This window comes from Diceros bicornis, chromosome 11, assembly GCF_020826845.1.
Source record: "Diceros bicornis minor isolate mBicDic1 chromosome 11, mDicBic1.mat.cur, whole genome shotgun sequence".
NCBI lineage: Eukaryota > Metazoa > Chordata > Mammalia > Perissodactyla > Rhinocerotidae > Diceros > Diceros bicornis.
The window spans coordinates 64,587,059-64,805,784 of record NC_080750.1 but is presented as its reverse complement, the minus strand read 5'-3'; the positions used below and the strand labels follow the sequence as shown (position 1 = coordinate 64,805,784).

The 218,726-nt window shown below is 39.5% G+C and overlaps 1 protein-coding gene across 3 annotated transcripts; it reads right to left on the bottom strand.

The window, feature by feature from the left end:
- Window positions 1–9,598: 9,598 nt before the first annotated feature.
- Window positions 9,599–205,863, bottom strand: KIF13B (kinesin family member 13B). 3 transcript variants are annotated; one of them, XM_058550417.1, is made up of 40 exons: window positions 205,746–205,863; window positions 188,077–188,170; window positions 145,333–145,345; window positions 141,141–141,201; window positions 138,233–138,325; window positions 136,669–136,849; window positions 132,945–133,032; window positions 129,620–129,754; window positions 127,458–127,570; window positions 126,168–126,279; window positions 117,845–118,057; window positions 116,351–116,461; window positions 110,948–111,082; window positions 102,781–102,911; window positions 99,396–99,482; window positions 97,655–97,845; window positions 96,918–97,128; window positions 95,870–96,032; window positions 92,766–92,912; window positions 91,181–91,330; window positions 90,791–90,919; window positions 85,453–85,623; window positions 83,994–84,151; window positions 82,935–83,067; window positions 79,411–79,557; window positions 78,790–78,819; window positions 77,232–77,331; window positions 76,540–76,666; window positions 75,728–75,783; window positions 74,003–74,127; window positions 72,557–72,733; window positions 69,811–69,903; window positions 65,587–65,739; window positions 64,714–64,791; window positions 63,309–63,362; window positions 53,621–53,732; window positions 37,213–37,346; window positions 19,963–20,025; window positions 15,271–16,276; window positions 9,599–11,716 (listed from the first exon to the last, which is right to left on the bottom strand). In XM_058550417.1, exons 1-40 carry the CDS (start codon window positions 205,798–205,800, stop codon window positions 11,427–11,429), a joined length of 5,820 nt encoding a protein of 1,939 aa, XP_058406400.1. In that variant the 5' UTR covers window positions 205,801–205,863; the 3' UTR covers window positions 9,599–11,426. The 3 variants fall into 3 exon arrangements, with proteins under 3 accessions (XP_058406400.1, XP_058406398.1, XP_058406399.1); XM_058550415.1 differs by lacking the exons at window positions 145,333–145,345; window positions 188,077–188,170 and having other exon boundaries at window positions 205,746–205,769; XM_058550416.1 differs by lacking the exons at window positions 19,963–20,025; window positions 145,333–145,345; window positions 205,746–205,863 and having other exon boundaries at window positions 188,077–188,099.
- Window positions 205,864–218,726: the final 12,863 nt, after the last annotated feature.

The window sequence follows — 218,726 nt, the reverse complement described above, 5'->3', positions numbered from 1 at the left end:
TCCTTTCAGGAGCATTGTTGTTAGTTATTATTTGCCTTGAAAACCACATTTCAATATGTTAGAGTCAGTGAACCCCTTAATCATGCATCTCTGAAAATGGGCACCATGAAACCAAAACCAAAGTTACTGGGGACGGGGTAGGGGGAGAGCTTCTCTTTTCAAGCATTGGCAGCTCTGGCAAGGCTTCTCTTTATTGCTCTCTGGTTTTGCCAGAACACTCCTCTCAGAAGGGCTTCCTCTTTTCCTGGTAGTTTTTCCTCACACTGATGGTAGAAAGCAAGTCTGTGCAGGTTGTGCCTCCCCCCAGTCCTGTGGCTGTGAGTCTAGAGCAGGCCGTCCCGACTCTCCCCGCACCTGCTCTCTGCCCCGTCCATTCGTCCTGGTCTGCAGAACCCAGAAAAAGAAAGGCCTCTGCTGGACCCAGCCCCAGTTTCTTCCGATTCACCCAGGCTGCAAAGTGGGATGCTGTCCCTGCCAGAAGATGCCAAGAACATCATAGTTGCCTCCCCCGGAAGAGCCCACAGCCTTCTCTGATTCCCCATGGGCTCCCCTCCCTTCCACAGCCATGGTCACGGTGGGTATGCAGTACCTTCTGACAATAAATTTCTATTTATGTTTTTTAAGTGCCTAAGCAAGTTACAGACCTCTGGAACCTGCCAGAGTTAGCCTGTGCCCTGCCCCCATCCCTTCCCGGCTCTGCACTTAGCCCTCAGGGGCGGGCATGGGTGGCTGCCCCTCTCCAGGGTCTCCACGTTCTGCAGGCAGAACAGCTGCAAGGACAAGCACGTGGGGCAAGTTGGTCATTGCCCCGTCAGGCTGGCTTGGTCACTCTTTCCTGTGCTGCTTTTCTAGGGGTGTTTCTGGTGGTGGGGTTATGGTCTTGGTTCACAGAGAATGTTAAGGAGCCTGCTTAGCGAAGTCTATAGCTACTGAATGAAGACGACAGGAGAGCAAGACAGCCTCAGAGCAGAATTCCGTCTGTCTCTGTCAGCAGCTGGAAAGTGCATCCAGATCCAAGAGGGCAGAGTCGGATAATCATTAAAAACTGATGATTCATTTGCCGTCATTAGTCACTGGAAGCCTGGCTGCCTCCTCGTCCTTTCTTCCTAGAGTTGAGGGATCAGGGTGTCGGCTCACAAGGGCTCAGAAAGGCCATCATCCGTAGGGAGTGAAGCAAGATCACAAGTGCGTCTTTGAAAATGAGTGTGAGATTATTTGTTTGCTCCTTTTTTGAAGTAATTTAAGTCTGACCTAAATTCGGGGCCTTCATTACGTGGTGGGTGTACACGGATTATTTTGTGACTGCACTCTGTTCACATCTCAGCACTAAGCAGCGCTCAGATGATTTGTTGGTGCATTAGAAGGTTTTGCATATGGAACAATCCATCCCAGGCACTTTATTTCCATTAATAATCCAGCATTTTTGTTCAAACAAGTAATAACCCAAGCTGGGCATTCACATCTAACACGTATGGGCGGATTTGCCAGAGGAAGTCTTCTGACTTAGATAGAGAAGGGAGGCGGGTTGATGCAAGTGATGAAGGGAAAAGACTGCCGTGGTGATAATGAAAGTCAGGCTTTTCTGGAGCGTGCTACACTAGCCTGGACTCGGGCAGCGAGCGCATTGGCACTCATTTCTCCAGATGCTCTTTTCTACAGGTTCTACAAGAGCTTGTCAATTACCCTGGTTGTAACTGAAGAGATGAATGTAAGCGAGAGAGTGCAGCGGACTAGGGAACGATCATGCAGTGCAGTTAGAGGCAGGAAGTTCTCTTCACTGGACTTGAACCCCCAGCGAGCACAGAGTGCTGGGGAATAATTCCCACTGTGGAACGATGTGCAGCTTTGTCTGTTCATCACAGGGGTGGGAACTAGCTGGCACAGCAAGTTATAAACCAGAAAGTGAGTTTGACAGTTGTAATTTGATAGATACCATGGACCAGATGCCTTGGGACTGCCTAAAAATCTTTAGCATCCACCAAATACTCGAGTACCTGCGACGGGCTATGTGGGATCCCTGCCACGTGGGTTTGGGGCAGAGCGCCCTCCCTGCCTTGGCCGTCGTGTGTCTTAGTCTTTGTGTTTCCCTTTGGTGTCTCCTGGTCTCTGTCCCCCATCTTGTGCACCATGTGTCCCTGAGGGGAGTCGCACCTGTGTCTGAGTCTGCTGTAAGGTGTTCAGTCTACCTCAAGGGGTCATCATGGTCAACTCTGTCCCATAGCAATCCTTCTGACATCGCCACACACACTGGAATGTATATCTGCCCCTGGCCCTGCCTTCCCAGTCAGTAACCTGACCCCATCTTTCCTGTGATCACCACAAACTCCTAGTGCAAATTGGATGCTGCTTTAAATGTGAAAACAATTGTTCAAAAGCTATAAAACCTGAATGAAAAAGCTAAAGCTGAATTTATAAGCCTTGTTGCATATGAGCCAAAAGTGCAAAAAGCTCTATATAATGAACTAACCTGCCACTCGTATAAATATAAATATATATAAATATATTAAAATCAGACTGTTCTACAAAATCGTGTATTTGTATTTTTGTGTACGTACAATTTTCTGCTAAGCAGAAGGAGGATGTAGTATAGGATGCTGTGAGAAGAGATTTGGTTTAATCCTATTTCTTTGTTACTTATTTTTGTTAACATCAGATGCCTGTCTTCGTCCTCTGTGTGTATGACACTGTTTGGAAAGCTGCAGTATCTCTCTTCCTTAGGTCCAGAGTCCATTAGAGAATGAAATTTGGGGTTTAGAGAGTTGTCTGGGCCACCAAACATGGTTAAGTGGACAGAGCTTAGCCCCATATTGCCCAGGAGCCAGTCGCGGTCCTGAGGCGGGACTGCGGGAGGACATGGGCTCTGGGAAGCAAAATCCCACTTCTAGAAATCAACTTACAAAACAAAAGATTGTCAGATCTTTCTAACAGAGACTCTCCACCGGGAGGGGACGCAGCACCTCTTGTCTCTGGGCCAGACGTTTGCCCAGGAAGCAGCAGGGGGCTCTCTGGCTGTATGGAGTGCCCAGCTGATTGGCTGTCCCTGGGCTCCCTGTCCCTCTTCTGAGTAGTTGCTGCCTTTTTCAGATCAGGTTACCAAAAGGCCTCCCCTCTGCTGAACTGCTGGCGTTTTAGCACCCAGACCGCCAGCCCGAGGTTCCTGAAGCATCTCACAACCCACTTTCCCGGTGCTAACACACAAGAGGGGGGTAAAGTGGCTGCCAGTAATGGCCAGAAACCAACCATCTGAGAGGCCAGGCCAGAAAACAGCTCCATGTGCCCAGGGCAGTTGGCCCTTTCACCCCGCCCCCCGCTGCCCACCCACCTCTCAGCCCCAAGGCAGCCCCTCTCAATGTGACCCTTCTCTAGGGAGAGTGATACTGCACCTTCACCTGTGGGACTCATATTTATAACAATGTGTAATGACTGTAGCAAAAAGCCCTTGTTTCTAGATGTAAATGGTCAAAGAAACAAGTGCTCTATTGTATTGATTAAAATAGTTCAAATGAGTCCTGTATCATTGTATCTCCTATTCTGGATTAGTGCCTTTTGGACAGTAGACTGTTCTGTAATTAAAATGTAGTATACTGCTTTTTTGTACAGTTTTGTTTTAATAAAACTTTTTTTTAATTTGTGTTTATTTTAGTATTGTACCTATTAGAGAATAAAATGTATAACTGAACGAAGACTGGCCGGGATTTCTTTGGGTAAGAACAGTCATTTGGGAAGTGCCCTGACACTCACAAAGGGTGCGCGGGGGCGGGGGGTGGGCACATTCTGTTTTGAATATCAGTCCCTTTGTGCTTTACAAAGGATTGGTGTGCCCAGAGACCCGAGAACGCCTGAAGAGGTCAAGGTGACAGTGAACCACTACCTGGCCAAGAGGAGCGCCAGCACTCAGGAAAGCCCCCAAACGTGTCCACTTCTGACTCCCACCAGTGCTCTATCTCGGGGCTGCCTCGGGTTCTCTCTTAGACCCAGGAGAGCTTCCCCGCCCAATGGTCCCCTCACTGCGGGCACCAGCTTTCCCAGCCTGCCTTCTCGCTTCCCACCATTCTTGCCACATCCTAACACTACTAGGATCCTAGCAGCTTCTCTACCACTAGGACCACAGCCTTTTACTTTACTGTGCTGAGCAGCGGAAATTCCATGCACCTTCACTCTCCCACTCCAGGCCATATCCACCTCATTTTCTTAAAAGAGCCATGTTTCCTGGGGCTTCACCTTTAGCAGTAAAAAACAAAATGAAAGAACACTGAAGCTTCATTGTTTGTGTTTCAAGGCATCCAATGGTTGGGATCAAATTCTAAGACAGGACTCGAGGACAAAATGCCCAGGCTCCCCTCTCAAAAGACTCAGATTGATTTACTTTCCCCTTCTCAGAGAAAACCTGAGAAGTAAATGGTCTCTTGCTGTCTTCTCATTATACATAATTAGGAAAGACTATCCAAAATTCAAAGCTGCCCCTAAACCCTGTCTAAGTTGCCAAGTGGAGGTAGGCAGGAGATGGGGGTGGGGGATACCGAGGACCATCCCCACTCCACACTCCTCTCTTTGGGCCAAAATTGCTCTTTCTCGTTCCATCCTTCACGCCCTGCCTAGAAGTCTTCCCCACCTGCCCAGAAACACTGCCCCCTCCACCTTCATCTCCGAGTCTTCCAAACACACTTGCCTGAACTTCCTCAACCCTTAAAGCCTCTGGGGCCCCTCCCACAGGCACCATGCACTCCAGATCCACCCGATTGTGTGCCTCGTCAGGACTGCTTGCCTGCACTGTACACCACACAAGGCCCGGCACAGGACAGGTACACAGATGTTCACTGAGTGAATGAATGAACTAAATGTGACACAGCCACTAGAGCCCATTTTGGAGTCTAAGCAACCAGAAAAACCCTCAGCCTCAAGCAAAGATCTCATTGAGTTGCAAGAGAGTATGTAGCAGCTCGAAAAATGAGATGTATCCTAGGAGCTAGATCAATTCTACAATCAGACTCCTGCCTCAGAGCAGGGAAGCTCCGGGCTGCCAAAATTTCTGTCATCATTTGGCAGTGCTTACCTCTGAGACAACTCTTCGGCACTTAAGAATATAAACAAGTAAGTCCTGCTAAAATGTGCTCTGACTGATGGCCACCTCCAATCAGCCCTCCAAGTGGCTGCAGCCCTACATTTGTGAGTACTTATATCAGACGAAGGCCGAGTGGTTCACTGACGCAGGGAAGAAAACAGATTTACGCAGGGCCACCAGCGAGTCAGCGTCCTTGTGGAAATGGCGCACTGGGCTGACTGCCTCCCTCACTGGAGCTGTGACCACAAGGAGGACCCTGCAGGCAATCTCAGAAGACGCCTGCTTATCTTCCCAGGTCAGGTGGTCTGGGCCCCCCATCCCCAGTGCTGCTGCAAACCCACGCTGGACCACAGCTGGGTGCCACATCTTGAGGATGCTGGTCTCATGGGCAAGTGGGGCCCAACAAATAACATCGGGCCCCACAGGCTGCAGGGATCTGACCCGGCCCTGTCAGCATCCACAGCTATACTCCTCCCCCCACCAACATCTTGTTGCAGAACCTTCGAGGGTCAACCCATCTGTGCGGCAGTGGAAAGAAGTCCTCTGCTCCCCAGTTGGGGGGTCTGGCGTAAGGCCAATCATGCAGGTCAAGGCAGACAGTGGAGCCATGGCCTTAGAGCTGGGACATCCTTGCTCCAGAGAGTGGTCTGTCCCTAGGACACCCCCACTTCCCTGGCCAGCTGTCTCCCAGTTGGCCCAGAAGCTCCAATTACCTCAGGTCTAGGGCCACCAGAAAGTTTCTATTGGCTTTTGGCTCAAGTAAGAGGTCTCAACTAAGGGGTGTAAGACGCCACGGAACCAACAGGAGGACCTCCCTGGTTCTTTAGTCCAAATCACAAAGAGTAAAGGGCTGAGGAGGTGTGCTCGGGGGACCTGCTGCTTCCCTGAACCTCCCTCTTCTAGCCTCGATCTTGAAAAGCTCACCTTGATCACTCAGAACCAGGCCACCTCTTGGCCTGTGGGACAATCTAGAATGAGGCCCAACACTCCTGTGGCAGGGTGGGGAGGGGAAAGCAACAAGACTTGACCTCAGATGTAGGCAAGAAATCATCTGGTTTTATTTAGAAGCTGCTGGTCATATGATGGAAGGCATATATGGTACAAAATTACAGAGGTTTAGTTCATTATACAATACAAATCATTAAGTCTATACAATTCATTACACAGTCTTTGGATTTTTTTAACACCCATTTCATGTGTAGCAAATCAGTATACTCCCCTGATCAAAATCTCTTCTTCACATGTGAACTCATCATATTTACAGAACTCAGCACATAGAGAAGATTTTCCAATACTCTCCCAACACAATTAGTGTCAGCAGCCAGGCAGAAGGCATGATGGACTTCACTGAGAGAAAGATGCATGTGGGGACAATCGAGTCAGTGTCTTAGGCATAAAACACAGGCTGCACTACTGGTCCCCAGAGGTAAGACACGACAGACAGGCAGGTGGCCGCCCTGGGAGCTGACGGCACCACGAGACGAGGGCCCACAGGCGGGCAAATGGGGCTAATCTCAGCCAGGAAAATAAATAGCCATGAACTTCTAGTCAGTTTCACATATATACAGCTTCACTTTAGGCCAAGAGGAGAAAATGTAAGAAGTAACGGGGGATCTAAACACCTCTAAGCCTTTCAAACTCTTCAACCGTCCCGTTCACAGCTCAAGTCTCTCACTAAACACACAAGGCCCTTCACGCCGGCCACACCCACTGGCCGTGTTTTCTTGCCGTCCTGCTCCCTCTGGCTGGGCATCCACAACAGCCACCCCCCACCGCCCACCAAAGTCCCCTGGGGTTTGGGGTCGGTGGTGACTGTGCGTGTGCAGAGTGTGAGGCAGAGGCCCAGGAGGGTCCTGCCCGAGCCTGACATAGGCCTGGGGGCGCTCATCTGGCGCCTGGAGCCACAGACTGCACTATGGAGGCATCCCTTTCCTGGCCCCAGCATCCACACAGCCCATGCTGTCATACCAAATCCCAGAGCCTTGGAACCTGCTACGAACCCCATCTCGAATCCTAATGCTGACACTTTATTTAAAATTAGGTCTGTTTATTAGTAAGGTGAGAACAGGAGACAGATGAAATGGAGCCCCTCCCTCGACCTGCTACCCTAACAGGACTCTGGAGCCCACACCTTCGGCCAATTACTGGGTTGTGGGGACTGCCTGGGCTTATGGCTTTAGTGACCAGATCTACTGCATGTCACCGCTGTTCCAGTCACAGGTTACCACTGGTGTGCGCTGAGAAGCCAGAGTAAAAACGCTAAGACTGGAGCAGCGCAGGCTTCCTTCAAACACACACTGCTCACCACCTAGAAAGAGCAGCGCTCCCCTGAGCTCCCAGGAAGCCGGCGGCGAGCAGGAGAGCGACGCTGTGCTATGAGCTTCCTGCGGACACCCTGCCCGACCCGTCACATGCTGGCCCTGAAGGGATGTGTAGGTTGTGGAGCAAGAAAGACAGGAAGGTCAGGACTGCAAACCCGCGCCCTTGCAAGGATCCAGCATGGCCTCCCACCCCCACGCTGTCCTTCCAGAGACTGCCTCCCCTGCCCTCGTGGGTCCCAGGATGTCCATGGGGCCAGAGCCGGGTCAGCAGGGCCAGGTCAACCGTGCTGTGTTCTGACAGCGATGCTGAGGGACGAGGAAGCCTGCGTGGCTAGGCCACCCTCTCCCAGCACAGGACAAGCCCATGTGTTGACCTCCTGGGAACAGCTCACCAAGAATACCAAGAGGACAACGTCTCCCCTCTAACACCCCACCAGGACGGGCCCCGAACACGCTTCATTCGAAGAAAGCCCAGGCAGAGTGACAGCTACCATGCTGGAGAGCAGCGACAGCGCTTGCCTCCCCGGAGAAACAGCCACCTTTCCACACACCGGGCACGAGCGCCACCCCTGCAGGAGCAGCTGAAGGCCACGGACACCGGGCCCGGCCCGGCCAGCTCCGCTCAGCTGCTCTGGAGTCTCGGGCGCTCGCTGCAGCCCAGGCCGAGGGGCCGCCAGGGGCCCTGAGGAAACGCGGCTTCCTGGGAGCAGACGGGCGGGGCCGCCGCGGGGCGGCAGGGCGGGGGTGGGGGTGGGGGGGGGGTGGCGATCACAGGCAAAGCAAACAGGCAAGATTTAAAAAGCAGGCCCAGGGGAGAGGGAAGCTGTGCTGGGCTGCCCGAGGCGGAGAGGGTGGGAGACAGAGAAGAAGCTGGTCCCGAAACCTCCTCGCCTGCAGGAAAGCACGCCCAGCTCTTCCACTGTGCCTGCAGCTCCAGCTAATAAAAACCCACTCAGGTCAGTAATTCCATTAGTCTATTCTATTCTAATTGAACCAAATGATAAAACGAGAGCACAACATCCCCCACTGACCTTCCAAGGCGGTTCTATGGAAGCTTGTTGACACCACGTTACAGGGCAAATGGGCTCCAACAAGTGCTTTGCTAATAAGGATCAGGAACCCCCCCCAAACCACCTTCCGTTCCTACAGCGTTGCTCTCCAAGAGCTCAGTGCAGGACTTCCTGCCCCTGGGCAGGTCACCTGAGACTGTGGGAAGAGCTACTCCCCTCAGAGAAGGGAAGCAAACTGACGACGGTGGACACAGAGAAAACTCTCCAACGGAAAAGGCTTTATGGAGAACTTGTGTGCTGGGAAGGAGGGTGAGTAGAAAAGCAGAGCACAGAATTGACAGCACTTAATTCAGGGACACACACCCAGCAGGTGTTCCCCAAAATGCCAGCCAAAAACAGAAAGGAACTAAAAGTAGGGCCTGCCTGAGACGGCGGGGTCGCAGGCCCACGATGCCCCTGCCAGGAAGGGGACAGGGTCCTCCCGGCCGGCCCTCTCGGAGGGCAGACCGGGCCGCCGGGACTGGAGAAACAAAAAGACACCTACCTCCCAGGCCAGGGCTGCTGGGTGGGCGAGGATGGACACCAGAGGCGGCTGTTGGGGGAACTGAGCTCGGAGGCCCTGCCGGGGAGCCCTGGCCAGCCAGCGGCCCGCAGAGCGCTGGGCTAAATGAACATGACCTAGCAGAGCCTCTGAGCCGCCGGGCCGTCTGCTCCCTGTGCCGTGCCGGGCCAGGGCCGGGGCGGTGGGGAGGGGGCCATGGTGCTCCGAGGAGTGACTGGCTGGGGCTTCGCCGGGACAAGGGAGCCCGGGCTGCGAGTCAGAAGCTGACACTTCTGTAAACTGGAAAAAAGTCACTGAACTTTCCTTGGTTTTAGCCTGTTCTCTGTGAGAAGACCCCTCCAGCTCTCAAACCGTGCCTATTTGCTGAGACAAAGCTAAAAGGGGTGTGCTCTTAAATGCCTGGCCCTGTCCTCCTGTCTGGAAATGACAGCCCCACAGCTCTGGGCGGGTTGAGGTCTCATCAGCGACCCTGGGGTGGGATGGTGGCCAGGCCAGCACAAGCTGTGTCACCGATTCCATCCCAGCCTGCAGTTTATCCAGCCTGGGGAGAGGGGCAGCAGGGGCAGCTAACCCCGCAAACAGCTGCCCGTCTGGCAGGCAGACCCGAGGCAGCGGGCCGGCCTCCCGGAGGGTGGGATCCTCCGCTCCTCCCGGGCATCTGAGCAGGCGGCAGCCCCAGGCCCCACAAAGCCCGCCCAGGGCCAGGGAACTTGGCACTCCTTCTCCTGAGGGGCTGCAAATCCCTGGAGAACCAGAGATTTTTCAAAAAGAAGCTTTCTGGATGCTTTTTAACTCTAAGCGTGAGAACTAAAAAGAGGAAGCCAAGAGTGCCGCGTGCAAATCCCAAGGCAGGCCTTCCGTCTCTGAGCTGCGGGGGGTCCTCTGGGCTCTTGCTCCAGCGCAGGCTCACAAGGCCCTCGTGGTGACAGGCAGGGAAGGTGGCCGAATGTGCAGCATGAGGTCACTGGGCTATTTATTGCCTTAGGAAAGACCAGAAGCCCTGGCTCCCCAGGGAGGTTTATGGGCCCCGGCAGCCCTGCGCTCCCCCCGCCCCCCACAGCACCCCAGGCTGCGAGGCTCCCAGCTTCCCCAGACCCCATTCCAGTGAGCCCAGCAGGAAAGGGCTCCGGGACCAGATGGGTCCTGGCAGGAGGTGGCGATGTTCTGGGATGTCTCGGGCTGTCCAAGATGCGCTGCCTAGGCCGGACCTGGTCCTTGGCTCTGCAAAGGTCCCAGGGATAAGCACCAGGGCCAGCCGCAGGGACGGGGGAGGGCTCTTCCTCCAGGGCCCAGCTGCCAAGCCACAGGCCCCCAGGCTGAGTCAGGAAGTCAGGGTAGAGAACTGCCGAGAAGCTAAACTGGTCTAAGGGCCTTCCCAGAAACCAAAATTGCACCAAATAAGGTCATGATGCCTCTGACTGACTTTGTCATTGACTGCAGAAGCACAACATGATTCTCCAAGTTTTCACTGTCATCTTACTAAGGCCACTTGTGTATCTGCACTAAAGGAACATAACGGGGGGCAGTCATCCTCTGCCCCCTCTGGGAACCTCCACCCGGGGCAGGAGGTTGGCAGCTCCCGAATGGCCACGGAGGTGGTGACGTGCAAGGCAGGCCGTGGGCACTCACACCCGGGCAGACGATTGTGGCTCGCGAACAATTTTGAATTTTGGAAAAATAAATATAAATAAATATATTCCAAGCACTCTGTTAAGGGAATAAGTGGCGAAGAAGAAAAACCTTTCTAGATATAAAGACACTAAAACACCCACAGAGAAACCTCTAAGAAACCTTCTAAGAGGGAAAGGTGAGGAGTCAGGCCCAGGGCCCCTCTCTGGGCACACAGGCCCTTGTGCCAAAGCCCCAGGAGGCCAGGCGGAGGCACTTACGGGAACGTGTGAGTGGTGTGGGAATTTGGAGGCAAGAAGGAGGCAATGAGCCTGAGGAGCAAGCCAGGACTTGGGTTGGGTGGCTGGGGTGCCAGCCTTAGGGGCAGAAGGAGGACACCCTGCCTCTGAGGGAAGGAAAGGCACTAGTTATGATTATTTTTTAAATTAAGAGATTAACAGGGTTGCCAGAACAGAAACCAGAGCAACAGCCCCAGGTGGGGAAACACCCAGGCCCAGGGACATGGAGACGGGGCCCTCGCTCCCTTGCTCCCCATGCAACCTTCAACCCCGCTACCCTGCGGAGATGCCTCCTCATTCTCCGGATAGACGACGAAATAAAGCTTCCAGAGACCTGGGAGAAACAGGGAGAGGTTACCAGCCCTGCACTGTGCAAAAAGCATTCATGGCCCTGCCCCCACAGGGGAAGGGGGTTTGAGGTGACACAGCCCACTCAGCTCCAATTCCACCCCAGAGCTGTCAGCAGAAAGCCTTGGAAGGGGCACCGGCCACCTCCTCTGTCAGTGTCAGCCTGGGAAGGACGGGGGAGGATGCCACCAGGGAGGGCACGCATCGGGCGTCGGCTTAGCTGGCCCAGGATTTGCGGTTCTCGGGGTTCCTGTGGCTCCGGTCGGCCCGGAGCATCGCAGTGCCCTCGGCCTTGGCCAGGGCCGCCGTCAGGGAGGCCAGGTTGGTGGCGGAGCCGGAGAGGGTGCTGCTCCTGCGGGGCTCAGGGGCGCCCTGCAGCCTGAGCCCCGCGCTACGCCGCCGGCCTGTGCCCGCCGCCCTGCGCACCCGGCCCGGCCTCACCAGCAGCCCGTAGCCGGGGTTGCACTTGAAGTACTGCTTCCCTCCGATGGAGCCATCATTCTTACCTGCGGGGAAAGGAAGAGCAGATGTAAAGGGGTCTCCCCACGGCTGCTCCTGCCCCCACGGCCCCCCTCCCTGCAGGACCCCCGTTTGCCAGGTGGCCCGCACCGGGCTCACCCCTGAATGACTGAGGCCGGGCCCAGGGCGACCGTCTTCTGGGCAGCATGCAGTGGTCACTGGAGACAGAAACCCCCCGGTGGCCTCAGGCGTGACATCGGCGTGCTAGCCCTGCCGTTTCTGACACCCAGGTGCAGGCAAGCCACCAAAGCAGAGCTGGCAGCATCCCCTCCCACCCTGGGGCACAGATCATTTTCAGTCTGGAGGGTTGAAATGTAAATCTAGGATGGATGGTGTTGGTAGAATGACCATTTTTTCTAAATCTAGTAGATGGAAACTGGCAAACTGCCAAATTGTAGCTAGTCAGATGTCATGCTTGATGTGTCAAGATGGAGTGAAGAAGTTTCCCTTGTAAAAGCGAATAGAAAATGCTTTAAGGTGAAGGAGGAGGACACAGTCCTGGGTGGGGGGACTGAACAAAGGGACCGCCCTGACTCCTAAATGTCACCATCCGTGGTGATGGGCTGGTGGGGAACATGATCTTTATAGGAAAAACCATCATGAATTTTCTATACTCCCTGTCTGCATATCCTACCTGCCCCTCTCTCTTTACCCCGCTCCAAACATGCCCACCTCCACCAGCTCCTCTCAAGGTCAACTAGGATCACCTGGGCCCACCTCCTGAGGCATCTAACAGGTGATCTCTCCCGCTCTCTGGCTACTGCTGTCACTTGGCTCCTGGGACTCCCACCTCCATCTCCCGGGCTCCTCCCTCCCAGTCTCACCCTCAGCAGGGCCCACGGCTGTGCCCAGCCCTGCTCCCCACTAAGGGGCTCGCCCACCCCACCATACACTCCATGAACCCTGATGCGTCTTTGCTGTGCCTCCAGCCCAAGGGGGGCCCCCTCTGCCATCTCACCTCCACCGGCACGTCTAGCCTGCACCCCAACTCCGCCTGGGCTCCTACCCCGCGCCCTCCCCTGCTCTCTCAGGCTTTCCCATGCGGCCAACAGCAGCATCATGACCCTGTTCTCAGGCCACATTCAGGTGTCCGCCTGGCTCCTTTCCTCCCTGACGTCCCATGATCCCTCAGTCCTGGGGCTTCACTGTCACATTTTTCCAACATAACCACTTCCTTCCACCTCCACCGCCACCACTCATCCCTGGCCTGGGCAGCTGAAGCAGCCTTCTAATTGGCTTCTTGTCTCCACTCTTCATCCCAAGTCTATTTTCCTAAAACAAAGTCGTCTTTTTAAACCCTCCAATGATTTCCTATTATACTTTACCCTTTGTGACCCGGCCACCGCACCTCTCCAGCCTCCTTGGCCCGCCTTCCTGCTGCCCTTGAAATGCGGCGCGCTTGTGCCTGCCGAGGGGCTCGTATCCTCGGGGCCCTTGGCCTCTGATGCTGCCCCCAGCCCAGCTTCCTCCTTCCATCACTCATGCCTTTGCTTCCCTCAATGTTATTTAAAATATGGCCACACCCACCATCCTCTATCCACTTATCAATTTTATTTTCTTCATAGCACTTAGTACTATCAGATTTTGTTTGTTGGTTGACTTGGTAATTTTTTCCCCTCTAAAATGAAAGTCTGGGGAAACCAGGGGCTTTGTTTTGCTCACCAAGTATCCTCAGGACCCCGGACAGTGGTGGGAACTCAGTAGTTATTTGTTGGAGGATTTCATCTGTTTGCTAATCTCCTTTAATTCTTGAGTTCAACCGCAAATATTAAACTTCCTTCCCAATTCCCCTTCAGATTCCAGCAGAAATGGAGCTTAAAAAATATTCCAGCCTATGCTACATCAGTCTTCTAGAACCACTTCCAATTTATAACATTCTTTGCCAAAATTATTTTTAAAGATAGTGAGTGACTTCACAGCTGAGCCTAGGGGCCCAGAGACAGTCACAGTGCAGAAGCCTTCGCGGTTCACAGAGCCCTCTCCCCCTAATCCCGACCAAGAAAAGCTCCTCCATCTCCACTCCTAGCTACACCCACAAGCTCTCCTACAAACCTGTCTCCACAGCTCCCAACCCCCACCTAATGGAAAGGCTGCCTGACCCTCCTACACCGCTGGTGGGAAGGGAGGATGGAAATCAGTCTGGCCGTCCTCAAAATCTTAACTGTATAGTTAACTCCTGGGTCTCTACTCAAGAGAAATGAAAACAAGTGTCTACACAAAATCTTATACACAAATATTCCCGGCAGCATTATTCACAACAGACAAAAAGTGGAAACAACCCATATGTCCATCAACTGACAAACAGATGAACAACATGTGGGGCAGCCATACAAGGATATTCTTTGGCCAGAAGAAGGAGTGAAGTGCTCGCACAGGCTACGACTGGATAAACCTTGGAAATATCACACCGAGAGAAATAAGCCAGGCACAAAGGTCCACGTATGGTAGGATTCCATTTATATCAAAGTCCAGATTAGGACATTTCATATAAATTTAGAGACAAAAAGTAGATTAATGGTTACCTAGGGCCGGGGGAGGGGTTGTGCCCCTGCTAATAGACAAGTGGCTTCTTTTGGGGTGATCAACCTGTTCTAAAATTAGCTTATGGTGATGGTTGCATAACTCTGTATATATACCAAGAATCATTGAATTGTGCACTTTAAACAGGTGGACTTGATGGTATGTAAATTGTATCACAATAAAGCTGTTTAAAAAAAAACATCTGAAGGACAAAGTATTTCCTTAAGTCATGCCCTCAGTTTTTCTGAAAATGATGATCTATTGGCTTTTAAGCTGTGCCGTTCTAAATGAGGCTTCACAGATTGGCGAGCCTGCAACGGTGGATCTTACTGGATCACCTCATCTTCTGTTCTCAACCCGCCAGCCAAGGAGCCTCGGGATGTCTTAGGAACAAGTGAGACCTCTGAACGTCCACACGGGCCTCAGTGTTTGTAACCTGAGCAAAGTCGGCAGATACAGCTGCTGTTACTCTTCAAATGCAGCTGCTTCTGTGACTAAAAAACCAGCATTTAAATTCATTACCAAATTTATAGTGGCTTTCAATTAATGTTTTAGGTTTCTGAAAAATTTCTGGAGGTTAAAAAAAGAGAACCTAGGGCCGGCCCGTGGCTTAGCGGTTAAGTGCGCGCGCTCCGCTGCTGGCGGCCCGGGTTCGGATCCTGGGCACGCACCGAAACACCGCTTCTCCAGCCATGCTGAGGCCGCGTCCCACATACAGCAACTGGAAGGATGTGCAGCTATGACATACAACTATCTACTGGGGCTTTGGGGGAAAATAAATAAATAAATAAATAAATAAATAAATAAATAAATAAATAAATAAAGAGAACCTGACTCTTAAAATGCTTAGGAAACTCTTATCTAGCGAAAATTCCTGATTTTGAAAAGTGGCAACCCGGAGACTGAGAGAGGTCACAAGATGTGCCCAAAGGCACACATTCTTGGCAGCGCTGGGGCAGACCAGAGTTAACATGCTAAGTCGCCTCCAGTGTGCGGAACCTGTCCCAACAGCGCCACTCACCTGAAGGTAAGTCCAGCTCCACTCCGATCCACGTCCCTTCCTGAAAGTTGGTCGGCCCGATGTACCTCACGATGCCTGTTTTGTTGGTGCCCACTGTAACATACTCTCCCTCTTTGAGCCACTCTGGGACTTCACTGGCTTCTTCAGAATCTGAGGAAACTTCCAGCTTTCCCAGGGCCTGTGCCCCGGAGCTGCAGTTGCCCGGCCCTCCTGAGGCCAGCAGGTCCTCTTCAGCACCAGAGGGGCAGCCGGGGTCTCCGCCAAGCATGCGTGTGAACGACTTCAGCTCAGAGGTCCTCACCTTCTGGATTCTGAATGGAGATGCTGGAGCAGGCGACTGTGGGAGGAGACCAGAAGGCAGCTGTGGTTTGCAGACATCCAGCTCTAAGCTGGCAGCCGGCTTCACCTGGTCCTCGGGTCTTCCTAGCTGCTTGGTAGCAGAGGAAAGTTCTCCACCTTGCTGGCTGGGTGATTCCTTCTGAGGGGCAGAAGTGGGAAGATGAGTTAGGGAAGTGCTTGCTTCTTTCTTCTGCTTCTCCCAGGAAACTGCTTCCTTAGCCTCAGATGCACCACTGCTGTTGCCCCGAGCATTTTGCTTTGCTGGGACGGACAGTGATGGAAGGCTGCTCTGACCCTCCAACTGGACAGAAAGATCTCTGTCTGCCCTGGTAGTAGTAGATGGAAACAAGAGCTCAGTCTCCGGGGTGTCCTGGCAGAGGGCAGGAGGGGGCGAGCCGGGCATCTGCCCGCCAGCCTGGGCAGCAGCATCCAGGCCAGGGATGAACGCGTCAGACAGTGTGGCACTGGAGACACTGTGGGAAAAGTACCCGCTGGAGGCCTCGCTCAGGGGGCTGGGCGGCCCGTCCTGAGCTTCTGGGGCCTGGGTGTTGGCAGTGACGGACTGCTGGGGAGGCACTTTGGTTGGTCTGTCGTAGATCTTCACCACGGGGGCAATCTGCACAGTCACATCGGGAGCCGCACTAACCCCCACGCCCTCTTGGTGAGCCTGAAGCAGGAGAGGAGTAAGCGTAACTGGTTAGAATTCAAAAGGAGAGAGACAGATTTTGTTGCCGTTAGTGGAAACGTCACAGCTTTGCTGGTGAAAGAGCATTGCCACGCAGTAGGGCAGACCTGGTTCTATCAGTTCCACCACCTCCGTCCACGTGACCTGGCTTCTCAGGCACCAAATACGGAGCGGCCGACTCCACTCCCAGCAGGCGCTGCACTCTGCACCCTGCTGAGCGCTGAGCAAGATGCCAGGGGCCTGCCCTTCCATCTCCTCACCTTTTATATAAACCAGAGATTCTAACAGCTGTTTGTGACGTTGTGATTTACAATAAGAAATATATATTTGGCCTTGGTCCTGTTTCTGGCACAGACCTCTCAAAACCCTTGGAACTTCCTAAGTGTTAAGAGCAATCAAGGTGTCTTAATATTCATAAGAAACCCCTTCCAACAACACCTGAGTTTGTTAATGAGGTGACTTTTGGCCTGCACCTAAGGATGGGGGCTGGTTGCCAGGGGAACGAACCTTGTGACTAGAGGGTTGGAACTTTCCATCCCACCCCCAACCTCCGGGTAGGAGAAAGGGGCTGGAGATTAAATCAATCATCAATGGCCAATGATTTAATCAATCAGCCTATGCAATGAGGCCAGAAGAACGGGCTTCTGGGAGCTTCCAGGTTGGTGAACACATGGAGATTGAGGAAGGGCACATCTGGAGAGGACAGGGAAGCTTCATGCTGCTTCCCACATGCGTCTCTCTATGCATTTTTTCCATCTGGCTGTTCCTGCATTATATCCTTTTATAATAAACCGGTAATCTAGGAAGTAAAATGTTTCTCTGAGTTCTGTGAGCCATACTAGCAAATTAATCAAACCCAAGGAGAGGGTCCTGGGAACTCCAATCTGTAGTCAGCTGGTCAGAAGCACAGGTGACAACCTAGACTTGTGATTAAAGCACAAAGCGGGGGCGGTATTGTGAGACTAAGCGCTTAACCTGTGGGATCTGCCGCTACCTCCAGCTCGACAGTGTCAGAATTGAGTTGAACAGTAGGACAGCCAGCTGGTGTCAGAGAATTGCTTGGTGGTGTGGGAAACAACACACAAGGGACTGCCACACAAGGCAGGTGAAGGCCCTCACCACAGAGCATGGCACACAATAGGCGCACACTAAAATCTCAATTCCCTCCTCCCCCCCTCAGTATCCCCACCTCCCTGCAATCAGGCTAAGAACTCTGCTCCTGTGGAAACAGACCCCCTCCCCACCACTGACTTCACACAGAGACTGAGAGAATCTCTATAGGCCAGAAGAGCACTTTTCTCCTTCAAAATTGAAATGATGATCTCATTGGAGGATCTGCAAGTGCCTGAGCACAGCTGCACCGGCCCAGGCAGGAGAAATGACCTCGGGCCTGCTGGCTGATGGCCGTTCCTGGCTGGGAGGCAGGTGAAAGAAGAGGGGACAGCGGCTGCCCGCAGGCCGTGCCCTTTCTCTGAGAGGCCGTCTTTCAGGCTGCTGCTGAAGGCTGGTCCCATGTCACGGGTCAGGGGCCCTCTGATCCCGGCAGACAGGCCAAGCAGCAGCTGAGCGGGGAGGGAGCCGCAGCAGCTGGCCTCTCCCTCTCACGTCACTGTCTGAGTCACGCTGGCAGACACACAGAGCCCCATCTCACGGGGACTGACGACAGCCACTGTCCGTCCAAAGTCTACTGTTTCTGAGGCGCTCGTAAGGTGTTCTTCCCTTGATAACATAAGCCATTTGAAGAAAGCGGCAGATTATCTTTCTGTTCTGATTCACAATGACAGGGGAAAAGAGCCGGAAGGAACAGGGAATGGGGCTGGTGCGGTGAAGAGGGGTGCTGTTCAGAAAAAGAAATATGTTTCCAATATTTACGGAAAGATTATTTATATTACAGGAATGGCCATTTTCCATTTGAAATACAGGATTTATTTGAACTGGGAAACAGCTGAGATCTATAAGTCTCTTACAGTTAGTTGGCTGAACTCAGCAGTACGATAAATCATGCACTTTCACGTGAACTGTCATTTATATTCCTGTCTCCGGGGGCCCTCCTTTCCCCACCAGGCACACTTTCAGGGTACGAAATTAACGGCACCTCTTGAGATTAACAGCCCATTTTTGTGATGGATCTCTAGGCTGCAAAATTTACTAAATCCAATAGATCAATAACTGTCACCAGCATAAATACTCTAAAAGATTAGGCAATCCTTCAATCATTTTTCTTTTGCAAGTTGTACATGTTTTATTTATTCTTTTCTATTTTATTTTTAATATCACTGACCAGACAGGGAAGACTACACAAACAAAATTATGAGAGTCTAGAATCTGAATGATAATTATGGTGCTGAAAGACTATGTGTTTCCCATTTCTCTGCTGGGTGAGACCCCATCATCACCAGATTGACAGCAGTCTGCTAAGGGCCAGCTAGGTCCTATCCAGTAGAGATGACAGTCTAGTGACAGTGCCCTAGGTTTCCCTGGTATTATCCCATTTGCTTCCACATGAATCCTTTGATGTAGGCCAGGAAGTATTATCATGTTCATTTTACAACATGGCCCAGAGAGGTTACAGGATTTACCCAAAGCCTCCAGTAAGTGACAAATCAGGGATCAGAGGTCAGATCCACAGCGACGACAAAGAAGAGACCAAAGGTGGCAGGAGGCGAGCGCTGATTGCAGTGTTCCCTCCTGCTGAGCCTGCGCACAGCCTCAAATTTCTTCCGTTACAGCGCGGCAGGCAGCCGCTCCCACTTGACTGGAGTTGATATGTGAGTGGAAACCTATTTGCCGTCTTTGGGCTATGCCCTTACCATGAACATTTCCAGAGGCTGCTGGGAAAGCCTAGACTTGAGAAAACCACCACGATGAGCTGCAAAGCTCCCTGAGCTGCAGATGCTGTGGCAGGTCAGGTGTCCTCATCAGTAAGGGACTTGGTCCCACTCTGTCTCATTGGCCTTGGGACCCCCGACCTGCCTCAGCAAAATCATAAACACTACTTGTGGGGGAGAGCAGGGGACCACGGATCTATCTTCAGTTCAATTTGTGAACACCAAGGATGTCCTGGAAAGGGCCATTTAGAAAGGAGCAAATTCATGGAGTGAATTCTGAATTTTCTTTCAAATTATTTGGTCTTTTTTGCTATTGTTTTAATAAATAAAATTTTCCTATGAAGACAGAGCATTTCCTAAGAGAATGAACGCACAGTGGGAGAAAACAGATTTGCTATTCATAAGATGAGAAGTGCTGTTCATCTGTGGGAGATCATAAGAAACTATTTTCTCCCCAGCTTAGCATTAGTCTTTTCACGCTGATATCATGAATCAGAATGAAATGTAAAACTGAGAATTAAGCAAACAGTTAGAATAAGGAGATTGTTCTGTTTATAGAAATCGCCTTTGCCTAGCAGTGGGCTATTAAAGCAGCAGACTACATTAGCAGTCAAGCACCTAAAAGTTTAGCAATCATATGATTAACAAGTTGAAAATAGACAAGTGTAACAAGGAAAACAGAGGGAGAAGACAGCGACCTATATTGTAGTTAATTATCAAAATGAGAATGCTAAAATTAAAAAAAACATGGGTGTGGACCAAACAATTATAGCATCAGGGCCACCCACCATATGTGGGGCAGCTACCTGCAAAGGCACCACCCCAGCCCAGCCACCTCACCTCCGCCAACCTGATCGTCCCCACATCCGGGAGGGCAGACTGCACCAGGATCCGGGGCACCGGCTGAGAAAACAAGTGAATGGGGGGTGAGGGTGATCAAGAGAAAACCAGAGAAAGTTTTAATTGTACAGACTGGAGAGCCCATCAGGAGGACCCACCCGAAGTGAACTTTTACAACTTTCAGGAATTCTAACAAGTTGCTACCAATTAGGCATGCCAAGCACGCGGGTCGTCACATACACAAGGAAATGTAGGAAATGAGGCGCACGGCGAGCGGCTCAGCCCCCCGCTAGCAACCCAAGACACACGCTAAAACCAATAACATATATGGTGTGCTGACACGCTCTCAGGCGCTCTCTCCACTCATGCGGGCCACACGTTACTCAAGGGCTGTGTCTGTACCTACAGGCATTACAGGACTTTACAGAGAGAAGTGATCGGGACAGGAAAGATGGGGCAGGTAGGAGGTGGAATACAAACCAAGCATTGATGGCCAGGGAAAACTCATGGTGCAATAGGAGGACTGCGATGTAGTCCCAGGAAGGGAGGAGGAAGGAAGCCAGTCTGGCTGGAGCACGATTCTGGGGCATAAGACAGAGCAGGAAGATCTATGGACAGAGGCTTTAGCATCTGAAACTAACCTAGTCAGGAAATGACAAGGACCACCACAGATGCCTGAGCAAAGCAAGCAGAAGACCAAGAAGACTGATCAGGTGGCGGAAGGCAAACTGATGGGAGAAATAGCTAAAGACTAAGGTGGGCAAATCACTAATGAGACTCCAGCCACAGAGCAGGTATGCAGTGATAAAAGTCTGAATTTATAGGTGCAAGCAACATCACAAGAAAGGACGTCATTACTTATGGACACGTGGTTCAAGGAACATTAAAAAAGAGTAAAAAAATAATCAGCACCAGGTAAAGGAAAAGGGATGCCAGGAGAAGGAGCTGGTAACTGTGGAGGAGAAGGAATCAGAAATTCATTTAGTAGCTGCTGAGTTTCCAATGGCAGTGGGACATTGAAGCAGAAGTGATCATCTTAAAGAAACCAGGAATCCACCACTTCTGCTTTTAATCCCTCAACCAACCTCACCTCAGCTCACCTGAGAATGCTCAGCTCTAAGAGGGCTCCATCCTGGCAGAACAAACACTCCTGGTCCTATCTCACAGGAGGGGTCAAAATCGGGGTTTGTTTCTGCACAGGACAAGTGTCTTTTCTCTTATTGGGTCACTGATCCATTATCTATTGTCTAATCTAAACTGCCTAGAGAAGTAAATTCCATATCTTTCCATTTCCCTTATTCTGGCCCTAAGCACTCCAGGTCCTCCCAGTTTCCATGGCATATCCAGGTGCCAAAGGCTTCCATGCCATCAAGACCCTCTGGATAGTCTGCAGGGACTCAGGGTGGACACCCAAAAGTCTTTCTTCCTCTTGGGCAGCCCACACTCTTAATTGAAGAGAGAAGAGCCCACCTGGAACAAGATGGCCCACTTAGGGGGGTGTTAACCTGAGTTCTCAGCACCACATAACTGCATTTTGGCAAAGGGGACCACTATAATCAATCACGCCTCGGGAATGACTTTGGGAGAAAAGTCCCAGAAGGGATGAATTCTGCTGAAGGTAAGGGAAGAGCAAGAGGATTTGAGAAAAGGCACAGAGGAAAGGACATGAAGTAGGACATGGTAGGAGATAAGCTAAACAGAAGGACCCAGGGACGAACTAAAGGAATACACACTGCACTCTGCAAACACTGGGGGCTTACCAGGAGGTCGAGGCCAGGGAGAGCTGGCATCAGAGGTGTGTTTAAGAAAGACAAAGGGAGTGGCCAACGGAACGGAATGAGGGAAGACGCCCTGGTGGCAGCAAGGCCACTGCACATGATGAGGGCCTGAAGGACAAGACCCTCCAGGCTCTCCCTCGAGTCCTTGACCAGGAAAGTCTCTTCCCTGCACTCCCATGACACACTCCTCCTTCCCTCTCTCTCAGCAAGCCCCGGGTCTCCCTCGCAGGAGTTCTCTCCTTGTCTTCTCTACTGTCAACTCCGTGACAGTGGAGTTCTTTTCAAGCAAGTATCCTCCACTCTACGTTAGAGTCCTTGAAGGCAGGGGGCAGGGGCTGCTTATCTTTATGTCTAATTTCCCCATAGTATCTGAAGTCCCCCACAAATGGAAAGGTGTTCACAGCATATTTCTTAGTAAAGACAAAAAAAAAGTTTCTAAAGCTCAAACTCCAAAATACTTACATTCTTTAGTTAGATCTTATTTAAAACAGACAAGATTGGGGTGAAACATTCCCCCCATAAATGTAAAAAGCATAAAAATGTAAAAATCCCACCCAGGATGGAACCTTTTCTAAGATATGACTCTTGCCCTCCTAAACAGAGCACGCAAAGATAAATTACACTTCACTTTACGACTCAGAGTAATTGGAAAAGTCCAGTAAATGCTTTAAAAATATTTGTTGAAATGAATTAAAGGGCCAGTTTGACTGTAACACTGTGCTGGAATCCAGTGGACCCACAGGGCTTCCTGGTGCCCAGGGCCCCTGGGCCCTGACTTCATGGCCCCAGTCTACTAAGCTGAAGACCTCACGTCTATGGCTCACAGGTCTCCTGTCACCATCACTCACTCGCAAGGACCACCTCCTGATCAGGCAACATATCTGCTTCATAACGATGTCCACCCCGACTCCCACTTTAGTGTGAACCAGGAAACTGGATGATTACACACATCTGAAATGGCTAAAAATGGTGTCAAAAATAAGATTAGCGCAGGTCTGCATGGGGCCTGAGTGCAATGTCAAGTACTTTGACCACACCTGCCTCTCCAGGTCACGTGCTAGTAACTGCGTGGTGCCGCCCTCTGTGGGGTGCTGGTAGTGGCGGCTGCCAGACACCAACTCTGCACAAGTGAGGACCACCAGAAGATACTTCTCCAACAGAGGATGTTTGGAAGGTACATGCTAAGGAGAGTGGGGGTATAGACATACAAGACTTGCCACGTTTAATTTTTATCAAAGCCAGGTGATGAGGGATTCGCTATAGTATTCTACTCCTTGTATATTTCAAATTTTCCTAAATTACACAGGGATTCACTATAGTACTCTCTCCTCCCGTGTATTTCAAATTTTTCCACAATTCTGCCCTCCATGAAGAAGATAACTGGAGCTCTGATTCAATGTATAAATTCAGTTCAACAAAGACTTAGGTCTCAGTGCACAAAGGATTGCAAAAAATGCTCTGGGGAACTCAAAAATCGGAAAGACACGGGCTTTGCTCTCAAAAGATTGGCATCTAGTTTGGGGGAAAGACATGTACGCAAATAACTAAAACATCAAGGAAAATGATAGATATTAGAATAGAAGCTTAATTTTATTTATTTATTTATCCCCCCCCCCCCAAAGCCCCAGTAGATAGTTGTATGTCATAGCTGCACATCCTTCTAGTTGCTGTATATGGGACGCGGCCTCAGCATGGCCGGAGAAGCGGTGTGTGGTTGTCCGCCCGGGGTCTGAACCCGGGCCGCCAGCAGCGGAGCGCACGCACTTAACCGCTAAGCCACAGGGCCAGCCCTAGAATAGAAGTTTAAAAGCAGAGAAGATTCAGGGCAAGAAGGGATCATAAACAGGGGCCGGCCCGATGGCGCAAGCGGTTAAGTGCGCGCGCTCCGCTGCGGCGGCCCGGGGTTCGCTGGTTCGGATCCCGGGCGCGCACCGACGCACTGCTTGGTAAGCCATGCTGTGGTGGCGTCCCATATAAAGTGGAGGAAGATGGGCACCGATGTTAGCCCAGGGCCGTCTTCCTCAGCAAAAAAAAAAAAAAAAAAAAGAGGAGGATTGGCAGATGTTAGCTCAGGGCTGATCTCCTCACCAAAAAAAAAGAAGGGATCATAAACAGAACAGGCCTAGAATAACTTCACGAGGACGATTTTACTTTGAGATAGGGCTTGAAGAATAAGTAGCTTTTCCCAGGGAAGAGGGACACCACGCATGAAGAGTGGCATGACAAAGGAAGGCTGCCCGTTGTGGCTGATGTGTTCCCTCAACTCACATCTCTGCCCTTGGAAAAGCTACTTGATCTTTCAGGAGGTCTTGGGGAAGAGAGAGTGATCTAGACTGACCAGCGGGAAGGAAGGTTAGGGCCGAGTGGAGGAGGCCTTGGGAGCTCATGGTTGATTTTCACAGGCAATAAGGAGCTATCAAAGGTTACTGAATGGAGCAGTGATAAGAGCTATGCTCACAGAGGATTAATCCTTAAATGGGGAGCCACTAAACTTGGAGAGATCAATTAAGAAGTTGCTTCAACGGTTCGGTGGAGAGCTAATAAGAGCCTGAACTTGGATGGTAAGACGAAAAGGAGAGCCGGCCCCGTGGCTTAGTGGTTAAGTGTGGCGCTCCACTGCTGGCGGCCCGGGTTCGAACCAGTGCGCACCGACGCACCGCTTCTCCGGCCATGCTGAGGCTGCTTCCCACATACAGCAACTAGAAGGATGTGAAACTATGATGTACAACTATCTACTGGGGCTTTGGGGGAAAAAAATAAATAAATAAAATTATATATATAAAAAAAAATACCTGCAAAGTATACTGAAATCTTAAGTGGGCCATTTGTCTCTCCCACATAGCTCAAATTGCCAAATGTGTATTGTTTGCATGTTAATGCTCTGTTACATATCCCCTGTGCAGACAGTTGCTTTCTATTTCAGGAGCTCAAAACATTTCAGATCATAAGTTCATTACTCCTTATGACACATCTGGTAACTATTAATAAAAATGACTGCAAAGTATTTTGCCACTATAAATATTAAGAAGTCCCATGAGGCACACGAATATGAGTGATAATTATCTACATTTCACACTACAGAAACCAAGGCTCATAGACTTCACCTAATGGTTAAACACATTCAGGGTGCCCAGTGAGTTAGTGACAGAGATGGAAAAGGACTGAGTTCTCAAGTGCCAGCTGAACCTGCAATCATGCTGTCTCCTGAGCATTGCTAAAACTGAACAAATGAGTAGGTTACAGGCAAGAGAATTGCTTAGAAGTATTTCAGGGAAAAGAGGATGGTCACTTCTCATCTATCTCGTCATTATTTAACTCTGGCTTTCACATGCCACATGAATGAAAATAGGGCAGATTAGCCGAGAATTTCATAACTAGGCATAAAAGCTATTCTGGAAACCCCTTTACCTAGAAGAATAAAGTTTAACTCCTTGGCATGATGTAAAGGACCCTCCCCTATGAGGGTGCACCCTTTCCCTGCTTGTTATATGAACCCACTGTCAACTCCCTGAATACACTGCTTTGCCAGAGCCTTCCTCTTGCTGTTCCTTCCCCCTAGGGAATCATGTTCCACCTAGTGAATCCCTATTCATTTTTAAGTCTCAGCTCAAGTATGGTATACTCTTCCTGAAGTCGCAGGTAGAAACGTCCACTGCCTTCGCTGTGTCACCTCCAGACATACACCTATTCCAGCATCTATAACATCATCCTACTTACCCATTTATGTGTCTCTAAGGGAGCTCCTCTAAACCAAGCTCTCTGAAGGGTAAGGAGTATGTCTCATTCATCTCTGTATTCCCATACATAAAACAGTAACTTAATGTTTGTTGAATAAAATAAGTGAATGAATGAATTACTCAAGTGACATGAAGAACGCCAAACCATACAGTTATGTAGAATTTGCAAAAGAATAAACATTCTGGAATTTGGGCATAGGGATAGGTAGAGGGGAGAAGAGATATTAGTTGAAGCAACTAATAATCACTTTGTTCAGAAACAATGCATTTTCTGATGCCTTTTTTTCTTGTTCAAAAATGAACCTTTTCTAATAATCACCCCTTACCTTTAATTTGATAAATTCTTAAATGTCATTTCCTAATGGTTCCTAAGTTAATATGATCCTCTAAGTCTTTTTTTTAAACTCTAATCAATCATTTAAATCCAAGCATAAGAATATACAACAAGATGTGTAAGATTTACTTTTGCTGCAAATAACCAGTAGCCAACCTTTGATTTTCATGATGCTAAAGTGAGAAGAATATGAGAAACAAAACCAAGCAGGGGCACTGCACATAAACCAAATACTTCATAATCTTTGGATATGTTCTCAAAAAATTAATAAAAATAGATAAAATCAGACACAAACCGTTACCTAAAGATCGAGACTCAGCAATAACCTAGTCAATAGAAACATACGTTTTAAAGGTTATGCTAACCAGAGTCAGTGTGGTTAGGCTGGAAGAATGAGAGCCGGAAAGTCCCAGGAGGACAGCTGGTAATAAGGCACCTAGCACTGGTCCAGAGGTAGGCGCATAAGCTTCCATGGTCTGACGCCTTCAGGAACTGGTCCACACAGCCAGCTCCCCACGCACACGGAGCAGCCTTATGATTTATCCTCTGGCTTTCCAGGGTGATCTGCATAAGAGTGTGTTAGCTGTGATGACACCAGCACTTCTGTTCCTCTGGCAGTTATATTTCTTATTGTAAATGAGTAACTCAGCACTCTAATCGATCCATCAGTCCCTTGTCTGTGTAAACCTGATCACCTCTGGGGTTGCGCATCTGGGAGGTGGTAATCCAGTCCACATGAATTCTCTAAACAATGCCACCCAGGGAGGCTGATGGGTGGCCACAAGCTGGTCCCTACCAGAGACACTGTTGCCCTACCTGCCACATGCTCCTTTCAATCAGTGACATTAAAGTATCCATGTGTGAAGCATGGGAAAGTGACTTCATTTTTCTGACCAGTATTAGGATACCTCATGAGGTTTTTACATACACATGAATAGATTTTTCCTGTTTTATCCTCTTCAAACCCACCCTCCAAACTGCAGTCAGAGGAGCTTTCTGAAGCACAAATTTGAGCATGTCACTCTCCTGCTTTAAAGCTGTCAATGATTCTCCATTGCCCATAGATCATTTTTTTAAGAATGGGCAAGAAAAGGAAATATGGACAGGTCCTACTCAGTGCATTTCCACAGCTTCCGGTCCCTCCTTCAAATACGTTACAGATTCATTCATTGTACAAATACAATCACTTGCTATTTTTAGTCAAATCCAGTGAAATCTCTTAAGATCACAATTGTGCATTAAATTTTGCTTCTTGAATGTAAATCTCAGTTTTGCCACTCACTAGGCTCTGTAACCTTGGGCGAGGTGCTTACCCTTCCAGAGTCTCATTTTCCTCAATGTCTAACTCAGATCTGACATCACCCTCTGACTCTGTGCCATCCACCATGGCAGCCACCAACCACATGTAGCTACCGAGCACTTGAAATGCAGCTAATGTGACTGAGGAAGTGAATTTTTTATTTTACTTAATTTTAATTAATAATATGTAAATTTAGACATTAAAGTGCTGTTAACTATGTCTGGAACAGCTTGGGCATGTGGATCTATTTTTTCAACTTCATGAACTCTAAATGCAGATTGAGTATTTCCGACAAAAATTTAGTATCTGAATTGAGATGTGCTAGAAATGTAAAATACACACCTGATTTCAAGGACTGTACAGAGAAAAAGATGGAAATATCTCAGTAAGTTTTTTATACTGATTACAGGTTGAAATGATATTATGAATACACTGGATAAATTATATTATTAAAATTAATTTGACGTGATTCTTTTTACTTTTTTTGTATGTGTGTATGAGGAAGATTGGCCCTGACCTAACATCTGTTGCCAATCCTCCTCTTTTTGCTGAGGAAGATTGGCCCTGGACTAACATCCATGCCCATCTTCCTCTATTTTATATGTGGGACGCCTGCCACAGCATGGCTTGAAAGCGGTGCATAGGTCCACACCTGGGATCCGAACCCGAGAACCCTGGGCTGCCAAAGCGGAGCATGCGACCTTAACCCCTTCGTCACTGGGCTGGCCCCTCTGTTTACTTTTTTAAATGTGGCTACTAGAAAATTTAAAATGACACACTTGGCTCACATTCTATTTCCACTGGACAGTACTGACCTGACTTGGCACTGTGGCCGAGCTGATGCATATAAAATCCCTGCACACAGTAAGGACATCTGTAAGTATCACGGTAATCCTGATCACTGGAATTTTGAGGATTGTCTTCCAAGATACTTCTCAGTTGGCTTACTATAAGCACATTTTTAAACAATCAACAATTATATCTCATCTAAAAATCGAAAGTTTCTACTTGTGTTTATCAGTTTCAAAGCCATTCAGGACACAACATTAACTCCATTTTCTTTCTAGCAAAGAACCTTAGATTTTATTGATTTACTTATTCACAAACATGTACCAGGTGCCGACTATATCCTAAAGATTTTCCCAGGAGCTGGGAATACAGTATGAGCAAAATATTGTCCCCATGCTCCTCAGAAACAGGCACTCAGGATCTAACACTCGGTATTTCTATTTAATTTTAATTACACAAAACAATCAAAAGGACCATTTCTTCTATCAACAAGTAAATTATTTTATCAGCAGATAAAAGTGAGTTAAGACCATCCAAGTAGACTTTTTATTTCACTATATGTGTTAGTTCAATTTATTCAAGGTACTACATATAAAAAATTTAAATACCAATGTTTCTGGAGTTGTAGTTTCTTATTTTTAGAATTTAGCTAGTTTACTTTTTAAACTTCTACATGATAATTGTTAAAACTTATTACGTGAAAAAAATTTAGTTTTTTTTTTTAAAAAAGGATGTAATATTCACTTCATCCAAAATAATGTTTATTAGTTCTTCAAGTGTAAAGGATGAAGAATGTTTACGTGAAACAGAGTATCTGTTCAACTAAAAGCTTAAAAATAGGGTCTAAATCTAGCCTGTTATCAGCCTGGTACGCCCCATAAGCTAAGAATGGTTTTCGCACTTTTAAATTGTTGAAATAAAAGAATATTTTGTGACATGTAAAAATTATATGAAATTCAAATTTCAGAGTTACGAATAAAGTTTTATTGGAACACAACCAGACTCAGCTGTTTAGTATTGTCTATGGCTAGTTTTGACAGAGAAGGCATGGCCTACAAAGCCTAAAATAATACTATCTGGCCCTTTACAAAAAAAGTTTGCCAACCCCTGGTCTAGAGAATCATACAAAAGTATACAATGCTAATTTCTGAAAAATGACTGGCAGTCTGAGGTCTCTTCAATCGACCTCTATACTGCCTCAGAAACTATCTTATTTTCATTATTTTTCAGATTAGCTACAAATTTGGTTCTGAACACAACTTTGTCAACTTAGTATCTCTAAGTATGTCAATACAGTATCCATACATTTCTGGGTCAAAGACAGACAGCAAAATGTCATGATTTTGGAAAACTAAAAGACAGATAAGAATCTTCTAACAGTAATAAGAATGCCTAAGAATTTATCCCTAAAGCAACTGAACAGAAATCACTTTGCCTTGAATTTTTTAAAAAAAGTCTGTACTCCAGAAGGCCTGTGCAAACTTCTCTTTGTTAACTCAAGAATAAGTGAATGTACCATACCATATCCAAATATATTTAATATGTGTGGTACTAAATTACAGGAAAAAATGCTCATATATATTATTTTTTAAAGAACTCAAACAATTAAGGAAAACTGAAGGCTAGGAAACAAGATATAGATCCTTTTTCTTATTTTAGTTAGTTAAAATGATGACTCCTTAATCAAGACACAAGGACAAGCATTTACATGGTTCTCTTCTTCAAGAGAGTCCAAGCATGAGTACTCTACAACAGCATCTTTGTGTACAAGGGAAGAACTAGCAGCTGGTTGTTTCTTCCCATTTTACGTATGGGAGGATCACCAACATGAAAGATGGAGTAACTATACAAGCATCTTTTCAAGAGCACCAGAGATGAACAGGGTGCTGCTCTCTCTCCTCAAGGCTTTGCCCTTCTACCACACTGGAAGCTGTGTTGAAATTGGAGAAAGGGGCTGGCCTGGTGGTGTAGCGCTTAAGTTCATGCGCTCCGCTTCAGCAGCCCAGGGTTTGCCGGTTCAGATCCCGGGCATGGACCTACACACCACTCACCAAGCCATGCTGAGGCAGCATCCCACATAGAAGAACTAGAAGGACGTACAACTATGTACTGGGGCTTTGGGGAGAAAAAAGGGAAAAAAAAAGGAGGAAGATTGGCCACAGATGTTAGCTGAGGGCCAATCTTCCTCAAAAAGCAAAGCAAAACAAAATAAAATAAATAAATAAATAAATTGGAGAAAAATATCCCTGTGGTTGACAAGGCAGTCCTAAGCAATGTGCAGGACACTGAGAAGGGGCAGACAGTTAAACAAAGACAGGTTGGAAATGTGACTGTGCTTTTGATGGTGGAAATTAAATCTAAGCATTAACTCTTTAATTCCCTAGATGAACTTCTGGACTTTGGAGTCCCGAAGTTAGAAGTACATAAATAGCTTCATCTGAACACAAACTTTTTGATACATGAAAAAAGCTATCATGCCAAATTAATTCAATCTAACTAATTAGAGAGCAGGAAGTTCTTTCAATTATTTTATGTGCTGTCTGAGAAACACACTTGAATATGAGTACAGATTTCATTAATTGCAGTTCATTATTTTCCAGATTAGTTACTAAACTTGCATCAGAAGGTCAAAGACAGCAATTTTGTCAGCTGCCACCTCTTTCAGTGCAGTATCTCTTTGCATTTCTGGAACTCAGACAGAAATTGATTACAAACAAAAACAAATCTCCATAAAAATGAGAAGCATAAGTCTTTATGAATATGTTTAAAAGATTTTGTAAAATATTAAGAATCTTTGTTTTTAAATCTTCAGAATAAACTGTTAACTTCTACCTTAAAAGATCCATGAATCTTTTCAAATATTTAAATATAATGCCAAAAAAAAAATAGCATCTTGATCTGAGAACCTGCTGATTCCAAAGAATAAGTTAATATACATTAATCTTTTCATTAGCGTTTCACCTTGGCTATGTGCTTGTATCTTTGCATGAGGGAGCGAATTGAACATTCTTGGACACCGATTAAAAGTACTTTTTTGATAATAATCATTCCTTCATTACTTAACTTCTGCCTCTCCTCCACCTCATCTAACAATGAAAATATGAGGAATGACTGATACAAACAGGACCTACTGCATTCCTTGGTTCTGACCTGGACTATTGTTATATTCTCAAACTTCTTATTTTTAAAAAATAGAAGTGCAAGAAATCCCTCTTTTTTTTTTAGAGAGTACCCTGCTATCTATAAATCATTCTACTTATTCACAGCTGTTACCATTCTCTTCGTTAATTTCATTTCTGTCTTCTCTGCCTTTCATCCCACTGTTTTAGTGGACCCATCCTTACACAATGCACACCACCTTTGGTGTTGATAGCCCTTGAATGCTTATACAGTCAGCTCTCTTAGTCATTGTTTGGTCAAGCTATAAATAACTCCTTTAATCCTTCCTCATAAATCATTCCTGATGTTATTCTCTGAAATAATTCCAATTGGTCAATGGGTTTCTAGTAGGAACATATCCAGAAGCAAGTGCAATAATCTGAGTGTAGTCTAATAATGACACAGAGAAGCCAGGCGTGGTGTTTAGGTAGGTTAGTGTGAGTTTCTTCATTATTGTGACTATTTCAGGGGAGGAGTTTAAGTCTCCAAACTAAACTGGGACAGAAACACAAAAAAGAGGAAGTTTTAATGTCTTTCACTATAGTTAGGCGGGAAATAGAGAAATGGCTTTAAAAATGATAAAAAGAGAAAGTTGGGAGTGAGGTAGAAATAAAAGAATCTGCTATCATAAATAATCTCTTTGGTTACCATGTACTCTCTGTCAATCCTCAAACCATTTTGGGGTTTTTGTTTTGGTTTTTGTGCTGTTTCACATTATAAATCTTAAGCAAGCTTACTATCTATTTATTGTCTCTAGGTCTTATGCAATATTAATATCAATATTTATCCCTTCCTATACTAGAATTGATCTAGATTCCTTTTAGGCATATGCACTGATTTATATTTTTCTGGGTTCTATCTTTCATACTATTCTAAAACTTACAAGTTTTTTAGTCTGATATTATTTAATGACTATATATAGGCCATTGAAATTGGTGCACTAACAAGGCACTAGCGGCAAATAAAAAACAGAGTCAAAACAGAGAGTTTCCAGGTATTGTGTATTTCTTCATGCTACTGGTAAGTCGTACTATTAGCTTCCTCACACAGAGCTATATGGCAAAGCCAGGCAGTGAACAGGGTGGTCTGGGAATATTCATCAGCATGAATTTTTGTTTTAGGCTAATTAGATTGGTGATACAGAGGAAAGTCATGACATGGTGTCCCTTTATTTCCATAATGTTATCTAACAAAGTCTCCCATAATCTCTCTGGTAGAGAGAGGGAGAAATGTGAATTGGAGATGGTAGTTACTGAATATGTAGAGCTGAAATGTGTTGATCTGTCACTCTGTGACTTGAGGAGTGATCTCTACTTGTATATGACAGAGTTCTCTCTTAGGCTCTATAATGTTCAATATTTTGTTTATGACTTAAACGTAAACAGATTATGCCTTTAAAAACTCTGCAGATGGTAGCTAGAACGAATGTATTTTTTTGTGTGTGAGGAAGATCAGCCCTGTGGTAACATCTGTCAATCCTCTTCTTTTTTTTGCTGAGGAAGACTGGCCCTGGGCTTACATCCGTGCCCATCTTCCTCCACTTTATATGGGACACCACCACAGCATGGCTTACCAAGCGGTGTGTCAGTGCGCGCCAGGGATCCGAACCAGTGAACCCCGGGCCGCCGCAGCAGAGCGCGCACACTTAACTGCTTGCGCCACCAGGCCAGCCCCAAACGAATGTATTTTTTAAATAATTACTCAAAAAAATCTTGATATCCTGAATGTTAAAACAAAATCAAGATGAAAAATTTCAGAAAGGAATCTAAAGTTCCTTATTTAAGTATTTTTACACATCAATTAAACAACATAATAATAAAAGAGAAGGACTGCATTGACAAGAGTGTAAACAAATAAACAAACAAAAAAAGGGAATGTTAATTAACCAGAAGCACAAGGAGCTAATACTTGCCTTAAAAAAAAAGTGTGATCAAATGCTACTTCGGTAGAAGGACATTATTTAGAAGAGGAAGATAACAGGAGCACTATTTTTTTTTTTTTTTGTGAGGAGATCAGCCCTGAGCTAACATCCGCCAATCCTCCTCTTTTTTTTGCTGAGGAAGACGGCCCTGGGCTAACATCGGTGCCCATCTTCCTCCACTTTATATGGGATGCCGCCACAGCATGGCTTGCCAAGCAGTGCGTCGGTGCGCGCCCGGGATCCAAACCAGGGAACCCCGGGCCGCCGCAGCGGAGCGCGCGCACTTAACCGCTTGCGCCACTGGGCCGGCCCCAACAGGAGCACTATTTTTAAGCATAGCGATTACTGTATCACTTCTGGGCTCCCCACCTTCAGCAAGATCCTGGTAAGACAACTGAGGCATGATGAAGCATTTATTATATGAGATACAGTTGACTAATCTATAGCTGTTAAGTCTGGAGAAGGCCTAAGAGAATGTAGAGCCCCCCTACCCCACTTTAATTCCTAGGTAATAGCAGAGAAAGCTCTAAGGCCAAGACTGGTTAGGCCTGGAGGACTTAGAGGTTCCACAAGGAGGATTCAGATAGATTATCAAAAAAAGTAAGAACCTCAACTTTCAAGTATCAAATCTGATTTCCAGGCGAATGGAATACCATATAGTGAAGATTATTATAAAAAAACTTGAGGATCACTAAAGTCTAGCCAACACAGCATTGTTCTTGTAGCTGTTATTTTGAAATTCTGTTCGCATTAAAATGCTCCATTTCCAAGGATGAAACACCATTCAGGTGGTAACAACTTAAAGCACATTTAAAGTGGCCCTAGTAAAGAAAATCTCTATATTGATACTGTCATTTAAAATTATAATTTACTTCTCTTAGAGCTTTAGGAGAGATGGTCGGTAAAAATGAGATAAACACAAGCATCTTTGATCAACTAAATGCAAAACGACACGCTCAAGTTTTTCTTCCCTTTAGGAATAGTTCTTTAGTGGACTTTGCATCAATCTAGGAACGAAAGTTCATAAATATGTCTTGATATTTCAAATTCCCACACAGATGTGATTCTCTCTCCTCTAAACTGTAAACACAGTGCTTTATACCACCGGATGACACTTGGTCCATACAAACTATCTAATACTATAATCTATATCTAACACTGTAATACTATACATATATACATATATGTCAAGGGTCAACCAACATACATTTTCTATCAACTATGCCCTGCCCCCAAGAATTACATTCTACAGAGGAGACAACCAATAAACATAAACATAAACATAACATAAACATAACAATAACTCCAATGAAAAGATTAAATATGGTAATATAGTGTATTGTGTATGGCAGAGGCTGCTGTTGTACTTTGGTTGGTCAAGGCCACTCTAAACTCAGACGTTCTTCCTTAGAGTGGCCTCTCTTGACCACGCTAGTAGTAGGCCACCGCATTAGAGACCTATTAGCCATGCAAAGAGTCTGGGAAAGAGCATTCCAGGTAGAAGGAAAGGCAAGTGCAAAAACTCTTGAGATCAAAATGAGCTTCATGTGTTTACAAAATTAAAAAAAACAAAAGCCAAGATGGCCTACTATGGTGAACAGAGGAGAAAAAAGGGAAATAAAGATTAAAGGTCAGGGGACCACATAGGGCACTATTAGCCACAATAACAAATTTAATTTTATTCAGTTTCAGTGAGAAGCAGTGGAAGGTTTCAAGCCATGAACTAATGTAAAGCTTCGAAAGATCACTCTGGCTACTTTGTGAACGACAGATTTTGTGAGGCAAAAAATGTCTGATAGATCAATTGGTAGGCTGCTGCAACAGTCAAGGCAAGAGATGATGGTGGCATGGATAAGTGATGAGAAATGGAGATGGCTAGAGGTCCCTGCATTGGAAGTGTTATCTACAAAATTTTACTGATGGACTATTTGTGAGGTACAAGCAACTAGGCAGACATCTGTGCTATATACTGAGATGGGCATGTATTTTTGTAAGTATTTTGTGTGTTGAGAGTAAACAGACTTGTGAGCTGAGATCAACAGTAATGTTTTGGACTTATAAAATGTGAACGCCTAATTGACATACAAGTGGAAAAGCTGAATGGGCAATTAGCTCCACGAGGCCAGAGCTCAGGGGCAAAGTCTGTGCTGGAGAAGGAAATGTGAGCATTGTCAATGCATAAATAGTTAAAACTATGGATTTACCATGAAATTACCATGAAAAGAGGGCCCAGGATGGAGCTCTTGGGCACCTGAATATTAGCAACCTGATAGAATAAACAGTCCCAGAACAGGCAATTGAGAAAGACTGAGCAGTCAGCAGAAGGGAAGCCAGGCAAACGTGCACGAGTTTCAAGCATAATGTCAAGTCATATGAGGACTGAGACGGTGCAGGCAAGATGTAGCTTCCTGGTGACCTTGAGAAAAGGTCCATCAGTGGAGTGGGGGTTTCGCCACCCAATTGGAACGTTTTAGTTCCACTACTGGGCATTTCATTAAGTCCAGTCTTATATTTGTATTTTCATTTATTTATGAAACATGAAATATTTGGGATCACTTTCTCCAACACTTTTGTACCTATATACTAAAAAAAAGTAAACTGAATGAATATTGCTTAATATATCTTCAAAATATTTCAAGATTACCTCTCTTCAACTGGACATTATAAACTGCAGTTATCTGCCAATCACTAGATTTCTTTCTAACACATCCTGGTTCCTTTCATATCCAGAAGAACCAATCATTTACTGGCAAAACAGTAAAAATAATTTCTTATTGTAGCAGGTGATATGACTTGCTACATTAAAAACTCCAAGTAGCTTTAAAAGAATAATTATAACTATAGTAGTCTGATTCAATGACTTCAAATGTCATTGCAATCGCCTTTAACTTACATAACTCTGTCTTCACCACATAGCAATTTAAAAATGGTGGTAATCAAAATTTAATGTGAATAAGAATCACCTTGGTGCTTATAAATGTAGATTATAAGGTGCCCCCAGGTGGGGTATGGGTTATGAGGTGAAGCTTTGTTTTTTTTTTTTTAAGTTACCTTTTTTAAAAGCTATCTTTGAAATTCTGACAGTCCATGAATCATACTTTGTGAAACGATATAGAAGCTTAGAACAGAATAATGTATATAACAATAAACCCTTGGAAAAATCATTTTTGCCTACCCCAACCCCTGCCAAGTATTAGACTTGCTATTTCTCTCACAGTCAGAGTCATTTTGATAACTGTCAAGCACCTGTTTTGTGCCGAGTTAAATTAAGTTTAAACATTTCCAAAATCTTGATGTTTAATTTTTTTCATCCAATATGTGTACATGTATGCTTATGTATATGCTTATATAATGCTAGATTGAACAAATTATATACCTGCATAGCAACCTTACAAAACTACTATCACCCTTGAATATGTATTCATAAACTTAGAAAATTCTTTTAAATAGTTATCTCAGACAAGGACTCACCTGCATTTCTGCAACTTGAATGTTTAAGTGGATGTGGAGAAGCTGATGTCAAAAGACCTATTTCAACAACTAAACTTGCACTGTATGTGTTTTTGAATGAGTATAAATAAATCCTCATTTATCATTTTCTGCTGAATTTACACCTATATAAGGCTAGAAATTGCATTTCCAACAGGCTTCCCATTCACCATCACATAAAAGCAGTTTCCTGATTGTTCATAAAACCCTTTAACATGTTCCGTAAAACTTACTCTAAGGCTGAGTAGATAGTTTTCAGAAAAAGGGGAAATAAGACAAGTGATCACTTCTAATATTTTAAGTGAGAGAACAGGTAAACCACAGTAGAGGAAAAAGGCTAGGGGGAGGACAGTGATGATATGAAACTGTTTGAAATAAGAAATGAAATCAAGAATTAAAAATAGAATTACATTTTCTGTTTGGCAACACACAAACAACACTAAGTGCACTTCATAAATTTTACTATTGTTGCTCTAAGTGATATTACCATAAATCACATTAGTAGTGTACTTGGCATTTTTTAAAAGCAAAAAGGATTGAGAGTGTCAATAAGTTTAAACAGCTCTGTTATCTATGAAGAGAGTGGAAGAGAAATTATCACAAGCTTTTACTAGGTCTAAAAGCCCAGTTCTAGCCCCCCCTCATTGCTATCCCTCTCCCTCCAGCTGCAGCACAATATAGAGCATCATTTTGCCAGCAGTCTATTAGAAAAATGTTCATCGTTGCTTTCCTGATGCTTTTACCTGATGTGCGAGGGGAGACGGCTGTTTGCCCCTTTTCTCGTCGCGGACAGGGAACAGAGCCTTCAGCAGCTTTGGCATCTGTGGCACAAAGGATTTTACTGGGTTCAAGTAGGAGGCTGCTAGGCTACTAAATCCTGGCAACAATATTGAAAGGAAAAGAGATAAGACAAAAACAATTACATACACATTTTCTTTACTGTAAATTTGCCAAATATCATTCATAAGCAAATCTAACAATATAAATCAAAAAAGTATCCTTAAAAAAAGTAATATTAGAAAAACATAGTATTATTATAGTTATCCTCAAACACAATGGTGTTTCCTTTTCCAACTGAATAGGAACAATTGGGGTACTTCTAAAATGTTCTAATATCCAGTGTTCCTAATAGTTATCTGAAGGGTAATCTAACGCCAGTGCTTGTCGCTAACTGGTTCAAGTACTAACTTCTGCCATAGAAGAAAATGAGGTTTTTCATTTTTAAATCACATAGCCGATGACACACATGCATAGCTCTCCATGTAGACTTTAAACTCTTCAAAGTCAGAAACTATGTCTTATTTATTTTAATTTTTCATGCTATTTACTGAGTGAAGATGATGAAACTGACCTTTCAGGAAAAGAGTGGTATTTGAGTTGTTTCTACAAGACAGGAATAGATGCCCTGAACCAACCATGTTCTCACCTGCTCTTAATTACCAAAGGCTGGGAACAGACCTACAAACAATGCCTATGATATGAGAAGATTTCTTTCCCCTTAGTGAATAAAACTAAATTTTTAGGAAAATCTAATCCAAGTTATAAGTGGTGAAACACTGTATCCTCATAACATTTTTAAAAGAACAAGCAAGTCAACTTGAGGAATTTGTATAAGATAATGCCTGAAGAAGAAGCACACAACCACCCCCAGACCTCTGCTCCGCCCCTGAATGACTTCAAGTTCACTGGCAATACAGTTGGTACGTGGACCTATACAGGTATGAGGTTTCTACATTTTACATAAAGTAGTACAATATTAACTTTAAACTGTGAAAAGGTAAGGATATTTTGTAATCATGAGAGTAATCACTAAAAAATAAAGCAAAGAAAAAGCCATAATGCCAAAAGATACATTAAAACTGAGTTTAAAAAGTCAACGATTTACAAGAAGGCAAAGATAGGGAAGAGAGAAACAAAAAAGAGGAGACAAACAGAAAATAAGTTTAAGATGAATAAAGAGCCAGAAGATAAATCATCTAAATGCTGAGAAAAAATTAGGATCAATCTAGAGTTCTATATGCAGTTAAACTAACATTCTAGAGTGAGGATGACCCCTCATTAAATAAAGCTCTAGCCAATAATCAATCAAGGGCTGCACATATCACAAAAAGAGAGACAATCAGAAACGATGCATCTCCTGAGGGAAGTACACAAAACTACCCATTCATTTACCCTACCTCCCACCTCTCCCTGGAATTAGCCTGAATCTGATCAAGGCTATAGTGCCAACTATCAATTTACAGGAAATACAGGGACAAAGAATCATGTTTAAACAACCTCATGGGGATATAACCAGCAAAAATAAGAACATACAGAGTCTACTATACAAACACCTGGTCTCTTCAAGAAATACAACGCAACAGGAAAAAGCGAGAAAGAGGTGCATATGGATCAGACAGACGAGACACACGTCCACTAATCACAATGCATGAACCTTACCTGGATTTTCACTCAAAATAACTAAAAGATATTTCTGATCCAACTGGGGAAATCTAAACACTAACTAGATGTTTGATGATACTTAGGAATTATTTTTAATTTTTCTTAGGAGTGAAATGTTATTGTGGGTATTGCTTTAGAGATACCGGTACAAATACTTACAGATGAAGTTAACATCTGCGATTTGCTTCAAAACAATCATGAGGTTGGGTGACGTCAGCATCATGGCGGAGTGAGCTTTCCCGTGAATTCTTCCCCCACAAGATACAATAAAAGCAACAGCCACAGACCAACAACGGAATCCCAGACAGTGAAAAGCTAGAGCAGAGGGATCCACACTGCCGCACATCTGAGAGCCGAACGTGCTGGGCCCCCGGAGGAAGTGGGGAGAGGTAAGGAGAACTCCGCTCCCTCCCCATCAGATCAGCGATCCGGTCCGCGCGGCTCCCAGAGAGGGGGGAGGGGCGGCCCTCGGCGGGAAACTGTAGCTCTTCGGGCTCTCTCAGCCAGTGGGAAACTCCCGCACAGAGGGCTCAGAGGAGCCACAGGGCTACCATCAACATCTGAGCACCCCAGAGAGCGGATAAAGAGGGGCAAATGAGAAGCCTCCCACGTCAGGGACCCAGAGGGCAAAAGAGAGAGCTCCCCCCTCCCCGCAACCCGGAGTCTGCAGCTCGACCAGATCTAGCGATCCGAGGCAGACCTGAACAAACTGGACTGGACCCGTGGATCGCAGTGGGGAAAACAAAACAAAACAAAACAAAACTGCGGATCGCAGCAGAAAAACTGGGGCAGAGCGCAGGGGGCTTAGACTACACAGCCCTTTACCACCAGACAGTGGCGGCAGGTGGAAATTGCAACCAGAGACTTCCAGGATGAGGAAAATCAAAACCAACACAGGAACCACAATGCAAAAATATATGAAATCACCAGACCAGAAACAAAATGACAAGCACCCAGAAATCAACCCCGAAGACACAGAAATCCATAAACTAAATGACAGAGATTTCAAAATAGCTATCATAAAAACACTCAACGAAATACGAGACAACACAGACAAACAATTAAATGAGATTAGGAGTTTCTTCACAAAAGAGATTGAAATCATAAAGAAAAACCTATCAGTGCTGATGGAGATGAAGAACACAATGGAGGAGATAAAGGAGAATCTGGAATCTTTAAAGAACAGAGCTGACAATATGGAGGAAAGAATTAGTACTTTAGAGGATAGGAATACAGATATACTCCAGATGGAAGAAGAGAGAGAACTAAGACTAAAAAGAAATGAAGAAAGACTCCGAGAAATATCGGACTCTATTAGAAAATGGAACATAAGAATTATAGGTATTCCTGAGGGAGAGGAGAGGGAGAGAGGAACAGAGAACCTATTCAAGGATATAATAGCTGAAAATTTCCCAAATCTGGGGAAGGAGCAGGAAATACCAGTAAGCGAAGCCAACAGGACGCCTATATATATTAACAGACAAAGGCCTTCACCACGACACCTAGTGGTAAGGCTAGCCAGGGTCAACGACAAAGAAACAATATTAAGGGCAGCTAGACAAAAACAAAAAATAACGTACAAAGGAACTCCCATCAGGCTCTCAGCGGATTTCTCAACAGAAACTTTTCAGGCTAGAAGAGACTGGAATGATGTATTCAAAATACTAAAAGACAAAAACTTTCAGCCAAGAATACTCTATCCAGCAAAAATATCCTTCAAATATGATGGAGAAATAGTAACTCTCCCAGATAAACAAAAGCTAAGGGAGTTCATGGCCATGAGACCCCCACTACAAGAAATACTCAAGAAGGCCCTCAGGCCTGAAAACAAGAAGAGAAAGGGAACACAAAGCTTGGAGTAAGGAGAAAAGTAGGTAGACAAAATCAGAGAAATAGTAGATCTTTACCGGAATAGGTTAGCAACCACTTAAATACTAAACTCAAAGATCAAAGGAAGAAATTCACCAAAAATCAATTTAACCTCATCACTGTAAACACACAGCCACAACACAAGATAGAATAAGGTATAACAAGAGCAACTTAGAAGGGGAAGAGGAAAGTGACTGAATTGACTTAGTATAAGGAAATAGGAGGCTATCAGATAATGGACTATCTCATACAGAAGATTTTTTGCCCAAACCTCAAGGTAACCACTAAACAAATAATCAAATTAAAACCACATATGATAAACAAAGAGAAAACTAGAAGAATCATAAGACAGAACAACCAAACTGAATTGGCAGTCCAAAACAAATGGGACAAGAAACAAAGGAAATGCAAAAGAACCAGAAAATAAGTGACAAAACAGCAAAATTCAGCCCTCATATTTCAATAATTACCCTAAATGTAAATGGATTGAACTCTCCAATCAAAAGATACAGAGTGGCAGGATGGATTAAAAAGCAAGACCCAACAATATGCTGCCTTCAGGAAACACATCTTAGCACTAAAGACAAGCACAGGCTCAGAGTGAAAGGATGGAAGACAATACTCCAAGCTAATGGCAAACAAAAGAAAGCAGGTGTTGCCATACTCATATCAGACAAAGTAGACTTCAAGATAAAACAGGTTAAGAAAGACAAAGAAGGGAAATATATAATGATAAAAGGGACACTCCATCAAGAAGACATATCACTTATAAATATATATGCACCCAACATAGGAGCACCAATGTACATAAAACAACTATTAACAAACCTAAAAGGAGAAATCAACAACAACACAATAATAGTAGGGGATCTTAACACCCCACTTACAGCAATGGACAGATCATCCAGACAAAAAGTTAATAAAGAAATATTAGACTTAAATGAAAAACTGGACGAGATGGACCTAGTAGACATATACAGAGCACTCCACCCAAAAACAGCTGACTACACATTCTTCTCAAGCGCGCATGGAACATTCTCTAGGATAGACCATATGTTGGGAAACAAAGCAAGCCTCAATAAATTTAAGAAGATTGAAATCATAACAAGCATCTTTTCAGACCATAAGGCTATGAAACTGGAAATGAACCAGGAAAAAAAAACTGGGAAAGTGACAAAAATGTGGAGATTAAACAACATGCTACTGAACAACCAATGGATCATTGATGAAATTAAAGGAGAAATCAAAAACTATCTGGAAACAAACGAAAATGATAACATGCCATATCAAACCATATGGGACGCAGCAAAAGCGGTCCTGAGAGGGAAACTCATAGCGATACAAGCCCACCTTAACAAACAAGAAAAAGCCCTAATAGGCAGCCTTAAATTACACCTAACAGAACTAGAAAAAGAAGAACAAACAAAGCCCAAAGCCAGCAGAAGGAGAGAAATAATAAAAATCAGAGCAGAAAAAAATGATATTGAGACCAAAAAAACAGTAGAAAGGATTAATGAAACAAAGAGTTGGTTCTTCGAGAAGATAAACAAAATAGACAAACCCTTAGCCAGGCTAACTAAGAAAAAAAGAGAAAAGGCTCAAGTAAATAAAATTAGAAATGAAAGAGGAGAAATTACAACAGATACCATGGAAATACAGAGGATTATAAGAGAATACTATGAGAAATTATATGCCAACAAATTGGACAATCTAGAAGAAATGGATAAATTCTTAGACTTATACAACCTCCCAAAATTGAACCAAGAAGAAATGGAGAATCTGAATAGACCAATCACAAGTAAAGAGATTGAAATAGTAATCAAAAACCTCCCAAAAAATAAAAGTCCAGGACCAGATGGCTTCTCCAGTGAATTTTACCAAACATTCAAAGAAGATTTAATACCCATCCTCCTCAAACTATTCCAAAAAATAGAGGAAGATGGAACACTTCCTGAATCATTCTATGAGGCCAACATCACCCTGATACCAAAACCAGACAAAGACAATACAAAGAAAGAAAATTACAGGCCAATATCGCTGATGAACATTGATGCAAAAATCCTCAACAAAATATTGGCAAACCGAATACAACAATATATTAAAAAGATCATACACCATGATCAAGTGGGATTTATACCAGAGACGCAGGGATGGTTCAACATCCGCAAATCAATCAACGTGATACATCACATCAACAAAACAAAGAATAAAAACCACATGATCGTCTCAATAGACGCAGAGAAGGCATTTGACAAGATACAACATCCATTTATGATAAAAACTCTCAATAAAATGGGAATAGAAGGAAAGTACCTCAACATAATAAAGGCCATATATGACAAACCCACAGCTAACATCATACTCAACGGGGAAAGACTGAAAGCCATTCCTCTGAGAACAGGAACGAGGCAGGGCTGCCCACTCTCACCACTCCTGTTCAACATAGTACTGGAGGTTTTGGCCAGAGCAATTAGGCAAGAAAAAGGAATAAAAGGAATCCAAATAGGTAACGAAGAAGTGAAACTCTCACTATTTGCAGATGACATGATTGTATATATAGAAAACCCTAAAGAATCTGTTGGAAAACTGTTAGAAACAATCAACAACTACAGCAAAGTTGCAGGGTACAAAATCAATCTACAAAAATCAGTTGCATTTCTATATGCTAATAATGAACTAACAGAAAGAGAGCTCAAAAAGATAATACCATTTACAATTGCATCAAAAAGAATAAAATACCTAGGAATAAATCTTACCAAGGAGGTGAAGGACTATACAATGAGAACTACAAGACATTATTGAGGGAAATCTACGATGACATAAAGAAATGGAAAGATATCCCATGCACGTGGATTGGAAGAATAAACATAGTTAAAATGTCTATATTACCTAAAGCAATCTACAGATTCAGTGCAATCCCAATCAGAATCCCAATGACATTCTTCACAGAAATAGAAAAAAGAATACTAAAATTTATATGGGGCAACAAAAGACCCCGAATAGCTAAAGAAATCCTAAAGAAAAAGAACAAAGCAGGAGGCATCACAATTCCTGACTTCAAAACATACTACAAAGCAATAGTAATCAAAACAGCATGGTACTGGTACAAAAACAGACACACAGATCAATGGAACAGAATGGAAAGCCCAGAAATAAAACCACACATATACGGACAGCTAATTTTCAACAAAGGTGCTAAGAATATGCAATGGAGAAAGGAAAGTCTCTTCAATAAATGGTGTTGGGAAAACTGGACAGCCACATGCAAAAGAATGAAAGTGGACCATGTGCTATCGCCATTCACAAAAATTAACTCAAAATGGATCAAAGACCTGAAGGTGAGACCTGAAACTATAAAACTCATAGAAGAAAATATAGGCAACACACTATTTGACATTGGTTTTAAAGGAATCTTTTCGGATGACATGCCTACCCAGACTAGGGAAACTAAAGAAAAAATAAACAAGTGGGACTTTATCAGACTAAAGAGCTTTTATAAGACAAATGAAACCAGAATCAAGATGAACAAACAACCAACCAGCTGGGAGAGAATATTTGCAAAACATACATCTGACAAGGGGTTGATCTCCATAATATATAAAGAACTCACACAATTGAACAACAAAAAAACAAACAACCCGATCAAAAAATGGGCAGAGGAAATGAACAGACACTTCTCCAAGGAAGATATACAGATGGCCAATAGGCACATGAAAAGATGCTCAACATCATTAATCATCAGGGAAATGCAAATCAAAACAACACTAAGATACCACCTCACGCCCGTTAGAATGGCTATAATCACCAAGACAAAAAACAACAAATGTTGGAGAGGATGTGGAGAAACAGGAACCCTCATACACAGCTGGTGGGAATGCAAATTGGTGCAGCCTCTATGGAAAACGGTATGGAGATTCCTCAAAGAATTAAAAATAGAGATGCCCTATGATCCAGCCATCCCACTACTGGGAATCTATCCAATGCACCTGAAATCAACAATCCAAAGAGGCTTATGCACCCCTATGTTCATTGCAGCATTATTCACCATAGCCAAGAAGTGGAAGCAACCTAAGTGTCCCTCGACTGACGATTGGATTAAGAAAATGTGGTATATATATACAATGGAATACTACTCAGCCATAAAAAAAGACAAAATTGTCCCATTTGCAACAACATGGATGGGCCTGGAGCGTATTATGTTAAGTGAAATAAGCCAGAAAGAGAAAGACAAACACTGTATGATCTCACTCATATGTGGAATATAAACCAACACATGGACAGAGAAAACTGGACTGTGGTTACCCGGGAAGTGGGGGTGGGGGGTGGGCACAAGGGGTGAAGGGAGTCATATATGGGGTGATGGACAAACAAAAATGTACAACCCAAAATTTCACAATGTTAGAAACCATTAAAACATCAATAAAAAAAAAAAAAAAAAAACAATCATGAGAGGTGTGGAGAAGTAGTAGGAGTATAGACAAATAAGACTGGTGACGAACTGATCATTTTGAAGTCAGGAGGGGGTACATGAGGGCACATCACGTTACTTTTTCTACTTTTGTATGTTTGATATTTCCATAGTAAAAGGATTCTTCAAAGTGAGAGCAAAGAAAAACTTCAACATATAAAAGAAATAATTTGTCACTAAAAGATAACTGCTAAAAGCACTGATGATGGATATAATTCACCAAAAAAGACACTAAATTCAGAAGAATGGAGTAGGATTCAAGAAGTAATGATGAGCAAAGCAAAGTGGTAAATATGTAAATCAGACAGAAGTCAAGATGGCGGCATAGGCAGACTCTGAACTCACCTCCTCCCGCGGACACAGCCAATTTACAACTACTTGTGGAAAAATTACTCCTGAGACAGAACTGAAAGCTGGATAAGAGGAACTCCTGCAACAAACGACAATCCTAATTGAGGTAGAAGAGGCAGAAACTCCCTTCTGGAGAGAAAAATGGCCACCTTCACAAGCCACCAGCTTCACGGCCACCCGGGAGCAGCCCAAAGGTATGCAGCTCCCCCTGGAGGAGCGGGGCCCTGAGCCGGGGAGCGGCCCCGCTGTGGGCATTTTGTGGACCCAGCACAATTGAGACAAGTGGCATCATATCTGACTTTGCCTGCTACTAAAACATTGGGGAGTCACCCCAGAAAAGCTGGTTCACAAAGAAATTAAAACCAGCTCTTAAAGGGTCCACGCGCAAACTCGCCTGTTTAAGAAAGCAACCGAAAATCACCAGAAAGAAAGGTGCACAGTGCTTTGGTGAAAAGAGACTCACCTGATAGGCTCTGAGTGCATTGCTGTGAGAGGTGAGACCTCTCCAGGGACTGGGACATTGGCGGCGGCCATTGTTGTGGCCTAGTGTGGGCGTGCTGACACAGACGCCATTGGAGTTCTCCCTGGGGCCTGCTAGCCCAGGTCTGCCACACCCACCAGAGCACCGATTTACTTATTTTTTTTAAAGATTTTATTTATTTATTTATTTTCCCCCCAAAGCCCCAGTAGATAGCTGTATGTCATAGCTGCACATCCTTCTAGTTGCTGTATGTGGGACACAGCCTCAGCATGGCCAGAGAAGCAGTGTGTTGGTGTGCGCCCGGGATCCGAACCCGGGCCACCAGCAGTGCAGCACGCGCGCACTTAACCGCTAAGCCACGGGGCTGGCCCCTAGAGCACCGATTTAATCCAGCTCAGCCAGGGCAGGCAGCCCACCCTAGAGACTGGCCCCACCCAACAACAAGCCCTCAGGCAACTTTTGGGCCTGCATAGATTGGTGACTGGATTCTCTGCAGCCTGGCAACTGAGCCCACTTCAGTGGGGCAGGGCGCGCATAAGGAGCGGGTGGAGCGTGGGAGGCTCCTACCTGACAGAGAGTTCAAACAAAGAGCGCTAAGGATGCTCACTGATCTGGGGAGAAGAATAGACGAACTCAGTGAGAATGTCAACAAAGAAAGAGAAGATATAAAAAGAACCAATCAGAAATGAAGAATACAATACTGGAAATGAAAACTTCACTAGAGGGACTCAAAAGCAGAGTAGAGGATACAGAAGAACGGATCTGCAAGCTGGACAAAAGACTAGAAGAAATTACCCAGCTGAACAGGTAAAAGAGAAAAGAATTAAAAAGAGTGAGGACAGTCTAAGGGACCTCTGGGACAACATCAAGCACACCAACATCCGTGTTATGGGTGTCCCAGAAGGAGAAGAGCGAGACAAAGGGGCAGAGAATCTATTTCAAGAAATAATAGATGAAAACTTCCCTAACCTAAGGAAGGAAACAGACATCCAGGTACAGGAAGCACAGAGAGCCCCAAACAAAATAAACCCAAAGAGGCCCATACAAAGACACATCATAATCAAAATGTCCAGAATTAAAGATAAAGAGAGAATCCTAAAAGCTGCAAGAGAAAGACAAGTTACATATAAAGGAAACCCCATAAGGCTATCAGCTGACTTCTCAGCAGAAACCTTGCAGGCTAGAAGAGAGTGGCACAATATATTTAAAGTGCTAAAAGGAAAAAACTTACAGCCAAGAATACTCTACCCAGCAAGGTTATCATTCAAAATGGAAAGAGAGATCAAAAATTTCTCAGACAAGCAAAAATTAAAGGAGTTTGTCACCAAGAAACCAGTGCTACAAGAAATGTTAAAGGGACTGATTTAAGGGGAAAAAAGAAGACCGCAAAGAGGAAAAATTATCTATTTCCATGATAAGAGGGTAATGGATACGAATGCACAAAAAAGAGGTTAGATATGATATCAAAAACATAAAAGGAGGGAGGAGGGGAGTTAAAGAGTAGAGCTTTCAGACAGAGGTCAAACTAAAGAGACCATCAATTCTGCATAGAAGGAGAAAGGAACAGAGAAGGACTACTAAAACACTGAGGAAAAAAAAAGTTAAAAAATGGCAGTAAGTACATACTTATCAATAGCTACTTTAAACGTCAATGGACTAAATGCTCCAATTAAAAGGCACAGGGTGGCTGACTGGATAAAACAACAAGACCCATATATATGCTGCATACAAGAGACACACTTCAGACCTAAAGACGCTCACAAACTGAAAGTGAAGGGATGGAAAAAGATACTCCATGCAAACGGCAATGAAAAGAAAGCTGGGGTATCAGTACTCATATCAGACAAAATAGACTTTAAAACAAAAACTGTAAAAAGAGACAAAGAAGGGCATTACATAATGATCAAGGGAACAATCCCACAAGAGGATATAATACTTGTACATATCTACGCACCCAATGTAGGTGCACCTAAATATATAAAGCAGTTATTAACAGACATAAAAAGAGAAATAGATAGTAACATAATAATAGTAGGGGACTTTAACACTCCACTTAGACCAATGGATAGATCATCCAAACAGAAGATCAATAAGGAAACATTGGCCTTAAATGACACAGTAGAACAGATGGACCTAGTAGATATATACAGAGCATTCCATCCAAAAACCAAAGAATACACATTCTTTTCAAATGCACATGGAACATTCCCCAGGAATGATCACATATTAGGCCACAAAACAAGTCCCTCCTCTGGAGGGATCACACTCCCTGATTTCAAAATATACTACAAAGCTATAGTAACCAAAACAGCATGGTACTGGCACAAAAACAGACACACAGATCAATGGAATAGAATCAAAAGCCCAGAAATAAACCCACACATCTATGGACAGCTAATCTTTGACAAAGGAGCCAAGAACATACAATGGAGAAAAGAAAGTCTCTTCAACAAATGGTGCTGGGAAAACTGGATAGCCACATGCAAAAAAATGAAAGGAGACCCTTACCTTACACCATACACAAAAATTAACTCAAAATGGATTAAAGACTTGAATGTAAGACCTGAAACTATCAAACTTCTAGAAGAAAACATAGGCAGTACGCTCTTTGACATTGGTCTTAGCAACATCTTTTCAAGCACCATGTCTGACCGGGCAAGAGAAACAATAGAAAAAATAAACAAATGGGACTACATTAAACCAAAAAGCTTCTGCACAGCAAAGGAAACCATCAACAAAACGAAAAGACAACCTAACAATTGGGAGAAGATATTTGCAAACCATACATTGGATAAGGGGTTAATCTCCAAAATATATAAAGAACTCATGCATCTCAACAACAAAAAAACTAACAACCCAATTAAAAATGGGCAAAAGACCTGAACAGACATTTCTCCAAAGAAGATATACAGATGGCCAACAGACACATGAAAAGATGTTCAAAATCATTAACTATCAGGGAAATGCAAATCAAAACTACAATGAGATATCACCTCATGCCCATCAGAGTGGCTATAATTAACAAGACAGGAAACAACATGTGTTGGAGAGGATGTGGAGAGAAGGGAACTCTCATACACTGCTGGTGGGAGTGCAAACTGGTGCAGCCACTATGGAAAACAGTATGGCGATTCCTCAAAAAATCAAGGCTAGAACTACCATATGATCCAGCTATTCCACTGCTGGGTATTTATCCAAAGAACTTGAAAACACCAATGCGTAAAGATACATGCACCCCCGTGTTCATTTCAGCATTATTCACAATAGCCAAGACTTGGAAGCAACCTAAGTGCCCATCAAGGGATGAATGGATAAAGAAGATGTGGTACATATACACAGTGGAATACTACTCAGCCATAGAAACGATGAAATCCAGCCATTTGTGACAACATGGATGGACATTGAGGGTACTATGCAAAGTGAAATAAGTCAGAGAGAGAAGGTCAAATACTGTATGATTTCCCTTATTAAGTAGTAGATAACAACAACAACAAACACATAGAGACAGAGATTGGATTGGTGGTTATCAGCTGGGAAGTGGGGAGGGAGGAGGGCAAAAGGGATAATTCGGCACAAGTGTGTGGTGATGGGTTGTAGTTAGTATTTGGGTGGTGAACATGACGTAATCTATGGAGAAATAGAAGTATAATGATGTACACCTGAAATTTATACGTTATAAACCAGTTATGCAATAAACAAAAAATTTTTAAAAATATGTAAATCAAGTAAGCGTTGATTATAATTTAAAAAAAAATTTACAGAATTTTAAAACAAGGTAGTACTCTATGACCTAGTAATTTCACTCCTAGGTATTTACTCAAGAGAAATGTTCACAAAGAAGCCTTATACAAGAACAAGCTTTATTCATAAAAGCCAAAAACTGGGAACAAACCAAATGTCCATAAACAGGAGAACTAATTAAAAATTGTGACAAATTCAATTGTGATAGTGAAATATTTCTCAGCAACAAAAAAGAATAAATTACTGATGCATGCAACAGTATGGATGATTTGAACAGACATGCTGAGCAAAAGAAGCCAAACACAAAGAGTACATATCGTATGATTCCATTTATGTAAAATTTAACAGGCAGAACAGGCAATACTAATCTGAAATCAGAACACTGGCTGACTGTGGGGAGTAACTAGAGTCATAAATTTTCTATATCTTGATTGGGGTGTAAGTTACATGGGTAAATACAATTGTCAAAACTCATTAAATATGACCCATAGTCAAGAAAAAAGCAGTCAATAGTAATAGACCCCAAGATGGCCCAGGTACTGGATTTAGCAGATAAAGACTTTACAGCAGCTTTTACACACAGGTCCAAGGCTGTAAAGAAGAATATGGTCTTAATAAATGTACAGATAGGGAACACCAGCAGAGAAATTAAAATGATTATAAAAAGAAGCAAACGGAAATTCTATAACTGAAAAGAATAAAAACTGAAATAAAAAATTCCCTGGATGTGCTTAACAGAAGACTGGAAATGGCAGAAGAAATTATCCAACCAGAAGAAATAAGAAGATAAAACAATGAAAAATAAAAATTAATAAAGAATAGAGCTTCTCTGACCTTTAGAGCAATATTAAGCAATCTAACATATCTGTAGTTCTAGATTCTCAGAAGGAACAGAAAAAGTGAAAAGGAGGGGGGGGAAATTTAATGAACTAATAGCTGAATACTTCCCAAATTTGTTAAAAAACCTCAACTTACAGATCCAAGAACATTGGTGAAACACAAGCAAGACAAATACTAAGAAAACTATACCTAAGCACATCATTGTCCAACTACAAAAAATAAAAATAAAGGAAAAATTTTGAAAATAAACAAAGACACATTACATGTTGGGGTTGAGGGGGGAAGTGACACAAATGAAGGCTAAATTCTCCTTAGAAAAGAAGTCTAAAAGATAATGTAACATCTTTGAAGTATTGAAGGTAAAAAACTATCAACCAGAATTCTCTATCTAGTGAAAATATCCTTTTAAAAAAAAAGAGAAATAAAGAAGGAAATTCTCAAAAGGGGAGAGCATTCTTCTCCAGGAGAAATGCACAATAAGAAATAATATAGGATATTCTTTGGGCTAAAGAAAAACGACAGCAGATGAATATCAGATCTTCAGGGAAGACTGAAGAGTGCCAGAAATAATAAATATGAAGGAAAACATAAAAGATTATCTATAGTTTCTTAATTTCCTTGAAAGACAAGTGGTTGTTTTAAACAAACCGAATAACATTGTAAAATGGGTTCATAACATCTGTAAAAGTAAAAGATACAACAACGTTAATACAAAACAAGGGAGGTAGGGGAACAGGTAAATGGAATCACACTGTTGCAAGGTTCTTATATTTGTGTAGTGGGAAGTGATAAATTATTGATTTTAAGTAGACTGTGATAAGTTAAGGATACATACTAGAGTCCTTGAGGAAAGACTTTAATAAACAAACAAATACATACAGGTATACCAAAAAGCCAAAAGAGAAATTAAAACCAAATGCTAAAAAATATTTTTCAATTAGCCCAAAAGAAGGTAAAAAAGAAGTTACAGTGAAAAAAATAAATAAGAAAGCCAAATAGAAACCAATAGCAACAGAGCACACATAACAATATTAGATGTAAAAGATCTAAATATGCCAATTAAAAGGTAGAAATTGTCAGACTAGATTAAAAAAAAAGCTTGACCTAACTATATGCTATCTGTCTACATGACAATCAGTTTTAATTTAAAGACAAATATAGGCTAAAATTTAAAAGACTGAGAAAAAGATACACCAAGTGAACAATAAGCAAAAGAAAGTTAATGCAGCTATATTAATATCAAACCAGACATATTTCAAAGTGAGAGTTTTACCAAAGACACAAAGGGACATTTCTTAAGGAGAAATATCATCTGATCAGGAAAATATAACAATCCTAAATGTGTATATATCTACTAACATAGTTTCTAAATGAGGGATGTAAAAACTCATATAACTAAGGAGAAAACAGACAATTTTCACAATCATATTTGGAGATTCACTGCCCTCTCACAGTGACTGATAGAACAAACAGAAAAAAAACACCAGTAAGGATACAGAATATTTGAACAACCACCTGACCTAACTGATATATATAGAACACTATGCCCCAAACAGAATAGACCTTCTTTTTTTTTTGCTGAGAAAGATTCGCCCTGAGCTAACACCTGTTGCCAATCTTCCTCTTTTTGCTTGAGGAAGAGTTGCCCTGAGCTAACATCTGTTGCCAATCTTCCTCTCTTGGCTTGAGGAAGATTAGCCCTGAGCTAACATCTGTGCCAATCTTCCTCTATTTTGTATGTGGGTAGCCGCCATAGCATGGCCACTGACAAGTGACGTAGGTCCGTGCTCAGGAACTGAACCCAGGCCACCGAAGTGGAGTGCATTGAACTTAACCACTAGGCCATGGGGCCAGGCCCTAGACCTTCTTTTCAAGTGCACACAGAATGTTCATCAAGACAGAATATAGTCTCAAAAAATTTCAAAAGATCGAAACATTAAAGTCTGTTCTCTGATCATAATGAAATTAAGAAATCAATAAGAAGGTGATCCCCCCCAAATATACGCAAATGAATTAACATGCTACCCAATAACCCATGAGTCAAAGAATAAATCAGAGGGAAATTAGAAAATATTTTGATAAGAATGATAATGAAAGCACAACATGCCAAAAGTTGTGAAATGCAGAAAGAAATAATAGAAACCAATGAAACAGAAAAAAACCCAAATGTTGGTTCTGTGAGAAGACTAAGAAAATTGATAAACCTGTCTTACAAGTATTCAAGAAAAACAAAAAGAAAACAAAAATTATCTATATCAGAATAAAAAGAAGGAACATCACAACAGATCCTATAAACATTAAAAGGGCAATAAGGAAACACTAACATTTATGAAAATTAATTTAATAATTTGGATGAAATAGAAAATTTTCTGAAAGACATAACCTAGGAAAACCGACTCATAAGGAAATACAAAAAAGTTAAATAATCCTACATTAAAGAAATTGAAGTGACCATTTAAAATCTTCCCATAGAGAAAATTCCAGGCCCAGATAGTGTCACTGGTGAATCCTGTCAAATATTTATGGAAGACATAATACCAAGCTTACATAAACTGTTTCAGAAAAAAAAACAATGAGGAAATATTTCCCAAGTCATTTAATGAGGCCAACAAAAATCATGATACCAAAACCTAACAAAGACATTATTATGAGAAAAGTACAGACAGATATTCATCGAAGAATAGAGACACAAAAATCCTAACAAAATAATAGCAAATGGAATCAAGCAAATATAAAGGACAACACCATCATGATCAAGTGGTATTTATCACAGGAATGCAAGATAAATTCAATATTCAAAAATCAATGTAACTCAACACGTTAAGACAAGAAAGGGAAAAACTCAGATGGGCATTAACTAGTAGGATAGAGGTTACCTGGTAGGAAATTCTGATTTAAACTATTTCTGAAAGATGTTCAAATCTCATCACAGTGATTGACAAACGAAAATCTAACTTACCTGGGTCAGGAGAGTGGTTATTTTGGGGACAACCAGGGAGGGAAGGGGCGACTGGAGCTACTCCCCTGGAAACCAAGGTTTGTGATACATCTTGTTGACTTTCCCACCGGCCCTATTATGGACAACATCGGTTATTTTGATTCAAATCAATCAATCAATAATAAATCTAAAGATATTTAAGAAAAAACTGTTATATATTCCTAAAGCTTTATTGCCTTTATAGGACATGATAAATTTGATTACTTAAGTAATTTTCCTCTTGTACTTTCTATCTTCTTTATAGTATTAATTTCCCTAACACGAATGGTATCTCACATTTGGATATCCCCTCCAATTTATAATTTACCGTCTCCTCACTTCTATCCTAACATTCTTTCTACTATATCACATTGCTTCCCACAAAATACGTATATATTAAGACATTCCTTTTGAAATCCTCTCTTAACATTCTGCTTCTTAGGTTGTTTCTGCTCTTCTGCCTCAAGATGCTCTTCCCACTTCAGATTCTCAACTGAAACCCAGGAACAACTCTAATGTTGTCAAGTGTCTCTTCTCTCCTCTCCAGGAATGCATCTTTCCATCCATTCACACATTGCTCGTGAAAGTAAAAATTCTAGAACAGTATATTACCAAGCCTCTCATTTTTAACAGATACTAAAGATAAGTTCTAGTTAAGCCCAAATCACCAAGTAATCACAAGTTCCCAATAACAGAAGTCTGAATTAACAAGTCTGACTGTACTCTCAACTTTTTAAATTCCCATTTAAAAGATTTCATTGCATAATAAAAGAACGATGCCAGTCAGGTGATGGATTGATTTGCCATTCTAAAGCTTGTGGTAAGCCATAAAAATGGTGACACCATCAAAGCACTTTTAACATCAGTCCCATCCAGTAAAGAAATAAACCCCAACCAAATGTTACAAGTACAGAAACCAGTAATGGAGATGAGATGCAAATCTTTTAAATGCTTTTAGTTCCCTTTTGATCCTTTGATAATCACTGAGTTCTTTTTCACCGGAGTTAAGTAATGGTATTTTATATTAGTTTAAGCTAGTATTCCACAGATGAGTGACCCTAACAATTAACCTGAGTTTTCATTAGTAATCGCCTGCAAAGCAAGTTCTTCACTGCTCCTGAAGATGGATTGAGGAGGAAAGGCCTCTTAGGTTTCAGATATGTATTGGAAACCTATCTGCTTTTAGCAGCAACCTAAGTACTGATCATAAAATCAATAAGCCCTAAGTGATCTGGATCCTGTTTACCTTAGAGAACATCACTTTTCCTTAGGAACTCTCTCAGCACTTGATATTTTTAAAAACGGTATGATGTTTAGCATTAGGAAGTAAGGAAACAAAATACATATGAAGAGATGATTAGGGGAACCATGAACTCTGAAATACTTCACTGTAGGAGCATTTGTGTTACTATGAATCACACACTGATTTACATACTTTAATGTTTCGTTAATGTTTTTTTGCATTTAAATTTAATTATCTGTCTGGGAAACAGCAGCTTTGTGTACTCTGAGACATCACAATCAGGGGGCTGAGCACTAAGGTCGATACTCTTTGGAGCTTCTCAGAGGAAGAAGAGCCTTATGCTTTGTTTACAGTGCTAAGCTCATGCAAGGCTGTTTTGAAGACAACTTCCTTAATTTGAGAATAAATTTATTTTCATATTTTAGATTTTTCTTCCTTGTTTGGCAGCTGACACTGGCACTCTGTCCCTTAGGAAAACTAAGTAGCCAGTTTGAAGCCAGCACCTCAGCTGTTTGGTGTATAATGGTCCAATGACAAATAATGCAGGTTTCACCTCTTCCCCAAGGCAGACTCGGGGCTCTGCTAGCTTCCCAGGTAATTTTTCCCAGCTGGCACTCCCATACACAAGGTTACTACCAAATCAGAATGGAAGCAATAACTTTTACTGTCTCATATATTCAAATATCTCAAGTGAGAACATTTGAAAGGATGCACAGTTCTTATATATCGCCTTAGCCACGTTGCTAGCCCCACCAGATAATGAAAAATAGAGACATATTCACTTCATCCATCTACCTTAACCATCACCTTAAATCTTGAGGAATTTCATACGCTAACTGTTCCCAGCTGTCACCAACCAGAGACAGGAACACAGAGTATCTCAAATCGCTCTGGGACAGAACGGCTCTGCCTCAGAAGGAACAACAAATTTGGATGATAAACTGGGTACAACAGTCTTCCTCCTCTTTCTGACACCCACAGATCTCTGGAGAAACACTTCACTGAAATCACTCACTACATTCTTTTTTCCGGCAGTACATGTCCATTCTCTCTTGCCAGAAATGAAACCTGTGGTTCAGGGTCTAGCTACACACACTGCCCCCCAGGGACAAGGTAATTGGTGTCTTTCCAATAAATTTCATATGCTTGGCTGTTCCAGAGTTATTCTCCCTTTACTGAAATGTTGGGGAAGAAAAAAAGGAAGCATCCCAGTTATAGGTACCTCAGAGGGAGATGAATTCAGGACAGTGAATAAAAAGGACATGGCCAGACTCTGGACCTTTCTGTTCTCTTATGAGCTCAGCTCTCAAAGTGGAAGACTATGTTTTTTTGTTTTTTTTTTTTTACTTCTACCACAGTAATCTGCACCCCACCACCTGGAATCTAAAAAGATCAATCCGTGATCTGATTCTAACATTCTGCATGTCTATCAAATTTCAGAATAAGCCAAGATGAGGAGATACAAGAGAGAAAGCTCTGACTTTGTTTTGGATCCCTAAACTAGCTTTATACTTATTAAGGACTATTTGTGCTAACAGACTGAATTCAAAGAAATAAAATCCTATTTGAGATAGCAATTATTCTCAGCTAGCACCATGCTTCAAGGCAAAATGGAACAGAGGAAAACACAGGAGGCTCTCAGCTAACTTGAGGATGTGGCTTGGTCCCTCTTGCGCACCTTCAGTATTCCTGTTACAGCTCTTCTGCCAGACACAAATTCTTTGGGTTTTCCGAAAGGAGGTCTATTTTTGATCAGGAAAGTGACAAAGAGGTAAATAAAGAGAAGTGCCAATGACATTCCAGATCCAAAGATGGCTTCTAATGGAACTAAAGAAGAAGTGACTCATATCTGGCACCAGCCTTCACCAGCTCCACGCTAAATAATTGCAGTTTTCAGGAAGGTGATGTAGCTAAAACACACAATTCAGTTTTGTTAACTGAATATTCATTTAGGCTTTTGGCTACTTTTAATCGGATCAAAAACTCCTATCAGAAGATGACAAACACACTATCTTACCAGTTTATTAAAAAATATAATTCCATCTAAAATGGCTTTAGAAATACCAATATTTTTATGTTGACAGTGTTCATTGCATTGCAAAACATCTCAATGCACAGCCAATTTTTAGATTGGAAAAACATACAATCTACTGAAATTAATTCTGCACCTAAATATAAATCCACCTTCATAAACTGCTCATAAAAAGTTTGCTACACTTTCATTATCTCTCTAAAAAATTTGCCTTAAAATAATGATAAAATATCCAGTAATAGTAAATAGCAACATCACTGCAATTGGGAATATTTTATATTTTTAATTGAAAAGCTTATCAAGAGTGATTTCTTTTAGGCTCTAAGGTGAATTTAAAAGTTGGGAGTAGTTAATCAAATTCAATTTATCTTTTTAAGATTAATTAGTTCATCAATTCAATCTTGGTGGAGCTCAGCAAAACAATTCCAATTTTAATATGTAGTGAGCATCAATAAATAAGGGCATGCAAAATATGGCTGGCCAAATCCAAAGTGTTACAGGCCAAACTGTGAGACTGTTTTTAGTACCTTACCACTTCTCACCTCCCCGAGAGCCCTAACCCTATCAAACTCTCTGTTCCTACCTCCCTGTCACATCTTTCAGGGTCACTTTGCTCCCAAGTGACTAATGTTCACCACGATATTAACTGAAAATTAGGAGGGAAAGGAAGACCTGAACCTACTCTGTGGCCTCTCCCTGCTTCTAAACATTATTTCAACCAACTGAATGCTCTGATATTCCACAGGGGAAGACACAGCACATCAAATTCTGTGGTCTATAATTCTGATTTTGTAATCAAGATCAGAGGGGTAGACACCTAGATTAATGGAACAGAGTCCAGAAATAGGCCCACACAAGCTTGCAAGGTAGATGTAACTAACGTAATTATAATTTTCAATTATTTCAAAACACGTTTTCTAGCATGTAAAGCATCATCAAGTCCAGGTTAAAATTGTATTTCTGACTCGACTCTCTTTGCATTCAATACTTTCATGCAAAACACCAAGATGGTCCTGTTGAGCCAAGTTCTGTGGTGTCAAAGGACTGCCCGAAGCACTTTTGCTATTTTCTTTGCTCCTTTGCCCCTTTCCCATGCTTAAGAAAAGGACATCTTACAGGTTCTCAAATACTTATTTGTATTATTTGTTTCATATGAATTAAATCCTCACATTCCAGAGCCTTCTAAATTCAGTAAGATGCCTTGATTCCTGGTCTCTTTTGACAGATACTTTTACAGTCTTAGACCCAGGTAACAAGGAACATTTGAAAGGAATCGTATATACTGACTACCAATGTTATTTCTACAAAAGAGTAAGAGCCAAAAAATTAATACAGTGTCAAATTTAGTCATCTTATAAAAACTACATTTAAAAAGGCATTCTTATCTCAAGGTAACAGCAAGTCTAATAAGTTTCAGATAGTAGGACAGTACTTGTAGCCCACTTATTAGGAAAACCTACTGGATTAATTACCTCTCCCTGGATCTCTGAAAACTGAAAAATGCAGGAAGTCCCCAAAAGAAAAGAAAAAAACAGCATGAGTCTTGGGAATTCCACAACAATTTCTTCAGTTATCTCTCCTTTAGGATTTGTGTGCAAGTTGTTACAGTTAAAGCCACTGGAGACTTTCTCAAACCACTACATACAAGAGAACAAAAACTTTTAGCTACTTAGAAGAGTAGAGAATAAAATTTTTGCATTTTAATTTATTTAATTTTTTAAATAGGTAATTTGTTCACATGACCCAAAACCCAAATAATATAAAAAGGCACACAGTGAGAAGTCTCCTACCTCCACCTCCACCTGCTCAGTCCCCCATATATTTCCACTCTCCCCAGGCAGATAAGTAAGGGCATTAGCTTCTCATATATACTTACAGGGTTTCTCATGCATATGTAAGCAAATCTATAAAGAGCCACACACACTTCTCTCTTGTCCCCTCCTTTTATAGTACAAAAGGCAGCATACAGTTCTGCACTTCATTTTTTTTTCTTTCTTTATTTTTTTGTGAGGAAGATTGCCCCTGAGCTAACATCTGTTGCCAATTTTTCTCTTTTTGCTTGAGGAAGATTGTCCCTGAGCTACCTCTGTGCCAATCTTCCTCTATTTTGCATGTGGGACACCACCACAGCATGGCTTGATGAGTGGTGTGAAGGTCTGCACCCGGGATCCGAACCTGCAAACCCCGGGCCACCGAAGGGGAGCACACACACTTAACCACTATGCCACGGGGCCAGCCCCCTGCACTTCATTTTTAATCACTAAGTATATCCTGGTGATCTTTCCATATTAGTACCAGGAGGGATTCCTAATTATTTTTACAGCTGCATAGTATCCCATTTATATATTTGGTGTGCGTGTGTGTGTGCATGCAGATAAAACAAATTTAACCAGACCAAACCAATGGCCATTTAGTTTATTTCCAGTCTTCTGCCATCATAAACAATGTTGCAGTGGGCATCCTTTTACATATGTCATTTCACATGTATGTAAGCACTGCTGCTGTATAAACGGGGTTAATAGGATTTGGATGATTTGTATGTCAATCAGTTTAAGCACTACTCAATCCCGACGAATTCTATTACAAGTAGCGCTAATAACACATTTTGAATTCAAGGCAATGCCATAGTTGAAGATATTTTTCATTGTTTCATTTAAAAGGCCACAGGAAGAAGCTCTGTTCTTTGCTGCTAGTAGGGGGGAGGATGTTTCTTTTCTCACTACTAAGAAAATATAATTTTAAGAATATTTATTATTCCTAAAAATCTTTTAAGATGCTCTGCTTTAGATGATAAAATTACTGAGGGGCCCCTCATCTGAAAATGGAGAGGCTGCTTGGTTCTCCCGACTGAAGTGAACCTGGACTCAAATTCTCTTTGCTTAGTATTCTTTCCACTTTGTTTTTTAGCATCGTAGTTATAATTCTCCATCACCTGAATTTCCTTATTCATTAAACAGGTCCATCCATAAAAATCTGTCTTAGAACAGTTTTCCTCTACCTTTCCCCCAAGTGAAAAGCAAAAGGTCTCTAATTTTGATATGTGGACATTCATTTAGCCTGCTGATCTGGACACAAGTGAGAAGTCAAGTGATGCCCAGGGTGACAGTGATGAGACGTGGACTGAAGTCCCACTATACTTGGTAACCTTTCACGGCCCCTGGGTGCCAAGAGTTCAAAAGAAGATAAAATGATGGTTCCACAGCTGAATTGAGAGCAAAGTTAGTAATGGCAGGCTGGCACCTTCTGTTTTCCCTGACAAAACTTCCACTGTTTGTCAGAGGGTGGGGACTGCTGTGGTTGGGGAGAGGTGTGAGAGGCTGAATTTTAGGGAGATTGCAAACTGTTGCAATGGGAGAAAAGAGTATTTAACTTTTTTGAGGTGTATGACAACAACTCAAAATATATACTGAAATAGAGTAGAGAGATCCACATCCTTGTTGCTGTGATGGCACCATGACATCAGTAACATCTGAGAGGGTGGAAATCAGACATTCCTCATCTTCACTAAGTTACCCAGGGACCTCAAGAAATCAAGATGACTAGAAAACAGAGGATCCTGGTAGAGTAACAAAAATGTGTAATGTTGTATTTATTTATTTAATATGACATGTCCTGCTAAATTCTCCCCAACCCTCCGTAGAAATTGTCCTGGGACTGTGACATCCACAATAGTCTTTTCAGCCCTCTTCTTACGGTCTCTGAAGAATCTGGAGGGAGTCCTTCTTAAAATATCTTTCTCCCCCAGTTTCCAAGCCTCTCCCTCCAGGGTCTTCTTTCCTCTCTGAGGACTCTTCTCAGTCTCGTTGGCCAGCTTCCTTCTCCTCCTGGGCCTGCCCCGCAGTGTTATCATCACACTCATAGCTTCTCCTCCTGGACCTGCCCCGCAGTATTATCATCACGCTCTCATAGCTTCTCCTCCTGGGCCTGCCCCGCAGTGTTATCATCACACTCACAGCTTCTCCTCCTGGACCTGCCCCGCAGTGTTATCATCACGCTCTCATAGCTTTTCCTCCTGGGCCTGCCCCGCAGTATTATCATCACGCTCTCATAGCTTCTCCTCCTGGGCCTGCCCCGCAGTATTATCATCATGCTCTCATAGCTTCGCCTTTGTGATCTAATCCTTCACACTGTTTCAACTATGCCCTGAGCTCCCAAATCTGTTTTCAGCCCAGGCTTCCAGATCTGTGAACTGGCATAGATATCTTATGTCAAAAATTGAACTAAATCATTTTCTTCCCCAAACCTGCCCTCCTGTGGCTCATCTCTCTACAATGTCATCCAGAAACCTGGATGTCACCCTAGTCTCCTCCCCGGCTCAACCTCATTCTTCATGTCCACAGAGTTCTAGTTCTATGTCCTTAATATATCTTGAATCTCTCTTCCTCCCCCTCCCCACTGCTGAATCCTCTCACCTACCTGATCTCTCTCCTCTCCAATTAAAATTTTTTTTCACACTTTTGTATTGATAACTGTATACATTTGTAGCGTATATATTATTCTAATGTAATTTTATAGACCATAGCCAGGAACACGAGTGGGGTTTAGATGGATTCTTAAAAAAACTTTCTGATTCAAATTTAACCATGTTACTGTCCTGTTACTCCTTCAGTGGCTACCCAACTCCCCCATTACTCCTTGGCACATAATGTTAGAACTTCTAAAACAAGCCTCCTTCCTCCGGGTTCTACCCCACAACACACCCTCCACCTTACTCACGATGCATGTACTGTCATGAATACAACAAGTTTTTTCATCCCTCCATGCTTCTGTTCACACTGTTGCTTCTACTCCTTCCCTGCCTGAGTGGACATTATCATCTTTCAGCATTAAGCATATGGGCGGTTATCTCTTCTCTGGAGCCTCTCTTGATCCCCGAATAATGCCTATGAAAGTGTGCACTCCCTCCTTTTGGCTCCTGCTCTACCTAGTCATACTTCTATTATACCGTCCATGTTCCTTTATTCCATTGATTTGGTGTAGGTTAAGCACAATAATTTTCTTTCAAGTAGAAACTATTATTTTCTATATTTTCCCCCATTTAAACAGAAGGGAACTGCGAGGAGATAGAAAAGCTGAAGAAATTTTGGCCAGTTCTTTCAAGACACTTATAATGTAATTGAGAATTTGGGTTAGATATATTTCCAGAAGAACACAGAAAGTCATGTTTTTTCTATAAATATATTTTCCTTAAAATATTTCATTTATTTACACTTAAAAATAATGACACAACCAATTTTCCAAAAACTCTGCTTTGTTCAGGTAATCGCAATCTATGCTATGCTTACCAAGAATTAATCAAATCTATCACTGGACCAGTATAAAGGAGTACTAAACCCTAGCACACTTTCAGAGACATGGCAGGTGATGAGTAAACTGATGAGCTGGAGAGCAATTTATATCTATAAACATTGATTGGCAGGTAGGTAGATAGACAAATAGATGGAGATAAACAGATCTCTCACTTTTAAGATATAGGCTACTAGTAGCTTCCTGAAATAAAACTTAGATTTTAAAAATGAGTCTAATTATTCATCAACTTTAGTGTTCTTTTTCTTAAGTTTTTATAAGGAAAATTTCAAGCATATGCAAAAACAGAGTATAGAGGACTTAATAATAATAAAGAGTAGTATAATGAATCTCACTCAGCTTTAATAATTATCATTAAATAGCCAATCTTCTTTTATCTATACCCCAACTCCTCCCCCGAGATTATTTTGAAACAACTCCCTTATATCAGACCATTTTATATGACACTGTTCACTTTTAACATCCTCAAGGGTTAAGATATTAATACAGAGCATGTCGCCCACAGCTGACAGGACTAGTGTCTAACCAGGTCTCTCAAAAGATGTCACGCACAAAACTTTGATATGTGACATCCAGTTATGACAATTTTGAGTGTGATACCTTTAAGTAAATAATAACGAATTATCTATGCTTAAAACTCTGTTAAACTGGCAAAAGCTATATTAACAAGTAAATAAATAAATTCCAATGAACAAAATTTCTGTTCCCTTATTTTTCTTTCTTTTAACAAATAGTATTAACTTCTTATTCCTCATATCAATCATTACACCAATATTTTACCATTAAAAATCTGATTAGAAGTTCCTTTTCTGACACAGCAGGAAAAATGTTTTAAACAGAAAAACGAACTTCAGCAACAAAATTGGTTTTTAGCCCCTAAAAAAGTAGAGTAATGAGAAGTTCTAGTAAATCTTAATCTAACTGGTAGATAAAAAGAAATGAACTCTAAACACTTTGCAATAAATTTCACATAGTTTAGGAGAGTAGGAGAAATTGTGGCATGTAAAATTAGCATGTGGAATTTGAGAGGAGGAAAGTTAAATGGGAAATAGGTCTAAGACTGACAGAAAATAGTTATAAACACTTACCTTGTTGCTGCCTAGACTGTAGGATGGAATGAGATCTTGTCGGCTACCAGACAACTGAAGAAGAAATAAAGAGGGGGATTAGTCCTTTATGTGTGAAAGTACATAAATCTACAGTCCTGGAAACACGAGACTTTGAAAACCAAATTAACAGAGTGTTAAAGCTGGATGGTAGCAGAGAGGCTGTCGAGACCCAAGTCGCAAACTAGACTTAGTGGCCTTCAGGACACTGTTATTTTTTTCAGGCACAATTATTTTTTTAAAAAATCGAATTGGTTATCAACAATTTTAAGATGGGAGGTTTGCATAAGATCAGATATCCAGTTCACACTGAGGCAATAACCAGCTGGGCCTGAGAAAGAGCTACGTCATTTGTTTTTTCCCTTCTATTTAAAGGAGACCAGGTTACTGTTACCTTACCAAGTCCTGACCTTACCAAGTCCTGATCTTATGACTTCTTTCTCTACGTATTTGTAGCAAATGTATACACACAAACTGTTTTTAACCATAGGATTCTAAATACCAAATCCCTGCATATATCAGTACATTTTAATACATCATCTTCGAAAGGAATGAGAAGATATTTACCTTGGATTAAAGTGATATTTCTCAACGTTTGAGAACATTCCCAGTCTTCCAGCCTGAGACCATTACTGACGTCGTTCAGTCACTCGGCACGTGTGTGCTCCAGTCTGATGCCCTTCCTCCCTCTCCCTACTCTCTCTCACACTAAGGCTAAGGGTCAGCTGCTCTTTAGTACAATGCTTGTATCATGGTTTTTCTTGATGCAAAGTTCAGACAAAGGTGTAATATTTCTCATATCTACATCTTTATCAAAAGTAAGGAAGGAGAGATAAATCACAGGGCCAAGAGCATATTTCTTTGTGAAGAATTACCATATGCTTAATATGCACATAAATTATATCTATGTTTTAAAAAACAACAACAACAAACTTAAGACACTATTATGAAAGAAACCTATTTTATTCATTTATACTACCCTGGATGGCCTATAAGCAACTGAGTTTGTAAACATAATCCAGACTTCTCTTCAACTTAAAAGTAAGTAAGTTAAGCCCAGAAAACTCAAACGGCTTGCCCTGGGCACTTGGCTAGTTTTGCTTTAGTTCAAAAAGATTCACTGAACCCCTGCAGTCTCTGCGCTAGGCACTGGTGATATAAAGATAAATGAGGAACATCTGAGGGACTTAAGTGGCTACTTTTCCTATAATGTTAGTAAGGACAGTGCACAGACCCTACAGGGGAGAGAATGGGGGGACTTAAATCAGTTCAGAGAAGGAAATGATATCTGAGATGAGATTTAAAGGATGGAAAAGAGCTATCCAAGGGAAGAGGAGGAGAGAAAAAGATCCCAGGCAGAGACCAGAATGGGGACCCACGTACTCACTCTGTTCACATTTGGAGAGCTAATACTCCTCCTACTCAGCTTCCCTTTTCCTGTCAACTGTTCCTTCACTGCAACTTCCTGTCAGTCAGAAAATATGCAGAGGAAAAATACACATTAGAGACACACTCCCAAAGCAACACTATCTGAAGCAGGCTTTAAGAGCTGCCGTCTATACACACATTCGTAGTTCTTTAAATAATGGCTGTTACTTCACATGACAGAATGACCCAATTGCAATCACTGTGGAATACTCAAAGTTAATTATATAGCTGATGGGTTACCTACAGCATTCTTTTCTTTATCTACTGACGGCCCCCTTGGCTGGCCAGAAGTTACTCCCAGGAGAAAGACAATGAAAATTAGACCATTCACTTTTATTTTTTATTAGTATCTTTGGTTAAAAAAAAAAGTCTCAATATTGCTAAATAAAGTGAGGTTTAGGGTTTCTCTATGGACTAGGTTTACTCCTGGCATTTCCATTATCCCTTCTAGAGATCTGCTCTAAGGCTGTAGCAGGCATGTCCAGCTAAGCAAAGAAGGGCTTGTTCTGCTTCGTGACTATATATTTCTTCAGCCACATTAAAATGCCCAGTATAAAGAAATTTTTGAAATAATTCTTTAACCAGCAAGAGTTAAATATTTTCTTCCACTACCTTAAGGCAACTAGATACCATTTAGTGTCTTCGGAAAAGTAACTTTCCTAATGTAGCTTCTGTAACTTCAAAGACTTAACTGGCAAGATTAATTTAAATTAATATGCTCCACTTAAACAGACACTTCAAAAGTTTAGACGTAACAACACCGTGAATTGCAGAAAGTCAAACAAAGACACAGGCTGGGTGAGCAACACTGCGACCAGCTCTGAGGGCTGACCTGGCGAAGACGATCTAAAGTAAGGAGGTTCTCCACAGCCAGCACACTTCTGAGGTACTTTTCAATATAAGCCTCTGAGTCAGCAGAAGCTGCGTTTTCAACATTAGCTGCCATTCTTGCTAATGTTTCTCGCTCCTCTACTCCCTGGGCATCCTGGAGAATGGAAAGTTTATATTAAAATTAAGCACATTGTAGAAGAAAACATTATAAAAGCTTCTTGATCTATACAAATACACACACACAGTGTACTGAACTAACAAATGGGATGTATTCCAAAATCCCACTTTAAAGTCAGCTTTTGGAACTCAAATGCATTTTCCCACAGATATCATGGTATAAATGGTGGTTAGGTTAACTTGAAAGGCTAGTTAAACACAGCATAGCTGAAACAGCACATTCTCAACAAAACTGTCTCTACTATATTTCCATTGCAAATAAAAACATTACTTGTTAGAAAGGATTTGGTGGGCTAGCTGAAAATATAACCACCAGGACGATACTTCAGGAACGTATCTTGAGGGCCGGAGAGAGGAATGAGGAGCCTAAGTGACAGCTAGATAAGGGGATACCGGTGGGATTCAAACAACCCTAGTAGGAGGTATAGAGAATAGGAGGTATAGAGAATAAGCGTGGAAAGAAGGGCTGAGTTTCAACCCTTTTGCTAAGCAGCCTACTACAGACTACATATTCAAAATGCGGCAGCTTCTAAAACTGGTCTCAATTTTCAACTCTGGAGAGGAGAAGCCAAAAACTCAGAGCCAGCCAAGAAGAGAAGTATCTAGGCAAATTCTCACTCACTGTGCTATCCGGCAGAGCCCACGCCTGCTCCTCTGACATGGGCCAGTCATGCATATAAACGGAATACTCACAAGTCAGGGAGGGACTTTGTTAATATACTTAATTATTTCTAGCAAACTTGGTTCATAACAAATTACTCTTCTCAGGGAAAATCAGATACTTTATTTACTTGTGAATTTGTTATAACAATATCAAAAACTATAAAATATATATCCATATGTCCCTGCATCTTAAGATGTCACCAACTTTAAGAAAAAACATTATTTTATAGACCACTAAGGAGAAAAAACAAAACTCTGCCAATTAATTTTAAGATATCATCAACTATAAGACACATTCTAACTTCAAAAATATTTTTAAAAATTTAAATGAGCCTTTGAACAGATAAAATACGAAAATTTCGAAGGTAGCTTAAGTTCACAAAACTTTTTGTCTCCTACAGTAATTCATTTGAGCCTTTTAATAATCCTGAAAAGAAGGAATCATCTTCATTTTGTAGATGAGGAAAGAGGAAGACCACATAATTAGCAAAAGAGATAAGACTACAACTTAGGTCTCCTGACTCCTGATAGAGTATTCTTTTTACCACTCAACACAGAATACTTTTTGGTGTCTGAAGGGAACAGATATTCTCTTGATTTTATAAGAAACGGAAAACTTGAGTTTTAAAGAAATGTATATACCCATGTTACCCACATCCTTATCAAGATATAAAACATTTCCATTACCTCAGAAAGTTCACTTATGGCCTTGACAGTAATCCCTTCCCTTTCCCCAAGGCAAGATAATTTCTTTCACCATAGCTTAGTTTTGCCTCTTTTAGAATTTCATATAAATAGAATCATACCCTTTTGCATCTAGCTTCTTTCACTCAGCATAATGATTTTGAGATTCACTCACCGAGTTCATTTCTTGTATAGTTGAGTGATATTCCACAGTATGGATATACTACAATTTATTTATCCATTCATCCATTGATGGATGTTTGGGATGTTTCCAGTTTGGGGTTACTTTGAATTAAGCTGCTATGAATATTCTTATGCAAGTCTTTAGGGACATATACTTTTATTTCTCTTGGGTGAGCATGTACAAGTGGAATTACTATGTCATGGGCTAGCTGTATTTTTAACTTTATAATCAACCGTCAAACAGTTTTCTAAAGTGGTTGTATCATTCTATACTTCCACTAGCAATGAAAGCATTCTAGTTGTTCTAAAAAAAAAGAATGGCGAAACTGTCTCTTGTCGCTCTCTGGCCCAGGACCACTTATTTCTTTTTGCCACCAAGCCCTCATAGCTCCTGTAATATGGAACATGAAGAACTTTTGGAGGCTTTTTCATAATGAAACCTAGCTTCTTAAGGAATATTTTTATTTTGTTTTTAAATTAAAAATTAAGTGTAATCCTTACACTATAAACTTGAAGCCTCACTTTTCCTTTTTCTTCATTATCAGGATTTGATAATGTGAAAATAACGCTTACAAACCTAGATGTTTAGCTACTTATTAACAGGCAGCCCAATAACATGAAGCTATACATTTATCTTTCAGCTGATTCCCCCACATTTCTTCCCTTTGAAAACTAGATCACCTGACAAATAAAAGCACTTTTTTCTTAAATTTTTTTAAAATTTTTTTTGTAAGGAAGATCAGCCCTGAGCTGACATCCATGCCAATCCTCCTCTTATTTGCTGAGGAAGACCGGCCCTGAGCTAACATCTATTGCCAATGCTCCTCCTTTTTCTCCCTAAAGCCCCAGTAGATAGTTGTATGTCATAGTTGCACATCCTTCTAGTTGCTGTATGTGGGATGCGGCCTCAGCATGGTCGGACAAGCGGTGTGTCGGTGTGTGCCCGGGGTCCGAACTCGGGCCGCCAGTAGCGGAGCACATGCACTTAACTGCTAAGCCACGGGGCCGGCCCCCTAAAATCACTTTTAAAGAGGATAAGAAAACTCCAAATGGGAGGGGAGGAGAGAGAAGGAAGATGAAGAGAGAAAAGGAAAATCTGGATAGTTCACTATAGCTGTGATTGTTTCTCAACTGCATTCAAACCATTTCTAGAGTTAGGATCCGAAACAACTAGAAAAACATAAAAAACATTCAGATACAGAAAATAAACAGTAAGTCTCCAGCTAAACATGTAAGTACATATACAAAGAGCAATCTATTACAGACCTAAGATTTTACAGCTAATCTAACTCTGAAAACAGGCTTAATTTTTAAATGTTCAGCAGGTTCCAAATTAAATAAACAGTTAATATTTACTATGTAAGTCTAACACTTTGAAGATCCAGGAAACAGCAAGTTATTATTTGACATTATTTGAGAGAAAAAGTGTTTTGCAATACAAGAAATCTAAAACAAGGCCTAAGTACTGTGTAATCTTTTTAGTCTTCCAAAAACTGATCTCTGCACTAAAATATGTATCGTCCACCCATTGTTCAAACACTCAACAGAATCACTCAACAGATACCCAGCTCTCAAAAGAAGAGAACGACGCTGGCAGCGAGCACCCACCCCCAGGGCTCACATCCCCACTCCTCCACTCCCCAGGAGAGCAGTCTACACCTCCTCGTCCACACCCAGATTTCTGGATGGTGAGTGTGGCAGAAGGAACTGCTCTTCTTTCTCCTTTTTCATCGAGTTCTTTTCTTAGAACCCTCGCTTCTCCTACCGCTGTAAGGAAGGCCTCCAACACCAGCTGTGCCAATGGCCAGGAGAATAAATCTGCCTAAATTCGGGATTAAATAGTAGGAATATTATGTAGCAAATATAAGCTACATCCTCCAGCAAGCTTCTGTCAGAGGTATTTTAAGTTCCATCTGTTTCATTCCTGTGAATATCTCAATTAGTTTAGAAACAGAAATAATAATAATAAAAGAATAATAGTAACTATAGTAACAATGGCAATTACAATTTATTTTTAGCATGTGCACAACAATGTGTACACATTGTCTCATTTAATCCTTAAAAACAACCCTGTACAGGAGGTATCACTAACTCAATTTGATAAATGAAAAATTTAGGCTCAAATAACCTACCCGAGTTCACTTCACTAAGAGGTGGCAGGAACAAGATTTCTGTTTAATTTCAAAATGAAACCCTGAATCTCTATGTTATGCTATGTTGCCTCCCTTTGAGGGTTATAATATTGTTTTTTATGTCTTCTTCTATGAGTAAAAACGTGTTGATTTGCTTTTCAAAAGTTCTTCTTTAACAAAATACTAAAACCAGAACCTTTAATGGCACAAATACATTTTACTATGAATCAAGTTAAGATTAGGAAATACCTCTACAAATATGTAGCATTTCCCTAAATATACATTTTCATTTAACACATATTTCTTGAGTAGGCGACTTTTCAGGGAGTTGGCTCTTTTTACATGTTTACTTTTAGTAAATTCAAATTTCATATGATTCTTCATACCTCTGGAATATTGGAGACAATTTCAAAAGTCACTCCACAGCCAGGAATAGAACTTCGATGTGACATCTTTTTTAGGAGACTCTGAGCAAAACCCTAGAGAAAAACAAAATAGAAAGTATAGTTGATATAGTTTCCCACCTCAAAAACTGAGTTTTCATTAACAAAGAGACAGCAGAAAGGATACTGCATTCACTCTAACCAAAAAGAAACAGAGCATATTTCCAATAGAAGCAAGCTGAAATCCAAATCACTAAATACAGGTTCCTCAACTTCGTCTTAGGACACAAGACCAATTTATTAGATACCTGCCATGTGACAGTTCCTATATCCAATATATGAAAAGTACAGACCCTAAACTCTGGAAAGTGACACTAGGCATCTGGTTCAACTCTGCTTAAAGGCTACAGAAATAAGACTGTTGACTTCTACATAATAAAATGACCTTCCAATGAAGATGTAAGCAAGGACTGGTGACTCTTAGACTTTTTTTTTTGCAGCACAATGGACATGTTGCACCATGAATATTGACAAGTTCAGGCATTAAATTCTTGACCAAAGCAGGATCGTTATGAAGAATGATTTAAGAGTGCATGGTCATTGTTTATGCTGACTGTGCTCTTTGCACAGTTAAGAATTGAACTGTTGAATTAATGCGTAGATGACTCATTTGAAGATGCTGCTAAGAACATCCTGTAGAGGTTGAAGAGAGCAGAGATGAGGGCAGAATACAATTGGTGAATAAAGATAAGAAGAGAGGATATTAAACTCATACTAAACCTTTTTCCCCATGCAAAAGGGAAGTAGAAAATATGTGAAAACCCCCAAAGAAAATAGAAAAATCAAGGTGTTTGGTCTTAGAAGTACATATTCTCACATACCTACATAATAATTTCTTTCCTACTCACTGATCTTTAATTTTTTAGAGGATTTTACCCTTTTAGAATGCAAAGAACCACGTATTTCATCCCTTCACTCTCTTGACTTGAGCCTTGCAAGGTGAGCCACTGCCAATTCCACTGTCAAAGCACAGCTATTGGTCTTTTGTAATGGGTGAGGGGGAGAGGTGTGGGTTATCTTACTTTTTGTTTTCTATTTGTATGGAATTGTTAAAGCTGACTTGCATGTATTAGGATCATAAGGAAGTCCCTGTTCTTGCTATAAAGAAGCAATTTTTAGGAATAAAATGTCTGAAAATGGGAAGGAAACCGGCATGCCCTAAAATACTATCATTTCATCCAATATCAACTCGATACTATCAAACCATTTCAACCAGGGGAAAAATGCAGCAACTCCTTGTCTCTACAATAAAAAAATAAATTTAAACCAATCCAAAAACAGAAAAAACCTGGTGACTCCACAATGCATCCTTTCCTTAAAGACTCTGTGGGGCTGGCAGCTGCACCAGGTAAGTCTCAGTGCCTGACAACCACAATCTCTAGTTCTAAAATGGCAAATAACTCTTCAAAACGTACCCCAAGAGCAATGTGGCTTTTTCAATCTCTTAAAGATTTCCGAGAAAAGGGAGACCGAGAAAAGAGTGAATGGGAGACATACCATCTATATCTATAGCTAACCCGATGACCTGGATTTTATTGATGTTGGATTGCCAAGCTAAAGAGCTGCAATTTTAACAGCATTACTGCCAGTCTTCATTTCAAAGATTGATATCAGTGTGACATTTAGAACTAAAGACTAATTTTTACGGGTGGAGATTACATCTAGGACTCTGTCAACCATGACTGTGCTCTTTTAAATGAAAAGATTTATTTTCATCTGTCCTGGTTTTAGTCAGTGTATCGAGAAGGCCTCAGAAAAGTGAGCATAGACAGTTAAAAAGAATCCCTAGAATCAACCTCCTAAATCCTATATCTGCAAAGCCAATAGCAGAAATAGTTCATATTCTTACCTAGAAGTTTTCTACTAAACCCGTTTATACGGCACAAAGTCCTTCATAATCTAGCTGCAACTATGTTGACAGCCACAGCCTTGGCTTCTGCAGCATACTCTTCACACTATGCTTCTCATGGTCCCCAAGCCTACCACGCCCTTTCCTTCCTCACTACCTCTGCACATGTACCTCCTCTCCGTGGAACACCCAACTCCTCCTTCTCTGCCAGCCAAACTCCCTGTCTGTAAAGGAGCTACACACATGCCACCCTGCTCTCTGAAGCCTTCCCAGCTTCCTCCATCTGAATTCTCCATTCTCCCACCTGCAATCTTCCAGCACTTGGTAAGCGCCTGCATTATAGCACTATCACAATAGAGAAGAGTTGCCTGTTTATACCACTACATATGCCAATGGACACTGGCTCATCAAGGATGCAGACTATTTCTTATTTTTACCCCAAAGCTTGACAGAGTACACTCTCCAAATATATGAATCAACGAATTAGCAGAGGCGACTGAAAGGAAAGAAAGGTATGGAAAGTGAAGGGTAAGAAGCACAAAGAGCTAAGCTGCAGTGAATCTTCTCATCTGTAGAATCCAGATGAAAAGTGGAAAACAAACAGTGAACTTCACTTTGACAGGGCTCTGTGGCACCCAAAAGAATGGCCATAATTTGTGAATATGTAATAAGAAAGATTCAGTGTAACAATTTTATACTGTCTAGGAGGAAGTCAGGATGACATGTTTCAGGACTGAAGCGGCCTGTTTGGACAAGAGGCCAGAGCAATCATTCCACAGCCCTGCCCTTGTGTCGGACCTGTGGTTCAAGTCATTTCTTCAACTAGGATTAATGACTCACCTGCCGGCCATGAACATTCACACAAATTCGTTTCCGTAAAACCAGCTGCATGTCAGCCGGATGGCTGAGCTGGACCGTCACCCGCACAATTAGAAACACTCGCTCATCCGCAGGCGTGCCTTTACTGAGCTGAGGACAACTGTGTACCGCAGAGTCCCAAGAGGCTTCTGCTTTCACCTGCAGAGAAGACAGAAAGAACATACTTTTCTGTCTCCTCCTAAAAACAAAATAGCTCACAAGGACACATCTTGGCTTAGGCTGAAGTGGTACACGCCAGTCATGAGTGCTGCTCTACCAGGCGAACTGCCCTCAAAGACTATGGAATGTGAGGATGTGGCCTCAATCATCCTAGTCTGGAGTACAGAGCATAATGTTCCTGGCTGGCTGGTTTTGAAATTTTTTTATTTTGAAAAAATGCTCAAACATAAAGAAAAGTTGCAAATTCAGTACAATTAACTGTATCTCTTTCATCTAGATTCATCAACTGTTAACATTTTGCCACTTTTCCTTTCTCTTTCTCACAACACATACACACACAGATTATTTTTTTTTTACTGAACCACTTTAGAGTAAGGTACAGACATATAACTCTACATCCCTAAATACTTCAGCAAGTATCCTCTAAGAGCAAGGATATCCTCTGACTTAACCAAAGGACAATTATCACGTTCAGGAAATTTAACATCAATATAAGACTACTATATAATATAGAGTCCATATTAACATTTTTCAATTGTTCCAATCCAGTATCACAAACTGCATTTAGTTGTCATGTCCCTTTAGTCTACTTTAATCTGGAATGGTTTCCTTGCCTTTTTTTGTCACTCATGACACAGACTTATTAAAGAAGGTATAGGCCCACTGTTTTACAGAATGGACCCAACTGAGTTTGTCTGATTGTTTCTCCACTATTAGCTTCAAGATTTCCATCTTAGGAATACCACTAAGCAATGACGTGTCCTTCAAAGCATCACATCAGCTTTCCTTCTTTAAAATATTTTACCAATATACTCAAAATTAGAAAATAAGCCCCTATTGTATACCCATCGCTCAGATTCAAACATTATCAAGATTTTGTCACGCTGGCTTCACCTATTCTTTTTTTTCCCTTTTTAAAAGTCCTTACTAAAGAATTTCAAAGCAAATCCCAAACACTGCGTCATTTTACTCTATGTACTTCACTGGCATTTCCCTAGAGAGTGGGCCACTGCTGACCTGAACTATGAGTCCTAACAGAGACCCTTTACCAGAAGAGGAAGTAAAAACAGTGAATGGATATAATTTGATGGTCCACTTCTTCTGGAAGTCCTAATGAAAGGTTTTCATTTATATTTCTTGATAAGTCTAAGCACTGAAATGATTACCTTGCTGATTGTTTCAAAAGGCTCATGGAAAGGTTACAGAATCTACTTTTCCTCTGATCTTCCCCAGTTATGCTTTATTTACCTCTCCATCATGCTGTTTTACAATCTGCAGTTCAAAGAACTCGTCCTCTTCTTCCCCGCTAAGGGTAGCATCCCATCCACCAGCTTCTGGGTCATCAAGATTATCCTGAGAGCTGAAATCATCAGCTAAAAGCAAAGAAGTTCCATTAAACAGGGAGGTCATTTTAAAGGATAACCCCTACCAGCTAAATTTCAATGTGCTTAGTATTAAATTCTTCTGCCTCAAATTTCATTTGCTTTTGGCTCTAAAATCTTACATGAGTTGGACAATGACCATTAAACAGGTCACAGACCTTAGCAATGGGAAGTGCCTCAAGAAATCATCTTATCTCATCTCCTTATTTATGCCTTATTTTACATAGAAGGCAACTGTAGCCAAGATACCCAAAAGGTTACTCAAGGTCAGCCCATAAATGTCAATGACAGGATTACAATCCAAATTCCCTATCTTTTAGTGCACTGAAGAAACAAGAAGTGAAAGTGATTCCAATCTTCTGACAATTAAGTTCAACAAAAGAATCAACTGGCTACATGAGCTAGAGGGTTGCCCCGTGGCCCTTCGGTTCTTCAGCTCCAGGCCTGGCCCACCCAACTCCCTATCCATCTAAAGCTTGTGAGTAGGCATCAAAAGTATCTTTTCTGGTATGTGGGCTTGGGCGGACCGAGAATTGGTTCATAGCCGAATAAGGTCCTGATCATGTCTTGGAATAGAAGCTTACTCTTTTCCACTTTCTTACCCTCCTAAACACACACACAGACACACACACACACACACACACCTATCTAGCAACCTAACATAAGAATAAGCCAGAGTCACCCTCAGGCTCCAAAGTCCAAGAGAACAAGGTAGGACAGAGTGCTGTGGCAATGCATTAAACCCCCACCAGGTGGACAGACAGTGGGAGTGGCTAAGTATTATTCTCTAACTCTGTGTGTATATAAAAATCTTCCAGATGTCTAAATAAGCGAAGTGGCACAAGATGTTAAATACCTCAGATATTATAACTCACTTTCAGCTAAGGGGAAGAAAACCAAGGAGGACATCTTGGTTGTCATATAAGATAGTTAATTTTAATACACAGTTCTTCTGCAGATGTTTTAGGAATTTAACTGCTGGCTTTTAACTTATTTTTAGCTCTTTAATCTACCTTTTCATTTTTATTTTCCCTCCTCAGACAGAGTATATGTAAAATGTAGCCATATCCAAAATATTTTACAGGAGGGGAAAAAAGTCAGGAAAAAATGACAGTTATTTTAAAAAAATAGGTAATGCAGGGATAAGAACTCATAGAAAAAGTGAGAAATTTATTCAGTAATGCTAAGAAAACACCAGATGAAAGAAAACATGCTATATAAGCATCACTAGTTATTAGTCCTTTCCAGAGAGAAGTCTTTTCCTAAGAATTAAAGAAGAAAATATTTTAACTACAGGAAAACATTACTACCACCCTAAATTGATGGGAGAACAAAGCATACACATAGCAGTATGAGTCACAGAACGAAATGTGAGAACACATTATGGTGAAACATACCTATTACTGTTAAAATATATTATTCTTACAGAAAATTCATTGTTTGTTGAGTATCAGAGTCCTCTGGCACACATAAAATGGACCCTAAGCATAGGCTTATAGACTTGCCTAACTGCACACTTTGCTAGAATCTAAGTGTTACTTAGACACTAATTCGTCAGAGGTAAGCCTTCAGAAAGCACCTCCTAACTTACCATTTAAGTCAAGGAATATAACAGGAATGTGTGTTTCCATCCCAGGAACTGGGGTCCTAAAACATAAGGAACAAATGGCATCTCAAATAAGGCAGACTTTCTCAGCAGTATGGACTTCACAACACAGCCTTAATGAACATTCAGAACTATTATAGGTCAAGCCAGTAATAACTCTGGGTATTGGGTTTGCTATAATTTCACATTAGAGAGGCCACAAGGACTTGACTGTAACCGCTGCTTCTCTTCACTAGTGCTCTCACATGTAATTATCATATGCTCTGCTACTAGAACTCAGTCTAAGACACATATACCTGCTCATAATTGAAGCTCTCTTGTTTAAACTTACTTTCTTATAAAATGATATACCTAAGAGCCCCATGTGGCATAATTTACTATTTTTAATTTCTCTAAAGTGGCACAGAACATTTGCTGACGGTACAGTTTAAGCCAGCACCAAAACCAAAAACTCCTGGACATGCAGTTTTATTATGACCAAATGGTCTTTTAAGGGAATGACCCAAGTAATTAACATATTAATTATTTTTTTAAATGCTAAGTGCAGTGGTACTAAATATTGATTTAGATTCTCAGAAATCTTAGTTACTTGGGCCAATAACAATATTATTGCCTAAAACACAGTTTTAAGCCAGAGTTATTCTAATTCATGAAAATAATTTAACTCTTCCTCTAATTCAAACAACTTTTTCCCATATGCTAAGTCTGCTATTAATTGAAGCACAGGCAAAATTCATAGAAAGCAGGCAGCTTAGTGAGCATTTAGAACTTCAGAAGACACATGGCAGCATTCATACCATTCTGCTGGGGCCCCTGGAATCCCACTGCCAGCAGAGGGGACCATCACTGCATTCCTCTCCTCAGTTAGTGTCAACCTCATCTCTAGAAGTTGAGCTTCACGGTCAGCATCATCCTCTGTTTTATCTAGAACATCAGACATGAGGATCAAATACAGATATCTCACTTGCTATTTGTATTTTTGTCCTGCATATCAACAGGAATTGCCTGTATTTCAGTTACTGAGGGTTCACGAAGAACATTACTTCCCAAATTAATGATAAAAAACTCATGATAAAAAACTAACTATAAGCTAGAGAGGTTGGTGTACATTCCAGAGGCCATCTTCAGGTCATGGAAGGCCTACAGTGGAACAGCAATTGAATGATTTCTTCCAGAGTCAGAGGATTCAAGTATTTTTAGACAAGAAATCAAGAAATGTTAGTACCCTTCCTTAAGTTATTTTTGAGGGACAATATTTACTTTACGTACTATGTTTTCTTTTCTTGTTGGGGGGGGGGCCTAGGCAAAGACATCATTACAATTGGATAAATGTTCCTTTGAAAGGATATGACACAAATAAGTAACACTCCTACACTCCTGTTGTCCCCATTACTGATGTGTTCATCTACTTCTAATTTACGTGGCGGCAAATGGAGATTAACTATGCACTGATTTGGGGGTAAGGAAATATTCAAACTGCTCTTCCTACCATGTTTACTGACGAGCTTTTGCAATTGCTGATCTAAGTACTCCTGACGTTTGGTCAGTGCATTTAGCCATTTTCTACGCAGTCTTTCTAAATCCCGATCCTGGAAGAAAACAAGGGAAATTATAGTAAACAGAACGTCAAGACAATCTATCTGAAACCAATGCTCTATCTTACCTTACCCTACTATGCTTTGAAAACGTAAAGTATTATACACTAATGTCTTTATTACTACCACTAGTTGACTCCAACCATGACTCAGAACAGAAACTTTCAGAAATTAAAGCACAACTGTTCTAGAGTAAGACTGTTTCTGAAAGGGCATTCTCTGATACCCAGAACCAGTTTCATTTCTATTGGCTCAAGGGGTAGAACTCCAAGCACTCGCAACTAAGATCTTCTACAAGGTCTCTTTGCTGGATAAAAGTCACAAATAATAATCTTCAAATTTATATCCCTTAAAACTATCATAAGAAGTCTTCAAATTTCTTAACTACTGCCTTCAACATGTTTTGCTCGTCTCTACAACAATACATAAATGCTTCTCTCCCTTGTTTCTGAGGGTTTTTTTTTAAGGAGGGGGAGGATGGGAGAGGGAGGAGGGGGCATTATCAACAGACTAACAGCTCTCCCAGTAAACACCTGACTGCGTGCCAGTCAGACCTCATTTCCCTTTGTAATGAAGTTACAAGACTGGGTAGATCAGTGGAATGCTACGGACAGTGTGTATCTGGATTTCACTAAAGCACTTAACCAAATAGCTCGTGACATTCTTGTGGACAAGATGGAGAAATGTGCAATGGATCTACTTGAATGAAATCATAAATGACTGAAATATCACATCCAAAGAACAGTGATTAATGTCAGCTTAAAAGAAGTCTCTATTGTTGTGCCATAGGACTCTGTATTTAACCCTATCTGATACAACATTTTTATCAGTGACTTATAGGAAGGCAGACATTTTTATCAAATTAGAATGATGCAAAACCAGGAGAGTGACTACAGTGGATGACATAATCAGGATCCAAAGAGCTCTGACAGTCCTAAAACAATGACTAACAAGATAAGACTTCACAGACATAAACAAAATCTTGCAGGAGACTAGGAAAAGTGGGGAAAAAACCAAAACCAAACCTGGACGACTCCAGGAAGTGGGGAAGGGAGACCTGGCTTAAAATATGGACAATATCTAGGGGCTGGGCTTGACTGAAGATAAGGATGAGACAACTCTTATGGGAGAAAGGGTGGGTGATCCACTCAAGGAGAGAAAAGGTGCAAAAAAGAAGACCTAGAGAAATGGATCTGTAGGGAACCTGGAAGGGGAGCTCCAGCTTTGGAAAAGGATAACAGTCACAAATAATTTCCTGCACTAAACAGATTTTACTTTATAGTCTATGAAACACTCATTGTTCCCTACTCTGTTTTAATTTGAGAAAAAGCAATATTTGAATCAAAATTAACTGTGTAATTATTAAGCAACAGTATAGTGAGACTCAAGAATGTATAATTTAGTAGTACTTTAATCAAGCTTATTTGATGAGGCTAACAAGTGCTTAATTACCTGGTAGCTGTCCATGTCCTCCTCTTCCTCCTAAAAGAAAAAATACATTATGCAGAACCAAAATAACTATCCAAGAATCAAGCTACACTAAACAATCTGAATCTTTACCCATTCTTTATATTTTCTACTTTAATGAATATACAATTTCATCTCCCACCTACCCTAGCCCTCGGTCTTGGTTTTATAGTTTTCAGGAAGTTGGAGTAAAACCTTGAGCTTCTCATAGTAAAGTGAAGAACACTCATTTGACCTTTTCAAGAACCAGTACAATACTTTCCCTGCTGAGTTTATAGTCCCACTCCCCAGGGGAAATCAAACACCTGCTGGCAAAGAGTCTTTACAAGCCAGCAGGGGGTTTCTACAGAGAGGGTGGGTGATGGGGGAGGCAATCACTAGTAGGTACTGAAGAGCTTCTGAAGGCTGAGATGGTTTAACCCTCAGTTTGCCATGTACCAGGGCAAAACCAATAGTTTGGTGGAGTGATTCTACAAAAATGCAATACAATAAAAAAGGCATCAAAGGAAAACAAAAGGAAATACTGAAAGAATCGTTTGTGGAAGGCAGTTTTCTGACGGGTTCCAAAAGACTCTTGTCTGGTTGGGTCTTTCAACAAGAACTTACATGGAAGGGCTCGTGAGTCTTGGGGGATCTGAGTGGTCTAATTTTTACACATCCAATGCCAACAGACAATATACATTCTTCCATCAGTGGTAAAGTCCCGGATTCCTGCACAGACTTCACTTCCACCTGGACTCGCCGAGACTGCCCCTGTATCACAGACAATTTTAAGAGTTTCTTAAAATCAGTTTGATTTCCAAAAATTTGGTTTAGAGAGACCCCTACAGGCTGATGTTGAGAAAAACGCTGAACTTTGGACACATTATCTCACCATATCTTAAACGTACAAATTGAAAAACTAATCGGGAAAAATTACTTACCTTTTAAAAGCAAGTGGAAAGACACAGAACAAATATATGGTTTACCTATTTTTCCAAGAAAAAGAAAACATTCTAACAAACGAAATGCAAAAAGCTGGACAATAAAAAATGTTCGACTTACTAATAACCAAATAAATACAAATTAAAATAAGCATAGACACCTTTATTTTCACTTCCTAAACCAGCAATTATCTTCTAAAAAGGCAATTCCCAAAATTGCCCGAAGTTTATGAAAAAGGCAATTACATACACTGTTGGCAGGAATATAAATTGGTACAAGCTTTCTGAAGGGCAATTTGCTTTAAAAATGTAAGTATCCTTTGACCCAGCAATCTAACTTTCTAGGAATCTTTTCAAGGCAAATAATCATACATATACATAAAGAATCTTAAAGCAATGTTAAGAATAACAAAAAAAATTACATACAAATTAAATGTATAATACTGATAACTGCTTACACTGCAATCTTACTAGTCATTAAAATATTACTGTAGAAAAACATACATGATGTATTCTGAACCCAGAATATATAGTATGATCTACTTTTAAAAATAAGCAATCTGAGTTAGAAATAATAATTCTTACTATCCTGAATTCATTGCTCTAATTCCAAAATAAAATAATTTTACACCAAACTGCAAAATGAAGAATTGATCAGAGAGAAGCTGTTTCTTCTTAAGCACATTTTCAGAATAAACACTATGTGACTTTGAATATATACAATGAAGTAATATTAAAAAAAAAATTTCCAGTATTCCCAACTTGCTAACTTCAAAGTTGGTTTATAAATTTTAGGAATGTAAAATAGAATTTGAAAAATAGAATCTGAAAAATAAAATTTGAATATACAATTCGAAGTCAGTTACACTTCCCCTCTTCCATCAGATTTTAATTCCCAAGAGCTTTATATCATCAGGAAAATCAACTTAGTCAATGATTGATCCTATCAAGCTAGATTTGAAGAGATGGGTTACAGATGTCTTTTGATTTAATATTTTCCAAGGACTATCCATCAGATATTTTGTGGAAAGAGTACCTCAGAAAATATTTTAATTGTCTAAGATAATTTAGTCATCCCAATTACCTACATTTTGTTTTGGTTACTTTGCCTAAGACAGAAAATAACCTATGTTGAATGTGTGCCCAAATGAGAAGGGTTACGTACATATACTTTGGGGGAGGATTCAAGATAAGGAAAGGGAAGAAAAGGAGGGAAAAGATCCAGGAATGGCTTAATGTTCCACAGAAAATCTTTAACTATTAGATTGACTTTCCTTTTTTTTTTTTTTTTAAAGATTTTATTTATTTATTTTTTTTCCCCCAAAGCCCCAGTAGATAGTTGTATGTCGTAGTTGCACATCCTTCTAGTTGATGTATGTGGGACGCGGCCTCAGCATGGCCGGAGAAGCAGTGCGTCGGTGCGTGCCCAGGATCTGAACCCGGGCCGCCAGCAGCGGAGCGCGCGCACTTAACCGCTGAGCCACGGGGCCGGCCCAGATTGACTTTCTTGTAACTGCTGGTACTTGACTATTTTTTAACTACAAAACCAGCAATTTCATATGGTTCAGTTTTCCTCTGCCACTTTCTTGTTCAAGAACAATAGGCTCCAATTTTGGAATATATTAAATTCAAATGAGACTAGCATCCAAGGCCCTCTGTGAACTAGCTGCCATATGCTTCTATAACCTCTTCCGTTACTGCTTTCCAGCTCTTCCTACATGTTACTTTCTACCCAAAGTTACCTAATCCCAACGTCTGTATCTTTATTCTTGCCATTTATGTATGAAAAACCTTTCCAGCCTTTGCATGATTCTTTCAGCATCCAGGACAAGAGCACTGTCAAAAGTATGACAAATACTTAAATATTCAATTTACACTAAACCACAGAAAATTATCTACTCTTGCCCTCCAGGAGATGAATTGCTAAAGCATCCAAAGAAGATATATATAGTTTTAACAGATGTTCAGAAAAAGATGTTATTCACATTCTTAAGAATCCTATTTTATGTATAGATCTCATGCTATAATTTAAACTAATTTCCTTTTGCTGTTAGTTCTTTGTCCATAAATGAATGAATTTGCTAAAATTCATTTGCTGGGGTCAGAGGACAAGTGCTTATCATCTTTCTCCTCCTAAAACATTCAGAAACTTTAGTATTTAAGCAAACTTTTTTTAACTTTTTTTCATATTTTGTTTTGAATCATTTCAACATTCATTTTCTAGAGCTATTCTTTTACTATTGTTCTAAAATATGGAAACTATCATGGGATACAATATTCTACTAAACATTGAATTAATCCAAGATATAGCAAAAAAGAGTATCTCCAAATCTTATATGTAAATTCTGTTAAGATAATCTCTCTCTTGGGCCAGCCCCGTGGCAGTTAAGTGCGTGCGCTCCGCTGCTGGCGGCCCGGGTTCGGATCCCGGGCACGCACTGACATCCCGCTTCTCCCGCCACGCTGAGGCCGCGTCCCACATACAGCAACTAGAAGGATGTGCAACACGACATACAACTATCTACTGGGGCTTTGGGGGACAAAAAGGAGGAGGATTGGCAATAGATGTTAGCTCAGAGCCGGTCTTCCTCAGCAAAAAGAGGAGGATTAGCACGGATGTTAGCTCAGGGCTGATCTTCCCCACAAAAAAAAAAAAAAAAAAAGATAATCTCTCTCATCTTTAGTTGGCAGTGCAGACACTTTACAGATCACAACCTGCCTGCGGTTCAGCGACCCACATACTTCTCTGCTGTATTGATTTCTGGCAGGTATTTATATCTACCTAGCTACATTTACTAAACACCTTCTGGTATCTTAGAAAGATATTTGTTCTTTATCCTCAGTTCCTGGCACAGAACTCCTGAAACTCTTGGAATTGCCTGAGTGATAACAGTGATAGGCCCATCTTTTAATGACGTGACTTTTAATTTAGTGACTCTTGGCAGGCCCCTAGACAGCTTCAGGATGGGGGCTGGTCGTCAGAAAAGACCAAGGCTTGATTAGAAGTTTGAACTTTCAGCCCCATCCCAAAATCTTAGGGAGAGAGGAGAGGGGGGCTGGAGATTGATAATTTTAATACAAGAAATGGACTTGGCCAGTCTAGATTTCATTATCACTGACATTTTGCTAAAAGGAATCCAATATCGAGCTTTACGGTGCTAAAGAATTATATGTTAACATTCAGAATAACATTCACAATTCTGTTACCTGCCGGAGTTGGAAGATTCCTCCTGTTGGCACATCCTTTGCAGAAATTACTTCAACAGGGCAGTATTCACCGTTCTCATTCTGCTCTAAGATTTGAACCCAGAATTCCACTTTCCTGGTGACTTCACTCCATCTAGGAAATAGTTGAAATTCTTGGAAAATCATACATTTCTATTTCAATACAGGCAGCTTAGGATACTACACATGAGAATTAACAATGATAATGACCTCCAAACAGAATAACTCAGTAGAAGGATCTGTAGGTCAATGAGTAATATATAAGTACGTACTAGCAAATATAATTAAAAGCAAAGTTAAACTTAATATCAAAACTAGAAATGGCTCCTTTATTTAGTTCAAAAAGCTATGATAATTACAAGTCTATTTTAAAGTGGTTATTCAAAAATCTAAACATTGTAATCAGATGTACAGAAGCAAGTACAGTGATTCTCTTTTCATAGATAAAGGGAGCTGGATGCTTTAGTGACTTGACAGGTATCTTTGCTCAGGTCAGTAGGGGAATCAACAAAAAAATCTCAACACTTAATTCAGTATTTGCTAAAACATTCTAAATGCAAAAAAAGATAAAAGAAAATCTGGTTCTCATCTATAGTTAGATGAAAAATACAAATATATACTCTTTCAGTCATTTCCTTTTAACTCTTCTTTTTAAAATCCTGATCAACAAATAAGCCTGCCTCCTTCATCACTGAGGCCACTCAACAAGAAGTGAGCTAAAGACAAAAATAAGTAAACCTGAATTCTAGAGTATATCTTGATGTACTCTCTACAGCTGATTAACTAAAAGTAATTCATAATGATAAGCAATCTACTCTCTAAAAATTCATTTCATTCTTTATTCTCAACTTCCTTCCTTCACTCTTCAAAGTTAACTCCTCTAAGGAAGTTTAGCCCTGCTATTAATACCCTGGAAACACCACCATCTATCCCTGGAATACTGGGGAAGCTCAGGAAAGAGTCCCCTTTATAAATGGCAGTATTAACCTCTAGCAATTTTTAAAAATTATAAATGGAATCAGATGAATATCTAAAATTCACCTGTCCCGAAGAGTACGTGTTTTTGCTTGGATAATCCCCAAATCCCAGAGGGCTGGGTTTTTCCGAGGATCATTCATCTTATGGCCATATACTTCAATCGCCAATGCCCCTTCTGAAAGATGCTCAATAAAGTCTTCAGTGATGTTAACAGAAAACTCCTGAAAGAAAATAATTAGAGAAAAGGAAACATTTTCTGGTAACCTTACGATTATTTACACTTGACATCATATACTTCTCCATCTCATCATGGAGAAGAGAAATAAAAAAGAATGTTTTAGTTATAGAACAGAACTGTCATCTAACACCCATAATGAATGCTCAGATGGTCTAAGGTTCTTGATTTTAAAAGTAACTATAACTCTGATTTTTAAAAAACTCTCCACCTTAAAAATTTACTGTGAAAGAGCAACATTGTACTCTATTTTGTTAGCAATATATTGGGAGCTATTTTTTAAAGTAAAATAATTACATTAAGAATTAAAACAATGATCTACAATGTCTTGACATAAAAGTTATTACACGCAATAAGGTAGCATTGTGTTGGAAAAACAATTTTTCAGTTTTTAGGAAGCTAACTATGTCTAATAATAGAAGAGAAAGGAAATGAATAATGATCATCAGTGCAAAAAATCACCTAAGTTTTAAAAATTCTCCCAACCTGTCCACCTTTAAAAGATAGATCTAAGACGGCATTGTGCAATAATCTGGATTAAGCTCTGAAAGAGTTTATTTTAAAAAGTCATAGAATCTCTGCTCTCTTTCTCTCTCTCAATCTTTAACACACTAAAGGTATTTATGTTTTAAACAGATTAGAAAGAGACCTCTCTCTTGAAAAAAATGAGATCAATCAAGTATGGTGCAGTAGAAACCAGAACTCAGAATCTGACAGTCCTGGCTCCAATCCCAGCTCTGCTAGCCACCAGCCATAGGCGTGGTGGTCAGAGCCAGAGGCACTGACCTCTCTGAACTGGTTTCTTCTGCTGCAATAAAGCACTATAATCAAACCCAGTTGTGGTAAAGAGCAAATGAAAGAACAAAAGAAAGGCTTAGCAGAGCAGTAGGTGCTCAATAAAGTCAGTTCTTTCTAAAACACTAGTTTCTTAACCTTTTTAGATGACAACTTCTCCAGTAATCTAACACAAAACATGGATTCCTTTTGGAGAAGAGCACATATATATAGTCACACAACAGTTAACTTCTGATTGTAGGAGTTAAATGCACTGACACTAGTTTTTTTTTTCCCCATCTTTACTGAGATACAATTGTCGTATAACATTGCATAAGTTTGAGGTGTATAAAGTGTTGATGACACTTTAGTTTTTGACTCCAACCCCACTCTAAGAAACTCTGATCCAAGACATATATGGATACCAAAGTATTCAACAAAATAAGGTCCATTTTTTTGTTTTGTTTTTACCTGAGTAATTAAACACTGACCAAGTCTGGAAAACAAACTTACATTGCAATGATCAAAGACAACCATGCACTGAGGTTCCTTGCTGACAGGAGAGGACGAGGTATCCACTTCGGGTGCAACAATTACTGGCTCCTGCTGATCCCAGAAGTTGTATTTGCAGAATACAAAGTGGGACAGATGCTGTGGCAACCCAGTAGCTTGGAGTATTTTAACCTGAAGGAAAAAGAGGGCTCTGTTTGATTTTAACTCAGAAAGTTCTAAGAAGAACTTTGAGTCAGAGATATGGGCTCCAGTCCTGACTCTATCACTAACTGTGGGTTTATGTTGACCAAATCCCACTTACTCTGGGCTGTATTTCTGCATCTGTAAGATGGTGACAACAACTGTCATACCTAGCAAGAGGTTGACACAGCGTGGCAACAACCTTGACTATAAAGGTGAAAATTTTAAAGCATTTACAGGCTGATGAAGAACATTAGTTTCTTATGACATCATCATCATTATCATCATACTATAATAATAATAATAATCAACTCAGAAGAAAAAAGTTCCCAAACATCAATATCATTCAATGATACGAATTTGGCTAACTATGGATATGCCATAAGGACACAGATTGCTAAGAATGATGAACGAAGAACAAAATCAGTGTATGTGCCAATAAGTAATAAATTTTCAGGAAAGGACAAAAAACATTTTTTTGATATTTTAAAGTACAAAAAGGCACAAAGTTCTCAAGTAGAATGTTACACGCTACTAGAGCATTTTTTTGGAAAACTTGAAAAGCATCATCAACGGATATACTTTGAAGATGTGGAGGGATGAAGGGAGGAGATTAAAGACAGTGAATGTTGCCCAGTCTCTGCGCCAACATTTACTGAATGCCTTCTCCCTGCAGATTTAGGGAAGAGACGCCAATCAAAGGAAATGTGCCCCGGACTGTGGGACTGAAGGGTTTTGTGATAACAACATGCGATCAGAAATAAATGTCTAATCAGACCCAAGTGCCCCAGAAGAAATGCCTATACTAGATATTAAAGCAGCCAAATAGTCTAATTATTTCCTTCGGCAGGCAGCATCGGGTTGACTTTTAAGCTGGAGGTTTTGTGATAATTATTGTAATATAATATTAGTTATAATATTCTAAAATTCCTCCAACTATGAAGGAAACTAAATCCTAGAATTAATTAAGCAAACTAAATTCTGATTGTATAATCGATGAGGCCAACTTTCATACGACTGAGCATTGATCATTTATTATAGTCTTCACCTGGTCACTTCCTGCATGTTGTATGATGCACTCTACCTCAGTAAACAAATTTAACAAAAATAGATTTGAATCTGTGGCAGAAGTTGATGTAGTTCAGCAACCACAAACATAATAGTCTCAATGTTTCAGGAAGCATAACGACACAGAAAATCACACAAAGAAGATGACTTTTTCTTCTTCTATACCAGACACATAATGGGTAAGCAAAGGATAGGAACTCCTATTATTATTCATTTTTTCTTGTGATCCAACAAGAGTTTGAACTATCCAGATAGCAATTCCCTGACAGGCTATAAAAGGCAGACTGACTTACATTTTATATGTCCAAGCCAAATAGAGCAATCAGTATTCAGCAATTAATTTTCCTCATGTTTTAAAAACCATCACTTTTTCATTAAGTGTTTTAAAATGCTTATCATAATCCGTAAGGTAAGGCAATGTGGTATTTGGGAAGATTACAAGATTTTGGAGTACATAGATCTAAATAAAAATCTCTGCCACTTATTAACTTCTGTTTGAGCAAATTACTTTAATTCTTAGTTTTCTTAGGCTTAGTTTTCTTCTGTGCAAAACAGGATAGCTACCTAATGATACCAGTGTGAAGCCTGACCATACCAATGAAATGAATGAAAACACTACCAGGCATTGAGTGGATAGATGTTCAATGTATACTTTTTTGTAATTGAATTTCACCTGAAAGCCAAATTTTTTTTCTTAGAAATAAATCTCAATTTTAAGGTTGAAATAAACAAACAAGAAAGCAAGGTTTCATATGCTGAACTCTCCCCTACAGGCAACTTCCCAGGAATGAGACTGCCAGGAATGAAGAACATCAGGAATGAGGAATATCTTGATATCTAGAGCACAGGTATTTTTTTGTTTTCAGGTTTTTTTTAGTTTTTATATACAGAAACCAAAATCACCACAAGGTGTCAGAATACCATAGACTTTAACTTGCCACTGCTCAAGATACTAGAGCCCAGAAATATCAGAAGACACTGATGTTGTTTGGGATTTTAAAATATACTAACTTTATTTAATGTGATTAAAAATACTAACATGTTAATATGTGTATAATTTTTTTATCACAGAAAAATAAATGTAGACTTCTTTTATGGGCCAGCCATAGTCATCACCACGACATCTTCAGTGTCCCCAGACTGGTTTCCCTTGTTTTTTCCACCCATATTTTGTCTATTGTCATAGTTTATTTGCCTCCCCTCTTTCACACAAAAGGCTGTCACATATGCAGCATACAGTCTCTAAAAACTACTTCTGACAGAAAGGAATCAGTTCCTTGGAGACATGGCTGATTTCAGGTCTGGGACAGGAAATGTACAGGATGAGACCAGAATATTCATCACACCAGAAAGCAAGAAGGCTACCACAGTCTATGCGTGCTATGGTTGTGTCAAAAGGACTGAGGAGCCAACTGAAGATGGGATCAGTGGAGCTTCAATACAGGCCATAATACAATGGATCGACACATATCACATACATTTAAATCCAAGAGTTCATAATGATACTAAGACTAAGAAAATCTCACTGGTCACTTTTGGATATTAGTAGGAAAAGCAGTTTATTATTTTGAAAATTAGTAAATAAAGGGAAAGCATGCAGCATTTACCTTGCCTTTCCTATAAAAACTTTATTCTCTGAATAACAAAATAGTTGATAATGGAAGATTCTCTCTATAGAAGAATTTCAGCTAATAAATGAAGGGAAGACAGAATTATAGTATCATTCTTTTCTAACCCCTAAATGAAATATCTAGGTAATAATCATCAATGATTGCTAACATCCCTAAAAGAGAACCAGAGGTAGTGTGCCTTCTGATGGAAGAACACATCACCACCTATAAAGTATCCTTGCTACTCTTCCTCTCCCATATACCACCTCTATTTATACCTAACTACCAATTTAGAGAAAATACATCTTAACATGTTAAATAATACGAATCAGCAAAATCAAGACTATGAGAAAATACAAGACAACGATCCAGTTTCTACAATAAATAAATTGTATGGTAAGCGAGAATGAAAAACAGAATGTGTGCATGCAAGAGAGTGTGCATGTATGATAGAGAGGAAGAGAGGGAGAAAGAGTGGGTGTGCACATGAGCAGGAGTGCAAGTGCTAGAACCTAAAGATTAAAATAGACCTGAGGGACACACCACCCAAGACAATCAAGAAGATCGACTGGATACTTCATGACATTAAGAAAGTATTACTTTTTGATTATGATATTATGGTTATGTTGGGGGTTTTTTAGTACTCTTCTTTTGGAGACATACTAAACTATTTATAGATGAAATATGATGTCTGGGATTGCTTCAAAATAATTCAAGGGGAGGGGACAGCACAGAAATGGCTTGGGTGTACGACTAAAACAAGATAAGTTGATGACTGTGGAAGGAGGGTGAATGGAGATCAATAATACTTTTCTCACTACATTTATATATGTTTGATACCTTCTATTAAAAACATCTTAAGATATTTTAACTTCATTTTTTTTTTAAAAAAGACTCATGTTACCCGGGATATACTACTTTTTTCCAGTTTTAAAGATAAATCTCCCAAGTGAGATGGTATCTTTGTACGTTACTTTACTAATGGTAAACTTTCACACAGTTGATCTTTCACACAATTGCTTTTACTAGTCCATCACCTTTAAAATGGGCTATTATGGAGTCATCAAGCCTATGTCTCCATCTTTGATAATACTATAACCTCAAAGGAAAAGTTCTGAAATCAAGGACAACACAATAAAGATTAATCTTTTAGTGAATTCCCTCCTCATGATGAACTAATTGACTTAGACATCTGAGGCCTTCTTAGTATCTGCAGAGACCTACAGCAAGCAGCCCAACTCTTTAACAGCTTTAGCTTCCTCATATCTTGCAGCTAATGCCTAACTTATTCCTTTCAATACCAACTTCAATTCTAGTATATTTACTGAGAAAATTACTAGGACTGGACCTAGATTGGATTATGAAATAAGAGTTAAGTTTAGGCTTCCTTCGTTTCACCTTTTAATGGCCTCCTTCTCACTCATACACTGTTCCTCAAAAACCTTTTAACTGGCTCCTACAGTGATTCTCAACCAAAGGCATACCGGCCCACTAGAGTGTGTTTGGAAATGTATGAGAGGATTTTTTCATTGTCAAAATGAGTGACACAGATGTTACTATCTATGCTGATTGGTTATAAATCCAGGAAAGTAATGACCTACCTAACATCTACCTAGCAATTATCTGTGAAAATACCACAGCACCCTATGGAGAAAGAGTTTTACATAACACACTCTCCTTCAAGTTAACTCTGAATCTCATTTTTCCAGAAATTTTCCTCAGACCTTACTATCTGAATTAATTATCTTTCCTCGGTGTCCCAGAACATCTCTTGTCTACCTCTCTCAGATCACTTGGGTCACACAAAATTGGAGTCCGCTGTTCACTTGTGTGTTCCCCAAAACAGACAATACACTACACAGGTTGCTCTTGGAGAGTAGAAATCCTGTCTTATTCATTTTTATATTCCCAGCATCTGGCACAATGTCTGACAGATAACACTCAACACACAGTTCATGAATGGCATGAATGGGAAGAGCAGAAAGAAAAGAGTTTGGGATTACGGCATGATGGAATAGCATAAGCTAAGGCACATGAATGAAGAGGAACAAAGAACATGTGGAAAAAGGTGTGAAGAGTAACTTATGGCAGGAGCTTAGGAACAGGACCAGGGCTAGGATAAATCTAGAGCACCAGCAGGAAACAAGAGGCCCAAAAGGAGGAGGAAATTTGTGTGAAAAAAAATGGGCTTGTCTATAGAGAAGTTCAGATAAAATTAATTCATACAGTTTTGGAGCTGAACAGACCAGAGGAAAGAGGTGACTTATCCAAGGCTTCACAGAGGAAGACAGTGGAAGTACCTGCCTAACTGGTACATCAGGATATATGATGAAATATGGTCTCTAGAATACCAAATACTAAAAATTTACTTAGAGACAGGTATTTTTGAAATTCAAAATAGAACACAATATTTATTGTCTAAATACCCACAATCCTCAAAATCAGCCACACTTCTACTTCTAAATGAAACTGGGACTTACCATGCATACAAGTTTGTTCTCCTGGGTTTCCTTATCAAGGGAGATCTCTGTGGGATCGTCACCTCCGGCAATTCTTTCCCCAACGTCACCGCTGATTCGTATCACCTCTACATGCAGCCGACCTGCCACCTAGAACATTGGGAGGAATTTCTGTTTCAGAGTCAAGCGGCTAGGTTAATGGTATATGAGAATTTAGAAGCCTAGGTTCTAATGTTACCTTCCCACACAGTACTGAGAATAATTACCATAATGCACTATGGGACACAGGTATTAATAATACACATAAATATTGATTGTCATTACTTAAGAAAAATAGTAACAACAATATCACCACCCTACTATTTCTTGAACTGTTCTCTGCAGGATACAAGACACGAAGAGAAAACTAACCTCTCCTTTCTGGTTGACAATTGGAACAGCATACTGTAACTTCACATCATAGAAGAGGGATTCAAGGAAGACATTAGCTACTCCAATGAGACTATGATTTTCCTGTTCATCATAGAACGGATCAGCACGCTTGAAGTAAGACCGTATTACCTTTTAAAAGATTCAGAACATAAAACCTCAGAAAATCACTTAAAATAAAAGAATTCAACCTACCATTTTTTGATGCACTCAAAGTCATTACACTTAGTTGAAGCACAGCACTGCATTACATACACACACACACACTCTTCCTCATTCCCATTTAGAATGGTGATCACCATCCTTCACCCATGGGAGCATTCCAATAATACGTCATTACTTTTATCATTTCTTCTCCTTTATGTGGAAATCTTGCCACGAAAATAGAAAAACAACACATGTTGACAAGAAAAGGGGAAGAAGAGTGTATGAAAGTACTCTTCATTTTTCATTCATATCTATTCCACTTGTTCCTACCAAATCATTAGATATGCTGCTGCCAATGAGAGTGATGTCCTTACAGGAGAGTGGTCTGTTTTTTTGTGTTTGTTATTAATGTTGTGTCATTTCTAAGTGGAAATAGGAGAAGAATACAGAAGAAAATGAAAAAAAAATTTTTAAGAAAAACATATCATCTAAGAAGTCATTTTTATTGATGACAATGGGGAAAAATCAATATTTTTACAAAACAAGAGGCTAAGGAAGTAAACAACTCTAAGTGGAAATAGGACCAGCAGTGTTGAAAATATATAAAAATATACATAGTACATATTTCTATTTTACATATGTACAAGTACACAGCTGACCTAAATGAGAAAACCTGCAATTTGAGGAAAGAGTACCAGAGAGAGTACAGATCTATGGCACTCACTTTAGGATCAAAACTCCTTCAAAAATGTTTCCTTATAGTATAAATATTAAGGTACCACTGATGGTCAATTCAAAAAACAGATACTGTAGGTTTATTATTTCCAAAGTTAAATGTGTTGAGAAATGGGAAGAGTGATAATAAGGCATGGTCTCTGTCCTAAATAAATTCACAGTCCAGTACAGGAGACAGACACATGTACACCAACAGAAGTCAGAATGGAATGTAGAAGATTCTACTAGAAATCCAGAGAACAAAAAAAGAGGAGAAGAGGGGCCGGCTCCATGGCCTAGTGGTTAAGTTCGGCGCACTCTGCTTCAGCCGCCCGGGTTCAGTTCCCAGGCGTGGACCTACACCACTCATTGGCGGCCATGTGGTGGCAGCGACCCACATACAAAATAGAGGAAGACTGGCACAGATGTTAGCTTAGGGCGAATCTTCCTCAAGCAAAAAGAGGAGGATTGGCAACAGAGGTTAGCCCAGGGTGAATCTTTCTCAGCTAAAAAAAAAGAAGACGCCTGAAAAATAGGTTATTAAAATTATTGATTAGCTAAACAATTTAGAGGATTAAAATAATTACTCTAGAAACAGGATTACTATTTTGGAAAAATGAACAATTCTTCCCTGAAATAGGTGGGCTCATTCCTATTTGGTTCCTTCTATGACTACCAGTTAAGTAATTTTTTTCAAATAACTTACTGGGGTATCTTCTTCACACTCTTTCCACTCCTGATAAAGGTCTCTCATATCCAACAACCTATTGTCCAGTTTCTCCAAAGACCAAATCTGCTTTCCTTTTCCTTTTCTTCTCACCTGGATTGCAGGCTCACTAAGAAGAGAGCCTCGCTGCAAAGACAGTTAAGAGTGACTACATGAAACACAAAGATATCCATCATGGAGGTCAACCCTGAAGATTCTACACCCACCAGTCAAATGTCATCAACCAAAAGTAAAATTGCCATCATTTGTTCTTCTGTTAACTGCAAAGCTTCTCAGAAATCTTACAAGCTTAATATAATGCCTTTATATACAACTGCAATCAGAATTTAAATTTACACTTAAATTTAAATTTAAAATCCCAAAGACTAGATCATGTTTAACAGGAAGTCAAAAATGCTTTATTCATCCATCATATGGCCAGATAATATCAGTGGGTAGAAAGAGAGTCATAAGCATTGAATGGCAAGCAAAATTCTGCTGGGACAGATAGTTAAGAAACTATCTTTTACCTTTCAAAAGTTTGAATTTTTAGTCATACTTTTCATGGTTTAATTTCAACAGTTTTGCCTTAAAAAGAAAATTCTATACAATAGCAATAAAATCCAGTTCAAAGAGAACAAAAAGGTTGAATTTTTAAATTTTTTTGAATGGGTAGTATCTTAATGTGGTACAAAACACAAAATGTTTAACAGAGGAGTAAACTATGAAAAGTATCACATTTACTCATTGGGATGCAACAAATGATAACAATTTTCAAATATACGTAGTTTGAATTTAAAATTAAAACATGATAGAACTAGACGGAGAAGCTGGTTGCAAAACATCGTAAATGTACTAAATGCCACTGAATTGTTCACTTTAAAATGGTTAATTTTATGTTACGTGAATTTCACCTGAAAAAAAATAGTACTCATTAAAGTTTTTCCAGTTTATAAAAGCAATGTGTTCTTAACGTAGAAAAAATTTTTTAACTTTTTAAAACCACAAAGTAGAAAATAAAAATGCCCCTGTACATCTCCCCCAGAGAGATGTATCTATCAGTTATCTAATCAATTTAATTTACTGGATAAATTTAGCAACTGTTCTGATATGTCTACTGAGAACTTTAGAGAATTGTGAAATACACCAATGTTGCTTTTACATCTCACCTATAAGCATTTCCAAAGAAAAAGAATTACATAATGAAACAAAGATTTTAGAATTCTGAAGGTCAAAAATTACCATTCTCTCACATACTGTAAACACCCTTATACCTTATATTCAGCCAGCTAGGGAACAAATACAAAAATTTCATTAGTGATAGTGGGAAGTGGTTTTTTAGGGGGAGAATGCTAGAACTGGGACTAAATGGCAATAAGCAATATGCTGCAGCATCATGACTTGGCCCTCCTACAGATAACTACAATAGGGATTGGAAAACAGGAAAAAAAGAAATTTCTGCTCCTTACCAAAAATCACCAGAGAGAGGTGAGTACAAGGTCAGGAGTAAGGACCAGAATAAACAAAAGCACTTATAGCATGGACAGGACATTAACTGAAATAAGAGTTTTCACCAAAAATAAAAGAAGTTTTGTTGGATAAAAGAATGCAAAATCCAGCTGGAGTTAAGGAAACTATCTCCTTAGGAAATACTTCCTTGTCCAGCTCCCCTCTCTGGCTGAAATCTGAAAACACTAATCTATTAAATCAATACTAGAGCGGATTAGTAGCCATCTGTTAACAATGGCTGCTTTAACTCCAACACTCACTCACCTGTGCGTCATCTCTACCAGTAATACAAACAGCCCCATGAACAAACTATCAGGTGTCTGGGAGGAGACAGATGCCCAAAGTGACTTGAGTCACTTCTAGGTGTTGACCTGGCCGCCGAGGCAGCGCTGCTCCTTCCAACAAAGCCCAAGCCAGGATATACAGAAAAGGGCTACTGTCATGCTTAATGGGGAAAATATGCTCACATTTCTGTTTTTTCAACTCCAACACTACAGAATGGAATAAGACCTTGCTCTTCTCAGTATTCTAGAAGAAGCTGAGCCCTGTACCCTCTGCCCATGATTGGCTTTCCTCTACTGTTTCTTGTCTGTGAGTCCCACTGCACCCATGGTCCCATGGTTTGCCCTACAAACACCAACAAGCAAAATAAAGTTCTAAGTGGGTAAAATCTTTCAAACAACACGGAGAATATATATCAAAAGACAATTCTCCATCAAGTAAACACTGTATCATGTTCACAACACCTTTATTACTAAAAACACTAAGCAGTATATTTGCCAAACATCTACTCTGTGCAAAACATTGACCTTGATACTGTGATGCCATAAGAGAAAGAAAGATGTGGTCCTTGCTATAAAATTAGAATAGAACACCTAAGAAGGACTCATTACAACTTTGTTGTGTCAAATACCGTATAAGAAACACAGCACAAAGACCCTCAAAATATTTATCTGAATACAAAATTCTACCTAATCCATCAAAAATTATGTATGAACATGATCAAGAGCTAGAAAAGAACCTAAATAGGAAAAAAAAGAAAACAACTGAATGGCAAGGAGAGAAGATATTGATGGGACTTTCCTGCTACATTTTATTGAGCTTATTACATTACACCAAAAAAAGAGATTTGTGACCCTGAATATACATATGAAACAACCAATGAACAGTTGTGCAGAGCAACGTATTCGCAAATAGAAAATAACATGGTATAAGTAGAAAAAACACCTAACTTGGGGGAGGCGGTTGTAGAGTGGTAACAGAACGAAGGGAAAAACCACTTTGGGAAGATTCATCAGGAAAGACTTCTCAGAAATAATTTAAACAGATCTCAAGAAAGGGAGTTGAGTGAAATCAATTGGTAGGGCTGGGGATGTGGAGAGGATATTTCTAGCAGATAAAGGACATATATACAACAAAGACAGATAATTAAAAGTTGATTCTACTCAAGAGAGGAGGACAAGTATGGAAGGATCTAGACTGCGGAGGGTATAGACGGGAATGAGAGCCGACCCACTGGGTTTAACTAACCCTGGTGAAATAGAAAGCAGTTTATCCAATGATAACTTTGTTTTTTCCATTAATGGAAACCTCACCTTCCTGTTGGCATCGAGGCTGGAGGCTGGAATCTGTAGGGTTACTTTATACTCTGTTCTTTTATCCAGTTCTTCTGCAATGTAACTAGCTTCTCTCACCAGCAGATTGGCTTTAACAATTTGTTCCCTCAGCCTCATCAGGCTGTTATTCAGTGTTGCTTCTCTTTAAAAAAAAAAGAGGGGAGGGAGGATAACCATCAAGCAGCACATCAGAATATTATATATTACATAATATGTTAATGCCAAACTGCAAACCAAGCTTTACAATTGTCTTTTGCACACAGGGAATACATTACCGACACTGACCCATGCACGCACTTGTATCTGGGCTACATTATAAGCACTGGCACAGGCTCATGTAACAAGCTGGCCGTACATTAGGGCAGTGCTTTGCAAACTTGACTGTGTATACAATCACCTGGGGATTTGACAAACTGAAGATTTTGACTCAGTAGGTCTGGGGTGGGGCCTGAAATGCTACATTTATATCAATCTCCAAGTGACAGAGATGCTGTCTGTCTGTAGACCAAACTTTGAACAGCAAGAGGTTAGTTAAGTACAGTCTGTAACCATGGATAAGGCATTTTAGTGCAATGCTAATTAGACCGGATAGAGATCAAACTTGCAATCTGAATCTCATTAGCACCATGCTTTACCTACCTGAGCTAATCAGTCCAGATAACCACCTTTCTTTTTTTTCCTTTTTTTAAAAAGCATCTACCCAAGCTTCAGAACCTAAAGTATAATACAATGATAAAGTATAATTTCTAAGCACAAACACTTGTTTATTTAAATCCAAAAGCCATATAAACGAAAAATGGGGCAGTGCCTAACATGGGCAGCTTTAAATAAATCAATATAAATTGAGGATTCTCATTTTTTTCAAAAATGAAAAAAAAAAGATAATGTCAAGTGGTTCTTAGCTGTAATGCTCTTCTTTTAATATAACTCTTTTTTAAAGTAATGTTTAGATTTTTCCATTCTGTATCTCACCAAGGTGGGTTACAGGTGCCGAGCACATGCAACAGAGGCCCTCTGTACCACCTACCTCTCTTCAGCCCACTGCCTCAATCGCTGCTGGGCACTGGGTGAGTGGAAAGAAAATCTGTCCACAGTGCGACAGTTTTGTTTCTCAGGAGACAGCCTTCTTCGTAGCTGCTCCAATTCGTGTTCATACATAAGCCTCTGGCGCTCTAACGCAGATCGCTTTTCTTCTTCATGCTGCTGTTCTAGGCTGTTCAATATTGACTGCATTGGATCTAAACAAGTTTTTTTTTAAAAGGTAAATAATGAACAAAGGTAACTGTACAACATGATATATGTCAAATCCTACATTGTTGTTTGTCATTCTAATTAATAAAATATGAGTCTTAAAGACAGTTTGGAATAAACTTAGCTTTCCTTACTCCCAATTACTTAATATATTATCTATTCTGTCAGTTGTATGCCAAACTATCTTCCATACAGAAAGAGCAGGTCTGTTATATGTTCTACACATAATGGTTAATGCTCCAGAAAACCACTACAATAATGAGCCAAGGCAGTCAAGTTTCAAACCTGAGAAATTCTATCAATGAGTACAAAGTTTGCAGTGATTTGTATATCAAGGCAGAAAGAATGAAAGTTTTTATAAATATAAATTAAAGCCAAAGACACAAAGATTATAGTAGAGAGAATAACAAGAAGATTTCCTTTTTTGCTAACATCTAAAAGGTCTCAGTCATAAACATTTTTAACACTCCACCACCTTTCAAAGATTCTGAAATGCACGACAGATCTGCCCACCATTATTGCCCAGAGCCTTCATGGTAACCTCCATCTGCGCATATTCGTAATTGAAGTTGATTTCACTGGAAACCTCGCTGGAGGAGTCTCCGTCTACATCCAGCTGCTCAGAACTGGCATCATTCTTCATGGAGGGGTCTTGTTCCTCATCCTCTCGATCTGCTTTCTTTTTCTTTTTAGGCAAATTCAGTCTTACGGGGAAAAAGAACATTATTTTTTAGGTAAAGATATGCACTTATTCATTCCACTCATTAAATATGAGCATTTGCTGGATTGCAAGAGTATACCACGTAAGTATTAGGCAATTACTGTACTCAGGAAGTTTATATCCTAGTAGTAGAAATAAAACACACACATATGCTCAAATAATTACAACAGAGAGTGTGACACAAGGCCTCCTGACAGTTACAAGCTAGGCATTAAAGAAAAGCTGAGGACCACTTCAGACTGGAATAATTATGGAAGGGATGATAAAGTGAAGTCATTTGAGCTGAGCCTTACAGGATAAGGAGAAAGCAGGGCATTAGGGCAGAGGGAACAGCATGAGAAAAGATGTGGGGATGGAAACTCTCCTAGTCTCTGGAGAAATTATGAAGACAACAACATGGGGACACACAAAATTTGTGTAGTGGAAGTTGTAAGAAATAATGCTGGAAAGATCAACTTAACCCAAACTATGAAGGCTTTGAATACTAAGCCAAGAAATTTACACTTGATTTAGTTTGAGAAGGAAAAACATGAAAAATATTTTCCATGCACTTTGTTCCCCTCTACCGTTTCTTCAATAATCAAAATATCAACAGGCCTCCAAGCAAAGGATCTTCCATTAACTATAAGAAAATCAGTTTGATATGCGGAGCACAGTGACCAGTGACAGGAAGACAAATAGACCAGGATTTTAATTTTATATTATATCCAGCCCACCTTTCCCTGACAATAGACTACCAGTTTTGTATGGGAAGTAATGTGTGCAGTGTCAGGTCAGACACTTTCTCAGCCTCCCTTGCAGCTAAGAGGCAAATTCTAGCAAATGAGACCTCAGTGGAAGGTTGCTGGGGACTCTGGGAAGGCCTCTGCTTTTTCTTATCAAGAAGACAGTCAGGGTGAGTACTATCACACCTCAACCCTGTTTTCTTCACAATGCTGCTCTAATGCCTTGAGTGGCATGACCATCTTTAGACCAAGGGAAGGCCAAAACAATGACAAGATTTCTGCCATGACATTTTTGATAGGCCTAGCCAATGCCAACAACCATCTTCCTTCAGATTTCCTGTTTTGTCAGAGAAGTAAACCACCTGTTTAAGCCATTACAGTCAAGTCTGCCATTACTTGAAGCTGAAAGCCTTCCTAAAAGAAATATGAACCTTATTTTATGGATAAGGAAACTAAAATCACTGCTGTTTTCCAATGAAAAATAAACAAATAAAAAGATAAGCCGAAAAAAAATTAATGAATTCTTATATCAGATGGCAAAACAATAATGTTCCATTGAAAAAGAAAAAATATGTAAGTAAACCCAGTGTTTTTCCTGAGTGTATTGTTCATATATCCCTCTGTCTCATACCACATAGTGAACAAACATACACATAGTAAATAAATACACATATAGTAAACAAATGTATATGTACACAAAACAATGTATAATTTTTATAGAGTTAGGTTTACATTTTAGTATGTATTCTTCTATTTCAGAGTATAATTTTCAATAATCTCTCTCTAAGAGCCGTGAATTATGTCATACCTGAAGAAGTGGTTGTTTCCCCATAATATCCTGTCCCCATGTTGTAGCTGTGTAGGACTGGATACAGAAGAGCCATTTACAAATGTTCTGTGGGGAGAAGAGGTCAAACGTAAGTAATGATTATCATGTTTTCTCCTTTAACCTTCAACTTTCCAATACGTAGAGATCCAGTTACTACGAAAAACAAAATAATCAATTCCCCAAAATAAAACCTGCCCTTGGAGAATTTTATTATTTGTATTTACTTCTTTGCTGATTTACCTAAAACGTTTATGGTACTAAATATAATAGATTAGTATCCTCTGTTTTTTTCAAGTTCTAAATTTGTTATATAGCATATAAAGGAGTAAATATGGAACCATTACAGCCAATAATAAAACGATAGTAGTAGTATACATTGCAACTAAAACAAGTATGTCCCACCAATATGGATAAAAAGAGGCAATCAACCAACTAGACTCTAGAACTATCTACAGATATCAGTAATAAGAAATGAGACCTATGTTAAATTCTTCTGTAACTTGCTATAGCATAGAAAAATGTCCATATCCTATCAATATGTAGAAGATTTATCAGGTCCACTTGACTGCTTATCTTGACAATGGAGTTCAACAGAAGAAAGGATGGGTAGAAAGATCCCAAGGAAAGAATCTGTAGGGTCAGGAAATAAACAGAAAATTATGCACACCACTATAAGACTGAGATTCCTGGAATACCACTGTCACCATGCTCTCTCCTGCTGAATGACTCATTTACTAAGATATAGGATAAAGTTTAAGTTCTTTAATTTGACACTCAAGGCTCTACAAAAGGAAGCCCTCTTTATCTCCTCCTTTGCCTCTTCTAGTGAAACTTTCAACCTCTGCAAAAAAATTGGCTTATGTTCTGTCTGTTAAACAGATTGACTCTTCCTCCAAAGCCAAGCTCATACCAGTCCTACAACCTGGAATAAGGTTCCCATTCCTCTCCATCCACCCGAGGCTCATTCCACTCTCAAAGTCCAGTTTGGTTTCTACTTCCTCTGTAAATGCTGCTCATCCCTCCAGCCTGTAGTATCTTAGTTTCTTTAAATTCCTAAAGCATTTACCGAGCATTATATTGCTGGTTATTTTTTATCTATATGCATACACACAAAATTTTACTCTCTATCTAGAATTCACTCACCATTTGGATTTTTAAACACTAAAAGTAATTGGTCTTTACACTCCTATAGTCTGATTATTCAAAACACGAGCTCAAAAAATACAGTTTGGACAAGAGGGGACCTACTAAAATTAGCAGATTTTAGCCTTTATGACACAAATTTCTTAAATACAGTGAGGAGTTTAAGTAAAGGCAAACATATATATAGGCTTAAGTTTGAAAGTCACAGCAACTAAGCCATAAGTAGTAAATAAAAGCATGAATATAATAACAGTTCTCAAAGAGTGGTCTGCGTGGGGGCCCCAAGATGAAAGCTATTTTCATAATAATGCTAACAGGTTCCCTGCCCTTGTCCACTGTGTTGACAAGTGTATTGGTGGTGAGTAAAACTGCTGGTGCTCTAGTACAAATCAGGGCAGTGGCATCGAACATTACCAGTAGTCTCTGGATTATGCACTGCCATGCATTCACAATTAAAAAAGAAAAAAAAAATTTCACTTGACAATGTCCTTGATGAAGCAGTAAAAATTCTTTTATTACATCTTGACACGTGAATATACAATTTTTTAAATATTTCAGGTGACAAAACGAGAAGTAAATGAAAAGCACTGTGTTAATGCATACCAAAGTATGATGACTGTCTTTAGTAAAAGACATATACAAAGTAGTTTTTCAGACGTGTATACTAGGCATTTTCTTGAAAATGAACAAAACCAGCCTACTACTTCAAGGAAAACAACTGAGAGTATTTATTGCCACTTGTAAATTTTAAGCTTTCAAATAAAAATTAGAATTTTGGAAAACTTGTGTCCATGTCCTCCAACCAAAGACCACCAGGAACATTCCTGTAGTTGAACAAGCTGGGTTTATTACTCACGCAGAGGGAAAAGATACACCATGAGAAGCACGGGGTGTTTGAGTGAGAGGGTGCTGGGAAGGATCTGTTGCAGGATTTGGGCTTTAGCTGGGCGACCTGGAAGAGGGCCTAAGGAAGCGAGGGTTCTGTATATACAGGATGATGTCAGAAAGGAGCAATTCTATAATTGGGTAATTCAAAAACTCTTATCTATAGAAGGGAGACCAGAACGAGGATTAAGTTGTAATCAGTGAAGTAGTTGTCAATCACATTGGCCAAGACAGGGTGTTTCGTATATCGTGGGTGGCACAGTGACCTGTTTTTGTCTGTGCTTAAGCAAAATTATTATGCGGCCTACTCTGTCTTATTTTATCACAGCCTCAGAGTAGCCTTGTCTCAGGCTGGTATTCTGTGAGATTATTTATGCCCAAAGGAGAACAGCATGGCCTGGCTGGGAGTGCCAGGCCAGCTTCTGCTCTTTTTTTTCTTTCTCATTTATATCCTTACCATGAGCTTGATAGCTTCCCAATACTTAAAGGTCTTTATGAATGAAATCAGTGAGATAGTAATGATTTTTTGATATCATATAATCAAATGAATCAACATTTGGAAGATCAATATAAGTAAGTTAACCATCATCTGTAACAGCTATTGATAGTTATATAACTGGGCAATAACAGTTTTACAGCCTAAGGAAACAAAATGACAAACGTTTAATTTATATAATGTTATGCCTCTTCATTCATTCATTACTTTTTGAGCACTTAATATTACATGCTAGGGATAGAGAAAAAAAAAAGAAAGCTCCTTGTCCTCAAGGAGCACATAGTCCAATGGGGTAATAAAGGTTAACAGCCCACAAGAACACAATATAAAGTGTTAACATAATGGGAAGCATGAGGTGCACTGGAATACACACTAGGGGTCCTTAATTTGGACCTAACAGGGAATTCTCCAAAGTAGATAATGACCGAGATCAACTTTCAAGGTCAAACAGCATTCCTTGCTGGTCAAAGGAATGGCAGATGCAGAGGAAAAGGAGATAAATAGGAAAGATATATGATTGTGTCTCCAAAATAGTGGAAAGCCATCTGGCTATATTGTGAGTGGACCAGGAAAAAAGATTAGGGTGTCAGCAGGGGTTCCAAGCAAGATTTGATGAGGGCCTTATGTAAATAGGGCCACAGTAGTGGGTATAGAGAGGAAGGGATAGGTTTAAGAGATATTAAAAAGTTAAATATAAAGGTCTTGGTAACTAACTGGATATCTTCATTAAGTGAACTTAAAAGCAAACAAAGGCTAAACATCCTGCATACCACCCACAACTAGTGTACTTTCTTCCTCTTAACAATTATTGTGACATTGACACTAATTAAAGTCCATTACCTGGTGTTCTTTTGAGGAGTCAGCATAACCTGGCCTTCTGATATGATGTCTATAATACAATGTTCAGGAAGAATTCCCATTCCACATAGTTGGATATCCTGGGAATTTGCTGAACCTATCAATGTATGTTCCTACAAAAGAATCAAAATTACTGATTAATATTGTATTCTTACATGTACACAAACTGAAATCATCTACTCTGAGCCCTCATACATTGATCCATTATCTTAGCTAAAAGACTTTTAAAGCAAATGGAAGAGTAGAGGGAATTTCTGGCTTTCTCTGAAATTCATTCTACAAGATATATTTTCTTATAAGGAATAATGCAATGAGTTGAGTTATACCTTTTAAACCTTAAACTGTAGTTTTATATTAATGTCTATACTATATTCATTATTTTCAACTGCAATCTTGATTCCAAATATTTCATACTACTCTCAGAGCACGAGCCGTGTGTCAATGATGTACCAAAAATATTGGTCTGAAAACTACAGTTACTTAAGTTGTACATCACTTACCTGGTCTCAATCAAGATCAGTCAACTACAAAGATAAAAAGCTATTCAAATTTAAGGAGTTTGAAAAGACTAAAATTATTTTATGAATCACATGGTCTTAAAAGATAGGACAGCTGTGTTCTTCTTTACTGTAGACCCCCAGTTACTCAATTCTCTAAGCCCCAATCACTAGCCTCACTTTTTGGCTGGTAACTGAGAAAACCTCTTGTGTGCTTCAAGATTTGACTGCCCATAACGTGACTAAATGTCGATATGACCAGGATGTGTCCCTATGCCACCTTCTCCTTTTACATGCCTAGATCAGGGGTCAGATCCGAAATATTTTAGGCTTTACAAGTCATATGCAACTACTCAACTCTGTCCTTGTAGTGTGAAAGCAGCCAGACTATATACAAATGAACAAGTGTGGCTACTTTCCAATAAAACTTTATTTATGAACACTGAAATTTTAACTTCATGTAATTTTCAAGTGTCCAAAATATTACGATTCTTTTGATTTTTTTTAACCATTTGAAAAAATGTAAAAACCATTCTTAGCTCGCGGGCCATATAAAAACAGGCAGGGAGCTAGATCTGGCCTGTGAAGTAGGCTGCTGACCCCTGACCACAATGATCTCGTCCAGCCCCCTGGGCTTTAAACACTGTCTCTATATAAATTAAATCACCCACTAGGAAGTACAGACTTTAGTTCCATTATTTTCCCACCTCCCCTACCACAGTCACCATTATTTCTTGCCTACTTGGCACAACTTGGATGTCTAAAGACATTTCAAAGTGAAAGGAAAAAAGCAGAACCTTTGCTTCCCCCAATCCCCCGGACCCAATGACTCTATTCACTTCCCCAATAACAATGGCACTACCACCAGCCAGTTAGTCAACTAAAAAGCTTAGATGCTATCCTCCAGTCCTCTCTTTCCCTTACCAGCTACCCCTAGCCCCACATCAATCACGAAATCCTTACAGACTCTCCCTCCAAAACATATCAAGAATCAGCTCATTTTTCCCCACCTCTACTATCACATCCTAGTCTCTTGCCAGGGTGAAAACAAGAGCCTCCTACTACTTCTCCACTTCTACCCCCCTCCTCCCCTCCCACCACAACAGCTGATCATATGATCCCCCTATTGAAAACCCTCTAGTAGCTTCTAATGAAGCCTAAATCCTTACCCAGACTTACAAAACCCTCTGCAACCTGGCCCCTGCCTACCTCTGTTATCCTGGCTCCTACCACTCTCCCTCTTCTGGAGCGTGATCCAGCCACATTGGCTTTTTATCTGTTCTTTGAGCACACTGACTGTTCCCTCTGTCAGAAATGCTCTTCCCGTGATCTTGAAACTGGTAGCCTCTTACCATTTCTATCTCAGCTTTTAAGGGCACATCCTCAGAGCAGTGCAGCCTGAACTGACAATCAGAAACAGCCACTTATCACTCTCATTTTTGAATTCCTTACACAGCACTGACTGTTGGTGGGTTTACTGTCCATCTTCACAGCTAGCATGGAAACTCCATGAGAGCAGAGAACAGCCTGACCTGCTCCCCACTGTAATCCAAGCACTTAACACAGGCCTGGCACATTTAGCCATTAAATACATACAGAAGAAAAATAAATGAACGATCATTTCCCTTAGCATTCCCTTCAGACTCAATGGAAGATGATTCTCTCCTCTTCTTTGTAAGTACTCTTCTAATTATATTCTGGGTTCCAATTCTCCCCATCTCTTCTGGGACCTCAATCTCATAAAAGGCCTCTTCTCTCTTGTATTTTCATTTCCAACTTTTCTGGGGGTTTCTTCTCTCAACTATACTGCAGTGGTGTTTCAAAGGAAAACAAAGCTCTGGGATCCAGAACCGTCCCAATTCTCAAGTAGTGTATACAATACAGAGGACATTCCAGGCAAATGATACTCCTCGCTATCAGGTGAGGCTTCCTGGCCAACCCCACACCTTCATAAGCTGGAGAACAGGGCTTGATTAGGTGTAAACTACAAGTAATGCTTTTGTGACGGTCAGCAGCAGGTCTAAAGAATCTATTCCATGCCTGTCTCCCTTCCCCACTTTGGTTCTCCCCTCTGTCTTAAACATCAACCACAAGGTGGAGAGAAGTTCTTCCAAAAGGGAAAAAGTCTGTAAGAGAAAAAGTGCCCAAGATCACCCAAAAAAGAAGAAAAAATCCCCAAAGCATCTGCCCTAGGCCATTTCTATGTAGAATCCCTTTCCTCGTCCTACTTGTGCCTTTGGGATCCTTTTTGTCCTTGGGAGTGGAGGTGGAGAAAGCCTAGAGCCAAACTCTAGGTTGCAGTTTGAGTGTACCACCAGCTCCTACTACCACACTCCAAGATGGCACACAGGTTCATTCCCACATCTTTGCCCTGGCTCTTGTTCTCTCTGCCAGAAATGCTTTCTCTTCCCTTCATCTAAATACAAAGTATCTTTCAACACCTACTTCTAACTACATCTTCTACTTGAAGGTTTCACATTAGTCAACACTGACTTCTCCCTTCTCTGACTCCTAATTACACTTAGATTCAGTACCACAATTTACTATCACACAAATGTTGTTTTTTCCCTTATTTAGATAGCAAGGTCTACAGGACCCCTGCATCTTCTCCAACAACTAGCCTAGTACACGATACATGGTGGATGCTAAATGTCTGTTGATAGACTGAATTAAAAATTATCAAAGACACAATATTAACTCAAATAGGCAAAGGTTTAATCCAAGTTCTAGAAGGAAAATTTCATTTTTTCAACAAATATTACATTGAGCACCTATTTTGAGCCAGGCATTGAGCCATTAGAGACAAGAGATAGATAAGGTCACAATTACAGAGCTTATGTTACAAACGACAACTTAAATCTCTCATTGGAGGTTATAATGAATCTATTCTGATTTGGATGAGGATTTGCTGGAACCTCAAATATTGAGTTCTAAAAGCTCAACTCTGCCAAAGCCTTAATGTTTGATATTTAAACAAGTTAGACAATAAGCTTTTTGAGAAGTTCTCCCCATTGTGCTCTAAGCACTGCAATAAAAAAATGAGGATGAGAGAAAAAAATTAACTTATACGTTGGTACAGAAGTTTATCTAATGAGTAACTAAATGCTATGAAAGAACAAAGTAATCAAAATAAGATAATCAGGGATAGCTTTTCAGTCTCTATGTGATCTATGGGTATAATGACTCTAAAGTATACTAGTTTTAGGGAAAACTTTAGCAAATATAAAATACTATATTTTAAAATCTCAGAAATAATCAAAGGATAGGAATGGCCTTTTAACCTTTCTTCATCCATTTAAATTTAATTTCACTGAAGATGATTAGTTAACTATTCTATGAATTTACTATGCCTGCTTCCTTTATAAATCAACTATTTATGTAGCTCTTTTGAGAATCTCACTTTGATCAACTAAGTCCTCAAAAAGAGAGAAAGAGAGAGAGAGAAAGAGAAGGAGGGAGTAGGGGAAGACGGACAGAGACAGGACGTATTCATTAGTGCCATATTTCACAGGGTGGCTTTTCCTATCCTACAAGCAAGAAAAGCAGCATATTAGTATAGTCTGTGTAGCCCCTCAGCCTTATCAGACAACTTCTGAAGGAAAAGGTAACTGAGGACCAGGGACAATAAGCAGAAAAGTATTTGTTACTCTTTACATATCTAAATAATCAAAATTCTTTAGTCAAGAAGTCACCCTAGCTTGACAGAACCAAGACTCTGAAGACAGCTTTTCTGGAATGGAGGTGAAGAAGGAAAGAAAGGTATCCTTCGGTCTTTTACAAATTCCAATACTACACTAGATGAGCCAAACTTCTGCCAACCAGGAACTTGTAACGTGCCACAACTGCGTCTTACTCATCTTGGGCTCCCTGAAGCCTAGCCCACGGCTCCATAAACAGAGCGGCTGCCGCCCCTGCCATTCTGACCACCTCACTCGGTGACTAATTACTGGCAAAGATGACAACAGGCAGTTTACTCTCAATGGGAGCTATACTATAGGATCGACATGTGCTTTGAAGCTGTTGCTGAATCCCTGGTACAAATTCTTACCAAGTGTGTATATGTATAATTTGTCCCAAATCCTTCAGAATCACCCCTGTTTCCTTAGCCATTAGTAGCTGACTTGTGAAAAAAGTAGATCCAGAACTACATAAGCGGAAAAGCTCTCCTGAAAGATCTGGTGGATAATTCAAAGAGGTGATTAGAATCAATCATACTATGATCCTACTTCTGTAATTTAAAAATACGTATCAGTATAAAGCTATACACATACATATAGGAATAGACCCAGAAGACAGAAATAAAAATATTAACTATTAAGTGTGGTCATCTCTCGGTGTTAGAATTTGCGCGCTAATCCACCCCTTCTTTTTCTAATAAGTCTTCATAAAACTTTTTAGGAAAAAACGGTATATTACTAGCATAATGTTTTTAAAGTGAGGGGCACAGCTCCTCCCTCTAGAAGCTTGGCTCATGCTGGTATAAATCTCCAAGTCTACCTCAGAACTGCAGGCAGTCCTTGCTTTGCACGAGAGTGTGGGACTGTAAAAATAACTTTGCAAAGAGATCTTAATAATCAATGAGAAAAATTGCAATTATTCTGTGACCTTTAAAATAGCCTGTAAAAACATTAAGAATTCTCTTACTGTTATAATGTATAGGGAAATCAAAAAATAGTAAAACTGATATTCATTTAGTACACTATAATTTAGAACATTAGAAACACTGAAATTTAAAGCATTTTATTTCTTCGTTAAAAGCTTATCGAGAGTAATTTGAATAGCGCTTGCCTTCTTCTCAACGTATAACTTACAATACGGAGTGAGCATATTTTCCATGCCTTGGCAAACTGTCATACCTCTTTCTAAGATTCTACCATTTCATACCTTTTATGCTTTCAATGTTTCAAAGGATCTCCAAAGAGTTCCCTTAATGTGAAGTGTTTTCTGGTGTCACTCTCTTTGAGACATCTTCATTCTTATCATCACAACCACTTTCATTATTTATATTGATAAACTGACCTTCACTAAGTTCCTCTGGCTGTGTATCTAGAATCTCACAAACAGCAGCAGTGTCAACATCATTTACTAAATCGTGGTAACTGGAATTCGTGTATGTTAGAACCATGCAAAGCAAGGACTGCCTGTATATGGAAATTAAATACAAAATTATCTTGTGAATTATGCTCTATCTATGGTTTGGCCACAACACCTTGCCTCTGCCAGTTCAAGACAGAACAAATAAATGGAGGATTCTGTTCTGGAAGAGAACCATACAATTTGGAACTAGAAAGAACATTAGAGATCATTTAATCCAGTGCCCTCATTTTACAGATGGGGTGATAAAAGTCACCCAGAGATGTGAAGTCATCTGCCCAGCATCTAAACTGACTTGAGAATTTGAAAGCAAAGAAATAAAAAACGCTCAGCCTCCAAATTCCTCCATCCCACATCATGGTATCGCTTTACCGAAGCAAAAACTGTTCTTGGACCGAGACCATCCTTTTGAATGTGCTTTGTCATGAATATACTTTTTGTCGTGGGGTTAGCTTGGGCAGTGAAGAAATCAACACTGCCTCAAACTCTGCCAACACAGGGTTGACCACACGGTCTGAAACAGAATCCCAACACCTCCACACAAGGCAATCAGAAATATTTGGAGTACTCTCCAAAAGTCTTTAAATAGTTTCTTTGTTTAATTTTTCAGTTAAGAAACAGATATAAATCAGGTTGTTTTCTTGTTGGGTGTATGTGTTTGTGTGTCCCAATTTGAACTTCATCACATCAAAAAGAAAATGAACTCATAGTTCTGAGAAATAAAAAGGGTAGAATATTTAAGTCCCATTCTAATATTGCATCTCTCCTAAAGCATATGAATATCTACAGCTGAAATTCTAACCCAAAATGCTGCCAACATTGTTTAGAAGTACAGTAAGTGATATGATAATACATCATTTTTTTCAATATACAAGGATAATATACATATTAAGTTATCACACAGAGTATCAAATGAGAAAATGATATGTGGAATACTTTATATTTATATAGTGCTTTTGTTTATAAAGTGCTTCCATATATCAAATCTCATTTAATCTTCATAGGAACCTGTGAGTTCCTATGAACCTATGAGGAGAAAACTTTCATTTATAGAGGAAGAAACTATAGACTGGAGGGGGCAAAGGACTTCAGATCAAACGTCTGTTAAGTTGTGGTACTGGACGGGCCGGCCCCGTGGCTTAGCGGTTAAGTGCGCGCGCTCCGCTACTGGCGCCCTGGGTTTGGATCCCGGGCGCGCACCGACGCACCGCTTCTCCGGCCATGCTGAGGTCGCGTCCCACATACAGCAATTAGAAGGATGTGCAACTATGACATACAACTATCCACTGGGGCTTTGGGGAAAAAAAGGAGGAGGATTGGCAATAGATGTTAGCTCAGAGCCAGTCTTCCTCAGCAAAAAGAGGAGGATTAGCATGGATGTTAGCTCAGGGCTGATCTTCCTCACAAAATAAATAAATAAAGTTGTGGTACTGGACTAGAACACAGGTCACCCTCTCCCACTCCAGTGCTGCTCCCACTGTACCACAATACCTACAGTGCACACATGACCATATGTACCAAAGACACGATTTAACCCACAGTGTGATAAAACATGGTGTAAGATATTAATAAAGGGGCTTTATCAAAATAACACAAAGCAATTATCCCAGGATATCTCTGATAAAAACTGAGAACTAGCCAGTGTGTCATGAACTCTTCAGTCTCTTTAGAAATGAAATGACACAACTCTCTAATTTTAAAGCTGCTTCCAACTTGACTAGCTCATTATTTTTACTTTCTTAGTCACTTTAGTAAAACCCACACAGAGAGTTCCTGTATTATGAGGGGGAAAAAATTTCCTCCTAATATTTATTAACTGCATGTTAGAGTCATATAGTCCATTATATAATTCATTTATGCTCTGAGCTTCACAACGTCAATTTTGGCGAGCTCCACATAATTTATGTGGTGTCTCAGGATTCATGCTCATTCTAAAGTTGTCTCTTCCTGATACGTCCCATGACTTACAGGTTTCAATGTATATCAGTATTTTATTTTTTTCTGTTCCATACTCTGATCCTCTCAGTCTCTAAGTGACCTCTTTTTTTATAAGTTGATAATCCAAATTTTTTAATTTTCCTAAGAATTACTGGAAACACAAATTTCATATCAAGTGGTCCTAAGTACATAACTTCCTTTAAACATTTCCTCTTATAAGCTAATGAACCACTCACAAAAAGGTGTGCTTCATATAAATCACAAAAGCTTTAGTCTACTAACGAAGCATTTACTTTTAAAAGTCATTCTTTAAACTTTAAAGTTATCTACTTAACTCCTTGGTATAAATCACATTAAATAATAATAGCTAAGCTACTTAATTTACTGGAAACAATATCAGAATATCGTTTTTTAAATCACTAGGTTGAATGACTTCACTCAAAAACTAAAAAGAGAAACTGATCCCAGAAACCCAAGATTTTTCTACCCTCCGGCTTACACAAATAAAAACAATTTACTACCTCATTATTTTTGAGTGCAGTTCTCCAAGTTTAAAAAAAACAGTGGGAAATACTGTTCTATTTCATGGCAGGAAATAGTAGCAAAGCCTATTACTTCACCTTTAAATAGTAAACAAGAAGTTCATTCAGAGCTGGATCAGCATTCAGATTAACAAGGAAACACTTATCATCCCCAACTTTAATTCCAGAAGATTGAAGAGATATTCCAAGACTCTCCAGCTGTTTCTGTCGTTCCTGTAAATTATTAGAGAAGTATTAATTCCACACCTATTAAGGCAGCGAGATATAAAAGGTCTTACGCTGGAATAATTATTAAATAACTGTATAATTCAAATATGTTATCTTAGGACATAGTATTAAAGATTATTGCATTTTTTCTCTTTCCAAACTACATGTTTTATTTTGCTAATTAAAACTTTTTTATTTTGAAAAATAAAGCCATTACAAATAGCAACCAAGTATACTACTGAGTTCTCAATTTCCATTCGTGAAAATATCTAACATCTAGAATTCATCTTTCTCATTTAATTTTGTATAACAGAACAAATGTAAGTGTTTTACTCAACTGTGATCTTTCTAAAAAGCCAAGTTTTCAACACACTCTGCTGCTTGACATCCTCAGTGACTCCCCAGCCAGGCTAAAGACCAAACTCCCTCAACTGGCCCTTCAATCTGGCCCATTTACTCTCCATCTTCAAGTCGTGTCACTCCACTCTCAAAGCCTGTACTACAGGTACATGGAACATCTTCCAGGTCCCTGAAAGCGTCAAGAATCCTCTCTTTAGCTTAAGGGATTTTACACTCTTCTTTCTGTCTGGAGCATACTTGTTCTCGTACTTGATAAGTGTTTACTTGACCATTTCTCTGTAAGGGCATGGATCCCATCTGTCCACTGTGTGTTCCTAGCACCTAGCACAGTGCATATGAGCAACGAGCACTCAAAATGTCAGTGTTGAGAATTTATCAAAATGAAACTCGCATATGCATTCGAGTACTATTTTCATAAGAATATGAACCTTTCTCTTTTGTGCCTACCTGTCTCTGAATCCATATAATATATGAACATATGCATATAGGGAGATAGATGTGAATCCTGCAACCAATGCTCTCTAATTAGGGCATATATGAATTGGAGCAGAGTAGAGTGTCTTTGACTATGCATAAATAGCAAGTAGTAATGAGTCACAGCCACCAAGGACCTTTGATTCTAAGGAAAGACAAGACAAGCTAAGTCATTTAACTAGCGCCACACAGTAACTTTACAGCATAATTAAATTACAGCCTCAGAATTTTGCTATTTCTAGGCATACCATCCTACTTGATAGGCCACTGCAACCTGGTCAATACATCTCACCTAAAAGTATACTACCACAAAAGGAGGGAAGGGGACATTTTGGTTCTGGGTCTTTCAATTAAGTTTCTCTTCTAACAAAAAACATTTTGGGGTTCTTTCATTCAAACTACTCTTTTTGAGTAGTTTAGCACTAGACATTAGAGTTTTCAGCACGCAGTTCTAAGAAATTATTATCTTTGATAAAGAACCATGTTCCTAAAATGAGGAAAGCAATTCTAATATATTTTGTGTAGTCCCTTCCAAGGGAAGGCTCTTTTATGTAGGAATTTTAGTAGATAATTAAAGAATTATTCCAATAATGAGAAGAAACATTTCTCTATAAAAACATCTTTTCTTCTTTTTTTGGAAACTACAAATGACATGGGTAGATGCTCATGAACTAATATTTAAAGAAAAATGTAGGGTAGAAATTAGTATATCAATTTGTGTACCAGAAAAACTTGAAAGAAACTGCAAAGATATTAACAATAGTTTTCTCTGGATGATTGAATTACAGTAAAATTTTCTTCATAATAATCTTTCTATATTTTCTATAAGTAAATACTACTTTTGTAATACAATAGTTTCTTCTACTTTATTCCTATTATGACTCTATTAATTCTCACTATGGAAATAATTAAAAGATTTAGAAGAAATCTGGTTATTGTCATCTAGCGGCAAAATTTTAATTGTACAGAAGCAAAGTTAAGCCTAAAAAAGAATATATGAATTAACAAACGTAAAGCCACTCAGAGTAAGGGAAAAGACAGGACTTAAATGAGATAATGTATGTAAAACAGCCAGGATATACTTAAATAGTATATAACATATAGTAAATACATATTTTAAAAGATAAATTAATAATGTTCTAAAAGATAAATTAATAAATTAAAATCTTTCTAGCTCCTACTGGTGAAATCTAAAAATCTTAGTTTGAAATTTAAAGCCCTCTACAGGATAGCCAAACTTACTAATCTTATTCCCAACTACTCCTATACTCCCCAATAATGATTTTCTGACTTTTACTCAATATTGATTATTGAATATGGAATGTTACTGAATATAGGTTTGTCCAAGGTCATTTAGCAAATCTATACCAGGGGCAGGAATATAAATGAATAATTCTCTAAATTATCAGTATAGTAAACTATTGTTTTATACTTATTCTTATGTATTTTCCTGTCATTTGAGATTTTATAATGATAAAAAACACCACAAAATTTTTGTCTAAACCAAAAAAGATAACAATGGCAGAAAACTGTCAATTCATCGTTACATCTGCCACCAAAAACTCTGAAGCTTTTAGTCATCTAAAAATCTACAAAAGTTCGCAACATCTAGGAATCAGTTCGTACAATAAAAAAGTAGGACAAAACATAGCAATGTTTACTGATACCACTAAATATTGCTTCTGATATCAGAGGTTGGTTAACTTTTTCTGTAAAATGTCAGATAGTAAATATTTCAGTCATTCTGGGCCCTATGGTCTCTGTCATAGCTATTCATCTCTGCCAATGAAGTCATAAATAATACACAAACAAATGAGCATGGCTGTGTTCTCACAAAACTTTATTTATGAAAAGAAGTGGCAGACCAGGTTTTCCCCAAGGGCACAGTTTGCTGACCCCTGATCTAGCTCAAGGTTTTCATTTCACTTAGGTGTGCATTTCCTAGTGAGAATATAAAAGATGAAAATAAGAGACAATTTGGTATCAGAGATATGGCACTGGGCTTAGAAATTAGTCAGTTTGAGTTCTGTTTGTTTACTCAAAAATATTATTGAGCACACAATTTAAAAAACTAAAAGATACGGCTTTTTTCTTGAGAACCTTCCAAATTCATTAGGTAATAAGAGTATACACAAAAAACTGAATTAGTAAAGTATTGCATGATTTAGGGTCAAATGGCTACAGATAGTTTCCATAGGAATTAATAGCAGGGACGATCTGAGAGGGCTGGCATACCACAGCAAGATGACACAGAGCACAAAGGACTTGTGCAGAGCCTAGCTCTCCAAAAATGATGTAAAAAGTCCTTCAAAAAAGAAACTGATTTAACTTAGTTTACCCAGATTTTCCCAAAGTTATCTGACCAAGGACCATTTTTTTCCCAGAAGACTTCTTAACAACCTGTGGCTACACTGCCAGTAATCCATTTTGGAAAATGCTAGTCTGTATTGGAAAGCCGTCAATGATCAACAGACCAGGTCTTCTGCAGTGGAGAAGAGAAGAAAGCTCAGCAGCACTGAAGCCTGGGGGCCGAGAAAAACAAGATGTTGAATGAGGCGTTGGACAAAATCAGGCACAGTCCTGCAAAGGGACACCCGAGAGAGCGAGAGAACGCTTAGGTAAGGAAAGACGCGAAAGATAAGCTTCCCTAGCACTGCATCTCATTTAGATCTGTCCTGCTTTGTATCAGCAAAGCAACCCAAGCACAACAGCATTTCAAAGTCAATGTTTTAGTCTTGGAGGAGCTCAAAACGCTCACACAAATTAGTTCCAAATTGAACAATTACTAGACTGACTTATAATACATGAAAAACAAAAGCGAAATATGTAATGAGAAGCAAAATTTATATTCTGGTGTATTCTCTTCTCTGTAATTTGAGGAATATGCTTTAAAATAACCCAGTGCAGGGATCAGATAAACAAGATTGGGCATATGTGGGTCTTTAATGAAACCGGGTGATGGTACATGTGGATTTGATATACTTTTCTCTTATTTTTATCTCTTTTGAAAATGACTATAATAAGAAATGTTTTAAAAAGTGACTTAAATCCTAGTCAGCACTAATATAAATATAACATCCACTTTATACTACATAATCATAGTACTGTCCTACAACATCTGATGTATAGATTGATTCTGGACAGCACATTTAAAGATGGAATTTACTGGGTGACAAAAGAAGTAGCAAGTTCTATGTATTTTCCTAATACAAGGAACAGCTGAAAATACTAGAGATTTTTAACTTTAGAAGAGGGGAAGAAGCAGAGGTGACTTGAAATATCTGGCTAACAAGAGGGCTGGTCTTGTAGGGCTGTTGGGAAGATTAAATAAAATACTATATTTAAAAGCGCTGGGGCCGGTCTGGCAGCATAGTGGTTAAGTTCTCGTGCTCCACTTCAGCAGCCCGGGGTTCACTGGTTCGGATCCTGGATGCGGACCTACACATCACTCATCAAGCCATGCTGAGGTGGCGTCCCACAGAGAGCAACTAGAAGGATGTATAACTATGACATACAACTATCTACTGGGGCTTTGGGAAGAAAAAAAAGGAAAAAAGGAGGAAGATTGGCAATGGATGTTAGCTCAGGATCAATCTTCCTCAAAAAAATAAATTATAAATAAATAAAATTAAAAAATACAAGTGCTTAGCATAGGGCCCAATACATAAGGATACCTAATACATGTTGGCTATTATTGTTATTATTAGTTACTACATACAAGTGGGACACTTATTCTCTTAGCTTTGGAAGAATAAACCTGGGCCAATGAGCAGAAACGAAATAAAAAAAGATTTGATTAAATAGCTACTATTAGAGTTGTCCAATCATGAAAGACTGCTTGATGGAGTGCTAAGATGTACATTACCATATTTCTAAAACAGAGGTTGAATAACCCTCTAACAGGAAAGCCATAGAGTGACTTTTTTACTACACAGACACTTAGACATTTTAGGATTTTCTCCAAATGCTAATGTTCCCACCCTAAAATTTCACAACTCTATATTAAGTATTCTAAAAATGAGAGACAGTCACCTCAAGTATTTCATATTACTTTTACTGAGTTGTCATATAGAAGCAAGAAGTTCATAGCCTAATATCTACTAATAATAATTTTGTAGTTTGGACATGTTCCTTAGGTCTGCAAAGCACTTAACAGAATTGGGTATTCAGAGCCAGAGGCTAGAAAGTAGTTATATTTCATTAAAAAAAATTTTATGAAAAAGTATTTCCTACATAATAATCAATTAATTGTAATTATGTAATTTTATCCTTCAAATTAACTTTATAAAGTAAAGTATAGACTCCTGGATCTAGATTTTTATGAATGACGCTAGATTTGCCATCTTCAAAGCTAAAAATCAAAAAGGAACCAGAAACGCCATCTGAGTCGCACTGCGCAAACTGCTACAAGGCTCTCCTCTTTAATCAGGAAGCACGAACCTGTGCAATCTCTTCAGTTTTCCTTAATTTCTCCTCCCAGGTCACAGTCATTTCCTGGATTAGCTTCTCTGATTCTTCCAGCCGGTCTTTTAGCTCTGGAGATTTCATTGCCTACAAGCAAAATGTTTATTTCATGAAATATCCTTAGGATGCCCTGAAAAAAGCATTCGCTAAATTCAGAAGGACAAGTAACAATCGGCCTCCTCTCAGCTCTACAGCTCACTGAGGTCTCTGATCCACTTGAGACATAACATTGACTCACTGATGCACAGCCTCCAGACTGTGTGGGTCCCACAAAGTCATTCAGTCACCCAAGGTGGGCTTGAAAGGAAGACAACTATTGCCGTTTCCTCCAACCTATTGTTATTGCGAAGATCTAATTACTAATGATTTAAGGAGACAGAAAGTTCAAGCTATCAAGGGTTTATTTTTTAAATCCCAATAGGTCATATATCTGGACTCATACACATGATTCATTCTAGCCTTTACTGATGACTTCAGGTATTTATTCAAGTACATACAGACTAAATTCAGACATGTTGCAAACTGGATTGCCTCGTTAATACCAGGAACACACAAAGAAAATTTTAAAAAATCTTGATGAACTGTAAAATTATTCCTGTAAAAACAGGATAAACTTCAACAGGCAAAAATGTGATCAAGATCATATATTATACCAATTTAATACCAGAAAACAGGTTATGAGAAAGAAGAGCACTATGGTCCCAACCCCAGAAAAGAGTGCCACAGCGCTGGGAAATTGTGGGAACAGAAATGTTCAATAAACCAGAGATCCTGAATCTGATATTTGATTCCACTTTTGACAAGAGGATGAGCATTTGGTTGTAGGTTAGAATTGGGCAGGTTTCAAATTCAGTAATGGAACACAAACACCGTACATTATAGAATGTACTAAGGACAGTGGAAATAGAGTACCATTCAACAGATGGGTACTTCTGCTATAAAATTATTTTTTTCTACAAACATAACTAAGCCACAACACAGAAAAACTAGAATATTAAGGTGTGTAAGACCTGCTTAAGATTTCCATTCTGACTTCAACCAGTGAACAAATGATACAACAAAAATCTGATTCCTCTCCCAGACCCATCCATTCTATGCCCACTCTCCACCATTTTCTGCAATAAAATTAAATTATATACATTTTCTTGCAAGTGTCTCTCTCTTTCTCTTCCTTATTCTATTATACCTCTTCTCTGACACCTATACTGTGGAAAGAAACATTTTATCAACTCCTTTTATTCTCTCTTCCTATTCAATCCTTTAACACCTGAAAAAACTCTCTAAATTTCAACTACGACAATCCATCTGTCTTCCTTTATTTATGACTCATCTTAAATTTCTCTTCCTATAGGAAATTCAAAAATCCTAAGTGGAATACTCATCACTTACGGCTAAGGGGAAGAAAATTCAAGATCTAGCTTTACTAGGTTTTCACAGACCCATGCAGCACTGCTCAGCTGTGCGTTATACCTCTGCTTTGGTTAGCTGCTCTCGGAGTTTTTCTACTTCTTCCCGGAGATCTCGGATAATTCGTGCATTAGGATCCTCATTCACCACAGCGTGGTTCACAATGTTCTTCGCGCGATCTGCATACCGCAGAGTTGAGAGGGTTTCGTCATAGTTATCAGCTGCTGGACTCACAGTAGCTACCATGGCTGTCTTGCTGTTACCCCCAAGACTGTCCTAGAGGAGAAAAGAAATTGAGCAGCATTTTAAAGTTGGAAGAAAACACCATATGAGAAATTTGAAGTCAGAAATGGTGAGATAATGTCTCAAGGTCAAACACATATTTAAGGACAAAGCTGGGACTAAAATACAGGTATACTGACTTCCAGGCCCAGGCTTCTTCTTCTCTGCCAAGGTACTTTTCTGCAAAAGGGAGCTTTGGTTTTTGAGAAAAAACAGGGAAACACAATGAAACCTACATTTATTTCAGTTTAATAGAAGTTAATTGTATGCCAATTTATCCTTTTTTAACAGGCAATAGGATACCATACGTCAGCAGACCACTCAGAATAAAAAAGGATGATTTCTTAAATGCCTACAAAATCTTCCTTAGAGGAACTGAACAATCATGATATTATCTGTTATCTAATCAAAGACTGATTACCTACAATCTACTCCATAATGCCATGTACTTGGAATCTCTGTGAAGCCTGAATAATGGCTCAGAAAGTATTGCTGTTACAAGCTATCAAGCTTGTAACAAGTAACAAGCTAAATTTTTTAAAACATAAGGTACAATTACAGTCTTAGAAAACAAAAGATATGCTGAAGGTACTTCATTTTATTCCCTCTGATAGCCTTTCAAAAACAACTAAAATAGGCTTCGTGTTCTACACAATCACTTCTATAGCTCAAAGAAAGATACTCATCTTCACAATACTAAAACTGGTAAGTATAGTGAAATGGGCTCCAACAAACTGAAAAAACTACTTTCTCACTTGAGAACATTAAAAATGACTATATATAACTCAGAATTACAAAACTACACTTGGGAAATCAAGTCTACCAACTCCACTTCACCATTCAAATGTGTAAGTAATCCATCTGCGGCAGGCAAGCTTGCAGCCTCCAAGCTGGCACCAACGCATCATCCCCCTCCCTTGGTGGGCAGGACTTGCTGACTTGCCTCTAACCAATAGAACACAGAGGAGGTGACAGCCTGCCACTTCTGAGATTAGATTATAAAAAGACTGTGGCTTCTGTGGTAGGTGTTTTCTCTTGCTCTGGGGAGAAATCACTGCCCTGAGTGAGGTGGCTTCATTCACAGGAGTTTGGAAGTAGATCTTCTGAAGCCTGCTGACAATAATTTAGGTGAGCAGATTCAACTCCAGTCAAGCCTTGCGATGACTGCACCCCCAGATGACACTGATTGCAGCCACATGAGAGACCCCAGCCAGAACCATTTAGTTAAGCTGCACCCAGAATCCTGACCCATAGAAACTGTGAGACGATAAATGACTGTTGTTTCCAGCTATTATGTGTTGGGGGTCATCTGTTACATTGCAATAGGTAACTACTAATATATCATCCCAGGATGAGAAGAATTAAGCAAAAGACCAGATTCAATACCATCTTTCAGTAATAGAATATCACTGAACTATAGATTCTCAACATTAGAGAGAATATTCAAACAGGCCAGTATTGGGGAATTCATTAGATCACAAGAAAGCCAACTCTACCTTTGAGTGGCATTAACCAACATAAAATTCTTACTCTTGAAGATACAAAGTTTTTCCAATAGCAACGTATCTAAAATTTGTTCAAGCAATTTCTGATTTACACAGTCTTTGTGCACAAACTTTACTTAGTCCTCAGACTTTTGTGAATTACATTATTAGTATCCCTATTTTACTGATGAAAAAACAGAGGTTTATTCTGACAAAGGTGGTTGAATATCCCGCCTAAAGATCCAGAACTAGTAAAACGAAAACATTCTACTCCAGTTGTCTTCTGCGTTCCAGTGCAACATGACTTCCACTCCCCCACAACTACCCACAGTAACACAGTAACAAAATAACACCTGCCAACATAGCGAGAGCTCAGACCTGAGGAATAAGTAAGGTGAACCTGACACCTTTCCAAATTATTTTGTCCTAGTGTCAGAAACAAAATAATTCCCTAGGCATTTCTAACAATTCAATATAATCACAGACAATGTGTCCACTTATTCATCCATTACTGAAAATTTGGTTTTCCACAGAAAATCCAGCTAAGATCATTATATCTTTGAAGAAAATACACTTTAATACACGAAAAGGAAGGAAATACAAGTAATTTGGGCTTTTGGAAGCAAAAGCAATTTCTGTGAGGCCTGATGATTGCTTGCTTCACTCTTCACTTCTAGACACTGATCTCACATTGTTGGCACCAAGCTTTGGCAACTTCCAGGAAAATGTCTAGAATCATCCCATGCACATTAATGAAATGCCAATGTTATATATAAAGACCACAGGAAGGACATCTCAGATTGCAACTCAGTTCACTAGCAACACTGTGGTGGGGTGCTGCCCTTCAAGAACTACTGCATTCTGCCAGCCCACATGAACAGCAAATGCTATTGGGTAAAAGGCGAATTGTAACAATGACTACCAAAGGAAAAAAGCATGCACATTGTGCTTCAATTTGTGCTGAGAAAAGGAAACCTGGCAAACAACAAATATTTGATATTTGAAAAGCCCTTGTGCATGAGCAACAATATGCTTATATTCAAAAATGGCCTCATGCCATCAGCAAAAAGGAAACAGCAACAAAAGAACTGGCACTCATTTAAGGAGAAAGTATAAAGCTTCTAGTTTACTCTTTAATTGTTTAATTAGGCAAATCAGATGAGCTTTGTTTCAAATGTAGCAATGGCAAATTAAATGGACACAGAAAAGAAATTTAATTTTGGAAGTCAGAATTTTTTAAGCTGAAAGAACTCTTTGAAGTCATCTAATCAAATTATTTCATTTTACAGATGAGAAAGTGAGACCCAGGAAGACTGACAGACTTACCAAAGGTTATACTGCTAGTTCAGAGCAGAGCTGAAATTATTCATGCATTCAACTCTTCATGGAGTTTACTATCTTGAGGGTGAGGCTGGTGAGCAAATACTATATGATAATAACTAAAGTAGGGATAAATACAATATGGTCTGGGAAAACAGAGAAAGAGCAGAAAGCCCAGTCTTGAAAGGTTAGGGGAGACTCCCAGAGAAAGTGACATTTGAGACCTAAAGATAAATAAGCATCACCCAGGTAAAGGGGAAGGGGGAAGAAAACAGGAGGAGAGATTGAAGAGAGGAAGAAGAATGTTCCAAACAGAGTAAGAATAAAGTCCTAGAAGTAAGAGCACTCATCACTTAGCTAGAATTTATAATAGCAAGAGCAAAAGATGAACAGTGAGAAGGAGGGAGGGTTCAGATTACAAAGGGCCTAGTAAGTCACAAGGCATTAAAGAATCTGGACTTCATCATAAGGGCCTCTGGAGAATTACTGAAGAGATTTAAGTTTCAGAACAGTATTAATTTAGAAAGATATTGCAACCTAACTGTAAAGAATGGAATGGACTAAGAAAGCTCAAGGGAGATGTTTCAATCATCCAGACGAGAGATGAAAGTCACTTTCATTAGGTAAGTGGCAGTAAGAATGGAAAAAAGTGGAGGAATTCAAAAGATATTCATTATCGGAGGATTCATTACCAGAAGTTACTCAATGATAAGAGACTCATATTTACAAGGTTACATGGAGAAGCAAAAATCACCTTAATACAAAATGTTTCTCCACTGACCACTTACCAAAGGAGTAACCACTGAACCCTCCCTGACAGAAGAGCACTCACATCTATCCCCCATGGAATCACCAAGTGTAGTTAGTTTCTCTCACTCTCAGATGTTGTAAACATCAAGAGCACAACATAATTACAATGCAAATACAATGCAAAAAAAACTTGGAAAAGAAATAAAATACCTAGGAAGAAATTTAACCAAGGAGGTGGAAGACCTATACACTGAAAACTTTAAGACATTGTTGAAAGAAATGGAAGAAGACACAAAGAAATGGAAAGATATTCCATGCTCATGGATTGGAAGAATTAACATAGTTAAAATGTCCATATTATCTAAAGCAATCTACAGATTCAATGCAATTCCTATCAAAGTCCCAAGGATATTTTTCATGGAAATAGAACAAAGAATCCTAAAATTTATATGGAACAACAAAAGACCCTGAATAGCCAAAACAACCCTGAGGAAAAAGAACAAAGCTGGAGGTTCACACTCTCTGATTTCAAAACATACTACACAGCTATAATAATCAAAACAGCATAGTACTGGCAGAAAAACAGACAAACAGACCAATGGAACAGAATTCAGAGCCCAGAAATAAACCCACACATCTATGAACAGCTAATTTTTGACAAAGGAACCAAGAACATACAATGGAGAAAAGAAAGTCTCTTTAAAAAGGGTGCTGAGAAAACTGGACAACCACATCCAAAAACATGAAAGTAGACCACTATCTCACACCATACACAAAAATTAACTCAAAATGGATTAAACACTTGAATGTAAAACCTGAAACAATAAAACACCTAGAAGAAAACATAGGCAGTATGCTCTTTGACATCAGTCTTAGCAGTATCTTTTTGAATATGTCTCCTCAGGCAAGGGAAACAAAAGAAAAAATAAAGAAATGGGACCACATCAGACTAAAAAGCTTCTGCGTAGCAAAGGAAACTACTAACAAAACAAAAAGACAACCTGCCAATTGGGAGAAAATATCTGCAAATCATCTATCTGATAAGGAGTTAATATCCAAAATATATAAAGAACTCATTCAACTTAACAACAGAAAAACAAACAACCCAATTAAAAAATGGGCAGAGGATCTGAACAGACATTTTTCCAAAGAAGATATACAGATGGCCAACAGGCAGATGAAAAGATGTTCAACATCACTAATTATTAGGGAAATGCAAATCAAAACCACAATGAGATATTACCTCACACCCATCAGAATGGCTTTTATTAAAAAGACAAGAAATAACAACTGTTGGAGAGGATGTGGGAAAAAGGGAACCCTTGTACACTGCTGGTAGGAATGCAAACTGGTATAGCCACTATGGAAAACAGATTCCTCAAAATATTAAAAACAGAACTACCATATGATCCAGCTATTCCACTTCTGGATATTTACCCAAAGAACACAAAAAATCCTAATTCAAAAAGACATAGGCACCCCTATGTTCACTGCAGAATAATTCACAGTAGACAAGGCTTGGAAACAACCTAAATGCCCATCAACAGATAAATGGATAAAGAAGATGTGTTATATATACAATAGAATACTACAAAAAGAGATGAAATCTTGCCATTTGCGACAACATGGATGGATCTTGAGGGTATTATGCTAAGCGAAATAAGTTAGATGCAGTAAGCCAAATACCATATGATTTCACTCATATGTGGAAGATAAAAACAACAACAAACAAACACATAGACAAGAGAATAGATTGGTGGTTACCAAAGGGGAAGGGTGGAGAGTGCAAGCGGTAAAAGGGCACATATGTACCGTGACAGACGGCAACTACACTTTTGGTGGTGAACATGACTGTAGTCTACAGAGAAGTCAAAATATAATGATACACACCTGAAATTTATAAAAACCAATGTTACCTCAAGAAAAAATTAATTTAAAAAAATTACAAATCTTACAGAGGATGAGCAATTTCATGAGTTCGATGAAAGTTATGTTGGAGAATACTAAAAACATATACCAAGTCGAACAAGGATCAGGGAGAATTAGACTAAGAATTAAAGAAGGAAAAAGCAACAGGAACATAAAAGTCACCTCAAAAGAGATGATTTGCGTCTCAATGGATTCCAAGAGGCCTTGGGGAAAACAGTTTAAACCCCCAAATATGTTTTGCAAAAATGCCCCTACTTATGATCTTCCTGCAAAAGCCAAACACGATCAACAAGGTCATATCATTTTTAAGGAAAAAATATGACAAAAACCAAGGAAACTATTCATTTCTTTAACCCAAGAATTAACACACAGAAGTTACAATTACAACGTAATTTTACTAAACCGAAGATATAGTCAGCTTTTTTAAAAAGTGTATGGTTTTGTTCCTCAACTTAAGTATTTTCAACAGTTTATATCAATGTCTGGGAAAAGTCAGGTGTGTCTCCTTCTAATGAAAAGTAACCTCTGATAAGAGCACAGCCTGGGCAAAAGAAGATGGGCAGCGAAGCCACCCCTGGATTCCAATCTTATTTCTGCCATTTACTAGTTCTGCATGCGTTACCTCACCTATGAAATGGGCACACCACCATTTACCTCCCAAGAAGTAAATGAGATAATGTATATGAAGCACTGAGCCCAGTACCTGATTTTCCTAAAACAAGTTCTCCTGGCCTCCAGCCTATAGAATGGCCACTCAATAATTACCTAGGCCATTTTAACTACGTCAATTTATTTAACAAAAGATAGTTCCTATTGTTGGTTTAAATGGACTGAAGTAGCAACATTGAAACAACAGGACAATAAATATTCTTTTAAACCAGGCATATCCAGGGAACAATCATGAATGATCAGGAAATATTTCTGTGGAAAGGTTGAAGAAGAAATAAGTATCTTATTGAGATTTCTTCTGGAAATTAAACAAATGAGATTTCAAGGTTAATTACTGACACATGAAGACCAGTACAATTATTTCCTTGGTAGTGAAATGTTCTGTAATATCTCTTTAACTCAAGAGTTATTTAGAACGGTTTTTAATTATCAAATTGTGTTTGTTTATCCTTTTGTTTTAAAAATTTCTAATTTTTTGGGCCGGCCTGTGGCTTGGCGGTTAAGTGCGCGTGCTCCGCTGCTGGCGGCCAGGGTTCGGATCCCGGGCGCGCACTGAGGCACTGCTTCTCCCGCCATGCTGAGGCCGAGTCCCACATACAGCAACTAGAAGGATGTGCAGCTATGACATACAACTATCTACTGGGGCTTTTGGGGGAAAAAAATAAATAAATAAAATCTTAAAAAAAAAAAAAAAATTTTCTAATTTTGCCGCATTTTGACCAAAGGAAATAATCTACCTGATTTTCTACTGTGGCAAATTTCACTCAATACATCACATTGAAATGGTGTGCAGAGTTTTAGAAAGTAAAACTGAATACTAGTAACCCTTTGACGGTGTAGAAACTATGAGAAAACCCTACTCCCTTCACAAATGCAGTTCTCTAAACATGTCACGGACTGAGTCAAAAGTTGTGTCCTCTAGTAAGCTACTTAGGGGCCTGTGTTTAATTCATCTTTGCATCCTCAACCCCTAGCACAATGAGTAACAAGTGTTCAACACATTCTTGATCAAGGAGAAAATGAGCCATCACAAGACTAAACAGGGCTCATAAAAGTATTTCTCCATTTTAAAAAAATAAAAGACTATTATTTTATATAGGTAAACTATTTTGTTCCAGGCTGGCCACTCTATAATGAGTTAAACTGTCACAAGATTTTATATCCTCTAATCCCTAGACCAATATCCAATTCACCAAGACTAAAAGGGCACCTCCAGGACAAGAGGAAACTTGGAAACAGTCTCTCTTTTCACCAAACTCCTATTACATGTCATTGATATCTCCCTCGTGGAATCACTAACTCACGTTGTAATATTTTGAGTACACATCTTATCTTATCTCCCTTACTAGTCTCTGAGCAATTAGAGGACAAGGAATGTCCTGCATTTCTTTACATTTTCCTCATAGCACTTCATACAGTTTTTTTTTCTAATTTCTATTTCTCTCATTCACATGGGATCAATTAACCAATGAATGACCATGTGCTCTACTCTGTATCCTTACACAACACCTTTAAGAAGCTGAAAGCAAATTAAAATGATCATGAGTAATCTTAAAGTCAAACAGAAAAACAAAGCCCAAATGTCAGTCAAACAAAAGGAACCTGTGAGAAAGCTGGAACAGTCCAGCTGAGTCTGTAAGACAGCAGGAGCTCCTTTTCTATGACTCACGCAGCTATCAGATTAGCGCTAGCTCTTTTTTCTATTTCCCCAAATCTCAGAGGCAATTACGCGATTCAGTGTGCCCGAAACTCCCACTGCTTCTAGGTTCTGGTGAATCAGGAAGAAATCTATGCTTAATCCATTAAAATTATGATTATCATTTAAGAGCCTAATGATTATAATTCTGAACACTGATGGAGGAAATGACAATTGGGAGGGATTAATATTCTACTCTTTATTCTTACTTTTCACCAACCACCAAGAGTATGCCAGGAAAGAAAAAAAAACTTACTTTGAGCAGCCAAGTGAGAACTGAATCACGATATGGAACAAATTTATTCTTGTTTTTGCCAGCACTCTGATCTGCTAGGGCTGAGATAACCAGACCGAGGGTTGTGAGGGACCTGCATGGTGCAACAAACCATAATAATCATAAAAAACTGAGTATATCAAATGTCACATTTTAGCACAAAGATTGAACATCAAGATGCCTTTGTACCTGGCATGAGAACAGCACTGTTGTCAGCATTTTGCTACTCAGTTTAAAAACACATACACTCTAAAAGCTGATATCTCTCTAACACTACTGTAAGCAATAAAATTGCTTAGCTCGATTATTATTTTTCATTTTCGTAAATAAAACATGTGAGCTGTAAACCTTTACGTCAAGATAACAACACAAACACCTCATAGCTTTACGAAAAGGAAGTCAAAATCATAATACACTTAATTAAAACACAGTACAAGGCAAAAAAATTTTTATTTATATATATATATATCAATCCCCGTTCAATAATAGCATAGCATCTGGATGAGGGTGTTCTATGATCTCCAGCTGGTTACCGATGACTTGATATCTCACTACATGTCCTTCTGGGAGCCACAAAGATAGCCCACAGGAGCTAACAATTTAGCTTGAGGTAGAAAAGATAGCCATATGAAGGAACTGGTGAACAACACATTACCTCATAAAGCCCTAGCTTCTTGGAATCAATAAGCACAGCAGTCATAGAAGACAAAGCCCGATGTGGCTAGCACGTTGTTGTTTGTTCAGACAGTGACACCCAGGTCAAGATCAACAGCTGGACTCTGACAGACAACTTATCTTTGATCTTTTCTATAGCTTAGACCAGTGGTTCTCAACTGAAGGGTGACTATGCCCCGACAGAGCTACTGGCTATGTATGGAGATAATTTGGGTTGTCACAACTGGGGGTGGGGGAGAGAGGGGGCAGATACTACTGCCATCTAGTGGGCAGAGGCCAGGGATGCCACTAAACATCCTACAATACACAGGACCACCTCCCAGGAAAAAGAATTACTAGGCCCCAATCTCAATAGGACTGCTCTTGAGAAACCTCTGACCTGACTGAGGCTGTGCTCCTCAGCCCCATCAGACATCACAACAAAACATAAAACAGGTTCGGGCACGTAAAAAAATACATATCTGAAAAAGATTCTAAACTATTTATTCATTATAACCTTAATCAGTCCAGAATCTTATTCTTTTAATAACCACAGGAGTTCCCCTATCTGGCTGTTAAATCAATAGAGCAATAAAAGTAAGCGTCTGAAAGCCTTACTTGTTGATATTGCTGCCCTCCTTCAGCCTGTCACCTGCAGCGCCAGTCTTCGTTGCTCGCTCACTGCCAGCTAAATCAACCAAGCTCAGTTTGCCCACTTTCTCTCCAGACGTCTGGAAAGTAAATTGACAAATACTACTCAACAGTTAAAGAATAAAGAAAGTAATACTGTCTCTACCGAATAAGTTCTTTATCAAAATCCTTTATTAAAGAGTTATTTACTGTTACCTCAAAATTAGTTTGCACTGCTATAAAACAGTATTAAGAAAACCGTACAATCTAGCAGTAGATACACACAAAATTATACACAACTCTACTAATTCAGATAGAGTGAAATTTATCTCAGAAAAACAGTGCCTCCCAAAATGGAACATTCTGAAGGGAACTCAATAAAATTTTCATAGAGAAGTATACAAAAGCACTTATAAAATATAAATTTTTATATAATTTGAAACTATGCTTAAATTTCATGAATATTTACCAATCATTCTAAGGGAAAATATTTGCAATTATTACTGATGTAAAAAAAAAACATTAATCTGACTTTTATACAATAGGAAGATCCCTCAAAAATTCCACTCTCTCTAAAATTTTTCATATTATTGTTATACAATCACTCCCTTATTTCATAATTCCAGGTATTAAATTTACACATTTTCCTAGTTGATATTATATATATATACATAGTGATAGTTTCCTTTATCAAAAATGTTCTATTATCAATTCATATATATAAAATATAACTCAGCAGCAATATAAGAAATGTGGGAAACCAATGCCAAAATCTATAGACTGGATCATTTTTTAAAACTTTTCTTTAAAATACACATTTATATTTATTTCCATAAATAAATATGTTGCTAACAAAAGAATATTCAGGTTCTCAAATCAAAAGTACTTTTGGTTAAAAAAAAAGAATTCAGTATGCTTTTTGTTTTACGCTGAAAAGGAAATAGGAAACAAAGAACTTTTTCTTGTTAGACTAATCTTGCTGTGATGGTAAAAGAAGAAAAATATGATAAAATCTTGCCAAAATTTAGCACTTTGCCAGGGTGATTATTTTAGCTTCTGGTATTTGAAACTGACTTGCTGACAGGTGGGCATCATAATAAAATATGCAAAAATTCACACTAAAATGTGAGTCACAGGGAAGTTTTCAGGGTATAGAAGCATATATATCTCTGGCTCTGTTTACTCTTCATAAGCTTCAAAACCAAATACTCAAAAAATTACTCCACAAATCTAGCCATCTTATAGTACAATTCCCCCAGTGCAATTTATTCCTTCTAATACTTAGCTGTTTAGCAGAAGGTAGTATTTCAAAAGTATCTCCACTACATCAGCTGGAGTATTAACATTAGCTTCCACTGTTAGCCATCATAATTTAAAGCTTTGTCAAAAAGTGCTGTGGCAGAGACTCTAGACCATCAGCTTGAATAACTTCTGTTCCACCTGGCTTTAGGTAGAGAGGGTAGAGAGCTAAAACCTACATTTCTCAGACTCTCTTGCAGCCAGGGTTCAGGATGTGACTTAGGTCTGTCAGTCAGATACACTTGCTTAAGATTTGGAAAGCAAAAGTAAAGCAGAGGCCATTCCCCTGCCCCTTTTTTGTTTTTTTCTGCTGGGAAGCAGGATGGCGGAAATATGAGGTTTTCTACAAGAGCATCCCAGCGCACACTCTCCAGCTTCCAGGGTGCTGCTGAAGCTGGAGAGTGTAACAAGAAAGATGACACACATGAAAGAGTCTACTAGTTGCCTCCTTTTATCCAGTCTCTTCTTTCCAGAAGCTAGGGCTGACTCCTGTCTCCTGGATCACAGCAATGCTATGGGGTGTGCCTGGAACTCACAGCTCACAGCACAGTGGCAGCCTCACAGGTAGTAGCATCCCTGGTGGATAAGATCTGTGTTGTTCTGGGAGTTATTCCTAGAGATTCAATCTAGAACCCACTCCTCCTCAGGTGTTCCAACAACTCTATAATCATCCAAATCTCTCCAATAAATCTCTTTCTGTTTACCTAGAGTGGCTTCTGTTTCTTATCCTGAGTCCTAATTGATACACATGTCTAGCTAGGACTTTAAGTCATCTTATACCTGAAGGGAATAAGATAAACCATGATCCACTTAAGGGAAGAAAAAAAAAAGTCGTGCAACTGAACACCTACCCCAGACTTCACGTCGTACAAAGTATGTGTGAGGGTGATTTTGAAGACCGCATGGGATCGGCTACTCTCCTCATTCATGTTGGTTGCAGCAACTGTACGAGATTTGTTACCTTCAGACATCAAAGACTCAATATCCTAAGTTGAAACAAGTCATAGATGCACGTCATTATCTGTCTAACAAGTATTAAAATTCTGCTATACTATAAAATGCATTACAAGTTTCACTACTTAGTCAACCACATTTGGAGTTTACATTGTTTTTCAATGAACATTAAGAATACACAGAGAACAACAGCCAATACTGTTTATGAAAACTCAAATAAATTACATTATTTTCTGTACATGCAGACTGAAGTGGCAACTTTAAGAATTACAAGTTTAGAAGCTACACGTTAAGGCCCACAAATACACCATGCCAATCCTCATCTAATCTAGAAATTTTTAAGGTTTAGTTTCTTTAATTACAGAAGCAATAGAAGTTAATTGTTAAATCAAATTAGATTACAGTCATGTGCCACATAATGACATTTCGGTCAACGACAAATCACATATATGACAGTGGTCCCATAGTGGTACACCTAGTACCATATGGCCTAGGTGTATAGTAGGCTATACCACCTAGGTGTCTAAGTACACTCTATGATATTTGCACAGCGACAAAATCACCTAACGACACATTTCTCAGAATGTAACCCTGTCATTAAGCAGCGCATGACTGTATACAAATAATCAACAAACAAAAATAATTTGTAACCCCTTCAAGCAGGCATAGCACTATATCACTACCTTGGTGTATCTTACCAGACCTCTTTTTAAAAATGAGAACATCAAGAGACTACTTTTTCTGCACAGATTTACTGCTTTGTTGCCATTGCTGCTAAAACAGGGACAGCATGAGGCAATAGAAAGATCATGGGATCTTCATCTTTAAAAATGTTATAAGCTCTAAAACAGTTACTTAACCAATCTGAATTTTAGTTTCATAAATAACCATATGGATCTATAACATCATCTACCTTACAAGGATTTTAATGAGGAACAACAAAGATGATATGTGTCAAAGAGTCTGCTAGTTGCCTCCTTTTATGCAGTCTCTTCTTTCCAGTAAAGGAACCCAATCTTTAGCTGAGCACATTGCAGCATAGCTGAGAGACTATATTTCCCAGATGCCCTTGCAGCTCAGTCTGGCCATATGACTAAGTTTTAGCAAATGAGAGGTTAAGTATAATACAGGTCACTGGGAATTTTCCTTAAAGGGAGTAGGCATGCTATTACACTTTGGTTCTAAGAGCCACCCTGACCTATGAGAATAAGGGCATTACCACAGAGCTGGCGGACTCTAGGTCCCTAACAGCATCTTTGGAGCCACCATACTAGCTCTCTCACCATTCCTTCTTTCATTCGTTTGTTCACGCAAATATATATTGAAAGCACCTACTATGTGCCAGGTAAAGTTTAAGATACTGAGGATACATAATGATCAAAACAGGTAATAATTCATTTTCCAAAGAACTTAAATCTTGTTACATTTTTTCTGTCATATGCAACCAAACACAACGCTGACACACATATGTAAAAACTTTGAAAATCATAAGATTCTATTTTGCTGTATAAATGGAAAAGAATAATGTTTAAGGAAAAATTCAACATGATAAATAAAAAGCCTCAAAATAAAAACATTAACTGCGAAAAGAGGTATAAGTAGGCACCAGAATGAAAAAACCACAACAAAAGGTAACAACCACAATTTTCTAGATCCATTCTAAATCCATTTTAGATTCATTAAATCTGACAATCCTGAGGCTTAATGTAAAAGCTTTACCCTATTTAGCCTATATTTATTCACTGGTCTCTAATCTGTTGTCTCATGCATAAACTCTGTACTGAGCCTTTTAATTTTTTAAACAGGCAAAATGTCTTTTTATACTTTCCAATCTCCTCTGAGATCTCAAAAAACATCCTGATCTCTCTCTGATGCTGCATAAATAAGTTCTCAAATGATCATTATTAAAATAGTCATGCGTTGCTTAACTATGGGGATAAGTTCTGAGAGATATGTTGTTAGGCGATTTCGTAGTTGTGCGAATATCAGAGTGTATTTACACAAACCTAGATTGTATAACCTACTACACTCACAGGCTATTTGGTACTAATCCTATGACCCCACCCTTGTATATGTGGTTCATCATTGACCAAAATGCCATTATGCATTGCACGACTGTAACAACAATACCTAACATTTATATAAGTACTCTAGAGTTTTCAAAGACTTTCACATGCATTATCCCATATGATCTCCTCCAGGAAGCCTTCTGGACATCATCCTCCCTAGACACCTACCTATCCATTTAAGTTAGGTACGCCTTCTCCAAACTACAATGAATCTTGAACATGCATCTGTCACTGAATTTAAAACCATGTTTTATAATACCTTTATAACATCTATAAGCATCTTGAGGGAATGGACCATCTCATTCATTTTTTATATTCTCAGTACCTAGCACAATGCCTGGCACACGGTAGGTGTTCAACAGATGTTTATCAAATGAAGTAAGTAATGTTTACTAAATGAAGTATCATTGACCAAATGACAAAATTGATTAATGAACAAAGGAACAAATGAACCTACCTCATAAGATGGTCAAGACAATAAAATATTTTCATTTTAAAAATTAGGACCAAGAGGCTTGGTGAGGTAGGGTGAATGATCCAGAGTCATATATGAGTTGTACAAAAGGATTAAGTTTCACCAAATCAACACTCTCTGACTCTTAACTCAATGTATGTTACATCATAGCATCTCACCCCACCCCCATTTCCCTAACTTGCAAAGCCGGATGGATTCACACAAAGTAGAACTGTGAAGTCTGAAAATGAAGAGAACTAACTAAAGGCCAGTGAGTGATTCTCTCAAATCAGAAACAGGCTTTGAATTCCAACTACTCAACTTACATATTTTATTCCATTAAATCAACTAAATCACAAGCAACTTCATTACTTCATGTACTACTAAGGAAGAAAAAAAAGCTGCCATTTATCATTTTTAGATGTAATTGTGAGGCACATCACAATTTTAGAGCTCACAAAATATGAAAAAAATGTGTCTCACAATAGATGAATAGGAATGCCCTGCAAATACGTATACCTTCTCTCAAAATAAAACTGTCCTAATAGTCATATACAGCTCTTTAAGTAAAAAATTTTTGTAAAAAGTGATTTATTAAGTGATACTACTATAAATTTAATTTCAAAAAAATAATCATCACAAATTAAACCAAAAAAAACTTGCTACACTGAATTTAGTTTACATAAAGGAAGTTGTTACCTTATAGCTTGTGACGGCCAGTTTAGAAAGTCCATCAACATAGGGTCCCAACACATTGTGCTCTCTGACTTTTAACGTTTGACGGCTTCTGTTTATTAAAAACAAAGAAACGATTTTTAAACAATAACCTGTTTTTTAAAGGACTCAACTGTGCTCCATAAAGTATATACTGAATTCAACAAAGATCCCATATAAATAAAACCAACTGACTTTATCTCAGAAGAATTTAAACTAAAATTTAAAATCTTGACTGGTAAGAAAAACTTCATAATGTGGTAAAATATCACTCACTCAAAAGGGTACACTGTGGGATGTCTATTTACTACCACAAAGAATGCAGACTCAAATAAATACAAACAATCTATTTGTCATATCACAGAATGTGGTACAAAGAGCAGAAATTCAGCAAATGTTAACTGTGCAAGAAAGGAAAATTACAGACCAACCTGAATCATGAATAAAGACAGACAGACAAAAGACAACAAACTGTGTCTAATAATGATTTAAAAACTTAAAATTGGGCTTAGTCCAGGACTGCCAGGTTGTTTTAACACTGGAAAAAGATTCATGACCTCTACCACATTGATAGACTAAAGGGAAAAAGAACAGACATGATCACATCAATAAGTGTAGAAAAAAGTATTCAATAAAATTAAATACTCATTCATAAATAAAAAATAAACCACTTAGCAAACAAGGAACTGATAAACGCAGTAAAGGGCATCTGCCAAAAACCTAGAGCATTTAGCATAGTCAATGATATCAACCAAAAAATATTAAGAATATTTGTTGACGATTGTATGACATGTGAATTATATCTCAAAAACGCTCTTTAAAAAATAAAAACAGGCCGGCCCCGTGGCGTAGCTGTTAAGTGCGCGTGCTCCACTGCTGGCAGCCCAGGGTTCGCAGGTTTGGATCCTGGGTGCGTACCGATGCACCGCTTGTCAGGCCGGCTGTGGCGACATCCCATAGTGGAGGAAGTTGGGCACAGATGTTAGCCTAGGGCCGGTCTTCCTCAGCAAAAAGAGGAGGATTGGCATGGATGTTAGCCCAGGGCTGATCTTCCTCACGTAAAAATAAATAAATAAATAAATAAAGGCAAACTCGCCCTTTCCTAAAAAAAAAAAAAAAAAAACAGGGGCCAGTCCCGTGGCGTAGTGGTTAAGTTCGAGTGTCTGCGGTTCGCAGGCCCAGATCCTGGGCATGGACCTACACACCACTCATCAAGCCATGCTGTGGAGGCCCACATACAAAGTGGAGGAAGACCCACACAGATGTCAGCTCAGGCACAATCTTCCTCAAGCAGAAAGCGGAGGATTGGCAGCAGATGTTAGCTCAGGGTTGATCTTCCTCACCAAAAAAATAAAAAATAAACACATTACAATAAAAAAAAAGACTATTTGGGGGCCGGCCCAGTGGCACAAGCAGTTAAGTGTGCGCGCTCCGCTGCGGCGGCCTAGGGTTCGCCAGTCGGATCTCGGGTGCGCACCGACGCACTGCTTGTCAAGCCATGCTGTGGCGGCATCCCATATAAAGTAGAGGAAGATGGGCAAGGATGTTAGCCCAGGGCCAGTCTTCCTCAGCAAAAAAAGAGGAGGATTGGCAGATGTTAGCTCAGGGCCAATCTTCCTCACATAAAAAAAAAGAATATTTGTTGATGGTGAGATTAAAGTGACTCTTATTTTATGTAACAATATTTTCTACTGATTTGGAATCTTTTAGTGCCCTAGGATCAACCACTAAAAACTTACTTACCACAATAAAACTCTATATAACGTAGACATAGAACAAATATTTGACTTAATTCTGACCTCAGGATACATGCTATTATAACTTTTCCCTTTCATTTTTCCCTTTTCTTAAAGATAATGTAAACTGTATTATCTCCTAAGGAAGCAACATAATTACATTACTACACTTAGTAGATGCTGAATTAATAAAATTAGTATTTGAATAACAAAACTAAGTTCTCTCAGTCTTTCACTGAAAAGGGATCAGTTTTAGAGTTTTTAATCTATTTACTTCAACTCTTCAGAAACACTACAAAAATCCTCAAGAAACCTTAACCTTCATGGGAGGACAACAATAACAACAGCTAACACTTATTAAGCACTTACTATGCACCAGTCAATGTTCTAGTACCTCAGGTGTGTCATCCCAGTCTATCTTCACAACAACCCTCTGAGATATTAATAATATTATCATTCCCCCTTCTGTACAAATAAAGCGTTGAAAGCATAAGGAACTTGCTCAAATGGTAACAATTAAAGGACCTGGATCCAGAGCTAGGTGAAGCCAAAGCCCATGCTGTTAATTACTAAACCATACATGGACAAACATATAAGAAATTACCAAAGATTATAAACAAATTGAAGATATAGTTTAAGCTATTTCACACAAGCACTGTGGAATGCAAACACAAGAATGAAGTTAGCTAAGAATTTCTGGAAAAAGTACATCTGAGCTAGATCTCTAAGAAAATGATGGTCTTCACAGAAGTGAAGATGCAAGAAAAAGTATTCAAGGTAAAGCCAGAAAAAGGACAAGGGCATGATATTCAGCAAAATGTGGGTACGTAGGCCCTAACCTTCCCACCTCTGGCCTCCTTTTGTTCTCTGTTTTGACTGCCACACAATACTGCCTTCCAGTCATGCTGTACAGCTGGGTCACTCTCTAAACAAGTGACTTCTTTACACCTCCATGCTTTGGCACAGGCTGTCCTCTGTGCCTGAACGGTTCTCACCTAACTTCTCAGTGGACAGACTCCTACACAGCACACAATTCATCAAGCACCCTCTGTGGAATCTTCCCTTTTCCTCTCGGCAAAGATACTCATTTTAATTGAGTATCACTATGATTCACTGCCTCTAAGACCATCTTTCCTTGATCATCTTCTTCATCCAAATATAACACAATGTCCCCTCGTTGTCTTCCCAGCTTTCCGTAAACCTCAGCTCATTTGGCTCTTTGACCTTCTGAACACTGTTTTTACTCAATAAGCCACAGGCTGTGGTTATTATCTGTTTCTCTCTCTCCATTGCTGCACTTCCTTAAAATCTGAACTCAGAGAACTCTGTGCAACGAACAGATTTCCTCAGATACCTTATCTTCCTCATTAGGTTCAGCTATGATTGCAAAGTGAGAACAGCAGTTTTTAAGGCTTTCTAATACTTCTGAGCCACTTCTCTTTCAAAGTCTATGCCATGAAATGGGATGTATTTTCCTCTGGGAATCTTTAAAATTAACTATTCTAAAGTCCAGGTTTCATATCTCTGATTATGCCTCTCACTTCACAGCCTGCAAACAAACAGCTAAATTCCACCTGAAATTTCTTGATTTTAAATAAATAAATAACCTGATTGATTAAGGATACCAGTTATCCTGACACTAAGTAACTTAATTTTCATGACATATTTTTTGTTTGTGGCTTTGGATGTATCTGAGACAGGCAGTAAGACCCAGATACGTGCTGCTCCACCACGCTTCCCCCATCTCAGCCCTAAGTTCAGAAGCCCAGGACTGGCTGCAGAAAGCCACTCAATGTAACTAAAAACAAATCACAAAGACAATAACCACATAACTAAACAAAGAGATAACATCACAGAGATAATAACTAGATAAATAACTCTCTACTAGAGTTCGATATAAAAAATGTCACTTAAGTCAATTTATTAAGTCTAAGTCCATAATACTAAAACACTAAAATCTAAAAGTCATTTACCCTTTGGGATCAAGAAGGTCTCTAACTTTTTCATTATAAATTTCCATATAGGACACTTCTACTTTAAAACTCTGCTCTTCATTTTCCTCTTTCTGAGTTCGTTCAAAGAGTCCACTGCAAAGTCTTGGGATTAATCCAGGTTGGTCAGTTGTACCCATCATGGTATAAGATTTTCCAGATCCTAAAAAACGAAATCACAGTTATTACTGTCTCTTTGAGAAGTTTAAATACATAACACTCTTTCCATTGCTCAAAATAAATTATTAGCACTTAGCAAAATGCCCAAACTAAAATAAGAAATATATCCAAAGATAATGATGACACTAATAAATACAGAAGCTTTACTACTGCACATGTAAAAGTCAAAAGTAAACCTCCTTTAGAAAGAAAACAAAAATCTTCTTTAACCATCTTCACACAAAAAAAATTATCTAAAACAACTTAAAAATAGTGAGTCTGAATAGTCTTCTAAAATTAACTGGGAATATCCATATGATGAATACTATTGTACCTGCTCCCAACCACTAATCGTAACACAAAATATATACGCTACCCCTATAGGCCCCAGAGCAAATTATCTTACTACTCTTTAGCAATAGTGTAGAAACCACAGAGTAATTTTCTTTTTCTACTATAAAATTATTTTCTCCACTGCACCAAGAACACATATTCATTAAAGAAAATTGAGAAAACAGAGGAAAATAGAAAAGAAAAATTAAATCACCCACAGTCCTAACTTAAGTATAATACTTTTTCCTTTTTTAGCAGCAGCGATTTTGTAAACATTCTTTTAATCATACAAGTTGCTGCTTTTGTCACTTGACACTTTATCATTATAATAATACCTAAAACTAATATACCATTTCTTACGTTCCCAGCCTTTTCTAAAAGTTTTCACATGTTAACTCATTATGGCAACTCTATAAGGAAGGTCTATAAGTATCAATATTTTACAGATAAGGAAATTGAGGTGTATGTCACAGCTGGTCAGTGGCAGCAGCAGGGCTGGAGCTCGGATGACCAGGCTCAGAGTCCATGCTTCTATACTCACTACACACATTGCCTCTTGAAAATATCATAAGCTCTTTTCCACGAAGAATAGCTTTCAATTGGACAAGCTATACAATATATCCTTAAAAAAGTGACTCCTGGGCCAGCCCGGTGGCGCAAACAGTTAAGTGCATGCGCTCCACTGCCGTGGCCCGGGGTTTGCCGGTTCGGATCCCGGGCGCGCACCGACACACCACTTATCGAGCCATGCTGTGGCGGCATCCCATATAAAAAGTGGAGGAAGATGGGCATGGATGTTAGCCCAGGGCCAGTCTTCCTCAGCAAAAAAAGAGGAGGATTGGCAGATGGTAGCACAGGGCTGATCTTCCTCACAAAAAAAAAAGTGACTCTTTCACTTTAAATAGATTTTCTTTCCTGTTGACCACAGAGGTACAGAAGTCAAAACACTCCTTATCAATCATAACTGATAAGATGCTAACAACATGTATTCCTTTTGGTATTTTCTCTGTTATGATCCTTAAAGCCTAAAAAAATACATATTATTTAACATTACCAGTCTGTCCATAAGCAAAGATACATGCGTTGTACCCATCGAAAGCATTCTGAAGAATATTCTCCCCAAGGCATTCGAAAACATCATCTTGACCTAAAAGAGAGAGAGAAAGAGAAAAAGAAAGGATGTTTTAAGCCAAAACTACATATGAACAATTAAAAAATCAAAAAACAAACAAAACTCTCAAAAACGCACTTTTCTTTTTAGCTTACTCCAAACAAGATTTTTAAACTTGATGCTTCCAAAGGCTTGACTATATGCCACTCAGCTAATGTTTTATTCACTGGGTTCTAGAGTTCAAAACAATCATATATATCAATCTCCTCTCCTTTTCCTCAATGATATATTTTTTTTCATTTGGAAACATTTATTTTTTATTTTTTTAAACAAACTGGTAAGGCAGAAAATACTGTTTTAGAACAAAATTTCAAGTCTCTTCATAAAAAATACAGTTGTGGTTAAATTCATGGGTGGTTTGTTTTGTTTCTGCCACCAAGTGTTTAGAACCAGTGGTCTATGGTGATTAGCAGCAATTCTCCAGGGACTCTTTTTTTTTCTCAATGATAATTTTTAATTACAGGGTCTACAATACACCCCAGCTGCACAAGAGAGGAAGACCTTGGAAATCTTTCTTCTAGCTTGCAATCATGGACATAAATAATAAGGTCAAATGTTCCTCCATAGGCTAAATTAAACACGCCCATAATCAAATATAACCTTTACAAATCATTCAACCTCTTTGAGTCTTGCATATTGCGCTTTGTGAGTTATAAGAAATATATCTCGGTCATTCAGATAACCAAATATATTTCTCATATATATTTGGCCTTCATCCACAGTTCTTGGCTCAAGTCTCCAAAACCTCTTGGAATCTCCTAAGTGTTGAGAGTGACAAAGGTGTCTTTGGTTATGTTAATGAGGTGACTTTTGGAAAGCACCTAAGGATGGGGGCTGGTTGCCAGGACAACCAATAGCGATGAGAGCGTTGGAACTTTCAATCCCACCCCCTAACCTCCAGGGAGGGGAGAGGGCCTGGAGGTTGACTCCGTCTCCAAAGGCCAATGATTTAATCAATCATGTCTATGTAATGAGGCCTCCATAAAAAAACAAAAAGTACAGGGTCCAGAGAGCTTCTGGACTGGTGAACACATGGAGGGGCTAGGAGCGTGGCATGCAAGCTCTGCACCCCTTTCCCCACACCTTGTCCTATGCATCTCTTCCATCTGGCTGTTCCTGAGTTATACCCTTTTATAATAAACCGGTGATCTAGTAAGTAAAATGTTTCTCTTAGTTCTGTGAGCGCCTCTTGCAAATTAATCAAACCCAAGAAGGAGATTCTGAGAACTTCTGATTTATAGCCACTTGGTCAGAAGCACAGGTAACAACCTGGGCTTGCGAATGGCGTCTGAAGTGGCAGGTGGAGGGGGCAGTTTTGTAGGACAGAACCCTTAACCTGTGGAATCTGATGGATCTGAGGCTATCTCCGAGTAGTTAGTGTCAAAATTGAATTGAATTGCAGGACATCCAGCTGGTGTCCACAGCATTGCTTGGTGAGGGGAGGGGGGAAATCCCTCCCCCTCAACAAATTGGAATTGTGATCTGGACACACTTTAAATATAATATGAAAGAACTGGATGCTGTTATGTTTGTTATGCCTTGAATGCTATAAATAGCATTCCATTATGCCTCACTTCCTAATTAATTTGCCAGATTAGTACATCATCATCACATTTCCGACATGGAAGCAATCCTTAAAGTCATCATTGGACCAGCTAGACCACATTAACCTTCACTTTTTGAAACAGCTATAGTACTACTGTTTCTCATGACAAAAGCCAATACAGTATGACACTCAATATTTAAAAGAGATTGCTTAGAAACAGGTGTCATAAGCAGTTATGAATAAAGGAAATAAAAGGCTGTCACTGTAGTCTTAAACCTGTGAAAAGGGGCTTCAGACACTCATCATTGAGGAGCAAATTTAGAGCATGGTATGGTCCTCTCCACTAAACCGTGAAAACAGGGGCCGGCCTGGTGGCGTACTGGTTAAGTTCACGCACTCTGCTTCGGCGGTCCGCAGTTTGCAGGTTCGGATCCCAGGTATGGACATACGCATGCTTATCAAGCCATGCTGGGCCAATCTTCCTCAGCAAAAAGAGGAGGATTGGCAACAGATGTTGGCTCAGGGCTAATCTTCCTCACAAAAAAAAAAGAGAGAAAACAAAATACTGAGAGCTTAAGTGATCTACTCAAAGTCACAGAGGCAGTCAGGAGTAGAGCCTGGAGTAAACTTCAGGTTTCCTTTTCTCCTGGCTCTTCTTTCCTTACACAGAGCTGCCTCTCTAGACCACAGCACAGACATCGAAGGGAATCTAAGAGGCTACTGTGTGCTACTGGTCCCACGCAAGGCCTGGCGATGCGTGTAAGATAACCTCAACCACGTACTCTATTAACCTAACTTTACCATCGTATACCAAGAAAAACACACTGTGACTCTCCCATTTCCCAATAACATAAAAACTCTAATAGCAAAGCCAGAGTAAGTTCTCTATACAGCTTTTATTTTTTTTATTTTTATTTTTTTAATCTTTTTTTGGTGAGGAAGATCAGCCCTGAGCTAACATCCATGCTAATCCTCCTCTTTTTGCTGAGGAAGACTGGCCCTGAGCTAACATCCGTGCCCATCTTCCTCTACTTTATGTGGGACGCCACCACAGCATGGCCTGACAAGTGGTGCATCAGTGCGAGCCCCAGCAGCGGAGCATGTGCACTTAACCACTACACCACGGGGCCAGCCCCTCTACACAGTTTTTAAAGTTACACAAAATAATACTCTGATACTTTATGGAAAAAATATTAAAACACCTTTTCTGTATTATCAGTAGTTAATAGGATGCTGTACTCTTACCTGCATACTTTTCTTTGACAGATTCATCCATAGACCAGAAACAATGATCATATGCAAACACCTGATGAAAAATAAAAATAATAATAGCATGTATTAGGAACAAAACCTTAACACACTTACGATGTTATAAAGATGTCACAACATCGATAACATTGTTCATTAGTGAAGTAAAGACAAATTACTCTCCCACGACGGAAATTAAATTATTTATGGCCCAGTCTTATTGGGCAGTTTTGATCTTTTATGTTTACTACTTTCATACTTAGCACGTTTTTGTGCTCTTTTAAACGTTTTTTTCATTTTTTGGATTTCATGTTTTATAATTTAGTCTCTTTAAGAATTTTAAATGAAATTGTTTTTTAATTCATTTCAGCTTGCATTTCAAACTCTCCCACTTTTAGAGTTTGTTGCCTCACTTCCTGATGACAGATTTCCTCTTGTGCCTTTATACAGCTGTCCCTTGGTATCTGTGGGGGATTGGTTCCAGGGCAGATACCCAAATCCGCAGATGCTCAAGTCCCTTCAGTCGGCCCTCCCTCTCCGAGAATGCAAAACCCGCGGATACAGAGGGCCTACTGCACGTTAGTTTGCAAGTGCATCTGAATTGGGAGTTTGTATTTTATGGTATACATAACTGCCTGTTTTTTTCCTTTCCCTTTGGCCACCTTTACATGACTGGTTACATCGCCACTCCCAGCTACTGAAGCCCAGATTTTGGTCTTCTCAAAACCCAATGTCTCTACTCCCTCCTCTTTACCAAGACATTAGCTCAACGCTAGTGGCCAAAAACTTTTTTTTAAGCCTTCATTCATGTTGGAGCCTCACCCAAATCAATTTTCACAGGTGAGCTTCTCCAGTCCTCAACCGTACATCAAGGCCTCCTTTAATCTGCAAGTGTTGAACTTCCAATCACCTCTGAGAACCTGTGTCTGATCCCAAGCCCAGTAAATATGCCGCTTCAGCTCCAGCTTGCTGCTAGTCCCTGAAGTTACATATGTTGTTTTTTAATATGATGACATGATTTTAATATTTTTAAATATTTTACCCCTCCCTGCTGTGAGTTTGGAGTTGGCAAGAGAATGTTGCTGTGTAAATTCACAAGACTACCTAGACCAGAGATCTAAAAGTTAATTTTTTTTTCCACTGAGGAAGATTCGCCCTGAGCTAACATCTGTTGCCAATATTCCTCTATTTTGTATGTGAGCCACCGCCACAGCACGGCCACTGACAGATGAGTGGTGTAGGTCCACACTCAGGAACCATACCTGGGCAGCCAAAGTGGAGCGTGCCAAACTTAACCACTAGGCCACCAGGGCTTGCCCTAAAAGTTAATTTTTTTAAGAAAGGAAATTAGATTAGGATGGTAAATTAAGTATGTGTGCCTATATTCCCCTCCTACCTGAAATTACCTCAAAATGATGGAGAGAAGGAGGGAAAGGACCAAAAGAGGAAAGAAGAGAGGAAAGGAGAGCAAGTTTTCGAAAGCAAGATTGCTTGCTTGTACCTGGATCAGAAATTGAGAATCCCTGAAAAACAGCTGCAATGAGACTGATGGGGAGCGGGAGGATGGGGGGGGGGTGGCCGCAGGGAGAACACAGGCCAAAACACTGCAGAAGAAGATGGCTGCAAAGAGAAGAGAAGTTCTGGGAGTGTACCAGGAAAACTACTAAATGAGCACAAGAGGACCCTGGGGCACCCCACAGGATGACTGGTTAAAAATACCTTTAAAGCAGGGAAGGATCAGAACACCCATATCTTTGTGCAAAACAGCAGGCAGGGGAGGCATTTGTTCCCTGGGATAGGGCAGTGATGGGGGAAGCTGGGCCAACAAGGCAAGCAGAAGCCCAATGGCTGACAACACCCAAGAAGAGGAGGAAACCCTGGAGCCCAGAAGCTGTCCACCCAGCCACAGACCTATGTCGTAAATTACTAATCCTCAAAATTTTTCCAAAGCTAAACATGTATTTATCAATTGTGTGGCTCACTAGGTAGCAATTCTCCAACAGCGAAAGGAGGAAAAGAAGAAGGAAGATGGAAGGTGGTTCTGAAAGGACTGTGTATCAAAATTTCGGGTAGGGGCTGCTTTTCAAACTACATTTGTCAGCTGTGATGAGAATTATTTCAGCAGGGTGAGATTAAATAAAATGTGAAGCTCAAATTAAGTTTATTCTGTTCTAGCTTTCAATTCTCATCTCTCATAATTTTATTTAACTCGTTCTTAACAAGATTAAGTAGAAACCATCCTGATTCTTTTTTTTTTTTTTTTTGTGAGGAAGATCAGCCCTGAGCTAACATCTGATGCTGATCCTCCTCTTTTTTACTGAGGAAGATTGGCCCTGAGCTAACATCTGTGCCGTGCCCGTCTTCCTCCACTTTATATGGGACGCCGCCACAGCATGGCTCCACAAGCAGTGCGTCGGTGTACACCAGGGATCCGAACTGGCGAACCCCACCAGGGATCCAAACTGGCGAACCCTGGGCCACCACAGCAGAGCGCGTGCACTTAACCGCTTGCACCACCGGGCCAGCCCCCTGATTCTTTTCTTGTAAGCTTAGCTCTTACTTCAACAGTCCCATCACTGTACGTGTGCACTGATCAGAGGTCAGGCTCTAAATAGCACTTCTCTCTCCATTATGATCTTCCTTTTTGTCTTTCTTTTTTTAATTTAGGGATTTCTTTAACAACTCCACTTATTCTCAATTCTAGCAGAGAAGAGCTATCAATAAAGTAACCATAACAATAGCTGATACTAGGTGCTAGGCCCTGCTCACAGGACGCTGAGATACAAGCACAACGAAGTGAAGAATCTGGTGGCTAGCAGGTAGGGGAGCTGGGATCTGAACCCAGCCTCTGAGCCAGTAGTCTGCTCACCACGAGGCTCTCCACCACTAGGCTAGATTAGCTCCATTCCCCAATTATATGAAAGCACCACAGTCTGGTACAAAGTTGGGAACTAATGAACACTTAGTTCTTATTTACTAACCACACTAAATGGTCCTCTTTAAGTTTAAGCAATTTTGTAAATTATTACAGGAATCTTCCAGCCATGGATTTCCTAAAGCAAACAAGCCCTTTTCTTTCCAAATAAACATTTTTCCTTTAAAACTTAAAAAAAAAAACACCTTTTTCAAGTAACAGAGAAGAAACACACATTCATTGTAACAAAGTGAAATAACACAGAAGCATAAAGTAAAAAATAAAGGTCTCCCATTCACCAGGCAGACGTCTCCCTAGAGGTAACCACTATGTTAATAATGTGGTGTTGGTCCTTCCATATTTTTTTATGTCAATACATTTTCTCTAAACATTAAGATACCCCTGAATTAAAACATGAATAGTTTTTAAATAGTCATGTAATGTTTCCTCACATCTTTACTGCAATCTCCAGCCTTTGCTCTATCAAAAAATAAGAAAAAAAAAAAATCCAGCACCTTTTCATAGAAAAGATGAGATAAAACTAATAAAATTAGTTTGACGTATATAAAGAATCAGTGTCATATTAAACTACTAAAAAAATTCTTCAGAATCTCAGCCATGTCTATACATATTTTAGAAACAATAGAGAATGGAATTACTATTCAACCACAGACTCTAAAACAAAAGCAAAACTCCAAGAATGTAGATAAAAATCTGAATTTCCTGAAAAGTTCAATTAACTTCAGAAAATGGTCCATTCAAAAATATAGTCCTTGTGCCACTTTGGCACACCTATAAATTCCTTCAGAGACACAGGAACTGATGCGCCCCACCGAAGTTTCTTTAGAATTGGGGCTCAAATCTAAGATGAAAGCACATTCCCCCGTGGGCCAGGGCAGGCTTCTGTTGGTCTGAGAATGCGTCCCCACCTGTCTTGGGAGCGACATGGATGAGCCTGCCTAGCATGGTTTTGACCACAGTTTGGAACGACCAGTTTCAAGCCAACTGATGGTGAAAGCAGAGCACAAAAGGAATCTGTGTTGTAGCTGCCAGGACACTGGCCAGAATTGGTCAAAATACAAATACAGCCTTTCCATAAACCTCCAGTCTCTCCTATGGCAATAAATGGCTTCAGATTTACGAACAGGTTGGCAGCTTGCATTATTTGTACAAAAGTGACAGAGACAAAATATTTTTGAGAAGAAAATTACCAGTACTACAAAAATACACACATAAGATCTTTACAAGCATCACATAATAAACCAAATCTCTCACCTTTGGCTGGCTTCTGAGTTCCCAAAAGAGATGGCATCGTTGACATGAAAGAAAAGGGAGAAGGTTTAAAAAAATTTTTTTTAGTTTAGAAGACTCTTTTTTTTTTTTTTCGGTGGGAAGATTTGCCCTGAGCTCACATCTGTGTCAATCTTCCTCTATTTTGTATGTGGGATGCTGCCACAGCACGGCTTGATGAGCAATGCGTAGGTCTGTGCCCGGGATCCGAACCTATGAACCCTGGGCTGCTGAAGCAGAGTACACAAACTTAACCACTACACCACCAGGCTGGCCCCTAGAAGACTCTTTCTGAAGGGTAAAATGATAATAAACATCATGTAAATTTTTATTAAGAACACAAAATATCAGGGACCAGCCCGGTGGCACAAGCGGTTAAGTGCGTGCACTCTGCTGTGGCAGCCCAGAGTTCGCCGGTTCGGATCGCGGGCACGCACCAACGCACCACTTGTCAAGCCATGCAAAAAAAGAACACAAAATATTAACTTTGAAATCAAATAGCAATTTAAAATAAAGAATAAATTAATATCTACCTACTACTAGGGTAAAATGCTAATTTTAGAAAACTGGTATCTCTCAGGTAGAAAAAAGATTATCTGAGCCTTGCATAATTTTTACGTTTAATATTTCTGCTTTATGCATTTTGCTTATCCCTGTATATGTCTTATAAATATATAAAAAAAATTCTTTCCTTTTTATCATCTGATTTCATTTCCAAGTAGTTTACTCTGCTTTAATACATCAGCAGCTTATTCTCTATTTAGGCCCTGTTACAAAAAGCGAATTCTGTTCTCGCTATGAAAAAAAAGTTAAATTAAAGGAGCAACTAACTTTTTTCCCAGTGAATTATTACTTACTGAATTACTCACTTATTACTTATTCTTCCAAGCTTACCTAGGTGCTTCTAACCTCCCTCCCTCCAAAACTGTCACTCATTTACATCTACTTGGGGTACAGGAATAAAACCCAATCCAATATCATTTTGAGACAGTTTTGAAACTTAGAGAAAAGTTGTAAGAAAAGCACAAAGAACTCCCTTCACCCAAATTCACCAATTGTTAACATTGCAACAGCTGCTATATCATTCTCCCCCTTCTTCCCTCTTCCCTCCTCTATATATACACACACACATACATTTTTTTTCACCATCTGAGAGTAAGTTGCAGACATGCCCCTTCAGCCCTAAATACTTCAGTAATTCCTAAAACAATGATGTTCACTTACATAAGCAGAGTACAATATCAAAATCAGAAAATTTAATAATAAAAGAAAGTACTTTTGAAACTGGAGTGAAATAGGAACAATAACTGGAGGTTTAGGAATAACTGGTCTCCCTCAGAGGATCAAAATGCCAACTCAAACCTAAAACTTGAACAGAAACTGTACATGGAAATGCTTCCTTTCAATTGTCTATATATCTTCTTGTGTCTTTGTCGCACAGAAGATTTTCTTCTAAAATAAATTTAACGTTTATTTGTATCAAATGATTTCAGATAAGAATACTAAAACACCAAGAAAGTCTAGCAAATGAGTGACACTTGTCTAATAGATTTTGGAGTAATAGCCAATGTGGCTAACATATAAAAGAAAATAATTTCTCTGGAATAAGAGATATGGAAAAATTTCTTGACAAAAAGACGTGTGAAATACTGATAGAGGTTACTGACAAGAGCTATCATCTTTCTGTAGGTCTTTACGAGCAAAGCAGAATCTCATCAACTACAGACGGCTTAGTTATAAACCTAGCTGGAGGTAAGAACAGAACCAGCATATATGAAATGCCCATGTTAGGCCAGGTACACCGCATGCTACTTCATTTAATTCTCACAATAGCTTTGCAAGATGCTATTATTATTCCAATTGTACAGACAAGAAACTTAAGGCTCGGAAAAGTTAAATGACCTGTCCAAGACAACAATAAGCAGTGACAGATCTGGGATGTAAAACTAGGTCTTCTGGGGCCAGCCTGGTGGCATAGTGGTTAAGTTCGCATGCTCCACTTTGGCAGCCCAGGGTTCACATGTTCAGATCCCGGGTGCAGACCCACGCACCACTTATCAAGCCGTGCTGTGGCAGGTGTCCCACATATAAAGTAGAGGAAAATGGGCACGGATGTTAGCCCAGGGCCAATCTCCCTCAGCAAAAAGAGGAGGACTGGCGATAGATGTTAGCTCAGGGCTAATCTTGCTCACAAAAACAAACAAAAAAAACCCTAGGTCTTCTGACTCCCAAGTCCATGTTCTTCCCCTCTCCCACACTGGTCAAAACAGCCTCGTCAAGCTTCTTCTAAATTGAAGAATCTATGAGTCACACATTAACAACTGCTCCTGCTAACCAAAACATTTCCCAATGTATTAATTTCCTCCATTCTAATTATTACCCAATAAAAGGTTACCACTTGGTGCTTGTGCCAGTGTAAGTTTACTTATTCAATATATTTATAAAAACTCCAGACTGTCTTTTCTGAGAGAAAAATAAGATATTTAGTATGATACTTCAAGTTTAAATAATATATTTTTATACAACTTTCAGCTCTTCCTAAGAGACAACCAACAAATATGAAATCCAATAATATATGACACATAGCGGAAGAAGAATCCATGAGACTAACCTGAATCCAGAACATACTAATAAAACCAGAAACAAACCAGTAAATTAATTACAGAGCTAAGTTTCCACGTCGGGATTCTGGTGGCTATAACAGTAAAGCTCAAATAACCTACAGAGCCATTGGAAACCCAAAGATGTAATTACAGCTCTGTACAAAAATAAATAAGTAAATTAATTAATTACACGAAACCTTCCAAAGTGTAGTTGCAATCCAATATGGCAATGGCTCACTTCTCCCAGAATCCCTTATTTAGAAACCCCAGCTATCCAGACCACAGTGGAAATTTGGGAAGCAAAGTAAACCAGCCCCTGACCAATCAAGAGAGACATCAGGAAGAAAAAGCACGAAAGTCTTAGTTTCTCAGCTGAACTGAATTACTTTCTGTTGTTGTTAACTTCACTTTGAAATACTTTCAGACTTACAAAAGTTCCAAAAATAGTACAAAGAATTCCTGTGTACCCTTCACCCAGCTTCCCCAAATGTTAATGTCTTATACAACCATAGTTAGATGAAAACCAGGAAATTAACCATCAACACAAGATTTATTAAATAATCTAGAGCCAATCTTATAAAAAATTTTTTGCCAACTGCCCCACTGATGTCTTTTTTCTGGTCCAGGATCACACACCGCATGCAGCTGTATGTCTCCTCCCATCTGGGACATTTTGTCTCATGACCCTGACACTTGAAGAGTACTGGCCAACTATTTTGAAGAATGTCTCTCAATCTAGGTTTGTCTAATGCTTCCTCATGACTAAATTCAGGTTATGCATTTTGGCAAGCACGACACAGAAGTAATATGCCCTCCTCACTGCAACATACCAGAAGGCACATGATGATGTCCATGTCCCATTACTGATGATGGTAACTCTGGTCACTTGGTTATGGTTGTATCTACCAGGTTTCTCCACTGTAAGATTACCAGTATTCCCTTTGTACATTTTTCTTGCTTCTTGCGGGGGGGAGCCTTTGAAACTATATCAATACTGTTTCTCATCACACTTTCACCCACGAATTTTAGCATCCATTGATGAATGTAGCCTGCAACAATTACCGTTTCCCAAATGGTGATTGTCTAGTTACCAGAGACATTAACAACCTGGACAAATGTATGTTTTAAGAAGAGGACGACCTGGGAAACAACAAATGATTTGGTTGCATGTTTTGGATAGAACTCTTATCTATGAATAAGAGTTCTACTCATTTCTCTCTTTTTACTGATCTGGTTTAGGGGCTTGAGCCCACTTCTCATTTAAATAATAAATTACACCATAAAATTAAGTCAAATTATATTCCTAATCTTTAGAATGCCACAATATGAAGAAAAAATTTAGTGATTGATGATTTTATATAAGTTAGTGATCTTTGGAAATTTTTATTCATACTTCTGACCGTGACAAAAAATAAAATCGACATTGGATCCAAAAACAAACCACACAGTATCCTATAGTGTAAAACACAAAGCAATGTCAATAGAATGATGAGTTACAAATCAATTACTGCTCTCCACTACCAAAATCAAACATTATATCCAAATATCATCACCTCTTTCAATTTTAAAGATTTAAGTTTGTGAAATCTTCACAATTAGAAATATTTGGAATCTGTATTTTAACAAGATCCCACTCCACCCACTCTACAACGGAGGTATACATCACAAAGAGCTTATTGTAATACAACCATACTACGTAATGACATTGTTGCCTTTTCGGACTTAGCTGGCAGTACCAGCAACCAAACAACAGTCTGTGTGATGATCATTATTTTTGCCTTGTCACCCCTCCCCCGATGTGCTTTGCACTTAAGGAATAAAGCTGACCTGACTAAAAATTTAGACACTATCAGACTCACAAAGAAACCATATTGATCTTTGCTTATCTAGCCAACTTTAAAAAGTACAAATATCACTAAAAGCCCTGTTCCTTGTTTCCTCAACAACTGGAATACTCCGTTCAATTTGGAAGAACTGAATGCTTTTAAATTTTAAAAGCATCATTGCTAAAGTGGAGTATTTTAGAGAATAGCATTCAGGATGTAAAGGGGTTTGAAAATGCTACCCCTGAAAGAATAAATCAAAGAACCGGAAATTTGTAGCCTGAAGCAGGGAAGACTAAAGACGACACAATGCCGTCCTCAGACTTGAGGGGATTCACATACTTGGGGACGGGGGTAAGGAGGCGGGGAGCAGACTTGCAGACTTGTTCTAGATCAGTTCAGAGGCTGAATTCGGTAGGACCTACCGGCGAAAGTTAAAAGAAGAGGGATATCTCTTTAATATAAGAATAATTAGCACTGTGTTAAGAAACAGCCAGCTCCCCATCAGTGGAATTATCTAAAGAGAGAATAGAAAAGCATCTGATGAGGATGCTGTAAAAGAAATGAGAGTTACACTGGATTACTTCTATAATTATTTTTATTTACAGTAAGAAAACGAACATCAAGCATTCAACAAGTTATATTTCTTGTCATTTCTATCGACACTTGCAGACCACCAGTACATCAGAGGTAACTTGAGTTACAGTTTCAGCATCATCTCCCACGTCACACTCTTAGAAGATTCCTCCTCTCCAGTAAGCTAGTGTACTTCCTGTATTCCATACACCTGCACTCAGATAATGCCACTCCCTCTAACAACTCGTGTTTATTCAAGCCCTACCCCTGTGAGAAAAGCTCAGGTCAAATTCTAGCTCCCTCAAGAATCCTTCCATAAGAACCCTAACCAAAAGTGAGTCTTCTTTCCTCAACTCCTATAAGCCAAAACTATCTACTGCTCACTTACTACCCACCATTTTTCACATGATACTAACTTTTTAATACATGGGTCATCTCTTCAGGTAGACTATAAGCTTCTGAAGGACAGACTGTGTCTTTCTGCATTTATCAGTGTTCAACACAAGGCTTTCTGCTTATTCAGGAAATATTTTTTAAGCTCTCTAGGTGACCTGGTCCCTGCCTGTATCTCAACCACATCTTGCACCATCTTCCTTTCCCACACTGGCCTTTTTCTAATTGGCCCAATATACCCAGTATTCCGGTCTCGGGGCTTTCATACACGATTTTCTTTCTGCCTTGAAATCTTGAGGCTAACTCCTATTCGTTTGTCATTTCTCAACTTAATTTTTATTTCCATACACGTGTCCTTCTTGAACATCCAACTTAATTTAGGTCCCTTATGTTACTCTCAATCACAGTACTTCTGATAGAATAAAAACATTTCCACCACCATCTTTGCTCTCTAAAATCACCCCAAAAACAATAAACAAGAAATAAAAACGAATTTAATCTTCAGTGAAACCAGGAATTAATTATAAATTATGAAACACATTACATGAAGACAGAAAATACATCCAAAAAATGCAAGAAAAGATCAGAAATGAGTGGTGCTGAGTACCCCAGAAGGTGAGAGGAGAGGGGGCCTAAAAAAAATGGAAGAACATTCCGGTTACTACCTCTGATATATAGTCCTTGGAGAAACTTCTTTAACTCAAGAGAAAACACGGTTTGACAATCCTCTTCTATTAGAATCTTCCAACCACACAAACTACAAATGGTTGAGAACAGAGGGACATCCAAAGAATATGGCCTCTGAACCACGACTGGCATATTTCACAACCACAAAACTTTAGAAATATGAAAACCCTGGTTTACAAATTCCACAATTTCAAATTACCATATCATATACTAGGATAGCAGAATTCAAGGAATACACTCACTATTAACTCAATCATTTGCAAATCACCTGCCTCTTCCCATCAAACACAGAAGTTGTAATTCATTGTGTACTTTCACTATAAGAAAGTTTAAATCTAGCCAAAAAAATTAAATCAATATTGATGCACTTGTGGGGTTTTTCTGTAAAATATATTTCACATCATATGTTAATAGAGTAATAACATTCATTTTAATAATTACATGTTAAAATAACTTCAAGGTATACACAGAGACTAGGATAGATTATTGAAATACTCTTAGACTCCAAGCAAAAAGAAAGCTCTGATAATTTTTACTTCTCTCAATATTTGTGGTTATCTGTGGTTTCTAATTTTAAGAATCTATATTTCTATAGTTTCTTGATTAAATTAATGTGATTGGATTTCTCCTTGATTAGACTGATTTGGAGAAAGTTTTCAATGAGTATGAAATCAACTAATTCTCCTGTCCCTTCCAGATCCATACTTCAGGCTCCAAATTAGAGGTCATACACTCAAGGTCCACAAGCCCAGTATAGCCCACAGCTGTATTTTGTTTAGTTCTCACAGTATTGACCAAAATTAGAAAATATGAAGATTTCACATTAGAATTCTCTTGAAAATTCAGAAGATCTGGAAACACTGGGCCTCAATTCCCTCACAGTGACATTGGCTAGATCTGAACTACTGGTATCTTCCTCATGGACCTGCCAGACAGGAAGCTGAGTTTTAAATTCGTACTATAAAGAAAAAAAGTAGAACAGGGTTTCCTTCATACTCAATGAAAACAGAGACTCACAAATTCACAGCAATAAAGACAATGTTTCCAAATCCAACCCCAAGAACCTAAAATAGAGCGCCATCACAATCATATCAGGACTACACTACAGATCTGCCCACCCAATTAAATAATACAACCCTCTTTAATATCCCAACACTTAATCCTGGCTATCAAATCCTAAACAAGGAATCCCAAACTCAAATGTCACTTGCAGCAGTAATGTCATTAGAATTAGTAGCTATGGGGGCCAGCCCAGTGGCGCAAGCGGTTAAGTGCGCGCGCTCCACTTTGGCGGCCCAGGGTTCATGGGTTTGGATGCCGGGCACACACCGATGCACCGCTTGTCGCCATGCGGTGGTGGCGTCCCATATAAAGTAGAGGAAGATGGGCACAGATGTTAGCTCAGGGCCCATCTTCCTCTGCAAAAAAAAATAAGGAGGATTGGCATCGGATGTTAGCTCAGGGCTGATCTCCCTCACAAAACAAACAAACAAACAAAAGAATTAGTAGCTATGAAATAGAATTAAAGCTAAAGCCTTTGTCTTCACTGTAAGTAGTGGTAGGTCTAGAATTCAGACTTAAGTTGGAAAGCCTGGCAGCTTCAAGGACAAAAAAAAGCATACATAAAATGTCTGGTGCATACATGCTCAATAATGTTAGATATCATCATTATTGTGATTTTGATTCATGATGCAATGTTAACTTGGGGTTTAAGTCAGCAGGTTGACAAAAACTGAAATTTCTAGCTCATTACTATAATTACTCCCCAAATCCAATGCTTAGCAAAGATTTCCTTAGCGTCCCTCAGTGGAAACACAATTTCCAAGCATTCCCCAACTAAATACTTCACTACTTACAAGAGTATAAACTGCTTAGTTAACTAACTGAAGATTGCTGCGTTTATCCTTTTCCTGACACAGTTTTCATCTTTGAAATGTCTCTTAAACCCATCCCTGATTTCCTTCTCATATTCACTTTTTCATTCAGCAATATTTACTGAGTATCTACTATAAGCCAGATGCTAATCTCAGTACTGGAGAAACTACATTGAACAAATCAGACAATCCTAACCCTCTAAGAGCTTAAATTCTATTACAATAGAATGAATGAATGAATATGTAATATAGTAAGTGCTATGGAAAAAAATAAAGCAGGGAAGAAGGAGGATACGGAGTGGAGCTGGGGTTGATATTTTAAACAGGGTGGGCAGGAGAAGCTTCACGGAATGGCGTTTGCACAGAGGCCTATAGGCAGTAAGGGAATTGAGCCATTTGGATAGGGCAGCAGACACAATGATGCCTTATTTCTTCACCCCCCTCTAGGTCTCTCTACCACTTAGCTTCCTACCTTGCACTCACTGCCTCCAGTCTCTTCTTCACACATGCAGTGTGTATCTAAACCACACACCTGATCAGGTCATAGTTCTGCCCAAAACCCTTCACTGGCTCCCTATTCCCTACAAGATAACAATTCAAACCCTCTAAGCAAGAAAGGCTCTTCACAATATTACCTCTTCCCACCTCTCCAGTCTCAGTCTCCTATCACTCCTCCCTCAATGTCTCATGCTTTACCCATATGTGGCCTTGTCATGTCTTTCAAACTTGGTTACTTCTGTACTTTTGGTTACCTGTGTACTACTCCCACTTTTTGGCCTGGTGATAGGCTTCTTGTCCTTCAAAAAACAAAAAGTTGCCTTCTCTGTCCCTTTTTAGGAACTTTTAAGTCCCTTAGGTCTCCTTTTCTAAGAAAGTATTGTGGCTGTGTTACCTCCTCCTTGATTGTGAGCTCCTTAAAAGCACAGAGCGTGTTTCATTCTTCTTTGCTTTCCCAGTGCCCGGCACATGGTAGGCATTCAATAATGCTTGTTAGAATTTACTAAGAGATGATGAACTTGTCTAAATTGTTCAGTTGTTAAGTATCCCCAGAGTCTCTATAATTCTTCTGATGTTCTGACACTCATCCAAAAACTATTTCCTATTAGATATATACAGTAATTTACCTTTCTAACCAGAGATTAGAATTCCACTTATCAACTACTCAGAATATATTTGAATCAAAAGCAAAAAACGCTTCCAGAAATAGAAAAAAACAGACGTCATGCTTTTCTCTACAGAAGAGACCAGGCCTACAGACTTAATATTGTAACTGTAACATAAGGTTACAGACCAGATGAGTTTGGCTCATCTGTTCCCCTCTAACAATCATACAATTTGGGGAGAGTTTGAGATGATGGCTTACTAGAAGCCATCAGCTGTTGCTCAGAGGGATGAAAAGAAGAGAAATGTCAACTAGAAAAGCACAATATCCTAGGGCCATTTACTGTAGCAGCAAAGAGCCCTGGGCAAATATTCATTTCAACATTTACTGAGTGATTGCAGAATAAGGACAACAAGGCACAAGTGCTTGCCCTCAAGGAGCTGACAATCTAGCAAAGTCAGATATTTAAACCATTAGAAAATCATGCATTCGCAGTTAGTCATGAAAAAGAATCTAAGTCATTATCTTCCACTGATTTTTTGTTTTTTGGTCAGGGAAATAAGATTTACTTTAGAAAGCTCTATATAAAAATTAGTTGAAATGATAAAAAGTTCAAACTTTTTGGTGTTTAATGAGCTTATTCCTCAGTATCACAGAAAGTTGACTCATCTAGCATATCACTTGCACCGATACTGTGTAAAATGAGGCTGTTTCAACACATTTGCATATATACTTATTAAGAATGACTCCTAAGGTGTAGGGAAGAATGTAATAGTCAAAAATTCACATGAACAAAATATTGTATTATAGTAACAAAATGATGAAATTGTTAAATATGCATGAAAGTAAGTGAGCTCTTTGGTCCATGGATGTGCCTCAGTGGGTCGGTAAATGCCCAAATTGGGTGGGGGGTCGCGGCAGGGGCAGAGGGGCTATAGCTTTCAGATTCTCAAAAGAGTCTAAAACCCAAAAAAGGTTAAGAAACAGTGCTGTAAAGCCATTTCCCTAAGAGCTATGGAACTTCATGTCCTAATCTAGTGTTTGGCTTGAGAGACTGAATATACAAACGGACAACGACCAGGCCACACATGACACTAGAATCCACAACCTCTGCAGCAAGTGACCCAGAACAGTCAGGACTTGGTCAGTGACCTCCAGCTTCCCTATTTTCTGCCCCTGCTTGCAATTCAGGACCAACAGAGAAAGCCAAATATGCGACCCAAACCAATCACATATGACGCCTGCTTCTAGTTAACCAGGCTCCAGCTCCCCCATGCCAACTACCTCCAACAGAGCACACCTGAAGCTTTCCTTTTCTATTTTTTTCACTATAAAGCTTTTGCACTCCCCTGCCTGCCTTTGAGTCTCTGTCAAACACAAGTGACAGTGGCTGACTCCCTTGCTATAGCAAGCTCTGAATGAATAACCTTTGTTTGTTCTCATTTGCATGGTCTTAGTTTAATTTCCATAGGCTCATTAGCTAACATTTTAGATAAGAAATAAGAAAGGCACTGAGGACTGTATATAAATGAAAGGCAACAGCAGATTAAGAAAGGCAACAGCAGATTAAGAAAAGAACACTACCTTGCAAATTTATATTTCTATAACAAGGTACCTTCAAAAGAAACTGAAAAGGAATGACCCAAGGAGAGAAACCAGGTGAGAGTGGCCTTCTCAACGAAAGAAGGAAGGGGTATCAGCAGTATCAAACACTAGGGAGAGAGCAAGCAAACTAAGGGGGGTGGAGGCTCCTTTTGATTTGTGCTTCCCATTGTTGATGGGGACTCAGCCACACCTCATTTACTCTCTGTAGCTCAGAGCAGTCCAACCTGCCAAAGCCTCAGAAATTCAAGAAATGAGCTCCTTCTACCTTGAGGTGCATCCCAGGCTGGCATTAGTCAAATGTCACAAAGGCCAATGCAATGAGAGGTTAACACAGCAGCACTGAGACTCTAGCTCTCAAAGATCAATTGAAAGTGCTGCTTTAATTACATTCGAGCTCATTTCCCTTGTGATTCTTGTGAGACGATTCCTCACTAGGATTCTCCTCTCCAAGCAGGATATAACTCACAAGACACCTTATGTTGCTTCTGTTCCCTTACAGCTATTCAACAGGACGTGGCAACAAGCTTTGGGCAGCTAGCTAGATGATGAGCCTCATGCCCACTCTGAACTAGCCACTAGGGCTGCAAAGGACCCAGGGTTAGCACCTAAAGGATCAATGACCTACCCTGTGAGAGCCAGCAAGCAGTGGGGGATCAGTAGTCAGATTACAGTGGATCAAGGAATGAATGAGAAGTTTAATTAAGACAGAAGGTAGGGATTATATATTTGAAAGCTGCTACAAGAGTAGATGCTTAAAAGTTCTCATTGTGAGAAAAAAAATTGTATGATGGATGGATGCTAACTAGAAATTGTGGTGATCATTTTTCAATATATACAAATATCAAATCATTATGCTATATACCTGAAAGTAATATAATGTTGTCTATCAATTATACCTCAACAAAAAAAAGAGAGTTATAGGCTCAAGGGGATGGAATCTAAAAATAAAAGTTCATAGATTATCATTTATTATATTTTTTCTTAATTGCCAAAAACCCCGTGAATTCCAGATACCTTTCCAGAGCACAAAGCCAGTCCTACAGAGCCATCCCCCCTACACAGAGGCCTATGTGCCTAAATGTTTCCTGTAGGGGGACACCAGCACAGGATCTTGTTCTGATTCTTTTCAGGTGAGGTCACACCCCAACATATCCAATATCACTTCCTTCCAGCCTCACTGCCCAAAATAATGACTCCCAGAAAACATCATCTTCCCCCCAAATTTATAGCACTCCATTTTGTTTAGTTTGACAGAAACAAAAAGTGTGTGGCAGATAACATTTGCTTCAAACAAACCAATGAGAACCGAAAAGGAAATATCTGGTCTTAAGATATTTATTAAAAAGAGTTCCTGAGACTTTTTCTTACCATGGTGATTCAAAATAAAATAACATGAGTGACCTTTTTACTCATCTTTTTCCTTTAACTTGTTGCCAAATTTATTTAACCCCTCTTTTGAATGGGGAATATAGAAAAAGAATTTTTCAGAAAGTTTTCATTAACATATGACGTACAAGTAGAGGAGTACAAACGTTCTAGAACACCAGTATTAATTTTCATTTGCCCCCCAGCAATTTACACACTAAATGCTGCTGGAGGAAGAGCTGTACCCGGTAAAGCCAGAATACTGGCCATGGCGTTCAGCTGTATGTCTGTGTACTTCAAAAAGGCACCTTGCTCAGAGGAGCAGCAGCGGCTGAGGCACAGCCCCTGCTATAGTGGCCAAGCACTAAAGGGGTCACAGCAAAGGAAGGGGCTCAAAGACAAAGCATCATTTACTTTCTCCCAAGGCTGCGACAGCTTAGAAGGGATGCTTGTTTCTAATCGGTCTGGCCAGAGGGGCCACCTTCTCCTAATTTGCACAAAAGCACCATTTGCTATAAGAGCCCTGTAGAGCACACTGACTTCCAATTATTGTTTGCCATAGAATCAGCAGAAAATGTTTCTCCTCAATATTCAACAAGGTAGTTAATAGAAGTCCAAAACTCTAGCCATGACCGAATAACTGGTTCTAGCCCTCCTTGTCATAAACAAGAAAACTGGACAGAAGATATGAAGCAAATGTTTTCAGACAATGGATAACAGGCAGTGTAGGATTATGATCTTGGAGAGAAGGAAAGCCATTGAGGTGGGCCCTATAACTGCCCGGGCTTTCTACCTAGAGACACTTGCTACAGCAAGACGGAACCCAAGCCAGAACCCAGCGGCCTGAGCAGAGGTGATAGCGATTGGACATCTGAGAAACTGAGGCAGCTGGAATTTGCTGGCCAGAGAGAAGGAAGCAATCCAGAGGAAGAACTCCAGGAATCTGCATGGAGTCTCCTTCTGTCTTTGACTAAATACTAAATTGCACATGCAGAAAGAGACTCCAAGAGACCATAAAAACTATCTAGGAAAGAACTACTACTGGAGAAGCAGTGTACACTGAACAATTTCCAGAACACACACGGGGCTTGGAGACATGAGTTATAACCAGCCACAGTGGAAAGATCTCCCTGAACACTAGGGTAGCATTTGGTATAGAGCCCAGGAAGGCCAAAATTTAGGAGCTGGGCTAAACTCACTCTAGAATAAAGGTTACTCTGGCCCCAACCTAACAAAGCTTAAAAACAAGCCAAGCTCCAGCTCATCACAAGTAAATGACACATGAGGAGTTTCCACTCACAACAACGAAAGGTGAGGCAAAAGCTCATTCAATTTGGACTAGTCTAACTTGGAATCGTCCAGATACAAGCTTAGCATAAAATTATTTTTATGGAATAATAACTGAGCACCAAGCACTATATTGAGTACTTACATGCACCATATCTAACATAGTAACCCTACAAGATAGTATCCTCATTTTACACCTGAGTTGATTAGCACTCAGAAATTAACACAGCTAAAGTGAAGGTGGAATTAAGATTCAAACTAGGATCTGCCTGATCCAAAGCCTACATTCAAACTGCCAGGTGCTACAAAAATGAAGTAAACACAAGGCACTCAGACAGCCACTTCCCCGTTTCAAGCTCACGGAGAACATCACTAAGGAATCACAACACTCCTGCTCCTCATTAAAAGAAATTTCATAATCTGAGGTACTACTGGAGGGAATGTGCTGAGAAAAATCATAAAACATTAAAATAATGCTAAATGTGTCAGAGAACAAAGCAATTCAAAATAAGATATTTGGAAATTACTTAGAAAGCTTTACAAAGACAAATGCGACCAGGTGAACAGAATATTTTCACTGTAAAGCTCCAAACTGAATTTTTATATTTTTTAATCCATTTTAATTACAGTATTAGTATTAATCTCTTCTCTCAAAAACTAACTGGGATTTACCTACTACATGTCACAGACCCAAATATTCTACCAATGTTCTATTAAAAGTAAGCCTGAAATTTGAAGGAAAAAAGACACCTATTACTCATTGTACAGTTATGACAGCCTTTTTCTTCTTCTTTTTTTTTCCTGTAAGCAGGAATTGTGTTCGTTCACCTTATGCTAACATTTCCCAAAAGAAGTAAGTTTTACGTCACCAAAAATATACCATGTTTCCATCATTTTCATGTTTGTAAAAACTGACTTTAATAGGCAAAGGAATAACAAAGAAGGCAAAATAAATTAATAAAAGCCTTGGTCATTTGTGGAATAAAGAGTCAAGATACAGAAAGAGGAAAAAGGATTAAGGATTAAATTGAGGCCACTAGCAGAAGTGGCAACATTTTATAGCCTAAGAACAAAGCTGTAGAGATAGATATTTTGAGGAACCAAAAATGCCTGGACCAGCAAGAGCCAGGGAGAAGCCCAAACAAACCAAAGAAACTCCTGTATTAGACAAAAAGGATTCCTCAAACTACACTGCATAGTCACCCCAGGTTTCTTTACACTTTGCAGGAATTTGCCAATGACTGGTTGCTGAAGGAAGGCTGGGAAGAGGAGTTAGATACTAAATCACAGAGGAGTGAAAGTTCAGTTAAAACCTCGGCTACTTCTTAAGAGTTACCAATTCTGATGTCTTTTAAAAATGCAATAGTTTTAAAGATATAAAAAACCTAACATATTCTAAATATGTTTATGTAGTTTTTTAAGTTTTATTGCAATATAATTTATATGCCATATAATCACCCATTCTACGTGAACAATTCAATGACTTGTAGTAAACATATCGAGTTGTGTACCCCTCACCACAATCTACTTTGAGAACATTTCCATCACTCTAGAAAGTTCCCTCATGCCTGACTGCAGTCACTCCCAGGTCCTACTCCCAACCCCAGGTAACCATTGATCTACTTTCTGTCCTTTATCTTTTCTGGACATTTCATATAAATGGAATCATACAATATGTGGTCCTCTGCATCTGGTGTTTTTCACTTAGCATGTTTTTGAGGTTCATCCACGTTGTAGCATGTTCTAAGTTCTCTGTTCCTTCTTATTGCTGCTGAATTGCATTTTGGTTATCCATTCACCAGGTGATAGGCATTTGGATTGTTTCCAGTTTGGGGCTATTATGAATAACGCTGCTTGAACATTCAAGAACAAGTCTTTGTGTAGACATTTATTTTTATTTCTCTTGTACAGATACCTAAGAGAAGAACTGTTGGGTCATAGGGTAGGTGTATATCTACCTTTTTAGGAAACAATCAAACTGTTTTCCGAAGTGTATGTACTGTTCCACATTCTCACCAGCAATACGTGAGAGTTACAATTGCTCCACATCTTCACCATCACTTAATGCTGTCTGTCTTATACAGCCATTCAAGTGGGTGTGAAGTGGCATCTCACTGAAATTTTAATTTGTATTTCCGTAACGACCAATGAGGTTAGGGGTCTTGTAAGATGTGTTTATATTTCGCTTTAGAGAACAGAAAAATTCTCACAATCTAGTTTCTATCCATATTTTTAGACTATCATGAGAATTGACAAACTCCTGATCAAATTCACACTTTTTCTTTATTCTCAGTCATACTTATTTCTCTGTACCATTTCTAACTATTATTTCATTCATTCCCTTTACCTGTTTAGCCACTTTTGAACTCCTTCACAGTCTTTGTGTAGACACTCATTTTTATTTCCCTTGGATACCTAAGAGTAAAACTGCTGGGTCAATATGGTCAGCATATATTTAACTTCACATTTAATACTTGTTTTATGGTCCATATGTGCAAAACTGCTCATTTGAAATTCAGGCCAATCTTTTTTGTACCAAGCTCAATATATATAAGTTTACTTTACTAAATTATATTTAATTACTAATGTCCACACTGGATGACTCAACACATACACCTCAATCATTATGCTAAAGTAATCTTCATTACACTGAGTCTCGAGTTTCTAACTATTTAAGCACCTATAATCAGATGGCACCCAGACTTAACAGCCAAAGTCCTCAAGAAGCTTGCAATGCAGTTGGTAAGATAACAAACATTAGATATTGAAGATACTGTCTTCACAACGCTGTAAGGAAAAGTACCCCACACTTGCAGGTAGAAACTCTCCATTCAGTTTGGTTCTACCTTGCATTTGTGACTCTAGTAGTCACTTAACCTCATCAAACCTCTGCTACTTCAGTGATTAGATGGGCCTACCACCTACATAATCTACTCACACTGCTGTGCAATGCCATGTACATGGGGGAAAGAACATGGCTTGGGAGCTAGGCAGACTAGGTTCAAACCTAGATTCAATAAACGTTTGTGCTCTTACAAGGTCCAAACACTACTGTAAGTGCAATCCATGTATTATTTTCTTTAATCCTCAAAACAACCCTAAAGGATAGATTCTATCATCATCCTCATTTTATAAGTGAGGAAACTGAGGCTCAGAAAGATTAAGTAACTTGCTCAAGGTCAACAATTAAAAACTAGATTGGGGATTCAAACCAAAGCAGAAGCAATACTCTGCTGAAGGGACAAAACCAAAACATGTAGGTCTTCAGAGATCATCAACATTGTATTATCTTTCCAGGACCAAGCTGCTAAAGTAAATTTTGTATGGTGGCTCTTCCTTCCCTGCATTGGATTTTATTGTTTTTGTTTTGGTCCTCCTTCAACTCTCTCGTAAAGTCTGGTTTCCTGAATAGGCAAACAAACCTCAAGGAGATGTGTTCCAATCCACAAGTAGACTAAGTGGTGCGTGGGGAAGGGGGGAAGGAGGATACAGGTAGAAAAGACTTGTCAAGCCTACTTGTCAAGCCAAGTCAAAATACAGCCAAAAGGTCTGTATTTTACAGACAAGCAAAATACATCAATTTTGGTGCAACACAGCAGGGGCGGGGTATCTTAGAGAAGAATAAAAACACCAATATCCTTTAATTATTTCATGTCCCAAGATATGACCAACTAACTCTTAAAGAAACAGTATGCTTCCAGAATTTATGATAGTCTTCAACTAAGCTAAAATGTTTTGAAGAAAGCAGCAGCAATCTTTGAATGCATTAACTTAAAAGACAAATAAAAAAGCATTGGAAGCTTGAATGCAAATTTAGACTCTTGGAAATAAAATTTTAAAAATGAGGACATGAATTTAAATTTAAAACTCAATTTGTATACAACATATCAGTAACCAGTACTGCATATAGGAGGTATACTTGCAAATTAGTTTTGTGCACTCACCTTCATACATGAGGGCGTCTGCAGATAACCAGATGAAATATCCAAATATACATCAGGATTCCCATTTCCCAGTAGTGTTAAAAAGAGACCTGCCTAAGAAACTTGCTTGTGTAATACTGTTTTTAAGCATTAAACAGATTTAAGTCTGTATTTTTCATATCTTTATTAACAACAGAAGCTACCTTTTGTTACTGTGGGTCAAATACCTGGTACACTTTAGCTCTAATCCTCACACCAACCCTACATGATAGGTCTTACACTCTCTATTTTATACAGTAATAAGAAAGAATAGCACAGAGAGATTAAACAATTTGTTCAGTTGCACTTGTTCTCATCCTAAAACTACACTGTTTCTACTTGAATATTCTGCCTCTCTTTCTCTCTATGGCAAATGATGTGGAAGAACAAGTTAAAGACAACTTTGCTTGTTTCAGGAAACTTCAGGAAGGATGTTTGTTAAAAATGACCTGATTTGGGGTTTTTGTTTGTTGTTTGTTTTTTCCCTTGCCTTCAAACGAAGTGGTCAGCATAAGAAAGTGGGCTACAACCTAGGGAAACCTACGTGGATAAGTATACACAGTGGCACAGAGCGACGCTGTGTGAGCTCCAGGCGCTTGGGTTAAACCTTGTTTGGGGGAGGGCTGCCTCTCTCCAGCTCCAGCTCAACCTATCCTAACTCCCCAAAAAAGACGTGGTCTTAAACGAACGGAGAGTGTACAGAGAGGATATTTTATTCCTCATTGCTCATGTTTCCATGTAAGAACTCCAGGTAATGCTCCTGATGCCTCTAAGCCCCCCCACTCTGTCCTGAGGAAAGGAAGGGTGAATTATCAAATTAGTGGTGTTCAAGGGAAGGAACTGAGTACACAGGCTCTGCTCCTCCATTGAACGAGGGAGGCCTGCAGCTAGCTGTCCAGCTGCCTATGCCTGGCTAAGTCTGTAATTCAGGGCGGAGGGATCAGGGAACCTACTTGGCCATTTTCTCCAACAGCTCCATCAGTAACCGGGGTGAAGTGAGATGCAGGACAACACAGTGGTAGTAAAGAGATTGGGCTCTGGAATCAAACTGCCTGATTTTGAATCCAGGCTCCACTACTTACTATGTGACCTTGGGCAACTAACCTAACCTCTCCACGTTCCAGTTTTCCTTATCTGTAAAAAGTAGATAAGACAACCAATTTCATAGGACTGCTATGAAGATAAGAACAGTGCCTGGCACATACTGAGCACCAGGTATTAGTGTTTTTATTTTTGATTTGTATCTCTCTATCTTACTGATCCCCATGACTACCTCAGTTCAAAATTGGGGTGGGGAGAAAAAGGAGGTGTTGTGTATGGGCTTCCTAAAATCCCAACAGAGAGAAAGAATCTCTTTCAAAAGTAAGAGGAGAGGAATGCCTTTTGGCTATGACGACAAGACAATGCAAATATCTTACTCACTCTTCAGCGAACTAGTTTGAAGAAAACCAGAATAAGAGCTGGTCCAGAGAAGACAAGGCACTAAGGTGCCTAGTTTAAAATCTCCCTAGTCATATTCCACCAATTGGAAATTCACTTGCAATAGTGTGGGTTTTTCCAGAGGTTTTTTCAAGGGCTGTCAGGATACACTCCCCAAGACGGTTCATTATACTTTGCTGTATTGATCAGATCTATCACTCACTAATAATAAATGTTAAAGTTTAGCAGCTTTTCCTAATACCACCTCCCCCTTCCCTCTCTTTTATAGGTATCAGTTGATTCCTCCTTGAACTTTTTTTTTTTTAAAGATTTTATTTATTTATTTATTTTTCCCCCAAAGCCCCAGTAGATTGTTGTATGTCATAGCTGCACATCCTTCTAGTTGCTGTATGCGGGACGCGGCCTCAGCATGGCCAGAGAAGCGACTTATCGGTGCGCGCCCGGGATCCGAACCCGGGCCCCCAGCAGCGGAGTGCGTGCACTCAACCGCCAAGCCACGGGGCCAGCCCTCCTTGAACTTCTTAAACCTGTTTCCTATCTGAAACACCCATTGCGTCTTGGGACATTATGAGCACAGTTACATCGTGCTTATTGGATGAGATACCTCGTGCTTATTGGGTGGGATATTAAGGATGAAAATATAAGGTTCCCAGAATTCCTTGATATGTTTCCTTATAACATGTATTACATTGTATCAACTGCTTACAGGTGCTTCTGTGCCTGCTGTCTCCACACCAGCTCCTTCATCTTGATGTCTCAGCACCTAAATTTAGCCCAGTGCCTGCCAAATTGTAGGCATTCAATGAATGTTTATTGAAATGAGAGACCAGGAGTTAGGTTAACCATGGCTACATCCTGTCTAAAATAAAATCTTTCCTTAGAAACTTCTCCTCAAATCTCCAGACACCACTTTTCCTATGTATATTCTTTGTCAACATCTTGTCCTACCCATATTGCTACACATTAGACTCTAAACTACCAGTTTCCTTAAGAAACCATGATCTAAAAATTAAAAAGAGCCAGAAAATGTTAATTATTCCTCACTGAATTCCAGATAATAGTTATATAGGAGCAGGTCTAGAGAACAACCACAAGACAGAAGGCTCTCAGACAGAGATCTTTGGAGGAAATTAACAGAATGGTATAGCTAAGAATTTGAGAGGAAAAATTTAAGAATATGCTAAAGACAGAATAAAAAAATAAACAAAACTGCAGGAAAAACAAAAAGCTATTCAAGCGAGTCATGGGCCAAATATAAAGCAAATGTGGTACAATCTGTTGCAACTGATGGAATTTAAGAAAAGAGAATTTGTTTAAACTTTATGCTAGAACACACTCCATCAAATAGCCAGTGGGTTATGATAATGAACCCAGAGAAGGACAAGCAATCCTAACACACTATTTGGTCTAGCACTGAGATAGAGACAAAGAGAAATGGACGGTTAGATGGATGTGCGCGCAGGCCGGCAGATGGGTAGGCAGATGGATGGATACATAAATATATGCAGATAATATAATGTCAACTTATGAATAAAGCAAGTGGGCTGTGAAAGGGGATAAAAAAAGGGAAGGGTCTTCATCTTGGTCAAGGAGTGAAGAGATAACGTTTAAAGTTGATTTAATAAGAAACACAGGTGTCAGTATGTCATGTAAAAACATCAAAGAAATGACCAACAGAAGAAATAAAAATAATATAAAAATCAAACAGTAGGAGAAGAGGTAAAAAGGGTGTACATATAAGTTAAATTTTCTTCAGGGAGTCAGTGAATATATGTCTAAGACTGATAAATCAACGTATGTGCACATTACCTAGAGTACTCTTCAGGCTTTTTTGCTCATTTAGCCCCAAAAAACCTTGTAACTCCTCGTACATGTTTAAGTTGACATATAAAAGTTTTCAAAAATGACTTCAAATAGCTGCAAAGGATATAATTTGTGAAATACTGTATTTTAAAATAAAATTCCTTTAAATATATCCATCGGTATCCAAGTACCATAAATTTTTGTAAATTGGGGTAATGATATTTTATTATCAATGCTATCAACTATTTTTTAAATGAAAAAACTCTTCTTTAATAGTCAGTAATTTTATATCTTTACTTTTTTCCCATGAACTATTTCCATTCCACTTTCTGCAAAAGTATTTTACCCTAATGTACAGTCTTTTGTTAACCACTCTATCATTCTTTTCTGCAAAAATATCTACATAAATTAAAACTTTAAATTTTTCTGGTTACTTTTCTTCTGCATTGAGCTATCAATATAATTATTAGTAGCACACAATCAATCAAAACAAAAGAAATATATTACAAATTTTGATAAGCATAAAAAGTAAAAACTGTATTGGAAAAGCATCTTTTAATGAAATGTATCCACGGGATGACAACAACTTACTACTAAAACAAGATAGCACTGAGCATTAATTTTATTCCTATTTTCTTTTGTGCAGAAGTAAAGCACTGAAAACCTTGGTCAAATATATAAGGAGATGGAACTGGAAAGAGGTTTGTTATAGCAACGTTGCTCAAATCTGTACATTCCTGCAATGGTACACGCCTAAAAAAAAAAATCACATAAAGATCTAACATCAAATGTTATTTTTAATTATCTATAAGCTAATAAACCAATTAGGTCACCTGAAAGCAAAGAACTGGAAACTACCTGACTTGCAAAAAGGAGTTGTGACCCAGGTCAGAGAGTCCTCATTGTCTGTTTCTTGGATAGATGCCAAAGACTTTATCACAACTTACCAAGTTAATTACACTTGCTATTGTTTCACTTAGTGGAACCTTGCTTAACCTCTGAAACTCAGAACAGGTTGAGAAAATCAAATCTTGTTAAGTTCACTATACCTTTGACAAAAGAATATTATGTGACAAAATGATTTCATCTTAAGACATGCTTTAGGGCCAGCCCAGTGGCCCAAGCGGTTAAGTGCGCGCGCTCCGCTACTGGCGGCCCAGGTTCGGATCCCGGGCCTGCACCGACGCACCGCTTCTCCGGCCATGCTGAGGCCCCGTCCCACGTACAGCAACTAGAAGGATGTGCAGCTATGACATACAACTATCCACTGGTGCTTTGGAGGAAAACAATTAAAAAAAAAATTAAACAAAACAATAATACTTCTGACCAGAAATTTCAGGAGTTTGAGATCAAGAGGCATCTTTCCAGAGCCTGTGAAAGTGATGAAAGAGCTAGAAGCACTGCATGGATGAGGGAAACCTGCCCAGAGGCTCCCACAAGCTGAACGTGGATGCAGCCGACAGAAAGCTTTGTGACCAGGAGCCAATTGACTTGGCCTCTCCGTAAATGCAGACTGTGGGTTAGGTATGTTTTATAAACTCCCACTTAGCTCCAATCGTCTATGATGTGGAGAACTACAGACCTCAGTTATTTATCTACCAGGCAGTCACGTAAATTCACATTTTTGGAGCCCTCTTGCATCTGTTTATTACAGAACTCACTACAGTGCCCAGAACCTCTTTTCCTGGCCTAAGAAGTCAGGACTCATTGGGGTGTTTGCTGTATTTTACATCAAAGATGAATCAATCCTCTGCACATCCTGAATGTATTGTTAGCCTGCCCTGGATCTAAAACTTTCCCTCCCACTTCTCTGTTTTCTCAAACTGACTGCTAGCAAATAAGACAGATTTTTAATGTTTCCTTTGCTATAACAAGGTGTATCTTTTACAACTGTAAGCTTAGTCACCATACAATGTAACATTCGGAAACTTTCCACTGGAGTTCTATCTAGACAAGTGGCTAAGAGGGTGCTTACTGTAAACATTAACTGGTGATTATAATAAAAGCCTGCCCATAATGAACACTCTTCAGTCAGGGAGAGATACTTATAACACAGGAATTGATCCAGCCAAGTATATATTTAAAATTAGCTGATAAAAATCCCTATCAGAAACACTGGACCTTCATTTCCTATTTTGTGGATGTTGTCTAACTTGAAAAAATAAACGAGTAGATTTCCAAGCTGGAAAATTCTTTTCACCTGTTCTTAACGCTCAGTGTTCAGGCCACCTTTACCATCTCTTGCCAGTATCATTTTAATGGTCTCTGACCTCATTTTCTTTTCTCCAGTCGTGCCCCCACCTAACCTATCCTCCGCACTGTCATCAGTGTAATCTTGTATTGAGTCATTTTGAGTGCAGCGGAGCCAGATAGGCCTAGTTTTGACTCTGGGCAAGATACTTAATCTCTCCATGCCTGTTTCTCCATCTGTAAAATGCAAATAATAATAGGACTGCTGTAAGGATTAAATAACATGTGCAAAGCGCTTATAACCATGGCTGGATAATTATGTCACTCATGTGTGGAAGAACGTTCTCTGCCTTCCCCTCTTTCATGTGTGGCTCTACTCCGCCTTTGCACCTTCCACCCCCACCGTCATGCTATTCTCTATATCTAAAATATGTTTATTTATGAACCAAACAGAACAAAGCCCTAATCATATATTTTTCTATGATGTCTTTTTCAACTTTAAAGAATTACAGTAATTACAACTTTCATTCTTTCTCCCCACTTTTTTCTAACACCCATAGCATACATGACTGCATTCATGTTTGTCTAGATCTTCTTATCATATTGTCTTTATTTTAGACAAGAGTGTCTTGTTATTTTAAAATACTTTGGCATAATCCCATAGCACTTCACAGCTCTCTCCTATGGAACTCTTCACACACTTTTTGTATTCGTTATTTATAGTCTCATCATCTCTACTAAATTATGCAAAATAAGAAAAATAGTAAGAAATGTAGGTGTTAGTTTTAATCCACATGTAGGGAAAATTAGTTAACATTTGATATTCTAATCACAGACATACACTCCAGGGTTGATTAGGTAGCATAAGAAAGATTCTAATCAAGAATGCACACTCTAGGGCCAGCCCTGGTGGTCTAGTGCTTAAGTTCAGTGCACTCCACTTCGGCAGCAGGGGTTTAGTTCCCGGGTGTGGACCTACACCACTCATCTGTAGGTGTCCACGAGTGGTGGCGGCTCACATACAAAAAGAGGAAGATTGGCAGCAGATGTTAGTTCAGGGCAAATCTTCCTTAGCCAAAAAAAAAAAAAAAAAAAAAGATTGCACACTCTAGAGTAGGGATTCTTAAACTGTATAGAATGAATAGGGATCTATGAAGATGGATGGGAAAAAAGTTATAATTTTATTTTTCACTAACATCTAACTGATTACCCTCAATTATTAATATAGGTAATAAATTACAGTATTAACAGTGACACTGTCACTAATAGAAATCACAGCTATTTTCATATCACATTACAATTATTGCAAATATTTTGCATTTACATTCATCACAACTTTGAAATTAAAGCAATTATTCCCAACACTATGTCTTGTTAATACAGTAATGAAGCACATATTACTGTATCACACATCTTTAAAAATATTTCTGATAACTATGTTTCGTTATATTTGGTTTCCTTTGTAATCCTTTGCATTTTACATTTTTCAAAGATTATTCTGAGAAGGGTCCACAGACCTTATCAGACTGCCAAAGAAGTTCATGGCAAAAATAGGTTAAGAATTTCTGCTCTAGAAGCAGGTTTTACATGCCTTCAGCTATCTTTTTTTCTGATCAACACTAGAAGGTTTGTTAATCAGCACAAGGAAGGTCAGAAATAGTTTTTTCACCAGTAAAATTAAAACTATGTAGACTGATTAGAAACATTATACAGGTACCTCCATTTTTGGGAGAACAAAGTATAAGACTCTCATCAACCTAGCATTCTGTGCCACTGGAGTAGCGGTCTTGGCCTAGGGCTCTATCCAGACCTGAATTCAGATTCTGTAACGTAACTCTAACCAGATGGTACCGAATCCCGCTACATTTGTCTCAAGGGAAACATTCTAGCAAGGTGCTTGTCTGAGAGCCTGACTTCATTGAGCCTATAGGAACAGATTGTATGACTCATGTTGTACCTGCCTGCTAATAAACATGTGGCAGAATTCAGTCAGAATTTCATTGTAATATACCCCTTTGGTTATGGGGAAGAAGGCCTGTAAGCTGTCACGGAGCTCTAATCATACTACCTGATTATCAAAATGACCAAAATCATCAGTTAGCTTTAGATCAGTTAGTTCATAATACCCCTGCTAGACTAATAAGCTCCATGAAGCCTGGGACCAAATCTCCTTTCATTCATCATTGTTTTCTTAGGGTCAACACTATCCTGACACACACAGAGATCACTCAATGAACAGCTATTGAATGAATGAATGAATGTAATACACTTAGCTGTGTATGAGTTTCCCTGACGCCAGAATTCGAGTTCCTTAAACAAAATTGTATGTCATTTCTATCTTTCCCTTATCAGACACCTTGCCAAGGCTGCATACATTGGATAGCAATCAATAATTGTTGAATGCCTACAGTTTTGCTCTAATCTGAATTAATCAATTATATTTTTTCAAATGTTTAAACATCAAGAAGAAACTCTTCTGCACAGTCTTAGAAGGTAATTAGAAGCAGTGAGCTCATTTGGCTTTGGAGAGATGAGCTCAGGCAGACCTGAGTTCAAATCCCAACTCTGCCACTTATTAATTGTGTGATCTCGGGAAGTCATCTCACACCTTCCTGCCTCATTCCCCTTCTGAACATTTTGAGATAATCATGGTGCCCATATCTTCTGTTCTATGTCTTTTGTTGTACCTATAGGTAAAACCCTTGCAAAGGATCCAACACACTATAAGCAATAATAATGCCTATAATAAATGCTATTTATCAATGAGAAGATCCAAAAACTAAATTCTCTATTCACTTTTTGTATTTCCAAGAACTCTGTACCAGCTGTCTCTGCGCAACTTACACCTTCTAAGTGTTCAAAGACCTTGACCACTGAGTTCCTTTTACTATAATAATAATAGCTCTTTGCTCTGAACAAGGAAACCAACTCTGGGCAATATTATGCAAATTGATGCTCTTCAGAGGAAACCCACAACCCCTGAAATAAACATCTTGCAGTTGCTATCTGGAGGGTTAAGAAACTACACTTAGAACTACAGCCTAAGTCATCTAAGATTATTGCCAATTAAAAGCAAAAGGGCATTATTTGTTATTAGGAACATGACATGCTAGTTTACTACATGTCTAACCCAGCCAATAAATGTTTACTAAGTATCTATGTGCCAGTGTTGTTTGAAAAAAATATTACTCAAAATATGACATATTTTAATGAATAAAATTTTTGTAAAGAAAGTTGATCAGAATAAACAAATCAAGGAATAACAGGAGCTACGTTTACTAAGCATCCTACCATGTGCCAGGCATTTTACATAAATAACTCACCTATGCCCATAGCAATCCTAAAAGATCCTTATCATGGTATTACCATTTAGATTTACAGAAAAGGAAACTGAAGCTCGGAGAGGTGATGTAAACTTCCAAAGCCACACAGCTGGTAACTGGTAGAGCCAGAACTCAAATCCTACTCTGAATTGTACTTCTCTGATGCCCTTCAACCAACTCTTGCCTCTTCCTACCCTTACAAACAATGATGATGGTTAAACTTTACTGGCAGCACCTCAATTCTAGATCCTTTCTAATGCTTAGGAGGCTGATAAATTTAAAAATTAATCTTCTCTTCCAAGAACAGACCTATCCTCTTCCTAATTTTAAGTTCAGTTCTTTATTATTAGTAGTATTGGGTCAGGCCAAAACAGATCAGATCAACTGACAGTCAGATACATAAGCAAGAGAACCCATTAGTATACAGACCAGAGGCATACAAAAAGGACATTCTTAGCACGGATTCCTCAGAAAGCAAAGCCTAAGGCTTATCACGGAGTACAGTTCCAGGGAAGCAGAAGGGGAGCAAGGCATGAGGCATCAGATTATGTCCACGTGAAGTTGGTCAGGGTCCAGTTTGAGCTGGCAACAGCCAGGGTTGAAAAGCAATCAAAGGCTCTGGGGAGAATGAGGCCAAGAGTATCTGAAGTGGCACATAAGAGGTGTCAGATATGGCAGATAAACATGAAATCAGAGCCAGAAAACTTAAGTGAAGCTTACGGAAATGGCAAGGCACAAAGCCCTACCCTAGTTCAGTGCCAAGGTATGACTTCATCTTGAACCAGTCTCTGTCCCAGTATCCTACTTTTAAGCATCCTTCCTGACGTAAGTGGATAAAGGCTAGCATATGGGTTCAGTCCTAATAAATCTAACTTTCAGAGAAAGGATTTTCACACGATAGAGTTTTCCTGTGCTACTTATATAACTTAATTAGAATGACTAATGTGAAATAGTACCAAATGTGTATACAATGTCTGGTTCCTCCCATTATACTGCAGTTTCCATTCCCCAAAGAAAATAGCAGATTGCAAGGGTGCCTATGACTGGACTAGTGACTAAGTGGGAGTAATAACTGAACAGGCAAAGATTTTGCTTACATATGGGGTTTCTGTTGTGGTAACATTTAATGAGAATAAAGTTGAACAAGGAAGTTTATTTGTTAGACATGACCAAAACATCAAGTCACCCAATTTTCTATGCAGAAGTTTAACAAAATAATAAAATGCAATTATAAGAACAGTAGCTACTATGCACAAATTCTTACGACGGCTTTCACTTCATAGGGTAAAATTTATTTTTTAAAACACCTGATAATTTTTTAGATGGTTATACCATCTAAAAAATAAAAAGGAAAAGCTTTGCCTTAATGGAAATTTAGATCTATATGTATTATTGCATAAAACTGCCATTAAAAACCTAGTTTGCAATAATTCAAAGAGACTTATGCACTCTTATGTTCATTGCAGCATTATTCACAATAGCCAAGACGTGGAAGCAACCCAAGTGCCCATCAACTGATGAACAGATAAAGAAGATGTGGTATATATATACAGTGGAATACTACTCAGCCAGAAGAAAAGACAAAACTGTCCCATTTGCAATAACATGGATGGATTTTGAGGGTATGATGTTAAGTGAAATAAGCCAGACAGAGACACACAAACACTGCATGATTCTACTCATATGTGGAAGATAAACAAACACATGGATAAACAGAACAGATTAGTGGTTACCAGAGGGGACGAAGGTTGGCGGGTAGGCATAAGGGGTAAAGGGGCACATATATATGGTGACTGACAAATAACAATGTACAACTGAAATTTCACAATGTTATAAACTATTATGACTTCAATAAACTAACAATTTAAAAAAACAGCTAAGAACATAAAATAAAAATTTTTTAAAACCCAGTTTGCAAAACAAAGAACTCCAATCAAAACTGCTTATGCATTACACATTCAGCTTCCAAAGAATCTGTAAGTTCCAGCTACATAAAAACAGATATCCTGAAATTTGAATTACTATACTTCTGAATAAAAAAGAATAATAAAATTAGTCTTGCTATCCTTTTCTCCCTCACAGTGGCTACATTGTGTTGACATCTGAAATTTTTACAGTTATCTATTTTTTTTACTTAGGAATATTTTTAAATTTTTTGTTAAATTACTGTAAACTTTTTGACATAAATTTACAGTCAAATAATTCCATATTGTTGACAGTAAGCAGATTTTTGATTTGTCAAAGGTCTCTCGCTTTTTTTCAGGTCAATTTTAACATATACCCCTTTCCTGCCTTTTCTGTCCTCTTTAATATCCTGGCAGACACAGGAAATTCACATAACCCACACAATGAAAAATAGACCTTCCCTGGGAGTCTCAGGCCCAGAAGAGCTCCTTCTTGAAAGGTACAGCAGAGACCACAAGAGCCATCAGAGCTAGCCCTCTTTAGGCACTGGAAACTCCAGGCCAAAGTCCCTCCAATAACCAGTACATACAGTTAAAATAACATCTAATCTTGTCTCTATACTCCTGCACCACTTTTAGAACGTGTCCCAGTTCTACACCATGAAGGAAATTTTATGAGATGTATGCTGAGGACTTTCCACTCTCCTCTTAGGTAACAGGACAATATACCTGATGTTTTTCAATCTAAAAAGTATTGCTTGGGCACCTGTGTGCCTAACACTATGCTAGATACTAATACATATAGATACTCTATACCTATAAATCATTTAACTGTAAGGATAATTAGACAGGATTCAATTCCTAACCCAAACGGATCTAAAAATAGATGGAGAAACAAGACAGATATTTGCAACTAGAGAATAAAAAGATGTGTGTCCTGACTATACGTACTGTCCTACTTGGACAGCTGCCCAACTGAAGTGGCCCGGGAATTCCCCTGCCCTTGTTAACACCTGTTGGGAATTTCTCTCCATACTGTCTACCTCTCTCTCTATCCCAGCACAGCCCAAAGCAAAAGAATTCCTCTTCCCCACCCATATCTTGCTTTAATTGTTTTATTACTCCAATGACATAAAGTGAGGACTCTATAATGATGGGATAGAGTAAGCCAAAGTGGAGAGAGGAAGGAAAGAGTCCCTCCCTCCTCCTCTACTGAGGGCAACCAATGGGTGACTGATGGATGAAAAGAAGAGGGAGAAGGAGAGACTAAAGGAATCTGGGGCATAGCACCTTCTTTTCCAGGTTGTCTACCCTTCAAAGGGAAGAAGGTAGGATTATTCCATCCCCCTCTGATCTACAAGAAACCCAAGTTTTCTTCTCCACAACTGCCCATTCTCTTACCCCTCTAGCATCTGAATCTCATTTGAAAGCTCCTCCCAAAATTCCAAATCACATCAAAATTCCATCTCATTTCTTCAAATTCTCTTCCCACTATTTACTTAAGAAACTTTCCTACCAAGACCAAGAGAACAATCAGAAAGGCTTAGAACCAGGGAATCCCTGGCCCCCAACCCTAAAAGGTAGAAGGTTAAATTTCTCGGCATTCTAAGCTGGAACTCTGAATTCATAGAATTATTTGCTTAAAATGTCTTAAATAGTGCTATATACTTCAGAAATACCAGAGGTTAAACAGGCTTTTGCAGGGACCTAGAGATGGTTTATAAGAGGAAAACTGATTATGTTCTAAAATTTTGGTGAGTACTTTAGACAATTTTAATTTACCTGGGCTAATACATTATCCTTTAGGATCAGGGATTCTCAACCTTTTTGGTATCAGGACTCCTTTAAACTCTTAAATATTACTGAAGACTTTAAAAAGCCTTTTTTCATGCAGGTTATAGCCTATGGAAATTTTTTTGAATTAGAAATTAAAGCTGGGGGCCGGCCCCGTGGCTTAACGGTTAAGTGCGTGCGCTCCGCTGCTGGCGGCCCGGGTTCGGATCCCAGGCGCGCACCGACGCACGGCTTCTCTGGCCATGCTGAGGCTGTGTCCCACATACAGCAACTAGAAGGATGTGCAGCTATGACATACAACTATCTACTGGGGCTTTGGGGGAATGAATGAATGAATGAATGAATGAATAAATAAATAAATAAAATTATAAAAAAAAGAGAGAGAAATTAAAACTGAGACACTTTTAAAATATTTTATTAATTCATTTAAAAATAGCAAGATGTATTACATGTTAACATAAATAATATCTTAAGAAAAATAACAGTATTCTCCAAAACAAAATATATAAATATGAATATATATTTAGTGAAAAGAGTAGCACTGTTTTACATTTTGCAAATTAATATAACTCATTAAGTTGAACACTTGGTAATTTATAAAGTCATGTCAACAATTATGGAATTCACACGGCTAAACTTAATACACTAAAGAAAAACTGAGAACATAACATATTCAGAGTACTGAGGTTGATGGTCTCCAAAAGTAATGTGAGACCCATACCCCAGGTCCAAGGTCAGGAAAGGACATGTTTTCTGACTGAAGCCAGTAAGAACCTACACCAAGGGTTGTAAACAGAAAGGTCCAGAGGGGCTATGCAAATAACACAAATGAGGGAGTCAACCAGATGGGGACCTGAAGAGCTCATGACCTTGTCAAGGGAGGCAGCAAGCCCAGTGTTGCCAGATTTTCGGGTTAAGAAAAACTGCAAATCTGAATTTTTATACGAAACCTCTTGATTTTTAAATCGAAACTGCAGGCCAAACAAAACACATCTTTGGGTAAAGGTAGCTTATGGCACTCTAGTTTGCAACATCTATTCTACATATTACAAACAGAATTATTTAATCTTCAGGAAATTCTTCCCAAAGTAAATTTATCCTACAGTATAATCTTAACATTAGGTCACTAGGAAACAGCAAACTTAAAATATAATCAATGAAACAGCACTGAAACAAAAGGTTGTTGTCAAAATGACAAAAGCTGTGGTGCTATGGGAGTAAACAAGAGACTGCACCTAACGGAGAACTGTATCTATTACCAGAACACCGCACTCTATATGGTGCAGTGGGCAGAGACGGCTCATCAGGCCCTCCCACTGTCTTGAGAAATACTCTTCATAAAATCACACCCCTAGACTCACAAATCACCCTTCCAACTACTAATTGGGGGTAATATCAGACCAGGGGGCTTTTGAGAACAAGCACTAATAGAATAGCTATAATTAATCAGGAAACACTGAGCATCTTCTACTTGCAAAGCACTGCAAGAAACAAAGAATAAGTGGTCCCGGCTTTCAAACAGCCACAATCTAAAGGGGAGGTGGGTTCAAACACATGGGAAAAAGCTTAACAGTACAAACATTAGAAAACAGGGTGGGACAAACACAAAAAAGATGTCACTCAGGCAGTGACACTTTTTTTTTTTTTTTTTTTTATTGATGTTTTAATGGTTTCTAACATTGTGAAATTTTGGGTTGTACATTTTTGTTTGTCCATCACCCCATATATGACTCCCTTCACCCCTTGTGCCCACCCCCCACCCCCACTGCCCGGGTAACCACAGTCCAGTTTTCTCTGTCCATGTGTTGGTTTATATTCCACATATGAGTGAGATCATACAGTGTTTGTCTTTCTCTTTCTGGCTTATTTCACTTAACATAATACGCTCCAGGCCCATCCATGTTGTTGCAAATGGGACGATTTTGTCTTTTTTTATGGCTGAGTAGTATTCCATTGTATATATATACCACATTTTCTTAATCCAATCGTCAGTCGAGGGACACTTAGGTTGCTTCCACTTCTTGGCTATGGTGAATAATGCTGCAATGAACATAGGGGTGCATAAGCCTCTTTGGATTGTTGATTTCAGGTGCGTTGGATAGATTCCCAGTAGTGGGATGGCTGGATCATAGGGCATCTCTATTTTTAACTCTTTGAGGAATCTCCACACCGTTTTCCATAGAGGCTGCACCAATTTGCATTCCCACCAGCTGTGTATGAGGGTTCCTGTTTCTCCACATCCTCTCCAACATTTGTTGTTTTTTGTCTTGGTGATTATAGCCATTCTAACGGGCGTGAGGTGGTATCTTAGTGTTGTTTTGATTTGCATTTCCCTGATGATTAGTGATGTTGAGCATCTTTTCATGTGCCTATTGGCCATCTGTATATCTTCCTTGGAGAAGTGTCTGTTCATTTCCTCAGGCAGTGACACTTCTTAATTAGTAGAAATAATAAATGCTGTAAATTCAAAAGATAGATTATAGGAAGTAGGAGCAGGCTTGAAGGAAGATCACTCCGGTATTAGTGGGCTCCAGAAACCAGTTAGAAGGCTACTGTAATCTAAACATAAGGCAATTATGGTCCTTAACTAGGGTAATGTCAGAGAGAATGGAAAGGAATGTCTGGATCAAAATATTCACAAGAAAAAAATAGCAAGATTTGGCATCTGACTAAATAAGGATAATATATTCTCTGCAATAAATTCGCTTACTAATCTATCTACATAACAAATGACCTACTTTCTTCAACAACCAAGGAACCAATAAATTAAAAGGCATATAATCCAATCCCAAGATGTAGATCATATTTGGATGGTATTCAAAACAAACTTTGGGGAAAAAATTTTATGAGACAATTGGACATGCGAACACTGAAAATCTGATGCTATTACATAACTATTGTTAATTTTTTAGATGTAATAATGGTATCGCGGTCATGTTAAAAATAATAAAAGATGAGTGAGATCATAGGGTATCTAACCTTCTCCCTCTAACTGACTTCACTTTGCATAATACCCTCAATGTCCACCCATGTTGTCACAAATGGCTGGATTTCATCGTTTCTTAGAGACAGAGATTGGATTGGTGGTTACCAGAGGGGAAGGGGGGAGGGAGGAGGGCGAAGGGGATAATTAGGCATATGTGTGTGGTGATGGATTGTAATTAGTATTTGGGTGGTGAACATGATGTAATCTATGCAGAAATAGAAGTATAATGATGTACACCTGAAATTTATACAATGTTATAAACCAATGTTACTGCAATAAACAAAAAAAATAAAAAAATAAAATAAATTTTAAAAAAAATGATAAAAAATATATATATTTGTAGGTAAAATGGGATTTACTTCAAAATAATACAGGAAAGAGGAAAGAGGTGAAGATGTGGATAGATAGTATTAGCCAAGTGTTCGTGGTTTGGGGGGCTCAGTGACAGACACATGGGGGTTCATTATACTATTCCATCTACCTTGGCATATCTTTTAAATTCTCCATAACAAAAAGTTTTTTAAATTAAATGGCAAATACAACCTTTACCTACTCAATGATCTTTATGTAAGTTCTATTTCAGTTTTCCTAACAGTAGGACAAAAGGATTATTGATTTGTTTCATATATGGATCAAAACATGAAGATAAATATTTTTATTACTCTTAATTATTAACCATTCTATAGAATTTTTATTCAGTTATAAGCATATATAAATCAGGTTTGATAAAAGTGAAACAAAAGTGAAATTCGCCATCATACAAGACACTTCTTTAACCAACTCTAAGGAAGAAGGGTAAAGGGTTCCAGAACCTTAAACTACTAATTTGCAAAAGAAATCATTTTTCATTTTAGCTAAATATCACCCTCATAAGAAAATGCACAATGCTCAAAATTGAACAATAGAATCATTTCAAGTCTGAGTCTGCAAAAGTCTAACCTTACAAAGTCCACAAGAGAATAATTCAACTTCTCAGTTTTGTTTTGCTTTGTTTTTGTTTTACTAGTATATTTATAGACACTGTGTGCTAAAAATAATTTAACCACAATTTAATGGAACTAAGGATTAATAAACATTATCCTAACTCTTAGCTTGATACTTGGCAAAGAGCTGATGTTCAACTGTTGAATGGATGGTAAAGATTCCTAAGGTACTGTGATACAGTAACTTTTGGGGTTGGAATGGTTTCTCATGTCACACTTCCTCATGGAGTACTGCTCCCCCCATCTCTAAAACAGAGGTCTAGATTCTTATACAGTATCTGGTTTATATTAGCAACAACTCCTACACTACCGACTGAGACAAAGAGCCCTAATAAAAAAGTACTGCCAAACGAACAAAGAACAAATTTTAAAAACCTCAATAGTGGCACTTGATAGTTTTACCTAAACTTTATTGGTAATTAGATATCTAGATATCTTATCTAGTATTTCACACACTATCTGATAATTTTATGCTGAATCTGGAATTCTGGGGAAATTCAAAACATTTAATTCCTATCAGCTATGCCTTACTTATCTATAACTAACCAGACACACATAACCCTGAGTCCTCATTATATCAAATGTTAGTGTCCAAGTAGTAGTTCAAACACAGTGATAAAGAGAGACTCTCTTTCCTTGTATTAAAAAAAAGTTTATTCTGTACCAATAAAAGCATGAGATATTTATATATCCAATGACAGTGCTAAAATGCCACAAATTCTACTATAACAGTCTAATTATTGTTTAGATAGATTTACTAATCAGCTATCAAACAGTTCATTTTAGCAACCTACTAGCCTTTGCTAGCAAAACAACAAAAAATCTGTATTTATTGCTATTTGATTATCTGCTACTAACTATACAATGATATGAATTCAACCAGACATATTTTATTATCTTTTTAGGTTTTAAGAGTCTCCTTGATTCATTTTCACAATTATATTCAAAAGTAGTGAATGATGTGTACACTCAATGGTCAGAGTATTTTTTTAAAAGGAGGGGAGGAATCACCTAAAATTTCTGAGTACACAGAACACTGCTCTCCCCACTTTACTCTAACATAATCAGGCTGGACAGGCTCCCCTAGAAAGAGCCTCTTTATGAAATTAAAACATACCACATACTATTCCCCAGAGGAGTAAATTCTATTTGGGCAGAATTATTAGCCTCATTCAAGTCATTTCACAGCACCGACAACAAACAGGTCTATTGTACATACCAGAATTACATTTTGCATGACTTCCTTCAATTAAAATTTTTACTTAAATTAGCATCCATATAGCAGTAGAGAAATTTAAAAAGTCATTATCTAATATGACCTAATGATGCCTTCCATTAACAAGGAATCAGTCTGATAATGACTTCACATATTTCAAAGCAATTATTGGCATAAGGCCCTCCCCTCAGTAGCATTACTCAGTACATTTGCAAGAGAGATGTATGTGCATGGATCAACTTCACTTAATTCTGCATATATTTGATTATATATATATATTCATACATATATATATTCTGCATATATTCATTCATCTACCAGGATCGGAGTACTTTGAACTTTCAAAGAAGGACTGGGTGTGCTTTGCTCATATTAGGCACTCATTAATTACCTAACGATCTTGACTAAACTGATGTCTAGTAAACAATCAGAAGGAATAAAAAGATTTTTAATGATCTTACTGACCAGTGCTGGTTGAGATCAACATCTCAGACATTGTTCTCACTAGACTGGCAGTTATAACCTTCAACACTATTAATTAATTATTAGATTAAACATGACTAAACAGGAAGGAGAGGGAAACACCCTAGTTTTACCATAAAACAAGAAAAATCTCTGCCTATCTGTGTCATCTACAGCTAATTCCATCCATGTTGGGAAGAGTCTCTCCCACATGTACTAAAGTACAGGCCATTTCACAAAATACCACAGAAATCAGTGTTCAGGTTCATTAAGATCTTGAAGTTTAACTCTCCAAATGTTTTCTACTTTACAAAATTCTGGTCTTGACATCTTGTACTTGGCAGGGCAGGGTAATAAAGAAAGAACTGTAAGGAAAACTCCAAGGTAATATATTAATACTTGTAGTGCTAATACACACATACACGCGCGCGATAGAAAACAGAGAGGGCTAAAGAAGAAAACGGATTAACTGGCCAAGAGACAGAAAAGCACAATTTATACTGAAGATTTCTCTCCCTTTCCGGTTTCGGTTCTGGTGTTTATAGCAGCACCTCCGAACAGGCGCAGCTCAACTGATCCACAGTCCCTTCAAAGAGCTGCAGGCACACTACAATTTTCACTGCCACCTTGCTTGGAATTCACCACAAACAACAGATGAGGAGGGAAGAAAGCTTCTGTTTTGTTTTGGTTTTTTAAGAGGAAAAAAGGAGGACCAGAGTATTTGATTAAATATCAACTTTCAGCTTTCCTCCCCCAGATAAACCTGTGATATTATTTTTGGCTCCTTATAATACAATTTTTTTTTTACTTTGAAAATCAGGCATTATACTTTATGAGTAGTCAATCTTTTTTTCAGTCACGTATCTGATCTTTTATTAGAAAAAGGAATTTGTGCAGCCATAATATTGTGCAAATAATTTACAAATATACATAGAGAAAATGTAAAGAAATACACTGGAAAGATAAAAAACCAAATTCAGGAAAGTGGTTAACTGTGGTGGAGAGAAAAGGGTTAACACTGGGAGGCAGTCCACAGAAGGCTTACATTGATAATGCTAATTGATAACCGGTAACAATTTGCTAAACTGAGTGACAAGTACATAAAAGTGTTTTATTCTTTAAACCTTTTTGTATACTATACTTTAAAAATTTTGCTCTCAATTTTTAAAACCTTACAAGAAGTACCACTCAATAAAAAAGTATACTAGAACCTGCAGTTCCAAATCAGGTGCCAAGGGCTCAATCTGGCCAAGACCTGTTTTGTTTGGACAGCACAATGTTTTGTTTTGCTTTTTAATTGTAATCTGAACGCCTTCAGGCGGGATATGCACTCTCCAATTAGCCAGAGTCACCACTATTTTCCCTACAGTAAATGAGAGTTCTTTAAAAGCCAAAGAAATTGGAATCCTCATACACTGCTGGTGGGAATGTTAAATGGTGCAGCCACTTTGGAAAACAGCCTGGCAGTGCCTCAAAATGTTAAGCATGGAGTTACCACACAACCCAGCAATTCCACTCCTAGATATCTACCTAAGAGAAACAAAAACATATGCCCAAAGACTTGCACACAACTGTTCACAGCAGCATTATTCATAATAGCCAAAAAGTGGAAACAACCCAAATACCCAACAACTGATGAAGGGACAAACAAAACAATACAATGAAATATTATTCCACCATAAAAAGAAATAAAGTACTGATAAATGCTACAACATGGATAAACCTCAAAAACATTATGCTAAGTAAAAGAAGCCAATCACAGATGACCACATATTGTATGATTTCATTTATACGAAATGTCCAGAATAGGCAAATCTCAAATCTATAGAGACAGAAAGTAGATTAATAGGGTGAAAAAAATGTCATAGAATTAGATAATGGTGCTTGCTACAACTCAGTAAATATGATAAAAACCACTGAACTATTCACTTTAAAGGGGTGAATTACATGGTATGTATCTTATATCTCAATAAGGTAGTTTAGAAATAAACAAACCAAAGACATCCATTCAGTTCTTAAATCTTGTGAATTAGATTAATCTCTAAATTTGGTTCTCAAATTGTGGTCTGAGGACTCCTGGGGTCCCCCAGAGCTTTTCAGTGGGTTTTGAGGTCAGAACTATTTTCATAATAATACTTAGACATATTTGCCTTTTTCACCGTGTTGATATTTGCACTGGGTGCAAAAACAATGGTGGGTGAGACTGCTGGCAGCTTTGGCACAGTGACACCAAAGTATACTGGTTACTGGTAGTCACTGCATTCTTCATCGCCACTCACCCACAGCAAAAAAAATCTTATTTCACTTCAAAAGGTCCTCAATAAGGAATAAAAACTATTAATTTTATTCAATCTCAATTCTTGAGTATGTATCTTTTTAATATTATTTGTGACAAAAATGGGAAGCAGCTATGAAGCCCAGCTATGAAGCACTTAGGCTGCATACCAAAATATAAAAAGTGTGACTGAATGAGCTGTGGGCCAAACTAGTCACTTTTTTAATAGAACAGCATTTTTACTAGAAACAACTGTCAGTTCCTACAGGAAAATGCATTCCCATTTCTAAACTCATCTGTATATAACTTTTCTAACACATCTGTTTCATAAAGTGGAGGCTGCCACCCTCCACGGGAAATCACACCTACTCTCTTTTAAAACAACAGTTTAAGTATCTCAATTAACTTTTTAGCCAGAGTTAGCAGGAAAGACCTGTTTGGTGGGTAGAGGAGGGAATGAGGCAAAAGATGAAACTTAGCCTAGGAAACCATTTTGCCCTATCACGGTAACAGGCTAACTAGCATTAACATTGTATTATAGGATAAAATGTTAAGTTTTAAGATATAATTCAAACAAAATAAGGGTTAAAGATCTATTTAGTTGTTTAAAAGGAGACTGTTCTACGTCATGGTATTATTGTAACTAGTTACAAAAGAGACTTCAAGCGCTCCTAAATGCTTAGAATCAAACTTCCAGAATTACTCTTGTAAAAATCTACTAAGAATAGATAACGAATCAGTCATTTATTAGCCCTAAAAGATGGTTTGTAAACATGTTGCTGGTGAAAATTTTGGAAAACCCCAAGGACCAATCTAGAAAATTAAATTGATTCAAAGCAAAAAGGTAATTCCAAAAAGACATTTAATTGTACTAGTAGCATAAGCAGTGTGGCTCTGCACGAGAAAATAAATAGATCAAACCTATCAGTGTGTATCCAGTACTACACATGTAAGAAAAAGATTGCTCTGGTGGATACAAGTATTTTAGTCACTACAGTGTTCCAGTAGAGTGCTGTGGAGTAGAAAGAGCTCATCCGTAATCTCTTCCATATTTGATAAAATGTCCCTTTGTTCTTACCCTATGTTCACAAGCAATGTTTTGACCTGGTTTCCCAAGTTAGTTGATACTAAGAAGGAGAAGCTCGGATGGCAGGGATTAATATTTCATTCACTGTTAACATAAAATTATAGGTCATAGCTCTCTAACAGATGGTAGCTTAGTCCCTAAGAGCCCCATCAACTTTGGGCAAACTGGAGAAAATAAAGTTTCTGACTTTACAAAGCTGAAATTTTTATAGAACTAGGTAATTTCTTGATAGGCATGTAATAGTCAAGTATTGAATTAAATATATTTCAGTTTAAAAAAATTTTACTTCCTTTATGAAGTTATATTATGGCTCACTAAACATACCATGGACTAAAATTTAAATACAGGCCATAATAACAATAACAATAATACTCCAAGTAATAGCTAACATTTATATATGGTTTATTGTATACCAGGCACTGCCATTTTACATATTTTCACTCATTTAATCCTCATAACAACCTATAGGCAAGTATTACTATAATCACTTTAGAAATGAATAAACTGAGGCAGAGGAAAATTAAGTAACTTGCTCCATATCACACATGTTAAGTGGTAGAGCTGAGATTCAATCCAGGATGTCTGGCTCCAAAGTTAAGGTTCTTAATCTCCTCTGAGCCTTGTGTTATTAATTTTCTGAATATTAAGTATCTTATTTTTCAAAGCAGTTTTGAAATTCCATATATAGTACAGCAAAAATGTTTCCTGAATCCCCACGATTAAGCTGTTAAACTGGAAACGGTTCAACCATTCATTTAACCATGGCTTCTATCAGTTTTAATAAGCACAAACATTAAATCATGCAATTTTCAGAAGTTAATGCAAAATTAATCAGAAAAACACAAATTTTTGTTTTAAAATTTATACACGCTCACTTTCAAAGTATACTAACTTGAGTTAAGCATACATATAAAATTAGTCACAGTTTTAGATTAATAGAATTGGATACTATTCTAAAAGCAAGGATATTGTAGCTTTTAAAGCAAAAATATTAATCTGAGCCTTTCTGACTATAATTTAAACTGACTCAAATCACTTACAAGTTAATTTCAAATCCCTGGCTCTCCAGTCACAAATAGAACTCCTATAAAACCATAACTTGCTTTATGGATTAGTCATTCTACAAGGTAAACTATAATTAATCTCATATCACATAAGACAGCTTTCAATTTGTGCTTTCCTTCCCATTTTTCTTCAAATTTAATGAAGTCAACATGTACTATTGGACTGTTACATTCCAAAATTTCTATTTTCTCTTTTCACCCTGATATTGTATTAAAAGAAAAAGCATTTCTCATGAGGTGATCTTTTGTAATACTAGTAACGGTCTTGTTTTTTATCTGGGTGCCAGTTACAGGAGTGTGATCAACTTATGACAATTCATCAAGCTATGTACACTTTTCTATATGTATATTACATGCTTCAATAAAAAGCTGTTTTTTAAAAAGCTGTGTTTCTTAACTTTACTTCACCAAAAACCATTACATACCAACCTTAATGGAAGTTGTCACTTTTAAAGTTTTTTATCAGATGGTACTCTATAGCACTGAGTAATACTCAATTTGTATTTTCAGCATATGGAAAGAAGAGCCAACCCAAGATATTCTATGAAACCAAAAAGTGCTACTTAATTCTTTCATAAATCCCTGAGATTTAAAGATCTCAAAAGGAAAGAAAACATATTTTTTAGCTTCTGTGAGCTCATTTTATTCTCACAACCACCTTACCATGTAGATACTATTACACACTTGTGGTAGATTGTGTTTTTCAAAGATAGCCACAACAACACATAGCCCATCCCAATGCTTTTCTTACATGACACTGACGTTCCTCAACTGAGAGATAAGTCTGTGCTGCTTCTTCTTGACCACGCAGACCTTTATACCAGCCTTGAGCAAGACAATGTGACAGAAGCGATACTGCATGAATCCCAAGGTTAGGACATAAAAGGCAATACTCCTTCTGCCTGGCTTTCTCGCTCTCTCAAGACACTTGCCCTTGGAACCTGCCACCAGATTGTGAGTAGGTATTCTGTGCACAGCCCCAGCTACATCTCCAGCCGACAGGCAGCATCAACCATCACACTTGGGCCACTGAGCCTTCTCCAGATTCCAGCCCCAAGGCTTCAAGTCTTCCAACTAGGTCCCAGACAGCATGGAGCAGAGACAAGCCATTCCTGCTGCACCCTGTCTGAACTGACCCACAGAAACCATGAGATAATAAATGATTATTGTTGTTTTAAGCCCCTAAGCTTTTGAGGTAATTGGTTACACAGCAGTAGTAAACTAAAACACTTCATAAATAAGGAACACAGGTAGATAACCACGCTAGCAAGTGGCAAAGCCAGAATCTGAATCCAAGTCAGTCTATATATAAAGCCCACACTCTTTCTAACATAGGATATTGCCTCCAAATTTGTTCAGAGGCGCCCACGTTTCCAAATAAAACAATAGTCTCCAGATTGAAAATTCTAAGAGCAATAAACAGGCCCCAAAATTAATGATTTCAATTAATACTCAGGACAACAGGTCATTTAATTAGCAGGCTCAAAGTCCCAGGATCATTTCTGACACATCTATACCCTTCATACCCTAATACCAGCATAGCTGATAGTACCCACATCCTAGAGATACTTAAGAAATTTCTTCCCTACATCAATAACAATAAACCTGAACATTTAGAGAACACTTTACAAAGCACTTTAACAATCACTAATTTGATCTTCAGAAAACACCTCTGTGAGACTGATAAGGCAGGCATCATACAGATGAGGCTCAAAAAAGTTAAAAACAACTAGCTACAATAACACAGTTAAATAGGGGTTCCATTTCAGATTTGCTGACTCCAAGTCCAGTGCTCTTTTCAACTCAATTCAACACAATTCAAAAGAACATTTATGGAGTGCCTTCTGTATGTGTTTCCATACACAACACTGTTTCTACAAGTATTTACGAAGTATCTACTTTGTGCAAAGCATCACCGCAGGCACTGCCTCTCTAATTTGGGCTCTCCACTTCCAGGGTCAGTACAAAAACATCTCTGATATGGCTGATCTCTACAAAAAGCCAGTCTTTCCCCACTTTGACCCATTCTTTTTGACCCATTTTGACCCATTTTCTACACTGACAACTGACAACTTTTCCTAATCTACCTCCTTAATCACACTATTCAAAAACTGTCAAAGATGACATCTTACCCATAAAAATACAGGCCAAATTTCCTTGTCTGCCTTCAAGGTCTCCCGTAATCTGATCCCAGCTTATTTAATTAAATTAATTTCCCTTCACTTACCAAGGAAAACCAAATTAATCTCTTCCTTCTTCCCCAAATTCACTTTCTTTACACCCTCTTGCCCTCCCTTTCGTTCATACTATCAACCAAATTCAGAAGCGATGCTCAAGTATTCATCCTCAACTCCTGACAGAGAGTCCCTTCCCTTCAAGACCTTAAATTCTACTGTGAAGCTACAACTAACAATCCAAAACAATATATAATAATTAAATTTGGGAGCACAGATTATAGTTTACATGGATTTAAAGAAGAGGAATCACTGAGGGCTGCAGGAATGCCTTCAGGAAGAAGGCAGCACTTGAAATGTGCTCTGACTGACCAACAGGATTGGAACTGCCAGAAGTAAAAGCAACCCAAGCTGAGGAACAACCTGAAAGCCTTCCCTTTCTACCCCACTTCTTCCCAATTACACCTTACCTAATCCTCCAGCCAGGATCATCTGCTTCAAGAAGCCTTCCTCAGTTACTTCACAATCTAACCTAAGCTCTCTTCTCTGAGCTTCTAACACAATTACTCTCCACAACACTCATTCTGGCACTTAGGCATTCCACAGTAGAGGCCTCGTCTCTTCGCCTTGACAGCAGGATGTCTCCACATAGTAAGAATTCAACACTTGCTAAATTGAACTCAATTCAGCAGCCATTGTTGCTTTCAGTCATTTAAAAATCCATTGATCATAACATTGTTTCTTAACTTACCGGGCATCTCCTTTTGAAAGATTAGTGTTTACAGGACTAAGAATAACCTTGTTTGCATCTACATCCACCACACATTTGGTATGCAAGTCAATTTCTGCAGGGGAAAAAAAGAAAGAAAAAAAAAAAAACAGGAAAAATAGTCATTTCTTAAAGTAATTTATTTCAGAAAAGGCATTTGACAAAAATTCAACACTCTTTCATGATAAAAACACTCAACAAACTAGGAATAGAGGAGAACTTCCTCAACTTAATAAAGCGCATCTACAAAAACCGGCAGCTAACATCACACTTAATGGTGCAAGACTGAACGCTTACCCTCTAACATCGGGATTAAGACAAGGACATCTACTGCTGCGACTTCTCTTCAACACTGTACTAGAAGTCCTGCTCAGGGTACTCAGGCAAGAAAAACTCAGGCATCCAGATTGGAAAGAAAGAAGTAAAACTATCTCTATTTGCAGATGATATGATCTTGTATATAGAAAATCCTAAGGAATCCACTAAAAAACTATTAGAATAAACAAGTTATGCAAAGTTGTAGGATACAAGATCAATATACAAAAATCAGTTGTGTCTCTATACATTGGCAATGAAATACCCAGAAACAAAGTTAAGAAAATAATTTCATTTATAATAGCATCAAAAAGATTTAAATACTTAGGAATAAATTTAAAAGAAGTACAAGACTTGTACACTGACCATTCCAAAACATTATTGAAAGAAACTAAAGACTTAAATAAATGGCAAGATGTCTTATATTCATGAATTGAAAGACTTAATTCTGTTAAGATGGCAATACTCCCCAGATTGGTCTACAAGATTCAAGGCAATCCCTATCAAAATCCCAGTTGGCTTTTGTTTCTTACAAAAATTAACAAGCTTATCCTAAAATCTACATGGAAATGCACAAGACCCAGAACAGTGAAAACAATCTTGAAAAAGAAGAACTTCTGCATGAGAAATGTGCGAGACCCAGAACAGTCAAAACAATCTTGAAAAAGAAGAACTTTCTACCTCACTTGTAGGTAGAAAGACTACACTCACCAATTTCAAACTTACTACAAAGCTACAGTAATCAAGACAGTGTGGTACTACTAGAAGGACAGAAGGATAAAGATATAGATCAACAGAACACAGAGTCTAGAAATATACCGAAACATTTATGGCCAAATGATTTTGACAATGGTGTCAAGACAATCCAATGGGGAAAGTATAGTATAGTCTTTTCAACCTATGGTGGTGGGACAACTGGATATCCACACGCAAAAGAATAAACACCATACACAAAACTTAAGTCCAATAGATCACAGACATAAATGTGTAAGAGCTAAAACTATAAAACTCTCAGAAGAAAACACAAGGAAAATCCATATCACCTTGGGTTAGGTAATGGTTTCGTAGGCATCAAAAGTACAAGCAACAAAAGAAAAAAATAGATAAACTGAACCTCACCAAAATGAAAAACTTTTGTGCTTCAAAGGACACCATCAAGAGAGTAAAAAGACAACCCAGGGCCAGCCCGGTGGCCTAGTGGTTAAGTTTGTGCACTCCACTTCGGCGGCCCACGTTCGCAGGTTTGGATCCCGGGCACAGATCTATGCACTGCTTATCAAGCCATGCTGTGGCGGCATCCTATATAAAGTAGAGGAAGATGGGCACAGATGTTAGCCCAGGGCCAATCTTCCTCAGCAAAAAGAGGAAGACTGGCAACAGATGTTATCTAATCTTCCTCACAAGAAAAAAAGAAAAGCCACAGAATTGAACAAATATTTGTAAATCACATATCCAATAAGGGACTTGCATCTAAAAATATAAAGAACTCTTAGAACTCAAATAATAAAAAGACAAAAAAAACTTTTGAATGGGCAAAGGACCTGAATAGTTATCTCTCCAAAAAAAGATACAAAAATGGCCAATAAGCAGAAGAAGAGATGCTCAACATCATTAGACATTGGGGAACTGCAAACCAGAACCACAAAGAGATACCATTTCACACCCACTAGCATAACTATAATCAAAAAGACAAATAATAACAAGTGTTGGTGAGAATGTGGAGAAATTAGAACCCTCATATTATCACTGACAGAAATGTAAAATGGTGCAGTCACTTTGGAAAACAGTCTGGCAGTTCCTCAAAAGGTTAAACATAGAGTTAGCATATGATCCACCAATTCCACTCCTAGATATATACCCAAGAGAAATGACAACATAGGTCCACACAAAGCTTGTACATGAATGTTCACAGCACTATTATTTGGCTATTCATAACAACCAAAAAGTGGAAACAATCCAAATGTCCATCAACTAACGAATGGATAAATGTGGTATAGCCATAAAATGGAACATTATTTGGCAAATAAAAGAAATAAGGTATTGATACTTACTACAACATGGATGAAGCATGTGCTAAGTGAAAGAAGCCAGTCACAAAAGACCACATATTATATGATTCCACTTATTTGAAATGCCCAGACTAGGCAAACAAGAGACAGAAAATAGACTAGTTATTGCCTAGGGGTAGGGAGTGACTGATAATGGGTATGGTTTTCTTTTTTTTTTTAATTGAGGTATAATCGACATATACATTATATTAGTTTCAAGTGTACAACATAATGATTCAATATTTGTATATATTGCAAAACGATAACAATAAGTTTAGTTAACATCAGTACCATACGTAGTTACAAAATTTTTTTCCCTTGTGATGAGAACTTTTAAGATCTACTCTCTTAGCAACTTTCATATATGCAACACAGTTATTATTAACTATAGTCACCATGCTGTACACAGGTATGATTTTCTATTGGGGGTATGAAGATGTACCTAAAATTGACTGTGTTGATAGTTGCAGAACTGTGTGAGTATGATAAAAACCAATGGACTGGTTGAATTGTATATGTGAATTAGATCTCAAAGCTATTTTTTTTCAAAAAGTATAGGCCACGTAATGTTTATGTTCTCATATTTTTATATTCTTGTATTTTTCTGCCCCAAAGTATGAAACTGTTTCTGTTTGCCTTATCTCCACCACCAAAAGATAAACTCTAAGGAAAGGAGCTGCATTACATTGGAGTTATTTTGTATTTCCCAAAGAACCTTGGCCAAAGGTCAATGTCATACTATTATAAGTTAAGAGTATTTCCACTGCCAGGAAAGGTCATTTCTTTTTTCCTTTTACCTTATATAACTGAGACAAATGCAAAAACAACAAAAACAAAGATTTCCCTCCCTGTACGTGTCACAACTTAACTTTTCTCATATCAGTTATTCTACATTTGTTTTCAAAGATATATTCTAGAAGTACCAAAAATTTAGTACTTTTAGCCAATACATTTTTCAGACTAAAAGAACTGAAAAGAAATCTGTAGAGCTATGTTTTACCCACATATGGAAGACTAACCCCAAAAAGGCAAATGTTCCACTGTGGTCAACTAGTACTAAAGTCTATTTCTGATGCTTTGTGTTTAAATCCACTCCAGACTATCATAGAAGCCATACAAGAAAGTCTCAGCCTTACTGCAAAAACTTTACAAACATGTAATTTTACTTCTTCCTTTTCTTACGCCCAGAGCTCAAGAAAGTTTGCAATCATCATACTTTGCTAATATTACTCTTTAATGGTAATGACCATATTATATTGGTTGGCCCCTTACAGTCAAATCTGTATCATACACAAATGGATTCTCCGGAAACTGTACTGTGACTCAGAATCTACTATCTCACCACCCACCACAAAGTTAGTTATTAGTTTCTTGCAAGAACATTTTGTCTGAGCAGAGGAGCTGCATGTATAGCTCTGTATGCAGAAGTATACATTTAGAAAGCATGCCTGAAAAACTGCAAATCAAATTTTCTCCACTAAGAAGGTCAAATACCATATGATCTCCTTCATTAAGTAGTAGATAATAACAACAACAAACAAACACATAGAGACAGAGATGGATTGGTGGTTACCAGAGAGGGAGGGGGAAGGGAGGAGGGCGAAAGGGATAATTCCGCACATGTGTGTGGTGATGGGTTGTAATTAGTATTTGGGTGGTGAACATGATGTAATCTATGCAGAAATAGAAGTATAATGATGTACACCTGAAATTTATACAATGTTATAAACCAATGTTACTGCAATAAACAAAACAAAACAAAAATTTTCTCCACTAAGTGCTCTGCCTTCATTTCAAACGATCTTTGAGAAGAAATCGAAATATTTTCCTTCCATATCTGTATGCTTTTCCCCTATCCTCTTCATGGCTCCTGCCTCCTCTGCCTCATGACTTCACTAGATACAACTAATAATTTGGAAGCATTAAATGGAATGATTAAGGAACCAATCCCTGGAAAATCCTATATGAGACAAAGAATCACCTAATATCCAACCTAAACTCATTTTTTCCTCAAGACTGCAACACTTACAAATGTCCCTATATTTAACATCCATCAAAAGTGGCCTTTAAATACAAACAACTATCTTCACTTCATTAGCTCAGTTTTTGTAATCAAACAAAATTCCACCCTGACTCTGCTGACTGATGGATAGACGTTAACAGAAGGCTTTTCACAAGACTATTTAGAATACGGGTGGAACATCTAGGACACACACCCAAGCAAATAAAAGCAGTGAGATTTGAAGAGTTTAAGGATCAGATATTTGAAAAGCATTTTAATATAAAATGCTATAGCGAGTATACCATCAAATGTTACTAGTTGGTTGAATTAAATTATACTGCTACAAAATTCTAAACATGACACTTTCTCCATGGAAAACTACTTGCTCTATACTGCTCAGAAAGCAAAGCAGTGATTAAAGAGCAGTAACAAATTTAGGCCTTAAATTTAATCTGAATTTTAAAAGTTAAAACTTTTTTTTAAAAAAACATCTAACAAAAATCCAAAAGATAAACATCTTCCTCTTAGTTTGGAACAATACTTAGATTAAAAAGATAAGGACCCAGCTGCTATGCATTGCCTTTGCAAAAACAGCATTCAAGTACACCCGTGTTCATAGAAGTATTATTATTCACAATAGCCAAAAGATGGAAGCAACCCAAGTGTCCATCAATGAATGAATAAACAAAATGTGGTATATACATTCAACGGAATATTATTCAATCTTAAAAAGGAACGAAATTCTCCTAAAACCTGGATGAACCTTGAAGACATTCTGCTGAGTTAAATAAGCCAGTCACAAAAGGACAAATATTGTATGATTCCACTTACATGAGGTATCTAGAGTAGTCAAATTCATAGAGAAAGAAAGTAGGATGGTAGTTGCCAGGGGCTGGGCTGAAGAGGCAACAGGGGAGGTGATGCTTCATGGGTATGGAGTTTCAGGTTTGCAAGACAAAAAAAGTTCTAGAGATGGATGGTGGTGATGGTTGCACAACAATGTGAATGAACTTAATGCCAATGAACTGTACACTTAAAAGTGGTTTAAGATGGTAAACCTTATGTTATGTAAACTTTACCACAATAAAAAAATAGTACTAAATACTCATCATTATTATAATAAGGAACACATGGACAACAGTTTATTCCTAGTAAAGCCTAAAATAATGAGATTGGGATTTAATTAGAACTATGTCTGAAAACCAATAAAAAACCAGAGTGATCTTAAGGTTAAGTAACACGTCATGACTAATCAAGCTTTATAGTACTCAGAACCACGAATGCTTTGATGTGTTCATGAGTCCTTAAAGAAAAGAAATTTACTCCACTAAGATTAAAGATCCCATATTATTGCCCAAACAGGACCCCTTTCTAGGTCAAGTTCCTCAAGATGAATATTGAAATATCTACAGCTGACAACTCAGCTTATTCAGCCAGCAAATTAGTCACCTGTAGAAGTGAACAATAATTTGAAACAAGTCTTTCTTCAATGCATAAATCAGCTGTGGCTCATTCTTCAATGACATCATAGTAAAAGACGGGCAGGGCCTGCGAGACTCCCTTTACATAATTCATACTCCATCTGGGGAAATGCATCATTCTCAGTGTGGACAAAATAATTCTGAGTTTCCCATTTAGTAACCTGCTTTTGTAATTCTCCAGAAAATTAATAATAATTTTCAAACCAACTCTACTACTCAGAAATATAAACGTACCTCCCTTTACCTACCCGTCACGTTTCTAAAAAGCTAAATATGACTTACTCTTAAATTCACGAGGGTCCATTTTTAAAGGGAAAATAGTAAATTATTTGTAAGATTCACATTTTAATTAAATTGCAAACTTTGCATGCTATATATGGTTCCATTTTCAACTAATTTGTGCCACATGCCTAATACTTTTACATGTCTATGCATGCTCATATGAATAAAATATTCATCACTGATATTTCATGTATGAAGGACTTGTTTTCCCAACTACAATACAATACTCTTATTGGCAGAATACAGACTATGACATACTTCTTTACTATACTTATAAAGTTGCTTGGGACCCCCTTGAGGCCACTGACCCAGGGAGAAAAAAAATTATGTGATGCCACATAGGTAAAAAACCAAATTGGTAGTATACTTTCCAGTAAGAGATATATAAAATATCCTAATCACCTATTTTTATGTTCTACCAGTGAACATGAAAATTTATTCAATAAATAAAAAATAAAAATGTAACTGAGGGGTAGGGGGCAGGAGAGCAAAAGGGGTAAAGAGGCACATATATATGGTGACGAATGGAAACTAGACTTTAGGTGGTGAACATGATGCAGTCTATATAGAAGCCGAAATAAAATAATGTACACCTGAAATTTATACAATGTTATAAACCAATGTGACCTCAATAAAATAATTAAAAATATACTGGGGCCAGCCTGTGGCATAGTGGTTAAGTTCCACGAGCTCCGCTTTGGCAGCCCAGGTTTGCAGGTTCAGATCCAGGGCGCAGACATACACCACTAGTCAACCACGCTGAGGCGGTGACCCACATACAAAATAGATGAAGACTGGCACAGATGTTAGCTCAGGGTGAATCTTCCTCACCAAAAAAATACAGACATATATAACTGAGCTCTAATATGGCTAAAGAAAAGACTGAGAAATGAAGGAAGATCCAAGACAGTATGCCTGATAAGGGGAAAAGAAGTTATAGTACGAAAATAATTAATCTATGTGGCCCAAAACATAAAATGTGTATATTCAAGAAACTAATCAACTTCGGAGGGCTAGGAAATAGGTATTTAAAAACTTAGAAGGCAAAACACCAGAACAGCCAAAACAAGCTTGAAAAAGAACAACAGAATAGAAAGACTATACTCATCAATTTCAAACTTACTACAAAGCTAGAGTAATCAAGACAGTGTGGTACTAACATAAGGACAGACACATAAATCAACAGAATAGAATTGAGAGTCCAGAAACATACTGTCACATTTATAGTCAACTGATTTTCAACAAGGGTGCCAAGACAATCCAATGCGGAAAGTATAGTCTTTTCAAATGGTGCTGGGACAATTGGATAGCCACATGCAAAAGAATGAAAATGGACCTCTACCTCACACCACATTCAAAAACGAACTCCAAATGGATCAGAGACCTAAATGTAAGAGCTAAAACTATAAAACTCTTAGAAGAAAACATAGGCACAAATCCACACGACCTTGGGTTAGGTAATTGTTTCTCAGCTATAACGTCAAAAGCACAAGCAACAAAAGAAAAAAACAGATAAAGTAGACCACATCAAAATGAAAAATTTTTGTGCTTCAAAGGACACCATTAAGAGAATGAAAAGGCAACCCACAAAACCAAGAAAACATGTGTAAATCATATACGTGATAAGGGACAGGTATCTAGAATATATTAAGAATTCTTACAACTCAATAATAAAAAGACTGGGCCGCCCCGTGGCTTAGTGGTTAAGTGCCCACGCTCCGCTACTGGCAGCCGGGGTTCAGATCCCGGGTGGGCACCGATGCACCGCTTCTCCGGCCATGCTGAGGCCGCGTCCCACGTACAGCAACTAGAAGAATGTGCAACTATGACATACAACTATCTACTGGGGCTTTGGGGGGACAAAAAAAAAAAGGAGGAGGATTGGCAATAGATGTTAGCTCAGAGCCGGTCTTCCTCAGCAAAAAGAGGAGGATTAGCATGGATGTTAACTCAGGGCTGATCTTCCTCACACACACCAAAAAATAATAATAATAAAAAGACAACTCAATTTTTAAAATAGGGAGAGGGCTTGAATACAGATCCCTCCAAAGATATACAAATGGCCAATAAGCACGTGAAAAGATGCTCAACATCATTAGACATTGGTGAACTGCAAATCAAAATCACAATGAGATACCACTTCACACCCACTAGGATGGCAATAATCAAAAAAGAGGGGCAATAACAAGTGCTGGCGAGGACATGGAGAAATTGGAACCTTCATACACTATTGGTGGGAATGCAAAATAGTGCAGGAAGCTTGGAAAACAATTCAGCAGTTTCTCAAAAGTTAGTTACTATATGAGCCAGCAATTCCACTTATACATATATACATACAAAATGAAAGAGAAATGAAAGTATACATCCACACAAAAATGTATATATAAATGTTCATAGCAGTATTATTCATAATAACCAAAAAGTGGAAACAAGCCAAATGCCCATCAACTAATGAATGGGTAAACAAAATGTGGCATATCCATATCACAAACTATTATTCAGCTTTAAAAAGGAATGAAGTATTGATTCACGCTACAATGTGCACAAACACTGACTATATTATGCCAAGCGAAAGAAGTCAAATACAAAAGTCCACATACTGTATAATTCCATTTATATGAAATGTCCAGAATAGACAAATCCCTTGAGACAAGAAGTAGATTAGTGGTTGCCAGGGGCTGCAGGGCCGGGGTGGGGGGGGGGGGGGAGTAGGGGGTGGATGGAGAATAATTGCTAGTGGGCGAGTCTCTCTTTGGGACGATGAAAATGTTCTGGAATTGGATAGTGGTGATGGTTTCAAGACTCTGCAAATACACTGAAACCCATTGAATTGTACACTTTTGATATGTGAATTACATCTTTAAAAAAAACTTCAAAGGAATGACCTCACCGCTCTCAACAGATACAAAATATGGTTAGAGTCCTTCAACCACATTTCTAAACACTCACTACTCTGAAGATCCCAGCCAACCCAATTCTTATTCTCAATAAATAACCTCATATTCTATCTCATCAAGAAAATTAAGCACTCCAGGGTTTTCTCATTATATAATTATCCTCTTCCTCCAATATTTCAAAATTTTCCCTCTCCTATTGGTTCTTTCTCTCTTTCTATAACAACGCTCAAAAATCTTCTCCAGGATTTTTTTTAAAAATGGCCTGTACCTAAGCACACCTTTAAATATCACTCTTTACCCTTCCCTTCTACGTGGAGCTTCCTGAAAGAATATTCACGTACATTCACTGTCTCCATATGGGCATGCCCACTTATTTCTCAGCCTACTACCAACACACCAACACTAATTCATTCAGTCAAAAGTATTCTTCTGAAAATTACCATTGACTGCCATGATGCCAAACCCCCTGACCGCAATTCAGCGTTATCATGGTTATCACAGATGCCGTTCCTGGGATATCTGACTACTGATCATTCCTTCTTTGACATGCTTTTCTCCCTGGGTTTCAACAATACTTTCACCTGCTTCCCCTTATGTCTCTTTTCTTGGCCTCTGTGACCTCCTCCTTCACACATGCCTTAATTTTGGTATGATATCTTCTAAATATAGTAATAACAAACATATCTCCAGTCCCTTAGTTTCAGACTCATAGATACAAGAGCCTTCTGGATCCATCTACTTGGCTGCACTTCAGACACCTAAAACTCAACAAGTCTGTTGCGTTTCTTCCAGGTATGCACTATATCTTACAGTTGTAGGTGCAGGGTATGGCACATGATAAGCACTGACGAAATACTGTTGAATGTCCAAGAACAGAACTCATCATTTCCTACACCTCCACCCTAAAACTTGCTTCTGCTATACTTCTGATCTCACCAGCATTCATTCACTTAGTCATCTAAATCATCAGCTTTGCAGTCTTCCTATATTTTCTAAATTTCAGTTGCTTTCATACCACCTTGACATGTTCTTGCTGGGTATATCTAGAATACACGGCCATAAATGCTCTTTACCCAGCCTATCTTGCAGGAATGTGTTTGCAGCCAGCAACCTTGAGGGACAAAGTCCTCTGGGACAAAGAGCAGGCTTGCTTACTACTTAAGAGCAATGGATTCCCCAAGCTCAGTGTTCCTCAGATGCAACGCAAACCCACTGCCTGCACAGCATCCATCTGGACCCCTCCATGTCACCCCTATGGGACCTGCAGACAAAGGGAACTGCTCACACAGCTTGCTGTGCCATGAGGAAGTCATCTGACCCAGAAGTCCTAGGTCTTCTACCAGCACACGTGAAACAAGCAAGCTAACTTACTAGCTTAGAAGCAGGGTAAAGACACAGAGATTAATTCATCTTCCTAAATCATCACTTTAACAGTGCCACTGCTCTATTCAAAAACCTATAGCCACTGTACTCCTCAAACCATGTTCAAGACCCTTCTGAATCTGCCTGTACCTCACCTAAATAACTTCATATTCCTCTACTCCCCACAAACCTCTCTACTTCAGTAAGGCCAACTTCCATCACTCCCACTCCCTGTACTCTTCCAGCTTTTCCAAGAAAGCACAGAATTTAAGGGCTGGGGCTCTCAAGTTGAACCACCTACGTTTCAATCCCATTTCTCCACTTGATAGTTATGTGATTTGGGGCAGGTTGCTAAGCTTGTCTAAGTTCTCCTTTTCTCATCTGTAAAATGGAGTTACACTGTAAATGCTTCCTAGCATTGTTGTGAAGATTAACTGAAATGATCTAGTTCAGTGCTTGCGACCGTGTCAGTGCACAGTAACCTCTCAATAACTGTTAATTATATAGATACTGTCTCCTTCCTGAAGTCAGGCTAACTTCCTCACTGTTCTTGCAAATGTCTTGCTAATTCCTACATCCACGTTTTGCTAACTCCAACAACTCATATTGTGCACCGCACCTGCCATGCCTTCCTCCTTGCCCACTGTCTTCAACTCATTCCTCATCATTCTCAAGTCCTACTTTCATTTCTTTAATTCATAATGCACTGTCATCACTGCATTGTGTACACATATTCTTATAATTGACTCATCTGTGCATCTCTTATTACCAACAAGACAGTGAGCTCCTTCGGTCAAAGATCATGACTTATGCTTCTCGTGTATGCTGCACATCTTCGAAAATTATGTAAACTCAGGAATGCAAGGTCCCTTTAAAGATCATCATATCCAATATAGTAGTAAAAGCACAGGCTTTAATGGCAAAGTAGGTGACATTCAGGCTCCAAAATACTGGTTTTGTAATTTGGGGAGTTAACCTCTCTGAGATTCTGTTAAATAGTAATTCTATAACTACCTTTCAAAGTTTTCTTTGAAGAATAAAATAAGGTATAAAAAGTACCAACTCTGTAGCTCACAAATAGACAGTTTCTAAAAAGTGGCTATTTTTTCCTCAATCAACACGTGATGAATTGCATGGGCTAATTAATACCATCTTTTAAAGATATCTACAGCTTCTGAGAATTAAAGCCCAATACCAATTAAATCATGGATTTGTGTCCCACAGACCAGTTAGTGTCACATACTTCCCCACAGATTGTACTGCTCATCTTTGCCAAGTTTTTTTTTTAAAACATGCTCTGTTGAACACAAGGGGAATGTGATCAGTAAGCATAGAGATCAATAATAAATCCATCTCCACTCAATAACCATCTCAATTCGTCTGCTTAACAAATAGTTTTGTCAGTGGTTTCTTTCATCTTCAGAACTTAAGCGGAAAAGTCAGACATTAGTCATTGTTTTATGGAGGTGAGGGGGTAAAAGTAAATGCCAATTCAAACAAATTTTATTTTATTTTATAAACTTGTACTTTCTTCTCCAAAAGCCTCTGGTCCTATGTGTATAAATCCCAATTTCAGTCACTGAGTTGACAGTAGAAACAAAAGTGTTGTAATAGACGTGTGTCTCATTCTCCATTAGCATATCAAGCAGATGCTAATAAAACAAGTATCTCCTCTTTTAGAAAATATGTTAAAAATTTCCATCCACAGTCATCCGTAACTCCAACATCAGTTATCTCTGAGGAGGCTTAAGAACCACCAATGCTCTCAGGATCAAAAACACCTTCCTATTCCAAACAGATTCTCCCGCCCTACCCTACCCCTTCATTTCCTAAGGATCATCTGTTTCTTCACTGACTGCCAGGGTATTCTAAGCTTCCTCCTCCTTCTTTAGTTTTACCTCGTCTCTTGATTCACTATTTGGTTTTCACCAGCCTCCTCATTCTTCCTATTCACATTGCTTCGTTTTCACCACGCGCTCTTAAATGTTGCTCGGCTATGTCCCGAATCAGTTATCTACCCATGCTTTCCATCTTCCCCTGAGATCTGGGAATCTTTCTCCTTCATACTTGCGTCCGAGACCCCTACGAAGTTCTAAAACACTAAATAGAGCACCTGGACCAGCCACTCTAAACCCAGACTTCTGGGCCTAGCTAGCATTCAGGGCTCCCTGCAATTTTGCCCTGCCTTTCTAATCTCATCCTTCTCTAGTGAACCTCACAGAAGCCTCCTTTCTGGCAGGCTAATCTTGTCTCTGCTGCCTAAACTTGCCTGGCTCATTCGTGTCTCTGTGCCTTCACTCTCAGGCCATACTTCCTCCTCAAAGAACCAATGTTCCCCCTGCCCTCCCACCATGCATCCATTCCAATCCAAAGCTTCCTTCCTCCAAGTCTAACCAAAGTTCTCGGGCCCCAGGGAAGCCTTCCCTAATCACGAGGCTTGCAGGGATCTCTCACACCTCTAAACTCCTGTATTTCCCTGTCACTCAACCTGGCACTCCATAACTAGCAATCTGCTATAGGTGTTTACCTTTTAATCTTATCTTTTCACATGACAGTCATTTCCTTACGAGCATGAACCATAAAGCACACTTTAAAAAACTGAACACTACAATACTAGACAACACTAACAGAAAGTTTTCAGGAAATAAAATTCCCCCAACAAGAACAATCAATCTCAGTTTTTCATGTTTTTTTCTAGCCCTTGCCCATTCCTGTTTACATTTTTACATAGCAATAATCATAATAGTAGATTCAATCACACAATTACATACACCATTTTACATTCTGCTTTTTCTGCTAACATAGAAAACAGGCTTTCTTAGTAAACGATTTTGACTTTCATCATATTTAATGGCTATATAATAGTCTTTCCACTGAGATACCAGACTGTGATTTACTTAAGCACTGACTTCTATCAGACATCACATTCTTCTTTGTGTCTTTCTTGGTGTCTTTCTGCATCAAGTATTGTAAAAATGCAAAGCAAACCAATGAGAAATACCTGCTGAAATAAATTTATTGTCCATGCTTCCTAACACCTGAAATAACCCATTTCACTGTTTTTCTCTTTAGCTAAATTTCTAGTGTTATTTCTGGTTTCATCACCTTAGGCTAGGGAGACAGCAAAGGTATTTTCCAAACACTTTTTATACATATTTATTTATTTTGGTAGTTGATCTTATACATATTTAAACATGAGAAGCCCCTTGAGGAAAGGCAATAAGATCCCATACTATCTAATACAAGCTAGACAACTGGTAGGCACTCAATAAATAGTAAATATTTTTTAAACCACCTAAAGTTATAAAACATCAAATCCCAGAACAGGAGACTGTCACTGATCTAACTAGTACCATCAATTATGCTTGTGAAACTTTCGGCTCATTTAATAATTAGATTGGTTAATAATGTATGAACGAGTGTTCTTACAGTACATAGAAGAACACAAGCAGAGTTACCTGGTGAGATGTACAAGCCTCAAAGACAACATGACAAGATAAACAATATCCACAAATAGAACTTCAAGATCTCATGACAAAACAGGTTTCCCCCTTTTTCTCTAGCTTAAGTTCACATTTCAGATGAAGAGAAGCAAAAATACAAGCTGTAATATTAAAACTATGTAAAATTACATATGCATGTGAACACAAACTGGAATGGAAATAAGAAAATGAGAGTGTGAATTGTTAAGATGAAAGAATGTTGGAGAGTTTTCCCTTTTTATTGCCTATTTGTATAATGTTAAAATGTATAACAAGAAAATATTCCTGACAAAAGCATATTCATTAGCCATTACAACTCTTGTTATTATTGAATTAGGGCCTAATGCTTAATGTTCAAGTAACTAAATTTCCCAAACCCACATATAATTTAGCAAAAATACTGAAAAGCTCTCACTTCCATGATAAATGTTAAATAATAAACCAACTAACTACCTTAACACCTAAGCACAATCAGATACTGAATCACATGAATAACTTAATGGTACACTAAAACCTTCTTGCAAATTTCAGATTTTCCTCAAAAGGTAGTTAATGTGATTCCAAATATCAGAGTCTATATAGTAATACTACATCATCCCAGTGATCCATTCTCATCTCACACTTATTTGTGAAGAGTGATCTCTGAGGTTGCTTCCTGTACTAATATGCTAAGAGAAAAACAATTATGACTAAAAGTTTACTATTTGTCATAATTATATACTATAGCTTAATACATTAATTTTCCCAGAAGTAATAATTGATCAAAGTAATATAATTCTTTTCAAAATTACTGGAAAGGAATATGGTTTTGTTTTAGCCTTTTTAAACAAACCCTAGATAGACAGACAGACAGTTTAAAAATCACCAGCTCATAACTCCACTACATTGTATTCCATAATAACCTCTACATTTATGTAAATGACTACTTCATGACAAAATAGAAATAGAACCAATTTTAATTATCTGTGGTAATCACTGAAAAAAGAAGTCCACGTGCATTCAGGAAATATAAGGCTAGATAAGAGACGGCACTAAATGAATGAGGACGTAGTTTACCACAAATAATGCACTTCTATTTAAAGGGTAATGGATCTATGTGTAAACCTTAATTTTAAAATGAGTTCAGCCAATAATTAACAAGACAGGAAACAACATGTGTTGGAGAGGATGTGGAGAGAAGGGAACTCTCATACACTGCTGGTGGGAGTGCAAACTGGTGCAGCCACTATGGAAAACTGTATGGAGATACCTCAAAAAATCAAGGTTAGAACTACCATATGATCCAGCTATTCCACTGCTGGGTATCTATCCAAAGAACTTGAAAACACCAATTTGTAAAGGTACATGCACCCCTGTGTTCATTGCAGTGTTATTCACAATAGCCAAGACTTGGAAGCAACCTAAGCGCCCATCAAGGGACGAATGGATAAAGAAGATGTGGTATATATACACAATGGAATACTACTCAGCCATAAGAAACGATGAAATCCAGCCATTTGTGACAACATGGATGGACATTGAGGGTATAATGCAAAGTGAAATAAGTCAGAGGGACAAGGTCAAATACCGTATGATTTCCTTCATTAAGTAGTAGATAATAACAACAATAAACAAACACATAGGGACAGAGATTGGATTGGTGGTTGCGGGGGGGGGGGGGTGAAGGGGATGGTTCGGTACATGTGTGTTGGTGATGGGTTTTAGTTGGTGTTTTGGTGGTGAACATGATGTAATCTGTGCAAAAGTGGAGGTGTAGTGATGTACACCTGAAATTTTTACAATGTTGTAAACCAATGTTACTGCAATAAACAAAAATTAAAAAAAAATAAATAAAAAGGTTGATAGAAAAAAAATAAATAAATAAAATAAATAAATAAAATGAGTTCAGCCAAAGAAACAGCTAACATTCATACTACAGCTAAAATTATTATTCTATACACTCCTTGAAACTGATACTGACAACGATTACAATCTAATTAATGGCAATTTTTAAGTAAAAAGGATAGTACTTCCCCTCAAAAACTGAAACCCATGGGGGGAGCAGAAGAGGTAAGGATTCTAATTATCTGAGATAGGTCTTTTGTGGTGGTTAGTTAGCTGCCTCTTTTTAGCACTGACATTTCTAAGATTTTGTGAAAAAGAAATTTTAAGAATGTGCTGAAATCATCCTTTCAGAATCAAACCCCAGATAAGTAGTGTTTTATGAGGCTTGTTTTTTGGATTTTTGTTAATCATTGTAATGGTAATAAACTTGAGGTGAATTTAAATAAAGATGCCTGAACACTTAAGAACAGAAGTTTTTGAAAACTTTCAGAGTTTATCTAAGTTCTTTCATTTTGTCAAGAGCATGAAACTAGTGAGGCAAAGACTGACGACCCAAAACGTGTACTAGTTTAAGTTATTAGGGAAAAACTCTTCTATGTCACCTGACAGCCTTCAGCTGACCTAGCAGGACAGAAGGAATCACCAACTCCAATGTAACATGTAACCCCAAGGGAAGAGAGAAACCAACTTCCGAGAGAAAAACAAACTAACAAAGCACATGTCAACTGATTGATCTGTATATCTCAACATATACAAAAGACAGCAAAGAAAAATTAGAAAACTCATAATTTCTACATACACTTAACACTTGATTATGAACGAGACGACTTAGAAAATGATCCTGGTACTTAAACATGATTCTGACTAGTTAAGAGTCTTCTATCAACCGAAAAGTCATCTCCTGGGACTATAATAATGACCCCAATAATATAACCTTGTAGAGAAAGTGTTTTCAAATATATTATCTCATTTAAAGTAAATTGCCCCCTCACACTGCTAGTTAAGTATTAGAGGCAAGGCCCAGCCCACCTTCTCGTCGGACTTCGAGTTGGGGCTCTCTCCATTCCATTTGACTGTCTAAAGAGGATTTAAAATGTACTCGGTTTATCTGCTTTCTCTACCCTCCCTGCAGAATGGAGAGAATGTCTGAAAGATACAATTTCACAAGAATCTTGGCACTTAAAGTATTTATTGTTGAGGGATGACGAGTATGACTTAAAGCAAAAACAAAACTTTCTCAACAGTCAAAAAAAGCGGGGAGGGGGGTGAGGTTCATCTCTTCTACACAACTTCAAAGTATTTATAACTCTTTATGACCGTCTAGGTTAAAGAAACATAAAGTGAAAAACCAAGATGAGGGATTTTTGCACTTAAGTGCTTTCTCAGGAGGAGTAACCCAAACTCCCTGCCATTTTTCCTGCTGCGGGCCACAGAAGTGCAGGGTTGGGGCGACGGGGGCAGAGCCGTGCGGCCTCGGGGTCCCTGCCTGTGCCGGTCGGGCCAGAGGGGTGAGGACCCACGGGGCGGGGGCTGCTCTGACAGCTGGCGAGGAGGGAGCGGGGGACGCGGAGGTACGGGACGAGGGGCAGGAGTGGGAGGAGGAGGAAGCGAGCCGGGGCAAGGGACGAGGGCGCCCTCCTGGAAGGGCAGGGGAGGCGAGAGGGCGAAAGGGCGAAAGGGCGCGGGGCGGGGCGGGCGCGCCAGCGGAAGGGGCAGCGGGCCGGGACGTGGGGCCCGCGGCGCCCCAGGACGCGGTGCGGGAGAGGGGAGGGGCGTCCCGCGCAGGCGGGGCGGGCGCGCGGGACAAGGTTTCGGGGTGCGCGGGCCGCCCTCTCGACCCAACGCGGACTCCAGGGGCGGGGCCGGCCGGACCCCACACGGCGGCCGGGGCGAAGGGAAGGGCGCGCCAGGCACCTGCCGCCTCTGCCGCGGCGGCCCCGGGCGGGCTCGGCTCTCACCTCTTCGGTTCATGGGCCGGATCCGGACGGCCACTTTCACTTTGGAGTCCCCCATCCCGCCGCTGCCGAGGCTCTCGCTCGGCTTCCGTCTGCCGCGGCCACCGGGCAACTCTTCGGGGCTGACCGGGTGGGAGGGGGCTGCGGGAGGGAGGGGCGGGGCCAGGGGCGGGGCCTGCGGAGGGAGGGACCAGCCACGGGGGCTCCGGCGCGCCCCGGCTGCATGACGGGACTTGTAGTCCCTGAAGGTGGTCGTGGGCAGGGCGGCGAAGGGGCTCGTGCGGAAGGACTCAGGGCGCGCTTTGCTGTCTGGAACTTGTAAACGCCCCCCCCTCTGCTTCTACACCTTTCTTACTCTCGCGGTTAGTACTGAGAGTTAAGCTGTCGATGAGCTGATACCTCAGCGGAAAACAAACGGTTGAGTAGATGGCATTGGAGACCCTACGACCTCTTCAGACTCATTTCCTGCCAATCCGAGTGTTCGATCACTGGCTCAAATTATTTTCTCTGCCTGGATTGCCCTCCGGTCTTGTTTGCTGAAATCATCTGTCAAGACAAGTTAAAAGTTACCTCTTCTGAAAGTCTTTATAGGTCCACAGGTTAACCCTATACCACCCCACTTCGTGCCCCTCTTCCAGTCAAGACCTTGGGCTCTGGAACCAATCTAGGTTCAAATCCTGCCTCAGCACTTTCCAGCTGTGTGACACCTGGCAAGTGATTTGACCGGTCTGTGCTTGTCTTTTCATATGTAAAATGGAGACAATAATAGTGCCTACTTCATAGAGTTGTTGTGAGGCTTGAATGACTGAATACATGTAAAGTTCTTAAAAACTTCATGGCACATAGGAAGTGCCCAATAAATGATGATCATTATTTTTGCTCTGTTACAGGATTTATGCTGCAACTATTTATGTCTCTCCTATCATATATTTTTTAAACCATATCCTGCTTATATGTGTAGCCTAGCCTGTAGGAGAAACCCAGTAAACCTTTATTGCATGAATGAATGAATGAAACCACACTAAAACCAGCTCTTTATTAAGCCCCAGCAAAGACTGCTGACTGATGGCCTGTGGGCAAGGTCTGGCCTGCAAATATGTTCTGTTTGACCCAACAGCATTGACTAATGCATGAAAATCAGGAGATTTTTACATGCAATACTGGGTCTACATTACACATTGGAAATATGGATTGGAAGTGAGTAGCAGTGGCCACTTTTACAAGAGAGCAGGTCTCTGTGCTTCACCATAGCCTGTCTCCAGTTTGCTTTACCACTCACGTCCCTAGATCCCGTGGGTTTGTGACACCCGCTTGGATATGTTTAAATGATAGTACAGAACTCAGAACCATTTTACAGATGAGTAAATACAGAAAGCCGGCAAGACTTGCCTTTTTACCAGCCATCCTATTGTTGAAAGAGCTTCAGTACAAACAGAGTTGTCAAAAAGGTTAAAAACGCCTTTAAGACGAATATAATTCTGACACCACAATGCGAATGAACTTTGAAGACATTATGCTGAGCGAAATAAACCAGACACAGAGAAAATCCTGTATGATTGCACTTATACGAGGTACCTAGAGTAGTGAAATTCATAGAGACGGAAAGTAGAATGGTGGGCCGGCCCTGGTAGCGGTTAAGTGCGCGCGCTGCACTGCTGGTGGCCTGGGGCTCCCACCCTGGGTGCGCACTGATGCACCGCTGGTCAGGCCATACTGTGGTGGCGTCCCACATAAAGCAGAGAAAGATGGGCATGGATGTTAGCTCAGGGCCAGTCTTCCTCAGCAAAAAGAGGAGGATTGGCATGGATGTTAGCTCAGGGCTGATCTTCCTCACAAAACAAAAAAGAAAGAAAGAATGGCGATTGCCAGAGGCTAAGGGGAGGGGGAATAGGGAGTTAGTGTTAATGAAGACAGAGTTTCAGTTTGGGAAGGTAAAGTTCTGGAGATGGATGGTGGTGAAAGTTGCACAACAATGTGAATGTGCTTAATGCCACTGACCTGTACACCTAAAAATGGTTAAGATGGTAAATTGAAATTGATGTTATTTTACCCCAATAATAAAAAACAAAGTTAAAAATAGAAAATGCTACTCCAGAAGGCCCTCTTTAAAACGAGGGAAGTTCTTTCTTAGGGGTACTTCCCCTGAGGTTTCAGGAAGGCCTTCTCAGCTGGAGAAGCAGTAGGTTTTAGTCCAGTAAGTCTTGTGATTTTCACAGCCCAATAAAGTAAACAAATAAAATAAGGAAACCAATTTAGGATTACCAGCTTTTTAATTTTACCGAGAAAGTACTTTAAAAACTAACGCACACAACATTTTGCTATCTATTATCACTATCATTCTTTTAAAAAAAAGTCATAAAGGATATATTTTTATATTTAAATCATTTGCTTGATGAAAAACCTTACTACTGTCCTTTTGCTCTTATTTAGTGTAGAAAAAACTTTTGTCATGGCCCCTGGACTGATTACTAGAGGTGGGTGCTCTGGTCTTAATATTACCTAATAACCGTCTCACCACATTCAGGTTATAACAAATAAGGGTTTGCAATGTGCCCAGGTTCCTGGGCATCCATTCTTCACTTTATCTCTCTTGTGTAACCTGGTAAATTTTGTTTTTAAAAGGCATGTTCTGATGATAGCTTGAATCTAGCTTTTTAAACAGAGCCAAGGCGGGCAGAAAAAGAGAAGGCTCACAGTTTCCATGGGAACGTTATATATTAAATTTAAGCTCAAATTTCAGAGAGGAGAAAGCCCCTAAGGAGTTGAAGGATGGGGTATTAATAGGGAAGAGGTGAGGACTTTCTCTAAAGTTCCAAAACCAGTTAAATTGTGCTGGAAACATCTGATTGGAAGAAAATGCTAGTAGCTTCCCAAAGGACTATAGAGAAAAACTCCTGTGGGCTCTTCTCCCTTCTGACTTCTATTCACACTAATCTCTCTCTTTTTACTTCTGCAATAAAGGTGAGGAGAGAGGATTCTTAGAAAAGAGAGCTCGAGAGGAGAAATGCCTTTATCTTCCCGTGGAAAATCTTCCTGAGAAAGCTGAGAGAGAAGGACTGAGATGCGAGTTACAACCTGCAGCCCAGGAGCTTGGGGGCTTTCGCAGCAGGTAACTGGAGAGCTGCCACTCACCACGCTGCGGGGTTGGCTCAGGCTTAGACAGGAGAGGGAAAGTCGGGGTTTCTCTCTTTTTAACTATTAGAGGAATAAGAGGAAAAGAACTAGTAAATAAGGCATTCCCTTGGGCCTTTGTTTTGTAAAGCAAGTACTTAAGAAATCAACCAATATTTGTGGTGTAGATATTACATTCAAGACCTTGTGGTAAATCTGTTTAACCTTGAATTTTAGCTGTGTTGACAAGAAGTTTCTCATTTTTTGCCCTGACATTTTGCAAATCTACTCGTTCTAAAACTGATTTCTAGTTTACTTTTTGTTGCCCTGACCCACCCATTCACCAGTTTCTGAGGGTTCCTGCACAGGCGAGGAAGATATTGTGCCCTATCTTGATACCATCATCATTTACAGAACAGTGATAACTAACATATACTGACCGCCTACTATGTGCCCGACACTGTCCTCAGCATTTTGCACGAATTAGCTCACTTGATCCTCACACTAATCCTCTGTGAAGTAGTTACTATTAGTATCACTGTATTATAGGTGGGGAGGCTGAGGACCTGAGCACCTTACCAAAGGTGCCTCTGTGCTGCTGCTGTGATCTGAGCTCCCATTCTGTGATCTTTCACGGTGGGAAATGTCCACCTGCAGATGCTCAGTCCGTGGGAATTCGAAAAGATCTAATTTTCACCATTCTGCTTTCCAAAATAGTTTCTAAAACTCCATTATTGTAAAAAAGTGGGAACTGTGTACTAAATTCCTTTTTTTTTTTTTTTTGCCTTAAAAAGGAAAGAATGAGGGGCCAGCCCCATGGCCAAGGGGTTAAAGTTCCCTGCTCTCCGCTTCAGCGGCCTGGGTTTGCAGGTTCAGATCCCGGGCACGGACATGCTCCACTTGTCAGCCATGCCGTGGCAGTGACCCACATACAAAATAGAGGAAGATTGGCACAGATGTTAGCTCAGGGCTAATCTTCCTCAAGCAAAAAAACAAAACAAAACAAAAAAAAAACGCAAGGAAGATTGGCAACAGATGTTAGCTCAGGGCGACTCTTCCTCACCACCAAAAAAAGGAGGGAATGAGCTAATGGCTTCATCAAGGCCAGACTTCTCCCCAGCCTAAATCAGGATTTACCTGCTTACTTCACACTTTGCTTTGCCAGAACTCTTAGCTTTCCCAATTGTCTCTCCCTGTCTCCCCAGCTGTACTGTGACCACAAGGAGAGTGTCTTTTTTCAAATCTCTTTATCTCCAACACCTGGGACAATGCCTGGTGCTTAGCAGGTAGGCCCTTAATACGTTTTGGGGAATGAAGATACTAACAACACAGGATCATTGTTAACTTCAGACAGATTAAATGACTTGCCTCAAGTCACAGAGCTAGTAAGCAGCAGAGTTGGAATGCAAACGCAAATTTATTTGATTCCAAAAATCTATGCTGTTTCCACAAAAAAGGCTTTATTTTTCATCTTAGCAGTATCTTTCGTATGTTGTGAATTCCTAGTGGAAGCCTAGGTCTCAACAATAGCAGTCATCATTTTATCGCTGTTATTTATCCAGTGTGTTTTATGTGCCAGGCATTGTGCTCAGCACCCCACATATATGATCTCATTTAATTTCCACAACAATCCCATGAAGTTGGCGCTATTATTATAGCCTTCGGCAGATGGGCAAATGAGACTTAATGAGGCAAGTTAACTTTCACACTGGCCTGAGTAAGAGTTTTCTGAATGCAAATCCCGGGTCCTCCTGTATAGCCTTGCCTGGGCTGTCAGACCATCACCACTACCCCACCCTGCCTCTTCATGTAGTGTCTGCTGCTCTGCTGGGTCCCTCAGCCTTTACTGACACTCTGCATCAGCCACCCACTGGCAGGGCCACACCTGGATCTTGTCATGATCTAAGACTGCTCCGCCTATGAAACTCAATAACTCTCATCCATAACCTCAACCTTCTCCAACCTGACTCACTCAACTACTCCCAAGTACCAACACACTGTTCTTAAGCTTCCAGTCCTCGATTTACCCCTTTCCTCACACTCAAGCTCCCTCAAGTGTTCATTTTCTTACGTCTCTAACTTAAACCTCATTCTTGACCATGTTGTCAACACCGCTCATGCCCTGTGAATCCCTAAACTTAGGTAATATCCCTTCTCTCATGCTCTCAAACTTGGCCAGGAACCCAGCTGGAGGAAGTCACACATGTGTGCACATTGGTGCCCTCACAAATCTGTAGTCTTTGATCTTAGTGTGGCCCTCAGTGGCACTTGAAACCCCTTTTCCTACTCAGCTCCCTCCCCCATTCCTCCAGAGGCCTTTACCATCTTTACCACTTTCTTCAAGCCACCCAACCCAACATGGTCTCTCCCAAATCATACCACTCCTACAGCACTGCAAAAGTCAAACCTGTCAGGTGAAAATTCCCTAAAGCTCCTGTGCTCACAATTTTACCTATGACTGTATTCAGCACCAACTTCTCCCCTCCAGTTGCAGAGGTAGATTTGTGTCTTCAGCTCAAGGTGAAGGCCTCTCTTCCATGCACTTTCATCCCATCTCTGTGACAGTGTTGTTCTGTTAGTCATTCCCTGTCTAACCAATTGGATCTTTCCTCCTCCATTAGCTCCTTCCCCTCAGCTGAAAATCTCCCATGGAAAAACAAGACCAAAAGTAAAACTTAAAGAAAAACGCAAGGACAACTTTCTCTCAACCCTTAGTCTACTTCTGGTTACCAGTCTCTGTGCCTCCTCCATAGCCAGGCTCCCCAAATAATAATCTTCACTGACTGTCTTTCCTTCCTCTCTGTCATTAGTCAACCGACTATTAATTCAATCACACTTTCACCCACCCTCACCCCTCCAATAAAATTTTCATGGCAAAGTGTAGCATTGACCTTCTAATCGCAAGTCCAGTAGGCTGCCTTTCGGTCGTCATTTTACTTGATTTCTCTGTGATATTTGGTGTTATTGACCATTCTCTTCCTGAAACTTTTGATTCCCTTGCTTTCTAATGACATCATTCTGTTATGCTTGTTTTAATTAATGCATTGTCTTAGTCAACAAACTTCCCTACCATATGCTTGGCACTACAGCAGTTGGTGATTGGGATACAAAGCTGAAAAAGACATGTTGACTTGTCCTTAAGGACTAAGAAATTTGGTTAGGTTTCTGGAAATTTTGTAACTTCTTCAAGTTGTTTTGCTGCCTTTTTGTTTCTCACTACTGTGTGGGAATCCCCTTTAAAGACAATGCCCTCAAAAAGGAGGAGGTTCGTTGTACCTGACCTGGGAGATCACACAGAAGGCAAAGCTAAGGATACTGCACCCAATTCCAGAGCTTAGGGGGAAAGAAGAGCCAATAGATGGAGTGGGCAGCTCAGGGATAGAGAAAGTAGGCATGAAAGCAAGAAGACAAAGGAAAGAAATACTAGTCTGCATGGAAGAGTAGCTTCAGGAGCATAAATTGCAAAAAGCTCAAGTGGGGTCCTTGACGTCAAAAGCCATGTCTCTTGTACCTGTTTGTTCTATCCCCATTGCCACCATCCTGTTCTCAGCCTTCAACACTTCTTGCTTTCAAAGTCTCTCTATGACCTCTCCCCAAAAGATACCTCTGGGCAGAAAGTATCCCTCCATCCTGTGTATGGCATTTCCTTTGGGGTCATAGAATAGGAGTTCTCCTGAAAGAATAAAGCCACAACCCTGTGGGTTTTGGAGGTTGAATGGAATTGGCTTGGATTTTAAGAGATTTAGATGTTTAGAAGAGTCCTCTTGGGTGTTGGAGGTTAAAGATGGCTCCTAAAGTGTGCTAGGTACGGTGGAGCCAGGCAAGGTCCTGTTTCCTTGGGATCTCATTTGGAATGAGGTAGAGTTTATAAGCCTCAGAGAGCAAGGTGTACCTTGTAAACTCGATTATTTGTGTATCGGTTTCCTTTTTGTTCTCTCTTTGTGTTTAGTAAACTTTTCTTAACTTTATGTTTATTTGACCTATGCTAAGGGAAAGCAAAGACAGGGGCTTTCTGACAGAGCATTAAAAGGGAAGAACTCTACCTCTGAGGCCAATGTGGTAAAGGCAGTGGGCATTGGGGAAAGACCACAACAAGAGTCAAATCAGAAGTACACATTTGAGATCACTGGGTTCTGCTCCAGGAGAGTCCTCTCTTCAAATAACCTTCCAGTGCTGGGTTTTACTTTATTGTGGCAGGTGGCATCCCCCTGCATCCCCCGCACCGCTGTGCTGTTCTCTCCCTGGTGGCTGCGTCTCTCTTATCCCACGCTTTCGCTGTGGTCCCTCTCACTCAGTGCTTCCTTCCTTAGGATGCCCTCCCTCTGCCAGTTGAAATCTAACCATTCAAGCCCTGTTTTCTTCAGAAAGTCATCCTTCACTAATCCTACACACGTTAATGTTTCCCCTCTGCAAACTTTTCTAGCACTATACCATGTTAGCATCGGGTTACAAACCAACTTAAATAATGCATGTGGGTCTTGTCTTCTCCGATTAGACTGAGAACTTGTCAACAGCAGGGATGATGTCTTCTCATCTTTGGTATTGCTCAAAGTGAAGGGCACACAGCCGACTCCATCTCTACTAGTAAATGAATTGTTCCTATTTATTTATTTATTTATTTGCTGAGGAAGATTTGTCCTGAGCTAACGTCTATGCCAATCTTCCTCTATTTTGTATGTGGGTTGATGCCACAGCATGGCCGCTGATGAGTGGTGTAGGTCCCTGCCTGGGATCTGAACCCAGGCCGCTGAAGTGCAGTGCACCAAACTTAACCGCTAGGCCATGGGGCCAGCCTCTTGAATTGCTCCAATTTAAAAGGCGCAGAGGTGGGAAAGCCAGGAGACAAGAGAAGGGCTTTAAGTTAACCATTTTGACTGATATTCTAGAGTGACAAGAAATTCCAGGAATAAAATAAGCCTGGGTAGTGGGGTAGATCTTTAGAACATCACATTGCCCTCTATATGAGGAAATTTAAATCCCCCTAATCTCTGAAGATCCAGAACTAAAAGCCCTCCGCAAATACACAGATTTCACACTAAACTCCTCGAAAGTGTTTACTATCTGTACGAACATAAACATACTTCCCCCTTGTTGAAAAGTGTCCCTAAAGAACATCAGTAATGAATCTCTGATAGGCCTGTTTCATCTCCATAAATCATTTAGGGACAGAGGTCAGGAGAGGTGCTCTTTTGGTATTATTTAAGACAGATTGTACAGTGCAGGCCCCATTAGTGAGCACAAAAGGACAGCCATAAAATATTCATAGGCTGCGGTACAGACACATCCACTGCTTGGGGGACCTACCACCTAAGGGATTAGATTAGTCAGATCCACACTGGCAGCAGTCTACTCCCTTAAACTCAGAGGTTTCCACAGCTCACCAACAAATCCGATTTAGAATTTAAAGAGATTTAATTTTTAGAAACCACAGGAGAAAGGGTGGGGTAAGCTGGAGGTAAACTATTTTGCCCAGGGCTCCTAGCCTAAGAAGAAGCAACTGACTTTTCACAATGAGGACTATCTGGAGAAGGAGCAAAAACCTCCTCTGAGAAATATTGGATAAAGTTAGAGTTGGAGGAAAAGAAGTCTCCCAGGAATATACCTGAGGATGAATCCCTGCCGTGAAGGACACTCGCCTCCCTTTATTCATTATTGATATTTTTTTTATCAAATAGAACTCATTCTAACCAATATTTGATTACATATGTAATCAAGGTACTTGCCTGATAAGGAATAAAAAAGTAAATATGACATACTCTACATTTCCAGAAGGTTAGAATTTATTTGAAGATAAGTATGCTGTTACAATGGAAGAAAATGTCTGTAGAATTCCTCCTTTGAACACTGAGCGGGTAATTAAGATCTTGTTTTCCCAGGGAAGTTGTTACATATTGCAGCTGCACGTGGGTGGGGTGGAGGCCTGAGCCTCGCTGGGGAAAGAGTAGGACCATTCTGAGTCACCCCAGATTCAGATCTAGAAGGTGTCACCTAGGCAGGAAGCATGAGGGTAGGGTGCCAAAATCCTGATACTGGAGGGAAGAGAAGGGCAGAGAAAATGGCCAGGCTCGGATGGGTGCCACATGTGGTTTTAATCTTCTACACACTGGGCATGAAGTGGTTAAAGAGAAACCCAAGACAGCTACAGCCCAGGGGGCTCTGTAATGGGAAGTATCCTAGAGTTCATTTTTCTGTGCCACCAAGAGAGACTTTTTTCAGCTGGGACCCAATCTGGAAGCTATTCTACCCACTAGAAAGCCAGGAGCTGTAAAACCCTCCCAGTGTGTCAGCATGACTCAGAGGCAGCTGAACGAGACCAGGAACGGAGTGGTGACAGCTGCAGAGTCTCGCACTTTCCCATCATCTCTGGGAGGAAAGCAAAACCTCCTTAGGAATGTAAAACGATGTTGCCATCATTCATCAATATAAATTCCAGACAAATTAGAGGCTTACATGTGAGAACTTGAAAAACTAAAGAAAAATAGAAGTGAATATCTAGCTGATCTCAAAGAAACAAAGAAGTCATCAGTAATAGTAAAAGTACTGAGAAACTTGTTCAAGGTCTACGTAGGTGGATGGAGCCATGACTCAAAATTGGGTCTGTACAACACCAGAGCCTTACTCTCAACCCTGCCCAAAACTGCTTCTTCAAAGAAGAAATAAAAACAGGTAGTTCAGAAAACAAAGATTTCTAAAGATGCCCCCAAACTCACCGGAAATGGAAAGAGCAAGCAACAAATTGGGAAGTTTGGGCAATAAATGATAGACATAGAGTTATAGTTCTAAAGAAGACAGAAATCAAAAAGAAAAAGACAGAAAAAGGCCAACAGAAATTTTGACAGAGGTAACAAACAGGCTGTTTCCAAAGGAAGAAATGTGGACAATGAACATGTGAAAAATATTCAGTCTCTTTAGTATCAGAAATGCACATTAATGAAAACATAGCATTTTCTCAACTACAAATTGGCAAACTTTTTATTTTTTGGTGTGGAAGATTGGCCCCAAGCCAACACCTGTTACCAATCTTCCTCTTTTTTTTTTTTTTTGGTGAGGAAGATTGGCCCTGAGCTAACATCTGTTGCCAATATTCCTCTTTTTGCTTGAGAAATATTGCCCCTGAGCTAACATCTGTGCCAATCTTCTTCTATTTTGTATGTGGGATGCCTCCACAGCATGGCTTGATGAGTGGTGTAGGTCCGCACCCAGGATCCAAACCCAGGAACCCAGGCCACTGAAATGGAGCACATGACCTTAAATACTATGGCAGGGCGCCAGCCCCACAAATTGGCAAGCTTTTAACAAAAAGTTAATGCCTAGTTTTTGGTGAGGGAAGGGTGGTAAGGGGACCAGCTTTTTAGAGAGCCAACCCAGGACACAATCATGCCAGACAAAAAATTAATAATAATATAATGTATAGTAAATAATTACACGTATATATTTTGCTTTAACATAAAAATAGATGTTAATTTTAAATTATATATCATTCCATATTGTTTAGTTTTCTGTTACATAAATGCTATTTAAACAAAACCACAATGAGACTAGTTAACAAGGGCAAGTTATAGTAATTAATAATAGGACAAATTAAAAAATAATGTGCAAGAAAAATATAACAATATTTTTATAATGTTTCTTTTGATTCTGTGATACAGTAATTTATTTTGTCTTTTTAACTCTCTTGGATATTTACATTTTATAGGCTTTATTATTGTACATGCTTAAGATACATAAATGTAATACCTTTTTAAAGGAGAGTGTAAATGCAATAGGACTAATAAATGAATATTAACCTATGTTTAGTAAAAAAAGAACAATGACATGTTTCTTTCTCTCCCATGATACCATATGATATTTTTAGTCTTTGCATTTCTTTTTACAATAACTTAGATCTTCCTTTTTTTCTGTCGTGATAGACTGAACATACTCAAATGTAAAATCCAGTTTGACTTGCAGATCTGCTCTTATCAAGCCCACATTACGCTAATTCCTGGTGTCAGTCCAGTGTGATGGCATCAAGCTAATATCCTCCCAACAGAAGCATTTTAGCATGAAATACTTAGAATTTTACTTACTAGTGACAGCAGGTTTTTAGACTGGTGGGAATTTGTATCGACAGGGTTGTTTTGGTAGATCAGCTGTTTGTCAATGTCCTTTATGTCTATAAATTCATCTTCTGGCCTATCCGTGTCTAAAATGCCCATCATCTGTGAACACTCCAAAGCACACTGGATGTCACCACAAGTTAAGCCTCTCTTGGGGGAGCGGCTTTAAAGCATAGGTGTAATCCGAACTTGTGAAATTGAAATTGGATTCCGAATACGTTACAGTTTTAGTAAAGAAATGAGACAGTCCTGTTTAACTTGGGTACCCTTTTTTAGTAACTTTTTTTTCTTTTGAGTTCTGAAGCAGTTTTATTTAAAAAAAATGCTATATGAATCTTCGTCACAACCTGCACATAACATCGAACAATTCAAGTGGGTTCAGTTAATCCTTTCCTAGGCTCCTCATGGCCTCTGCAAAGATCATCAAACAATTTTGGAGAAACAGCATGTAAATTTCTGTTTTACTATAATCCTTTTTTCCGTTTTCATCCTCAATGTATTTTCAAATTAGAGAAGGGCATTCTTCTTGTCCCATGTTTCGACAATATAGTTTTACAGACAATGTTTAACATCTTTTCTACGGCCGGCAGCAGTGGTAGCCATTCCATAGGCTCACGTCTAAGAAGGCAATCTCTTCCCATTTTTATAAAGTCAAATATCTCATTAAGTAATTCTGCAGTTTTCGGGAAACTGAAAAGTGACCAAAACTTTCATAATGAAAACTTCAGTTATAGGGAGCTGGCCCAGTGGCGCAAGCGGTTAAGTGCACGCACTCTGCTGCAGCGGCTGGGGGTTCGCCGGTTCGGATCCTGGGTGCGCACCGACACACTGCTTGTTAAGCCATGCTGTGGCGGCGTCCCATATAGAGGAAGATGGGCACGGCTGTTAGCCCAGGGCCAATCTTCCTCAGCAAGAAAGAGGAGGATTGGCATCGATGTTAGCTCAGGGCTGGTCTTCCTCACACACACACACAAAAAAACCCTCAGTTATAAGTGAGCAAATCATATTCCCTTTTAGCAATATGGTGTATAAAGGTATGCAGCCATTTAGCAGGAAAGATCTTTTTTTCATTGTCTTTAGTAAGAAGTGTATAGAGTGAAAGGAATTTGCCAAAATTTACATTTGGACTGTCTGCCAAATATGCAGATAGATAAGCAAGGTCCAATTTGTAATTGGATAATGTATCAACAATCTTTTGTTTTCTGTGTTTCATTAAAATCATAGACATGAAGAAGATGATTTGAAATTCCACTTTTCATATAAAAGTACCTAAGAAATAGAACATTTTGTTGTTGGGGAGGAAAAACTTTTCCTCTATTCTCTTAGTTCAGTAGCTGGGGCCTGTGAATTAAACTGACAAAAGACCAATTTACAAGAGAAAAGGTACAATTTTTATTTAATATTTACATGACAGGAATTCACAGAAAAGAAGTGAAACTCAAAGAAATGGTTAGGCTTGGGGGCTTCTATACCATTTTAACAAAGGAGGTTTGGGCTTCAAGGGACAATAAATCATAGAGAAGTGACTGGGGGAACTAATGGAAGGTAATGGTTATTTAGTAAGGTCTGTTGATGCAAACTCATCTCATTGTCCACTCCCTGTCTCTGGTGATAAGAGTGCTCTTCTCTTCCTGGTACAAGGGGCAAGGGATCGGGTGTGTGTGGGTGCACATTTCTCAAGGGGAAATTTATGCCTTGCTTTTTAGACAGATGGGAGAGGGCGGAGAGCTCTTCCTGCGTCTCTTATTTGTCAAGTGCCTTCAGCTCAAAATAA

Coding starts and splice junctions, on each gene's coding strand:
- KIF13B (XM_058550417.1), bottom strand. CDS start 205,800: ATGGGGGACTCCAAAGTGAAAGTGGCCGTCCGGATCCGGCCCATGAAC. Junction 133,033..136,668: donor GACCTTCTTGATCCCAAAGG/GTAAATGACTTT, acceptor TTTAATAAACAG/AAGCCGTCAAACGTTAAAAG. Junction 74,128..75,727: donor TATATTCCTTGACTTAAATG/GTAAGTTAGGAG, acceptor CTTTGCTTTTAG/CTGATGATTTCAGCTCTCAG.